General features: G+C 43.2%; 4 long non-coding RNA genes across 9 annotated transcripts; 1 reads left to right on the top strand and 3 right to left on the bottom strand.

Annotated features, from left to right (window-relative positions):
• Nucleotides 1-53553: 53553 nt before the first annotated feature.
• LOC141577210 (uncharacterized) lies at nt 53554-112750 on the bottom strand. Its single transcript, XR_012506025.1, has 4 exons — nt 110080-112750; nt 85410-85630; nt 56312-57428; nt 53554-55482 (listed from the first exon to the last, which is right to left on the bottom strand). It is a non-coding gene; the product is annotated as an uncharacterized LOC141577210 (long non-coding RNA).
• Nucleotides 112751-117517: 4767 nt separating this feature from the next.
• Nucleotides 117518-166215, bottom strand: LOC141577211 (uncharacterized). The gene is made up of 4 exons (XR_012506026.1): nt 165665-166215; nt 139553-139777; nt 132747-132870; nt 117518-120810 (listed from the first exon to the last, which is right to left on the bottom strand). It is a non-coding gene; the product is annotated as an uncharacterized LOC141577211 (long non-coding RNA).
• Nucleotides 166216-177203: 10988 nt separating this feature from the next.
• Nucleotides 177204-194190, bottom strand: LOC141577209 (uncharacterized). Of its 2 annotated transcripts, XR_012506023.1 has the most exons (11): nt 194055-194190; nt 189012-189093; nt 185633-185719; nt 185135-185285; nt 183954-184077; nt 182114-182231; nt 181629-181755; nt 180160-181227; nt 179600-179906; nt 178838-178947; nt 177204-177443 (listed from the first exon to the last, which is right to left on the bottom strand). It is a non-coding gene; the product is annotated as an uncharacterized LOC141577209 (long non-coding RNA). The 2 variants fall into 2 exon arrangements; XR_012506024.1 differs by having other exon boundaries at nt 179727-181227.
• A 25897-nt stretch (nt 194191-220087) lies between these two features.
• On the top strand, nt 220088-285636 carry LOC141577208 (uncharacterized). 5 transcript variants are annotated; one of them, XR_012506019.1, is made up of 9 exons: nt 220088-220356; nt 229616-229893; nt 231769-231963; nt 232738-233023; nt 235580-235694; nt 268319-268416; nt 272148-272391; nt 275006-275129; nt 281735-285636. It is a non-coding gene; the product is annotated as an uncharacterized LOC141577208 (long non-coding RNA). The 5 variants fall into 5 exon arrangements; XR_012506020.1 differs by lacking the exon at nt 220088-220356 and having other exon boundaries at nt 228640-229893; nt 281804-285636; XR_012506018.1 differs by lacking the exon at nt 220088-220356 and having other exon boundaries at nt 228640-229893.
• The last annotated feature ends 2722 nt before the right edge of the window (nt 285637-288358 follow it).

Here is a 288358-nt window from a genome sequence, read left to right as displayed (position 1 = left end):
TACCCCCCCATATATATGTATTGAAAGGAGTTTGCAACTGAAAAGAAACTTTGTGTTCCCAACAAGCAAGGTGAAGTTCGGCTTTCACACACACTTATGTCTCAGAACAGAGCAAGTGGAGAGACGTTCGTTCATCTAGCACCAAGGGAACGGGTTGCAGGAGACACTTTTTCTCTGCTTTCTCAGTCTGTTTCCTAGTGCCGGTTTGAAGTTCCTGCAGTTTTCACTGTCAAACCGAGTTGGAGCTTGTACCTCCCCATATATATGTATGGAATGGAGTTTGCAACTGAAAAGTAACTTTGTTTTCTCAACAATCTAGTTGAAGGACGGCTTTCACACACACTTATCTCTCAGAACTTAGCAAGTGGAGAGACGTTCGTTCATCTAACACCAAGGGAACGGGTTGCAGGAGACACTTTTTCTCTGCTTTCTCAGTCTCTTTCCTAGTGCCGGTTTGAAGTTCCTGTAGTTTTCACTGTAAAACCGAGTTGGAGCTAGTACCTCCCCATATATATGTATGGAATGGAGTTTGCAACCTAAAAGAAACTTTGTGTTCCCAACAAGCTAGGTGAAGGACGGCTTTCACACACACTTATCTCTCAGACCTGAGAATTGGAGAGACGTACTTTCATCTAGCAACAAGGGAACGGGTTGCAGGAGACACTTTTTCTCTGCTTTCTCAGTCTCTTTCCTAGTGCCGGTTTGAAGTTCCTGCAGTTTTCACTGTAAAACCGAGTTGGAGCTAGTACCTCCCCATATATATGTATGGAATGGAGTTTGCAACTGAAAAGAAACTTTGTGTTCCCAACAAGCTAGGTGAAGAATGGCTTTCACACACACTTATCTCTCAGAACTGAGCAAGAGGTGAGACGTTCGTTCATCTAGTACCAAGGGAACGGGTTGCAGGAGACACTTTTTCTCTGCTTTCCCAGTCTGTTTCCTAGTGCCGGTTTGAAGTTCCTGCAATTTTCACTGTAAAACAGAGTTGGAGCTAGTACCTCCCCATATATATGTATGGAATGGAGTTTGCAACTGAAAAGAAACTTTGTGTTCCCAACAAGCTAGGTGAAGGACGGATTTCACACACACTTATCTCTCAGAACTGAGCAAGAGGTGAAACGTTCGTTCATCTAGCAGCAAAGGAACGGGTTGCAGGAGACACTTTCTGTATGCTTTCTCAGTCTGTTTCCTAGTGCCGATTTGAAGTTCCTGCAGTTTTCACTGTAAACCGAGTTGGAGCTAGTACCTCCCCATATATATGTATTGAATGGAGTTTGCAACTGAAAAGAAACTTTGTGTTCCCAACAAGCTAGGTGAAGGACGGCTTTCACACACATTTATCTCTCAGAACTGAGCAAGTGGAGAGACGTTCGTTCATCTAGCACCAAGGGAACGGGTTGCAGTAGATACTTTTTCTCTGCTTTCTCAGTCTGTTTCCTAGTGCCGGTATGAAGTTCCTGCAGTTTTCACTGTAAAACCGAGTTGGAGCTAGTACCTCCAAATATATATGTATGGAGTGGAGTTTGCAAATGAAAAGAAACTTTTTTCCCCAACAAGCTAGGTGAAGAACGGCTTCACACACACTAATCTCTCAGAACTGAGCAAGTGGAGAGACGTTCGTTCATCTAGCTCCAAGGGAACGGGTTGCAGGAGACACTTTTTCTCTGCATTCTCAGTCTGTTTCCTAGTGGCGGTTTGAAGTTCCTGCAATTTTCACTGTAAACCGAGTTGGAGCTAGTACCTCTCCATATATATGTATGGAAAGGAGTTTGCAACTGAAAAGAAACTTTGTGTTCCCAACAAGCTAGGTGAAGGATGGCTTTCACACACACTTTTCTCTCAGAACTGAGCAAGTGGATAGACGTTCATTCATCTAGCATCAAGGGAACGGGTTGCAGGATACACTTTTTCTGTGCTTTCTAATTCTGTTTCCTAGTGCCGGTTTGAAGTTCCTGCAGTTTTCACTGTCAAACCGAGTTGGAGCTAGTACCTCCCCATATATATGTATGGAATGGAGTTTGCAACTGAAAAGAAACTTTGTGTTCCCAACAAGCTAGGTGAAGTTCGGCTTTCAACACACTTATGTCTCAGAACTGAGCAACTGGAGAGACGTTCGTTCATCTAGCACCAAGGGAACGGGTTGCAGGAGACAGTTTTTCTCTGCTTTCTCAGTCTGTTTTCTAGTGCCGGTTTGAAGTTCCTGCAGTTTTCACTGTCAAACCGAGTTGGAGCTTGTACCTCCCCATATATATGTATGGAACGGAGTTTGCAACTGAAAAGTAACTTTGTTTTCCCAACAACTAGTTGAAGGACGGCTTTCACACACACTTATCTCTCAGAACTGAGCAAGTGGAGAGACGTTCGTTCATCTAGCACCAAGGGAACGGGTTGCAGAAGACACTTTTTCTCTGCTTTCTCAGTCTGTTTCCTAGTGCTGGATTGAAGTTCCTGCACTTTTCACTGTAAAACCGAGTTGGAACTTGTACCTCCCTATATATATGTATGGAATGGAGTTTGCAACTGAAAAGAAACTTTGTGTTCCCAACAAGCTAGGTGAAGGACGGCTTTCACACACACTTATCTCTCAGAAATTAGCATGTGGACAGACGTTCGTTCATGTAGCACAAATGGAGCGGGTTGCAGGTGACACTTTTTCTCTGCTTTCTCAGTCTGTTTCCTAGTGCCTGTTTGAAGTTCCTGCAGTTTTCACTGTAAAACCGAGTTGGAGCTAGTACCTCCCCATATATATGTATGGAATGGAGTTTGCAACTGAAAAGAAACTTTGTGTTCCCAACAAGCTAGGTGAAGGACGGCTTTCACACACACTTATCTCTCAGAACTGAGCAAGAGGAGAGACTTTCGTTCATCTAGCACCAAGGGAACGGGTTGCAGGAGACACTTTTTCCCTGCTTTCTCATTCTGTTTCCTAGTGCCGGAATGAAGTTCCTGCACTTTTCACTGTAAAACCGAGTTGGAGCTTGTACCTCCCTATATATATGTATGGAATGGAGTTTGCAACTGAAAAGAAACTTTGTGTTCCCAACAAGCTAAGTGAAGGACGGCTTTCACACACACTAATCTCTCAGAACTGAGCAAGTGGAGAGACGTTCGTTCATCTAGCTCCAAGGGAACGGGTTGCAGGAGACACTTATTCTCTGATTTCTCAGTATGTTTCCTAGTGCCGGTTTGAAGTTCCTGCAGTTTTCACTGTAAAACCGAGTTGGAGCTAGTAGCTCCCCATATAGATGTATGGAATGGAGTTTGCAACTGAAAAGAAACTTTGTGTTCCCAACAAGCTAGGTGAAGGACGGCTTTCACACACACTTATCTCTCAGAACTGAGCAAGTGGAGAGACGTTCGTTCATCTAGCACCAAGGGAACGGGTTGCAGGAGACACTTTTTCTCTGCTTTCTCAGTCTGTTTGCTAGTGCCGGTTTGAAGTTCCTGCAGTTTTCACTGTAAAACCGAGTTGGAGCTAGAACCTCTCCATATATATGTATGGAATGGAGTTTGCAACTGAAAAGAAACTTTGTGTTCCCAACAAGCTAGGTGAAGGACGGCTTTCACACACACTTATCTCTCAGACCTGAGAAGTGGAGAGACGTACTTTCATCAAGCAGCAAGGGAACGGGTTGCAGGAGACACTTTTTCTCTGCCTTCTTAGTCTGTTTCCTAGTGTCGGTTTGAAGTTCCTGCAGTTTTCACTGTAAAACCGAGTTGGAGCTAGTACCTCCCGATATATATGTATGGAATGGAGTTTGCAACTGAAAAGAAACTTTGTGTTCCCAACAAGCTAGGTGAAGAATGGCTTTCACACACACTTATCCCTCAGAACTGAGCAACAGGTGAGACGTTCGTTCATCTAGTACCAAGGGAACGGGTTGCAGGAGACACTTTTTCTCTGCTTTCTCAGTCTGTTTCCTAGTGCCGGTTTGAATTTCCTGCAGTTTTCACTGTAAAACCGAGTTGGAGCTAGTACCTCCCCATATATATGTATGGAGTGGAGTTTGCAACTGAAAAGAAAATTTGTGTTCCCATCAAGCTATTTGAAGGACGGCTTTCACACACACTAATCTCTCAGAACTGAGCAAGTGGAGAGACGTTCGTTCATCTAGCACCAAGGGAACGGGTTGCAGGAGACACTTTTTCTCTGCTTTCTCAGTCTGTTTGCTAGTGCCGGTTTGAAGTTCCTGCAGTTTTCACTGTAAAACCGAGTTGGAGCTAGAACCTCTCCATATATATGTATGGAATGGAGTTTGCAACTGAAAAGAAACTTTGTGTTCCCAACAAGCTAGGTGAAGGACGGCTTTCACACACACTTATCTCTCAGACCTGAGAAGTGGAGAGACGTACTTTCATCAAGCAGCAAGGGAACGGGTTGCAGGAGACACTTTTTCTCTGCCTTCTTAGTCTGTTTCCTAGTGTCGGTTTGAAGTTCCTGCAGTTTTCACTGTAAAACCGAGTTGGAGCTAGTACCTCCCGATATATATGTATGGAATGGAGTTTGCAACTGAAAAGAAACTTTGTGTTCCCAACAAGCTAGGTGAAGAATGGCTTTCACACACACTTATCCCTCAGAACTGAGCAACAGGTGAGACGTTCGTTCATCTAGTACCAAGGGAACGGGTTGCAGGAGACACTTTTTCTCTGCTTTCTCAGTCTGTTTCCTAGTGCCGGTTTGAATTTCCTGCAGTTTTCACTGTAAAACCGAGTTGGAGCTAGTACCTCCCCATATATATGTATGGAGTGGAGTTTGCAACTGAAAAGAAAATTTGTGTTCCCATCAAGCTAGGTGAAGGACGGCTTTCACACACACTTATCTCTCAGAACTGAGCATGTGAACAGACGTTCGTTCATGTAGCACCAAGGGAACGGGTTGCAGGAGACACTTTTTCTCTGCTTTCTCAGTCTGTTTCCTAGTGCCGGTTTGAAGTTCCTGCAGTTTTCACTGTAAACCGAGTTGGAGCTAGTACCTCTCCATATATATGTATGGAATGGAGTTTGCAACTGAAAAGAAACTTTGTTTTCCCAACAAGCTAGTTGATGGACGTCTTTCACACACACTAATCTCTCAGAACTGAGCAAGTGGAGAAACGTTCGTTCATCTAGCAGCAAGGGAACGGGTTGCAGGAGACACTTTTTGTATGCTTTCTCAGTCTGTTTCCTAGTGCCGATTTGAAGTTCCTGCAGTTTTCACTGTAAACCGAGTTGGAGCTAGTACCTCCCCATATATATGTATGGAATGGAGTTTGCAACTGAAAAGAAACTTTGTGTTCCCAACAAGCTAGGTGAAGGACGGCTTTCACACACACTTATCTCTCAGAACTGAGCAAGTGGAGAGACGTTCGTTCATCTAGCACCAAGGGAACGGGTTGCAGTAGATACTATTTCTCTGCTTTCTCAGTCTGTTTCCTAGTGCCGGTATGAAGTTCCTGCAGTTTTCACTGTAAAACCGAGTTGGAGCTAGTACCTCCCCATATATATGTATGGAGTGGAGTTTGCAAATGAAAAGAAACTTTTTTTCCCAACAAGCTAGGTGAAGAACGGCTTTCACACACACGAATCTCTCAGAACTGAGCAAGTGGAGAGACGTTCGTTCATCTAGCTCCAAGGGAACGGGTTGCAGGAGACACTTTTTCTCTGCTTTCTCAGTCTTTTTCCTAGGGCCGGTTTGAAGTTCCTGCAGTTTTCACTGTAAAACCGATTTGGATCTAGGACCTCCCCATATATATGTATGGATTGGAGTTTGCAACTGAAAAGAAACTTTGTGTTCCCAACAAGCTATTTGAAGGACGGCTTTCACACACACTAATCTCTCAGAACTGAGCAAGTGGAGAGACGTTCGTTCATCTAGCACCAAGGGAACGGGTTGCAGGAGACACTTTTTCTCTGCTTTCTCAGTCTTTTTCCTAGGGCCGTTTTGAAGTTCCTCCAATTTTCACTGTAAAACCGAGTTGGAGCTAGTACCTCCCCATATATATGTATGGAATGGAGTTGGCAACTGAAAAAATACTTTGTGTTCCCTACAAGCTAGGTGAAGGACGGCTTTCACACACACTTATTTCTCAGAACTGAGCAAGAGGAGAGACGTTCGTTCATCTAGCACCAAGGGAACGGGTTGCAGGAGACACTTTTTCCCTGCTTTCTCAGTCTGTTTCCAAGTGCCGGAATGAAGTTCCTGCACTTTTCACTGTAAAACCGAGTTGGAGCTTGTACCTCCCTATATATATGTATGGAATGGAGTTTGCAACTGAAAAGAAACTTTGTGTTCCCAACAAGCTAGGTGAAGGACGGCTTTCACACACACTTATCTCTCAGAAATGAGCATGTGGACAGACGTTCGTTCATGTAGCACAAATGGAGCGCCTTGCAGGGGACACTTTTTCTCTGGTTTCTCAGTTTGTTTCCTAGTGCCAGTTTGTAGTTCCTTCAGTTTACACTGTAAAGCCGAGTTGGATCTAGTACCTACCCTTATATATGTATGGAGTGGAGTTTGCATCTGAAAAGAAACTTTGTGTTCCCAACAAGCTAGGTGAAGGACGGCTTTCACACACACTTATATCTCAGACCTGAGCATGTGGAGAGACGTTCGTTCATCTAGCACAAAAGGAACGGTTTGCAGGAGACACTTTTTCTCTGCTTTCTCAGTCTGTTTCCTAGTGCCGATTTCAAGTTCCTGCAGTTTTCACTGTAAAACCGAGTTGGAGCTAGAACCTCCCCATATATATGTATGGAATGGAGTTTGCACCTGAAAAGAAACTTTGTGTTCCCAACAAGCTAGGTGAAGGACGGCTTTCACACGCACTTATCTCTCAGAACTGAGCAAGTGGAGAGACTTTCGTTCATATAGCACCAAGGGAACGGGTTGCAGGAGACACTATTTCTCTGCTTTCTCAGTATGTTTCCAAGTGCCGGTTTGAAGTTCCTGCACTTTTCACTGTAAAACCGGGTTGAAGCTAGTACCTCCCCATATATATGTATGGAATGGGGTTTGCAACTGAAAAGAAACTTTGTGTTTACCCACGCTAGGTGAAGAATGGCTTTCACACACACTTATCTCTCAGAACTGAGCAAGTGGTGAGACTTTCGTTCATCTAGCTCCAAGGGAACGGGTTGCAGGACACACTTTTTCTCTGCTTTCTCAGTGTTTTTCCTTGTGCCGTTTTGAAGTTCCTGCAGTTTTCACTATAAAACCGAGTTGGAGCTGATTCCTCCCCATATATATGTATGGAATGGAGTTTGCAACTGAAAACAATCTTTGTGTTCCCAACAAGCTACGTGAAGGACTGCTTTCACACACACTTATCTCTCAGAACTGAGCAAGTGGAGAGACGTTCGTTCATCTAGCACAAAAAAGAACGTGTTGCAGGACACACTTTTTCTCTGCTTTCTCAGTCTGTTTCCTAGTGCCGGATTGAAGTTCCTGCACTTTTCACTGTAAAACCGAGTTGGAGCTTGTACCTCCCCGTATATATGTATGGAATGGAGTTTGCAACTGAAAAGAAACTTTGTGTTCCCAACAAGCTAGGTGAAGGACGGCTTTCACACACACTTATCTCTCAGAAATGAGCATGTGGACAGACGTTCGTTCATGTAGCACAAATGGATCGATTTGCAGGGGACACTTTTTCTCTGGTTTCTCAGTATGTTTCCTAGTGCCAGTTTGTAGTTCCTTCAGTTTTCACTGTAAAACCGAGTTGGAGCTAGTACCTACCCTTATATATGTATGGAGTGGAGTTTTCATCTGAAAAGAAACTTTGTGTTCCCAACAAGCTAGGTGAAGTACGGCTTTCACACACACATATCTCTCAGAACTGAGCAAGTGGAGAGACGTTCGTTCACCTTCACAAATGGAGCTGGATGCAGGAGACACTTTTTCTCTGCTTTCTCAGTCTGTTTCCTAGTGCCGGTTTGAATTTCCTGCAGTTTTCACTGTAAAACCGAGTTGGAGCTAGTACCTCCCCATATATATGTATGGAGTGGAGTTTGCAACTGAAAAGAAAATTTGTGTTCCCATCAAGCTAGGTGAAGGACGGCTTTCACACACACTTATCTCTCAGAACTGAGCATGTGAACAGACGTTCGTTCATGTAGCACCAAGGGAACGGGTTGCAGGAGACACTTTTTCTCTGCTTTCTCAGTCTGTTTCCTAGTGCCGGTTTGAAGTTCCTGCAGTTTTCACTGTAAACCGAGTTGGAGCTAGTACCTCTCCATATATATGTATGGAATGGAGTTTGCAACTGAAAAGAAACTTTGTTTTCCCAACAAGCTAGTTGATGGACGTCTTTCACACACACTAATCTCTCAGAACTGAGCAAGTGGAGAAACGTTCGTTCATCTAGCAGCAAGGGAACGGGTTGCAGGAGACACTATTTGTATGCTTTCTCAGTCTGTTTCCTAGTGCCGATTTGAAGTTCCTGCAGTTTTCACTGTAAACCGAGTTGGAGCTAGTACCTCCCCATATATATGTATGGAATGGAGTTTGCAACTGAAAAGAAACTTTGTGTTCCCAACAAGCTAGGTGAAGGACGGCTTTCACACACACTTATCTCTCAGAACTGAGCAAGTGGAGAGACGTTCGTTCATCTAGCACCAAGGGAACGTGTTGCAGTAGATACTTTTTCTCTGCTTTCTCAGTGTGTTTCCTAGTGCCGGTATGAAGTTCCTGCAGTTTTCACTGTAAAACCGAGTTGGAGCTAGTACCTCCCCATATATATGTATGGAGTGGAGTTTGCAAATGAAAAGAAACTTTTTTTCCCAACAAGCTAGGTGAAGAACGGCTTTCACACACACGAATCTCTCAGAACTGAGCAAGTGGAGAGACGTTCGTTCATCTAGCTCCAAGGGAACGGGTTGCAGGAGACACTTTTTCTCTGCTTTCTCAGTCTGTTTCCTGGTGGCGGTTTGAAGTTCCTGCAGTTTTCACTGTAAACCGAGTTGGAGCTAGTACCTCTCCATATATATGTATGGAATGGAGTTTGCAACTGAAAAGAAACTTTGTTTTCCCAACAAGCTAGTTGAAGGACGTCTTTCACACACACTTATCTCTCAGAACTGAGCAAGTGGAGAAACGTTCGTTCATCTAGCAGCAAGGGAACGGGTTGCAGGAGACACTTTTTGTATGCTTTCTCAGTCTTTTTCCTAGGGCCGGTTTGAAGTTCCTGCAGTTTTCACTGTAAAACCGATTTGGATCTAGGACCTCCCCATATATATGTATGGATTGGAGTTTGCAACTGAAAAGAAACTTTGTGTTCCCAACAAGCTATTTGAAGGACGGCTTTCACACACACTAATCTCTCAGAACTGAGCAAGTGGAGAGACGTTCGTTCATCTAGCACCAAGGGAACGGGTTGCAGGAGACACTTTTTCTCTGCTTTCTCAGTCTTTTTCCTAGGGCCGGTTTGAAGTTCCTCCAATTTTCACTGTAAAACCGAGTTGGAGCTAGTACCTCCCCATATATATGTATGGAATGGAGTTGGCAACTGAAAAAATACTTTGTGTTCCCTACAAGCTAGGTGAAGGACGGCTTTCACACACACTTATTTCTCAGAACTGAGCAAGTGGAGAGACGTTCGTTCATCTAGCACCAAGGGAACGGGTTGCAGGAGACACTTTTTCCCTGCTTTCTCAGTCTGTTTCCAAGTGCCGGAATGAAGTTCCTGCACTTTTCACTGTAAAACCGAGTTGGAGCTTGTACCTCCCTATATATATGTATGGAATGGAGTTTGCAACTGAAAAGAAACTTTGTGTTCCCAACAAGCTAGGTGAAGGACGGCTTTCACACACACTTATCTCTCAGAAATGAGCATGTGGACAGACGTTCGTTCATGTAGCACAAATGGAGCGCCTTGCAGGGGACACTTTTTCGCTGCTTTCTCAGTCTGTTTCCTAGTGCCGGTTTGAAGTTCCTGCAGTTTTCACTGTAAAACTGATTTGGAGCTAGTACCACCCCATATATATGTATGGAGTGGAGTTTGCAACTGAAAAGAAACTTTGTGTTCCCAACAAGCTAGGTGAAGTACGGCTTTCACACACACTTATCTCTCAGAACTGAGCAAGTGGAGAGACGTTCGTTCATCTAGCAGCAAGGGAACGGGTTGCAGGAGACACTTTTTGTCTGCTTTCTCAGTCTGTTTCCTAGTGCCGATTTCAAGTTCCTGCAGTTTTCACTGTAAAACCGAGTTGGAGCTAGAACCTCCCCATATATATGTATGGAATGGAGTTTGCACCTGAAAAGGAACTTTGTGTTCCCAACAAGCTAGGTGAAGGACGGCTTTCACACGCACTTATCTCTCAGAACTGAGCAAGTGGAGAGACTTTCGTTCATATAGCACCAAGGGAACGGGTTGCAGGAGACACTATTTCTCTGCTTTCTCAGTATGTTTCCAAGTGCCGGTTTGAAGTTCCTGCACTTTTCACTGTAAAACCGGGTTGAAGCTAGTACCTCCCCATATATATGTATGGAATGGGGTTTGCAACTGAAAAGAAACTTTGTGTTTACCCACGCTAGGTGAAGAATGGCTTTCACACACACTTATCTCTCAGAACTGAGCAAGTGGTGAGACTTTCGTTCATCTAGCTCCAAGGGAACGGGTTGCAGGATACACTTTTTCTCTGCTTTCTCAGTGTTTTTCCTTGTGCCGTTTTGAAGTTCCTGCAGTTTTCACTATAAAACCGAGTTGGAGCTGATTCCTCCCCATATATATGTATGGAATGGAGTTTGCAACTGAAAACAATCTTTGTGTTCCCAACAAGCTACGTGAAGGACTGCTTTCACACACACTTATCTCTCAGAACTGAGCAAGTGGAGAGACGTTCGTTCATCTAGCACAAAAAAGAACGTGTTGCAGGACACACTTTTTCTCTGCTTTCTCAGTCTGTTTCCTAGTGCCGGATTGAAGTTCCTGCACTTTTCACTGTAAAACCGAGTTGGAGCTTGTACCTCCCCGTATATATGTATGGAATGGAGTTTGCAACTGAAAAGAAACTTTGTGTTCCCAACAAGCTAGGTGAAGGACGGCTTTCACACACACTTATCTCTCAGAAATGAGCATGTGGACAGACGTTCGTTCATGTAGCACAAATGGATCGATTTGCAGGGGACACTTTTTCTCTGGTTTCTCAGTATGTTTCCTAGTGCCAGTTTGTAGTTCCTTCAGTTTTCACTGTAAAACCGAGTTGGGGCTAGTACCTACCCTTATATATGTATGGAGTGGAGTTTTCATCTGAAAAGAAACTTTGTGTTCCCAACAAGCTAGGTGAAGTACGGCTTTCACACACACATATCTCTCAGAACTGAGCAAGTGGAGAGACGTTCGTTCACCTTCACAAATGGAGCTGGATGCAGGAGACACTTTTTCTCTGCTTTCTCAGTCTGTTTCCTAGTGCCGGATAGAAGTTCCTGCAGTTTTCACTGTAAAACCGTGTTGGAGCTTGTACCTCCCTATATATATGTATGGAATGGAGTTTGCAACTGAAAAGAAACTTTGTGTTCCCAACAAGCTAGGTGAAGGACGGCTTTCACACACACTTATCTCTCAGAAATGAGCATGTGGACAGACGTTCGTTCATGTAGCACTAATGGAGCGGGTTGCAGGAGACACTTTTTCGCTGCTTTCTCAGTCTGTTTCCTAGTGCCGATTTGAAGATCCTGCAGTTTTCACTGTAAAACCGAGTTGGAGCTAGTACCTCCCCATATATATGTATGGAATGGAGTTGGCAACTGAAAAGAAACTTTGTGTTCCCAAAAATCTAGGTGAAGGACGGCTTTCACACACACTTATCTCTCAGAACTGAGCAAGTGGAGAGACGTTCGTTCATCTAGCACCAAGGGAACGGGTTGCATGAGACACTTTTTCTCTGCTTTCTCAGTCTGTTTCCTAGTGCCGGATTGAAGTTCCTGCAGTTTTCACTGTAAAACCGAGTTGGAGCTAGTACCTCCCCATATATATGTATGGAGTGGAGTTTGCAACTGAAAAGAAAATTTGTGTTCCCATCAAGCTAGGTGAAGGACGGCTTTCACACACACTTATCTCTCAGAACTGAGCATGTGAACAGACGTTCGTTCATGTAGCACCAAGGGAACGGGTTGCAGGAGACACTTTTTCTCTGCTTTCTCAGTCTGTTTCCTAGTGCCGGTTTGAAGTTCCTGCAGTTTTCACTGTAAACCGAGTTGGAGCTAGTACCTCTCCATATATATGTATGGAATGGAGTTTGCAACTGAAAAGAAACTTTGTTTTCCCAACAAGCTAGTTGAAGGACGTCTTTCACACACACTAATCTCTCAGAACTGAGCAAGTGGAGAAACGTTCGTTCATCTAGCAGCAAGGGAACGGGTTGCAGGAGACACTATTTGTATGCTTTCTCAGTCTGTTTCCTAGTGCCGATTTGAAGTTCCTGCAGTTTTCACTGTAAACCGAGTTGGAGCTAGTACCTCCCCATATATATGTATGGAATGGAGTTTGCAACTGAAAAGAAACTTTGTGTTCCCAACAAGCTAGGTGAAGGACGGCTTTCACACACACTTATCTCTCAGAACTGAGCAAGTGGAGAGACGTTCGTTCATCTAGCACCAAGGGAACGTGTTGCAGTAGATACTTTTTCTCTGCTTTCTCAGTCTGTTTCCTAGTGCCGGTATGAAGTTCCTGCAGTTTTCACTCTAAAACCGAGTTGGAGCTAGTACCTCCCCATATATATGTATGGAGTGGAGTTTGCAAATGAAAAGAAACTTTTTTTCCCAACAAGCTAGGTGAAGAACGGCTTTCACACACACGAATCTCTCAGAACTGAGCAAGTGGAGAGACGTTCGTTCATCTAGCTCCAAGGGAACGGGTTGCAGGAGACACTTTTTCTCTGCTTTCTCAGTCTGTTTCCTGGTGGCGGTTTGAAGTTCCTGCAGTTTTCACTGTAAACCGAGTTGGAGCTAGTACCTCTCCATATATATGTATGGAATGGAGTTTGCAACTGAAAAGAAACTTTGTTTTCCCAACAAGCTAGTTGAAGGACGTCTTTCACACACACTTATCTCTCAGAACTGAGCAAGTGGAGAAACGTTCGTTCATCTAGCAGCAAGGGAACGGGTTGCAGGAGACACTTTTTGTATGCTTTCTCAGTCTGTTTCCTAGTGCCGATTTGAAGTTCCTGCAGTTTTCACTGTAAACCGAGTTGGAGCTAGTACCTCCCCATATATATGTATGGAAAGGAGTTTGCAACTGAAAAGAAACTTTGTGTTCCCAACAAGCTAGGTGAAGGACGGCTTTCACACACACTTATCTCTCAGAACTGAGCAAGTGGAGAGACGTTCGTTCATCTAGCACCAAGGGAACGGGTTGCAGTAGATACTATTTCTCTGCTTTCTCAGTCTGTTTCCTAGTGCCGGTATGAAGTTCCTGCAGTTTTCACTGTAAAACCGAGTTGGAGCTAGTACCTCCCCATATATATGTATGGAGTGGAGTTTGCAAATGAAAAGAAACTTTTTTTCCCAACAAGCTAGGTGAAGAACGGCTTTCACACACACTAATCTCTCAGAACTGAGCAAGTGGAGAGACGTTCGTTCATCTAGCTCCAAGGGAACGGGTTGCAGGAGACACTTTTTCTCTGCTTTCTCAGTCTTTTTCCTAGGGCCGGTTTGAAGTTCCTGCAGTTTTCACTGTAAAACCGATTTGGATCTAGGACCTCCCCATATATATGTATGGATTGGAGTTTGCAACTGAAAAGAAACTTTGTGTTCCCAACAAGCTATTTGAAGGACGGCTTTCACACACACTAATCTCTCAGAACTGAGCAAGTGGAGAGACGTTCGTTCATCTAGCACCAAGGGAACGGGTTGCAGGAGACACTTTTTCTCTGCTTTCTCAGTCTGTTTCCTAGTGCCTGTTTGAAGTTCCTGCAGTTTTCACTGTAAAACCGAGTTGGAGCTAGTACCTCCCCATATATATGTATGGAATGGAGTTTGCAACTGAAAAGAAACTTTGTGTTCCCAACAAGCTAGGTGAAGGACGGCTTTCACACACACTTATCTCTCAGAACTGAGCAAGAGGAGAGACTTTCGTTCATCTAGCACCAAGGGAACGGGTTGCAGGAGACACTTTTTCCCTGCTTTCTCAGTCTGTTTCCTTGTGCCGGAATGAAGTTTCTGCACTTTTCACTGTAAAACCGAGTTGGAGCTTGTACCTCCCTATATATATGTATGGAATGGAGTTTGCAACTGAAAAGAAACTTTGTGTTCCCAACAAGCTAAGTGAAGGACGGCTTTCACACACACTAATCTCTCAGAACTGAGCAAGTGGAGAGACGTTCGTTCATCTAGCTCCAAGGGAACGGGTTGCAGGAGACACTTATTCTCTTATTTCTCAGTATGTTTCCTAGTGCCGGTTTGAAGTTCCTGCAGTTTTCACTGTAAAACCGAGTTGGAGCTAGTAGCTCCCCATATAGGTGTATGGAATGGAGTTTGCAACTGAAAAGAAACTTTGTGTTCCCAACAAGCTAGGTGAAGGACGGCTTTCACACACACTTATCTCTCAGATCTGAGCAAGTGGAGAGACGTTCGTTCATCTAGCACCAAGGGAACGGGTTGCAGGAGACACTTTTTCTCTGCTTTCTCAGTCTGTTTCCTAGTGCCGGTTTGAAGTTCCTGCAGTTTTCACTGTAAAACCGAGTTGGAGCTAGTACCTCCCCATATATATGTATGGAATGGAGTTTGCAACTGAAAAGAAACTTTGTGTTCCCAACAAGCTAGGTGAAGAATGGCTTTCACACACACTTATCTCTCAGAACTGAGCAACAGGTGAGACGTTCGTTCATCTAGTACCAAGGGAACGGGTTGCAGGAGACACTTTTTCTCTGCTTTCTCAGTCTGTTTCCTAGTGCCGGTTTGAATTTCCTGCAGTTTTCACTGTAAAACCGAGTTGGAGCTAGTACCTCCCCATATATATGTATGGAGTGGAGTTTGCAACTGAAAAGAAAATTTGTGTTCCCATCAAGCTAGGTGAAGGACGGCTTTCACACACACTTATCTCTCAGAACTGAGCATGTGAACAGACGTTCGTTCATGTAGCACCAAGGGAACGGGTTGCAGGAGACACTTTTTCTCTGCTTTCTCAGTCTGTTTCCTAGTGCCGGTTTGAAGTTTCTGCAGTTTTCACTGTAAACCGAGTTGGAGCTAGTACCTCTCCATATATATGTATGGAATGGAGTTTGCAACTGAAAAGAAACTTTGTTTTCCCAACAAGCTAGTTGAAGGACGTCTTTCACACACACTAATCTCTCAGAACTGAGCAAGTGGAGAAACGTTCGTTCATCTAGCAGCAAGGGAACGGGTTGCAGGAGACACTATTTGTATGCTTTCTCAGTCTGTTTCCTAGTGCCGATTTGAAGTTCCTGCAGTTTTCACTGTAAACCGAGTTGGAGCTAGTACCTCCCCATATATATGTATGGAATGGAGTTTGCAACTGAAAAGAAACTTTGTGTTCCCTACAAGCTAGGTGAAGGACGGCTTTCACACACACTTATCTCTCAGAACTGAGCAAGTGGAGAGACGTTCGTTCATCTAGCACCAAGGGAACGTGTTGCAGTAGATACTTTTTCTCTGCTTTCTCAGTCTGTTTCCTAGTGCCGGTATGAAGTTCCTGCAGTTTTCACTGTAAAACCGAGTTGGAGCTAGTACCTCCCCATATATATGTATGGAGTGGAGTTTGCAAATGAAAAGAAACTTTTTTTCCCAACAAGCTAGGTGAAGAACGGCTTTCACACACACGAATCTCTCAGAACTGAGCAAGTGGAGAGACGTTCGTTCATCTAGCTCCAAGGGAACGGGTTGCAGGAGACACTTTTTCTCTGCTTTCTCAGTCTGTTTCCTGGTGGCGGTTTGAAGTTCCTGCAGTTTTCACTGTAAACCGAGTTGGAGCTAGTACCTCTCCATATATATGTATGGAATGGAGTTTGCAACTGAAAAGAAACTTTGTTTTCCCAACAAGCTAGTTGAAGGACGTCTTTCACACACACTTATCTCTCAGAACTTAGCAAGTGGAGAAACGTTCGTTCATCTAGCAGCAAGGGAACGGGATGCAGGAGACACTTTTTGTATGCTTTCTCAGTCTGTTTCCTAGTGCCGATTTGAAGTTCCTGCAGTTTTCACTGTAAACCGAGTTGGAGCTAGTACCTCCCCATATATATGTATGGAATGGAGTTTGCAACTGAAAAGAAACTTTGTGTTCCCAACAAGCTAGGTGAAGGACGGCTTTCACACACACTTATCTCTCAGAACTGAGCAAGTGGAGAGACGTTCGTTCATCTAGCACCAAGGGAACGGGTTGCAGTAGATACTATTTCTCTGCTTTCTCAGTCTGTTTCCTAGTGCCGGTATGAAGTTCCTGCAGTTTTCACTGTAAAACCGAGTTGGAGCTAGTACCTCCCCATATATATGTATGGAGTGGAGTTTGCAAATGAAAAGAAACTTTTTTTCCCAACAAGCTAGGTGAAGAACGGCTTTCACACACACTAATCTCTCAGAACTGAGCAAGTGGAGAGACGTTCGTTCATCTAGCTCCAAGGGAACGGGTTGCAGGAGACACTTTTTCTCTGCTTTCTCAGTCTTTTTCCTAGGGCCGGTTTGAAGTTCCTGCAGTTTTCACTGTAAAACCGATTTGGATCTAGGACCTCCCCATATATATGTATGGATTGGAGTTTGCAACTGAAAAGAAACTTTGTGTTCCCAACAAGCTATTTGAAGGACGGCTTTCACACACACTAATCTCTCAGAACTGAGCAAGTGGAGAGACGTTCGTTCATCTAGCACCAAGGGAACGGGTTGCAGGAGACACTTTTTCTCTGCTTTCTCAGTCTTTTTCCTAGGGCCGGTTTGAAGTTCCTCCAATTTTCACTGTAAAACCGAGTTGGAGCTAGTACCTCCCCATATATATGTATGGAATGGAGTTGGCAACTGAAAAAATACTTTGTGTTCCCTACAAGCTAGGTGAAGGACGGCTTTCACACACACTTATTTCTCAGAACTGAGCAAGTGGAGAGACGTTCGTTCATCTAGCACCAAGGGAACGGGTTGCAGGAGACACTTTTTCCCTGCTTTCTCAGTCTGTTTCCAAGTGCCGGAATGAAGTTCCTGCACTTTTCACTGTAAAACCGAGTTGGAGCTTGTACCTCCCTATATATATGTATGGAATGGAGTTTGCAACTGAAAAGAAACTTTGTGTTCCCAACAAGCTAGGTGAAGGACGGCTTTCACACACACTTATCTCTCAGAAATGAGCATGTGGACAGACGTTCGTTCATGTAGCACAAATGGAGCGCCTTGCAGGGGACACTTTTTCGCTGCTTTCTCAGTCTGTTTCCTAGTGCCGGTTTGAAGTTCCTGCAGTTTTCACTGTAAAACTGATTTGGAGCTAGTACCACCCCATATATATGTATGGAGTGGAGTTTGCAACTGAAAAGAAACTTTGTGTTCCCAACAAGCTAGGTGAAGTACGGCTTTCACACACACTTATCTCTCAGAACTGAGCAAGTGGAGAGACGTTCGTTCATCTAGCAGCAAGGGAACGGGTTGCAGGAGACACTTTTTGTCTGCTTTCTCAGTCTGTTTCCTAGTGCCGATTTCAAGTTCCTGCAGTTTTCACTGTAAAACCGAGTTGGAGCTAGAACCTCCCCATATATATGTATGGAATGGAGTTTGCACCTGAAAAGAAACTTTGTGTTCCCAACAAGCTAGGTGAAGGACGGCTTTCACACGCACTTATCTCTCAGAACTGAGCAAGTGGAGAGACTTTCGTTCATATAGCACCAAGGGAACGGGTTGCAGGAGACACTATTTCTCTGCTTTCTCAGTATGTTTCCAAGTGCCGGTTTGAAGTTCCTGCACTTTTCACTGTAAAACCGGGTTGAAGCTAGTACCTCCCCATATATATGTATGGAATGGGGTTTGCAACTGAAAAGAAACTTTGTGTTTACCCACGCTAGGTGAAGAATGGCTTTCACACACACTTATCTCTCAGAACTGAGCAAGTGGTGAGACTTTCGTTCATCTAGCTCCAAGGGAACGGGTTGCAGGATACACTTTTTCTCTGCTTTCTCAGTGTTTTTCCTTGTGCCGTTTTGAAGTTCCTGCAGTTTTCACTATAAAACCGAGTTGGAGCTGATTCCTCCCCATATATATGTATGGAATGGAGTTTGCAACTGAAAACAATCTTTGTGTTCCCAACAAGCTACGTGAAGGACTGCTTTCACACACACTTATCTCTCAGAACTGAGCAAGTGGAGAGACGTTCGTTCATCTAGCACAAAAAAGAACGTGTTGCAGGACACACTTTTTCTCTGCTTTCTCAGTCTGTTTCCTAGTGCCGGATTGAAGTTCCTGCACTTTTCACTGTAAAACCGAGTTGGAGCTTGTACCTCCCCGTATATATGTATGGAATGGAGTTTGCAACTGAAAAGAAACTTTGTGTTCCCAACAAGCTAGGTGAAGGACGGCTTTCACACACACTTATCTCTCAGAAATGAGCATGTGGACAGACGTTCGTTCATGTAGCACAAATGGATCGATTTGCAGGGGACACTTTTTCTCTGGTTTCTCAGTATGTTTCCTAGTGCCAGTTTGTAGTTCCTTCAGTTTTCACTGTAAAACCGAGTTGGAGCTAGTACCTACCCTTATATATGTATGGAGTGGAGTTTTCATCTGAAAAGAAACTTTGTGTTCCCAACAAGCTAGGTGAAGTACGGCTTTCACACACACATATCTCTCAGAACTGAGCAAGTGGAGAGACGTTCGTTCACCTTCACAAATGGAGCTGGATGCAGGAGACACTTTTTCTCTGCTTTCTCAGTCTGTTTCCTAGTGCCGGATAGAAGTTCCTGCAGTTTTCACTGTAAAACCGAGTTGGAGCTTGTACCTCCCTATATATATGTATGGAATGGAGTTTGCAACTGAAAAGAAACTTTGTGTTCCCAACAAGCTAGGTGAAGGACGGCTTTCACACACACTTATCTCTCAGAAATGAGCATGTGGACAGACGTTCGTTCATGTAGCACTAATGGAGCGGGTTGCAGGAGACACTTTTTCGCTGCTTTCTCAGTCTGTTTCCTAGTGCCGATTTGAAGATCCTGCAGTTTTCACTGTAAAACCGAGTTGGAGCTAGTACCTCCCCATATATATGTATGGAATGGAGTTGGCAACTGAAAAGAAACTTTGTGTTCCCAAAAATCTAGGTGAAGGACGGCTTTCACACACACTTATCTCTCAGAACTGAGCAAGTGGAGAGACGTTCGTTCATCTAGCACCAAGGGAACGGGTTGCAGGAGACACTTTTTCTCTGCTTTCTCAGTCTTTTTCCTAGGGCCGGTTTGAAGTTCCTCCAATTTTCACTGTAAAACCGAGTTGGAGCTAGTACCTCCCCATATATATGTATGGAATGGAGTTGGCAACTGAAAAAATACTTTGTGTTCCCTACAAGCTAGGTGAAGGACGGCTTTCACACACACTTATTTCTCAGAACTGAGCAAGTGGAGAGACGTTCGTTCATCTAGCACCAAGGGAACGGGTTGCAGGAGACACTTTTTCCCTGCTTTCTCAGTCTGTTTCCAAGTGCCGGAATGAAGTTCCTGCACTTTTCACTGTAAAACCGAGTTGGAGCTTGTACCTCCCTATATATATGTATGGAATGGAGTTTGCAACTGAAAAGAAACTTTGTGTTCCCAACAAGCTAGGTGAAGGACGGCTTTCACACACACTTATCTCTCAGAAATGAGCATGTGGACAGACGTTCGTTCATGTAGCACAAATGGAGCGCCTTGCAGGGGACACTTTTTCGCTGCTTTCTCAGTCTGTTTCCTAGTGCCGGTTTGAAGTTCCTGCAGTTTTCACTGTAAAACTGATTTGGAGCTAGTACCACCCCATATATATGTATGGAGTGGAGTTTGCAACTGAAAAGAAACTTTGTGTTCCCAACAAGCTAGGTGAAGTACGGCTTTCACACACACTTATCTCTCAGAACTGAGCAAGTGGAGAGACGTTCGTTCATCTAGCAGCAAGGGAACGGGTTGCAGGAGACACTTTTTGTCTGCTTTCTCAGTCTGTTTCCTAGTGCCGATTTCAAGTTCCTGCAGTTTTCACTGTAAAACCGAGTTGGAGCTAGAACCTCCCCATATATATGTATGGAATGGAGTTTGCACCTGAAAAGAAACTTTGTGTTCCCAACAAGCTAGGTGAAGGACGGCTTTCACACGCACTTATCTCTCAGAACTGAGCAAGTGGAGAGACTTTCGTTCATATAGCACCAAGGGAACGGGTTGCAGGAGACACTATTTCTCTGCTTTCTCAGTATGTTTCCAAGTGCCGGTTTGAAGTTCCTGCACTTTTCACTGTAAAACCGGGTTGAAGCTAGTACCTCCCCATATATATGTATGGAATGGGGTTTGCAACTGAAAAGAAACTTTGTGTTTACCCACGCTAGGTGAAGAATGGCTTTCACACACACTTATCTCTCAGAACTGAGCAAGTGGTGAGACTTTCGTTCATCTAGCTCCAAGGGAACGGGTTGCAGGATACACTTTTTCTCTGCTTTCTCAGTGTTTTTCCTTGTGCCGTTTTGAAGTTCCTGCAGTTTTCACTATAAAACCGAGTTGGAGCTGATTCCTCCCCATATATATGTATGGAATGGAGTTTGCAACTGAAAACAATCTTTGTGTTCCCAACAAGCTACGTGAAGGACTGCTTTCACACACACTTATCTCTCAGAACTGAGCAAGTGGAGAGACGTTCGTTCATCTAGCACAAAAAAGAACGTGTTGCAGGACACACTTTTTCTCTGCTTTCTCAGTCTGTTTCCTAGTGCCGGATTGAAGTTCCTGCACTTTTCACTGTAAAACCGAGTTGGAGCTTGTACCTCCCCGTATATATGTATGGAATGGAGTTTGCAACTGAAAAGAAACTTTGTGTTCCCAACAAGCTAGGTGAAGGACGGCTTTCACACACACTTATCTCTCAGAAATGAGCATGTGGACAGACGTTCGTTCATGTAGCACAAATGGATCGATTTGCAGGGGACACTTTTTCTCTGGTTTCTCAGTATGTTTCCTAGTGCCAGTTTGTAGTTCCTTCAGTTTTCACTGTAAAACCGAGTTGGAGCTAGTACCTACCCTTATATATGTATGGAGTGGAGTTTTCATCTGAAAAGAAACTTTGTGTTCCCAACAAGCTAGGTGAAGTACGGCTTTCACACACACATATCTCTCAGAACTGAGCAAGTGGAGAGACGTTCGTTCACCTTCACAAATGGAGCTGGATGCAGGAGACACTTTTTCTCTGCTTTCTCAGTCTGTTTCCTAGTGCCGATTTGAAGATCCTGCAGTTTTCACTGTAAAACCGAGTTGGAGCTAGTACCTCCCCATATATATGTATGGAATGGAGTTGGCAACTGAAAAGAAACTTTGTGTTCCCAAAAATCTAGGTGAAGGACGGCTTTCACACACACTTATCTCTCAGAACTGAGCAAGTGGAGAGACGTTCGTTCATCTAGCACCAAGGGAACGGGTTGCAGGAGACACTTTTTCTCTGCTTTCTCAGTCTGTTTCCTAGTGCCGGATTGAAGTTCCTGCACTTTTCACTGTAAAACCGAGTTGGAGCTTGTACCTCCCTATATATATGTATGGAATGGAGTTTGCAACTGAAAAGAAACTTTGTGTTCCCAAGAAGCTAGGTGAAGGACGGCTTTCACACACAATTATCTCTCAGAAATGAGCAGGTGGACAGACGTTCGTTCATGTAGCACAAATGGAGCGGGTTGCAGGAGACACTTTTTTTCTGCTTTATCAGTCTGTTTCCTAGTGCCGGTTTGAAGTTCCTGCAGTTTTCACTGTAAAACCGAGTTGGAGCTAGTACCCCCCCATATATATGTATTGAAAGGAGTTTGCAACTGAAAAGAAACTTTGTGTTCTCAACAAGCAAGGTGAAGTTCGGCTTTCACACACACTTATGTCTCAGAACTGAGCAAGTGGAGAGACGTTCGTTCATCTAGCACCAAGGGAACGGGTTGCAGGAGACACTTTTTCTCTGCTTTCTCAGTCTGTTTCCTAGTGCCGGTTTGAAGTTCCTGCAGTTTTCACTGTCAAACCGAGTTGGAGCTTGTACCTCCCCATATATATGTATGGAATGGAGTTTGCAACTGAAAAGTAACTTTGTTTTCTCAACAATCTAGTTGAAGGACGGCTTTCACACACACTTATCTCTCAGAACTTAGCAAGTGGAGAGACGTTCGTTCATCTAGCACCAAGGGAACGGGTTGCAGGAGACACTTTTTCTCTGCTTTCTCAGTCTCTTTCCTAGTGCCGGTTTGAAGTTCCTGTAGTTTTCACTGTAAAACCGAGTTGGAGCTAGTACCTCCCCATATATATGTATGGAATGGAGTTTGCAACTGAAAAGAAACTTTGTGTTCCCAACAAGCTAGGTGAAGGACGGCTTTCACACACACTTATCTCTGAACTGAGCAACAGGTGAGACGTTCGTTCATCTAGTACCAAGGGAACGGGTTGCAGGAGACACTTTTTCTCTGCTTTCTCAGTCTGTTTCCTAGTGCCGGTTTGAATTTCCTGCAGTTTTCACTGTAAAACCGAGTTGGAGCTAGTACCTCCCCATATATATGTATGGATTGGAGTTTGCAACTGAAAAGAAAATTTGTGTTCCCATCAAGCTAGGTGAAGGACGGCTTTCACACACACTTTTCTCTCAGAACTGAGCATGTGAACAGACGTTCGTTCATGTAGCACCAAGGGAACGGGTTGCAGGAGACACTTTTTCTCTGCTTTCTCAGTCTGTTTCCTAGTGCCGGTTTGAAGTTCCTGCAGTTTTCACTGTAAACCGAGTTGGAGCTAGTACCTCTCCATATATATGTATGGAATGGAGTTTGCAACTGAAAAGAAACTTTGTTTTCCCAACAAGCTAGTTGAAGGACGTCTTTCACACACACTAATCTCTCAGAACTGAGCAAGTGGAGAAACGTTCGTTCATCTAGCAGCAAGGGAACGGGTTACAGGAGACACTATTTGTATGCTTTCTCAGTCTGTTTCCTAGTGCCGATTTGAAGTTCCTGCAGTTTTCACTGTAAACCGAGTTGGAGCTAGTACCTCCCCATATATATGTATGGAATGGAGTTTGCAACTGAAAAGAAACTTTGTGTTCCCAACAAGCTAGGTGAAGGACGGCTTTCACACACACTTATCTCTCAGAACTGAGCAAGTGGAGAGACGTTCGTTCATCTAGCACCAAGGGAACGTGTTGCAGTAGATACTTTTTCTCTGCTTTCTCAGTCTGTTTCCTAGTGCCGGTATGAAGTTCCTGCAGTTTTCACTGTAAAACCGAGTTGGAGCTAGTACCTCCCCATATATATGTATGGAGTGGAGTTTGCAAATGAAAAGAAACTTTTTTTCCCAACAAGCTAGGTGAAGAACGGCTTTCACACACACGAATCTCTCAGAACTGAGCAAGTGGAGAGACGTTCGTTCATCTAGCTCCAAGGGAACGGGTTGCAGTAGACACTTTTTCTCTGCTTTCTCAGTCTGTTTCCTGGTGGCGGTTTGAAGTTCCTGCAGTTTTCACTGTAAACCGAGTTGGAGCTAGTACCTCTCCATATATATGTATGGAATGGAGTTTGCAACTGAAAAGAAACTTTGTTTTCCCAACAAGCTAGTTGAAGGACGTCTTTCACACACACTTATCTCTCAGAACTGAGCAAGTGGAGAAACGTTCGTTCATCTAGCAGCAAGGGAACGGGTTGCAGGAGACACTTTTTGTATGCTTTCTCAGTCTGTTTCCTAGTGCCGATTTGAAGTTCCTGCAGTTTTCACTGTAAACCGAGTTGGAGCTAGTACCTCCCCATATATATGTATGGAATGGAGTTTGCAACTGAAAAGAAACTTTGTGTTCCCAACAAGCTAGGTGAAGGACGGCTTTCACACACACTTATCTCTCAGAACTGAGCAAGTGGAGAGACGTTCGTTCATCTAGCACCAAGGGAACGGGTTGCAGTAGATACTATTTCTCTGCTTTCTCAGTCTGTTTCCTAGTGCCGGTATGAAGTTCCTGCAGTTTTCACTGTAAAACCGAGTTGGAGCTAGTACCTCCCCATATATATGTATGGAGTGGAGTTTGCAAATGAAAAGAAACTTTTTTTCCCAACAAGCTAGGTGAAGAACGGCTTTCACACACACTAATCTCTCAGAACTGAGCAAGTGGAGAGACGTTCGTTCATCTAGCTCCAAGGGAACGGATTGCAGGACACACTTTTTCGCTGCTTTCTCAGTCTGTTTCCTAGTGCCGATTTGAAGATCCTGCAGTTTTCACTGTAAAACCGAGTTGGAGCTAGTACCTCCCCATATATATGTATGGAATGGAGTTGGCAACTGAAAAGAAACTTTGTGTTCCCAAAAATCTAGGTGAAGGACGGCTTTCACACACACTTATCTCTCAGAACTGAGCAAGTGCAGAGACGTTCGTTCATCTAGCACCAAGGGAACGGGTTGCAGGAGACACTTTTTCTCTGCTTTCTCAGTCTGTTTCCTAGTGCCGGATTGAAGTTCCTGCACTTTTCACTGTAAAACCGAGTTGGAGCTTGTACCTCCCTATATATATGTATGGAATGGAGTTTGCAACTGAAAAGAAACTTTGTGTTCCCAAGAAGCTAGGTGAAGGACGGCTTTCACACACAATTATCTCTCAGAAATGAGCAGGTGGACAGACGTTCGTTCATGTAGCACAAATGGAGCGGGTTGCAGGAGACACTTTTTTTCTGCTTTATCAGTCTGTTTCCTAGTGCCGGTTTGAAGTTCCTGCAGTTTTCACTGTAAAACCGAGTTGGAGCTAGTACCCCCCCATATATATGTATTGAAAGGAGTTTGCAACTGAAAAGAAACTTTGTGTTCCCAACAAGCAAGGTGAAGTTCGGCTTTCACACACACTTATGTCTCAGAACTGAGCAAGTGGAGAGACGTTCGTTCATCTAGCACCAAGGGAACGGGTTGCAGGAGACACTTTTTCTCTGCTTTCTCAGTCTGTTTCCTAGTGCCGGTTTGAAGTTCCTGCAGTTTTCACTGTCAAACCGAGTTGGAGCTTGTACCTCCCCATATATATGTATGGAATGGAGTTTGCAACTGAAAAGTAACTTTGTTTTCTCAACAATCTAGTTGAAGGACGGCTTTCACACACACTTATCTCTCAGAACTTAGCAAGTGGAGAGACGTTCGTTCATCTAGCACCAAGGGAACGGGTTGCAGGAGACACTTTTTCTCTGCTTTCTCAGTCTCTTTCCTAGTGCCGGTTTGAAGTTCCTGTAGTTTTCACTGTAAAACCGAGTTGGAGCTAGTACCTCCCCATATATATGTATGGAATGGAGTTTGCAACTGAAAAGAAACTTTGTGTTCCCAACAAGCTAGGTGAAGGACGGCTTTCACACACACTTATCTCTGAACTGAGCAACAGGTGAGACGTTCGTTCATCTAGTACCAAGGGAACGGGTTGCAGGAGACACTTTTTCTCTGCTTTCTCAGTCTGTTTCCTAGTGCCGGTTTGAATTTCCTGCAGTTTTCACTGTAAAACCGAGTTGGAGCTAGTACCTCCCCATATATATGTATGGAGTGGAGTTTGCAACTGAAAAGAAAATTTGTGTTCCCATCAAGCTAGGTGAAGGACGGCTTTCACACACACTTATCTCTCAGAACTGAGCATGTGAACAGACGTTCGTTCATGTAGCACCAAGGGAACGGGTTGCAGGAGACACTTTTTCTCTGCTTTCTCAGTCTGTTTCCTAGTGCCGGTTTGAAGTTCCTGCAGTTTTCACTGTAAACCGAGTTGGAGCTAGTACCTCTCCATATATATGTATGGAATGGAGTTTGCAACTGAAAAGAAACTTTGTTTTCCCAACAAGCTAGTTGAAGGACGTCTTTCACACACACTAATCTCTCAGAACTGAGCAAGTGGAGAAACGTTCGTTCATCTAGCAGCAAGGGAACGGGTTGCAGGAGACACTTTTTGTATGCTTTCTCAGTCTGTTTCCTAGTGCCGATTTGAAGTTCCTGCAGTTTTCACTGTAAACCGAGTTGGAGCTAGTACCTCCCCATATATATGTATGGAATGGAGTTTGCAACTGAAAAGAAACTTTGTGTTCCCAACAAGCTAGGTGAAGGACGGCTTTCACACACACTTATCTCTCAGAACTGAGCAAGTGGAGAGACGTTCGTTCATCTAGCACCAAGGGAACGGGTTGCAGTAGATACTATTTCTCTGCTTTCTCAGTCTGTTTCCTAGTGCCGGTATGAAGTTCCTGCAGTTTTCACTGTAAAACCGAGTTGGAGCTAGTACCTCCCCATATATATGTATGGAGTGGAGTTTGCAAATGAAAAGAAACTTTTTTTCCCAACAAGCTAGGTGAAGAACGGCTTTCACACACACTAATCTCTCAGAACTTAGCAAGTGGAGAGACGTTCGTTCATCTAGCTCCAAGGGAACGGATTGCAGGACACACTTTTTCTCTGCTTTCTCAGTCTTTTTCCTAGGGCCGGTTTGAAGTTCCTGCAGTTTTCACTGTAAAACCGATTTGGATCTAGGACCTCCCCATATATATGTATGGATTGGAGTTTGCAACTGAAAAGAAACTTTGTGTTCCCAACAAGCTATTTGAAGGACGGCTTTCACACACACTAATCTCTCAGAACTGAGCAAGTGGAGAGACGTTCGTTCATCTAGCACCAAGGGAACGGGTTGCAGGAGACACTTTTTCTCTGCTTTCTCAGTCTGTTTCCTAGTGCCGGTTTGATGTTCCTGCAGTTTTCACTGTAAAACCGAGTTGGAGCTAGTACCTCCCCATATATATGTATGGAATGGAGTTGGCAACTGAAAAGAAACTTTGTGTTCCCAACAAGCTAGGTGAAGGACGGCTTTCACACACACTTATCTCTCAGAACTGAGCAAGTGGAGAGACGTTCTTTCATCTAGCACCAAGGGAACGGATTGCAGGACACACTTTTTCTCTGCTTTCTCAGTCTGTTTCCTAGTGCCTCTTTGAAGTTCCTCCAATTTTCACTGTAAAACCGAGTTGGAGCTAGTACCTCCCCATATATATGTATGGAATGGAGTTGGCAACTGAAAAAATACTTTGTGTTCCCTACAAGCTAGGTGAAGGACGGCTTTCACACACACTTATTTCTCAGAACTGAGCAAGTGGAGAGACGTTCGTTCATCTAGCACCAAGGGAACGGGTTGCAGGAGACACTTTTTCCCTGCTTTCTCAGTCTGTTTCCAAGTGCCGGAATGAAGTTCCTGCACTTTTCACTGTAAAACCGAGTTGGAGCTTGTACCTCCCTATATATATGTATGGAATGGAGTTTGCAACTGAAAAGAAACTTTGTGTTCCCAACAAGCTAGGTGAAGGACGGCTTTCACACACACTTATCTCTCAGAAATGAGCATGTGGACAGACGTTCGTTCATGTAGCACAAATGGAGCGCCTTGCAGGGGACACTTTTTCTCTGGTTTCTCAGTATGTTTCCTAGTGCCAGTTTGTAGTTCCTTCAGTTTACACTGTAAAGCCGAGTTGGAGCTAGTACCTACCCTTATATATGTATGGAGTGGAGTTTGCATCTGAAAAGAAACTTTGTGTTCCCAACAAGCTAGGTGAAGGACGGCTTTCACACACACTTATATCTCAGACCTGAGCATGTGGAGAGACGTTCGTTCATCTAGCACAAAAGGAACGGTTTGCAGGAGACACTTTTTCTCTGCTTTCTCAGTCTGTTTCCTAGTGCCGGTTTGAAGTTCCTGCAGTTTTCACTGTAAAACTGATTTGGAGCTAGTACCACCCCATATATATGTATGGAGTGGAGTTTGCAACTGAAAAGAAACTTTGTGTTCCCAACAAGCTAGGTGAAGTACGGCTTTCACACACACTTATCTCTCAGAACTGAGCAAGTGGAGAGACGTTCGTTCATCTAGCAGCAAGGGAACGGGTTGCAGGAGACACTTTTTGTCTGCTTTCTCAGTCTGTTTCCTAGTGCCGATTTCAAGTTCCTGCAGTTTTCACTGTAAAACCGAGTTGGAGCTAGAACCTCCCCATATATATGTATGGAATGGAGTTTGCACCTGAAAAGAAACTTTGTGTTCCCAACAAGCTAGGTGAAGGACGGCTTTCACACGCACTTATCTCTCAGAACTGAGCAAGTGGAGAGACTTTCGTTCATATAGCACCAAGGGAACGGGTTGCAGGAGACACTATTTCTCTGCTTTCTCAGTATGTTTCCAAGTGCCGGTTTGAAGTTCCTGCACTTTTCACTGTAAAACCGGGTTGAAGCTAGTACCTCCCCATATATATGTATGGAATGGGGTTTGCAACTGAAAAGAAACTTTGTGTTTACCCACGCTAGGTGAAGAATGGCTTTCACACACACTTATCTCTCAGAACTGAGCAAGTGGTGAGACTTTCGTTCATCTAGCTCCAAGGGAACGGGTTGCAGGAGACACTTTTTCTCTGCTTTCTCAGTGTTTTTCCTTGTGCCGTTTTGAAGTTCCTGCAGTTTTCACTATAAAACCGAGTTGGAGCTGATTCCTCCCCATATATATGTATGGAATGGAGTTTGCAACTGAAAACAATCTTTGTGTTCCCAACAAGCTACGTGAAGGACTGCTTTCACACACACTTATCTCTCAGAACTGAGCAAGTGGAGAGACGTTCGTTCATCTAGCACAAAAAAGAACGTGTTGCAGGACACACTTTTTCTCTGCTTTCTCAGTCTGTTTCCTAGTGCCGGATTGAAGTTCCTGCACTTTTCACTGTAAAACCGAGTTGGAGCTTGTACCTCCCCGTATATATGTATGGAATGGAGTTTGCAACTGAAAAGAAACTTTGTGTTCCCAACAAGCTAGGTGAAGGACGGCTTTCACACACACTTATCTCTCAGAAATGAGCATGTGGACAGACGTTCGTTCATGTAGCACAAATGGAGCGGGTTGCAGGAGACACTTTTTTTCTGCTTTATCAGTCTGTTTCCTAGTGCCGGTTTGAAGTTCCTGCAGTTTTCACTGTAAAACCGAGTTGGAGCTAGTACCCCCCCATATATATGTATTGAAAGGAGTTTGCAACTGAAAAGAAACTTTGTGTTCCCAACAAGCAAGGTGAAGTTCGGCTTTCACACACACTTATGTCTCAGAACTGAGCAAGTGGAGAGACGTTCGTTCATCTAGCACCAAGGGAACGGGTTGCAGGAGACACTTTTTCTCTGCTTTCTCAGTCTGTTTCCTAGTGCCGGTTTGAAGTTCCTGCAGTTTTCACTGTCAAACCGAGTTGGAGCTTGTACCTCCCCATATATATGTATGGAATGGAGTTTGCAACTGAAAAGTAACTTTGTTTTCTCAACAATCTAGTTGAAGGACGGCTTTCACACACACTTATCTCTCAGAACTTAGCAAGTGGAGAGACGTTCGTTCATCTAGCACCAAGGGAACGGGTTGCAGGAGACACTTTTTCTCTGCTTTCTCAGTCTCTTTCCTAGTGCCGGTTTGAAATTCCTGTAGTTTTCACTGTAAAACCGAGTTGGAGCTAGTACCTCCCCATATATATGTATGGAATGGAGTTTGCAACTGAAAAGAAACTTTGTGTTCCCAACAAGCTAGGTGAAGGACGGCTTTCACACACACTTATCTCTCAGACCTGAGAATTGGAGAGACGTACTTTCATCTAGCAACAAGGGAACGGGTTGCAGGAGACACTTTTTCTCTGCTTTCTCAGTCTCTTTCCTAGTGCCGGTTTGAAGTTCCTGCAGTTTTCACTGTAAAACCGAGTTGGAGCTAGTACCTCCCCATATATATGTATGGAATGGAGTTTGCAACTGAAAAGAAACTTTGTGTTCCCAACAAGCTAGGTGAAGAATTGCTTTCACACACACTTATCTCTCAGAACTGAGCAAGAGGTGAGACGTTCGTTCATCTAGTACCAAGGGAACGGGTTGCAGGAGACACTTTTTCTCTGCTTTCTCAGTCTGTTTCCTAGTGCCGGTTTGAAGTTCCTGCAATTTTCACTGTAAAACAGAGTTGGAGCTAGTACCTCCCCATATATATGTATGGAATGGAGTTTGCAACTGAAAAGAAACTTTGTGTTCCCAAAAGCTTTGTGAAGGACGGCTTTCACACACACTTATCTCTCAGAACTGAGCAAGAGGTGAAACGTTCGTTCATCTAGCAGCAAGGGAACGGGTTGCAGGAGACACTTTCTGTATGCTTTCTCAGTCTGTTTCCTAGTGCCGATTTGAAGTTCCTGCAGTTTTCACTGTAAACCGAGTTGGAGCCAGTACCTCCCCATATATATGTATTGAATGGAGTTTGCAACTGAAAAGAAACTTTGTGTTCCCAACAAGCTAGGTGAAGGACGGCTTTCACACACATTTATCTCTCAGAACTGAGCAAGTGGAGAGACGTTCGTTCATCTAGCACCAAGGGAACGGGTTGCAGTAGATACTATTCCTCTTCTTTCTCATTCTGTTTCCTAGTGCCGGTATGAAGTTCCTGCAGTTTTCACTGTAAAACCGAGTTGGAGCTAGTACCTCCCCATATATATGTATGGAGTGGAGTTTGCAAATGAAAAGAAACTTTTTTTCCCAACAAGCTAGGTGAAGAACGGCTTTCACACACACTAATCTCTCAGAACTGAGCAAGTGGAGAGACGTTCGTTCATCTAGCTCCAAGGGAACGGGTTGCAGGAGACACTTTTTCTCTGATTTCTCAGTCTGTTTCCTAGTGGCGGTTTGAAGTTCCTGCAATTTTCACTGTAAACCGAGTTGGAGCTAGTACCTCTCCATATATATGTATGGAAAGGAGTTTGCAACTGAAAAGAAACTTTGTGTTCCCAACAAGCTAGGTGAAGGATGGCTTTCACACACACTTTTCTCTCAGAACTGAGCAAGTGGATAGACGTTCATTCATCTAGCACCAAGGGAACGGGTTGCAGGATACACTTTTTCTGTGCTTTCTAATTCTGTTTCCTAGTGCCGGTTTGAAGTTCCTGCAGTTTTCACTGTCAAACCGAGTTGGAGCTAGTACCTCCCCATATATATGTATGGAATGGAGTTTGCAACTGAAAAGAAACTTTGTGTTCCCAACAAGCTAGGTGAAGTTCGGCTTTCAACACACTTATCTCTCAGAACTGAGCAAGTGGAGAGACGTTCGTTCATCTAGCACCAAGGGAACGGGTTGCAGAAGACACTTATTCTCTGCTTTCTCAGTCTGTTTCCTAGTGCCGGATTGAAGTTCCTGCACTTTTCACTGTAAAACCGAGTTGGAACTTGTACCTCCCTATATATATGTATGGAATGGAGTTTGCAACTGAAAAGAAACTTTGTGTTCCCAACAAGCTAGGTGAAGGACGGCTTTCACACACACTTATCTCTCAGAAATTAGCATGTGGACAGACGTTCGTTCATGTAGCACAAATGGAGCGGGTTGCAGGTGACACTTTTTCTCTGCTTTCTCAGTCTGTTTCCTAGTGCCTGTTTGAAGTTCCTGCAGTTTTCACTGTAAAACCGAGTTGGAGCTAGTACCTCCCCATATATATGTATGGAATGGAGTTTGCAACTGAAAAGAAACTTTGTGTTCCCAACAAGCTAGGTGAAGGACGGCTTTCACACACACTTATCTCTCAGAACTGAGCAAGAGGAGAGACTTTCGTTCATCTAGCACCAAGGGAACGGGTTGCAGGAGGCACTTTTTCCCTGCTTTCTCAGTCTGTTTCCTAGTGCCGGAATGAAGTTCCTGCACTTTTCACTGTAAAACCGAGTTGGAGCTTGTACCTCCCTATATATATGTATGGAATGGAGTTTGCAACTGAAAAGAAACTTTGTGTTCCCATTAAGCTAGGTGAAGGACGGCTTTCACACACACTTATCTCTCAGAAATGAGCATGTGGACAGACGTTCGTTCATGTAGCACAAATGGAACGCCTTGCAGGGGACACTTTTTCTCTGGTTTCTCAGTATGTTTCCTAGTGCCAGTTTGTAGTTCCTTCAGTTTACACTGTAAAGCCGAGTTGGAGCTAGTACCTACCCTTATATATATATGGAGTGGTGTTTGCATCTGAAAAGAAACTTTGTGTTCCCAACAAGCTAGGTGAAGGACGGCTTACACACACACTTATATCTCAGATCTGAGCATGTGGAGAGACGTTCGTTCATCTAGCACAAAAGGAACGGTTTGCAGGAGACACTTTTTCTCTGCTTTTTCAGTCTGTTTCCTAGTGCCGGTTTGAAGTTCCTGCAGTTTTCACTGTAAAACCGAGTTGGAGCTAGAACCTCCCCATATATATGTATGGAGTGGAGTTTGCAACTGAAAAGAAACTTTGTGTTCCCAACAAGCTAGGTGAAGGGCGGCTTTCACACACACTTATCTCTCAGAACTGAGCAAGTGGAGAGACGTTCGTTCATCTAGCAGCAAGGGAACGGGTTGCAGGAGACACTTTTTGTCTGCTTTCTCAGTCTGTTTCCTAGTGCCGATTTCAAGTTCCTGCAGTTTTCACTGTAAAACCGAGTTGGAGCTGATTCCTCCCCATATATATGTATGGAATGGAGTTTGCAACTGAAAACAATCTTTGTGTTCCCAACAAGCTAGGTGAAGGACGGCTTTCACACACACTTATCTCTCAGAAATGAGCATGTGGACAGACGTTCGTTCATGTAGCACAAATGGAGCGGGTTGCATGAGACACTTTTTTTCTGCTTTATCAGTCTGTTTCCTAGTGCCGGTTTGAAGTTCCTGCAGTTTTCACTGTAAAACCGAGTTGGAGCTAGTACCCCCCCATATATATGTATTGAAAGGAGTTTGCAACTGAAAAGAAACTTTGTGTTCCCAACAAGCAAGGTGAAGTTCGGCTTTCACACACACTTATGTCTCAGAACTGAGCAAGTGGAGAGACGTTCGTTCATCTAGCACCAAGGGAACGGGTTGCAGGAGACACTTTTTCTCTGCTTTCTCAGTCTGTTTCCTAGTGCCGGTTTGAAGTTCCTGCAGTTTTCACTGTCAAACCGAGTTGGAGCTTGTACCTCCCCATATATATGTATGGAATGGAGTTTGCAACTGAAAAGTAACTTTGTTTTCTCAACAATCTAGTTGAAGGACGGCTTTCACACACACTTATCTCTCAGAACTTAGCAAGTGGAGAGACGTTCGTTCATCTAGCACCAAGGGAACGGGTTGCAGGAGACACTTTTTCTCTGCTTTCTCAGTCTCTTTCCTAGTGCCGGTTTGAAATTCCTGTAGTTTTCACTGTAAAACCGAGTTGGAGCTAGTACCTCCCCATATATATGTATGGAATGGAGTTTGCAACTGAAAAGAAACTTTGTGTTCCCAACAAGCTAGGTGAAGGACGGCTTTCACACACACTTATCTCTCAGACCTGAGAATTGGAGAGACGTACTTTCATCTAGCAACAAGGGAACGGGTTGCAGGAGACACTTTTTCTCTGCTTTCTCAGTCTCTTTCCTAGTGCCGGTTTGAAGTTCCTGCAGTTTTCACTGTAAAACCGAGTTGGAGCTAGTACCTCCCCATATATATGTATGGAATGGAGTTTGCAACTGAAAAGAAACTTATTGTTCCCAACAAGATAGGTGAAGAATTGCTTTCACACACACTTATCTCTCAGAACTGAGCAAGAGGTGAGACGTTCGTTCATCTAGTACCAAGGGAACGGGTTGCAGGAGACACTTTTTCTCTGCTTTCTCAGTCTGTTTCCTAGTGCCGGTTTGAAGTTCCTGCAATTTTCACTGTAAAACAGAGTTGGAGCTAGTACCTCCCCATATATATGTATGGAATGGAGTTTGCAACTGAAAAGAAACTTTGTGTTCCCAAAAGCTTTGTGAAGGACGGCTTTCACACACACTTATCTCTCAGAACTGAGCAAGAGGTGAAACGTTCGTTCATCTAGCAGCAAGGGAACGGGTTGCAGGAGACACTTTCTGTATGCTTTCTCAGTCTGTTTCCTAGTGCCGATTTGAAGTTCCTGCAGTTTTCACTGTAAACCGAGTTGGAGCCAGTACCTCCCCATATATATGTATTGAATGGAGTTTGCAACTGAAAAGAAACTTTGTGTTCCCAACAAGCTAGGTGAAGGACGGCTTTCACACACATTTATCTCTCAGAACTGAGCAAGTGGAGAGACGTTCGTTCATCTAGCACCAAGGGAACGGGTTGCAGTAGATACTATTCCTCTGCTTTCTCATTCTGTTTCCTAGTGCCGGTATGAAGTTCCTGCAGTTTTCACTGTAAAACCGAGTTGGAGCTAGTACCTCCCCATATATATGTATGGAGTGGAGTTTGCAAATGAAAAGAAACTTTTTTTCCCAACAAGCTAGGTGAAGAACGGCTTTCACACACACTAATCTCTCAGAACTGAGCAAGTGGAGAGACGTTCGTTCATCTAGCTCCAAGGGAACGGGTTGCAGGAGACACTTTTTCTTTGATTTCTCAGTCTGTTTCCTAGTGGCGGTTTGAAGTTCCTGCAATTTTCACTGTAAACCGAGTTGGAGCTAGTACCTCTCCATATATATGTATGGAAAGGAGTTTGCAACTGAAAAGAAACTTTGTGTTCCCAACAAGCTAGGTGAAGGATGGCTTTCACACACACTTTTCTCTCAGAACTGAGCAAGTGGATAGACGTTCATTCATCTAGCACCAAGGGAACGGGTTGCAGGATACACTTTTTCTGTGCTTTCTAATTCTGTTTCCTAGTGCCGGTTTGAAGTTCCTGCAGTTTTCACTGTCAAACCGAGTTGGAGCTAGTACCTCCCCATATATATGTATGGAATGGAGTTTGCAACTGAAAAGAAACTTTGTGTTCCCAACAAGCTAGGTGAAGTTCGGCTTTCAACACACTTATCTCTCAGAACTGAGCAAGTGGAGAGACGTTCGTTCATCTAGCACCAAGGGAACGGGTTGCAGAAGACACTTATTCTCTGCTTTCTCAGTCTGTTTCCTAGTGCCGGATTGAAGTTCCTGCACTTTTCACTGTAAAACCGAGTTGGAACTTGTACCTCCCTATATATATGTATGGAATGGAGTTTGCAACTGAAAAGAAACTTTGTGTTCCCAACAAGCTAGGTGAAGGACGGCTTTCACACACACTTATCTCTCAGAAATTAGCATGTGGACAGACGTTCGTTCATGTAGCACAAATGGAGCGGGTTGCAGGTGACACTTTTTCTCTGCTTTCTCAGTCTGTTTCCTAGTGCCTGTTTGAAGTTCCTGCAGTTTTCACTGTAAAACCGAGTTGGAGCTAGTACCTCCCCATATATATGTATGGAATGGAGTTTGCAACTGAAAAGAAACTTTGTGTTCCCAACAAGCTAGGTGAAGGACGGCTTTCACACACACTTATCTCTCAGAACTGAGCAAGAGGAGAGACTTTCGTTCATCTAGCACCAAGGGAACGGGTTGCAGGAGGCACTTTTTCCCTGCTTTCTCAGTCTGTTTCCTAGTGCCGGAATGAAGTTCCTGCACTTTTCACTGTAAAACCGAGTTGGAGCTTGTACCTCCCTATATATATGTATGGAATGGAGTTTGCAACTGAAAAGAAACTTTGTGTTCCCATTAAGCTAGGTGAAGGACGGCTTTCACACACACTTATCTCTCAGAAATGAGCATGTGGACAGACGTTCGTTCATGTAGCACAAATGGAACGCCTTGCAGGGGACACTTTTTCTCTGGTTTCTCAGTATGTTTCCTAGTGCCAGTTTGTAGTTCCTTCAGTTTACACTGTAAAGCCGAGTTGGAGCTAGTACCTACCCTTATATATATATGGAGTGGTGTTTGCATCTGAAAAGAAACTTTGTGTTCCCAACAAGCTAGGTGAAGGACGGCTTACACACACACTTATATCTCAGATCTGAGCATGTGGAGAGACGTTCGTTCATCTAGCACAAAAGGAACGGTTTGCAGGAGACACTTTTTCTCTGCTTTCTCAGTCTGTTTCCTAGTGCCGGTTTGAAGTTCCTGCAGTTTTCACTGTAAAACCGAGTTGGAGCTAGAACCTCCCCATATATATGTATGGAGTGGAGTTTGCAACTGAAAAGAAACTTTGTGTTCCCAACAAGCTAGGTGAAGGGCGGCTTTCACACACACTTATCTCTCAGAACTGAGCAAGTGGAGAGACGTTCGTTCATCTAGCACCAAGGGAACGGGTTGCAGGAGACACTTTTTCTCTGTTTCTCAGTCTTTTTCCTAGTACCGGTTTGAAGTTCCTGCAGTTTTCACTGTAAAACCGAGTTGGAGCTTGTACCTCCCCATATATATGTATGTAGTGCAGTTTGCAACTGAAAAAAAACTTTTTTTCCCAACAAGCTTTTTGAAGTACGGCTTTCACACACAATAATCTCTCAGAACTGAGCATGTGGACAGACGTCGTTCATCTAGCACCAAGGGAACGGGTTGCAGGAGACACATTTTCTCTGCTTTCTCAGTTTGTTTCCTAGTGCCGGTTTGAAGTTCCTGCAGTTTTCATTGTAAAACCGAGTTGGAGCTTGTACCTCACCATATATATGTATGTAATGGAGTTTGAAAGTGAAAAGAAACTTTGTGTTCCCAACAAGCTAGGTGAAGGGGGCTTTCACACACACTTATCACTCAGAACTCAGCAAGTGGAGACACGTTCGTTCATCTAGCACCAAGGGAACGGGTTGCAGGAGAAACTTTAGTCTTTTTTCTCAGTCTGTTTCCTGGTGCCGGTTTTAATTTCCTGCAGTTTTCACTGTAAAACCGAGTTGGAACAAGTACCTCCCCATATATATTTATGGAGTGGAGTTTGCAAATGAAAAGAAACTTTGTGTTCCCAACAAGCTATTTGAAGGACGGCTTTCACACACATTTATCTCTCAGAACTGAGCATGTGGACAGAAGTTCGTTCATCTAGCTCCAAGGGAACGGGTTGCAGGAGACACTTTTTCTCTGCTTTCTCAGTCTGTTTCCTAGTGCCGGTTTAAAGTTCCTGCAGTTTTCACTGTCAAACCGAGTTGGAGCTAGTACCTCCCCATATATATGTATGGAATGGAGTTTGCAACTTAAAAGAAACTTTGTGTTCCCAACAATCTAGTTGAAGGACGGCTTTCACACACACTTTTCTCTCAGAATTGAGCATGTGGAGAGACGTTCGTTCATCTAGCACGAAGGGAACGGGTTGCAGGATACACTTTTTCTCTGGTTTCTTAGTGTATTTCCTAATGCCGTTTTGATTTTACTGCATTTTTCACTGTAAACCCGATTTGGAGCTAGTACCTCCCCATATATATGTATGGAATGTAGTTTGCAACTGAAAAGAAACTTTGTGTTCCCAAGAAGCTAATTGAAGGACGGCTTTCACACACACTATTCTCTCAGAAATGAGCATGTGGAGAGACGTTCGTTCATCTAGCAGAAATGGAACGGGATGCAGGAGCAAGTCTTACTCTGGTTTCTTTGTCTTTTTCCTAGTGCCGGTTTGAAGTTCCTGCAGTTTTCACTGTAAAACCGAGTTGGAACTAGTACCTCCCCATATACATGTATGGAGTGTAGTTTGCAACTGAAAAGAATCTTTGTGTTCCCAACAAGCTAGTTGAAGGGCAGCTTTCACACACACTTATCTCTAATATTTGAGCATGTTGAGAGACTTTCTTTCATATTTCATCATGTGGTGGGACTTTCTTTTATCCAATTAATAGGTAGCGTGTATTTTATTAACACCTTCTCATTTCTTTGTAAGGATTCAACGGTCGGTTTTCATGTAAATCTTGTTTGCTCTTTTAAATATTTTTGCAGTAGTGCTTGCCCTGGGATATGTAATTAATGTATTTTCTCTAGACCAGTAACTCTGCTTTTCCAAGGATTTATGTGAAGGACTTCTCCAACACACATACTGTTGTGGGAATTCACCATGTGTTGAGCTATTCTATCATCCAGTATTTAAGTTAAGTAATACAGAAACACTTACTCTGTTTTCTCTGTTTGTTTCTCAAAGCCGGTTTCCAAGAAAAGTTTTTTGCACTGGAAAACCGATTTGGTCCTAATACATTGCCATATATATGAAAACAGTGTAGTTTCCCCTCCCAAAACTCTGGTTTCCCAACAAGCCAGTGGAAACGCGACTTCCATATGCATACAGACCTAAAAATTTTGCATGTATATAGGCATTATGTCATCCAGCATAAAGTACAAGGTGACTTCTAGAGACACATTCTCTGATTTCTCAGAATGTTTCCTGATGCCGGTTTCTAAGTTAAAGCCGTTTCCTCTGGATAACCATTTTGGAGATTGTGCCTCCCTTTACATATATAATTAGTGTAGATGCTCTAAGACAGAAGCTCTGTGTACCCAAAAATCTAGTTTTACAACAGCTTCCACACAGATTGAGATGTCAGAAGTGATCATGTGGAGAGGCTTTGTTACATCCGTCATAAAAGGTAGAGTGACATGTAGAAACACTTACTCTCTTTTCTCAGCATGATTCTTAAAGCCGGTCTGTAGTAAAATCGGTTTGCAATGGAAAAGCGTGCTGGAGTTTTTGCCTCCCCTTTGATATGTAACTAGCCTATTTCCCCGTGGCCAGAAACTCTGGGTTTCCAAAAACCTAAGTGAAGGAGGCTGCAACACATATTCCGTTCCCAAAATGGTACATGTGGGGACGCATTCCTTTATGTAACGTAAACAGCAAGGCTACACCTCAAGCACTTACCATGATTTCTCAGCATGATTTCTAGAGTAGGTTTAAAGCTAAAAGCATTTTTCACTCAAAAACCTTATTAGAGCTTGTTCCTTCTCTTATATTTATAGGTCGGGCAGTGCCCCTAACACCAAAATTCTGTGTTCCAACAGGGTTGGTGAAGGATGATTTGCAAACACATTCGGTTTTCTCTCCTCCTCACTCTTCTGCTAAGGGAACCATGCAGGTTGTCTATTCTGGAAGCCAAGGAAAGTTTTTTCATTTATGATCAGCCTCGGAGAAAACTGAGACCTGCTTCTGCTTCTGCTTCTTTTCCCTGCTAGATTTCCTCTTGATGCATTTCCAGATCCTCACGAGTGAGTTCCTGTAACCAAGAAATTATTTCAAAGAAAATGAGCAGGTTTCCGTAAGGCCGCTACTTCTTTTATATTCTTGCTTTTTAATACCTCATTTCCATCTCTTTATCTCCAGGTATCTTATTTCTATGTTCTTTGGTTGAGGCTGAAGTCTAATCAGCAATAGTGTAGAAATTATTGCTTGATATTACTGATCTACTTTCTTTCCATGGATATTTGAATTATCATTGGATTTTAGGGAAGATACATTCTTTAAAAAAATTCTGGTAAGTATCTTGTGGGTGATTCTGATTCTCTTCGTCTAGAATTATAATGCTTAATTTCTGAATAAGTGATGCTTTCATAGAGCTCAAAATTCCAAAGGTTTGAGTGCCACCACTGTCCCGAAGCCTTTCAAACTTTTCCTTGGGGGCACTCAGAACTGCGTGTGTCTCTCTGTGTGTGTGTGTGTGTGTGTGTGTGTGTGTGTGTGTGTCCTTCTGGACTTAGTTTAGCCTGAAATGAGCAAAAGGAAGTACCCCTCTTTTTACACAAACAGCAGACGACTTTCACAAATTTATAACTTTTAAAAATATATGAACTGTAATGTTGTAGAATTTTACAAGAGGCAGTGACCTTCAGAGCTGTCAATAATGGAGGCAGAACAGTTGGAAGGACAGCAGGTGCTCGTGCTCAGTGGCTGAAGTCACAGAACATCCACGGCCACCTCTGGTTAATCTTATAGAGTTGGTGCTGTCGGCAGGCATTCAGAGCTGTGCCCCCCTCCCCACCAAATATATATATTAGGAAAACTGGTGAGCCTCAGTATGAGAAACAATAAAGTATTAGAAGGGGAAATTGAGTATATTGTTTTTTAAAAAAAAATTAGCATCCAGGTAGTTTAATTTCAGCTCCTAATAGACTGATGTGATGACATTGACAAGGATGCGTAAACACCTGTAAGATCAAGGGACAGGACTGGAGACTCTGAAGCAGCAATCACCACACACAACCTTCACTGCTGTCCTTGACAACCTTATTGAATTACTTGATTTAAAATAGACTATAGATGTTAAACATCATCATTTTGAGAAAGCAGATCTTTTGAAATCTTATATATTAATGTAACTGAATTGGATAAAGAAATGCTAAATGTGTAATAAAGTATCCAAAGAGGTAACGATTCCTGTAAACACCACAAATTGAATAGGACCACAGCATAATGTGCATATATAGTTTAATGATCTGGAAGAATCACTCACCATTGTATTCAAGACATCTAGAGATGATGTTAAATGTGGTTGTCCTTGGATAGATTTTTGTGAATGTTAGAATGAAATCAGGGTCAAGCACACAAGTTTAGTTTAAAAGCAAAAGGTGAAACAGACTTCTTTTCAAAAAGCTATTGTGTCTGGTTAGAAATCATCGAACCCATGGGTCAAGGGAAGGAAAAAAAACCTAGTGACCACGTGACTGTTTCAGGAGCTGGTAGTAAAATGAAAGTTGACAATAGTGTAAATTAGATATGATATTGATGTCCAACTGACCCAATGATTTTTAGTCCATGTGTAAAAAATATATCAAGGAATAAATACTGATTTATGTGTTCTCAGCTCTGTTGCCCCCCTTCAAGCCTGCATTCTGGTTGGGAAAATAAGAACTTCTACTGCAGGGAGGAGGATTTTCAAAAAAGGAGTGTCCCCCAACCGACAAAATAAAGAAAAAGTAGACGACCACTGTAGAGACACAGGGAGATCTGTTGAGCCAGATGACACTTGCTTTACTGTCAATTAGTAGGAGGCACAGCTTTTTGATGAGTTGGGTAACGTATTGCTGCCTTTCTCAAGGTATTGCCCACGGCTCTTGAGAAGCGATGAAGTGGGGCCAAGGAATTAGCCTCCGAATGCCCTTTGCCATGGATGTTGTCTCTATTTTCCACTTTTAAGCTTTAGCTTAGACAAGTTGCCGTGTCTTGCCAAGTGAGCTACAGACAGTAAGTACATCTTGAAGCACACGGCTATTTCCTCTTCACTGCAGCAGAGAACCTCTGCATTGGAGCATCCTGAGATGTCATTGGTGGTCATTTTTCATGTTAGGAATCAGTAAGGATGCTATGTCCACATGGATGAGGAGGGTAAGGCTTCAGTCTCTAAAGTGTAATGATGGGTTTACCTTTTCACTTAAAGAGTCTCACATCAACAAATGCGGGTCTGTTCTGGACCAAGAAGAAACAAGTGTTTCAAAAATAACAGCTTGAAAGGTCAGTGGGACATGCCAGGCATCTTCTTCATGTCTTCAAGTTCGGGTATCAAACATGGGTTTCCTATCCTGAGTGATACTGACAATTTGTCATGCTCTGTGCCTCATGTATACCAAAGGCTTTCCTAGATAAAATGTCTAGAAATGGTATCATTCTTGATATCTGTTAAACAGGGGAAGATGAAGGAATTAAATTTAGTCCCTAATGTGCATTGATTTTTTTAAAGACATCAATTTTATAGAAACTTTTGAAGAATTAAAGTGACAGAAAATTGTAAAGCACCTTCTCCTTCTGGTAGAAAACTATTCTGTTTTCGTTTTTTGAAGAATGTGACATAGAATCAGTACTAATATTGTTTGTATTGTACTTAGTGTTTACAGAGTGATTCACAAATATTCTCCTACTTCATCTGTGCAATGACCTCTGGAAGATAAGATTTCCTAGTTATGCTTTTTAATGTCTGTTTCCTAACTCTGTCTAAAAGCAGATTGATTGAGCTCCATTTGATCAATTTAGAAGGCTGGACTGATTAATTGTGTCAGAACATTCCAGGAGGCAGAGGAAAGGAAGAGACAGGGGTTCTACACGATGGAAGCTGCTCCTGAAATGATTTGACCAGCAGTCATCCATTTTTCCCAAGGCTGGAAAGAAAAGACAACCCAAGGCAAGGAAAACAGGGAGCCCATGAGACTCCAACCTTGGCACGTAGAGTCACGGCTGTCCTCCTGTGCCTTGGAGAAGAGGAGGTTTTGTGTCTCTGTTCTATAATCTCTGTTTTGCTTTTTCTCCACAGTGTCTTGTTTTACTAGCATATGCTGAAACTTGATTTACATTTCATAGCATTAAAACAAAAATCAGGAACTCTTTATCATTTATTAACTATTTGGTAAATAGTTTTTGGTGAATCTTTAACTTTATTATTAGGACTTACCGTGGCAATGTACAACACCTACTTCCCCAGATAACAGCAGCAGCTTACACATGCTAAACTTGTATTTCCCTCTTACATAAAGAAGTCAAGCAATCGGTACCACAGGGCTGGTTTGCATGAAGGTCCCAGGGTCAGAGAACCAGATGCCTCTTATTTTCAGCCCGTCAACTTGATGGCCCAAAGTGTCTGCCTGAGGGTCAAAAATCAGGCCCACATTCCAGGCAGCAGAAAGGAGGGAAGAAAGGTGCTTCAGTTCCCTTTTGGGTTGGTTCTGTAAAGTCCCAGGTAGCTTTCCTGCTTTTATCTTGCTTTAGACAGAGGGCTGAGAGACAGCTTGCTATGAGGTAAGCTCAGCTCAGGACCAGCCATCTCCATCGAGGGGAGGGGAGGGAGGGGGCGGGGAGGCACTGCTCATCCTGCACATGGTGTAAGACAACACGATGAGACGCCGGGGGCCTCCGCAGTCCGTCCATTGCTTCGGGCTGCACTGATCGTTTGGTAACGGTTGAGATTTTCCCGTAGAAGTGCGTGTATGCTCGAACAATTGCTCAGTTCATTTAAACTAGTGGCTACCAGAGCACGTTGGAGAACACATTTGTTCTCACCTTCTAGCCAGTGACTCTCCCGCCATGTTTCTGTCCTACTGTTCATTTCCACCTTATTTTCCAAGACTCCCGGAGGAAATGTAAGCAGCCTGATGCTCAAATGCTTTTCTGTGTGATTCCCCCCTTGTTCTTTGAAGGAAAAACAAATTGCCTAGAGAACAGTGGACGAAATGCCAAACCCCATTTCTTTAAGTGTCTGAGATTTGGTGTTAGGAAATAGAAGAAATTTCCAGAAACACCCTTAAGAAACATTATTTCTTTCAAATGTGATTTGGAACAACAAAGGACAATATATTTTATAGCACAGCTTTTAAGACAAATGAATTGGCAGTAAGTTAGCATAATGAAACTTCCAACGTCTTTATATTTCTCCTGGAATTTCCATGGTTCTTGGTGTAAATTTTTAATAATTAATACCAGCTTTCTATTCTTTCTCTTCCTGTAGTTGTAGAGTTAACTTGAAAATAGCTTGTTGTGTCACTGAGAAAGCCTCCTGGTCAGCCTTCTAGTTAAACAGCTTGTGTGCGTTTCGGTGGCAGGTGTGCTAAATAGTAGTTTTCAGGCACTTGAGGGATGCCCATCACACCAGCACTGCGGGAGACTATTTCTCACCCACGACAAGGTGAGACCCACCTTTCCTCCGCTGCCTCGCCCAGGCCCCCGCATTCTGGTTCTTTCTCACGACCCATTTTCATAAATTTCAGCCCTGCACCAGCAGAGCAAGTCTTGGTTTCTCAAAGACCAGGAACTTAGTTCAAGGTTTTCTGTTAAAGGACAGTGTATAAAATCAGGCAAATTGATATGTCTTTTGAGGCCTCAGGATCTCTGCATTTCAAACAAGAACTTGAGTTACAATACTATTCTCTTCCACTTTTGAAATTCTAAAGCTCCACACAATAGCTTTTTTAATTGCTAAAATTTTTTTCTAGACTATATTTTTCAAAGATTCACAAATATCTGTTAATTTATATTTAAAGATGTTATATTTAAGAAATGGAATAATTATTTACATTTAAATAGGAATTTAAGTCAAGAAATATTTGATACTGAATGTTTACTCTGAGTTCAAGTATGTAAGCTTAATTTTTGTGGTACTGTCGATAAACCACAAAACGTGAGAGTTGTTGGTTAAAGTTTATCTGGGGCAAAATAAGGACCAGAGCCCAGGTGACAGCATCTCAGAGAGCTCGGAGGAACTGCTCTGAAGAGGAAGGGGAGCTCAGAATTATATAAGATTTCAGTGAAGGGGGACGTGCGGTCCAATACAAGTTTAGGCAGAGGCTGCTGCTAGTCAAGAAGCATGTGTCTCTGTTAATGATTTTAGCGCTTTTCTAGATAGGAGGGGATGTAAGAATTTGGGCGCATAAAATTTCCTGAAAATGTCTAACTATCTGAAGACTCTTCTGCCCATTTTCCCAGAGCACAGAGCGCCCCATTCCTGATCTCCACACTTAACTACTTTCAGAGGGTGTTGAAAGTCAGCAGCTGCAGTGGCTCATGACTTAACCAAATCAGAGGCAGATGACAAGTGCCAATTTTTAGTTGACAATATGTATATATTGTAGGAAAAAATGTTACTTTCCAACCCTACCCGTGTTCTAGTTTTAGTTAGAGATCAACGGATAACTGTGTTCGATGACTTAGGTCAGACGAGGGGGCGACGGGGTCGTCTCGTGAGCCGGCCAGTGCTCTATGTCAGCCTCCTTGATCACATTCAATTTTCTTTCTCTTCAAACAGTATGCTTCTGATTTTGTGAAGTTTGGAGCCTGTCCTGAGCACATGGGGTCTGGAGGTGGCCCTGTTCCTGTGGTCTTTGTTTATTCTGTGAATTATGGTGTGAATCTTTATGTGCCCAAGCTTCATCATAATTTCAAACTTAAAGGATTTAAATATGGGAGATGGATGCCACGTTCTGGGAATAGATTTTCAGGATAACAGCCAGGATTTGTAAAAAGTAGGGAGAATGGATACGGCCTTCAAAAAAGAAATGCTATTTTACAATTTCTTGTAGACAAATTAAAGTGCTTGTTGGGATTCTATCAGGAATGTTTAATTGGGAGACTTGCCTCCCATTTTCATGAAACAAAATAATTTTATTATTTGTTTAGTGCCTACTGTCTGGCAATGAAGTAGCCCCTTTGCATACAGTTTTATCATTTAATCTCTACAAAGAGTCCCAGGAGAACACATGTGTCACCGGTGAGGGAACCAAGGTCATCCAGGGTATGTGGCTGGAAGGCAGATGGGCTGGAGGGCTTACCCTCCTTCAGGCTGAGAGAGAGACACCAAGGTTTATTGACAAGCATGTTGCAGAATGGCTTACTTAATACTTTGCTTCCTTGATGAAGTGGATCTCTTGAAATTGTTTATGTCTGGCTTATATTCCCCTCTCTCCTCTGCCTCAGGACTTCTCGTAAGTAGAATGAATTCAGCCTGAACTGATTCAGGAAAATCAGAAAATATAAAATTAGCTCACACAAATGTCTGATTAGTCCTTGTAATTCAGTAATTCCTAAAACTCCTAGAAATGCAAGGAAGGTGTGTTACCTCGGGGACTGAGTGCATTTGAAGAGTGAGAAATTTAGTGTGATCTGGTAAAGGCACAGGCTCTATAGACAAAGATCCGGGTTTGGATCCTGGCTCCACCAAGTACTGGAAACATGACCACACATAGCCTCAGTTTCTTCATGTGTTAAATGGGCTGATGGAGCTCACCTCTAAGCAGTCAGGTCAAAATAAGATGGTACGAGTGACTCTTAGGCAGAATGCTTGGCAAAGTGCTAGTTGCTCTTGCTGCTTTATAATGTCTTCTTAGGTAATTCCGTTGTCCATTGGCTTGCAAATATCTCCTCATTTGATTTAAGAAATATAGCATGCCTTAAGAATTTTAAAATAAGGAATGAAGATTTACTGGTTAATGCTGGGTGTATTTTTATAGGTCATTTATTAAAAACAAGTAGTTCTCTAAAAAGAATTTATTCAGTGTGCCTAGAACATGATTCAGTTAAAAATGATTTTCCTTTAAATTCTTTTCAGAAATTTTCTGTGATATTTTTATCGAATAGTAGTTGAAGTTTTCTGAGGAGGGGTTACATTTTAAAAAGATTATTCTAGTAACAATTGATATATTAAATAAATGATTCATATCCCTGGACAGCGTAAAGCCCTGTTTTTTTTAAATATATATAATTTTGGGGCTTAGTTCTATGTCATTTTATTGGGCAGAAGTATTTCCCATTTCCATTTTACAGGCAGAGAAGATGAGTCATACAATACTCATTACACAAGAGCAGCAGAGGCTGATTAATTTGGGCAGAGGAGGAAAAGTGTGTGGAGAAAAAATCCTTATTCTCAAACTGGACACATTCTGCAGTGCTGTGCAGCTGGAACTGTTTTGAATTTGCTTCTGGGCTGTCCTAGGTTTCGGCCCATGTGCCTGGAAAGGTCACTCAGGCAAACATGCTAATTTAAGAAGTTTGTCATTCTAAATGCTCTTAAGAGGATTAAACAAAGTCCACAGCAAATAAATGAACATGTTTGGAAGGTTTTCCACCCTCATGTAATTTCCAGAAAACAGACATGATTCACTTGCTAAACCAAACACACATGTATATTAATGAGCCTGGTTCACATGACTGGACAGCACGGAGGGAGCCTCATCTATTGGCGTGGGTTCTGCTGCAGGAACCGCACCTGAAGGTTTAATTAGAATTTATTTCCAGCGAGTACTGCTCCAGCCTTTTTCTCCCCAATGTAAGAAAGCGCCCTCCTTGCCTGGCCATTAGTCTGCAGATCCCCGCGGCTCACACACTCCCCTGCTCATCAGGATGCTGATGGAGCCAGCTTGCTTAGACACACTTAGCTACACTCGCAGCGGGGATCATCAGTCTCTTCTGTGTGTTCACCTCCACGTGCAGGGGAGAAAATCGAGTTTTGCTGGAGACAAACGCTAATTGACCACCAGTTGTTTCAGAGGGACTGTGATGTTGAAAACTGGAGACCCTTTCATTTTTATATGTTGGATGCAGACAAACTGCACGGCGACAACCCCCACTGTAAGTACACCTACCAGGGAGGGGGTCGGAATTTTGATCTGCACGTATTCAGATCCTGGCACTGGTCAGCTTACAGTGTTCTCGCTGGGTTTGGGAGACTGTTTCCATAGTGATTTATTTGGTTTCCAATAAATTTGCACAGCCGTCTCCTTCAGTCGAGTTCTGATGAGTTCAGTTGGGAGGGGCATGTGAAATTGGGGCAGGCAGAGAGTTGCAATGAAGACTAGACACCATCTGGTTACCTCTCATTTTTTATGGGCCCAAAAATGCTTGTCTTCTTTTCTTTTCTCCTCCATCTACCCCTTCAGTTCAGGGAGTCGTCTTCAAGAATTTCATCCTAAAATATAAAGTAATGAAGAAGGCAGTGTGTCTCTTTGGTTGATTTCATTTGACTTGGGTTCATTGTTAAAGATTTTCCAGTGAGGATTTTGTGAGCTTTTAAAAGCTGGAAGTGTAGCACAACCAAGGAGAGAAAGTCAGAGAAACGAGTCAGCGGCCCCTGTGAGGTCTGCAGGACGAAGGCAGGAAGTGGGGCGGAGGCAGCACCGTGGCCTCCCCTGTAGCCCTGAGGCCAACGTGGGCATGAAAAGCCAGCTTCTCTTGTCACCATGTGTTCTACCAGGTCTCCAACTAAAGGAATGCGAGGAGATTTGGAGAGGCCTTACCTTTTACCCTCTTGTCAAACATCTTAATGCTGACTGTATTTATTCAAGATGACACAGAGATCACCTGCAGAGCTTGAGGGAGCGGTGCTTGCTTCCTGACTTGCCCGCCCCAGGCTCACTCATCAGACTCCTGATTCTTGCAGGCACTGCAGTGCCCGTGGGGGGTGCTCTGCTCCTGGGGGTTCTCTGCTCCTGTGGGGGGAGCTCTGCTCCTGGAGGAGCTGGGCACTGGAGTGATCACATTGGAGCCGGTCGCACAAGCGCTGATCCCTCACCACGTGATGAGCCCTTTGTGTAAGTAGTAGAGGTGGGAAACAGAGTCTTCCTGTGTCTACGGAGTTCTCCAGTAAAGCCAACTTGGAGGAAAGAAAGAAAATGCCTACTGTTCCATGACTGTGTCCTAAGGGTTTAAAGCTCACTGCGGGGCACACGTGAGATCTCATCCAGTAAATACTCTGGGGTCTTGACTCTGACATGTCATGAATTTGGCATTCTCATAATGTTATTTCTCTTAAAATATGTCTAAGCAATCATTTTTGTGTGATGGTTATATGTGCATAAGTGTCCTGAAGAAACTGTTATGGATGGAAGTGTGGGCATCAGTGGTACCAGAATGGCTGGTGGTCCTGGGGGTTGCCCGAGCTGCACACCATTTGTTACCAGCAGTCTTTCAGGTCGCATCTTATTCCAGAGCTCACCGGGGCTCCCATCTCTCACTATGTGTCTTGAGAGAATATTTGTTCAGAGGGTAGGGGACAGGGTGCTTCCAAGTCTGGGTTCTGGGGTTCCCTGTCTAAAGGTGGCACTGGCACAAATCCTTTATTCATGGGGTAATTAAGCCACACAGTCTCGTGGTTAATTTGGCCTCCCTGTACTTCTTCATGTTAGGAGCTGGAGGGCTTGGGTAAGGCCCCCAAACCTGTTTTTGGTAAGCTTTCAGCCCTACCACACAACCTGGGTTGTCCCATTTCAGTCACATGACTTTGATTTTTGCAGGTAGGTGTGACTCCTGGACAGTGCCTGGGACTTCCAGGTTTCCCCTACAGTAGGAACACTGAAGAAATTTCAACCCGTAAGTTGTGTTTGGGGGCCTCGAGGACAAGTAGGGACCCACAGAAAGATATCTGGATGGGTGGCGATCAGGCCCGAGTCTTGGAAGGACAGAGATTCCATTATTGTTTTAACAGTGAACTTAAGGGAGGAATTCGGGAAGGTCTGATGCAATTGAGGTTAAAAATATTATCTGGCTTTTATTGTTAGCAGTAGTGGTTTTTAAACCTTAGACCCATTCCCGCTTTTTATAAGAAATATTTTGCAACCTTTCTTTTTTGGTGCCCGGAATTGAACATCATGGAAAGTGTAACCTAAGTATAAATATGATAAACAAATAGACAGGTAGATGGAAAAATGGGGTACCTAAATTCTTATATTATGGGGTATTTTATATTTATGCTAATTAGTGACCTCTCAGGACAAAAGGCACATACAAAGGGAGTCACTTCTAATAAACTGTTTTTCCAAGACTTACCTAAATGGGAAACAAGTGGCTTCAGAATGTTAGAGCACCTCCCAGGTCCCCGGGGAAATCTCCTTGTCAGAGTTACACTTGCTGATGGTGTCCTGTGCCAAGTGCAAGCAGATGCAGTTCGGAAGCTGCCCGGGGGCTGACTCCGGGGATTCCTTCTCCGTCTCAGCTCTGAGGGAGCCTTGCCTTTCCTGACCACAACCACAGAGGCGATTTTGAATCTCTGAAAACTGCCATACCAGTGTATATCACAACCCCCACAAGATATGTTGAATAAAGTAGAAAACTTTAAGTGCCTCCTTTAGGATAGAAATAGGATATAAAATAAATCATGATTTAAAAAATTCTAGTGCCCGAATAAGTGCTACATTACACTGGCTGCATTATTAGGTTAGACAACTTCATTACTGCTTTCCATACCACATCTTCTAGTTAGTTTTTATTTATCTTTTTTTCCCTAAAGAAAAAAATCATATGATGCATTCTTGTGTCAGAGGTGACAAGAAGAGAGCAAGTGTAAAACCGGAAATCGTGATGCTGGTCAGTTTAATATCAGCTCCGTCACTGCACAGATCATCTTAACTCATTTTACTGCAATTTTTGGAATTACCTTCTCACTTGGAAAATCCCCTGTGTCAGTTAGATTTGCTAGTAAAACAATTTTTTTTCTTATTTAGTGCATCAGTGATGTTTTCAAGATGATAAAAAATTTTGCCCATGGCATTTAAACAGTTGCTTCTTCTCGTAATTCATGGTTCACGGTCTTGTATTTGTCACAACTGGAGAAATGTGTTTTCTGTGTGCAAATTCTCATTGTTTTGGTGACGCAGGGACACTTGTCCTTACTGGATGGAGTATGATAGTAGTTGTTTGAATTCTCTCTCTAAATCTGGAGTCCTGTGTTATGATTCCTGTTACCTTAAAAAATATGAATATTGTTATTTACCTAAATAGATAACATCACACCAGTGATGTATATCAAATTGGTCCAACTAGGAATTCCAATATTAAATGAGACAGTAATTTCACAACTCACTATTCCAAAAATTTGGATTGATGGTTCAATTATACCAGGGACATTACCTGTTGTAATTGAATCAATCATTGCTTTCTTCAATAAAAGTTTCCATTCCATCTGCTCTTTTGTTTTATTGTCCTTCTGTGTTTTGTTTGCTTTCTTTCCCAAATATATATGATTTTGGATTTTGTCATTGAAAATCCTTGCTTGTTTTGCTACCTCATGCTGCAGAGAAAGCCTTGTGACTGTTTTATAGTCACTGATTTCATGGTTGTATGAGTGCTTAATGCCACCTTGCAGGGATGTGGAGACCTAATGAAGTATGTGCATAAAAGGCTTAGTCTACATTGAGTGCAGGGTTAGTGTGAGCAGCTCATGTCATCAGTATCATAGTTAATCCATTACAATCATCCTCTGTTAATCAGTGTTATCATTTTAACGTCTCCAGGAGAGGAAATGTAGTATTCTAAATGCAAATCTTTGCCACTCTTTTAGTCAATTCAACACCTTTAAAGCTTTGTTGTAATAGGACTGTGTGCCTGGTATCCCTACTTTTGCTTCTCCTGACCCAGGACGCGGTCTCCACGGCTGATGATCCATGAGACACTGGATTCTTGGTCCCATGGCTCTGTGTGTTCTGGGACATCTGGGGACTTCAGCACTGTTTTAGGGGCTTTGGGTCCCACCTCTTCATAGCATTGCTGAGATGAGATCTGTGGGTTCACCCTCATTCTTGAGTGTATGGTGCATTTTTTCTAGAACCAACACACGCCACCGTGACAGCACTGCTTTGACCACGTGCTGGGGCAGCGTGTGCTTGTCAGTTCTTGGGTTTAAATTTTCTGTTCAAATTTCTAAAATGGGGTATATTGACAGATACACTCCATGTAAACAGAAGCTCTGTGGGGTTTTCAGCAACTTCTAAGAGCATAAATATTCCTGAATCAGCTAATCTTCCTCCCAACAAGTGAGGAGCAAGCCGGCAAGTCCTGGGTGCCTGTGGCGGCCAAGCTGTGCAGCCCAGGCTGCTCACCGAGGAACAAGGAGAAAATCTTAAAAACCTACTTCCATGCTGTCTTTCACAGAATCTCAGAACTGAATGTTTTAATATTTAAAGAGGGGTGATTAGATTTTTTTATATATTATTTTATTTTTTTCCTTTTTCAGTATTATTAGGTATAATTATTACAGTTCAACTCCACATACACGTTGCATGTAAATACATGTATAGAGTATACTGCATTTTTTTAGTTACATATATGTACTAATTATTGTTTCTAAGAACAGATTAGAGTTTCAGATTTTTAAGCTTACATAGTTACCAGAGGAATAAAGCCAACTACAAAAGAATAATAAACAGAATATGGTAATCCAATCACAAAGGACAGTCATATCTGCTTAAGCATATTCAAGAAATCAAAATAACAATTAGTTCATTTGTGGTCTTATTATTATTGCTATTAATTTTAGATTCCTCATAAATGAAGTCTTATGGCATTTTTCTTTCTCTTTTCACCCCACATCACTTAGAATGACAGTCTTCAGGTCCATCCATGTTGCTGCAAATTGCATCTGTTATGGCTGAGTAGTATTCCATTGTAGATATGTATCACCTTGTCTTTATCCAGTCATGTGCTGATGGACATTTGTGTTGTTTCCATGTTCTTTGTTCTATGTCCCTTCTGGCAACAATTACTGATTTTAAATATTTTCCACCTTAAAATCCTGCCTGAAGGAGACGTGGTAACAGGAATCAAAAACAGTTACAGCACAGGGTTGTGTGTGATGAGCCCTAGGGCTTGGTAGGAAGGTTGGCAGAAAAGATTTCAGATTCTGATCAAATGATTCCTCCTCTTGTAGCCCTGCTGACCGCCTCTCTCACGGCCTGCCCTACTAGTCTGACCAGTCCCTTCTGTGAATCCCACTGTATTGTGCACAAATTTTTTCCAATTGGTGTCATCCCGCAGGGACCTTAGGTGAGGCACCTAAGCTCCTGTGTTGGTTTCTTCCATCAGCCCTTAACTTCCTTGGGAGCCAGAACTGTCTCATTGCCCCAAGGATTCCTAATGCCTAGTGAGATGCCTGATACAGCTGGTACTTAACGAGCACATAAGTCAAATGGAAAAACCTGATCAAAGAAATGGCCCTCATTTTTCAGACATGCCTACTTGAGTACATAGGGTAAAATGACATGTTTTCTTGAATTTGCTGTCAAATACTTCAACAAAGGACAAGTAAAAGAACAAAGGTCTGAATAAAGGAAATATGGAAATGTTTGTGAATTCCTTAATCTGGGTGATGGGCTTATTGTACTATATTTATTGATGTATACTTAAGTTATTTTATAATTTTCTTATCATTAGCTGAATAGCAAGTATTAATACGTATTAATTGAAATCCTTTGAGCCGACCAAACTTACCCCACACAAAATGCTTAATGTCCTAGTAGTGTGTCTTACAGAAATCTTTTCCCATAAAGACAGGAAAAAGGGAAAGACAGATCTGTGCAGTATTTCCACATTGTCAAAAGACCAAAGACCGACACAAAGAAGAGATTCTAAAAAAGATAAAGAGGCTGAAATCAATGTCCTGAAAACCTAGCCAAGAATTCTAAATGTCCCAACTTAACTAACCTCAGCACTGCCGCATCAAGAATGAGGCAAATAGAACCTTGAGGATTTTTTTTAAATAAATAAATAATGATCCAGTTCCTACCACAGGCAATTATGGTAAGAGTGAGTACATGTTCTAACACCAACTAGTGTACAAATTGTAATTTATACTTGATTCAAACTGCTTCTTCTATAAAATCTGAATCTTTTTATTCTTAAGACAGATTTGTGGCATATGACCTAGTGATAAAATTTTCAACTCGCTTGTATTCAAAAAGTTCACCAATGTGAGAGTTTATTGCAACAACTATTGCTTTTTGGGAAACCCATGTGCCTTGTCACTCTCTTCCATAAGATTTCCTGTGGAAAATTCAATCCCTCATTCAGGAAGGGGCTGAGCAAACAGTCTGATGGAAAACCTTCATACACTGCAACACAAGAAAATGAAAATGACAGTGAGCAGCCCGTGAAGCTGGCAGACACACACAGCTCACGACTGTGTTCCCGCCATGACTTTCTGTAACCAGCAGGGAAAATGTGCATTTCAAGAAATAGACATAAACACTTTTCAGGACCTGAGCACATAATTTCCCTTTCAGGGTTTAGTGGGCTTCCATTTAATTCTATGAGAAGTGTTTAAAACAACAGAACAACAGCTGAGGTATGGTTTAAAGTAACATTTGTCTTAGTGAAAATAAAGCCAGCTGATTGTTATCATTTTTACTTTATTTGATCTCACTCTCCTACTTTACCTCCCCAACCTCCTCCACAAAATGATGGTGAACGTCCCCTCCTGGGTCAGAAGGCTAAGTAGAAAGTACCAATCACATGGAGGTGTGCTTTGTTGTTTTATTTTTCAAAAGAAACATGTTTCATTCATGTGATTTAAAATTAAGATCAAGAAACAAACTCTATTCAATGAATGGTAGCCAACACATGTCGTCATAGCTGCTCATCAGGTTTGGCCCCACGTTACACACATTTACATGGACATGTGACATGTGCTGTCATGGGACATGGTGAGTGGGGACAGGGTCTCTGCTCTCACAGGGCACACAGCCTGGTGGGGGAGGCAGTGTTCAATCATTGCCTTTTTTTTTTAATGTACTTACAAATTATGGGAAATACTATTTAAAAAGAACAAAGTGAGTCAATGAAAGTGAAAAGTTCAAGGACAGTATTTAGGTGAGGGAAGACAGGGAACCTCTTTGAAGAGCTGACACTCCACTGAGACCCAAAGGACAACTCCGGTGCTGCAGGTGAAGGGCAGGGACACATTGATAAAGGGCTGATATCCAGAATACACCAAAATCTCTTTAAACTCAACAAGAAGAATGAATAACCTGCTTAAAAAATGAGCAAAATGCCTCAACACACACCTCAACATGGAAACTAGATGCCAAAGAAATCTATGGAAACATGCTCCACAGCATCTGTCATCAAGGGGCTGCAGACTGAAACAGCGAGTTATCACTGCACACCAGTCAGAACTGCCAAAACTCAGAACACTGACAGCACCAAACGCTGGTGAGGATGTGGAGCGTCAGGAATTTTCTTGCATTGCTGGTGGGAATGAAAAATGGCCCAGATACTTTGGAAGACGGTCTGGCAATTTTTTACAAAACTAAACGTACTCCTACCATATGATCTGGCAACTGTGCTCCTTGGTGTTTACTGAACAAAATGGAAAATTACTTCCACACACAAATCTGCATACAGATGTTAATAGCAGCTTTATTCATAATCACCAGAACTCAGAAACAACTAAGCTGTTCTTCAGTAGGTGAATGGATAAATAAACTGTGGTCCAGGCAGAAAATGGACTATTTATGGTGTTAAAATAAAATGAGTTATCAAGGCATGGAAAGACATGGAGGAACCTTAAATGCATATTACTAAGTGAAAGAAGCCAATCTGGGAAGATTCTGCAACTGTCTGTTTCCAACTGTATGGTGTTCTGGGAAAGGCAAAACCACAGAGACTAAAAGATCAGTTTCTGTCAGAGGCTAGAGGGGAAGGAGTAATGAATGAGGTGCAGCAAGGAGCATTTTTAGGGTCACTAAGACAGACTACTCTGTATGATGCTGTGATGGTAGAAACGTGTCATTGTACATATGTCCAAACCCACAGAGTGCACACCACCAAGTGTAAATCCTAGTGTCAAGTATGGGCTCTTGGTGATGATGACGTGTCAGTGTAGGTTCACCCATTGTCGCAAATGCACGCTCAGGTACAGGCGTCAATATTGAGGAGGCTGTGGGGACAAACTGCAGTTCATACACCCAATCCAGCCCCAGCCACTGCTGTGAATAAAGCTCTGTGGGTGTGTGGACTGTCCGGCTGCTCTGGCGTCTGAACAGCAGAGCTGAGCAGCTGCACCAGAGATCAGGAGGTTTGCAGATCCTGAAATATTGACTCCCAAGCCCTTGACAGAAAAAAGTCTGCTGTGTCCTGCTCTACACGAATCACAATTCACCCTGTTGAGACAGGAGAGCAGGGCCCAAACAAGGCATGGTTAATCGGACTGAAGCAATGTTTTAGTCCCAAAACCTTTGTTGAAGTCCTGCAGAATCAGTGACAGACTGTAGCCTGGAAGCGTCTGCAGAAGGAGTCGGTAGCAGGCCTTCCCGCCAGGCTCCGGGATGCCGGGGGCCTCGCGCTGCACGGGGGCCACCCACTTGAAGAAGGCGAACTTGCGGTGGAAGCCGATCAACTCATAGAGCTCGGAGAGGATGCTGCACTGCTGAATTCTCTCCTAGGAATGCTGAAGCACAGGGAGAAAAGCAACAAGCATCTGAACGAAACATGTAAGTGAAAAAAGACACGTAAAAATGTTTTCCCATAAAACAGAGACCTGATGACACAGGAAGGAAGAGGAAGGCTGACTTCGTGCACTGATGGGACCGGATGCAGAAATGCAGGGAAGCAGCGCTGTGCAGATGCTCCAGACCCCCTCCGGCCCCACCTATCCACGTTCATCCTGTCCTTTTCCTAGAAAGGCCTGTATTCCCTGAAACAGAGGAATCTGCTCCCTACACATGAGACGCAGAGAAAGGAAGGAGCAAAAGAAAGGGAAAGTAAAGGAACAACGTTTCATCTACACCCTAGTATTTGGGCAGGACTTTCACCAAATACACATCTTCTCAAAGCACAGAGCACACAGTGAGAGGCTGACAGAGTGACTGCGACTTCTGCTCCTTAAGCACCAGCTACCTGGCAGCACATGCTGTGCCCGTTACTGAATCATTACAATCATTTCAGAAACTATTACTACCCCGGCTCACAGGCAAGGAAATCTGAATCTCGGGGAGGAATTATTATCATCCTGGACAATGTCCCACAACCCAGAATTGTCAGAGCCTCCACAGACCCTGGACTAAAATTCTCCACTTCACCACGGGCCCTGAGCCTCAGGCTGAGGCCACATCAGGTCTGCACGGGCCCAGAGCACGAGTATGTGGGACAGGGAATGATCTCACTCGAAGTGCCAGGCCAAGGCCCTCAGAAACCTATGAAATGAAACCAAATCCCCAAACTCCTTTCCAACCCACTGCCCTGTCCGGGAGGACTGCTCGGCACATCTGTGCTGTCACCTGTGCACAGGCTGAGCAAGGGGCCCAGACAGTGACGTGACGTCCCAGTGGAAGTGGCTAGGAGGCCGCTTCATCACAGGACAGACTCTCCCGGCTTCCAACGTTAACTCTCCATTCCATTTTCAACTGGAAAGTAAGTTTAGACTTCTTTTCCTCTCCTAGAAACAAAGAGAGTGGTAATATCAGCAGGAAACTCAAGACTGAGGAAGAGTCTCCTGGCCATCTGGAAGGATAGGTCGGGGAGGGAACAGAGACTGGAATCAGAAAGACCCGTGTTCCAGTCCAAAGTCTGCACGTCACTCGCTTTGACAGTTTACTTATTAATAGAGGTGAAAAAATCTAATTATGATTGTTGGGAAAACTAATTGAAATAACGTATGCCACTAGCATACGTATAAAATCCTTCATGAGTGTCCCAGAAATGGAAGTGATCGTGGTTAGTTACTGTCTGCCAAGTCTTGGGTGCTACGCCCACATCAGCCAGCCAGAGATGTGCCAGAGAATGCCTCACCAGCTAGCAGCCTTCTCCAACTTGGAAACTCACAGTGTCTGAAGAACAGGCAGTGGTGGATGCTTTGGGACACTCTGGAGGTAACACTCCAGTGATGACTTTAAAAAGCTGGGGAGAATTTAGGGGACCATACAGTTCAAATACAGAAAACACATTCCATGTCTGCCCACATTCATCTCTAGCCATGATGATTCAGAGAGGAAATACATATTCAAACGTACACCATTTTCCCACATAAGTGCATCAAAACAATTTGGAAAGAATGTAACTTTCTTCTCTAGATCACACAGCGGGGATTACAAGGTTTGTACTGAGAGCCCTACTTGTAAAACATCTGCTAACATAACTGGGTCCACTATCAGTCCATTCAAAGAGAAGGATGGAAAAGAACAAAGCCAAGCTAATACGCTCCGGTTTTTGGTGGGTTACAATGTCACAAAGGAGATGGACAGGTCATCAAGGAACCACCCTGCCGTGATCACGGAGCCGGGCAACGGGGTGGGCGGCAAGATGTATGACGCAGCCGCAGCTGTGCCCGCGCTTCTAGGCAGGTATCCAAAGTCTCTTCGACATGGCGTCCAATGCTTGTGCCCACGTCCTCATCACCTGAGATGTATTTAAGAGAAATGAAAACTAATAAACGGAAAATACCTTTGGTGGGCACACCGTCCAAAAAGCAAAGTCACAGTTTGACAACTGGCCATCCCGGTTCCCTGGGATTCATTCTTGGAGAACCTTAAAAACCACCCCTCTGTCCTCAAGAAGTGCTGCCTACTTGTCCTATCTTTGGCTCAGGGATACAGCACGTTCACGTGAACTTCAATGTCTGCACAGATTTGACTGTCTTTCTCCAGGTTCATTTGTCCATTCTGAAGAGGCCTGAGTTAAGTCCATTTTCTGTAAGATCAATTCCCTCCAGTGAAAACTCATCGAGCCTGCAATTAAAAGCCAAATGAACAGGACTGTCCTCAGCTAAAAAGTTCACCCACCCTTCACTGCTTTCTTAATTTCCTTTCCTAGCTAATTGCAACAGACTAAAACCTCCCTCCACCCAGCTCCCCAACTATGTCAAACAGAAAGTAAGGTCCATAAAAGAGGAGACAACTCCATAGTCACCTCTGAATTCCTAGCATATACTAATGTCAATAAATAGAACTATGATTATGGCTTCTTTCCTTTAAAACCTTTCTGGTTATTTAAATGAGACCTTGGAAGAGAGCTGTTTGGGTCTAGTATCTTGATCCAGAAGACTCAGGAGGCCTTTTTAGGAATGGCTGTTCACTGTTTCATTCAAAACACAACTTCTCATTCCGGGAGGAGCTGTGATTTTCTGCCAGGAGATTGTGGTCACTCTCATGCCAGAACAGCTTTAAACTAAATCCTTACTTTGGATTTGTTATTTTTCCCTGCATCCCCCAAAATTGACTTTCCTTAATTTCTTGCCTTGAGGAATGATATTTTTCTTTCTTTCTAATTCACCCTTTATTAAACAGGATTCTCAGGATGTGCTTGGCCTTACATAGGATGAGCCATCCAACTCCCAGTGTGAGAGGCCCGGGGCTCACCTCCCGCCCTCCTGCCAGGGCAACTAACACTCAGTTCAGGAGCCAACCGGCACCCCAGGGATTCTAAGTCTCACGTATCTCCCAGAATCCCTGCTTTCTGATATGACTTGGATTCTGAGGATTTCCCCTCACTTTCTTGAAAATTAGCTGTGCAGCTTGAAAGATGAGGAAGGAAGGATTTATTTCTTAATCAGAATTTTAAGGAACTTGTGTAATGAACGTTTTCACGAGTTTCTAGAACACTCCATTGCCGAGACAGAAAACACAATAGATATTTTCTAAACTTAGGTATCATGTGCATTGTTTCTTTGCTTTTGTTTTCTTAACTACTAACACACATTTTTTAATTAAAAAAAATAAGGCCCGAAATAGGATAGAAACTTGAAGGGGCAAACAAAATTTAAGGGCAAAGAAAGAAAAATGATAAGTACTCTACAAAGTTAATATAATACATACACTATGGATCAGATCAGCAATTCTCAGTAACAGCTAATTGAAACATGACCATGAGGTAAAACGTCTCTCCTGTCAGGAGATGACCAACAGATAATAGAATTAAAACAACAAATTAAAATTCTAAGTCTGGCGAGGTATAGAAGGCTACCAGCTAAATGTGTCTACTTCTGGAAAAGAGGGAGGCTCACCAGCTCTTTACTGTGGAGCCTGAGCCTAGGGGAGGGCGGTGAAGAACCGCCCTGTAAGTATCCAATTAACAAAGTGGGTTATGAATAAAGAGACGTGAGCTTTGATGACAGAGATGATACTACTATTCACTTGTCCTGTAAAGAATACTTCACGTTCAGCGATCAATACCTCGGCGTCCTCAGGGATTGAGATTATAGGAAAATGCACAGCCCGGGCCCAGACCTCCTCTGTGAGCTCGTGACACTGCACTTAGATGTCTCAAGAGCAACTCCAACTCCACCTGAAAAGAGCTGACTTCACGGTGCTCCTCCCATAGCCGTCCTGCCCAGGGCCCCTGGTTGGGAGGGAAGGTCTCTCTGACCCTCCCAGCTCAGGCCCATCACTCACAGATGTGACTGGACCCCTCCTTCAGGGCTCAGATTTCCTCAGTCACCGAGACCCACCACCGACACCTGACCTACCAGGTATTCACAGGCACTCCCTCAGCACTGACTTTGGGCTGGGGACCACGCTGCACACTGTGCGAATGTTATCTCACTGGATCTCCACAACAGTCCTGGGAATTGGGTACATCACTGCTTCAATTGATTAAATAAATTGTTTCACTTCCTTGAGTGCGTCATCAAAAGTGACACGTCTACTGAGCCACAAACATGGGACTGAAAACCACTTGAAAATTGAACACTGCTACACCTCGCAGCCACCCTACTCTGATTCGTCACATCACTTTCTGCCGAGCCTACTGAATGTTTGCAAGCATTCTACAAACACAAAAGTGATCTACGAGAGCACCCCACTCCCCTAATTAAAATCTGTCAATGATGGTCCACTGCTCTTCAGAGAAAGCCTCACCAGGCCTGAGCACAGCCCAACGGCCCGGCATCCTCGTTCCCTGCGCGGCCACGCCGCCTCACCCACCACGCAGCACAGTGCCGTGTCCAGGACTGGGATGCTGACTCCGTACAACACGGGGCTCGTCTCACTCTAACAATGATCACCCTCTTCAGTGGTCACCCTCTAAAATGCTGACTCTCAGAAAAATATTTTCTCAGGATGAATCAATATCTTTTTCCTTACAACTTCCAGTCATTGATAATGAGCTCCCCCAAAAAGAGAGAAGACATAATCCTCAGTCTCCTTATCTGTAAAGTGGGAATAACAAGGAAATATGTAAGGTTTTCAGAGAAATAAAACTCATGTGAGTCTGAGGGACAATTCCCAACATACAGTAAGCACTCAATATGGGCTTACTTAGTATTAATAAGAATATGTTGCATTCCAGCAACCTTAAATCAATGATTTATGGCTTTGTCCAACAGACTACTGACAAACAGTTGGACGAACCCTTTTGAGCTGATCAGCACAAGTGTATTGGGAGAGGTAAGCGCTGCCTCCAGTTACAGCTCAAACTCTTACATGTTGTTTGAGCATTTAGTTGTCGTTATTGAATAAAGACAGGTGTTCTTTAGTCAAAGCTCCTGAAACATAAATCTTCAAAGATAGATACAAATTAGGTTTCAAGTACAACATTCTCACTAGAAATTATTTGAAAATGATAGTCTTAGCTCCTCTGTACATCAAAAGAGCATGTTCTTAATGTATCTGACTATATACACTGAAAGGATTGTTTAAAAGAAATTAAGATGAAGCCATCCTAAATAAGTTCTCAGTATCATCTGCACAAAGCCCCAACCAAGGGTCTCATTTCTCACTTCCACATAGGTGTTCAGGTAGCTTAACCTGGGTCTTGGTTTTTTAAAACACAGGGGAGGGAAGAGTTGTGGATAGATTTATGAAGCAAATATAAACCTAGTGTATTTGATGTGTAGGAATCCTAGAAATAAACAAATTGATATATAGTCCCACCCTTAAGAAGCTCAGCCTTTCCATTTACAACAGCATTAAAAATAAAATGGGAGATACATTTAACAAAAATTTACAAGATTTGTACATTGAACAATTTGAAGTATCACTGAAAAAATTTTAGAAGATCTACATATACGGAAGACATCCCATGTTCATGGAATAGTAGACAATATTGTTAAAAATGTTAAGACTCCCCAAAGTGATCTACAAATTCAGTGGAATCGCTATCAAAATTCCAGCTGACTTCTTTGCAAAAATTGAAAAACTGATCCCAAATTTCATATGGAAGTGCAAGGGGCCCAGGACAGCCAAAGCTATCTTGAAGAAGCAGAGCAAAGTGGGAGGACTCACTTTAAATGTTACTACAAATCTATAGTACTGAAGTCATTATGGTACTGTCATAAGTTTGGGTACATAAATCTATGAGACACAGTAAAAATTCCAGGGGGGAATCTTATATTTACAATCAGTTTTCAACAAGTGTGCCAACAACACTGCATTGAAAGAATAGTCTATTCAACGAATGGTGCAGGGAAGGCTGGGTATCTGCAGGCAAAAGAATGAATTTAGAATCTGAAACCCCCTATTGTATATAACAAATAAAAATTAATTGAAAATGGATCACAGACAGAAACGTAAAATCTAAACCTATAAACTTTCTAAAAGAAGACATAGTATAAATCTTTGTGGTCCTAGGATAGGTTATGGTTTCCTAGATACAATACCAAGAGCAGAAGTGATAAAAAAAAAAACCAGATAAACTGGACTTCATCAAAATTAAAACCACTTGTTACAAAAGACATCATCAAGAAAATGAAATGAAAGGGGAAGTGGGTAGCTCAAGTGATAGAGTGCATGCTTGGCAAAAAATAAATAAATATATAAAATAAATGAATAAATCTAATTACCTCCCCTATAAAGGAATTGTCTTAATGTTTAAAAAAAGTAAAGTGGAATGACAATCTGCAGAATAGTAGAAAAAATTTGCAAAGCATATATCTAATAAGAGACTAGTATCCAGGATATAAAAAAAATGTTTACAACTGACCAATACAAAGAAAATCGACCCAATTTTTAAATTTACCAAGGAATTAAATAAATACACAAATGGCCAATAAGCATATGAAAAGATGCTCAGCATCACTAGTCAAATCAAAATCAAAATGAGATCTCATTTTACACCCACTAGGATGGTTATAATCGAAACACGGACAATAACAATTGTCGGTCAGGAGGCAGAGGAATGGGAACCCTCAATATGCAGCCATTGGAAATGGGCAATGGTGCAGCTTCTTTGGAAAAGTCTGGTGTTTCCTCAAAAGTTTAGTGTTATCATATGGCTCAGCAATTCTACTCCTACATATAGGGTCATCCCTCAGTATCCTCGGGGGATTGGTTTCAGGAACCCACCACCCTGGATTCCATAATCCAACGATGTTCGAGTCCCTTTACAACCAGCCATCTGGATCCATGAAGTGGAAACTACAGATATGGAGGGCCAACTGTACAGCCAACAGAATGAAAACATATTCTCACAAAAATTTGCACATCAATATTCATAGCAGTATCATTCAGAGTAGCCAAAAGTTACAAACAATGTCCATCCATCAATGAATGGGTAAAAAAATTATCAAGAATAGTCCCAAAAACTTTTGGTCATTGAATCTTTGACAAAGGAGGTGAGAACATACAATGGAGTAAAGACAGCCTCTTCAGAAAATGGTGTAGGGAAAACTGGACAGCTGCATGTAAATCAATGAAGTTAGACTACTCCCTCACAGCACACACAAAAATAAATTCAAAATGGCTTAAAGACTTAAACATGTAGACAAGACACTACAAACCTCTTAGAAGGAAACGTAGGCAAAACATCTGACATGCATCTCAGCAATGTTCTCCTAGAGCAGTCTACTCAAGCAATAGAAATACAAGCAAAAATATACAAGTGGGGTCTAATTAAACTTTCAAGCTTTTTCACAGCAAAGGAAACAGTAAGCAAAACAAAAAGACAGCCTATGGAATGGGAGAAAATATTTACATTCAATGAGACTGTCAAGGGGTTAATTCCCAGAATATATAAACAGCTTTTACACTTCATAAGAAAGAAAAATAAACAATTCAATCCAAAAATGGGCAGAAGTGCTAAAGAAACTTTTCTCCAATGAAAACATACAAATGGCCAATAGGCACATGAAAAAATGTTCAATATCATTATCAGAGAAATGCAAATCAAAACTACAATCAAGTATCACCTCACACCAGTCAGAATAGCCATCATTCAGAAGTTCACAAGCAATAAATGCTGGAGAGGCTGTGGAGAAAATGGAACCCTCCTACACTGTGCTAGGAATGAAGTTTGGTGGAGCCATTGTGGAAAACTGTATGGAGATTCACCAAAAGACAAAAAATTTACTTCCCCTATGACCCAGCAATCCCACTCCTGGGCATATATCCAGAAGTAACCCTAATTCAAAAAGACACCTTCCCCCAAATATTCACAGCAGCACTATTTACAATAGCCAAGACATGGAAACAACCTAAATGTCCACTGACAGATGACTGGATAAAGAGGTTGCAGTATATTTATACCATAGACTACTACGTAGGCATAAAAAAATAATAAAATAATGCCATTTGCAGTAACATGAATGGACCTGGAGAATGTCATTCTAAGAGAAGTAAGCCAGAAAGAGAAAGAAAAATACCATATGAGATCGCTCATATGTGGAATCTTAAAAAAAAAAAAGAAAGAGAAACTTATCTACAGAGCAGAAACAGACACAGAGACATAGAAACCAAACTATGGTTACCAGAGGGGAGACGGTGTGGGAAGGGATAACTTGTGAGTTCAAGGTTTGCAGATACTGATTATGTATAGAATAAACAGCAAGTTTATACTGTATAGTACAGGGAAATATGTTTAATATCTTATAGTAACTTATGTTGAAAAAGAATATGAAAATGAATACATGTATATTCCTATATAACTGAAGTGTTGTGCTGTAAACAAGAAACTGATGCAACATTATAAACTGACTAGACTTCAATGAAACTATTTTAAAATAGACCAAAAACAAAAAAAAAGAAAAAGAAAAAAGATATTATTAAACCAAAAGAATAAATTACTGTTTCAGGCTACAACATGGATGAACCTTAAAAAGTATGCTGAAGTAAGCCAGACACAAAAGGACAAATACTGCCCTTTTAGGTGAAGTGTATCTAAGTGTTCATTGTACTACTCCTGTAAATTTTCCGGAAGTTTGAAGTCTATCAAATTAAAAATAAAGTGTATTATTCATTAAAAACATAAAACGATCCCTCACAGGAGGGCTTTAAATAATAAATGAAGAAATGCATGTAAATCTCCTGGAACAACACTTTGCACGTCCACAGACAGTCACTGCTGTCACTGCCACTCAGAGGTTGGTACCAGCGCTGATGAGAGCTGCCTCCACTCGCTGCCCTGCAGACAGTTGTGAGGGCCTGGGGTCTGACAGGCAGGGTGACCTGGAACCTGAGTCAGACACAGCAATGCCCCAGACTCTGTGTTACCCAACTTTCTTATACAAGCTGCTACATGTAACATAAACACGCTAGTGGGATGTATCTTACAACATAGACAATACAGTCAATGTTTTACAATAACTATAAATGGAGCAACTATTGTACACCTGAAACATATATTGTAAATCAGCTATACCTTTTGAAAAAATTAAAAAATAATGTAAAAATATTATAACTTTAATATCAGTCCAGTTTTTAAGGAACTACTAAACAGCTTAGAATGTATAAAAGCATTTAAGTGTGATGTTTATTTACATATTTATTTACTTTCAGCCTCCTGCTACAAGAGAATTTAAACAATTTTTTAAACACAGCTTAACAACAATAACAACAAAAAGACAAAAGTGAGAGTGAAAAGAAAATGGAGATTCAATACTTAAATGAAACCAGGGGGAGGTAAAGTCATAAAAATGGATGCCATGAAGTCAGGGTAAGTGTTAAAGGCCGACTAGAAATTCAGCTGTAAGATTTTTGGCAGCTAAAGCAAAAAGAAAAAGATGAAGGGGCGGGTGGTAAAGCTCAGTGTTAGAGCGTGTGTATAGCATACACAGGGTCTGGGTTCAAGCCCCAAGGCCTCCACTAACAGATAAATACACCTAATTACCTACCCCCCCCAAAAGAGCCCCAAAGAAAATAAAAAGAGAAATTTGTTTCCTAAAAAAACCTGATATTAAATTTAGATTAAATACTTAAAAAAAAAAAAAGAAAAATAGAAACAAATGAGTGACACAAGCGATAATGCCCGTGAGATAAATCTGCGGTGCAGCTGGCAGGTCCCCATGTCCCACATGGGAAAATCTGAAACATCTTTCACACCACCCAGAGTCATCCTCAGCCTACCCCACCCCTCCCCCTGTTAAATGCAGGAGCACAGCCAGGGCCGGGCCTTTGTTCTCTCTGTGTCATCACAGTGAGACAGGATGGAAGGGGGCAGAGCACAGCCATTCAAGGAAGGCCAAAGCAATTAACATCAAAATGGTGAAGGATTCAACCCCCAATAGGCCTTGAGGCTCAGGATGAAGAGATTTAAGTTCTAGCAGATCTTGAGCTTCATTACACACCCATTGTAATAGTAACATGGTGAATAACAAGCCCCCAGGCACCATGGCAGTCCCAAGGCTAGACAAAAATGGTCAAAGGGTGGGAAATTGCCAACTCCCTGTGAATTCCAGCCCCTTGCCCTTAGGCTGGTCCTTCTACTTATTAGCATATGAAACCACCAAGCCCATGAATACAAGCAACACAGCACTGCCTAGGGGTCACACCTCTCTCTCCCGTTTCAGAGAAGGCCCACACTCTGTGGAGTGTGTACCTACTTTTAATCTGAGCATCAAACCCCCACACATCGTGGAATATCTCTTGCCTTTCAACAAATCTCTCTGAATAAATCTACCTTTACTCAACAGTGGCTTGCCCTTGAATACTTTCCTGCATGAAGCCAAGTAACCACATCTGGCAGGGCACACCCAAGGGGCTCAACCAAAGCCTGGGACACAGCCCTTCTCATGCCCCACTTATTTTTTCTAGTATCAACAGGACTGGGTTGTGAAGGGAGCTCTAAGGCCCCGGCTAAGGGACAGAAGCAGCCCCAAGGGCTCGAATTGGTGGGCAGCCTCTCCCCCAGCAGGGGCCCTGGGGTCTGCCCGGTTCTCTATGTTTCTTTGTTGTGCTGAATCCCCAGCCACAGAGCGTTCTCCCTAGGCCTGTCCCCACAAAACCCTTCTCTCCAAAATACAAGCACATCATGTCACAGTCCTCTTGTTCAACCAGGAAATGTTCAGCCCACTATTTCCCTCCCCAGTAAAGTACCTAACTGTCCTCCCTCCCATCCCACCACTTCTTTCTTTGTGACAACTCTGCACTCTCCACCCACCATCCTGAACGCAGGTGCCTTGCTGGCTGGGACCGAGATGTTTCAGTCTTACACAGCCTGCGTCCTTTCACTTTCCCCTTTCTACCTTAAAAAGCCTTTCCTGAGTCTCCCACCCATCTGATTCTGAACTTCACAAAGTGCTGAGTTTACGGTCACTATGTGCATACATCCCAGGTTTTGACTAGGTTTCCTTCACAAGATCAACATTAAGGCGCTGCATCAAGAAGTTTAAAGAGGCTATTCTTACATCTGAGCGGAGGAGCCTGCATAAAATTTAAATGGCTTTGAATAGACTGTTAACCAGGGACAGAGAGGTCGCAGGTCCTAGTCAACAGTGCCATGAGGCAAAATGTTCTTCAAAGGCTCAGAGTGGCTTCTGAACACGGAGTCGGCAGGGAGGAGGTGACAGGCAGTGAGTGGAGTGTGTGACAGGGATTACGCTCCCCCAGCTGGGGAAGAATTGAATTTTTTTCTAGTTTTCCAAACAATTTCTTACTACCTTTTTCTCCTACTGTCACATACCATTTCCTACGAATTAAGAAAATCAATATCAGTCATTTGGGCCACTTGGGAGAAGCTACACGATGCCATTCACAGGGCTGGGGCATGACAGCCACGCCAGTCTAGGTTGAAAGACCAGTGGGGGTATTTTCACGGTAATCACGGGCATGCAGCAAACTCCCCAGCTTCAATTACCTCATCTCAAAGTTGGGGCCAATAAAACTACCAAGCAAAGTGCGTGATGATTATGGCCAACATCTGTTTACAAGGTAAGTGCCCATGACAGCTGCCGCTTAATGGGGAATGAGTATGACTAACGAGGCCCAGTCTACCTGGTCACACGTGCCCTGCCTTCCTGCCTTTGTGCAGCAGCAGAGCTTGTTTAGCTGAGATGAACACCCCCAGAGCAGCCCCGACGGGTAAGCTCCCAGCGCTGCACGGCGAGGTCTGTTCCTTTCCTTCTCAGAGCTGATCACAGTTTGCAGTCATCTGTTTTTATGTTTATCCATTTTGTAACTGCCTCCACCCCGGAGTTTTGCTCAAGCAGCACAGGGCCAGGTATGTCTTCCTCCCTGCTGGATATTCTGGGCTGGGAGACAGCCGAGCACACATCTGGCTCAGGTGCTGAAAGGAGAGGGCAGAAGGCCCAGGGGCCTATGCTGAACTGAGGCCCCTGCACCCAAAATTATGGTCTGACTTTGGGCAAATTACACAGTCTTCTTTACCCTGAGATTCCTCATCTGTCCATGAAAATAACTGCCCATGGCACACAGATTTACCAAAAGGAAATAACCAAATTCACAACCTATTCAAGGGGCTACCAGTGCATCCTCAACAGACAAATGCTGCCTTTACGACTCTGACACACGCGAAGCGGGACTTCCACACACAGTGAACACTGCTAAGTGCCAGTGTGTTAAGTGCTTCATGTGTGCTATAATACTCTTTAAAACTTACAACAATCCCAGGTAGAAACCAATATTATCATGCCCATTTCACAGATTCACCAACAGGTTAGGAGAGGTTACATTCTAGTCCAAGGCCCCATGGTGAGGAAATGGCGATTTAAACCTGAATCTGGGCCCAGGCCTGGGATCCATCTCTCTCCCATCCACCTGACCACTTGCCTATGAAATCCACCTGTCCAATACACAAGTTTGCAGCCGGCCAGCTCTTGAATGCAATGTTTGCCACCGTTTCTCAATGTTCATTAATTACCATATACTGTTCTCAGGAACCACTACAGAAAAGAAAGGTGGGCTTACGTCCCTGCCCACAAAGAAAAGGAATTCTGCCTTCTCCTGTAATGTGCAGAACACCTTCCCTACACCACCAAATCCTTTTGTAAGCTTCCTCCATGTTTATGTTTGCACACGGCTTATTAAATTAGAAGGTACCTGAAGTAATTCCATCTCGGTTGCTTTCCAAGTTTGCAGATTATCCATAATCATTCTGTGACCGAAAATACTACAGTGTGAATGAAAATACTGCAACCATGTCAGTAAACAAAGAATGCTGAAACCAAATCATCAGTGGCTGCCAACACACCCCAGTGAAGACAGGCCTGCAGCCCAGCCACTACAGCCACTCACAACGGTGCCCTCTGAGCAGACTCAGAATAAGAAAGGACAGGATACTTGCCCTAGATAGCTAGGTGCTTGTCTAAAGAATGAATTCAGTGAGTCAAAATGTTTGCTTCCTCCCATACATGGAAAAGCACTAAATTCTTGAACTTGAGATACCTGGCTTTCTTTAGATAACAAGCAATCTTTTATTGTTCCAACAACCTTGTCTTTGTTGTAAAGCTCCTATATATCCTAGCTCCTCCTCAACCACTTGGGAACAGTCCCTCCGAGCGATCTGAGAGTCTGTCATCCCGGCTCGAGTCCTCCCGCCAAATAAAACATAACTCTTAACTTTTAGGCTGCACATGTATTTCAGTCAAGAGTTTTGGACACCAGGAAGGGACCCAGAGCAGACTTCTCTCCAGCTGAACTCTCAGAGTTACCGGAGCCTTGGTACCAGCATTGGCACTTTGTGCCCATCTGCCTCCTTGGGGAATCCAGATGAATTTGGGTGAGTCTCTCCTGGTTCTCGGATCTCCCAAATTGGTTGATGATCCTGAGTTTTATTTTGTGGTGTATCCAGGTACCTGGCCCTCCAGTTGAAAGATACTGGGGGGGAATAACCCACCCAGTGGAGACATACTGGGTGGGGCCTGGTTGAAAGATAACAGGAAACACCCACCTTGAGGAGACGTCTGAAGTGGGGCTGGTGGAAACATACCAGGAAAATACTCACCCAGTGAAAACGTCCTGAGTGGGTCCCAGTTGTAAGACACTGGGTTCAGGACTAAGTGGTTAGGTAAGAGGCTGGTCTAATGTTGTCCTCGATTTGGTTACCTCCATTGAATTTTTCGGAATAGAAGTAAAACTCTTATGAGGAACCTTTCAACTCCAAAAATGGGACCCTCCTCCTGGCTGGTAACAGCTTTCTTGGGTGATGGAGAAAATTACAGGAATGGTAGAGGCAAAGACTTCATGCCATAGTGTTGTCCCTGTGGGAAATCTTACCAGCAATTTTATTCTGAGAACCCGACCTTACAATGGGAAATAGAACTTTCAAAAAAAAATTAAAAAAAAAAACCACAGAACAGAAAAGAAAAAGAAATGACAGATTGCCAGCCTCCAACTAATACACTAGCCAGGTTTATATACGTACAAAACTCACAACATTCATTAGGAATTAGAAAAAAAACTCACCCTGAAAGTAACTAACCAGGCCTGATAAAATATTTTTTGGAATTCTGAACTTATAAGAACAAAATCCCATTTAGGGGGAACTTGGATTTCTCTTCCTGTGTCCTTGAAATGTAAATGTTTTATCTTTCTCTGGGTGTTTTATGTGTGTGTATGTATGTATATATGTGTTTCTTTTTTTTTAAACGACACCTTGGACTCTGTCATACAAAAGGTACAAGTATTGTGTACATATTGTGGCCACGCAAATAAATTGGGATTCTCAAAAATCCTTTGATTGTACCAATTTTCAGATATTTTGCCATCTTAACTGTTGTTCCATCAGCCTGGACCACAAAGGCTTTTAGCTTTTGGAAAGTAAACTTTTGAATTTTATTTAAGCAACACCCCCACTGTCATGTGGAAAAGCCTCTTCATCTTATTGGTTTAAAATCACTTTATATATATATATATATATATATAAATTGATGGCCATATGATGGATCCTTTAATTTGGGAAAACTTTTAAATTGGTGAAAGTTGAAAGAGCTCTCATTATAAACAGCCGTTTTATTGGTACCTATTAAAATCAAGTTTAAAGGTAGAAAAATATATCTAATGGTTAACCTAAGAAATTAGTTAAAAAAAAAAAAAACTGGTTTGAAAACCAACATTTGTGTTTTTCCTTTCCGATCAATGGTTTTAGGGATGCTAATAAATACTTAGAATAATTAATGTTAATTAGGCTGAATAACTGGAAAAAGGATTGTAAAAATGTCAAAAAAGATAAAGATAAGGGGCTTATCCCAAATGGATAAATATTTTTATATGGTTATTTTGAATGAGATAAATAAAATGGACATTTTTGGATTTAGATACAAGGTTTTGATACTACACTATGTAAAGTAAAAAAAAAAAGGGCCAAAGAGATCACCTACTCCCCCCCAACATTAAAGTTCAAACAAGTCCGCTTTAGCACAGTTTAAAATATATGTATTTATAGAGCTAAAAAAATACATATTTATAGACTGAAATACTTGATCAATGATTGGGACAACAGACCTATTAATCAAATTGAAAATTGAGAAGGGCCTAAGCTCTTTGGCTGAAACTTGGGAATCCCAGAGACTTTTCTATATAATTAGATACAATGCACACACACAAAAAAAAAGCTTCTGACACTCCTTCTAGAAATAGGAATTACTGATTAAACCTAATAAATATAAAAATTAAAGGTACGAGATTTAATAAAATTGAGATAAAGTTTGTAAAATTGGTATATTAAATGGGCTTTATATAAAACATTTGCTTAATTATATTGTGGGATAGATATATTTCAATGGAAAAACGCTTCCCCTTCTTGGTATTATAAGGCTGGGCACATATCTGTCCCTTAGAAAATATTAATTGAACAAAGTAAAGGAAACCAATAGAGTTTCGTGAGCCTTCCAATATAACGTAAAATTAAAAACTAATATTCAGTGGCTAATAGACAATAAAGTAAGAGGTTTACCCTGGGTTTAACTTATAACCCAAGGAAAAGAGACCTCACTAAATACCTTATGCAAGCTTTGGAAGACATGCTAAAGTAAATCTTAAAGTTTTAAAACATGGAATTCTTTGTTTACAGCTCTTCTCACTGATACAAAAAAAAGCCAATTAAGGAGATTCAATTGGACCTGCGTGACAGAGCAGTTCTCTGGGGAACTGGAAGCGTCTGTCTTTGTCTTGCAGATCAGAAATATAAATACAGCAAACAGTGACCTAGACTGAGCCTAATTAGCTCAACGAGATAATACTTAAGGCCAAGAAATTTTTGGCATTTTAGAACTCATAACTCTGACTTGTCCTTCAGCATTTGTCAAGAAATCTTAAATGTCGGTTTCATAAATAGTAAGCCTTAGTGATTTGAGCAAGCAAATTCAGCTTACTCCAACTATTATTATACCTATCTTATAAGTAAGTTTTAAAGTGAACCTATGAGATCTCTAGCTTTTGTCTGTTTATAAGCCTGCGTACACATTATAGATGTGAGATATTTCTACAGCTGAAAAAAAAAATCAAAGTCAAAGATCTCTGCTTATTTGACGTAAAAAAAATAAGAGCTTACAAATTAAGTATTTTTAAAATAAAAACTGACCAAATTGACTTTCAGCGTTACGTGAACTGGAAAATATTCAATATTAAGATTACACTTGGTATTGTTTAGTTTAAGTATGTTCTAATTAATATAGACATCTTTAAAGTCATCAATATTAAGTACAATACCTTTACTGTACCTAGTTTTAATGAAAGTCAAATAAGATCCTGTTATATCTGTTGCAGAATTGTCAAGAAAAAAAATAGTAATGTGGTGTAGTAAAATTTTAAGTAAATTAAATGCAAATGAGATGAGAGCTTTGGGTAAATTTTTAAAATATATTTTTAAAATGTATGGTTAAAATACTCTCTAAATGTTTGGTATCTTTAAATTCTAGAGTTGTGCTAAATTGAGTTAAATGATAGGAGTTTATTAAATACCTATGACACTTTCAGATAAAATAAGATTGTAATATGAATTATTTAACATTTAACTTACCCTTACAGAGAAAGTAAAGGTGTTTAGAAATATTAATAAATGGTTGGTGCTACCCTGAAATAATCTCTATTATTAAGGTTATAATCTCAGTATCCTAGGAAAGTAAGATAAATGTGTAAAGGAAGATATATGAATGTAATTATATTTTGTTAATAAAAAATAGTGACTTTCTTCTGAAGCTGGTTACTTCTGAATGGAAGAGAAAATAAAGGACACACTAATGTGAGTATAGTAAGCTGTGGAACGCTTGTGGAAGAGGAACCCTGAGGAAAGGGTTTTGTACGTTGTTGGAATTGTCTAAGTTTAGAATCAACTTGGGCAAAGTAAATGAATCTTAGAAGTAATCTGGTAGAAGACTAGATTTGGTTTTCTCTCTGTTAAGATGACAAAATTTTCTAAAAATGTTAATCCACTTTCAATAACAAATTGTAAAGCTTCTTATACCACATAACTGACCTGTTCTGCTTTTACATTTAACGTATTTTCTTGTTAATGAAAAAGAACTACTTTACAGTGATCTATATGTTTATCTGACCAAGTGTTCTGAAAACTTTTAAAAAGCTCCCCAAATATCAATTTCTAATTAAAGTTCTTTTAATCTCCAGTTAAGTTTGGGATGCTACAGAGGGCCCCTGAAACATCCCAAAGAGAGATTTTAAAGTAGTAAGTTTCATTTGGCATGTTAAATAACATGGTATTGTCAAATGAATAATAGATCTTCCTAGGTTATATTGTATGAGAAAATATTATTAATATAGATATTCTAGAAATTATATGGATTCCCTAAAATTCTGGTATATCTGAAATGTTACCAGTCATAATTCTAGTTATAGTGACCAGCTTTCTTTATCGATTATAGTGTAACGTTGTTTAACCATGCTTTTAAATCACTTGTCATTTATATACAGTTAATTGTTTCCTTCTGATGATTTTGCAAATTGCTTTCTCTTCAAGGAGATTTATTGATTTCAAATGAATTTCAAATTATAGCACTGAACTAAACTGGGTAAGTAATTTTAAAGGTCTAATGGATACTCTGAGTAAAAGAATTAGTTACATGGGACTGAGTAAACTGGTGAATATGGTTATAATTTTTGATTTTGTCTGAAATACTACTGGCTTTTAACCTGTTTCCCAGACATAAAGAAACTCTTCTCCTCAAGCTAGTTATGTTTCACAGAAATTTGATAAATTATACTTATGTACGCAGACTTGGAACAGTTATCTTTTCTCTCTATCTGATCCCTTAAGAGACTAAAAACTCTAAGGTCCCCAGTGGCTCTATCAGACAAATGAGGAAGATCATCTCCTAACAGATATAGCAATCTCAAAGTATTTTAAGGATTTTAAAGAGAAAAGAATTTACCTAAATCTGTAAGGCAGAAATCCATGACAAGCCCTTGACGAGGCATTCTGGGCCTAAGAAAACCTTATTAACATTCTACCCTGAGAGTCCTTATTAAAAGTTCCAACACAGCCAATTTAAAAAAAGCCTATATAATCAAATAATCAGACTTAGCTTGTAAATAAATTAATCTTGATTTGACTATATTTGAGAAAACTGAGGGTAACTTTAGAGAGAAAAAAGATTATATTTTAGTGGATATTAATTTCTAGTTTTGTTGATTGAGGTCTATATTTACTTAGACATTTCCCAGATCATTCCTTGCTGTTATGTCACATTGCTGTAAAGTTTAATTGAATTATGAAAAGAACACTCTAGGTTTGTTTCTGAGGCTCAGCAATCTATCCTTGGTAAAGATCCAATGCCCCATGACCAGAAGCCAGGGGAATATACATACTGGTACAGGCATGACTTAAAGAACTGTCTCCAACCTGAATGGAAGGACCCTTTATCAGGTACTCTTAACAAGACCATACACAACAAAGCTGAAGGAAATGGACTTTCAGATTCATTTCCTATCAGAAACAGCCCCTGCAGTGCACTGGCCTATAGAGCACTGCTCACCTTAAAACAATGCCCAAATGGAGAAGAATCTACCAGGTCAGGATGAGAAGAAGTCAACATCTGAAGAAGACTGCAGACCCAAGACACAGAACCAGGCCTGTATGCCAATTACTTTGATAATTTCTCCTACCTTTGATTATGAACTACTCCAGCTGCTAAGTTTATGGTAAATTACCTATGTCTAGTACTTCTGTGTTACCTTGGTGGGTTTCCCTACTCCAAGGCTCTAACTATATAGCCCTCAGAAACGTTATTCTAAAAAGAAATTATAGTTCTGTTTAGGCCACTATTGATCTTACAAGGTGGGAGACCTCACCTGGCCAATTAATACCTGCTCTGACCCTGACCATAAATATGAAATTTCGCATAAGATCACTCAAACTCAATCAGGAACACAAGGAAAATTTTAACCCAAAAATATAACTTCTCGACTATTAAATTCTTACTCATGACTTTATAAACGTTACTAGCTGAATTACTTATATTCTATCTATATAATAAAATTGTTGTCTGTTACATTTCCCAATGTGTAACTAGGCCTACAAAATTGATGATGGCTAAACATCTTGAAGGAATAGATAAAATTTATAACTCTGTGTAAATAATTGTAATAGTGTGATTCTAGTTATGGTAATGAGCAACGAAGGGTAAACAATTCCTGGATCATAATAGACTAGTAAGACAGGCGATCCAGAGAACTTTTAGTATCAACAGGGTCTGATAAAAAACTAACACCTTGAATGGCAGCTCAGAAGATACTTCACCTGAACTAGGAATGAGCCATCCTAGCACCCTGGGACAAAATTGGTCATGAAACGTCTCTCAAAATATTGGTCGAATTTAGGACCAAGGGGGAGCACTGTGAATGAAAGTACTACAATGTGAAAGAAAATACTGCAACCATGTCTGTAAACAAAGAATCCTGAAGCCAAGCCATCAGCAGCCACTGCCACACCCCAGCGAGTACAGGCCTGCAGCCCAGCCTCTCAGCCACTCATATTGGTGCCCTCTGAGCAGACTCAGAATAAGAAAGGACAGGATACTTGCCCTATATAGCTAGGTGCTTGTTAAAGTATGAATTCAGTGAGTCCAAATGTTTGTTTCCCCCCATACATAGAAAACCACTAAATACTTGAACTTGAGATACCTGGCTTTCTTTAGATAACAAGCAATCTTTTATTGTTCCAACTACCTGGTCTTTGTTGTAAAGCTCCTGTATATCCTAGCTCTTCCCATACCTCTTGGGAGCAGTTCCTCAGAGTGATCTGAGAGGCTGTCATCCCGGCTTGAGTCCTCCCGCCAAATGAAACACAACTCTTAATTTTAGGCTGAACATTTATTTCAATCAACTCCCAGAATAGACACAACTCATCAATTCTGTAATGGAATACACTGGATCAGTAACCAAAAGCGTGTTCTAGTCCTGAAAAACTACTGGTTCCTCTTTCTTCCTGTCATTATACAGTCCCACCAGAACTCATTACTTTGCTGTCTGCTCATCTGGTAACCAAACTCAGAGAAGAGTCAACTCAGCAGACTGCCCTACTGGGGAGAACAGCCGGCAAAAGCACTGTGGGTTGCCTGCCCTCCCGCACGCTCTGCTGACCCCTAGTGTCCTCCGTGGAGACCAGGGCAACAGAGCTGTTCCCAACAACTGCAAAGTCCCACACGTTAAGAAAATCATTTTATTTTATACGATATGTTACGTATATACCCATCTCTGAAAACAGCTTTGCCAGAAGCCCAAATCTTCAACATTAATCAGCAAAGGCAAATCCGGCCCCTAAGTGAATACAAGTTTTAAGACGATGGTAAGGCCTCCAAAGTTCTCTCCACGACCATCAACCAAACTGCCTGCAGGTCTGCAGGTGCAGGCGGCAACATGTCTGCTTTTAAAGCAAACCCATCCTGCCCTCGGGTGCTACAATGTCCCTCTACGCCCTCCCAACTCAGGGTAAGAGCAGCCGCTGCAGAACCTCACAGGGCAGCACTGACAGGACTGGACACAGAGGATCAGAGCTAAACTAAGCCTTCTGATGACACTAGCTTGTCACTGTGTCACTTTACAGATGAAGATATATATAGAGAGAACTGGGGTGATCTTGCTCAAAGTCACACAGCTAATAAGTGGCAAAGTCTATAACTCTGCTCCTCCCTCCGGCGTGACGCCCCAGCTGGGATGCCCACAGGGTTCTCTCGTGCCTGCCTGACCAGTCCTTTCCTGTCACTCATAACCCACCACAGTGTCTGAACCTAGCCTGACTTTTCAGCATCTTTTACCTCCAGTCTCTCAGGAACAAGGCTGCTCGGGCCACTGTATGACTTCCGGCTTCCCAAACCCTCCGTGCTCAGGGTGGTCTTGCCTGTGCATCCAGCACCCTGCTCAGAGGGTCTTCCTCCCCTGCAGGAGGACGTTTCCACTCTCCGCAGGGACACCCCCTCAGGGAAACCCTCTTCTCGCCCTCAGCACAGCAGGTGTCCCAGGCCACATCACGAGCTGCCCCATTAGGACTGCGGGTGCCCAGGTTTGCCAGTCAGACCAGAAGCCTCAGAGCAAGGGATTATGCCCGGGTCTCCCTGCAAACCTACTGCCCGCCTCACAGTCCCCAGCCAGCAGGTCACCTGGAAGTCACAGCAAGAGCCCCACCCAATCCAGAAGTCTCTTCATTTACCAGCACCGCTGAAGACTGGTTTCCAACCTTTGGTCAGTTTTGCACAAAAAGGCACCTTCCACTGTGAACCGGGGGGGGGTTTGCTTATGCTACTCACCCTTACTGGAAACGTCAAGGGAAACCAAAAGGCCTTTTCTCGACAATTTTTTGATGACACCCTCCCACCCACAATACTCAAATATTCAAGAGAATTGGGTCCACGTGATTTTGTTTTCCTTACGCTGTGGCTCAAAACACTGCGGGTTTCTTTCTCTTTTGAGGGTATTTGTACTAAGTTTATAGGCTTTAATCAGCTTTTGTCTCACTCTTCAGTATCCCTAGCAGTTGCCACATCTTACTCCCTTCAGCAGCCTCCCTCCCAACATCAAGTCTAGGAAATCAGCTGTGATGAGGGGCCCAGGGGCAGTCACAGAAGATTCAACTAAGGCACAGAGAGGCGACATAATTTGCCCAAGGTGATCAGCTTCAACCCCTAACAGTGTGTGTCACGTCCCTCTGTTTAACTCTTATGCTAAGCAAGTTAACTTTTTGTAGATTATAGTTATAAACAGATGAGGTATCAAAATATACACAAGGACACACATCAAATCTAAGATGTTGATTAACTCCACTATTTTGTTTCTATTTATTTTATTTCTCTTAAAAAAATTAAGAACCTCTGCAGTCAATAATGCAAAATGTTACTGGGTTTTAAATCCAGAATATAGAGGTGTTAAGTGTGTCATTGCTCATCCTTATTTGTATGTTCACAAGACAAAATGATTTGAAAGACTCTCTCCCCTCCCCCTACTCACTACTGGATCTCACCAGAGCTCCCAGTCCACACATCTAACAGCCTTTCATTTACCCACAGCTGAACTCATCAGATTTTCCCCAGAATTCCCTCTGCAGGTTTCCCTCATCACAGCACAGCAGGACTATCATTTACCTCATTAATCCACCCAGAAACCTGGGCCTTACTCCATTCTAACTTCACAGACAGCAATCATCCTTTCCTTTTTACCATCGAAACATGTCTTCAATCTGTTCACTTTAACACACTAACCGTCCCACCGCTCAAGTGGAAGCCACCAACACTGCACTCCTGGACTCACGAGTCTCCCAAGTGGCCCTAAAGCCGCTCTCCCCTACTTGAGACAAATGGGATTGTGTCACTCCCGCGCTTTTAGGACTCTTTTCAAACCCACTCTTCTTAGAAGAAACTCCCAGTTCTTCACCTGGTGAAGGTCTTTGCCGTCAAACTGTCAGCTCAGGAAGGGCAGGACACGCCCTCTCCCCTTGGCCCCACCCTCTGGCAGAGCATCAGCATGGGAGGACCTGCTGAGCTACACCAGCCTGTATTCTAAACCTGGTCTTGATTTCTTAGCAAACTGCTTCACTTATCCATACAAATCCAAGGTAGATTAGAAAGATTTTAGATGTTGAGCTAGACTATTGATTTGGGGATTTTGCACTAGCAACCTGCAAGTATATGTTCTAATGATTCTGTCTTCTAAAAACCACACCCAGATTTAAGTAGTACTTGTGGAATGTCTTCGGAGTAAAAGGGACTGTACTTTTACAGATTTTATATTTTATAACATGAACAAACCGGACAGGGTCACAAATGGAACTGTCTCACAAGTGACAGAAGACAGGTGAGAGGCATATAGCAACAGGTCACAAAGATGGTAAGAGAAACGTTGATTCTCCAACCCCCCAAAAAATTTTTGATAGAACCGAAAACTCTGAATTTTGAAAGTAAAACACTATCATATAAAGAAATAAAATAAATAATCCTCTTCATCAGTGTTTCAAGATCTGACTGCAGAATTTTTAGCAGGCCATACTGAATCCTAGCACAGAAAAATCAGATGGACTAGTGGTGAGTAAGTTCCAGGGAAACGGCAGCAATTCCTCCACTTGTAAGAGGACACACACTCAATTGTCGAAGGTGATTTTAAACCACATTCTGGAGAAATTCAGAAGATTCAGGCACCGATTCTAGATGGTGATGACACGGAAGGACGGGTTGGATGCATGCTTCTAACTGAGTCACCGGCATTCTTACACTGCAGGGGGAAACGGAGGCTCTCAGTTATGAGCAGAGATGTTCCTGTCATGTCTCCCAGGCCGTGCCTCGGGGACTCAGTGCCCTGCAGCAGCCTGGCCCCAGGCGAGGACCCGCAGCGTGGCCCACTCAACCAGGAGGGGCACTGTGCTTGAGAAAGCCCATCCCCGATTGGAGAAAGAGGGGCTGGTGGGGTTGTGTGTACCTATAAATGATCATAGAAATACACCTGCATACATTCATTTGATACAATTAATATTAGCAGGCTATTTAACAAAATTTCAATTGTCAGTGTTAATTTTACCATTCCTTTCCTCTTGTCCCCTGCACTCTGAGACAGGCTTAGGCTCTCTCACACCTGCAGCTCTGATGCAATATTTGTGAAGTCATTTTACTTTGCTGCAAGTGTCCTCGCTCCCCGTGTCGCTGTGACTGTCGTCTCTTAACAGAGTCAAATGTCTTCCTGGATCTCTCCCTGATTTCCCTGCTCCTGCTTCTCAGATCCTGAGATAAAGAAGAAGTGAAGACACATGACTAGAAAAGGCACTGTGGACTTGACCAAAGTCCTCAGTGACCCACTAGGTGAGTGCTGCCCACCCCTTACCTTCGATTCTCAACGTTCTGCCCAGGGTGACATCCAGACAGGAAAGAGTCTTGGGCCCAATTAAAAGCTGTGAGGCTTGGGTGCAGGGAAAGGTGCAGGAGCTGGTTCTGGAGCCGGGCCCCTCCCCACCTCTGCTACTCTCTCTCCCGTGGCCCTGCCCCCAAGCCCCCAGGCTCCCTGATCTTCTGTCCTCTTCTACACTACTCCAAGCCCTTTTCCCCTTCCTTTATTCCCTGATTATCCCCAGCTGTAGTGATTTTTTCATCACAGCATCTAAAAAAATTTCCTACAGCTGAAAAAGAAGTCTCCAGAGGTCAATACCCACATGGTGGTTCCTGAAGAGAGCCCCTGGTTAGGGGGACCCTCACCCACACTCACAGGGCATCAGACATGTTGCAGGGTCGACCACCCCCAACAAGAGTTTGCTGTGACCCCTATGCCCGCACAGCATCCCTGTTCACAAAACTGTAGTTGGGCCACTTATCCGTTATTAAGAAGCAAAAGTAAAAAAATTGCTCATGTTTCTTACTAAAATTATCTATGAGGTGGAAAAAGAAATTGTAATAGAAAAGAACAAATTTGACTCCATGTTAGATGTGTTCATTTGGCTTTAAACTTGTACCCTGTTTTCTAGGCTAAGACTTGTTATCTCTGCACCTTTTGCAAAAGAAAGTTGCCTTTAGCCTGAAATATCCAGGAGGGCCTATTCTGATCTTTAAGGATGTTAGCTCTTCTACACTTATGTAGAGATGGCAAGTTCCAAAATAAAAATAAACTTTGTTTTTTTTTGAGGTTTTACAGGGGCGCCATGATTTGACCCACATGGACACCTGCAAGAACAAAGGATTCCAAGGAAATCAATTCATACAGCAAGAAGTTTGCAACAACAAACCACACCCCCACCACTTTTTAGTATAAAAGGAGACTGAATTCTGACTTGGGGAAGAGAGTTCTCCTGGATATCAGTATGCCATCTTCTGAGTCTGCCAGCTTTTCAAATAAAGTCACTACTCCTTACTCCAAAAGCTCATCTCCTGATTTATTGGCCTGTCATGCAGCAAGCAGAACGAGTTTGGACTTGGTAAATAAATGACTGCATTAGAGGTAGTATGTCTCCACTGTTTCCTCATTTCCAGTATGTCACAACCAATCAATTTTATATGCTGTTTAAGAACACGACCAAAAAACCTATTATTCGGAATTGATTCCATGGAAATAAAATTATTTCTACTCCTTCAAAACTTTGTTCTTTTCTATTTTATTTTGTTTTGCTTATTGAAAAGAAAATAAAAGTCAAATCATTTTATTTCACGTATTTTTTATAGCTACATATTGTAAATACTACAAAGATATTTAAATTGCAATAAAAATTGTTCATATATTAGTATAAAGATATATACACAATCAAAGCAGAGTAGGAAAGGAGTGGATATTTACTAAAAATCCACTGCACATCCAGACTTTTACAAGCATATCCTGGAATATAAGCTCTATTATCCAGGGGTCCACCACCCCCATTCTCACTGCCGAGTCCCATAGTAATCAACCTCCAAAGCACCAGCATAGAACCACGCGATCACTATTTTAGGTATAAATGAGGGAATTAGCTCATTCAATTCTAAAACTGAAACCTTAAAATAAATACTGAACTTATTTACAAACAAAGAAAATTGGACACAAAAAAGTACAGTTTCTCCCCCAAGTCACAAAGATAATTACTGGTAAAGGCAAGATTTGAACTCATCTGCCTGATTCTAAAAACTAAGGTGGAAATCCCCTTCGACTGTGGAGGTCCAGCAGCACAGCCTATCACCCTATCTTTGTTCAGATCTAGCATTAGACAGCCTGAGACAGCACCCCATTCCTATGGAACTCGAGGGCAAACGATAACAATAAGGATTTTATATTCAGTAGTTTCTTGGTCTCATTTATATAAAGTGTCAGCAGGTCAGCAGAAAACTCTGGGAAATATGAGTGGGTCCAGAGCTTTTTGCTGATAAGAAACAATCTATCAGGACAGAGTGACCTTCCCATGAGAGGCCTCATGGACATAAACTAAAGGCAGCTGAGCAATGAAAACTAGCAAGACCATGGAACTCAAGCAAGAAAGATCCCTGCCATCCCCCACCCAGTTGCCTTTTCACCCACATGGACAAGATGGCAGAAGACCCAGGTTCTTGTCCAAGTTACACCATCATGGATTCTCACCCATAAAAAGTTATGACTCTGTGCTGTCTTAAGCCCTTTCCAACTCAAATATGATGACACCAATATCTCAGCAGAATGTCTATGTCTTCACTTTCTCTCTTCTATTAGGATACTATATCTATGGCCAAAAAGCAGAAATCCAATTAAAAACACCATGCACGAAGGCTGGTGAAAGTCTGCGTAAGAGACTTTGTTCTCACGCTCAGTGAATGAAAACTCAGAAAAAGTGTTCCTTCACCCTCTGCAAGTGGGAGGTAGCCTGATTGTGTGTGTGTTTTTGTGCACGCGCGTGTGTGTGTAAATCAAATACAATGCATTCTGGGATGTGTACAGATTTTTTTTATGTTACTGTCATTTCATGAGGATGAGCCAACCTTTAAAGTAACTTGAATCTAGTGTTCTGAGAGAGTCCCAGGATCTTTTGATGGAGGAGGGGAAAGGGGAAAGGAAAGGAGGAAAGAAGTAAATGAAGCAAAGGAGTAAGAATACTACTAGGGAAAGGCAAGACTTTAATTTTGTTCCTACTTGCATCACACACAAATTAGGGACTGGCTTTCCCCCATGTCTCATCAAGCACTGAGTTGCAGAAGAAGAGGCGACAGCCCATTTCTCACTGAGATTGTGACTGTACATGGCATCTTATAGACACAAATTATTTACCCTGATCAAACACTCTAGCAGCAGGCCGTAATTCTCCTGTTTTGAGAGACAAGAAAACAGGAGTTCAAAGAGGATGTATAACTTGAGAAAAGTCAGAGGACCAGTAAACTAAAGAGGATGAATTCAAACTCAGATCTGAATGGAGAGTCTGATCTTCCCACTCCCAGGGCTGGAAAATCCTTAACAGACAGGCTTCCCAGCTCCCTGCATTGTTCCTGGCACCAAGCATTTCCCATGGCGATGGTATCCTGTTCTCACAGACACAGTGCTCTGTGCAGCCAATAACCTCCATTCGACCTTGATCATATATATGCCTCACTCACCAGGCTTCTCCATACAGGCAGGAAAGCTGGCTTTCAAGTGCGTACAAAGCCACCCCTGTTCTTACCTGGGCTCTTCAGCGGCTTTTCCAGCATAAAGGCAGCCATGAAAGTGCTCACAGTTTGTACATGAGCCACACTACCTCTCTCCATCTGTCTCCCCACCTATACTACTTAGCTATGACCATTTTGAGAATCTTGGAAACAAATTTTTAAAAACAGAAAAGAAACTATTCTGTAACAAGTACTTAATACTTACAATTTTAAATGACAAGTTACAAAGTGAGTATTTACAAATTGAATCTGCCTTCCTAGGTGTCAGTTTTAACAGTTAAAAAATATAATAGCAAAAAATTCTCACTTACAAAATTAACAAAAACTTCAACAATAATCTGGAATAAACTCAAAAACAATGCCCATGTTGTACATGGAGAAACACAGGACTGTACTGAGGGGTAAAGTAAGAAGTGTGAATGCAGAGACATCAACATATTGTATGGAGGAAAGCAGTTTTGTAAAGATGAACGTTCTCCTAAGAATAATTCAAAACTTACTAAAAATTCCCATGACAGCTCTTATCTGTTTTTTTTTTTAACTTGAACAAAATATTTTGGAACTCTTCAGGAATAATAAACTCATAATACTAGACAAGAAAATTGGGGATGGAAAAAAGAATAAAAAAAATCGCACTGTCAGATATTAAATATTTTTTTACCATATGTAAGATATAGCACTGGAGTAAGAAAGTAAGACTGACAGAAATAAACCATGAGCTCAAAAAGAGACTCTAGTGTACATAAATATTTTGTACAGTTGGGATTTCAAATCAAAGAGCAAAGTATGAATTCAATAATTGTCTTGGGACAATCAGAGAATCACCTGGAAAAAACAAATTCTATTCCAGTCATAATGACCACAAGAAAAATTACAGATAGTGATGTAAATATTAGAAAGTACTAATAACAGCAAATACAAATCTTTGCTTATAGTAATTCAACTTCTCCTCACTATAAAAAGTAGTATTATCATCTCCATCATAGAGATTAAAAAATCCTACAGAGGAGATATATACCATTATAAGAAAATATTTCTAAGAATACTATCAAGGATAAAACCCAAAAAGAAGACATGTACTGTCTTAAGATTATTTTCGGCCACAACAAAAATAAACCTACTGAACAAAATGAAAGGCAAGAAATGACAAGAAAAAGCTCTGTGATACATGTTAATGAAGACAAGGGGTTAATGTTCATAACATACAAAGAGCTGTCACAAAGCAACAAGAAGCTCCCCCACTTAAATGTGTGCAAAAGACAAAAGGGATCATTCACCTTTTAAAAGTCAGATGGCTAATGAGTGAAAAATGCTCAATACCTCACTGGTCATCAAGTGCAAACTAAAACAATGAAAAAGCAATTTTGCTCATCATATTGGCAAATGTTTTTAAAAAATATTCTAGGTAGTGTCCATCTTTGAGAGAACAAACTGAGCGATCTTTTTGGAGGATGACGTGTCAATGGATATGTAAACTCTGAAAAATGTGTGTACACACAGACTGAACTCCATTTTAGGAATAGTTTCGTTTAGAAAAAAAATCAGTTCAAAAAGATGTACTCATCAGAGCATTTACACAACACTGTTTACAATGGTGGGAAGAAAAGCTGAAGTGAAATCATATCCAGCGATAGAGAATTGGTTACATAAGTTATTCTACATCTTTTCATTCACCGCAGGAGAAGGAATTTCTAGAGTCACTTGAAAGGAGCCTGTGATGTATGTAATTGTCACATCCAGGGACTAAATTTCCAGAAACCTTAACTAAAGGAATACTCATACAAGATCACAGGAATGTTTGTACAAGAAGGACGCCAGTCAAACACCCTTTCTGACAGTGGAAAATGGAGAAAATTTAAGTATCCACCATCAAGACAATGATGCGGTAAATGAAGGCGAGCTGTGGGCACTAAGGGGCAGGCGTTTTGGCGTGGTCCAAGGCCTTGTCCACAGTACTCTCCCACCAAAGGTGTCCTTACACAAGAGACCAAATCTACTGCACATCAGGAGACCCCTCTACTCTATCTGAAAGGACCGGGTGAGTCTGGAGTGGGAGGACGTCTATGATATACACCTCAGTGAATAAACCGAGCTGCACAAAACATATAGTATGGCCTTATTTTTCAATAAAGCATATATACACACACATATACATAGATTTCTCATATACATGTATGTATGTATGTGTATATATATATGACAGGCATAAAGGTCATGAAATATATACACCACATAGTCAGCAGTTTTTACTCTCAGGAAAAAAAGGGGAAGGGATGTAGGGGCCTTTCGGTACCACCACAGTTCTCTTTTCAGTATTTCAGTTAAATATACTTGGAATTTAAAAGGTTATTTAAGTCCGAAGTAAAATGGACGTTGCCTCCACAAGACAGAATGCTATACTGGTCATTAAAAATCATGCCAGGGGAGAGAGAATACTGTAGAAAAAAGTGTAATAAGCCGAATGAAAAATGGAGGTCTCCACAAAGTAAACAGGCACAGAGTGCTCACTCGTTTTTATGACAGACGTAATACACACTGATGAAAAGAACAGAAAATAGATGTTAAAGTGTTAATTATTATCTCTGAGTAGTGGGACCAGGATAGACCCTTTTGTCCCTTTTTTTAAGACTTATTATATTAAATACACATTATTTTTCATCTGAAAAAAGCATTTTTAGATGTCTAGTACCACACATTGAAAAAAATACACGAGTACTTACAGAAATAACTAGGAGACACGGCAGCAGGGTCACACAGTGTAGAACGGGCGATCCTGAATAACACTGCGCAGTTACATAAGGACCCACAAAGTGAGAGCACCTGCTGTCACAGGGCGTGGCCCCCTTCTATTTGTCAGTTGTGTCTTCAGGGCTGAGGCAGTTCTGAGCACTGCCAGTGTCAGTGCTGGTGTCTGGATGGATGCCACTGGAGGTGAGGGCACCTGCAAGCCGAGAGGAAGAACAGAAATCATCCTCTGCTTTTTCTGTCTTGTTTCTTTGTTACTTTTGAAGAGAGGTGTAAATAAGATAAACTAAATCTTCCCTACTAAAATTTCAGTAATGAAACCGTTTTTAAAGTGTTCACAACTTATATTCTGCCTATAACTGTCTTTTCAACAAAGCATCATATTTTTTAAATGTTAATTAACTCAGTTAATTAACTACCTGTTGAAACCTATTAAAGAACATGAAATGCACTATGTAAAATCACCACGCCTGCAGTGACTGGCACAGCTGTCTTGATAGCAGTGCAGTCAGACCCCACCATCCCGCGGCCCTGAGCTCCTGATGCTGCTAAGAGAGCACGCTGCCACCTCAGATGGAGAGAAACGGTGAAAGCGTTTTCTGAAATCTACAGCACTGACAAAACATAACTGACAAATCCCAGGCTCCTTTGAGGCTGTCATTTTCTGTTTCTGGCCAACCCCCGTCAATGAGCAGAACCACCCCATTCCCGAGCCATGGGACTCACGTGGGAAGCAGTTTTGGAGAAATTTCCAGGTATAGAATGTAAAAAACTATACATAGATCTCTGAAAAAAGAAAAGATGCAATACTCTGATTTTGGAAGAAACTCAAAATATTCTCCTAAGCCTTAGTAGCTGGAAAGGCTGGGCATCTCCTAAGCCACTTATTTATTTCACAGCCAGTGAGCATCTCCCACAAACCCTGTTTCCCTGTGTCTGCTGGGAGCCTCAGGCACACTGTTGTTGTCGATCTTATAAGTCACAGGGCTGAGGCGTGTGTCTCACGCCTGCATCTCCCACACAGGCTCGCCTCCTAGCCTCACTGTCTGAACTTGGCCCCATTTCCTCACCTGTTTATTTGGTATCTGTTCTTCTGTAAACTGCCTGAAATGCTTTTTGGAACATGTCAGAAGAATCAGTGGGTAGAGAAATGGACAGATGGACAGGTGAGAGTTGGGGAGACAGAGTGACTCTAAGAAAAGGGGAACAAAGAAAATTTCCTATGCAGAACCCTCTTCTAGTCAGGGAAGAAAACCACCACGGAGAAGTGTGAAGAGGCAGGTGGCTTAGGACTGTTTCCTGGATTCCATGAAAAGTCACACCAAGAGATGAGAGGGTAGAAATATAAATAATAAAAGAAAAAAGCATGCATGCTTGAAAAATATATCTACAATATGTACTTTCTAAAGAATAGATTCAAATCAGCACGGCCCAATAACAAAATCCTTGGGTATTTACAGAAGTGAGAATCCCATCTCCAAACCACAAGGCATCCCTTCGGAGCACTAAGAGTCTACACGGGACGGTCATAAAGTTGTCACCGCAAAAGCGATGCTATCCTGCCCTTACGAGGAATGAGCAGCTGTGCTCGGGCTGCCCACGCGTGCCATTTACACCCCACAGCACCTCTACGGGAGAGGGACGCCTAGCGAGCCCCATCTCTGCAGGACAGAAAACAAGTCCAGGAGAGGCTAAGCCGACCTACCAGTTCTCCATCTCACAGGACTGGTCACTCCAGAGCAGGACTCGAACTCGGACCCACGTTTGTAACCGCAGTACTACCGTGATTTGTGTGCTTTTTGTGTGTATAATACATTTGTTTCCGGCATGAAAGGATATTTAACAAATGTTCGGTTGTCTTGTCTATCTCATTAGCTCACAATCTTTATATTTTTGTATTGTACTCTTTTCCCCTGGAGAAAGGAACGGAAAGAGCGAGGGTCAGAATGAGATGGGGCTCCATTCTTTATCTGTTACCACATCTCATCCAGTCCCCAAACAGGAAGAAGGATCAAATGTTCTCTTCATCTTTAAAGAGAGAGCTCCACTGATGGTGACTTACTCAACTCCAAAACCAAGTCTGGGGGAAGGGCACAGACAGCAACCAGAGAAGTATCACCCGTAGGAAGGAGAAAAGAGATCAGGGGAGGGCTCATGGGGTCAGCCTGATTTAATTTCAATGGATAATATAATACCACAGACTAAAAATACTAGCATGCAGTGAATTTGCTATTTCTTGACATCTAGCAAGTTTTCATAGCCCACATGAAACATTATCGTGAACTAGTGAAAGGAAGAGTCCACACTCAGGGAAAATCAATGCCACAGGCAGGCTGAAACCCAGGTTGGAGGAAAGGAAGAGAAAAGGCATAGTTAAGAAGAGGGGAAAGTCTGGGAAAAAGACATCATCACAAGGACTCTCCAGCATCATCCAGCAATCATATAATCATTCATTCAAGAGAGAGTTACTTAGGTCCTATTTTGTGCAAGATTTTACACAGGGCAAAGCAAGAGTGCAGCGTCCATGGTGGCAGCAAGTGGCGGGGCTATAATACAATTCTGATCCTTGTACCTTGCACAATTGTACTCAGTATAAAGGCAAAAAAATAAGGTAAAATAATACTATGTAAACTCTACGCATGGTTGAAAAAAATTAAAGAAGACCTAAATACCTGGACAGACACACCACGCACATTCCTGGATCAGATGACAGCGCTCTTGGGATGGCAGTGCTCCCCAGAGCAATCTGTATACTCAACGTGGTCTCGATCACAATCCCAGCGGGCTCCTCTGCAGTAACTGACTAGCTGCTGCTACTATTCATATGGGAATTTGAGGGACTCAGTAACCAAAACGTACTTGAAAAAGAAGAAAAACATGAGAGGACTTGTAATTCTCAATTTCAAACCTTACAACTGTATCTCCAGGTGAGATTAGAGGCCATTTTTAAGTTATTACTGGGTTTATCCTTATTTTCAAAATTCTGTACAATGAATATACCTGTTAGAATAAGAAAAATAAAAAGTAAGATATCTTGTAAAACATGCACAGTGATTCATTCATTAGGAAAAAAATTATTTAACTATAAAGAGGTAAACAAATATCTAGTGAAAAAGGACTACTTAAAAACAAGTGTGCATTTATAATTTTCATAAATTGAAAACTGAAAAGCACAAAAACATCAAGTTTCTAGGGAGACTAGTGAAACATATTAATAGTTATTTTCAAAAATTCTAATTGAACAATGAAAACTCAAGAAAGGGAAAATTGTGATTGACACCCAAGTGCAAACACATGGAGAGCAAAGGCCTAGAAATCACAGTTCCTTTAAATCTGCTTCTAACTCAATAGGAGAGGAAATTCCTCACTTAGGGGACAGTGGAATCCCATACATAAGACAGGATACACAGTACAAACTGCAGTAGTATCGGGAGTGAATTTCTTAGAATTCTAATGTTACAACATTGCTGAAAAACTATAAAAACACTGACAGACAGATTAAAACACACAGTCATATATATTATATTGAAACATATGTAGTCTGCTCCCATGTTGCATAGAAATACAAACATATTTGTTCATTTATAGGCACTGATTACTTTATCCCACATAGAATATTTCAACTAAAACAAAAAATCAATAATACACTCCTCTTGACAAATCTACTTGATAAGTTACTCTGCTATGTAACCATAATGTGTTTAAGATAGATCTAAAATTAGTGAAAAATCTTTGTATGGTTTCTTGAATTGTTCTCAAAATTCCAAGCTTAATTTTCAAATAGATCTGAGCAGTATTTCTATATTATCTTTTCCCTTGTGAAATGAACAACACAGTCTGTTGTCAAAATTCTGTCCTTACAATGATTCACGAGCACCGTTTCCTAACAAAACTGCTGAACAGCAAGGCACTATCCAGACACTGTGACCAAATAAATGAAACACAAGGAAGACAGTGACCCTAACCTGGAGGGCTTATAATCTGTGTCAACAGCGGGTTTTTATTTGATTGGTTTGATTGGGTAGCAAAATAAAATCAATCAAGTACTTTCTGCTTTTAGCATTCTGTAAGTCATGACTGTTTTTAGTGTCATGAGAAGGAAAGACTTAAGCATGACTTGATTAGGTCAACTAGCAACAATCATCACTGGAGAGTGAGTAATAAAGAAGTTAACTGATAGAAATGCTTCTGCCTACATGAGACCTAAAATAAATCTATACTGATATCCGAAAGAAAATGAGGAGATGAGGTCCCCAATGAGAAAACAAACAAGGAATCAAAAAAGGAAAGACGTTTTCATTAACGATTCCAGGCAGTAGTGGAGCATGGTGGTGAGGATCACAGATGTTTGGGACGAACATGAGTGCCTGAACTCCCACAGCACTGGGTAGCTGTGAAACTGATATTTCAGAGAAATTTTCTGCATCTCAGTCTTCTATCCATACACTGGGGACAACAACCGCACCCATCTCCTAGAACGGTCCTATGAATTAAGTTATTTTATATATAAAATTTTAAATAAAATACCTCAGATTTTAAATAATACCCCAAAAGCACAAGGAACAAAGAAAACAGAGATAAATTGGAGTTCATCAAAATTTAAAACTTTGCTTCAAAGGGCACCATCCAGAAAGTGAAAAAACAACACACAGAAGAAATTTTTTTCAAATCATTTATCTGATAAGGAATTTGTATCTATAAAAAAAACAAGTACCTCCTACAACTCAACAATAAAAAGGCAACTCAATTAAAAGGTGAATAAAGGATCTGAAATGGTATTTTTCAAGGAAAATATACAAATGGCCAATAAGCACAATGAAACGATGTTCAATATCATTAGCTGTAAGGGAAATCAAGTCAAACCCACTAGGAGAAACCGCTTCACACTCACAACAATAGGTTATAATAAAAAAAAGAGTAACAAGCACTAATAAGGACACAGAGGAAGCGGAGCGCGCAGCCCTTGCTGGTGAGGACGTAACACAGCGTGGCCACTTTGGAAAACAGCCTGGCAGGTCCTCAGAGAGTTGAACATTTGGTTTCTGAATGACCCAGCAACTCTGCTGTCTGGGCACAAACGTAAGAGAACTGAAAACAAATGTCCAGATAAAAACTCCTACAGGAATATTCATGGCGACACTACTCATCACAGCCAAAAAGCAGAAACAACCCAATTGCCTATCACCTGATGAATGGGTAAACAGTGGGGCCCAGCCATACAGTGGAATATTAGTCAGCAATAGCAAAGCATAGAGTACTGACCCAGGCCACAACGTGGACAAACTTTGATAACGTTACTCAGTGTGAAATAAGTCAGTCACAATAGACGGTTCCACCTACATGAAGTGACTCGATTTAAATGAAATGTCCAGCACAGGCAAATAAACAGAGAGAGAAGAGTGGCTCCTTGGGGCTGGGGGAGGATGGGGAAGATGGGAATGACTGCTTATGCATACGGGGCTTCCTGTTGGGGGAATGAAAATATTTTAAGATTAAATGGGATGCACAATTATGGGCATAGAGTAAAAACGACTGTATATTTAAATGGGTGAATTGTATTAAAACTGGTAAGAAAAAAAGCAACTCGGGCCAGTACCTTCCCTAGTAAATGCAAATTGCTAACTTTTATTAGAGGAAGAAGAAACTGCCCTCAGCATGAAAGTAGGAGATCAGCAAATGTGAGTTAACCAAAATTGGACAAGAGCATTTCACTTGAAACAGTAGCTGAGTGTACACGGAATATTCAGAAATAGGAAAATCAGTTTCACATCAGGAAGAAGCATTCTGCTTCAAATGCAGATCAAGGATTCAGCAAGCCCAGCTGCTACAAATGACCAGAGAAGAAACCTGGTTCTTAAAACAAGCACCAGAGCCAACAAGGAAATGGTGGTGAGGAAAGCAGGCGGCCGAATATCTGGAACAGTTTGCTGCAAATAATTTCTCCACTGAAAATTTAAAAATAAAATGAAAGTGATAAAATGCTCTGTTGACCTCACGTGAATGGGCTTCCTTCGGTGCTCGACTGTTCTGTAACCCTGATTGAGAGACTCAGGAGAATCAGCATGTCTCCTGGGAGTCCCCAAAGGACTGCCCACCAGCACGCTGACCACCATCACATCTGCCAGGGTTGAATTGCAGAGAAGAGAACAACTTCTGAAAGGCACAGGAAATGTTGACAAAGGAAGAAAAGGCTGCAGTCAGTCCTGGGACAGAGGCCCTCTGAGCAGAGGCCAGAAGGCTGCAGGTGAACTGCAGTGGCCGTGGAACAGGAAGCGACCATGGGGGAGCATATCTCAATTCTCTCCTCTCTCTCCATCGGGTAGGAGTGGTAAACCTGCATCCTTCTCACCTGGAACTGTGGGTTGGCTGGCAGAAGTCTTACCGACATGGAATGATTATTCAAGTCTCTGTGGAAAAAGTCAATAAATCGAGAGGGAGTAGGGAGCCAACTCCACGAGCCTCTCAATTGCACCCTTATTTATTGTGTATAATCAAAGGAAAAATTCATTAACCATTGTGTGATAGTAATAGGAACTTCGGGAAAGACAGTATGAAGCAGAGATTGTAGAATACACAATGAGTACAAAGGATTAGTGTATCTTTAGGGAAGTAATGGGGTGAGGGGAACAAGATACATTTTTAGACATGTGAATTACAAAGCAGACCACCAGACCAGCCAGGTCCTTGTTCTGTGGATCATAGACTATCTAACAGCACACAAGCTCAGCGTTTATACCTGAGGGCCTCGGTCCTTGCTTTGCAACCAGCAGAGTGCTATCTAAAACCTCAACTATGCAAGCAAAGCATTGTCTCTGCTTTTTAATGCAAGGAGACTGGAGTGAGGATGTACAGGCACTTGCTTGTAAAGCAGTTTTTAAGCATATATTTTTCTTCTTAAAGTTCACAGGCGGCTGGAGTGTGTTACAATTTGTTAAACCAATCATGGGCTCCCACATGGAACCATTATGGAGGACACCCTAAGATGACAAATCCTGCCTCTGGGTCTTTTCCTGCCATCTTCAGCCACTCTAGCAGGGTCTAGGTACATCCGTGAATAACGATCCTACAGAACTACCCACACTCTTAACTCCTGGTGCTTGAAACTTAATTTTAGCTCTACACAACTTACCGTAGAAAAGTTTCAGAAATAAAAGGTATAATATTCCTTTTATATCTCATCATATTACTGATTTTTCTGATTGCTCTAAGTTGCTTCTACTTGGTAAAGCAGATAATTCTGCAGGTGAATTCAGTAATTTCCATTGGGCATATCTAGCCATTTTGGGCTCTCTAACTTCTATTGGTCAAATACCGATACACTTAATTGATTTCTTTGTTTATCAATTTCAGCCGGGAGGAGAGGGAGTGTCACTCTTTTCCTCAGCCCACCCTCAACACTTTTCTCATCAACTCAGGCCTCCTGAAAACAAAACAAAGGATTTGTTTCCCTTCTACTCTTTCCACAAAACCAACAGGAAACATCAGCCTGGAGAAAGAATTCAACACAAATGTTAAAACAAAAATCTATAAACCTGGAGCAACTCCATCTCCGAATCATGATACACAATGACATGAGAGTAAGTGTGTCAGGCACAAAGCATGCGTGAGCCTGACCACCTGATTTCTATTCTTCAAAGGAAGGAAGGTTTTCATATTTTTTATTATCATTCTTTGTCATTGTTTCTGAATATGCCAAAAAATAGTTTATGAAAGAATTATGCACTGCAATAACAGGTTACTATTGTATCAATTATAGAAGGCATTCAGAGGGGATAGGAAAAGCCACCTCTGTAAAAAATGCAAAATTTCTTCCCCTGTTAAGAACACGTATACAAAATGCAACAGAGAATTCAAATTCTTGTGGAGAGGAGCAAAAGCCACAGAACCAAAGCAAAGTCAACAGAATGAGTTAATTCAGAATTCACTGGACAAACATGCTCAATGTATTCAAATAATTTTAAAGGCACACTGCAAACCATTCACTTAATTATCTGCAGGCTAGAGGAAGCATTTCCTGCTTTAACAGACAACAGAAATCAATAGGGTGCCCCAACAAACAAGGACCAAAGAACAATCAGGTTTTTAACAGCTCTGATAAATCAGCATGTTCTAAAGATCAAAATCCAGAAATTTTAAACATTCATTCACACCACAATGAAACAAGCACTTAAAAAAAAAAAAACAAAAAACTAAGCACATAGATCATGTACATAGAACAATGAGGACTTCATGTACCGCTGGAAGAACAGGCTATAGCCTTTTACTTGAAAAATAAAACTACTTTTAATGATAACTGCTAAAACACATTTCATCATTCATGTTGCCTTGAAAAATCTGAGGCACTTGTATCTGATCAGAAAAGCAATTCTGGGTAATAGTAAGTTACAATTCAGTGCCAGTTTGCTTTAGAAGAAAAGAGAAAAAAAAGCTACTGTTTCTCATATCCTGCACAAAGTGTGAAGTGCCTCCCTCCCTCTTTCTCCTCCTGTTTTCTGAGCTCATGCTCCCCAACCCTTCTGAAACAAGTATGAGAAACTCTTATTCCCACCAATATGCAAAATGACAAAAGAATATCAATTTATTTGTGTAAATATATGCCTATACCTTGAACTGTAGGAGAAAGGTATCAGAAGTCCATATGAAACTTATTTCTAGATTCCTGAAATCACACACACAAACGTTCACACAGACACAGACACATACCCCCTGGATTACTGGGCACTTCACAAGTTTAGGAATTCCAACTTCTAGAAGATAACTTTGTAGTTAGTTTAAAATACAAATCTGTCAGCCTTTGAAAGCCTTGATCATCTGCTAAACCATCCAAATATCAAAGAGATCCAATTAGCTTTCTCTGTAGAATGTAATTTCACTTGATGGCAAAACAGACCCTAAGAAGTACTGGATCAAAGATTCGTGTTTATCACTACCTATGATCGTTTTTAAGCACATTAACAGATTCAGAAATGTATGTCTCAACAACATTTATTCTTATTGAAAAAGCATACGTGTTCAACTCTCTATACAGTGACTATGTCCCATGATGGTGTTTAAGAGCTATTTTGTGCATTGAAATATTTATTTTCAAGTGCAGACAAGGAGGGTGTGTATTACTCAGTTGTAGAGCACCTGCTTAGCATGAACAATGTCCTGGATTCAGTCCCCAGTACCTCCAAAAAATAAATAAAAATAAGTGCATATTTAAAAATAAGAATAAAGTTATATAAAAAAAAGCAGACTAAAAAGCACTGCAATCTATATGCTACAATTATACTAAAAAAAAAGTGTTTCTTTCAAATATTGACTATATGCCAATCACAGAGACAATCACAAATCACACCTGAACCATCACGTGTGATTCTCAACAACCCTAAGTAGACACGGATGAGAAACCCGGCACTGAGGATGAGGAGACGGAGCTCGGAAGATCCGGGGACTCTGACCGTCCTGCTCCCCGTGACACCACGTCAACCCAGGGCAAGCTCTGACAGACCTGCTCTGAGGGGACACCCAGCTGCATGGAACCTTGGGGCATTGGGGAGTCCCAGAAAACACTAAAAATTGTTCAGTGAAAAACCAGCTCAAATATATTACACTTTGCCACATCCTTTAAAAAGGGAAAATGACTGAGACCTTTTTGATGCCTCCGTGTCCTTTCTGCCATCATCAATTATTTGCCCTCTCAGGGTGACCAGTGAAGAACTGGACCCCATATGAAATGCACTCAGATGGAAGAGCTTTTAAAGTTATTTTAAGAAGTTTGTAAGACCCTGTCTATGCCTCACACAGGTGGTCATCCATCACTTCTCACCGGTGTGGACGTACCACCTGAAATCACTCCTTTCTGCTTTTTAAAATCCCTTCATCTAATCCAGGCTTTTCAACAGCAAAGAAGCACCTCAACCACAGACACTGGACAGCTTTTCACCAAACGGACTCGAACAGCCCATTGTACTATCTGGAAATCCTTTTCTTCTATTAAAACCACTTCCAGGTACTTCATCATTTTCTGATTGGTGGACTTGGCCTCTGACTGGCCTACTCAGAGAGCTCCCAGCCTCACATGCGGGGGTGGGAGAGGACCCTGCTGTTGGGGGAAATCAGTGAGGAAGGCGGACATACTCCCGCCAGGTCTGCAAGGGTAGAATTGCCACAACGTGTTCAGAAATTATACCGTCATCACCCCTGGGCTCCCATGGACTTGTTTCACATTAACCAAACTCATGACACACTGATGAAAGAAAACCAGAAACTTAACTTATTAATGTAACAGAAGACGTGAAACTATGAACCAGACTGAAATATCAGAGTTCAACCATGAGTACATTTTCTCAATGGCCTAATCACGGGGAGGCAGTCACATGGCAAGCATGGACAGAAACAGAGCAGGAAGGGTTTCTAGATTAACTCAATGGACTAAATTTCTGTTATAAGAACTGATCTACTGCCTGGAAAACAAATAACGCCAATCACGATGCACTCTCTGTGGACAGTGGCCAATACATGACTATGAGCATCTGTGTAACTCTCTTTTCCCTGTCCTTTCTGGGCTAAAATATGCACAGAGGTACAAAGATTCAGGGATGCAGATAACACTAAACACCCAAAGCCCATCTCTGGGAGCCTCAAACCAGTAAGCCAGGGTTTAAATACCAGCTCTGCCACTTACTATTTCTGTGATTTTGGCCAACTTACCCTCTGTGTGCCTCAATTTCCACACTGTAAAACTGGGATAACAATCAAACCTTCCTTACTCGCTTATTGAGAAGATTGAAGGATTCATTTCTGTAAAACTCTCAGAAAAGAATGTAGCACATTTTGGGTGTTCAACAAATGTCAACTTAATATCAAAGTGATTTACAAGTCTCCCTTCTAATCATCTTATGTGTTTCCTGGCTAGTATAAGTCCCAAAGAAAATCCTTATTACTCCTTTTATAAACTCTTGGGGAGGACCCTTATCTTCCATCCCACCACCTGTTTAAACCGAGGGACGGAATGCCTACTAACCACTCCTCTGGGCCATGGAGAGTGCTTCTCCATTCACACCCCTGGCCCCTGGCCAACAGCTAGCCCTCGTCACACTAACAGAGTGAGGTGTGAGTCCGGGGAGACAAGCAGGGCATTTGAAACCCTTCCTTTCCCTCCAGTGTTGATCACCATTGGGAAGCACTTGGGATGCTCGGCTTCATGACAGGACAGCTTTGTGCATGAACGGGCAGGTCCTCTCAAGGGAAGGCTCGCTATGTCACAGAGCTACATGGGACAGGGTGAGTCTCTAATTCTGGGACACAGTATCATGACACGCATTTTCCCACAGCCCTGAAGTTCATGGAGAACGTGGCTTCATCAGTAACAAAGAAGACATTTATCGCCTGCCTACTCTTTTGTGTCATCTCTCAGTTGGCTGCTGGAGACAACATGTGTATAAGTATTGGATCCCTTTAAGCCCCAAAATATATGAAGTAACAAAGAATTCTGTGGCTTAACATTGGTTCAGGGCGACTGTGTAACAGTTCTGACTCTGCTGATGCTTAATTATGGGTATAGGAACTAAGGAACCTCCTCAAATATCTTTCAGCATAAAACCAGCTTTTCTTATTTTCCTGTTTCTTAGTAATTGCCAAAGACTCTCAAATGATGGCTTCACACAAAAAAGCAGCTAAAGTTTATGAGCCCTCTTGACATACCCACAGTGGTAAACACTTTACATAATTTCTAATTCTCACAATTCTACAAAGAGATATGAATGTCCCCATCTCACAGACAAGGGAAAAACTCAGAGCAAACTGACTCAGGCTCACGTGGCTCAGTGGCAGCACGTGCATGCAAACCCAACTCAAAAATCTACACCCCTTCGTATATGTACCAAACCTCCTACCACCAATTAACACACAGCGGCGGAGTCAATACTCAGGGAACTCAATACACTTTTCAGCTTTAAGGTGCTCCAGAGGCCGCTTCTAGCTGTTTTATAAAATCCCGGCTCACTGACTTCTAACACTGGAAGAAAAGACCGATTTTGCCATTGTTTGCACAGCAAGTCTGAAATGTTCACAGCGAGATGACAGAATAAGTCTAAGACATAAGCAGAATAATTTTTCCAGGTAGACAGACATAATGGACATTGTGCTATTCTGAAGCACTAAGCAACGGAATCAAAACAAAATAACATTTGTTAAGCCTTCTTTTGCAAAAGGAATATTAAGACGGTTAGAAGTTGCAACAGCGCCACCTATGGCTAAAATGACCTTCCAGGTTGCCGGGAAAGATGCAACACAAAAATTGCCTGTAGGATCAGAAAAGAGAATCAGATAACTAAAAGCTTATGTAGCACATACTGCACTTTGCTTCGGGGGAAGGGAAGGGTATTCAGTATTTAATCTGATATTGCTAATACTCCTGAATATAAACAAAAGACATAGGTTCATGGAAACTCATCTTAGAAGAGGAAAGAATCCAGTCCAGCCACTTCATTTTACAGGAGGGGAAACTGAGACATGGGTTCTGTCCTGCAATCGGCAGCAAAGCTCTCCCAGGCCTCATGTCTTGCACTGTAGCATAAACCAACAGATCTGTACTAGGCCTATATTCATAAAAGTCACGTTTGTATTTTTCCAACAGTAGGTTATCTAAGTATCTTGCAAAATAATTCTCAAAGAGCCAGGATATCATACAAGATTGATGAAATACAAAAACATTTATTTACATAATAAAACAGCATGAGCTTTATTCTATTAAAAAAGTGACTTGTTAAATCAATGTTTTGATATTTTAACCTGTTAAGAGTGCAGGAAAAAAAATCAAAATTTTGCTTAATCACAAAAGAGAGAAGCTTATTCCCTGAAAATGATCAATGTGGATTTTACTAAACTTAATGAATCTGGTCAGAATTCCACGAATTTAAATGTCTGTGTGGATGGTTAAACGGCAACATGAATTCTGAGTTGTAACAATACATATTCTGTGTAAATAATATTCAAGGTCGTCTGATTAAGGCAATTTAACTAGTCCCTGTCTCACTAGTATGATACAGATTTCATTAAAACTTCATACTACACTAAAAAAAAAAAAAAGAATCCTTGTTACTTTAAACCATATTCAAATATATCATATATATAAATATTATAAATATTGTATATGCATCAGAAATAAGCGACACTCTTTAGTATTCAGAGTTGATCCTTCTAAAATATCTGTCATTCTGACAGCATATTTTTATTAAGCACCTCTTGGGTTCTTTGTATACAAGGCGTCTAACTCTCACAGTCAGACAAGTTAAACGATATTACTCAAATTTCACAAATAAGGAAATGTACTTAAGCCATGAAAACAACTTACATATTCACCATCAGGAAAGAAAAGACTAAAGATTTTACTTATAATATTCACTGACAATCTTGTCTTCCATATTAAGACTACATAAAACCAATTCAGTCTTTGTAAGTATTTCTGTCAATAAGGGCCACTAGAGAAAAACAAGTAACATCATTAACAGTGGTTGGACTTTCAAAGCCCACTTCTCTTTGGCACTATAATTGTTTTTAATGTTTTGTTTTTTGTGCTAACAGACCACTAAATTAAAAAAATTAACTTTTTAGGTAATTACCTGAGAATTAAACATTTGTGAAAATGTACAATTTTAATTTATGACACTCTGTCTCACATTCTCACTGGTGTCTCTCCTTTGAAGTCCTCATAAGGCTGAGATCACTAAAATCGGCCATTTATGGAGTCACAGCAGTTCAGGTAGCCACTCAACGGGAGGCTGATTAGAGGAGCAATTAAGAATGCATCCTGTGCAGCCTGCGTTCCAGCACCGAGCTAGCCAACGCCAGCTGGGTGTGATTTAGGACAAGCTGCTCCATCTCTCAATCCCTCAGCTGCAAAAAAGGAGACACTGATACCTACCCTCAAACACCTGCTATGAAGTAAAACATGAGGAAAGCATTTTAGTGTTAGGTAGGTGTCCACTCAGAGCGAGTTTGGTCATTATGATGATGAGGATGGCTGTTAATAAATTAAGCTAGACCAAAAAGGAGAAATCACCTTAAAGGAGAAACATTTTAATTCAATCAGCATTTCCTTTTGGATGGATTGCAGAATGTTCTATTGATGTTTTTAATAAACCAAGTTTTGTCCATTAATTATAGATTTACAGGTTCATGGACAAGTCTCCAGAAAAAGAATTAGAGGCCTCTAACCTCTGAATACTAAGAAAGTAAATTAAAAAAAAAAATCATTTGGGAGATTATACCTCATTTGGGAGAGTATGTGCTTAGCATGCATGAGGCCCTCAGTTCAGTCCCCATAAACTCCATTTAAAAACTTTCTTTTTTAAGAAATGGAGAATTAAAGCAAAAAGATGGAGGAATACAGAATACTTTAGAGACTCATCTCAGATTTAAGATGGGGAGAAAACATCCATTTCTCAGAGGAAATCTTGAGAACTATGTAAACAGTATCTGAGATGTCTAGTCTTCTAACATTATTCATGAATTCATATTACCAAGTCTTAAAACTACCTGATAACCCACAGAGGTGATACTGATCGTAACACCTGCCAACACGGATCGAGCTCCCGCTAGGACTGCTCTGTTCTGACATCTCTGCTCCTGAGGCCTGACCAGGCTGAGAGCACTAAATTCGGTCATTCATGAGCATCTCGTGTAAGTCCTCCATGTGTGCTTCTAACTCTCCCCTCACCAGCCCCTCTGAGGGAAGCACTGTTATCATCATCCCCACCTGCAGATAAGGCCACTGAGGCACAGAGACTAAACCCTTTCCAGGTCACATTGGCATTAAAGGACGTCTGTATTTCTGCTGTTTTGCTTTTGACAAAGTAATCTGAGATATCAATTCAAGGGAGACTGTTAAATAGTCAAGTCTGTCAGGTCTTCACCTCAAAGAGCAGATACTATAAATTCCTGATGTAGGATGAGGCTGCCGCCACAAACTGACTCAGCTTGAAATTAATATCCAAGGTGAAGCAGCGGATTCACGTAAATATTCACGACTGTCAACTCCGCTCACGGGTCTGGGCCCTTCACTGCCTGAACGGGGGTGAAATCCCCACCCGTGTCAGGGAGGGACTCGCAGCTCTTCCGGGACTCACCCAGGATTCACGGGCTGTTTCCCCCCACAGGCTGTCCTCAACGATTAAAAAGCTCTCAAGATTTTTACACCATGCAAAACTGAAAGACATTTCTGCAGATGGAGCACTTTCTCAGACTTAAAACTTTTTTGCCTACACTCAGCAAGGGGCAAAAAAAAAAAAGAAACATGACTCTACAAAGTCTCTGACCCTCACCACTCACGGGAGTAGAACGGCCACAGCAGCAGATGAGTCTTCTCATTGCACGATGAGAACAAAATAAAGCCGCCCCAACAACAGGCACTCCCAGAGACAGAGCTCAGCAGTCTTCTGCACACTCACAGTTGTGCAGCCCTCACCACCATCTATTTCCTGAACACTTCATCACCCCAGAAGAAACCTCCTGTCACTAACAGTCACTCCCTAATCCCCCTCCACCCAGCCCCTTTCAACCATCACCTGCTCTCTGCCTCTGCATGTGCCTTTTCTGGGCATTTCAGATCACTGAAATCAACAATATGTGGCCGTTTGTGTCTGCTTCCTTTCACTTAAAATGCTGTTTTCAAGGCTTGTCCATTTTGAAGTGGTATCAGCATCTCTCTCTCTCTTTTTTTTTGAAACCGTTAAAGTTTATTAGAAGGTAGTAAGTACTATCAAAAAGAGTACGGTGGAGCATAAGTGATTGGGTTTCAAAGGGAAAAGTGCGGGTTGAACAGTCAGGGAGGAGTTCCCAGAACAGGTGGCCTTTTTCATTTTCCTCTTTATTTGTTTTTTCTTTTTTATTCACTCTTACATGTGAATAATGTTCCACAACATGGAGATACTACATTCTGTTCTTCCATTCAGCAGCTATTTTTAGACGAAGTCCAGTAGAATGAGTGTAAGAAGTGACTATCATGGATGGCATTTAAGCAAAGGGCAAGACGTGCTTTCAAAAAACAAGCCAACAAACAGAGGCACAAGGAAATTCAGTGCGTTTCTGAGCAAAGAGCATGCTTGCTTCGGCAGGACTACCGTGCAGGGCTGGGGCCGATACTGGCAAGAATCACGGTGAGGGAGTCACCTGAGAAAACTCCCCACTGCAAGCAGCTCAGCCAATTCTCCCTCACCCTGTATTGTTAGAGCCATGTTTCTAGGTTACTCTTATTTCAAGTAATAGTACTTTAACTGCACATCTGATCATCTGCCTCAGACCACATTACCTAGAAGCCACAGAAAATCATTCACTGACCGGAGCAGCTCCAGGACATAACGGTGATGGATCAGGGAGTCCAGCAGCATTCCAGCCTGCAGGCACAAACCCCACATGTGCCCTGGTGATGTCCGGAAAATAAAATGCATGGAAATATCTCATTGCTGGTACACGACATCTGCCCTCAAATTGCCCCAAAATCATGCTGGCAAAGCACTACTCAAACTTTTCACTCCAAAAAAAAAAAAAAAAGCTAAGAAGGCAAATTTAGGCCCTTCCATTAAAAACCAGCAACCATCACTGCCAGTATCTGAGCTGGAATTCTCCTGACTTCAAAAACCACCGCGCAGTTACTTTTCAAACGTGAAAGTCATATATGTATTCCACGTAGATGATATTACAGTAGGATTTTTCTTTTCAAAATTTCCAGTTGCAACATTAGCACAAGAAAGTTTATGTTTCAGCTTTAAAAAAATCAATTATCCTCCACTTTCTTAATTTTGAACCTATTATTATTTTATAAAGGGAGCTATGCTGCATATTATAAACCAACTGTTTGGTTTCTGCAAATAAGACCTTTATGACCTCACTATTTCAGAGCAAACTTTAATGATGTTTTGAGAGGTGGGGCCTGGGGCGCTCACTAACAGCTTTTTAAATACTGACAAGTATGTGCTCTTAAGTAATGCAAAGGCTCTAACTCTACACTAGCTCAGAAAGCAAAGAAACTGCACCAAAGAATTACTTTAACATTTTAATATATTCCTATTGTTTTGAATATTAAAGTTCTTAAAAGATATGATTTTTTTGAGAAAGCCAACAGCTGTATTAAATTTCCTCTCACCAAGAAAGCAATCTTTATCAAGAATAAAAACCCCTATAGAAATTGAAATGACGGGATGTTTCTAGCTAAGTGAACATGCAGATCAGAACACAAACCTAAATCCTATCAGATCTCACTCGAACGAGCTCAACAAAGTCCTGGGCTACCCTGGAACTTAGCTCTTCTTTTCCAAAAGTTGGCTGAGCTAAGATCATCACACAAGGCAGGGAAGGAAAGAAGAGGAAAGTCCACCTGGCAGCCTCCATCTGTTTTCTTCCAGCCAAAAGTCGCCTCTAGGGTCGCCCTGCTAACAAGCCCTCCCCATAAGGAAATCCGGCATCCACACTGCCCCTGCCGTCCCCAAGCAGTCCCGACGCCTCTCTCCCAGCCTGTGAATGTTCTTCTAATGACCCCCCCTGTTGGTGGCACCCTTCCCCTCTTCCCTGCTACACACACACACACACACACAGCCACAGCAGTCTTCCCAAATCACAAATTTGATTACATCACCCCCACTTCAAACCCTTCAGAGGCTCCCTGGTGGAATTCTAGCACCACCCCAGACACTGCTTGCCCAGCCTCACCTCAGTACACAGGTCCCCAGTAACCTCAGGGGCCCCCTGACTTGCTCCTACTCCCCACTTGTCTCCAGGCTCATTTTGACTGTTTCCCAAGGAAGCCTTCCCTCCTTCCAACTACCAAAATTTGTTCCTCTATTCCTAGAACATTCTAGGCTAAGTCAACTTCTGACAATGCTAAGCTCACAAGAAGCAAATACATTTTGCTTACTAATGTGGGTCCACCCTCTCTCCCCTAGACACAAAGAAGTGCACGTGTTATGAATAAATGAATGACGGGGTGGGTCTCAAAGGGACAGACATACCTACTCTCACCCGTCCCTACCCTTGTGTCTGTAGAATATCAGAAGAAAAACCAGAATTACCTTTACTGAGGGTCACTTTCTGATGACACCCTTCACTGACTACTGTGTCAGTTCTAGTAAAACCCAAGCTCTTCCAAAGCCCTCCATCCCGGACTCTCTCCAGTGTCCTCACCAGCAGGGGCACCTTCCACCCTGGACCACACAGGGCACTCTCCCCGTTTCCCCACGCCAAAAGCCTCCAGGCATCTGCCCGGGCTGCACCTGCCACCTGAGCCACATTCTTGACTACTTCTCCTGGCTGACACTCTGTCCTCACAAATGAATATAGAGTCCATTTCTTCCAGGAAGTCCTCTCTGATAATGTCCTTTAGGTCTTGGTTGGGCTTCATCTATAGCAGCAGTACATGGTGACCAACTGGGTGTTTGCCCGCTCCTTTGAGACCACGAACTCTTGGGGGCCACGTGGGAAGGAGTGAGAGATTACAAGAGGGGTGCGGGAAGCAAAAAGCAAAAATCACAGCCCAAGTCCCAAATTCAAAGATACTTTCTCAGGAAAAATTATAAACAATTTCACACGTGTGCAATTTGGCTACTGTTTTTGTGGCTTGTGGACAGCAAGAACTTGGTGTTCTAGTCCAAAACCCAGATTACATGCAAAGAAATGTATATATTCATATCCAAAGGAAACCAGAGCTGCTCAAAAACAGTTTGCAGTTAGAATTGAAAGGAACTTTGATAAAGGCAATCTCTCTCTCTCTCTTCCTTCTTTTCTGGCATCATATAATTTTAGAAGTATTTGCGTGACCAAGAGATGGCTACAGCCCGTGATTCTTCACTGCAGTGTTTGGGGCTGAGGAAGCCCAGATTACATTCACTGCATAAAGGCAATCACACCAACACACTGAAAGTTGCCGTGGTGGTGAAGCTGATGTTCCAAAGCAGGCAACCTTACTCTGTAAGAGAACTCTAAATAGAAAGTAAGAATTGCAATGTTCTGTACTCAATTTCATTCGACATATGGGTCATTAACTGATAGAATATCTTCACTAATGTAACCCAAAAATAAATTGTCAAAGTCGATTTTCTTCATCTGACCGTTTTATGCTAACTTTGGATATCAAACCCTCACTCCATATGGAAAGCTCAGGCCTACGCTGCAGCAGTTACATCCCGTGGAAGAAAGTCGATCAAGGGAGAACTGGAGAGTTTCCCTTCAGATGCTGCTAAGTCTGGTTTTGCACCGGTACGTCATTTGCAACCACGTCAGCGTCAAAGGAGTAAGACCTTACCTCTGTGGGGCGAAAAGCACTGCGGTGCTTCTGAACCATCAAAGAACACTGAGCTTTGTGAAACAGTCCTGAGGCACTTAAATCGTATTTTTTATGAAAGGCTCAAAAACTGACCCAATTCACCAATCCAGGTACAACAGGGAGGTACCGGAATTAGTAGAGAGAACATGCCCTTGAAGTCTGACAAGACCCTGCTTGAATCCTGCTACAGCATTTACTAGCCGCTAAACGGACCAATCCCTTAAGCCCTCTGAGAAGGCTTCCCAATCCGCAAAAGGGGGCTGCCACCGCCAACCTGGGAGGCATGGATGAGAATGCAACACGCAAGTAGAGCTGCCGACTGGTACCTGACACGGGGCCTGACTAGCTTCCCTCCGCTGCCCTTCTTCCCCTTTAAACTTGCACTGTTCACCCTGGTAAGGATCAAACCCCTGGAAAAGACTGCCCGAATCTTCTGTGTATCCCTGAATACATGCATTACCCTTAGGAGGCCAGAAAAACAACTGCCTCCTACCCAGTCACTATCAATGTTCTTAAGAGTCTGGGTATTTTTAACTCAATTTTTCAGGGAGACTATTCCAGAACTTTGCACGCACCATTCTCCAGGTTGACTCCCCTCCCAGTGCCCATCTCTTCTCACCTCAGATCCTCTGTCTGATTGCCTTCTGTTCATTGGAAAGCGAGTCCAGTAGGGTGGCGACTCCCAAGGACGCCCTCCCTCCCTCACAGGTGAGTGTGACTACTTTCTCCCCACTCCAACTTGAGCTTCTTAGAAGTCTACCTTCCCGGACCCTGCAGACTCTGCAACTTCCCAAGACACACACGTGGCCACGACCCTCCTTTCAGATTTCTTCCAGGCTGGCCCTGCCCAACCCCCGGCCCCTTAAGGATAAATGGCATTAGTCTGAAAATCGCAAATGCCGCAGACTGACACACCAAAGCTGCATGATCTGGGCTTTCCTCCAACCCAGGCACAGCCCTGCCCCGCCTCAGCCTCAGCCTGCAGCTCTCAAGATGATCTAATTCACATGCGCGGCTGTGAACACCAGCTAAGGATGACGACTCGCAACGTGTATCTCTAGTCCGGCTCCTTCACCTGAGCCCCAGGGCCATAGACCCGTGTGCCTCTTTGAAGTCCTAACTTGGATGACAAATGGCATCTTAAAAATGCCTCATGTCCGCCATTTACTCTGGAATTCGATTCCTGGCAGGTACCTCCCAGACACCCCATTTTAGTAACAGCCCCAACACACACCTATGTGTTTGAAGTCACATTCAATTTCCACTGTTCCCTCCCCCAAGCCCTGCCCTGGAATCAGTCCTGTTATATCCGTCACTAAGCCCATCTCAAGTCTGGTTCTGCAGGGACCACGGCCGGAACTCCACAAGTTCACAGCATGGAGCACTGAGTCACAGTCCTCCAAAGGGTTCTCCCTGGAGGGGGAGGCATCTCCTGCCACTGGTCACCTCAGAAGGCACTGTATTCTCACAAAGGAGGCCCAGGAGAAGGGACTCAAGGTTCTCCCGTGGTCTGAGATTTGAAGGGCCCGAGGTTTGGGGGAGCTCCTAATTAGCAGACACAGTTGTCAGTAAGCAGACGAGGATGGAGGAACCCAGGCCAGGCTGTTCTCACTCCGACTCCTGGGCTCTCGGGAGCCACGGGAAAGGCCTGTGTCCAGGGCATAGCCCGGCCATCACAGATCCCAGCCTGCATTTGCCAACCCGGACAGACTAGAATCCTTCTACTTGCAACATTTACTTCTGATCTGTTCCCCACCCACAATGTGATGGACTCCTTCAGATATTCTCTCCTGTCTGAAGCGAGACAAATTCAGTGAAAAATGAAGTGTCCACATTTGGACCAGTGCATGAAAGGAGAAACAAGGCCTCATGGTCAGCATGATGGTGGTGGCCAAACACTTTCACCGGGTGAGATGAACCATGGTGGGGGTGAGAATCCAAGGTCCTAGGTCGGCCAAAGCATATTCCTTCACAATTGACTGGGGTGTTGGAGACTCACTACCGCAAACTAACGACAAGGCCGACAGAGGTGGACGTCAGCTGCAACAGACACGGAGTCAGCTATTTACTGCCAACATGGGTTAAAAGTAAAGGCCGGTGCAGGGAGGCCTGCACGGCTGCTGAGGCAAACCACAGACCCGGCTCTGAATGCCCACTGGCTGGAGCAGGGTGGAAGCTACGGTCCCCTTTAGCAGTCCCTATGTCCACCAGATCCAGGTGAGCCAGCTACTTAGGAGAAGGACATGTTGTCCTGATACTCAGATAAACCAGCCTCGTAAAGGGAACAAAAGAGTGGCATGGATTTTAGACCAACTTCTGCCTCTTTGTGAAGGCAAAGTAAAGTAAATGGCACGGGAAGTAAAATGCAAAAAAAAAAAAAAAAATTAAATAACAAAACGGTGACTGCTTCCTCCAACAGCTGCTCACCCCCGAGCCTGCCACTTCCTCACCAGTGACCGCCGGCCAGGCAGCGCCGTCACGCGCGTCACACAGCGACAGCCAGGAACCGAGTGCCAAGCACGTTTGTGTAAAAGAAGGAATGTAGCAAGATGCTGCAGAATTTGACTTTACAAGTTTAAATACTCCATGAAAAACATCCCTCAGCAGCCGCCTAAATGAATTCGCATCTCACTTCTTCAAAACAATCAAACAAATTTAATAAGGGCGCATTTGTCACCAAATATAAGGAGGACCAAACTGGTTCCTTAAAGCAAGGATTTTAAGAGGTAACAAACACCAGTGGGTGATGTGCTAAAAAAAATAGAAAATAAAAAGATGACAAGGATAATACCTGGATTAAGGCAGCTGTTAAGTTTTTGCTTTTTAAAGCGATGGAGACAGCACGGAGGGCGATCTAGCAATTTCCAATGCAGGGTGTGCACAGCCCACATTTTCAGACGCAACAACATGCTCACAGGGCAGTACAAGAGAAAAAGGAATAAAGAAAAAGGAAAAGAGGAACAAGAGAAAATTAGAAACACACAAGAACAAAAATGACTTTGACAGCACGTACAAGAATTTACGTGAGTGTGTGAGGCCAGGGACGCGGGGATGGTGAGACCCACCCCTCACCTCCTGCTCCAGGGAGAGCAGGGGCCTGAGGGGAGCGGCGCTGCCGGGGGACCCCAACGTGGTCAGCGCCCCTAACCAAAACTCCACATACATGGGTCTATACAGGTCTTAAGCTACAAATTGTGGTCACATTTCAGGCTGGACAATTTTACGCACTTCCACCAAGAGTAGCAGGAGAGAATTAGGCTCTGTTCCTGCACCAAAGCATTGTTTAAAAAATTAATGTCTGCGGAATAGTAAAAGCAACAATGGAGTAAAAGTTACTGGAGGAGAACCTGCTTGACCCTAGCTCACAGGCCGCGTTATCTCACTGACGTTAAAATGCTGGCTGAGACCTTACGGTACCAAAACAGACAGATGCACCAGGAGGGAGGTTTAATGCGCTGCTATATTTTGATGTCGGGAGCCATGCCTGATACACGAGGTTCTGGGTAAACAATGGTGACAGTGTCAACCACTATGGGCTAAGCACACATCCAGCTACTCCGCCAAATCCCAAGGGCAGACTTCAAAAGGCAAAAACAAGTTGGCATTCTCTGGTGGGTCTGCAGAGTCAGAGCCAAGCAGTTGCTGAGCAAAAATGTCACCAGTGCCTCCTATGACAAAAGAGGAGGCACTGGCCTGGGGCTGGGGCAGGGCTCTAGGCTTCCACTGCTCACTAATCAATCTGTCCAGGGGAGAACGTGATCTCTGCGTATGTTGCACCTATACACCTACCTTGACTGACGCCTGGGGGCTCAGCAGGTGGTGACATGTGTGGTGAATGGAGCCAGCCTCGGTGTAGCACAGTGCTGGCAGCTATGCCCTCAGCAGTGCCCAGGCTCCTAAACCTGACACCTCATCTACAAGGAGCAGAAGGGGAGTGCGGGCATGAAGATCACAGGGCCCTGTGAGGACAAGTACAGGCCATGACATGCCTTGCCCCTTCCTTAAGCCATAGAGTTATGTCCGGGCGGAACAGAAAATTCATCCAGAGCCCGCTAGGCACCTCACACACGTGGGGGACTCGGGTCCCCTGTGCCTATCACTCACAGGGCTGGTCTGGACATTCTTTTTATCAATTCTCTGGCATCTTCTCCTCCAACTTACCAATAACCAGAAAGTAGAATCTGATCTTAGTTAATTTCAAGAATCACAGAGCACCGCCTCCACAGTGGGCCCGGCAGCCGTGCCAGGTCCTCCGACCGTCACCTGTCAGACCGCCATGAGTACTCTCCAGACTCAAGGCCTGAGGCCGTAGGCCGTGGGCACACAGCTTCCCTCACTCTCCCCAGCAAAGGGGGACCACCTCTCGGCAAAGGCATGTCACACTCTTCTGCACGAAGGACAGCACTATAGATACACGGGGAAACAGAGCAGATTGTGGGGGGGGTAGGCAGCCCAGAAGAGCTCGTCTGTAATTCCGAGACAAAGTGGGGCCGTTGACTTAATCACAGGGACAAAGTGAGGATGAACATTTCCCTGCTCTTTCCCATACTCCGTGATACGCCTTTCCCTGCATAAGGAGTTCATTCGGAGGTCCCTGGCGGTGATTCTGATGTCCTAACATGGCATGCTGGCTGTCGGGCAGGAAGAGAGGGCCTGAGCCGAACAGGTGCTGGGCCTGGGAGGCAGGAGACACCGGCTCCAGCCCCAGCTCAACCAGCGCCTCGTTCTGCCTCTCGGGATTCAGCATCTCATCTACAAGCAAAGGGATGAGACTATCTAAAGACAGGCTGCCCAACATAAATGAAATGAGAGCCATGTAAAGAAAGTTTCCCAGTTGCCACATTTAAAACGGTAAACAAAGAAACAAACCAACAAACAAAAAACAAATACTAGAAAATGATTTTAAGAACAAATCTTAACCTACTGTATGTAAAATACTATCATTTTGACATGTAATCAATATAGGAAGTGATAAGATAGTTTACATTCTTTTTACTAGACAAGTCTCAGCGTCTGATGTTCATTTGACCTACAGCAAATCTCAGCTCAGAGCAGCCTCCTCCCCAGCTCTCCTAGCATCAGTGGCTGTGGCTACTCTATTGGTCAGCAACTCCAGGGGTCCCACCAGGGTCCTGGCTGAAAAGCTGCAGTAAGTGTCCACAATAACCCTAAAAGGATCTCTCTGAAACAAAGGCGGATTCACTTTTAAATGTCTGTAAAGCGGCGGGCTGCACCTCCCTCCACCCTTGGCTACAAGAGAGTCCTCTTCCTTGCTGATCACTTTCTGGATGTAGGGAAGAAACCCGGCACACAGCCAGGGTGGACTGGCCTCCAGGTAAACTTACCTGCTTTCTGTGTCCAGTCCCATGATGTCCTCCTTCTCAAATGGGATGCAGAGAAGGAGGATCTTGTCCCCAGAATTGTCGGATGCACCGTCCAGCCACTTGGACTTGGGCAAGATGAAGAGTGACTCAGTGAAGTCGTCGATCCTCTTCTCCACCACCATGCAGTCCTCGTAAATTGAAGGCCACTTCGGTGCGCGGCTGCTCGGCCACCTCCCCATGCAGCAGAAAGTCAAAGAGCTGAGAGTCATAGAGCGTGGTGCCATACAGCTCCTCTGCACGTGGAGCTTTTCGAAGCCTTGGCTGAGAGGCATTCAGTAATGATGACAAGGCCCAAGACCTTGCGGTGGGTCTGGAAGTCGCTCCACCCATTCTTGGGCGCATAGTGGTGCCTGTAGTGGATACAGTTTGCCCACTGGGAGCTGCACGGACTGATCTGACTCACCAAGGTGATTCACTTATAGATGCAAAAGAAATTCTCCTCTGAGATGATCCCCACGTGTTCGACCACCACGGGGAAAGTCTGGTGTTCCTCAGCACACTGCACGTAGTCAGGGATGCTCATGCTGCAGGCCCTGACGAGAGGGGAGAGGAGATTGAGGTACATACTGTACTGTGGGCTGCAGGTCCATCTGGGTTGCGATGACCTGGTGTGTACCAACCAGAAGGCAAGGGAAGCTCAAGTAAATCCGGAGGTACAGTTTGTCCTCAGAGTCTTCAAATGGCTACCGTAGCTCGGATCACATTACCCAGCTTTTGGTCTAGGCTTCCTGCCCTGCAGAGAAGGGTCATTTCTTGTTTTCTGTTTCCAAGCACCTACCAAGGCCCTGATGCAAAGTCACTGCTGAAAAATGCTGAATAAGGAAGTGAACAAAGGAAGTGCTTTCCCCAACCTCCTTCAGCAGAATATAAAGAAAAGGACTACAGTGGGATCAAAAGATCTGGTTTTCTATCCAATTTATTTGAACTCCTAAGCTTCAGAATAATGGATAAGAAAACTTGCCTTGGGGAGAAGGGTACAGTTCAGTGGTAGAGCACGTGCTTAGCATGTACGAGGTCCTGGGTTCAAACACCAGTACCTCATTTTAAAAAATGAAACAAATAAATAAACCTAATTACCCTCCTGAAAAAATATTTTTTAATTCAAAATTCAAAAAAAACCTTGCAATTGACACAACATTGTAAACTTGACTATACTTCAATTAAAAAAAAAATCTTTGTCTTACATGAAAATATCTGGATTACAGAAGTTTGCAAATGTAAAATGCCTAGGATACCACCTGCATAAAAAGGGGTGACTGTAAAATTTAGTATCGCTCCTTTATGAGCTATATTTCCTTTGGGGGGGTTATAACTTCTTAGAGCTAATTTTCTCAGATTAAAAAATATAAACATTACCTGATTCTCAGGACTGCTGAAGAATCAGATAACCCTATGAAAGCATCTGACCCACAGAGGTTACTCAATAATATTTGTTGAATGAATGAATAAACCAGCAAAGTGAATGCTGCTCCCTGCCACAGACCATCATAATGGTACTGCCTGGAAATCCCAAGCCCACGTTCCACCCGTCTCGACACTAACCATGTGGGTGACCTGGTCAGGCCTGTGTGATTCTCTAAGCCCCAGTTTAATCGTGAATAAAATTAGGGCAATAAAACAAACCTCAAATTGTTAGTGAGTCAGTAATGAATTGTACCCCAAACTTTCAAGTTGGAACCATTAAGGAAAACTATACAAAGGGTCCATAGGCCCTCTCCATATTATCTCTTACAACTACATGGGAATCTACATTATATCTCAAAATAAAAAGTCTAATTTTTTAAAGAGGCTATTGAGGTTAAATGAGCTCACTGTCTCAAATAAGGAACACAAAGCACAAATAGGACAATGCCCAGCACATGAGATACACTCAGTTAACATTCCCACTCAACCCATTGGTCCCTCCAACTTCAGAGCAAGAGGATGGGTCCTCGTGGCAAGAGGCCACTGCACCTGAAGCTAACAAAACTAATGGTGCCCACTTCCAAGAGCTCCTGTCATCACCCTTGTTCTAATTTTCTATTGGTAATTTTTTTCTTTTTATTAAATAGAAACTCCCAATTGCATAGCCTTCACCTGACTAGACATCATGATGGCAGCCCTTCAAAACCTGACCACAGAGATCATGATGGCAGCCCTTCTTGTTGAAACAATAAAATGAAAATCCATTTCCACAAGACCTCTGTGTAAATCTACTAGGGAACTTAATCCTGGACTGAGGAAGAGGACTGGGGAGGAGGGGGCAATCAGGCGCACAGAAAACTATGGGCCACCTGTCCCACGATGGACTTTAGACTCAACCCTCACCCTCCAGGAAATTCAAAATACACACCGACAGAGTGCTATGGACAAGATTTTTTTTTTTTAAACAAATCCCTGAATCCCTAGCAGGTCTTATTTCTACCGAAACACAAATGGATTATGTGTATAATGTTTCACAAAAGCCCTAAAATATTATCACGCCAACTTGACACATCAAGAAAAACTGAGGTAGAGAAGTTTATCACATTGTACATGATTAGAGAGAGGCCACGTCAGACACCGTATTTAAATCCAAGCCACTGCTCCAGTGCTCACACTAGAAAGTGTGACATACTGCACCTTTCCTGCCCTCTCCCTGCAATAAATCTCTGAAGAGTATTTTCTGTGCCACCTGGAATCACAATCACATCAATTTTCCACAAAGTGCTATGTCACTCCTTGGAGGCTGTATCAAAATCTAAAGGGTTGGGATGGGAGGAGTGATTTGCATTTTCTGTTTCTCAAAGGAAACATGGCTTTAAAAGAAACTGAAAAGCACATATCTAGTCTAAGCCCTCATTGTGCAGAGAAAAAAATGGAGGCTCAGAAGAGATGAGGAAAGGTCCTTATTAATAAATATATCCTCAGTGCAGCACCAAGCCAGCCCTGGGCACTGCTGGGGGAGGATCTGGGAGACCCAGGAGAATGAGTGTTAGAAAAAGGAAAGAGAATAAGCATAAAAGGCCCTGTCTCTACACCACCATACCATGGAATTCCACCAAATTACCAAGTAAGGGTGCAGCCAATATTAAGGTGGGCTAAGCAGGTTATAGAAACCTGGAAGTCTCAACCATATTGGAAATTCCAACATTTACTATGTTTTTTTCCCAGTTCAAGCATCAACTCAGTGGGAACTCTGTACCAGGGACTACACGAGGCCTGGAGTTCTCCCAAATACAGACCTCTATTACCACGTGTACAAACCACATAAAGGCCACCAGAAGAAAAGCACCCATAGATGGAATTACTGAAACTGAAAGCAGCCAACCAGCATATATTACTAAGAAAAATGGTGCTCCTAGAAATGGACTCATGGACATAGAAAGCCAACTGTGGTTAGCAGGCAGGAAAGGGGGGATTAACAGATACACTTTAATAAATATAAAATAAATGACAAGGACCTACTATATAGCACAGGGAACTATATTCAATTTCTTGTAATGAGTTGTACTAAAAACAATCTAAAACATATTTATACACATATGCATATGTTCATAACTGAATCTCTGCTGTACACCTGAAACTAACATTGTAAATTGACTACACTTCAAAAAAATTAATTTAAAAAAATAAGTAAAAATAAAAGCAACGCCATTAAGGAAAAATAAAAGAACACTCTGATCCCCTTAGCTGTAGCTGCTGAATATTTTTAGTTGCAAGCACCAAGTCCACTGGATCACTCCAGCACAGGCTGTCACTCTTTCTGACCATCAGAGAGTCACTTGGCTTCACTGAGGTTAATTTTCTCTTCTGTGGAAGGCTACAGTTGCAACTAATGTTGCATAGAATCTCATCATTCACAAGCCCAACAATTAGTGAGGACTTCCCATGTGCCAGGCTCTGGAGAGATGAAAATATAGGGTCCCAGTTATATTCATGAGTAGAAGAAGTTTATGCCATAAAGACATTAATTCTTCCTATTTTGATAGACAGATTCATTGCAATTCTGATTAGAATTCCTACCAGATTTTTCATGGAATGTAACAAGTTAATTTATGGTCAAGAATAGCCAAGAAACTTCTTTAGAACCACCACTGGGGAGGGGTGGATTGGTCATTCATTTCCACTGGTCTTTCTGATGTGATGAAAACGTTCTGGAATAATAATTGTTGCACAACTGTAAATATGCTAAAAGCTGCTGAATTGTACCATTTAAATGGGTGGACTTCATGGTGTGTGAACAATATCACAATAAAGCTGTTATATGAAAAAATATTTCTTGACAATTATTTTTCCCTCTATACTACTTAGTCTGCCCCACAATTTAAGAAAAACAAAAAACCAAAACAAACCAAATTTTGCCAGGAGCTCTTTAGGACTGCAATGTCCCTGGGTCTCCAACGCCTCTGGTGGTGCTCTTCCTGTTAACACACCAAGCTGGGCTGGGCTAGTTAGGGAATGTAACTGTCTTTTTAAAATCGATGGTCACACTTTTCACCCTGGGAGAGGGAAGGAAGGAGGATGACACAGCCTTATGCCTTCAGCACATTTTTAACTGAACCAAGCCCTGCTTTCAACACTGTAATCCCTCTCACTATAAAAACACATGACACCAACAAGCACCGCCATCATAACACCTGAAAGTGTTCAAGGTACTTACCTGGGGCAGAAACACTGAGGGAGGAGACAGAAGCTCGCTTGGCACTGAGGATCCCTTTTCCCGACTCCACCAGTAGCTGGGCTTTACAGCCGGAGGCTCTCAGCCCAGGGAGCAGTGCAGACGCCACTGAGATGTTCCTCAGGGAGCGGGAAAGGAAGACCAGGGCAGCCCCGGAGTCGCGGGGCAGGGAAATGGGTGGAAACGCGGGCTGCAGCCCCGCTCGGAGGCCATACCCAGCCCCAGCCCCAGCTGCCCCCTCCGGGTCCGCAGACCCCGCCCGCCTGGGACGCAGCCCGCCCAGTTGTGGGGACGGGCCGGTGGCCGAGGAGAGGAAGCCCGGGAGGAGAGGACTCGCGGGCGAGAGAGGGGAAGGGGACGCCAGCAGCGGACTGAGGGGAGCCCGGCTGGGTGAGAGGCGGCAGGTGCACACCTGGCCCCGGGAAGCTGTGGCACTGGGGCACTGGGGCAGGTGGCGCGGGCAGAGGGTTCTGGCCAGAGCAATTCAGCTGAACACAGGCTGACTCGCGCCCTCGTGGTCTGTGACACGCGGACCGCTCTCCCGCAGCCACCTGACCCCTTTCCCGGGAGACCCCACATTGCACTTCCACGGCCAGAGGCACCGGCCCCGGGCAGGAGCTAAAGGCCTGCCGGGCGACAGAGCTGAGAAGCCTTTGGGGCTAATCCCCGGCTCCGAGCTGGAGCTTCCAACCCGCGGTCCAGCTGACACCGACCGCCCATGCGCAGGAGGGCCAGCAATCCGCTCTGGGTTCTGCGAGAGAAGGTGGGGCAGTGAGGGAGGGAAAAGATGGGAGGGGGAGGAGAGGAGGGAAAAAGTGGAGGGAGACAGATGGACAGGAATAGCAGAGAGAATGGAGGGATCCTGAAAGTGTAAGGTCCTAGCGAGGATGGAGAGAAAAAGCTTTACATCTGATGGCACCCTGAAGAAGGCGGCAGTCCTGCCTCTGTACCCTTCTGTAACACTTCAAGGCCCGCAGCTCAAGTTTTACCTCCCTGATCCAGCCCTCCATCCGATGCTGCTGCAGAACCCCTACGGGTATCACACCTGTTGCCCCCACGCGGAGCAGGGTTTTCTGTTGGTCTGGGAACCAAGCACCCGCAGGTGTTGTCGCTCAGAACTACCTTGGGAAGAGTACATATTCCCCTTTTACACGCTGGGAAACAGGCAGGCACGATCTTTGCCTTAGCTCCACTGTCCCAGGTGTTGGGCTGGCAGGGAGCGGGGTGGTTCAAGATCAGAGCCCCAGACAGAGCAGACTGCCTGAGTGTTGGTGCATAGTCCCCATCCGTTCTGGGTAAACCACATTCCACCCTAGTGGAACCATCAAGGGCTCACAGTAGTTCCCTGGGTGTGGGAGAGCTGTCCTCATGTGAAGGAAAAGCCCAGCTGGGCTAACAAGCTAAGTCACAAATCTAAGTGTGATGTGTCAGTTTACTGATCTAAATTCTGCTGGGCTAACTCGTAAATCTGAAGTTTAGTGTCAGTTTACTGGGCTAACAAGCTAAGCCGTAAATCGAAGCTCAGCAAGTGTCTATTACAAGTTGACAAGCACCAGTGTGCTGATTCCTTGCTTTTTGTTGCTTGAGCCTTATTGGCTAATACACCCTTACTTGTAATTAACCCTTTAAAACTTCATGTGTATGTCTTGGAGGTGGGTGCTCAGAAATTCGGAGCAGAAGCCCCTCTGAGCCCGCCGGCATAATAAATCTGAGTACGCCAACACTCCGAGTGGTGATTGTTCCTTGGCTGGCCTGTTGTTTCCATAACACTCAGTTCCAGTGCCCAGCTTGCTAGGTATATAGGAGTGCTACCAAATCCAAATTCATTCTCTTCAGTGCAGGACAGGCCAATAAGTTGGGAGACCAGGTGTTGGGGTATGGAATAGCAAGTTTCTGTAGACCTAGATGGCAAACTAATGTCCTGGAAAACCATCTCCCCAAGTCAGAATTCAGGCTCTTTTCCTACGTGCTTGGTTGTTACAATCTTCTTGGTGTAGGAATTCCTTCTTGTTAGAATCCTTTGTTCTTGCAGCTATCTGCCTGGGTCAAATCTCTGTAAACCTCTAACAAAACAAACGTTATTTTCTATTCTGCAATTTCTAATCTTTTTATGAATGAAAATGTGTTAAATATACTTAAAGATCAGAGACTTCAGAATAGGTTCTCCTGTATATTTCAGGCTCTAAGCAACATTGTTTTACAAGCAAGATGAAGCCTAGGAGACAGAGCATAGGGTTAAAGTCAAAGGAAAAGATCTAATATGGAGTCAGATTTGTTCTGTTCTATTACCCAGGCAGAAGCCACTTGAGGATTTAAATCCCTTTAAGTTAAAAATAACTAAAACTTTAAAGGAATTTACATACATAGGTGGGAATGTGCATAGCATATCTGGAAATGCACCCAAAAGATAGTAAACAGTGGCATCTCCAGGGAGGGCCGGAAGAACAGAGGATGAGGGAAAACTTCTTTCACTTGTGTATTTTTGTGCTGTTTGAATTTTTTTTAACCATTTGCATGTATTTCTTTTTCAGTTAAAAAAATGTGTAATGGAGCAAAGGAGTAACTAGCTCAGCAAATACAGCAGCCATGGAATCACTGAGTCTTCACTTTTGATTTAAGCCAGGAAGCATTTATTGACTCTCAACTATGTGCCCAGTGCTGTTTTAAGACTTCTTTTATTATTATTATTATTATTATTATTATTATTATTATTATTTTTATTTTTATTTTTATTTTTATTTTTATTATTACTATTTTTATTATTATTATTATTTTATGAAATAATAACAAGGTATCCCTCAACCCTGCCCATGGCTGGTGGAAAACCAACTGAGTTTTTATTGAGTTGTTTTCCAAGGAGTAGAGATGAGTTATAAACTGAACACATCTTCAGGGCAAAACAGTCGGAGTGGTTTTCCAGCACTCCAGACAGCTATGAAGGGTTTTCAATAAAGGTGCCCAGAGGCTGAGAGAGAAAGCCTCGAGGACCCTATAAAAAGCTGCCCAAACTGTCTTCTCCATGGCAATACTGAAATAGGAAAGAACAAATCTGACTCCATATTAGATCTGTTCCTTTGACTTTAACAAAGCCAAGTTAATACTCTCCGGTCTTTTCATGGGTTATGATGTCACAGAGGAGATGGACAGGTCAACAAGGAACCACTCTGCCGTGATCACGGAGCCGGGGAGTGGGATGGGCGGCAACATGTGTGACGCAGCTGTAGCCGTGCCCGCGTTTCTAGGCAGGTACCCAAAGTCGCCTCGACAAGATGTCAAACACTTGTGCCCACGTCCTCATCACCTGACATGTATTAAAGAGAAATGGAAATGTATAAAAGGCCAATACCCTTGGTGGGTACACCGTCCTAAGTGCAAAGTCACAGTTTGACAACTGGCCATCTCGGTTCCCTGGGCTTCATTCTTGGAGAACCTTAAAAACCACTCCTCTGTCCTTAAGAAGTGCTGCATATTTGTCCTATCTTTGGCTCAGGGATGGAGCAGGTTCAAGTGAACTTTAATGTCTGCACAGATTTGACTGTCTTTCTCCAGGTTCACTTGTCCATTCTAAAGAGGCCTGAGCTAAGTCCATCCTCCGTAAGATCTATTCCCTCCAGTGACTACTCATTGAGCCTGCAATTAAGGGCCAGCAGAACAAGAATGTCCTTAGCTAAAAAGTTCACCCACCCTTCACTGCTTTCTTAATCTCCTCTCCTGGCTAATTGCAACAGACTATCACCTCCCTCCACCAAGCTCCCCAACTATGTCAGTTTGTCTCCCCAAAGAGAAGGTAAGGTCCATAAAAGAGGAGACAACTCCATAGTCACCTCTGAATTCCTAGCATAAAGTAATGTTAAGAAATAAAACTATGATTATGGCTTCTTTCCTTTAAAACCTTTCTGGTTATTTGATAGAGACCTTGGAAGACAGGTGTTTGCAGTCAAGTATCTTGATCCTCAAGACTCTGGAGCCCTTTTTCGGAATGGCTGCTCACTGGTTCATTCAAACCACAGCTTCTCATTCCAGGAGTAGCTGTGATTCTCTGCCAGGAGTTTGTGGTTACTCTCATGCCAGAAGAGCTTTAAACTATATCCTTACTTTGGATTTGTTATTTTTCCCCTCTTCCAAAAAAATTGACTTTCCTTACTGTCTTACCTTGAGGAATTTTTTTTCATAGTTAACCCTTTAGTAAACCATGCTTCTCGGGATGGGCTTGGCCTTACATATGATCAGTCATCCAACTCCCAGTGTGAGAAGACTCGGGCTCAGCTCCTACCCTCCTGTCAAGGCAACTGAAACTCAGTACAGGAGCCAACAGGCACCCCAGGGCTTCTAAGGCTCGTGTATCACCCAGAATTCCTGCTTTCTGGTTTGTCTTGGCTTCTGAGGATTTCCCCTCACTTTCTTCACAATTAGCTGTGCAGCTTGAAAGATGAAGAAGGAAGGTTTTATTTCTTAATCAGCATTTTAAGAAACTTGTGTAATGAAGGTTTTCACGAGTTTCTAGAACCCTCCGTTGCCGAGACAGAAAACACACTAGATATTTTCTAAGTTTAGCTATCATGTGTATTTTTTCTTTTCTTTTGTTTTCTTAACTGCAAATAGACATTTTTTAATTTAAAAAAATAAGGCCCCAAATAGGATAGAGACTTGAAGGGGCATACAAAATTAAAGGGCAAAGACAGAAAAATGATATATACTCTACAAGTTTAATATAATAATTACACTATGGATCAGATCAGCAATTCTCAGTAACAGCTAATTGAAATATGTCCATGAGGTAAAACGTCTCTCCTGTCAGGAGATGGCTAACAGAAAATAGAATTAAAACAACAAACTAAAATTCTAAGTCTGGCGAGGTACAGAATTCTACCAGCTAAATGTGTCTTCTTCTGGAAAAGAGGGAGGCTCACCAGCTCTTTACTGTGGAGCCTGAGCCCAGGGGATGGCGGTGAAGTGAGCTCTGTAAGTACCCAATAGCAAACTTGTGATGAATAAAGAGATGTGAGCTTTGATGACAGAGATGATACTACTATTCACTTGTCCTGTAAAGTATGTCTTCACGTTCAGTGATCAATACCTCGGCGTCCTCAGGGATTAAGATTATAGGAAAATTCACAGCCCGGGCCCAGACCTCCTCTTTGAGCTCATGACAATGCACTTAGATGTCTCAAAGGCAATTCGAGCTCCACCTGCAAAGAGCTGACTTCACGGTGCTCCTCCCATAGCCGTCCTACCCAGGGCCCTTGGTCGGGGGGCAAGGTCTCCCTGCCTCTCCCAGCTCAGGCCCATCACTCACAGATGTGACTGGACCCCACCTTCAGGGCCCAGATTTCCTCAGTCACCGAGTCCCACCACCCACACCTGACCTACCAGGTACTCACTGGCACTCACTCAGCACTGACTCTGTGCTGGGTACCACGCTGCACACTGTGCACACGTTATCTCACTGGATTGCCACAGCAGTCCTGGGAGGTCGGTACATCAGTTCTTCAATTGATTAGATAAATTGTTTACTTCCTTGAGTGCATCATCCAAAGTGACACAGCTACTCAGCCACAAAACTGGGAGTGAAAACCACTTGAAAATTCTACACTTCTACACCTGGCAGCCACCCTAATCTGACTCATCACATCACCTCCTGCAGAGCCTTCTAAATGTTTCTAAGCATTCTACAAGACAAAAGTGATCTACGAGAGCACCCCACTCCCCTACTTAAGATCTGTCAATGACGGCCCACTGCCCTTAGGAGAAAGCCCCACTGGGCCTGAGCACAGCCCAATGGCCCGGCATCCGTGTTCCCTGCGCGGCCTCGCCGCCTCACCCACCACACAGATCTACACGTGCCGTGTCCAAGACAGGGATGCTGACTCCGTACAACCCGGGGCTCGTCTCACTCAAACAATGATCACCTTCTTCAGTGTTCACCCTCTTCACTGCTGACGGTCAGAAAAATATTTTCTCAGGATGAATCAATATCTTTTTCCTTACAACTTCCTGTCATTGATAATGAGCTCCATCCAAAATACAGAAGACCTAATTCTCAGTCTCCTTATCTGTAAAGTGAGAATAACAAGGAAATATATGAAGTTTTAAGTGAAATAATATACATGTGAGGCTGAGGGACAATTCCCAACATACAGTAAGCACTCAATATGTGCTTAGTTAATATTAATAGGAATATATTGCATTCCAGCAACATTAACTCAATGTTTTATGGCTTTGTCCAACAGACTACAGACAAACATTTGGACGAACACCTTTGTGCAGATCAGCCCAAGCGTGCTGGGAGAGGTAAGCACTGACTCCAGTTACAGCTGCAGCCAACCAGCACTACGGGGCTGGGGCAGTTTGCTCAAACTCTTACATGTTGCTTGAGAATTTAGTTGTCATTAATGAATAAAGACAGGTGTTCTTTAGTCAAAATTCCTGAAACATATATCTTCAAAGATTGATGCAAATTTGATTTCAAGTACAACACTCTCACTAGAAATTATTTGAAAATGATAGTCTTAGCTCCTCTGCACATCAAAAGGGCATGATCTTAATGTATCTGACTACACCAAAAGTGTTGTTTAAAGGAATTTAAGATGAAGCGATCCTAAATAAGCTCTCAGTATCATCTTCACAAAGCCCCACCCAAGGGTCTCATTTCTCACTTCCACATAGGTGTTCAGGTAGCTTAACCTGGGTCTTGGTTTCTTATAACATGGGGGTGGGAAGAGTTGTGGATAGATTTATGTAGCAAATATAAACCTAGGGTATTTGCTGTGTAGAAATCCTAGAAATAAACAAATTAATATATAGTCCTACCCTCAAGAAGCTCAGCCTTTCCATTTACAACAGCATTAAAAATAAAATGAGAGATACATTTAACAAAAATTTACAAGATTTGTACATTGAATATTTTGATGTATCACCGAAATAATACTTAAAAGACCTACATATATGGAACACATCCCATGTTCATGGAATGGTAGACAATATTGTTAAAAATGTTAAGACTCCCCAAAGTGAGTTACAAATTCAGTGGAATCCTTATCAATATTCCAGCTGACTTCTTTGCAAAAATTGAAAAAGTGATCCCAAAATTCATATGGAAGTGCAAGGGGCCCAGGTCAGCCAAAACAATCTTGAAAAAGCAGAGCAAAGTTGGAGGACTCACTTTAAAGGGTACTAAAAAGCTATAGTACTAAGTCAGAATGGTACTGGCATAAGTTTGGATAAATAAATCTATGAGACTTAATAAAAACCCAGGGGGAAAAACTTACATTTACAGTCAGTTTTCCACAAGGGTGTCAACAACACTCCATTGAAAGAATAGTCTATTCAACAAATGGTGCAGGGAGTGCTGAGTATCTGCAGGCAAAAGAATGAATCTGGAATCTGGACCCCCATATTTTAAATAAATAAAAATTAATTCAAAATTCATCAGAGACAGAAACGTAAAAACTAAACCTATAAACTTTCTAAAAGAAGACACAGTATAAATCTTTGTGGTCCTAGGATAGGCTTTGGTTTCCTAGATACAATACGAAGAGCACAAGTGATAGAAGAAAAAAGCAGATAAACTGGACTTCATCAAAGTTAAAACCTTTTTGTTACAAATTACATCATCAAGAAAGTGAAATGACAGGGGAAGGGGGTATATCAAGTGACAGAGTGCATGCTTAGCAAGAAAAATAAAATAAATCAATACATCTAATTACCTCCCCTGTAAAGAAATTGTTTTAATGCTTAAAAAAACTAAAGTGAAAGGACAATCTGCAGAATAGGAGAAAAATTTTGCAAAGCATGTATCTAAGAAGAGACTAGTATTCAGGATATATAAAAAATGCTTACAACTGAACAATACAAAGAAAATCGACCCAATGTTTAAATTTGCCAAGGATTTAAATAAATACACAAATGCCCGATAAGCACATGAAAAGAAGCTCAGCATCACTAGCCAAATCAAAATCAAAATGAGTTCTCATTTTACACCCACTAGGACGGTTTTAATCAAAACATGGACAATAACAAGTGTCGTTGAGGAGGCAGAGATACCTCATTTGCGGCCAATGGAAAGGGACAATGGTGCAGCTTCTTTGGAGAAGTCTGGTGTTTCCTCAAAAGGTTAGAGTTATATGGCTCAGCAATTCCACTCCTACATGTAGAGTCATCCCTCAGTATCCTCGGGGGGTTGGTTTCAGGAACCCCCCCACCCTGGATACCATAATCCAAGGATGTTCGAGTCCCTTTACAATCAGCCATCTGGATCCATGAAGTGGAAATTACAGATATGGCAGGCCAACTGTACAGCCAACAGAATGAAAACATATTCTCACAAAAACTTGCACATCAATATTCATGGCAGTATCATTCAGAGTAGCCAAAGGTTACAAACAATATCCATCCATCAATGAACGGATAAACAAAATTACCAAGAATAGGCCCACAAACTTTGGTCATTGAATCTTTGACAAATGAGGTGAGAACATACAATGGAGTAAAGACAGCCTCTTCAGCAAATGGTGTAGGGATAACTGGACAGCTGCATGTAAATGAATGAAGTTAGACTACTCCCTCACAGCATACACAAAAATAAATTCAAAATGGCTTAAAGACTTAAACATGTAGACAAGACACTATAAACCTCTTAGAAGAAAACATAGGCAAAATATCTGACATACATCTCAGCAATGTTCTCCTAGAGCAGTCTACTCAAGCAATAGAAATACAAGCAAAAATATACAAGTGGGATGTAATTAAACTTACAAGGTTTTGCACAGCAAAGGAAACAGTAAGCAAAACTAAAAGACAACCTATGGAATGGGAGAAAATAGTTGCAATAAATGAGACTGACAAGGGCTTAATTCCCAGAATATATAACACCTTTTACACTTGATAAGAAAGAAAAACAAACAATTCAATTCAAAAATGGGCAGAAGGCCTAAAGAAGCTTTTCTCCAATGAAGACATACAAATGGCCAATAGGCACATGAAAAAATGCTCAATATCATTATCAGAGAAATGCAAATCAAAACTGCAATCAAATATCACATCTCACCAGTCAGAATAGGCATCATTCAGAAGTTCACAAACAATAAATGCTGGAGAGGCTGTGGAGAATAGGGAACCCTCCTACACTGTGATTGCAGTTTGGTGGAGCCATTGTGGAAAACAGTACAGAGGTTCCTCAAAAGACAAAACATTGACCTCCCATATGACCCAGCAATCCCACTGCTGGGCATATATCCAGAAGGAACCGTAATTCAAAAAGATACCTACACCCCAATATTCAGAGCAGCACTATTTACAATAGCAAGACATGGAAACAACCTAAATGTCCACTGACAGATGACTGGATAAAGAGGTTGTAGTATATTTGTACAATAGACTACTATTCAGCCATAAAAAAATAATAAAATAATGCCATTTGTAGAAACATGAATGGACTTGGAGAATGTCATTCTAAGTGAAGTAACCCAGAAAGAGAAAGAAAAATACCATATGAGATCGCTCACATGTGGAATCTAAAAAAACAAACAAACAAAAACATAAACTTATCTACAGAACAGAAACAGACACACAGACATAGAAACCAAACTATGGTTACCAGAGGGGAGAGGGTGTGGGAAGAAATAAATTGGGAGTTCAAGATTTGCAGATACTGAATATGTATAGAGTAAACAGCAAGTTTATACTGTATAGCACAGGAGAATATATTTAATAACTTATAGTAACTTATGTTGAAAAAGAATATGAAAATGAATACATGTATGTTCCTATATAAATGAAGTGTTGTGCTGTACACAAGAAACTGATGCAAATTTATAAACTGACGCAACATTATAAACTGACTAGAATTCAATGAAAATATTTTTAAATAGAGAAAAAACGAAAAAAAAAAAGAAAAAGGATATTATAAAACCAAAAGAATAAAGTACTGACTGAGGATACAACATGGATGGACCTTGAAAGTTTATACTAAAATAAGCCAGACACAAAAGGGCAAACAGTGCCCTTTTAGGTGAACTGTATCTAAGCCTTTATTGTACTATTCCAGTAAATTTTCTGGAAGTTTGAACTCTCAAAATCAAAATAAAATGTATTATTCATTAAAAACCTAAAATGATTCCTCACAGGAGGGCTTTAATTATTAAATGCAGAAATGCATGTAAAGCTCCTGGAACAACAATTTACACGTCCACACACAGTCACTGCTGTCACTGCCACTCAGAGGGTGGTGCCAGCGCTGATGAGGGCTGCCTCCATTTGCTCCCCTGCAGACAGGAGTGAGGGCCTGGGCTCTGACAGGAAGGGTGACCGGGAACATGGGTTAGACAGAGCCACGCCCCAGACTTTGTATTACCCAAGTTTCTTATACAAACTGCTCCATGTAACATAAACACGCTACAGGGATGTATCTTACGACACAGGGAATATAGCCAATGTTTTACAATAACTATAAATGGAGCATAACAATAAAAATTGTGCAATTATTGTACACCTGAAACATATCATATTGTAAATCAGCTATACTTTTATAAAATGTTAAAAAATAATTTTAAAATGTTATCACTTCAGTATTCAATTCGGTTTTTAAGTAACTAATAAACAGCTTAGAATGTATAAAACATTTAAGTGTGATAAGTTTGTTTACATATTTATTTACTTTCAGCCTCCTGGTAAAAGAGGAATTAAACAATTTTTAACACAGCTTAACAACCATAACAACAAAAAGACAAAAGTTAGAGTGTAGAGAAAATGGAGATTCAATACTTAAATGAAACCAGGGGGAAGTAAACTCATAAAAACGAATGCCATGAAGTCAGGGTAAGTGTTAAAGGCCGACTAGAAATTCAGCCGTAAGATTCTTGGCATCTAAAGCAAAAAGTAAAAGATGATGGTAGAGCTCAGTGGTAGAGCGTGTTCTTAGCGTGCACGGGGTCCCGGGTTCAACCGCGAGGGCCTCCTCTAACAGATAAATACACCTAATTACCTACCCCCCCAAAAGAGCCCCAATGAAAAGAAAAAGAGAAATTTCTTTCCTAAGAAAACCTGATGTTAAATTTAGATTAAATAATTGAAAAAAAAGAAAGAAAAATAGAAAAAGATGAGTGACACAAGTGATAATGCCCGTGAGATAAATCTGCGGTGGCTGCTGGCACTTCCCCATGTCCCACGTGGGAAAATCTGAAACATCCTTCTCACCACTCAGAGTCATCATCAGCCCACCCCACCCCTCTCCCTGTTAAATGCAGGAGCACAGGCGGGGCCCGGCCTTTGCTCTCTCTGTGTCAAGACAGTGAGACAGGATGGAAGGGGCCAGAGCACAGCCATTCAATGAAGGCCACAGCAATTAACATCAAAATGGTGAAGGATTCAACCCCCAGTAGGCCTTGAGGCTCAGGATGAAGAGATTTTACTTCTAGCAGATCTTGAGCTTCATTATACACCCGTTGTAATAGTAACATGGTGAATAACACGCCCCAAGGCACCATGGCCATCCCAAGGCTAGCCACAAAATATCAAACGGTGGGAAATGGCCAAATCCCAGGGAATCCCAGCCCCTTGCCCTTAGGCTGCTCCTTCTAATTATTAGCATATAAAACAACCAAGCCCATGAAAACCAGCAACACAGCGCCACCTCACGGTCATCACTCTCTCTCCCTCTTCGGAGAAGGCCCACAATTTGTCTGTGGAGTGTGTACCTACTTTTAATCTGAGCACCCAACCCCCACACCTCGTGGCATTTCTCCTGCCTTTCAATGTGTCTCTGTGAATAAATCTACCTTTACTCAACAGTGGCTTGCTCTTGAAACCTTTCCTGCATGAAGCCAAGGACCCACGTCTGGTGGGGCACATTCCAGGGGCTCAACCAAAGCCTGGGACACAGCCCTTCCCATGCCCCACATATGTTTTCTTGTATCAACAGGACTGGGATGTGAAGGGAGTTCTGAGGCCCCAGCTAAGGGACAGAAGTAGCCCCCAGGACCAAAATGGCGGGCAGCCCCTCCCCCAGCAGGGGCCTTGAGGTCAGCCCGGTTCTCTGTGGTTCTCTGTTGTGCTGACTCCCCAGCCAGAGAGCGTTCTCCTAGGCCTGTCCCCACAAAACCCTTATCTCCAAAATGCAAGCACATCATGTCACAGTACTCTTATTCAACCAGGAAATTTTCAGCCCACTTTTTCCTTCCCTAGTAAAGAATCTATCTGTCCTCCCTCCCATCCCACCACTTCTTTCTTTGTGAGAACTCTGTACTCCCCATACACCATCCTGAACGCAGGTGCCTTGCTGGCTGGGACCGAGATGTTTCAGTCTCACACAGCCTGCATCCTTTCACTTTCCCCTTTCTACCTTAAAAAGCCTTTCCTGAGTCTCCCACCCCTCTGATTCTGAACTTCACAAAGTGCTGAGGTTGCATGCAGTCACTGTGTGCATACCTCCCAGGTTTTGACTAGGTTTCCTTCACAAGATCTTCATTAAGGAGCTTCATCAAGAAGTTTAAAGAGTCTTTTCTTACATCGGAGTTGAGGAGCCTGCATAAAATTTAAATGGCCTTGAAGAGAGAGTAAACCAGGGACAGAGAGGTCATAGGTCTTAGTCAAAAGTGTCACAAGGCAAAATGTTCTTCGAAGGCTCAGAGTGGCTTCTGAACACGGAGTCGGGAGGGAGGAGGTGCCAGGCTGTGAGTGGGATGAGTGACACTGGGTACGCTACCCCAGCTGGGGATGTATTGGATTTTGTTCTAGTTTTCCAAAGAATTTCTTACCACCTTTTCTCTTATTGTCACATACCATTTCCTACGGATTAAGAAAATCAATGTCAGTCATTTGGGCCACTTGGTAGAAGCTACACGATGCCATTCACAGGGCTGGGATGTAACAGCCACACCAGTCTATGTTGAAAGACCAGTAGGGGTATTTCCAAGGTAATCACGGGCATGCAGCAAACTCCCCAGCTTCAATTACCTCATCTCAAAAGTGGGGCCAATAAAACTACCAAGCAAAGTGCGTGATGATTATGGCCGACATCTGTTTACTAGGTAAGTGCCCGTGACAGCTGACACTGGATTAGGAATGAATATGATCAACGAGGCACAGTCAGCCTGGTTACATGCACCCTGCCTTCATGCCTTGGTGCAGGAGCGGAGTTTGTTTAGCTGAAATGAACGCCCCCAGAGCAGCCCTGAAGGGAAAGCTCCCAGCTCTGCACGGCGAGGCGTGTTCCTTTCCTTCTCTGAGCTGATAACAGTTTGCAGTCGTCTGTTTTTACATTTATCCCTTTAGTACCTGCCTCCCCTCCGGAGTTTTTGCTTAAGCAGAACAGGTCCAGGTTTGTGTTGCTGCCTGCCGGATATTCTGGGCTGGGAGACAGGCGACTCCACGTCTGGCTCTGGTGCTGAACGGAGAGGGCAGAAAGCCCAGGGGCCCATGCTGAACAGAGGCCCCTGCACCCAAAATTATGGTCTGACTTTGGGCAAATTACACCGTCTTCTTTACCCTAAGATTCCTCATCTGTTCATGAAAATAACTGCCCATGGCACGTAGAGCTTCAAGGATTAAAGGAAATCACCAAATTCACAACCTATTCAAGGGGCTGCCAGTACGTCCTCAACAGGCACATGCTACCTTTACGGCTGTAACACACGCTAAGCGGGGCGGTAAGACACAGTGAACACTGCTAAGGGCCTGTTAAGTGTTTCATGTGTGTTATAATACTGTTTAAAACTTACAACAAACCCAGGAAGAAACGAATATTATAATGCATATTTCACAGGTTCACCAACAGTTTAATGGAGGTTACACTCTAGTCCAAGGTCCTTTGGTGAGGAAATGGCGATTTAAACCTGAATCTGAGCCCAGGCCTGGGCTACACCTCTCTCCAATCCACCTCACCACTTGCCTATGAAATCCACCTGTCCAATACACGTTTGTACAGGTCAGCTCTTAAATTCAAAGTGTGCCACCGTTTGTCAATGTTTGTTAATTACCATAAAGTGCTCTCAGAAACCGCTACAGAAATGACAGGTTGACCCACATCCCTGCCAACAAAGAAGAGATATTCTGCCTTGCGTTCTCCTGTAATGTGCAGAAACCCTTCCCTACACCACCAAATTCAAATGTATGCTTCCTCCATGTTTATGTTTGCACACGGCTTATTAAAGTAGAAGGTACCTGCAGTAATTCCATCTCGTTTCCTTTGCAAGTTTCCAGATTATCCACAATCAGTCTGTGAATGAAAATACTACAATGTGAATTAAAATACTACAACCATGTCAGTAAACAAAGAATGCTGAAACCAAGTCATCAAGGCTGCCGCCACCCCCCAGTGCGGACAGACCTGAAGCCCAGCCTCTACAGCCACTCACAATGCTGCCCTCTGAACAGACTGAGAATAAGAAGACAGGATAATTGCCCTAGATAGCTAGGTGCTTGTCTAAAGAATGAATCCAGTGAGGTCAAATGATACATACAAAGGCACTAAATTCTTTAACTTGAGATGCCTGGATTTCTTTAGATAACAAGCAATCTTTTATTGTTCCAACTCCCTGGTCTTTGTTGTAAAGCTGCCATATAATCCTAGTTCCACCCCTACTTCTTGGGAGCAGTCCCTCAGACAGATTTGAAGGCTGTCATCCCGCCTCGAGTCCTCCCGCCTAATAAAGTGTAACTCTAAACTTTCAGGCTACACATTTTTTTCAGTCGACAAGTCCCAGAATAGACACAACTCATCAATTCTGTAATGGAACACACTGGATCAGGAACCAAAAGCGTGTTCTAGTCCAGAAAAACTACAGGTCCCTCATTCTTTCTGTCATTATACAATCCCACCAGAACTCATTAATTTGCTGTCTGCTCATCTGGCAACCAAACTCAGAGAAGAGTCAACTCAGCAGAGTGCCGTGCCGGGGAGAACACCCCGCAGCAGCATGGCGAGCTTCCTGCCCTCCCGCATGCTCTGCTGACGCCTAGTGTCCTCCGTGGAGACCAGGCCAACAGAGCTGTTCCCAACAGCTGCAAAGTCCCACACATTAAATAAAAGCATTTTATTTTATACGATATGTTACGTATATAACCATCTCTGAAGACAGCTTTGCAAGAAGCCCAAATTTTCAACATTAATCTGCAAAGGCAAATGCTGCCCCCAAGGGAAAACAAGTCTTAAAACGATGCTAAGGCCTCCAAAGTCCTCTCCAGGACCATCAATCAAACTGCCTGCAGGCCTGCAGCTGCAGGCGGCTACATGTCTGTTTTTAAAGCAACCCCTTCCTGCCGTCAGGTGCTACAATGTCCCTCTACGCCCTCCCATCTGAGGGTAAGAGCAGCCAATGCAGAACCTTGCAGGGAAGCACTGACAGGACTGGACACAGAGGATCAGAGCTAAACTAAGCCTTCTGATGACACGAGCTTGTCACTGTGTCATTTTACAGATGAAGATATATAGAGAGAGGTGGGGTGATCTTGCTCAAAGTCACACAGCTAATAAGTGGCAAAGTCTGTAACCCAGCTACACCCTCCGGTGTGACGCCCCCGCTGGGACGCCCACAGGGTTCTCTCGTGCCTGCCGGACCAGTCCTTTACTCTCACTCATAACCCACCACAGCTTCTGACACTAGCCTGCCTTTTCAGCCTCTTCTCCCTCTAGTTTCTCAGAAACAAGGCTGCTCGGGACACTGTGTGACTTCCAGCTCCCCAAACCCTCCGTGCTCAAGGTGGTCTTGCCTGTGCATCCAGCACCCTGCTCAGAGGCTCTTCCTCCACTGCAGGAGGACGTTTCCACTCTCCGAAGGGACACCCCCTCAGGGAAGCCCTCTTTTCGCCCTCAGCAAGGCAGGTGTCCCAGGCCTCATCCCGAGCTGCCCCATTAGGACTGTGGGTGCCCAGGTTTGCTAGTCAGAGCAGCAGCCTCAGAGTCAGGGTTTATGCCCGGGTCACCCTGCAAACCTACTGCCCGCCACACAGCCCCCAGCCAGCAGGTCACCTGGAAGTCGCAGCAAGTGCCCCACCCAATCCCGAAGTCTCATCATTTGCCAGCACCGCTGATGACTGGTCTCCAACCTTTGGTCAGTTTTGCACAAAACAGCAGCTTCCACTGTGAAGCAGGGGGTTTTCTCTTCTGCTCCCCATCCTTACTGGAAACGTCAAGGGAAACCAAAAGGCCTTTTCTCAACCCTTTTCTGATGACACCCTCCCACCCACAATATTCACATGCTCAAGAGCTTTGGGTCCACGTGGTTTTGTTTCCCATAAGCTAAGTGGCTCAAAACACTGCGGGATTCTTTCTCTTTTGAGAGTATTTGTTTGTACTGAGTTTATCGGCTTTAATCACTTTTTGTGTCTCCCTTCAGTGTCCCTAGCAGTTGCCACTTCTTACTCCCTTCAGCAGCCTCCCTCCCAACATCTAGTCTAGGAAATCAGCTGTGATCATGGGCCCGGGGGCAGTCACAGAAGATGGAACTAAGGCACAGAGAGGCGACATAATTTGCCTGAGAATATCAGCTTCAAGCCCCAACACTGTGTGTCACCTCCCTCTGTTTAACTCTTATGCTAAACTAGTTAACTTTTTATACATTATGGTTGTAAACAGATGAGGTATCAAAATACATACAAGGACACACATCAACTCTATGATGTTCATTAACTCCACTATTTTGTTTCTATTTATTTTATTTCTGTTAAAAAAAATTAGGAACCTCTGCAGTCAATATAGCAAAATGTTAATGGGTTTTAAATCCAGAATGTAGAGGCGTAAGTGTATCATTAATCATAATTATTTGTATGCTCACAAAATGATTTGACAGTCTCTCTCCCCTCCCGCTACTCGCTACTGGCTCTCACCTGAGCTCCCAGACAACACATCGAGCAGCCTTTCACTTTACACACAGCTGAACTCATCAGTTTTCCCCCAGAGCTCCCTCTTCAGCTTTCCCTCCTCAGAGCACAGCAGGACCATCACTTACCTCATTAATCCACCCAGAAACCTGGGCCTAACTCCATCCTACCTTCACAGACATCATTCATCCTTTCCTTTTTACCATCTAAACATGCCTAAAGTCTGTTCGTTTTTTCCCAGTGACTGTCCCACTGACTGTCCCACCGCTCAGGTGGAAGCCACCAACACTGCCCACCTGGACTCACGAGTCTCCCAAGTGGCCCCACAGCCGCTCTCCCATACTAGACACAAAAGGGATATTGTCACTCCTGTGCTTTTATGACTCTTTTCAAACCTACTGTTCTTAGAAGAAACTCCAAGTTTTTCACCTGGTGAAGGTGTTTGCCATGAAACTTTGAGCTCAGGAACGGCAGGACCCCCCTCCTTCTTGGCCCTCCCCTTTCCCCAAGGCCCAGCCCTCTCCCCCTCAGCCCCGCCCTCTGGCACAGCGCTGGCTCAGGAGGACCTGCTGAGCTACACCAGCCTGTATTCTAACCCTGGTGTTCAATTCTTAGCAAATTGCTTCACTTATCCATACAAATCCAAGGTAGATTAGAAAGATTTTAGATGTTGAGCTAGACTATTGATTTGGGGATTTTGCACTAGCAACCTGCAAGTACATGTTCTAATGATTCTGTCTTCTTAAAACAACACCCAGATTTAAGGAGTTATTTGTGGAATGTCTTCGGAGTAAAAGGGACTGTACTTTTACAGACTTTATGTTGTATAACATGAACAGCACGGACAGGGTCACAAATGGAACCGCCTCACAAGTGACAGAAGACAGGTGAGAGGCACAAAGCAACAGGTCGCAAAGACGGTAAGAGCAAAGTTGTTTTGCCAACCCCCCCAAAAATGCCTGAAAGAACCAAAAATTCTGAATTTTGAAAGTAAAAGGCTATCATATATAGAAATAAAATAAATGATCCTCTTCATCAGGGTTTCAAAATCTGACTCCAGATTTTTTAGCAGGCCATACTGAATCCTAGCACAGAAAAATCAGATGGACTAGTGGTGAGTAAGTTCCAGGAAAACGGCAGTAATTCCTCCACTTGTGTAAGGACATACACTCACCTGCCGAAGGTGAATGTAGACTGCATTCTGGAGAAATTCGGAAGCTTCCAGGCTCCGCTTCTGGATGCCGAGGACACGGACAGCTTGGAAGCATGCTTCTAACTCAGTGACCGGAATTCTTACACTGCAGGGGGAAAAGGAGGCCCTCAGTCGATAGCAGAGATGTTCCTGTCGTGTATCACATTCCGTGCCTCAGGGACTCAGTGCCTTGCAGCAGCCCGGCCCCAGGCGAGGACCCGAAGCGTAGCCCACCGAAGCAGGAGGTGCACTGTGCTTGAGAAATCCCATCCCCGATGGGGGCAAGAGGGGCTGGTGGGGTTGAGTGAACCTATAAATGCCCACAGAAATATGCCTGCATTCATTCAAGTGATACCAGCAACAGTAGCAGGCTATTTAACAAAATTTCAATTTTCAGTGGAAATTTTGCCATTCCTTTCCGCCTGTCCCCTGCACTCTGAAACAGGCTTAGGCTCTCTCACACCTGCAGCTCTGAAGCAATAGTTGTGAAGTCATTTTACTTTGCTGCAAGTGTCCTCGGTCCCCTTGTAACTGTGTCTGTCTTCTCTTAACACAGTCGGATATCTTCCTGGATCTCTACCTGAGTTCCTTTCTCCTCCTCCTCAGATCCTGAGATAAAGGACAAGTGAAGGCACATGACCAGAAAAGGCACTGTTGACTTGACCAAAATCCACAGTGACCCCCTAGGTGAGTGCTGCCCACCCCTTACATTCGATTTTCAAGGTTCTGCACAGGGTGACATCCAGCCCAGAGAGGTGGCCCAGGCCCATTGGAAGCTACGTGGCTTGGGCACGGGGACAGATGCAGGAGCTGGTTCCGTGGTCAGGCCCCTCCCCAACTCTGCTCCCCTCTCTCCCGAGGCCCCGCTGCCAAGCACTCAGGCTCCGTGATCTTAGGTCCTTCTCTTCTACTCTAATCCAAACCCTTTTCCTTTTCCTTTTTTCCCTAATTATCCCCAGCTGGAGTGATTTTTCAATCGCAGTATCTGAAAAAATTTCCTGCAGCCGAAAATGAGGTCTCAAGAAGTCAAAGCACATATGCTACTTCCTGAAGAGTGCCGCTGGCTAGGGGGACCCTCACCAACACTCACGTGGCATCAGACATGTTTCAGGGTCGGCCACCCCCAACAAGAGTGTGCTGTGACCCCTATGCCCGCACAGCATCTCTGCTCACAAAAATATAGTTGGCCCACTTATCGGTTATTAAGAAGCAAAAATACAAAATTGCTCATGTTTCTTACTAAAATTATCTATGAAGCAGAAAAGGGAATTGTAATAGAAAAGAAAAATTTTGACCCCATGTTAGGTCTGTTCCTTTGGCTTTAACCCTGTGCCCTGTTTTCTAGGCTCAGACTTGCTAGCTCTGCACCATTTGTAAAAGAAAGTTGCCTTTAGACTGAAATATCCAGGACAGCCTATTCTCCTGGCCGTGATCTTGAAGGATGCTAATTCATCTGCACTTATGTAGAGATGGCAAGTTGCAAAATAGAGAATAACCTTTGTTTTTTTTTTGGAGTTTTCACAGGGGCAACATGATTTGATCCGCATGGACAGCTGCAAGAACAGCGGATTCAAAGGACAAGCAATTCATACAGCAAGAAGTTTCCAACAACCAATCAAAACCCCGCCCCTTTTTAGTATAAAAGAGGACTCAATTCTGACTTGTGGAAGATGATTCTCCAGGACATCAGTCTGCCATCTTCTGGATCTGCCAGCTTTGCAAATAAAGTCACTATTCCTTGCTCCAACACCTCATCTCCCAGTTTATTGGCCTGTCATTTGGTGAGCAGAATGAGTTTGGACTCGGTAACAAAATGACTGCATTGGAGGTAGTATGTCTCCACTGTTTCCTCGTTTCCAATATGTAACATGCACATTACTTATGATCTAGTGCAAATAATTCATCAAAGACAACCACAAAAAGAAACTATACTCACCCAGCTATCAACACTGAACACAAAACCTGTCAATTTTATATGCTGTTTAAGAACACAACCGAAAAACCTAACATAGGGAGTCGATTCCACGGAAATAAAATTATTTCTACTTCTTCAAAACTTTTTCTTTTCTTTTCTATTTTATTTTGTTTTGCTTATTGAAAAGAAAATAAAAGTCAGATCATTTTATTTCACGTATTTTTGTTATAGCTACATACTTTAAATGCTACAGAGACTTAAATTGCAATAAAAATTGTTCATATATTAGTATAAAGATATATACACAATCAATGGGGATTAGGAATGGAGTGGACATTTACTAAAAATCCACTGCAATCCAGTCTTTTACAAGCATATCCTGGAATATAAGCTCTATTATCCAGGGGTCCTCACCCACATTCTCACTGCTGAGTCCCTTAGTAATCAACTACTAAGGCACCAGCATAGAACCATGTGATCTGTATTTTAGGAATAAATGAGGGAATTGATTCATTCAATTCTAAAACAAAAACCCTAAAATAAATACTGAACTTATTTACAGATAAAGAAAATTGGTCCCTCAAAAAGTAAAGTTTCTTCCTCAAGGTCACAAAGCTAATAAATGGTAAAGGCAAGATTTGAACTAATCTGCCTGATTCTAAAAACTATGGTGGAAATCCCATTAGACTGGGGAGAGTCCATCTGCACAGCCTATCACCCTATCTTTGTTCAGATCTAGCCTTAGACAGCCTGAGACAGCACTCCATTCCTATGGAACTCGAGGGCAAACGATAACATTAAGGATTTTATATCCAGGAATTTCTTAGGTCTCATGTATATAAAGTGTCAGCAGGTCAGCAGAAAATCTCTGGGAACCATTAGTCGGTCCAGACCTTTTTGCTGATTAGAAACTCAATCTATCAGGACATAGTGACCTTCCCATGAGAGGCCACATGGACATAAACTAAAGGCAGCTGAACAATGAAAATTAACAAGACCCTGGAACTCATGCAAGAAGAATCCCTGCCATCCCCCACCCAGTTTCCTCTTCATCCACGTGGACACGAAGACAGAAGACCCGGGTTCTTGTCCAAGTTACACTATCATGGATTCTCACCCATAAAAACTTACAACTCTATGCTGTCATAAGTCCTTTCCAACTCAAATACGATGACACCAATATCTCAGCAGAATATCTATGTCTCCACTTCCCCTCTTCTAATAGGAGAATATTTCTATGGACACAAAGCAGAAATCCAATTTAAAAAACCATGCACGAAGCCAGGTGAATTTCTGCTTAAGAGACTTTCCTCTCAAGCTCAGTGAATGAAAACTCAGAAAAAGTGGTCCTTCTCCTTCAGCAAACGGGAGGCATCCTGATTGTGTGTGTGTGTGTGTGTGTGTGTGTGTGTGTGTGTGTGTGTGTGTGTATAAATCAAATATAATCGTCTGGGTTGTGTACAGATTTTTTTTAATGTCACTGTAATTTCATGGGGATGAGCCAACATTTAAAGTAATTTGAATCTAGTGTTCTCAGTCTCAGTCTCTTTTGGTGGAGGAGGTGAAAGGGGAGAGTAAAGGAGGAAAGAGGTAAATGAAACAAAGAACTAAGAATACTGCTAGGGAAAGGCAAGACGTTAATTTTGTTCCTCATTGCATCACAACAAATTAGGGACTGGCTTTCCCCCGATGTCTTATCGAGCACTGAGTTGCAGAAGAAGAGGCGACAACCCATTTCTCACTGAGATTGTGGCTGTACGTGGCATCTTATAGACACAAATCATTTACACTGATCAAACACTCTAGCAGCAGGCCATAATTCTCCTGTTTTGAGAGACAAGAAAACAGGAGTTCAAAGAGGATGTATAACTTGACAAAATTCAGAGGACCAGTAAACTAAAGAGGATGAATTCAAACTCAGATCTGAATGCAGAGTCTGCTCTTCCCAATCCCAGGACTGGAAAATCCTTAACACACAGGCTCCCCAGCTCCCCTGCAGTGTTCCTGGCGCCAAGCATTTCCCATGGTAATGTTAGCCAGTTCTCACAGACACAGCGCTCTGTGCAGCCAATGACCTCCATCGGACCTTGATCATCTACCTGCCACGCCCACTAGGCTTCACCATACAGGCAGGAGAGCTGGCTTTCAAGTGCATACAAAGCCACCCCCGGTCTAACCTGGGCTCTTCTGTGGCTTCTCCAGCCTAAAGGCAGCCATGAAACTGCTCACAGTCTGTACATGAGCCACACTACCTCTCTCCATCTGTCTCCCCACCTATACTACTACTTAGCTATGACCATTTTGAAAATCTTGGAAACAAATTTTTAAAAACAGAAAAGAAAGGATTCTGGAACAAGTGCTTAATACTTACAATTTTAAATGACAAGTTACAAATTGAGTATTGACAAACAGAATCTTCCTTTCTAAATGTCAGTTTTAAGCATTTAAATATATAATAGCAAAAAATTCTCACAAAATTAACAAAAACATAAACAATAAACTGGAATAAATTCAAAAATAATGCCCATGTTCTAAATGGAGAAACTTCAGGACTATACTGAGTGTTAAAGTAAGAGGTATGAATGTAGAGACATAAACATATTGCATGGAGGAAAGCAGTTTTGTAGAGATGTAAGTTCTCCTAAGAATAATTCAAAACTTACTAAAAACTCCCATGAAAATTCCATTCTGATTTTTTTAACTTGAACAAAATATTTTGGAACCCTTCAGGAATAATAAAGTCATAATAGTAGACAAGAAAATTTGGGATGGATGAAAAGAATAAAAAAAAAAATCAGATTGCCAGTGATTAAATAAATTTTTACAATATGTAAGATATGGTGCTGGAGTAAGGAAGGGAGATTGACAGAAAGGAACCATGAGTTCAAAAAGAGACTCTAGTGTATGTAATTATTTTGTACAGATGGGATTTCAAATCAAAGAGAAAAGTATGAATTCAATAATTGTCCTGGGACAATCAGAATCACCTAGAAAGAATAAATTCTATTCCTGTCATAATGACCACAAGATAAATTGCACATAGTGATGTAAATATTAAAAAGTACTAATAACAGCAAATACAACCCTTTGCTCTTATTAACTCAACTTCTCCTCACTATAACAAGTACTATTATAATCACCACCTTAGAGATTAAAAAAACTTACAGAAGAGATTTATTCCATTATAAGGAAGTATTTCTAAGAATGTCAAAGATAAAACCCACAAGGAAGACATTTACTATCTTAAGAGTAGTTTGAGCCACAACAAGAATAAAAAACTTTCTGAACAAAATGAAAGGAAAGAAATGACAAGAAAAAGCTCTGTGATACATGTTGATGAAGTCACGAAGTAAATTTTCATAACATACAAAGAGCTGTCACAAAGCAACAAGAATCTCCCTCACTTAAATGTTTGCAAAGGACAAAATGAATCATTCATTTTAAAAAATTCAAAAGGCTAATGAGTGAAAAAAGCTCAAAATTTCACTGGTCATCAAATGCAAACTAAAACGATGAAAAAGCACTTTTGCTTATCATATTGGCGAATATTTTTAAGATATTCTAGTTAGTGTCCATCTGTTGGAGAACAAATCATGAGCGACTTTTTCAGAGGATGACATATCAATGGATATGTAAACTCTGAAAAACGTACATACACACTGACACAACTCCACTTCTAGGAATCGTTTCCTTTAGAAAAAAAACAATCAGTCCAAACAGATGTATCCATCAGGGCATTTACACAGCACTGTTTACAAAGGTGGGAAGAAAAACTTAAGTGAAATAATATCCAGCGATAGAGAATTGGTTACATAAGTAATTGTGCATTTTTTCATTCCCCAATGGAGAAGGAATTTCTAGAGTCACTTGAAAGGAGTCTGTGATGAATGTAAGTGTCACATCCAGGGACTAAATTTCCAGAAGCCTTAACTAAAGGAATATACATACAAGATCACAGGAATGTCTGTACAAGAAGGATGCAAGTCAAACATTCTTTCTGACAGTGGAAAGTGGAGAAAACTTAACTGTCCACCATTAAGACAATGTTACTGTAAATCAAGGCGAGCTGCGGGCGTTGAGGGAGCCGGCGTTTCGCCGTGGTCCAGGGCCTTGTCCACAGCACTCTCCCACCAAATGTGTCCATGGACAAGAGACGACACCCGCACATCAGGAGACCCCTCCAATCTATCTGAAAGGACCGGGTGAGTCTGGAGTAGGAGGACGTCTATGATATACCCCTGAGTGAATAAAGCGAGCTGCAGAAAAACATATAGTATGGTCTCATTTTTAAATAAAGCATATATACACACACCTATACATTGATTTCTCATATGTGTATATATATGTATCTCATAGGCATAAAGGTCATGAAATATATATACCAAATTTTCCACAGCTTTTACTCTCAGGAAATAATGGGAAGGGAGTTAGGGGCCTTCCTGTACCACCACAGTTCTCTTTTCAGTATTTCAGTTAAGTATACTTGGAATTTAAATGTTTATTTAAGTCCGAAGTAAAATGGACGATGCATTCCTTAAGACAGAATGCTACACTGGTCATTAAAAATCATGCCAGGGGAGATAGAATATTGTAGAAAAACATGTAATAAGCCGAATGGAAAATGGAGATTTCCGCACAGTAAACGGGGACAGAGTGCTCACTGGTTTTTATGACAGAGCTGATACACACTGACGAAAAGAACAGAAAATAAATGTTAAATTGTTAATTTTTATCTCTGAGTAGCGGGACCAGGATAGACTCTTTTGCCCCTTTTTTCAGACTTATTATATTAAATGCAAATTATTTTTCATCTGAAAAAATCATTTTTAGGCGTGTAGTACCACGCATTGGGGAATAATACATGAATACTTACAGAAACAAGTAACTAGGAGACACCGCAGCAGCGCTACACAATGTAGAACGGGCGATCCTGATTAACATCGTGCAGTTACATAAGGACCCACAAAGTGAGAGCACCTGCTGTAACAGGGCGTCGCCCCCTTCTATTTGTCAGTTGTGTCTTCAGGTCTGAGGCAGTTCTGAGCACGGCCAGTGTCAGTGCTGGTGTCTGGATGGATGCTACTGGAGGTGAGGGCACCTGCAAGTGGAGAGGAAGAACAGAAATCATCCTCTGCCTTTTCTGTCTTGTTTCTTTGTTACTTTAAAAGAGAGGAATAAATAAGATAAACTGTGTATCTTCCCTACAGAAATTTCAGTAATGAAACCGTTTTTAAAGTCTTCACAGCTTATATTCTGCCTATAACTGTCTTTTCAACAAAGCATCATATTTATTAAATGTGAATTGACTCAGTTAATTAACTCCCTGTTGAAACATTCTAGTAAAGAACATGAAATGCCGTATGTAAAAGAACCACACCTGCAGTGACTAGCACAGCTGTCTTGACGGCAGTGCATTCAGCCCGCACCATCCTGTGGTCCTGAGCTCCTGATGCTGGTAAGAGAGCACGCTGCCGCCTCAGATGGAGAGATACTGTGAAAGAGTTTGAACTCTACAGTACTGACAAAACATAACTGACAAATCCCAGGTTCCTTTGAGGCTGTCATTTTCTGTTTCTGGCCAACCCCCATCAATGAGCAGAACCACCCCATTCCCGAGCCATGGGAATCATGTGGGAAGCAGTTTTGGAGAAATTTCCAGGTATAGAATGTAACAAACTATACATAGATCTCTGAAAAAAGAAAAGATGCAATATTCTGATTTTGGAAGAAACTCAAAATATTCTCCTAAGCCTTAGTAGCTGGAAAGGCTGGGCATCTCCTAAGCCACTTATTTATTTCGCAGCCAGTGAGCATCTCCCACAAACCCTGTTTCCCTGTGTCTGCTGGGAGCCTCAGGCACACTGTTGCTGTCGATCTTATAAGTCACAAGGCAGACGCGTGTCTCTCATGCCTGCAACCCTCACACAGGCTTGCCTCCTAGCCTCACTGTCTGAACTTGGCCCCATTTCCTCACCTGTTTATTTGGTATCTGTTCTTCTGTAAGCTGCCTGAAATGCTTTTTGGAACATGTCAGAAGATTCAGTGGGTAGATAAATGGACAGATGGACAGGTGAGAAATGGGCAGACAGACAGAGTGACTCCAAGAAAAGGGGAACAAAGAAAATTTCCTATGCAGAACCCTCTTCTAGTCAGGGAAGAAAACCACCACGGAGAAGTGTGAAGAGGCAGGTGGCTTAGGACTGTTTCCTGGATTCCATGAAAAGTCCCACCAAGAGAGAGGGTAGAATTATAAATAATAAAAGAAAAAAGCATGCATGCTTGAAAAATATATCTACAATATGTACTTTCTAAAGAATAAATTCAAATCAGCACGGCCCAATAACACAATCCTTGGGTATTTACAGAAGTGAGAATCCCATCTCCAAACCACAAGGCATCCCTTCGGAGCACTAAGAGTCTACACGGGACGGTCTTAAAGCCGTAATCACAAAAGCTATGCTATCCTGCCCTTACGAGGAATGAGCAGCTGTGCTCGGGCTGCCCATGCGCCATTTACACCCCACAGCACCTCTAAGGGGGAGGGACGCCTAGCAAGCCCGTCTTTGCAGGACAGCAAACAAGTCCGGGAGAAGCTAAGCTGACCTAACATTTCTCCATCTCTCAGGACTGGTCACTCCAGAGCAGGACTCGAACTCGGACCCACGTGTGTAATCACGTTACTACCGTGCTTTGTGTGCTTTTTGTGTGTATAATACATTTGTTTCTGGCATGAAAGGATATTTAATAAATGATCGGTTGTCCTGTCTATCTCATTAGCTCACAATCAATGTTTATAGTGTTGAATTGTACTCTTTTTCCCTGGAGAAAGGAATGGAACGAGTGGGTGTTAGAATGAGGTGGGGCTCCATTCTTTATCTGGTACCTCATCTCATCCAAGTCCCCAACCAGGGAGAAGGAGCAAATGTTCTCTTCATCTTTTAAAGAGAGGGCTCCACTGATGGTGACTTAACTCCAAAACCAAGTCTGGGGAAAGGGCACATTCAGCAACCAGAGCAGTATCACCTGTAGGAAGGCGAAAACAGCTCACGGGAGGGCTCAGGGGGTCAGCCTGATTTAATTTCAATCGATAAAACAGCAACACACTCTAAAAATACTAGCATGCAATCGATTGGCTCTTTCTGGACATCTAGCAATTTTCCACAGCCCACATGTAAAATGATCGTGAACCAGTGAAAGGTAGTGTCTACAGACAAGAAAAATCAATGCCACAGGTAGACTGAAACCCAGGCTGGAGGAAAGGAAGAGAAAGGGCATAGTAAAGAAGTGGGGAAAGGCTGGGGAAATAAAATCATCACAAGGACTCTGAAGCATCATCCAACAATCATACAATCATTCAAGAGAGAGAGAGAGTTACTGAGGTCCTATTCTGTGCAAGATTGTAGAGCGGGTGAAGCAAGTGCGCGGTGACCATTGTGGCAGCAAGTGGCGGGGCTCAAATACACTTCTGATTCTGGTACCTTGCACACTTGTCCTCAGTATAAAGGCAAAAAACAAAAAGTAAAATAAAACTCTGTAAACTCAAAGCATTGTTGAGAAAAAAATTAAAGAAGACCTAAATAACTGGACAGACACACTACGCATATTCCTGGATCAGAAGTCAGAGCTCTTGGAATGGCAGTGCTCCTCAAAGCGATCCGTATATTCAACGTGGTCTCGATCACAATCCCAGCGGGCTTCTCTGCAGAAACTGACTAGCTGCTGCTACAATTCATATGGGAATTCAAGGGTCTCAGTAACCAAATCGTACTTGAAAAAGAAGAACAATTTAAGAGGACTTGTAATTCTCAATTTCAATCCTTACAACTGTATCTCCAGGTGAGATTAGAGGCCATTGTGAAGTTATTACTGTGTTTATCCTTATTTTCTAAATTCTCTACAATGAATATAACTGTTACAATAAAAAGAATAAAAAGTAAAGTTTCTTTTAAAATATACACACCGATTCACTCATTGGGAAAAAAATATTTTAACTATAAAGAGGTAAACAAATATCTAGTGAAAAAGGACTACTTAAAAACAAGTGTGTATTTACATTTTTCATTAATTGAAAACTGAAAAGCACAAACACATCAAGTTTCTAGGGAGACCGATGCAACAAATTAAGTTATTTTCAAAAATTCTAATTGAACAATGAAAACTCAAGAAAGGGAAAATTGTGATTGACACCCAAGTGCAAACACATGGAAAGCAAAGGCCTAGAAATCACAGTTCCTTTAACTCTGATACTAACACAAGAGAAGAGGAAATTCCTCACTAAGGGGACAGTGGAATCCCATGCATAAGACAGCATACACAGTACAAACTGCACTAGAATCTGAGGTGATTTTCTTAGAAGAATTCCAAAGTTACAACATTGCTGAAAAACTATAAAAACACTGACAGACAGAATAAAACACACAGTCATATATATTATATAGAAACATATGAAGTCTACTCCCATGTTGCATAGAAATACAAATATATTTGTTCATTTATGGGCACTGAATATTTTATCCCAGGTAGAATATTTCAACTAAAACAAATAATCAATTATACACTCCTCTTGTCAAATCTACTTGATAAGTTACTCTGCTATGTAACCATAATTTGTCTAACATAGATCTAAAATTAGTGAAAAAGATCTTTGTATGGTTTCTTGAACTCTTCTCAAATTTCCAAACTTAATTTTAAAATAGATCTGAGCAGTATTTCTATATTAACTTTTCCCCCGTGAAATGAACAACACAGTCTGTTGTCAAAATTCTGTCCTTAGAATGATTCACAATCACCGTATCCTAACAAATCTGCTGGACAGCAAGGCACTATCCAGACACTGTGACCAAACAAATGAAACACAAGGAAGACAGTGACCCTATTCTGGAGGGCTTACCGTATGTTTCAACACCGGGTATTTATTTGATTGTTTTGATTGGTTAGCAAAATAAAATCAATCAAGTACTTTCTGCTTTGAGCATTCAGTAAGTCATGACTCTGTTGTTAGTGTCATGAGAAGGAAAGACTTAAGCATGACTTGATTAGGTCAATTAGCAAAAGCCATCACTGGGGAGTGAGTAATAAAGAAGTTAACTGATAGCAATGCTTCTGCCTACAAGAGACCTAAAATAAACCTACACTGATCTCTTTAAGGAAATGAGGAGATGAAGCCCCAATGAGAAAAAAAAAACTAACAAGAAATCAAAAAAGTAAAGACTTTTTCATTAACGGTTCCAGGAAGGAGTGGAGCATGTTGGTGAAGATCACAGATACTTGGGACAAACATGAGGGTCTGAATTCCAACAGCACTGTGTAGCTTTGACACTGATAAGTCAGTGAAATTTTCTGAATCTCAGTCTCCTATCCATAGACTGGGGACAACAACAGCACCCGTCTCCTAGAACGGTCCTAATAATTAAGTTATTTTATATATAAAAGGTTAAATAAAATACCTCAGATATTAAATATTACCACAAAAGCACAAGGAAAAAAGAAAACAGAGATAAATTGGAGTTCATCAAAATTAAAAACTTTGCTTCAAATGACACCATACAGAAAGTGAAAAAACAACACACAGGAGAAAATTTTTTCAAATCATTTATCTGATAAGGAATTTGTATGTATAAAAAAAAAAGGACCTCCTACAACTCAACAATAAAAAGGCAACTCAATTAAAAAATGAATAGAGTATCTGAAAAGTATTTTTCAAGGAAAATATACAAATGGCCAACAAGCACAAAGAAACGATGTTCAATATCATTAGCTGTAAGGGAAATCAAGTCAAAACCACTAGGAGAAACCGCTTCACACTCACTACAATAGGTTATAATCAAAAAAATAGTAACAAGCACTAATGAGGACACAGAAGATGCAGAGGTCGCAGCCGTTGCTGGTGAGGATGTAACACAGCCTGGCCACTTTGGAAAAACGCCTGGCAGGTCCTTAGAGAGTTGAACATTTGGTTTCTGAATGACCAGGCAATTTTGCTTCCTGAGCACACACGTAAGAGAACTGAAAACAAATGTTCATATAAAAACTCCTACAGGAATATTCACGGCGCCATTACTCATCACAGCCAAAAAGCAGAAACAACACAAATGTCTATCACGTGATGAATGGGTAAACAGAGGGGCCCAGCCATACAGTGGAATATTATTCAGCAATAGCAAGGCATAGAGTACTGACCCAGGCCACAACTTGGACAAATATTGAAAACGTTACTCAGTGTGAAAGAAGTCAGTCACAATAGATGCTTCCACTTACATGAAGTAACTCGATTTACATGAAATTTCCAGCACAAGCAAATCCACAGAGAGAGAAAAGTGGCTTTCTGAGGCTGTGGGAGGATGGGGAAGATGGGAATGTCTGCATATGCGTAAGGGGCTTCCTGTTGGGGGGATGAAAATGTTCTAAGATTGACTGGGATGAACAATTCTGGGCATAGAGTAAAAACCACCGTACATTTTAATGGGTGAATTGTTATTAAAACTGGTAAGAAAAAAAGCACCTCCAGCCAGTTACCTTCCCATAGTAAATGCAAATTGCTAAATTTTATTACAGGAAGAAGAAACTGCCCTCAGCATGAAAGCAGGAGTTCAGCAAATGTGAGTTAACAGAAATTGGAAAAGAGCATTTCACTTGAAACAATTGATGAGTGTACACAAATTATTAAGACATGACAAGGAAAATCAGTTTGACATCACGAAGAAGCATTCTGCTTCAAATGCAGATCAAGAATTCGGCAAGCCCAGCTGCTACAAATGACCAGAGAAGAAACCTGGTTCTTTAAACAAGCGCCAGAGCCAACAAGGAAATAATGGTGAGGAAAGCAGGCGGCCGAAAATCTGGAACAGTTTCCTACTAATACTTTCTCCACTGAAAATTCAAAAACAAAATGAAAGTGATGTGATGTTGTGTTGACCTCACGTGAATGGGCTTCCTCCGGTGCTCGACAGTTTTGTAACCCCGAATGAGAGACTCAGGAGAATCATCATGGCTCCTGGGAGTCACCAAATGACTGCCCACCAGCTCGCTGACCACCATCACATCTGCCAGGGTTGAATTGCAGAGAAGAGACCAACTTCTGAAAGGCACAGGAAATATAGACAAGGGAAGAAAAGGCTGCAGTCAGTCCTGGGACAGAGGCCTTGTGAGCAGAGGCCAGAAGTCTGCAGGTGAACATGAGTGGCCCTGGGGCAGAAAGGGACCACGGGGGAGCAGACCTCAATTCTCTTCTCTCTCTCCCTCGGGTAGGAGAGATAAAGTCTGCATCCTTCTCACCTGGAACTGTGGGTTCTGGCTGGCAGAAGTCTTACCAACATGGAATGAATTACTCAAGACTGTGGAAAAAGGAAAGAAAGCGAGAGGGATTAGGGAGCCAACTCCAAGAACCTCTCAAATGCTCCCATATTTATTGTGTATAATCAAAGGAAATAGTCTTTAACAGTTGTGTGTTAGTAAGGAGGAACTTCGTGAAAGATGGGATGAGGCAGAGATTGTAGAATCCGCAATGAGTAAAAAGGCTTAGTTTACCTTTAGGGGAGACATGGGGAGAGGGGAACAAGATAAATTCTTTAGATATCTTCATTACAAAGCAGACCACCAGATCAGCCAGGTCCCTGTTTTGGGAATAATGTACTATCTAACAGCAAGCACGCCCAGCATTTATAGATGAGTGCCTGGGTCATTTCTGTGCAGAAATATTCCACGCAGGTCCGCACAGGTAGAAGTGCCACAACGTGCTCAGAAATTATACCGTCAGCACCCCTGGGCTCCCATGGACTGGTTTCACATTAACCAAACTCATGAGAGACTGATGCAAGAAAACCAGAAATTTAATTTATTAATGTAACAGGAGATGTGAAACTACAAACCAGACTGAAATATCAGAGTTCAACCATGAGTACAGATTCTCCTCAACAGCCCAATCACAGGCAGGCAGTCACATGACAAGAGTGGACAGAAGCAGAGCAGGAAGGGTTTCTAGATTAACTGAATGGACTAAATTTCTGTTATACGAAAAGATCTGCTGCCCAGAAGACATTTAACGCCAATCACAGTGCACTGTCCGTGGACTGTGGCTGAGACACGACTGTGAGCACCTGTGTAACTCTCCTTTCCCTGTCCTTTCTGGGCTAAGTGATGCACAGAGGTACAGAGATCCAGGGATGCAGATACCTCTAAACACCCAAAGCCCATCCCTGGGAGCCTGGAAACCAGACAGCCAGGGTTTAAATACCAGCTCTGTCACTTACTAGCTCTGTGACTTTGGCCAACTTACTTACTCTATCCGTGCCTCAATTTCCACATTGTAAACCTGGGATAACTATCAAACCTTCCTTACTCACTTGTTGTGAAGATTGAAGGATTCATTTCTGTAAAACGCTCAGAAAAGAATGTAGCACATTTTTGGTGCTCAACAAATGTGAATTTAATAAGAAAGTGATTTACAAATCTCCCTTCTAATCATCTTCTGTGTTTCATGGCTAGTCTGAGTCCCAAAGGTAATCCTTATTTCCCCTCTTATAAACTCTTGGGGAGCACCCTTCTGTTGCATCCCACCACCTGTTTAAACTGACGGAAGGGATGCCTCCTCCACAATCTGGTCCATGGAGAGTGTTTTTCCCTTCACACCCCTGACCCCTGGACAACGGCTAGCCCTCCTCACACTAACAGATTGAGGTGTGAGTCCGGATCTACAAGCAGGGCATATGAAACCTTTCCTTTCCCTCCAGTGTTGGCCACCATTGGGAAGCACCCGGGATGCTCAGCTCCATGGCAGGCAGCCCTGTGCATGATGGGGCAGATCCTCTTAAGGGAAGGCTCACTGTGGCCCAGAGCTAACTGGGACTGCATGAGTCTATAGTTCTGGGGCACAGTATCATGACACGCATTTTCCCACAGCCCTGAAGTTCATGGAGAACGTGGCTTCATCAGTAATACAGGAGCCATTTATTGCCTGCCTGTTCTTCTGTGTCATCTCTCAGTTGGCTGCTGGAGAAAACATGTGTATATGTATTGGGTCCCATTAAGCCCCAATATATATGAAGTAACAAAAAATTCTGTGGCTTAACATTGGTTCAGGGCGACTGTGTAACTGTCCTGACCCTGCTGATGCTAAATTATGGGTATAGGAACTATGGAACCTCCTCAAATATCTTTCAGCATAAAACCAGCTTTTCTTATTTTCCTGTTTCTTAGTAACTGCCAAAGACTGTAAAATGATGGCTTCATACAAAACAGGAGCTAAACTTTATGAGCCCTTTGACATTCCCACTGTGCTAAACACTTTACATAATTTCTAATTCTCACAATTCTGCAAAGCAGATACGAGCGTCCCCATCTCACAGACGAGGGAAAAACTCAGAGCAAACTAATTCAGGCTCACGTGGCTCAGTGGCAGCACGTGCACGCAAACCCAAGACAAAAAACTACACCCCTTCTTATATGTACAAAATCACCTCCCAACAAATGATACACAGCTGCTGGGTCAATACTCAGGGAACTCAGTACACTTTCCAGCTTTAAGGTGCTCCAGAGGCCGCTCTTAGCTGCTTTATAAAATTCCGGCTCACTGGTTGCTAACACTGGAAGAAAAGACCGATTTTGCCATTGTTTGCACAGCAAGTCTGAAATGTTCACAGCGAGATGACAGAATAAGTCTAAGACATAAGCAGAATAATTTTTCCAGGTAGACAGACATAATGGACATTGTGCTATTCTGAAGCACTAAGCAACGGAATCAAAACAAAATAACATTTGTTAAACCTTCTTTTGCAAAAGGAATATTAAGACTGTTAGAAGGTGCAACAGCACCACCTATGGCTAAATACACCTTCCAGGTTGCTGGGAAAGATGCAACACAAAAATTGCCTGTTGGATCAGAAAGAAGAATCAGATAATTATATCTTATTTAGCACATACTGCACTTTGCTTCGGGGAAGGGAGGTGTATTCAGTATTTAATCTGACATTGCTAATACTCCTGAATATAAACAAAAGACACAGGCTCATGGAAACTTCTTAGTAGAGGAAAGAATCCAGTCCAGCCACTTCATTTTACAGGAGGGGAGACTGAGATCTGGGATCTGTCCTCCTGGCAATCAGCAGCAAATCTCTCCTAGGCCTCATGTCTTGCACTGTAGCAAAAACCAACAGATCTGTTCTAGGCCTATATTCATAAAAGTCACGTCTGTATTTTTCCAACAGTAATTAATCTAGGTATCTTGCAAAATACTTCTCAAAGAGCCAGGAAAGCATACAAGTGTATTGAAATTCAAAAACATTTATTTGCACATTAAAACAGCATGAGATTTATTCTATTAATAAAAGTGACTTGTCAAATCAATATTTTGATATTTTAAAACCTATTAAGAGTGCAGAAAAATAAATCAAAATTTTCTTTAATCACAAAAGAGAGAAGCTTATTCCCTGAAAATGATCAATGTAGATTTTTCTAAACTTAATGATTCTGGTCAGATTCCTACGAATTTAAATGTCTGAGTGGATGGTTACACGGCAACATGAATTCTGAGTTGTAACAACACACATTCTGTGTAAATAATATTCAAGGCCGTCTGCTTAAGGTGATTTAACTAGTCTCTGTCTCACTAGAATGATAAAGATTTCATTAAAACTTCATACTGCACACACACACACAAAACCCTGAATCCTTGTTACTTTAAGCCATATTCATATATTCATAAATATGCATATTGAATATGCATCAGAAACAAGCCACCCTCTTTAGTATTCAGAGTTGATCCTTCTAAACTATCTGTCCTTGTGACAGCATATTTTTACTAAGCAGCTCTTGGGTGCCTCATATACAAGGCGTCCACATCTCACAGTCAAACAAGGTAAAGGGCATCACTCAAATTTCACAAATGAGGAAATGTACTTAAGCCATGAAAACAACTTACATATTCATCATCAGGAAAGAAAAGATTAAAGATTTTACTTACAATATTCACTGACAAAACTTTCCTCCATACTAAGACTACATAGAAACAATTCAGTCTTTGTAAATTTTTCTGTCAATAAGCACCACTAGAGAAAAACAAGCAACATCATTAGAAATGGTTGGACTTTCAAAGTCCACTCCAATTTTGCAGTATAATCATTTTTAATGTTTTGATTTTAGTGTTTACAGAGCACTAAAATAAAAAAAATATAAAGTTTTTAACTCATTGCCTGAGAAAGCAACATTTGTGAAAATGTACAATTTTAATTTATGCCACTCTGTCTAACATTCTCACTGGTGTCTCTCCTTTGAAGGCTTCATGAAGCTGAGATCGCTAAAATCGGTCATTTATGGACTCACAGGAGTTCGTGAAACCACTCAACTTGGGGCTGATCAGAGGAGCCATTGAGAATGCATCCTGTGCAGCCTGGGTTCCAGCCCTGAGCCTGCCAACGCCAGCTGCGTGAGATTTGGGACAAGCTGCCCCGTCTCTCAACCCCTCAGCTGCAGAAAAGGAGACACTGATACCTACCCATAAACACCTGCTATGAATTAAAACATGAGGAAAGCATTTTAGCCTTAGGTAAGTGTCCACTCAGAGCAAGCTTGGTCATTATGATGATGAGGATTACTTTTAATAAGTTAAGGCAGACCAAAAATTAGAAATCACCATAAAGGAGAAACATTTTATGTCAATGAGCATTTCCTTTTGAATGGATTGCAGAATGTTCCATTGATTTTTTTAATAAATCAAATTTTGTCCACTAATTATAGATTTACAGGTTCATGGACAAGTCTCCAGAAAAAGAATTAGAGGTCACTAACATCTGCATACAAAGAAAGTAAAGTTTAAAAAAAATCAGGGGGGAGATTATACCTCACTTGAGAGAGTATGTGCTCAGCATGCATGCGGCCCTCAGGTCAGACACCAGTAACTCCATTTAAAAACTTTTTTTTTTAAGAAATGGAGAATTAATTCAAAAAGGTGGAGGAATGCAGAATTTTTTTAGAGAATCAACTCAGATTTAAGATGGGGAAAAAAATATCCATTTCTCACAGGAAATCTTGAGAACTATGTAAACCGGATCTGAGTTGTCTAATCTTTTAACATTATTCATGAATTCATATTACCAAGTCTTAAAACTGCCTGATAACCCACAGGGGTGATCCTGATCATAACAGCTGCCAACACGGATCGAGCTCCGGCTACGAATGGTCTGTTCTGCCATCTCTGCCCCTGAGGCCTCACCAGGCTGGGAGCACTAAATTCGGTCATTCATGAGCATCACGTGTAAGTCCTCCCTTTGTGCTTCTCACTCCCTCCTCACCAGACCCTCTGAGGGAAGCACTGTTATCATCTTCCCCAACCGAAGATAAGGCCACTGAGGCACAGAGACTAAACCTGCTCCAGGTCACATCGGCAATAAAGGACGTCTATAATTCTGCTGTTCTATTATTGACAAAGGAATCTGACATATCAATTCAAGGGAGACTGTTAAATAATCAAGTCTGTCAGGTCTTCACCTCAAAGAGCAGATACTATAGATTCCTGACGTAGGATGAGGCTGCCGCCACATACTGACTCAGCTTGAAATTAATATCCAAGATGAAGCAGCGGATACATGTAAATATTCACGACTGTCAACTACGCTCTCGGGGCTGGGCCCTTCACTGCCTGAAGGGGGGTGAAATCCCCACCCGTGTCAGGGAGGGAAGCGCAGCTCTTCCGGGACTCACCCAGGATTCACGGGCTGTTTCCCACCCACAGGCTGTCCTCAACGATTAAAAAGCTCTCAAGAATTTTACACCATGCAAAACTAAAAGACGTTTCTGCAGATGGAGCACTTTCTCAGGCTTAAACCTTTTTTGCCTACACTCAGCATGTGGGAAAATAACACATGACTCTGCAAAGTCTCTGACCCTCACCACTCATAGGAGTAGAATGGCCTCAGCACAAGATGACTCTTCACGGATGAGAACAAAATAAAGCCGCCCCCAACCACAGGCACTCCCAGAGACAGCGCTCAGCAGTCTTCTGCACACTCACGGTTGTGCAGCCCTCACCACCATCTATTTCCAGAACACTTCATCATCCTAGAAGAACACCCCTGCCACTAGCAATCACTCCCCAGCCCCCCTCCACCCAACCCCTTGCAACCATCACCTGCCTTCTGCCTCTGCATGTGCCTATTCTGGGCATTTCAGATCACTGAATTCAACAATATGTGGCCGTTTGTGTCTGGTTCCTTTCACTTAACGTGCTGTTATCAAGGCTCGTCCAGGTTGAAGTGGTATCAGCATCTCTCTTTTTTTTTTTTTTGAAAGTGTTAAAGTTTATTAGAAGGTGGTAAGTACTATCAAAAAGAGTAGAGAGGAGCATAAGTGATTGGGTTTCAAAGGGAAAAGTGCGGGTTGAGCAGTCAGTGTGGACTTCCCAGAGCAGGTGGCCTTTTTCATATTCCCCTATATTTATTTTTTCTTTTTTATTCACTTTTACGTCTGAATAATGTTCCACAACATGGAGATACTACATTCTGTTCATCCATTCAGCAGCTATGTATGGACGAGCTCCAGACGAATGAGTGTAAGAGGTGACTTGGCAGGGATGGCATTTAAGCAAAGGGCAAGATGTGCTTTCAAAAAAAAAAAAAAAGCCAACAAACAGAGGCACAAAGAAATTCAGCGCGTTTCTGAGAAAGTGCATGCTTGCTTCACGATGACTGCCGTGCAGGGCTGGGGGGGGGAGTGACAGGAGACACAATGAGGGAGTAACCTGAGAATATTCCCCATGCAAGCAGCTCAGCCAATTCTCCTCCCTCATCCTGTATTTTAGAGCCATTTTTGATAGGTTTTCTATTTCAAGTAACAGTACTTAGTTACACATCTGATCATCTGCATCAGATCACCTTACCTCCAAGCCACAGAAAGTCATTCACTGACTGGAGCAGCTCCAAGACATAAAGGTGATGGACCAGGGAGTCCTGCAGCATCCCGACCTGCAGGCACAAACCCCCACATGTTCCATGGTGATGTCCGGAAAGTAAAATGCATGGAAATATCTCACTGCTTGTGCACGATATCTGCCCCCAAATTGCCCCAAAATCATGCTGGCAAAGCACTACTGAGCCCTCTCACTACAAAAAAAAAAAAAAGAGAGAGAGAGAGAGAGAACAGAAAAGAAAAGAATAAAGCTAAGAAGGCAAATTTAGGGTCTTCCATTCAAAACCAGCAAACATCACTGCCAGTAACTCAGCTGGAATGGTCCTGACTTCAAAAACCACTGCGCAGTTACATTGCAAACGTGATAGACATATATGTATTCCACGTAGATGATATTACAGTAGGATTTTTCTTTTCGAAATTTCCAGTTGCAACATTAACACAAGAAAGATTATGTTTCAGCTTTAAAAAAATCAATTATTTTCCACTTTCTTAATTTTGAACCTATTATTATTTTATAAAGGGTGCTATGCTGCAAATTATAAACCAACTATTTGGCTTCTGCCAACAAGACCTTTATGACTTCACTATTTCAGAGCAAGATTTAATGATGCTTTGAGAAGTGGGTCCTGGGGCGCTCACTAACAGCTCTTTAAATACTGACAAGGATGTGCTATTTAAGTAATGCAAAGGCTCTAACTCTACATTAACTCAGAAACCAAAGAAACTACACCAAAGCCTTACTTTATCATTTTTAAATTTTGCTATTCTTTTGAATATTAAATTTCTTAAAAGATAAGATTTTTTTTGAGAAACACAGCAGCTGTATTAAATTTCCTCTCACCAAGAAAGCAATCTTTATCAAGAATAAATACCCCTATGGAAATCCAAAAGACGGGACGTTTCTAGCTAAGTGAACATGCAGATCTCAACACAAGACTAAATCCTATCAGATCTCACTCGAACGAGCTCAACAATGTCCTGTGCTACCCTGAAACTTAGCTCTTCTCTTCCAAATATTGGCTGAGCTAAGATCATCACACAATGCAGGGAAGAAGAGAAAAGTCCACCTGGTTGCATCCGTTTTCTTCCAGCCACAAGGTGCCGCTAGGGGGTCCCCGTTAATAAGCTCTCCCCATGAGGAAATCCAGCACTCACACTGGCCCTGCCGTCCCCAAGCAGCCCCGACGCCCCTCTCCCACTGGTGGCCCCCCAGTCTGTCAATGGTCTTCTAATGACCCTCCCAGTTGGTGGCACTCTCCCCCTCTTCCCTGCTTCACACACACACACACAAACACACACACACACACACACACACACACACACACACACAGCCAGGACAGCCTTCCCAAAGCACAAATTTGATTACATCACCCCCACTTCAAACCCTTCAGAGGCTCCCTGGTAGATTTCTAGCCCCACCCCCGATGCTGCTCGCCCAGCCTCACCTCAGTACCCAGGTCCCCAGTGACCTCAGGCGCCCCCTGACCTGCTGCTACTTCCCACTTGCCTCCAAGCCCATTTTGACTGTTTGTCAAGGGAGACTTCCTTCCCTCGAACCTCTACACTTTGGGTTAGGTGCCCCTGCTGTGTTCCTAGAACATTCTACGCTAAGACAACTTCTGACAATGCTAAGCTCTCAAGAAGCAATACATTTTGCTTACTACTGTGAGTCCACCCTCTCTCCCCTGGACACTCAGAATTGCATGTGTTATGAATAAATGAATGAAGGGGTGGGTCTCAAAGGGACGGGCAGAGCTGCTCTCGCCCACCCCGACTCCTTCTTTCTGTAGAACATCAGAAGCAAAACCAGGAGTACCTCTCCTGAGGGTCACTTTCTGCTGACACACTTCACTGCCTCTTCTGTGTCAGTTCTAGTAAAAAACCAAGCTCCTCCTTAGCCCTCCATCCCTAGGCCCACTCCAGTGTCCTCCCAAGCAGGGGCACCCTCCACCCTGGACCACACAGTGCACTCTCCCCGAGTCCCCACCCCACAAGCCTCCAGGCCTCTACCCGGGCAGCTCCTGCAACCTGAGTCACCATCTTGATTCCTTCTCCTGGCTGACTCTTACTCTGTCCTCATAACTGAATGTAGAGCACATTTCTTCAAGGAAGCCCTCTCTGATGATGTCCTTTAGCTCTTGGCTGGGCTCCCTCTACAGCAGGACTGCTTGGCGACCAACTGGTGTTTGTCCACCTGCTCCTCGGAGACCATGACCTCTTGGAGGCCACGTAGGAAAAAGGAGTGAGACAACAAGAGGGGTGGGAAGAACAAAAAGCAAAATCACAGCCCAAGTCCCAGATTCAAGGATTCTGTCTCAGAAGAAAAGAATAAAATGTTTCATACGTATGTCATTTGGCTATGAGTTTTGTGGCTCATGGAAAGCAAGAGGTTGGTGTTCTAGTCTAAAATCCAAGTTACATGCAAAGAAATGTACATATTCATATCCAAAGGAAACCAGAGCTGCTCAACAACAGTTTGCAGTTAAAATCAAAGGAACTTTGATAAAGGAAATCTCTCTCTCTCTCTCTCTCTCTTTTTTTTTTTTGTATCATATAGTTGTAGAAGTATTTGTGTAACTAAGTGATGGCTACAGCCTATGATTCTGCACTGGAGTGTTTGGGGCTGAGGAAGCCCAGATTACATGCACTGTGTAAATACAATCACACCAACACACTGACAGGCGCCCTAGTGGCTGAGCTGAAGTTCCAAAGCAGACAACCTTACGTTGCAAGACAGCTCTCATTAGAAAGTAAGGAATGCAATATTCTGTATTCAATTACATACGTTATATGGGCCATTAAGCGATAGTGCATCTTGTCTAATGAAACCCCAAAATAAATTCTTAACGTCGATTTTCTCCATCTGACCCTTCTTTGCTAACTTTGGATATCAAACCCTCACTCCATACGGAAAGCTCAGATCTACGCTGCAGCAGGTTACATCCCGTGGAAGAAAGCCTATCAAGGGAGAACTGGAGAGTTTCCCTTCAGAAGCTGCTAAGTCTGGTTTTGCACCTGTAAGTCATTTGCAACCACGTCATCGTCAAAAGAGTAAGACCTTACCTCTGTGGGGCGAAAATCACTGCGGTGCTTCTGAACCATTAAAGAACACTGAGCTTTGTGAAACAGTCCTGAGGCACTTAAATCGTACTTTTTGTGAAAGGCTCCAAAACTGACCCAATTCACCAATCCAGGTACAACAGGGAGGTACCGGAATTAGTAGATAGAACATGCCCTTGAAGTCTGACAAGGCCCTGCTTGAATCCTGCTACAGCATTGACTAGCCGCTAAACGGACCAATCCCTTAACCCCTCTGAGAAGGCTTCCCAATCTGCAAAAGGGGGCTGCCACCGCCCACCTGGGGGACATGGATGTGAATGCAACACGCAAGTAGTGCGGCCGACTGGTACCTGACACGAGGCCTGGCTAATTTCCCTCCGCTGCCCTTCTCCCCCTTTAAACTTGCATTGTTCCCCCTGGTAAGGGTCAAGCCCCCGGACTTGACTGCCCGATTCTTCTGTGTATCCCCGGATACATGCCTTACCTTTAGGAGGCCAGAAAAAGAACTATCTCCTCCAACGTCACTATCAATGTTCTTAAGAGTCTGGGTTTTTTTAACTCTATTTTGCAGGGAGACTATTCCAGAACTGTCCAACCACCATTTTCCACTTTGGCTCCTCTCCCAGCGCCCGTCCCTTCTCACCTCAAATCTTCTGTCTGCTGGCCTTTTGTTCGTGGGAAAGAGAGTCCGCTAGGGTGGAGACTCCCTAGGCCTCTGTCCCTCCCTCACAGGTGAGTGTGACTACCTTCTCAACACTCCTCACTCCGACTCCATCTTCCGAGGAGGTTCCCCTCCTGGAACATGCAGCCTCTGCATCATCCCCAGACGCGCACGCATGGCCACAACCCTCCATTCAGATTTCTTCCTGGGTGGCCCTGCCCACCCCCAAGACCCTTAAGGATAAATGCCATTGCTCTGAAAATCCCAAACGCCACTGAGTGACACGCCAAAGCTGCATGGTCTGGGCTTTCCTCCAACCCAGGCACAGCCCTGACCCGCCTCAGCCTCAGTCTGCACCTCTCGAGATGAGCTCATCCACCTGCACGGCTGTGAACACCAGCTAAGAATGACGACTCCCAACGTGTATCTCTAGTCCGGCTCCTGCACCTGAGCCCCGGGGCCATAGACCCGAGTGCCTCTTTGAAGTCCTAACTTGGATGACAAATGGAATCTTAAAAATGCCTCATGTCCACCATTTACTCTAGAGTTCGATTCCTGGCAGGTACCTCCCAGGCTCCAGATTTTAGTAACAGACCCAGAACCCACCTAGGTGTTTGAGGTCACATTCAATTTCCCCTGTACCTCCCCCCGGCCCTGCCCTGGAATCAGTCTTGTCATTTCTATTGCTTAGCCAGTCTCAAGTCTGGTTCTGCAAGGACCACGGATGGAACCCCACAAGCTGACAGCAAGGTGCAGTGCATCACAGTCCTCCGAAGAGAGCTCCCTGGAGGGGGAGGAATCTCCTGCCTCTGGTCACCTCAGAAGGCACTGGATTCTCACAAAGGAGGCCCAGGAGAAGGGACTCAAGGTTCTCTTGTGGTCTGAACTTTGAAGGTCCCGAAGTTTGGGGGAGTTCCTAGTTAGCAGACACACCTGCCAGTGAGCAGATGAGGATGGGGGAACCCAGGCAAGGCTGTTCTCACTCCGACCCCTGGGCTCTCGGGAGCCACGGGAAAGGCCTATGTTCAGGGCACAGCCCAGCCTTCACAGATCCCAGCCTGCATTTGCCAACCCAGAGAGCCTAGACTCCTACTTGCGATTCTTGTGATCTGTTCCCCCCCAGAATGTGATGGGCTCTTTCAGAACGTCTGGCCTGTCTCAAGCGAGACCAAGTCAGTGAAGGATGAAGTGTCCACAATTGGACCAGGGCATGAAAGGAGAAACAAGGTCTCATGGCCAGCATGACGGTGGTGGCCAAACCCTTCCCCCGGGTGAGATGAACCAGGGTGTGGGTGAGATTGCAAGGTCACTTCACAGCTGAATAGGGTGTTGGAGACTCACTACCGCAAATTAACGACACGGCCGTCAGTGGTGGACGTCAGCTGCAACAGACACGGAGTCAGCTATTTACTGCCATCATGGGTTAATAGTAAAGGCTGGTGCAGGGAGGACTGCATGGCTGCTGGAGCAAACCACAGACCCGGCTCTGAATGCCCACTGGCTGGAGCAGAGAGGAAGCTACAGTCCCCTTTAGCGGTCCCTGTGTCCACCAGATCCAAGTGAGCCAGCTACTTAGGAGAAGGCCATGTTGTTCTGATACTCAGAAAAACCAGCCTCGTAAAGGGAAAATAAGAGTGGCATGGAGTTTAGACCCGCTCCTGCCTCTCTATGAAGGCAAAGTTAAGTAAATGGCACCGGGAAAGTGAATGAAAAAACAAAAAACAAAAAACCGGTGACTGCTTCTTCCAACAGCATCCCCTGCAGCTGCTCACCCCCGAGACTGCCACTTTCTCACCAGTGACCGCCGGCCAGGAAGCTCCGTCACGCACGTCACACAGCGACAGCCCTGAACCGCGTGCCAAGCACGTTTGTCTAAAAGCCAGAATCAAGGAAGATGCTGCAGATTTTGACATTCCAAGTTTAAATACTCCTTGAGAAAAATCCCTCAGCAGCCGCCTAAATCAATTCACATCTCACTTCTTCAAAACAATCAAACAAATTTAATAAGGGCGCATTTGTCACCAAACATAAGGAGGACCAAACTGGTTCCTCAAAGCAAGGATTTTAACAGGTATCAAACACCAGTGGGTGATGTGCTAACAAAGCAAAAATTCCAAAAATCTAGAAAATAAAAAAATGACTAGGATAATATATGGATCAAGGCAACTGTTAAGGTTTTTGCTTTTTAAAGCGATGGGGACAGCACGGAGGACAATCTGGCTATTTCCAATGCAGGGTGTGCACAGTCCACTTTTCAGACGCAACAACATGCTCACAGGGCGGTACAAGATAGAAAGGGAAATAGAAAAAGGAAAAGAGGAACAGCGAAAATTAGAAACACATGAGAACAAAAATAACTGAGAGCAATTACAAGAATTTACGTGAGTTTGGTGAGGACAGGGACGAGGGGACGGTGAGACCCACCCTCACCTATTGTTCCAGGGAAGGCAGGGGCCTGAAGCGAGCGGCGCTGCCGGGGGACCCCAACGTGGTCAGCGCCCCAAACCTAAACTTCACCTAGATGCGTGTAAACAACTTTTGAGCTACAAAATCTGGTCGCATTTCAAGCTGGACAATTTTACTCACTCCCACCAAGAGTAACAGGAGAGAATTAGGCTCTGTTCCTGCACCAAAGCATTGTTTAAAAAAGTAATGACTGTGTAATAGTAAAAGCAACAATGGAGTAAAAGTGACTGGAGGAGAACTTACATGACCCGAGCTCACAGTCCGCGTTATCTCACTGACGTTCAGATGCTGGCTGAGCCCTTATGGTACCAAAACAGACAGACCCACCAGGAGGGAGGTTTAATGCGCTGCTGTATTTTGATGCCGGGAGCCATGCCTGGTACACAAGGTTCTGGGTAAACATTGGTGACAGTGTCAACCACTATGGGCTAAGCACACAACCAGCTACTCCGCCAAATACCAAGGACAGACTTCAAAAGGCAAAAACAAGCTGGCATTCTCTGGTGGGTCTGCAGAGTCAGAGCCAAGCAGTTGCTGAGCAAACATGTCACCAGTGCCTCCTGTGACAAAAGAAGGGGCACTGGTCCGGGGGCTGGGGCAGGGCTCCAGGCTTCCACTGCTCACCCACCATTTTGTCCAGGGGGAGATGTTGGTCCCTGCTTACGTTGCACCGATGTACCGACATTGACTGACGCCTGGGGACTCAGCAGGAAGTGACAGGTGACGGGAATGGAGCCAGCCTGGGAGTGGCACGGTGCTGGCATCTGTGTCCTCAGCTTTACCCAGGCCAATACATCTGCCAGCTCATCTACAAGAAGCAGAAGGGGAGAAAGCAGTGTAGATCACGGGGCCCTGTGAGGACAAGTCCTGGTTATGGCCACGACATGCCTCGCCCCTTCCTTAAGATATAGAGGTATGTCCGGGGAGGAAGTGAAAATTCATCCAGAGCCCGCCAGGCACCACAAGCAGGTGGGACTCGGGTCCCCTGTGCCTGTCACTCACAGGACTGGTCTGGACTTTCTTTTTATCAATTTTCTGGCATCTTCTCCTCTAACTTACCAACAACCAGAAAATAGAATCTGATTTTAGACTCACAGAGAATCGCAGAAAACCTCCTCCACATCAGGCCCGGCAGCACGTGCCAGGCCCTCCGACCGTCACCTGTGGGACCGCCATGAGCCCTCTCCAGACTCAAGGCCCGAGGCCGTAGGTCGGGGGGGCACAGATTCCCACACTCTCCCCAGCAAAGGGGGACCACCTCTCGGCAAAGGCATCTCACCTTCTTCTGCCCAAGGGACATCTCGATAGATACACAGGGAAACAGAGCAGAATGTGGGGGGGTAGGCAGCCCAGAAGAGCTCGTCTGCACTTCCAAGGCAAAGTGGGTCCGTTGACCTAATCACAGGGAAAAAGTGAGGACGAATATTTCCCTGCTGTGCCCCATGCTCCGTGACACGCCTTTCCCTGCATAAGGAGCTCATTTGGAAGCCCCTGGCAGTGTTTCTGTTGTCCTAAATTGGCATGGTGGTTGTCAGGCAGGGAGAGAGGGCCTGAGCCGTGCAGGTGCTGGACCTGGGAGGCAGGAGATACTGGCTCCACTCCCAGCTCAACCAGCACCTCATTCTGCGTCTCAGGATTCAGCATGACATCTATAAGCAAAGGAATGAGACTGTCCCAGGACATGCTGTCCAACAGGAATGAAATGACAGCCATGTAAAGAAAGTTTCCCAGTTGCCACATTTAAAAATGTAACCCCCCAAAAAAAAACCCTAGAAACTGATTTTAAGAACATATCTTACTTATTCTACAGTATGTAAAATACTATCATTTTGACATGTAATCAATAAAGAAAGAAACAACATAGTTTACATTCTTTTTACTAGACAAGTCTCAGCGTCTGATGTGCATTTGACCTACAGCACATCTCAGCTCAGAGCAGCCTCCTCCCCAGCTCTCCTAGCATCAGTGGCTTTGGCTACTCTATTGGACAGCAACTCCAGGGGTCACACCAGGGGAATTGGCTGAAAAGCGGGAGTAAGTGTCCATAATAACCCTAAAAGAATCTCTCTGAAACAAAGGCGGATTCACTTTTAAACGTCTGAAAACCGGCGGGTTTCACCTCCCTCACGCCTTGGCTACAAGACAGCCCTCCTCCTTGCTGATCCCTTTCTGGATGTAGGGAAGCAACCCTTCACACAGCCAGGGTGTCCGGGCATCCAGGTAGAATTTCCTGCTCTCTGTGTCCAATCCCACAAAGTCCTCCTTCTCAAACAGGATGTAGAGAAGGAGGATCTTATCCCCAGTCTTGTCGGATGCACAGTCCAGCCACTTGGACTTGAGCATGATGAAGAGAGACTCAGTGAAGTCCTCGATCCTCTTCTCCACCACCCGGCAGTCCTCGTAAATTGAAGGCCACGTCGGTGCGCGGCTGCTCGGGCACCTCCCCATGCAGCACAAAGACAAAGAGCCGAGAGTCATAGAGCGTGGTGCCATACAGCTCCTCTGCACGTGGAGCTTCTCGAAGGTCTTGGCCAAGAGGCAGTCGGTAATGATGACAAGGCCCACGACCTTGCGGTGGGTCTGGAAGTCGCTCCACCCATTCTCGGGCGCATAGTGGTGACTCTAGTGGATACAGAGTGCCCACTGCGAGCCGCAAGGGATGATCTGCCTCACCAAGGAGATTCGCTTATAGATGCAAAAGAAATTCTCCTCTGAGATGATCCCCACAGGTTGGACCACCACGGGGAGAGTCTGGTGGTCCTAAGCACACTGCACGTAGTCAGGGATGTTCATGTTGCAGGCCCTGACGAGAGGGAAGAGGAGACCGAGGTACATACAGTGTTGCGGGCTGCGGGCCTCACTGGGTTGCGGTGACCTGGTGTGTACCAGTCAGAAGGCAGGGGAAGCCCAAGCAAAGCCGGGGGTACAGTTTGTCCTCAGCGTCTGCACATGGCTACCGCAGCTCGGATCACATTACGCGGCTTTTGGTCTAGGCTTCCGCCCTCTGCAGAAAAGGGTCATTTCTTGTTTTCTGTTTCCAAGCACCTAGCCAGGCCCTGATGCAAAGTCAATGCTCAAAACTGCTGAATAAAGGAATGAATAAAGGAACTGCTTCCACACCCCTCAGCAGGATATAATGCAAAGAAACACAGTAGGATCAAAAGACCTGGATTTCAACTCCAATTTATTTGAACTCCTAAGCTGCAGAATACTTGATAAGAAAACTTGCTTTGGGGAGGAGAGTACAGTTCAGTGGTAGAACACATGCTTAGCATGTATGAGGTCCTGGGTTGAATCCTCAGTACCTCATTTTAAAAAAAATGAAACAAATAAATAAACCTATTTACCCCCCTCAAAAAATATTTTTTGAATTCCAAATTCAAGAAAAAATAAACACCTTGCAATTGACACAACGTTGTAAACATGAGTATACTTCAATTAAAAAAAAATCCTTGCCTTACAAGAATATATCTGGATTATGGAACTTTACAAATGTAAAATGCCTAGGTTACCACCTGCATAAAAAGAAGGAAATGTACAAATTTACTGTCCCTCATTTATGAGCTATATTTCCTTTGGGGGGTTTATAACCTCTCAGAGCTAATTTTCTCAGATTAAAAAAAGAAGGAAACATTACCGGATTCTCCATAGTGCTGAAGAATCAGATAAACATATGATAACATCTGACCCACAGAGTTTACTCAATAAGTGCTTGTTGAATGAATGAATAAACAAGCAAAGTGAATGCTGCTCCCCGCCACAGAGCATCATGTTGGTACTGCCTGGAAATTCCAAGCCCACGTTTCACCCGACTCTACACTAACCATGGGTGACCTGGGCAGGCCTGTGTGCTCCTCTTAACCCCAGTTTAATCATGAATAGAAATGAGGGCAATAACACAAACCTCAAAGGGTTAGTGAGTCATTACTGAATTGTATCCCAACTTTGCAAGATGGAACCTTTAAAGAAATTTGCGCAAAAAGTCCGTAGGCCCTCTCCATATTATCTCTTACAACTGCATGGGAATCTACATTATATCTCAAAATTAAAAAGTCTAATTTATTAAAGAGGCTATTGAGGTTAAACGTGCTCACTGTCTCAAATAAGGAACACACAGTACAAATAGGCCAATGCCCAGCCCATGAGATATACTCAGTAAACATTCCCACTGAGCCCACTGGTCCCTCCAACTTCGGAGCACGATGATGTGTCCTCATGGCCAGAGGCCCCTGCACCTGAAACTAACAAAGCTAATGGTCCCCACTTTCAAGAACCCCTGCCACCACCGTAGGACTAATTTTGTACTTGTAATTTTTTTCTTTATGTTAAATAGAAAAACGTAATTGCATAGCTTTCAGGCCACCAAAACCTGACTACAGAGACCATGATGGCAGCCCTTCTTCGTGAAACAATAAATTGAAAAGCCATTTCCACAAGATCTCTGTGTAAATCTACTAGGGAACTTCATCCTGGACTGAGAGGAAGAGGACTGGGGAGGAGGGGGCAATCTGCGGCACACAGACCCATGGGCCACCTGTCCCACGATGGAGTTTAGACCCAACACTCACCCTCAAGGAACTTCAGAATAGACACAAGACAGAGTGCTGTGGACAAGATTATTTTTTTTTTTTAAAGAAATCCCTTATTCCCTCGCAGGATTTGTTTCTACCGAGAAACAAATGTCTTATGTGTATAATGTTTCACAAAACACTTAAATTATTATCACCCCAACTTGACGCATTAAGAAACTGAGGGAGAGAGGTTTATCACATTGTGCAAGATTAGAGAGAGGCAAAAAAAAAAAAAAAGATGAGAGAGAGGTATTTAAACCCAAGCCCCTGTTCCAGTGCTCACACTAGAAAGTGGGATATACTGCCCCTTTCCTGCCCTCTCCCTGCAATAAATCTCTGAAGACTCTTTTGTGTGCCACCTGGAATCACAATCACTTCAATTTTCCACAAAGAGCTATGTCACTCCTTGGAGGATGTGTCAAAATCTATATGTTGAATGGGAGGAGAGATTTGTATTTTCTGTTTCTCAAAGGAAACATGGCTTAAAAGAAACTGAAAAGCACTTTTCTAGTCTAAGTCTTCATTGTGCAGAGAAGGAAACGGAGGCTCAGAAGAGATGAGGAAAAGGCCTTATTAACAAATATTGCCTCAGCGCAGCACCAAGCCAGCCTTGGGCACTTCTGGGGGAGGATCTGGAAGGCCCAGGAGAATGAGTCTTAGAAAACGGAAAGAGAAGAAGCATACAAGGCCCCGTCTCTACACCATCATACCATGAAGTTCCACCAAATTACCCAGTATGTGTGCAGCCAACATTAATGTGGGATAAACAGGTTATAGAAACCTGGAAGTCTCAACCATAGTGGAAATTCCAACATTTACTTTGTTTTTTTTTCCCAGTTCAAGCATCAGCTCAGTGGGCACTCTGTACCAAGCACTACACGAGGCCTGGGGTTCTCCCAAATACACAACTCTTATATCACGTGAGCAAACCACACACAGGCCCACCAGAAGGAAAATGCCCACAGATAAGGTGGAATTACTGAAACTGAAAGCAGCCAACCAGCATATATTACTAGCAAAAACGGTGCTGCTAGAAATAGACTCATGGACATAGAAAGCAAACTGTGGTTAGCAGGCAGGAAAAGGGGGATTAACAGATACACGTTAATAAATATAAAATAAATGACAAGGACCTAGTATATAGCACAGGGAACTATATTCAATTTCTTGTAATGAGTTGTACTAAAAACAAACTAAAAGATATATAGATACATATGCATATGTTTATAACTGAATCTCTGCTGTACATCTGAAACTAACATTCTAAATTGACTACACTTCAATAAAAAATAATTTTAAAAAATAAGTAAAAATAAAAGCAACGCCATTTAGAAAAAATAAAAGAATACTCTGATCCCCTTAGCTGTAGGTGCTGGAGAATTCTGGTTACAAACACCAAGTCCACTGGATCACTCCAGAACTGGCTGTCACTCTTTCTGACCATCAGAGAGTCACTTGGCTTCATTGAGTTTATTTTCTCTTCTGTGAATGTCTTCAGTTTGCAACTAACGATGTATAGAATCTCATCATTCACAAACCCAACAATTAATGAGGACTTCCCATGGGCCAGGCTCTGGAAATATGAAAATATAGGGTCCGAGATATATTCATGGGTAGAAGAAATTTATGCCATAAAGACATTAATTCTTCTTGCTTTGATAGACTGATTCAATACAATTCTGTTTAGATTTCCTACCAGAGTTTTTATGGGTAACAAGATAATTTATGGTCAGGAACAACCAAGAATCTTCTTTAGAACCAGCACTGGGAAGGGGTGGATAGGTCAATCATTTCCACTGGTCTTTCTGAAGTGATGAAAACGTTCTGGAATATTAATGGTTGCACCACTGTGAATATGCTAAAGCTGCTGAATTGTAGCATTTAAGTGGGTGGACTTCATGGTGTGTGAACAATATCACAATAAAGACGTTAAATGAATAAATATTTCTTGACAATTATTTTTCCCTCTATACAACTAGTCTGTCCCACAATTTAAGAAGAACCAAAAAACCAAAACAAACCAAATTTTGCCAGGAGCTCTTTAGGACTGCAATGTCCCTGAGTCTCCAACGCCTCTGGTGGTGCTGTTCCTGTTAACACACCCTAGCTGGGCTGGGCTAGTTAGGGACTGTAACTATCTTTTTAAGATCGACGGTCACACGTTTCACCCTGGGAGAGGGAAAGATGGAGGATGTCACAGCCTCATGCCTTCAGCTCATTTTTAACTGAACCAAGCCTTGCTTTCAACACTGTAATCCCTATCACTATAAAAACAGTGACATCATCAAGCACCGCCATCATAACACGTGAAAGTGTTCAAGGTACTTACCTGGGGCAGAAACACTGAGGGAGGAGACGGAAACTCCCTCAGGACTGACGCTCCCTTTTCCCGACTCCACCAGCAGAAGCTGGGGTTCACAGCCGGAGGCTCTCAGCCCGGGGAGGAGCGCCCACAACACTGAGCTGGCCCCCAGGGAGAGGGGAAGGGAGACGAGGGCAGCCCCGGGGTCGCGGGGCAGGGAAAGCAGGGGGGGGACGCGGGCAATAGCCCCGCTCGGAGGCCAGCCCCAGCCCCAGCCGCCCGCCCCCATCCGGGTCCGCAGACCCCGCCCGCCCGGGACACAGCCCGCCTAGGGGCGGGGACGGGCCGGCGGCCGAGGAGAGGCAGCCCGGGAGGAGAGGACTCGCGGGCGGGAGAGGGGAAAGGGACTCCAGCCGCGGACTCAGTGGAGCCCGGCTGGGGCGAGAGGCGGCAGGTGCACACCTGGCCATGGACAGCTGTGGCCGTGGCGCCGGGGCAGTAGCAAAAGTCCTACCAGGCGAAAGAGCTGAGCAGAATTTGGGGCCGATCCCATGCTCGGAGCTGGAGCTTCCAACCCTCGTTCCAGCTGGCACCGACTGCGCATGCGCAGGAGGGCCAGCGATCCTCTCTGGGTTCTGCGAGAGATTGTGGGGAAGCGAGGGACGGAGAAGATGGGAGGAGGAGGGGAGAAGGGGAAAAGTGGGGGGAGAGACATGGACAGGAGGAGCAGAGAGAAGGCAGGGATCTGGAGGTTGGAGGACAGTAGCAGAGATGGAGAGAAATAGTTTTAATTCTGGGGGCATCCTGAAGGAGGCAGCAGTTTTGCCTCTGCACACTTCTCTAACCCTTCAAGGCCCCCAGCTCATATTTTACCTCCCTGGTCCAGCCCTCCACCCAAGGCCTCTGCAGGACCCCTACGGGGATCACACCCGTTGCCCCAAAGTGGAGCTGGGTTTCCTTTTGCTCTGGGAACCAAGCACCCGCAGGTGTTGTCGCTCAGAACTACCTTGTAAAGTGTACCTATTCCCCTTTTACACGCTGGGACACAGGCAGGCAAGATCTCTGCTTTACCTCCACTGTCCCAGGTGTTGTACTGGCGGGGAGCGGGAGGTACAAGGTCAGATCCCAAAAGGAGCATACTGCCTGAGTTTTGGTGCATAGTCCCCATCCTTCCTGAGTAAACCACACCCCACCCTCGGGGAACCATCAAGGGCACACAGTATGTCCCTGGGTGTGGGATAGCTGCCCTCAATTCCAGTGCCCAGCTTGCTAGGAAGATAGGAGTGTTACTGAGTCTAAATTCATTCTCCTTAGTGCAGGACAGGCCAGTAAGTTGGGAGACCAGGTGTTGGGGCATGGAATAGCAACTTTCTGTAGACCTAGATGGCAAACTAATGTCCTGGAAAATCATCTCCCCAAGTCAGAATTCAGGCTCCTTTCCTACGAGCTTGGTTTTTGCAATCTTCTTGATATAGGAATTCTTTGTTGTTAGAATCCTTTGTTCTCGCAGCTACCTGCCTGGGTCAGATCCCTGTAAACCACCAACAAAACAAACGTTATTTTCTATTATGTAAATTCTTATCTTTATATGAATGGAAAAGTGTTAAATATCCTTAAAGGTCAGAGCCTTCAAAATAGGCTCTCCTGTATATTTTAGGCTCTAGGCAACATTGTTTTACAAGCAAGATGAAGCCTAGGAGACAGAGCACAGGGTTAAAGTCAAAGGAACAGATCTATTATGGAGTCAGATTTGTTCTTTTCTATTACCAGGGCAGAAGACACTTGAGGATTTAAATCCCTTTAAGTTAAAAATAAGTAATACTTTAAAGGAATTTACATACATAGGTCGGAATGTGCATAGCATATCTGGAAAACACACAAAGGATTGTAAACAGTGGCATCTCCAGGGAGGGCTGAAAGAAGAGAGGATGAGGGAAAACTTCTTTCACTTGTGTAATTTTGTGCTCTGTTTGAATTTATTTAACCACATGCATGTATTTCTTTTTCAGTTAAAAAATGTGTAATGGAGCAAAGGAGTAGCAAGCTCAGCAAATACAGCAGCCATGGAATCACTGAGCTATCAATTTTGATTTAAGCCAGGAAGCAATTATTGACTCTCTTCTATGTGCCCAGTGCTGTTTTAAGACTTCTTTTATTTTTTTTTTATAAAATAATAAAGTGCTATTCCTCACCCCTGCCCATGGCTGGTGGAAAACCAACTGAGTTTTTATTGAGTTGTTTTCCAAGAAGTAGAGATCAGTTATAAACAGAACACATCTTCAGGGCAAAAAAGGCGGAGTGGTTTACCAGCAGGCCAGATAGCTTTGAAGGTTTTTCAACAGAGGCACACAGAGGCTGAGAGAGAAAGCCTCCAGGACCCTACGAAAAGCTGCCCAAACTGCCTTCTCCATGGCACTACTGAAATAGGAAAGAAAAAATCTGACTCCATATTAGATCTGTTCCTTTGACTTTAACCCTGTGCCCTGTTTCCTAGGCTTAGTCTTGTTGGTTCTGCACCTTTTGTAAAACAATGTTGCCTAGAGCCTGAAATATACAGGAGACCCTATTCTCAAGGCTCTGACTTTGAAGGATATTAACACTTTTCTATTCACATAAAGATAACAAGTTACAGAATAGAAAACAACATTTGTTTGTTGGAGGTTTACACGGATGTGACCCAGGTGAAGAGCTGCAAGAACAAAGGATTCTAACAACAAAGAATTCATACACCAAGTTTGCAACAACCAAGCATTCCCACTTCCCATTTTTAATATAAGAAGAGCCTGAAATCTGACTTGGGGTGATGGTTCCCCAGGACATTATTCTACCATTTCTCAGCTGGCTTTCCAAATTAAAGTCGCTATTTCTTGCCCCAAAACCTGGTCTCCTGATTTATTGGCCTGTAATGCACGAGCAGAACAAGCCTGGACTCGGAAACACAGACATTGAAAGTACCCATTTGGTATATTAAATGACCTTTTTCTTCTCATCTTCCTGACGTTTTATTCTCTTGAACACTCCTGCTATGTTTATGAAAAACCTGTCATGTGGACACATTTCCACCTCTAGCCACTACCCTTCCAGGTAAGAACTGATGCCAAGAAGGCAATGGAAGTTGCTAGAAGGTATTACCTGGACAAAATAGAGCAGAAGTGGGTTCTGGCTGATGTTCAGGAGCAGGCTGGAACACCTGACAAGATGTTATAAGTACGGAGAGACAGCTGGGCACCAAAGGAGAAGCTTCTAAACTTCCATGAGGGACTTGTTGGATAGGAAGGAAAAGTCCCAGACTATAGCTAGGATCCCACCACGAGCTTCCTGGGCGAGTCTGGGCAAGTAATTTAAAATCTCTAGGCCCATGCTGTCCAACATGGGAGCCACCAGCAGCATGCAGGAGTATGAAGTTATTCTGTAGCCAGACAGAATTATAAAAAGACATTTTATTGCAAAGGCCCAGCAGGTATAATATTTAAAAACGTTATTGGTTATCTTGACCTAACGAGTTATTTTTGTATGTGTAGGTTTCTGTGGTTTGTAAGGCCGGTGACTAATGATTCCGTTACAGTGAATTATTTTGAAATTATAAGTTACTAGACACAGTACCCTCATATCACAGTTGAAAAAACTGATCCACATAAGCAAGATGATCTGACTTATTAGTTATGAGCAGGGGCTCTTGGGCCAGCCTGCCTGAGTATAAATTCTCACTCTGCCTCCAGGGGGTTCTGTGTGAATCTTGGACAAATTATTGTTGTTTTTGTTGTCGTTGTTATTATTTGTGCCTCTTTTTCCTTACCTTTTAAGTAGCGAGGAATATGTGGACTCTATCTCCTACTGTGTTGGCAGGGTTAAATGAGTAAACGTCTGTGCTGCCCACTTCCCTGGGTTTCAGCATTCTCCAGGCAATCAGTGCCAAACTCAGAGGCATTCTCCACTGTCTTCGTCAGTCTGGGATGCTGTAACAATTTACCGCGTGTCGGGTGGCTTAAACAACCAGCATATTCCTTATGGTTTGGAGGCTGAGACTTTCAAGGTCAATGTATCCTTGAGAGGATTGCCAGCTCGAAGATGGCTGTCTTCCCAATATCTTCATATCCCAGAGAGCAGAGAGAAGCAAGCACTCTGGGGGCTTGTATAAGAACACTAATCCCATTCATGAGGGCTCTACTCTCATGACCTCATTTTATCCTACAAATCACCTCCCAAAGGCCCCACCTCGCAATACCATCACCCTGGGAGATGGGGTTTCGACATACGGATTTTGAGGGGATGCAAACATTCAGTCCACACATCGGCTAAGTCTCCCCAACATGCAGTCATCAAACCTGTAGCTAATATCAAAGTAATATTTATATCTCTCTGCCCATTTCCATTCCTGCATCCACTATCACTGAAGCCCTGTTACATTTTATTCCTTATTTTTCTTGTAGAGATTTAATTGATTCCTCTAACTCCAATGCTCCCCTCGCTCCAGTCTGCTTAACAGCCCTGCCAGGTAAGTCTTCCTTAAAACACCTTCCCATTTCACCTGGTTGTTTTTTAGGTGTAAATGTCAGAATCCTCTCCACACCCCATCCTATACCTTTAATCCGTTACAATACGGCTCACTATGTTATTTTCCTCTTACCAATGTAAGAAATTTCCATAAGCTTAAGAGCTTAAACAAGCACAGATTTATCAGCTTATGGCTGTGGAGGTCAGAGATCCAACACAGTCCTCACTGTGCTAAATTCAAGGTAGCAGCAGGTTTCCTTCCTTCTAGAGGGTCTAGAAGAGAATGTTTCCTTGTTGTTGTTTTTTTTTTCCAGTTTCCAGAGGTAACCCACCTTCCTTAGCTTGTGCCCCACGACTTCCTCCATTTTCATGGTCAGCAGCCTTTCTGAACATTGCTCTATGGCTACACCTCCCTCTGAATTTAAACTCAGCTGGGAAATGTCCTCCATTTTAAGGACCTCTGTGAATACATTCGGCCCACCTGGACAATCCAGGCTACTCACCTCATCTCAGGATCCCCTTGTCCCATCCCATTCAGGCATTATGGATGTGGCTGTGACACTCACCTTGTGTAACATTTCCTCTCATGGGCATTTTATGGTTCAAGGCACTTATGAATGACTTTTTCTTTTTCTTCCTTAGCCTTTCTGAATTCAGTATGTCTGGTGGATTATATGAATCCTTTTTATTTGTTCCCCTGCACTAATCTTTAATAATGTATCATGGGTTTAAAACGCTAACTGATAGACAATTTAGAAGACAGAAATCCTCTAAGATTTTTGTCCTAAAATATCTGTCATGCATTTTGCCATGTATAGTAACATGTCACAGGTGGCTACCCTGTGGCCGGGGAGAGACATGATTCTGCCATCACACTACCCTCATTTTCACCAATGTGCTGATCACCTAACCAAGGCTCTATGCTCCCCACTTCACTCACTTCCTCCTCCTTTCCATTGACTACCCTGTTCCCATCACTTCCTTCATTCAGCACATCAGGATTTCATGACCATATTCTTCTCTAAATGGAAAGGGTATCTTGAATCTAATGTCTGACAACTCTTCTTACTGTATATGCACACACTGACCTGCACAGAACCCCGTCCAGCTCTTTATTTTCCTAGAATCTCCCAGAGGAATCAGTTCCATGATGATGGTAATGATGATGATGATATTGACAATGATGACAGGGACCTCTCAAGGATTCTGATAAAGAGGGAATCAATAAAGGGAGGGAATCATTGCAAAATTGCCCCAGAGACAGGCTTAAAAGTAAATAACTTCTATAGTGTTTAATGAAATTGCCTAATATTTAACTATTTTTAAAAATTTATATCGCTGAATTTAAAATTTTAACGGGAATTCTCATTCACCAGTAACCAAGATTCAACTCTAGGACCAAAGTCTAAGGATTTCAATCTTCTAACAAATTGTCCACTAGCCTTTTAAACACGTGATTCTTTTAAAAAGCTTAGTGCTGGGCTGAAAATAAGCAGGATTCATATAATCTCACCAGACACAGTGAATGTGGAAAGACTAAGGAAGATAAACAAAAAGCCCTTCATAACGTCTTGAACTTCACGTTGCTCACAGGAGAAAATGTTTGCCAAGTTGAGTGTCACATCAACATGACGCCTGAGTGGGATGGGGAAGCTGATCTTCCTCATCAGACATTTATCCTGATTTGTTAGATGCCAACACAGTTTCCTCATTTGATTTGCTTCTAACAAGTATGGAAGAATTTACGTTCTACCAAAAGCAGTCTAAACATTTTCCCCTGCTGTCAGGTCTCTGGACTGAATGTCTCCACAAGAAGGACATGAATATGCTTCATAGGGAATTCTTCCTGAGAAGCAACAGGATTTTCGAGGGCAGAACTGCAGGCCCCCCATGGAGGGCTGGAGGAGGGCTACAGGGGGCACTGGAAAAACAGCAGGAGTGGGTTCAGATACTACCACTCAGGTCGCCAAAGACAGCATTGCTATCTCTGAGGACATGACATTCTCCCAAAAGTTCCATGAGTGAAGGTACCTGTGAACACTAAGCAGGTTGTTAAGAAACAGCAGCACATAATTTGCGGCACAACTCAATTACAGTATGTTTTGATATTTGGAAAATAATTAGCCCATTGTCCTTTGAAACTGCAGCAGTAGCAATAGAAATAAAAAAGGCTGAGCCGTCTTGGAGACAACAATCAATAAACAATTCTAAATCTGCAGGATTCCTTGACGATATGCAAGCAATGAGCTAGATGTGTCTTGCAGATACTTCTTACTGCAGGGCGCTCTCCTGCAAAGCATAGAACTAGTTTTCTCAGCAGACAGAGGGAACCAAGTCAAGATTCCAAATCTTGAGAGATTTGCTATATGGCAGGAAAGATCACACAATTACATCCAGCCAAATATGAATAAATGTAATCAAATATTATCAAATGTGATTGGAGCACAGATGAAACAGGAATTCCTTTCACCTGGGATCTAGAGAGACTTCTTCAGAAAATGTGGCTTTGGAGATGGCCAAAGATATGGGTTGAATTTTGGCAGAACAGGATGTAAGGAATTTTAAAACTGATTCTAAAATTCATATAAAAATACAAAGGATCCCAAATATCCAAAACAATTTTGAACAAGTAAAACAAAGTTGGAAGACTTGCACTATCTGATTTTCAGCTTTTTTTTTTTTAAACTACAGTAATCATAAAGTATGGTGTTGGTGTAAAACAGGAAAATAGAATAATGGAGCAGAATAGAATGTTCAGAACTAAACCAACACTTATATTGACAATTGATTCTCATAAAGGATGTAGTGGAGAAAGGATCTTTTCAACAAGTGGTGCTGGAAGAATTAGAGAGTGATATGCAAAAAAAAAAAAAAATGAACTTTGATCCACACCTCAGAAAATATACAAAAATTAACTCACAATGGATCATAGATCTTAATAGGAAATCTAAAACTACAAAACAGCTAGGAGAAAAAGCATAGGCTTAAGCTTTATGACCTTGGGTTTGGCAAATATTTCTTTGCTATGACACCAAAAGTATAATCTATTTTAAAAAGAAACTGATAGAGTGAACTTTATCAAAATGAAGACTCTTCAAAGCTGTTCTAAACCCTGCTAAGCAAATGAAAAGACAAGCTATAGACAGAAGCTATTTGCAGATCATATATCTGATAAAGGTCTCTCTTTGTATCTGATCCAAAATAAAGAGATCTCAAAACTCAATAATAATGCAAACACCTGAATGAATAAATGAGGCCAGAAAACACACTTCAGTAAAGATATCCAGATGGATAATAAGCATAAGAAAAGATGCTGATTAAAGATGCCATTAGTCATTAGAGAAATGCTTTTAATAACCACAGTGAGATACTAGTACACATACATACAAGAATGAATACGATTAGAAAGACCGACCTTACAAATTGCTGGTAAGGAAGTAGAGCAAGCAGAGCTGATACACACCACAAGGTATTTACAATAGTACAACCATTTTGGAAGAGTCTTTAACAGTTTCTTTAAAAAAGGTAAATACCTATCTACCATATAACCCAGATATTCCTCATCTGGTGCTTTAGAAAAGAAAAGAATATGTCCATATAAAGACTTGTAACCAAATATTCACTGCAATTTTATTTATAATAGCTCAAGTTGTAAATAACCCATGCATCCATCAAGAAGTAAATGGAGAAACAAATGATGGTCTATCCAAACACTGCTCACAACAAACTATTCAGTAAAAACTCAGCACAAAACAATACTCTGCTATAAGAAAAATAAGCTATTAATACAGCAACACAGATGACTCTCAAAATAATTACACTGAATGAAACAAGTCAGACAACATAGAGTAGATACTGCATTAATCCATTCATACAACGATGTTGAAAATGCAGACCAATATGTTGTGATGGAAAGCAGATCAATGGTTTCCATGGGAAGAGATGGGGAGGGAGGGAGGGACAACAAATGGCAGGAGAGAAGCTTTGTGGGTGATGGGTATGTTCACTCTCTTGAATGTGGTCATGGTTTCTTGGGGATATACTTATGTCAAAACGTATTAGCTGTACACTTTATACGTGTGAAAATTACTTTGCCAAGTATACCTCAAAGCTGTTTTAAGAAAAAAGGCACTTCAGTCCTGATCCACCTCAGCGCCTGATTGGAGCGACATGATCAGTCCCTCACCCTGTTTGCCTAACAGGAAGGTAGAAAACCTCTCACGGAAAATAACATATGGATTTTTCATTTGCAATGTCTGCCATGTAATAAAGAATTTCAAGACATGCAACATGTCAAGACTATATAACGGATAATATGAGAATAAGAAACATTAGACAAAGGATGCAAACCCCCAGGTGATGTAGGCATCAGAGTTACCAATAAAGGCTATAAAATACTTTTAATATATTCAAGAAAATAAGGAAATTATGGGAGAATAGACAACAGGGTAAAGACTTTCACCAGGGAAATATACTGGAATGTATTTTTAAGAGAAATCAAACAGATACTCTAGAACTGAAGCTTTCAGCTCTGGAAACAGGTAAACAGAGCTAATTAGGATCCCTTTTAAGTAAAACTTTCAGTAATGCCGGGTAAAATACAACAACAAATGTAACACAGAGCTAACTATGGAAAGAGAAGTTCCCAGGTGACAATACAAAGAGGACACTTAAAGCCCAGAGTGGTAATCTTGTGAGCTGATGCCACCACACCCTGGAGGGAAGGGGTTTTAATCTGCACATAAATAGAGATACAATGTCCATTTAGGAAAAAGGGTCCATACCAGATGTAGAAGACACTTCCTTTATATCAATATAGTCAGAGACAGAGATGTAAAGTGGCAGCAGAGGTCACAGTGACACAGGGCCCTGGGCCAAAGATTGTGAACACCTCTGCAAGCTGGGAATGGTAGGAGGACGAATCCCTCCCTAGAGCCTCGGTGTGGAACGTAGCCTTGGCCACACGTTGGTTTTAGCCCACTGACAATGACTTTGCACTTCTGCACAATAGAAGAGTGAGACGATGAATGTGTATTGCTTTAAGCCACTGAGTCTGTGGTCCTTTGTTACAACAGCAAAATGAAAGGAACTCAGGAACCAACATGAACATGAACCCCAAGCTGCCTGCTGTGCTGGCAGGAAGTTCTTTGTCTCTGATCCTGAGGGAGTCTCCTGTCTTCTGGCAGCATCCACAAACTACCTCATGCTAACTTGACAGCTTGCAGAGGGTTAAATCTTAACCCTGCACAGTTCTTCATATTTAGTTAATAAAAATGATGGTGTCATCATGGGTATTTTTCTATCTTTTAAATACCCTTCAGTCTTCTAATAAAGCTACCTCTAATTGAGAGACAGTGTAAATAGTTTTCAATCTTCATAATAAATAACTGTGGTTTTATTTGGTTATTTAAATTATGAATAATAATATTCACATTAGTAAAAGTTATTAAAATCAACATTGTTTAATGAAAATATCATTTCTTTTTGCATGAACATGTATTAACTACAATAAATGTTCCATGCTTTGTTCTACGATTTACTGTTAGAGCCTTAAAGAATAATATTTTCCTCAAAAGATATTATGGCAAAGGGATTTCTTTTGGTGGAACAGTTCCTACATCAAATCTGGTGCATGGCTCAGGCCACTGGGAACCTAGAGTTGATAGAAATTAGGAGGCATTATAAACACAAAATGATTTTTAATGAATTAAACAACTGGATGTGTGAAAACAAAGAATCCGAGAATATTCTAGTGAAATAAATGTATTTTTCAGCTTAAGCAAGACACTGGGTGAATAAATCTAAAATGAAAAAACCACCCAGAGATCAGCAGTGAGTCATGCATGCAGTGTGACTGATCAAAACCAAGTTGTTTCCAAACCAGTGTGCAGGCTTGATGCCTTCATGAATCAAGTCTGTGTGGCACCAGGTCACCTCGAATACATGTTGATGAGGTATTTATAAGCCCTTCACCATCCCAGCACAAAGCCCACACATGAGCCACAAGACCATCACCAACACATCTGCAAAACTCACAGCATGGTGAATAGCACTTTTCTTGTTCAGTAGCCGGTGGCAGGGCACTGTGAGCAGACAGAGATACAGGGACACAGAGACACAGAGGCACTTCCCCTCACTCAGCTGATAACCTTCCGTGCATTCCTGGGGACAGGATTGTCATAAAATGCACCATGGATTGATCCTCCTCCTAGGAAAGGAACGGTAGGTCTGTCCTCAGGTTCGAGCAAGGGTGGCCGGAGGATATCAGAAGAGCTGTTTCAGCACAACGAATAGAATTTTCGGCCACCGTGACCACGAGAGACAGGTCTCCAGCCATCCCGGTAGGCACTTGGGCTCCTGACAAAAGCTGGGCTCAGTAAAGGCTTGAGTAGAAGGCACAGACCTGAGGGTTGCCCCAGCAAGAGACAGGAGGTAGGGCCTGGTTTATACTGCTCTGGGTGTATCCCAGCCTCATCCGAATACGAAATCAGAAATTTGCAAAACAGCAGAGCTGGGATGGATCATCTACTCCAGACTCCTCACATTACAGTTTAAAGGGTGGCAGCCCTGGGAGGCAAAGCAACGTGCTAAAGGCAGAACGTGGAAGAGGCAGCGCGAGATAAAATGCACCGTGCCAACCCCTGTTCAAGGATGCTGACACTGAGTGTGGGGCCAAGGTTTCCAACGAGGAGAATGAGACAGTGTAAATACTTTGTTCCCCACAAAACCCCAAATATTTTTTAATGGCACAAAACTCACCTTAACTAGCTCTCTTCTGAGGGGGCTCTCTTCTGCTTCTTCGTCTTTCTGTCTGTCTCCATTTCTCTCTCTCAGACAAAAACACATACAATTTTGTGAAAAGGTACTTCCTGCCATACAAAACAAAATTCATATCTTCAAAAATAAACCTGACAATGCACGTTTCTCAATTCAAGTCTTTGTGTGGGGTCTGGGCAACTGGCTTATTTTCTAGAACATTCGGTGGTTCGAAAATCAGATCATCTTCCCCAAAGGAAGAGTTCTGGTCCGTGTTGATGAAGTTGGGGATGTCACATTTCATGAGTAAGTTCGGCTCCTCCTCTGGCCACCTGCTGCATCTGATGGCTTCCTGGAGCCGAACATCACTGTCAAGGGCTATGGTTGGGATACCAGCTTTGGCCTTGTCGAAGTGTCCCACTTCATTGACGTAGCTGTGAAAGATGGACCTAGATTCGTCATTGACCTGCCAGAGAACATCTTGGGCACCAGCGGTCTCCCAAAGTCTGACACAAATCTGTTCAGTCTGAATCTGTTCTCGGGAGACTCTGCATTGCTATAAAGAAAACCAAAATAAAATATCGCTCACACTCTAGCTCGGTGACCTGAAGAATCATAGTTTTTGCCATCTACTGAGAGCAAACCCCTGCAGAGAGCATGCTGACAAGCACTGGAAGTGAAAGACATCACTTCTGAACACATACAATTACACCCAAGGCAAAAGTCTCAAGTGAGGACCCTTGGAAAATCCTGAAAAGACATCGCTCCCTGAGAATCCTCAATATTGGTGTCTCGCACACCAGTGTTTCTCAGTGGGACAATCAGATCATCTTCATCAGATTTAGTTAAAGTGCTTCTTAAAATGCAGAATTCTGGTGTGCACACCCTCAGAGTCTCAGAGGTAAGGACGGGTAGTCTGTATTTTCATAGCCACCAAGATCACTAAACATGCTCAGGTTTAGCACCGCGGTCTACATCGGGTCACCTGAGCATCGACAATGCTGTCTCATGTGGTGGGGTGGCCATGTGTGTCAGGGTGCTGTCCTAACCACGTGACTCCCCTGATTCTCAAAACTCACAGTGCAGCCCCATTGGGCAAGAAATACCACCATTTCACAATGCATACTCAAGGCGCCCGACTGACAGATACAATCAGTGATAGGAGAGGGGACAAAACTCAGCTTCCTGATACCTTCTTTCACTTACTGTGGGACAAATGATCAATTCAATGGTAATAAATTAGTGAGTGAGTGAATAAGATGACTCGTTATTCCCACGAGTGCCTGGAAGAGCGAGCCTGGGCACACTGAGAACCGTAACAGCCCATCTACGTAATTGCCATCCTCCCCAGATCTATGTAAAGGTTACTACCACGCAGGCAGTGTCTCCTGAAGGGCAAGAATCATGTCTGAACACACTCTCAAATCCAGAACAGAACCTGACAACAATTAGGCTCTGGAGTCTGTGTTTAGCGAGTGTGGAATCTCAGTGATTTCAGCTCTTAGACCTTGCCTTCCCATCCCACCCCTCATGATATGGCCCCTAAGACCAGTTCTTTCAGGGCTGGGGCCATGGAACCCATTTACAGGACTGGAAGAATCTGATCATATAAACCATCCCCCAGATTATCATCAAGTGTCACCTGCATTTCAGGGATCAGTAATTCCAGAAGCTTTGCAGTTCAGGCAGCTGAGGGATTTTTATATCAGCTCTGTCTTCTACTGTGACTGCCTGGGTGATATCCGACAAGGAATTCTCAAAAGCCTGAGCTTTTCCTTTCAGGAATAATCTAATTAACAAATCTCGCTGACCACTCAACCAATGTGATGTGAAGATCAATGATTTACACAGGAGTACAACATTCACTAGGTCGTGGACTTAGAATCAGAGAAAAATCATTTGAGAAAGATTGACAGAATTTAGCTTTAATGCAAATTTAAGTATTCTTACCTTTCAGTAAATCATCTTCCCCTACTTATCACTTCACCCAAGTTTAAAAGATATTTGAGAACAGGGATGAGTGTGCCAGCAATCTGTGACCCAATAACCTAAAATGTCACCTAGGAAAAAGAGAGGAGTAACACATTTTTAAAAAGCATGGTGAGGATGGCGGGGCCATCCCCCAACTCCACACTAAGGAGCTCTGAGTAATAGCTTTCCTGCCTGCCTGGAGCATCAGCTGATGTGAAAACCCACCCAGAAACCTCACTGTCCAGCAGCTCTTCCGTAACACAGGCTACACTTCCTCAGAATTAAGAATTGGGTCAAGTAACCCCTTCGCTGAAGAATAAAGACAAAGGAGAACAAGAGGTTTCTGCCCCTCCCCAGGGGAGAGCCCAGACCTTGGGCTGCATGCACTGCACCCACCTCCCAGGAGAAGAATTAACTGGAGAAGGTCTTTCTGCGAAACTGGGGCAGCAAAGTTTGAGATGGGAACAAATTGACCAGCTGGCCAGGGACAGCCGCCTTCGTCGCTGCCTTGGCAGCTGCCTCCTCCCCCTCAGCACATCCTGCCCACCTCCAGTGGCTAAGCTGTCAGGGAAACTGTGCTTTGGGACCTGGGGCAAAAGAGGCTGCCCCCAGGCCAAGCTGCGGAAGAGATGGGAGCTAAACCACCAGCTCCCAAGCGGCAGGCTCCATACCCCCGCCAACACCCCGCCGCCCCCTCACCCTACTGCAACCCCGGGGCAATATGACCCGGAGAAAAGTGACCTGGGAACGAGGGTCGGCCACGTCAGGCCTCCAGAGAGATGGGAGCTTATCCTCCACCTCGCCAGGGGCAGCCCCTCTCTCTCCAACACCTGATCTCACCGCGCCCACCTCCCAGGAGCAACCTGACCGGGTGTGGGGTGTCAGGCGAATCTTGCGCGGGAGAGGCCATCCCCAGGCCAGGTCAGTGGAGAGGAGAAGAAGTGGCCCCATTAGGCGGGGCAGCCGGACATTGCAGCTGCCTCTGCACTTCGACCGCATCGCGCCCTTCTCCCAGGAGCAAGCTGACCTGGAGACGGGCATCCGGCTTCTTGGGCAGCAGAGGACGCCCCCAGGATTGGCAGCGGGGAAGAGGAGAGCAAATTGACAGGCTCAGCGCTGCAGGTCTTCTACCCCCGCCTTCGCCACCCCCGCACCTTAAAGGCACCGCCAAGGGCACCCCTCCCCCAGCAGGTTGAATGGGACAGGTGTGTCTGGTGATCTGGGGGAGGAGAGGCCACTCCCACACCAGGCAATCGGGGAGACGGGAGCCAATCCACCAGCTCCCCAAGGCAGCCACCTACCCCCGCAGCAGCCACCTCTCTTGACCCCTGACCTCACGGTGGCCTCCTCTAGGGAGCAGGCTGACCTTGAGATGGACGTCCGGCGAACTTTGGACAACAGAGACCGCCCTCAGGGCAAACCATGGGGGGAAATGGGAGCAAATGGACCGGCTCCATGGGAAAACCTGCCGCTGCTGCCACCACCCCCAACGTACCACGCCCGCCTCCCGGGGTCAGGCCGACTAGGATACACGTGTCCCGTAACCCAGGGCAACAGAGACCGCCCCCAAGACAAGCCGCGGGGAAGATGGGAGCAAATGGGCCCGCTCCCCCGCTGCAGGCCCCCGACCCCCGCCACCCGTGCACCCTGACTACCCTGCCTCACGCCCCCAGCAGGCAAAGTGGGACAGGGGTGTCCGGGGACCTGGCGCAGCAGATGCCGCCTGCAGGCCACGCGGCACTGACATGGGAGCTAATACACAAGCTACCCCGGGGCAGCCTCCCTATCCCCGCAGCCACCACCTTACCAGCCCCCTGACTGCACCGCACCCATCTCCCAGGTGCAACCTCACCTGGAGTCGGACCGCAGGCAAATCTCCGGCGGCAGAGGTCGCCCTCAGGCCAGGCCGCGCGGGACAGAAGAAATGGAGCTACACCCTGGAACGGACCCCCTCCCCCTGCAGCCGCCGCCGCCGCCTCCCAGGGGCAAGCTCACCTGGAGACCCGCGTCCCGCCTCTATGACAGCAGAAGCTGCCACTGGCTCCGCCGCGGGGGAGAGCTGAGCGAACTGACCGGTTTTCGCGCGGCAGTCCCCCTAACCCCGTGGGCCCCGCACATTAATGGCACCGTCCCGACTCAGCAAGCTGAGTGGGACAGGCGTGTACGGTGACCAGGGGCAGCAGAGGCCGCTCCCAGGCCCGGCAGCCGGGAGAAGGCAGCTATTCCACCAGTTCGCCAGAGGCAGCCGCGCTCCGCCCCCCTGTCGCTGCCGCTGCCCCCTGACCTAACCGCCCCACCTCCCAGGAGCAATCTTACCTGGAGTCCAACATCTGGCGAATCTCCAGCGGCCAAGGCCCCCCTAGGCCAAGCTGCAGGGAAGAGAAGAAATCGACCGGCTTGCCCTGGCAGCCTCCCACGCACCGCCGCCTCCGCCGCCCCAAAGGATTGCACTAGCCTCCCGGGGTCAGGCTGACTGCTAGGATGTGCACTTGCCTTCTAATCCTGGCCACGTGAATGAGCACCTCCCTGCATCCCTACACTCCCTGCACCTCTGCACCCCTGCCACTATCTGCACTTCTGCACTGCCTGCACTTCTGCACCCCTGCACCCCCGCATCCCCTGAACTTCCTGCGCCCTCCACAGCCCCTGCACCCCTGTCACCAGTTACACTTTTGCACTGCCTACACTCCTGCACCCCTGCATGTCCCACACACCACCTCTTGGGCCTGTGGCAGAGTCTCTGCTGTTAGACCAATGCAAAGGAACTCACATCTTTGCCAGTATATGATGCATCAGTGGACGTCTGGGGTTGGCTGCAGGAAGGTACATGTTCCCGGTCACTAGCCTGGGCCACTAGGGTGATCTCTCTGAGGTCACCAAGGGCGGGCTCAGAGATGCTGTTTTCCGGGAAGAGAGGAGTTGAAACAGGTCTTGAGGGCAGAGCTGTGCTCACCAGGCCGTCCACGCTTCATGTTTTACACAGGGCTTCGGAGAAGTGAAATGGATCCAGCCAAGTAAGACCGGCCTGCTGTACGCCCACCTCAGTCCTGGGCTTTGAGTCAGACCGACTGGCTCCCACCCTCACGGCCCAGTTTTGGTACCTGAATGGTCCCTTTGAGGCATCCCATCAGTTCTCATGAAGAAGTCTGGCTGCTTCCACCCCATGGCCCTCCCTCCTGTGCTGGCCTCAGGAAGTTTCCTTATTTGGGGAAGAAGGCAGCCCACCCCCTACCCCACCCCTCACCATGCTCTCACCCAGGCTGCTGCTCTCTCTACCCATCAGAGTCTGGAAAGCCATCCCTCTTCAGTTATGTCCCTTCTGAGATGGACTTGCTTCCACTCAATTCTAGGCAAGGATGCACCATGGAATGCACTGGGTAAGAGAACCAAAATAAATACTTTCTTCTGTGAGGTTTTCTGTTTATCTACTGGGATGGGCTGTGTGTAGTTTGCTACAGCTATTGGTGTGAGAGGCTAAAACAGCCTGTGTGTCCTTGTTTTCATCTCCCCGCTGTCTTTGGGTTTTCCCTTGACACTCCTGAGACATTTACTTCTTTTAGTTTTATTCCTGTTATTACACAGGGGCCCTACTGACATGGAGGTAAGGTGTTGGGGGAGCAGGACAGAGCAGGGCATCTGTAGTCCTGTGATTAGTTCTCATTGAGCCTATGCCTGAGCTGTGACCTCCACAAGTGTGTCTCTTTCCCCCCACCCCAATTTGGGTGAGACAGAAGGGATTTCCTTTCTCCCAGGTTGGTTAGGCTCTGGTAAAATAATTTCTCATTAAAAAAACAAACAAACAAAAAACAACTTCCCCAAATGAAACAGAATGTTTTGGGTATATTTCAATAGAGTTATTTTCTCCTTTCCAGGCAGGAAGCATGAGGAGTTATCCTCTGAGGCCTTCATTCTGAGAACAGGACACGGTCCTGGAGGTAAAATGCATGAAAAAGAGCAGGGGGCCCCTCTGACTGGCCCCCTGTAGTTGTCACACTCGGACTTCCCCACGCTGAGATTTCCACTGGCCTCAGGGACCTGTTAAATCTGCCTGCCCTGGGGGTTGTTACAAAAGCGGGTTCTGCCCTGGGAGCTGTGACTCGCCAAGCCTGCCTGGCTGCCTCTCTGTGTTGGGAGCAGATTTTCCCCTCATTTTTCTGGGATCTAAGAAGTACAGTGGGATTGCAGCTCCCTCAGCTCTGGTGTTGTTTTCAGGACAGAAGGAGCAATTTCTGAGCTCCACACGAGCTGGAACAAAGGCTGGAATCCTCCCCTCCTCTGCCTCCGTGCAATAAGTGGCTGTGGTTCTAGCCGAATTTCTGAAGATGTGGATTTAAACACACACATCCCAGCCCCTACAGGAGCACACAGTCCCATAAATCCCCCCAGTTTCCACTGGTAACTACTGAGCTGATGGGGACACGGGTTTCGGTTCCACAGAGGCCTGACTGCACTACTTGCTCCGTGGCCTATTAACGTGGTTGCTCTGGGTCTTGTCTGAAGTGGCTTGCTTACCGCACCTGGTACATGGGAAACACAAAATAAGTTCTAGAAACTTCACTTTTTCTCCCTCCAGGGCCTTCAAACATAGAAAGTATTAAGTGAACTCAGACGGCCTAGTCATCGCAATGAGGTCCGTCCAGCCTGGCTCTCCTGAGTGATGGGCACTGACTTGCACCTTAACTCGGAACAGTAGGGGAACCGCCTTCTTCTAACTGGGCCTCTCCCCACACCGGGCACGCCCTCAGCTGAGACGGTGTCAACTCCCCCATTGAGGTGTGTGCTGGTGGCTTCAGTGTGACCTGGCCCTGCCGGGATATGAACCTGCAGTGAGTGAGGTGGAGGGTCGGGTGGAGAGGGGTCCCTTCTGGGGTGGCAGGGGGCCCGGTAGCACCCAGCCCGGCCTGGTGCCTGGGGCTCCCTAACACCTCCTACAGCTCCTGGGTTGGCTCCGGCCCTGGCCAATCCATACACCCTCCCAGCATCTTCTCATTAAGTCCCTTTTTGCTTTTATCAGCGAGAGGTGGCTTCTGTTGCTTGTTCAGTGAAACAGTACATAGGGAAACCAGACTATTTCTAACATCAGTAAAATACCAACCTCAGTTATCTCGCCGGGCAGACCGTGCAGCACAAAGGCCTGCAGAGGGCTGTGCGAACGGCTTACGTGAAGGGTCCTCATCATCTGTCTTCAGAGATGCAGAAGCTGGTGGTTCAGGTAAAACCTCAGGGAGGGATTGAGGAATCCAAAGCTGGTTGGTTTCAAAGGCTAACTGGTCAGACCAGACCCCTGAGCTGTGGTCAGAAGCCTAGCTCAACATCACGCAGACTCAGCACCCTAAGTGCCAGGTGGGGGCGGTGGTGTTCCCTTTGCAGGCTCTCATTGGGGATTCACTGTAGTCCCTTAAATGCAGCAGAGATTCCAGCCCCCTTAGCCCCCACCCTGCGTGTTCCATGACACAAATCCCGGGAGTGTTTAATTTTCATCTTTGTTTAGGAGGATGAAGGAGGGGCAAGAGGAGACATAAATTCATACTGACTGACACAAGGTCACAGCCAGTACCTCCTCCTTGGAGAGATATGTGCTCCCAAAATGGTGGCTGGGGGGCTGGGCGGAGACCCTCCACTGGTCCCAGAGGGACTCCCTCATCTGGCCACAACTGATGGGTTGGACAACAGATCCAGAGGGAGACAGAGCATCTTTCCTGGGAATTTGGAACTGACACACAGAAATCAAGTTCACTCATCTGGGGATTGGCGAGGGTGAGGGGCGGTGGTTGGAAGTCAAATGAAACCAGAGCATGAGAGAAAGTTAGAAGTGAAAGAGAGAGAGACAGAGAGACTGAGCTTGTGAGAGCAAATAGTCAGAAAGAAGGAAAACAATCAGGGGACAGAGGAATTCCAGCTCTTGACTGTCTAGTTTGTCTTAGCCCATCAACGACCCCGCGGGATGGTTAATAAAATTCCAGTTTTGCAGATAAGGATAAAGGCTGAAAGAGGTGGGGGCTGGGTTTGGGTGCACAGTTAATTCAAGTGCCGCTGGACCCCTCATTTCCCATTGCCTGAAGGCACTGTAATCCTCACTGGGAACCCTGCGGTCCCCTGACAGCCCAGCACCCTGATCAAATGGCCCCTGAGGGAGTGGGAACCCCTCTGAGGGTGAAGAGTTCCCTGAACCGAGATGCCATGCATCAGCAGGCTCCTGCACACCCCAGGTTAACATCTCCACAGCTGTGCAGTCTCCCGACCCACTTCCCTCCCTGCCAGGCACCCCTTCCTTACCACCGAGTGTACTGCAGGAATTCAGACACAGGGATGCCCAAAGCAACACGAGCCCACCGGCTATACAAACAGCAGACTCCCAGCCCCACCTGGGTTCCGAGGGGACAGTAGGCGTCCTCAGCTTCCATGTGTCTAAGACAATCTTCTTCAGCTGGTGGTTATAGAGAAAAATAAAAGGTCCAAAACATAGTTCAGTGAGGAATTCCTCCAAGGACCTGACTCCAGAGACTACAACCAGGGGTCCCTACCCCCCGGACTTGGGGTGAAGGTGGATTATTGATCAGCACAACCCCCGGTGGCCCAGCTCCTCAACTTGGCTGCCCAGAGTGGGCTGGGGGAATGGGTAAAGCCAGGGCACTCAGGAAGAGCACAGAGGACCTGATCTCCCCTCTCCGCACTTGTAAACCCTTCCTCAAATCTCAAGGCATCTGACAGAGAGCAGCCACCACAATAAGGAGATGCTCCCATCTCTTCACTCACTCCAGTCTGTTCACTTACGTGCTGAGCATCCACTGGGTCCCAGGACATGACACATAGGATGGCCGATGGGACAGGCTTGGTCCTTCACCCTGGACCCTGTTCAATCTGATGGAAGAATGATCACTCATAAAGAGTTTCTCAAAATTATACAGAGAGCAAAGACAAACTGCAGAGTGAACCAAATTTAAAAATATATATGAAGATCCCCCAGTCTCCCCGCCTAAGGTTAACAGCATAAAGCAAAAAGATCTTGCCTTTGATCACCAAGGAAGTTGTCACCCCCTCTCAGGTGGAAAGGACAGTTATTCTTTGAGCAGGACACAGAAGTGCTTCATCGGATTGGACCAGGGCATCTACAGTCATTCAGCAAATGTGTATAAGCTCCTACTACGTATGGGAATCTCCTAACTAGACCAATTCACAAGGTTCTCGGGCTTTATCAGTCAACAAAATAGACATGACTCCCCATCACTGGGGGCTCAGAGTTTTAGTAGAGGAAACAGGCAGCATGTTGGGGGTAGTAAGAGCTTGGAAAAATTAAAAAAAAAAAAGAGTGATATGAGCAAACTCCAGTGATGGCGGTGGGGTGGGAGGCAGGCAGGAAGGAATAAGGCAATCCTGGCAGATCTCATGGAGTAATGAACTTGAAGCAGAATAGATCCGGAGGAAGAAGGAAGAGCCGGAGCCAGAGGCCCCCTGAGTGAGGGGGAGAGTGTGGGCAGAGAGGCAGAGCACGCCGGGTCCTGAGGCCTTTGTGACGACTTTGGCTCCTAATGAAATGATGACCCATTTAGTGAGTTTTGAGGGGAGGGGTGATATAGTCCAACTTAAGCTTTTGTGTTTGTGTTTTTTTGTGGGAGGTAATTTATTTATTTTAATGAAGGTGCTGGGGATTGAACCCAGGATCTCTTTTTTTTTTTTAACATTTTTTATTGATTTATAATCATTTTTGAACCCAGGATCTCTTGCATGCTAAGCATGCGCCCTACCACTGAACTAAACCCACCCCATCAATGTATGCTTTTGCAGGCTCCCTCTGACTCTGTGTGGATGAGAGATTGTAGGAAAGCAAAGATGGAAACAGGAGGCTATTTGTGTCCAGGAAGGGCTGAAGGTGGCTCTTAGGAGGGCGGGGAGCAGGGAGCAGGTGGTTAAGAAGACAGAATACCCAGAATTTTCTAACAAGCTGGATTTGCTGTCTGTGTGTGTAAGAGAAAGACAGAAAGAACATTGTTCCAACCTCTGGACCTGGACAATGGGAGGGATGTCCTCTCCATCCACAAGGGATGGGACAAGGTGGGGCTGAGCAGGTGGAAAGGGGCTGGTATCAGCTCAGTTCTTCAATGTCATGGTTAAGGTGTGTATTACATATTGCCACAGAAATGCCTAATAGGTAGAGGAGTCTGTTTTCTTTTTCTTTTTAACATTTAAAAAATATAATTTAAATGTATTAATTGTATTATGTGAATGATTTGGGAAGTTTGTTTCATGCCAAGGTATATGTTATATATAGCCAAATGGAAAATATATCAGAAAGGGGAGAAATGAGGGCTTTCACATAAACTGACTGTCCATAACGTAGGTAAAATTTCAATAAAACCAGTGTTCAGTGCAAAAACCTCATCTTGGTGTTACATAAAAATAAATGAAAAAGGACTATGTTAATATATCATTATTTCATGTTACATAATAGCCCCAAACAAACACACTGATTAACTATGAGGCTTGTAGAAATGCTATTCGCTTTTTTCACATAAATACAGAAATGCAGAAAGGTTCTAAGGTAGAATAAGCATCTTAGTGGAAATAATACAGATTTGAGCATTTTACATGATATATATATTTACTGATACAAAATTTGGAAAAGTAATTACATAGTAGAACATATGTATGAATGTGAAAGCAAGATTAATGAAAGAAAAAGAATGTGAGTCTCAGGGATAAAGGTCCAGATGGAAAGGGCAAATCAGGGAGTTTTGGAGAAATCGAGAAATTGATGGCATGCCAATTTCCAAGGCTGGGTTGCTTCCACCAAAGGAATAGCAGAGAGAGAGATGAGAGGCCCAGGAGCCAACCCTGGGGCACACCCACAGTGTATGTTTGGGAAAAAGAGGAGACATTGGCAAAGGACCAGCCAGTAGACCAAAAGCAGAAAACAGACAGAGCGATGGGCTGGAGTTTAAGTTAAGCAGGGACACGGGGGAGGAGGGATGGAAGAGCTGGGTCAAATGCTGCCGAGGGTCTACGCATGATGAGGACTGAAAATTGACCGCTATATTTAGCAACGTGTGGTCACTGATGGCCTTGACAGGGCAGTTTCCATAGAGCGAGGGATCAGGGGAAGAGCCAGAGTGGGTGTAAAAGGGGATGGCTCAAGAGAAGATGCAGACAGTGAGTTTAAACAACTCCTTAAAGATTTGCTGCAAAGACACAGGGTGGCAATTGGTGGGGGTGAATTAGGGTCAAGGAGTGCTGTTTGTTTCTTTTAAGAAGATGGACGTTTATATACTGATGGGAGCCAACTAGCAGAACAAAATAGATGAGGTAGTGAAAGAGAGGATGGTTTTGGGAGTGACAACCCAGAGAAGATGGGAGGGATGGGGCCCTGGGGACTTTTCGAGGAATTGGCTTTCGATGTCACCTGTAATAAGAGGTGGGGCACCGAGAGTGAGGTCACAGACAACACTAGGTGAGCGGATGTGCTGGGAGTTGCTTGTGAAACTTCTCTTCTGTTGGCTTGTTTGCTTGTTCAAAGTAGAAAAGTAACCTTACCAGCTGAGGGATGAGGAGGAAGAAAGAGTTACTGGAGCCATGAGAAGAAGATAAGAAAGAGACTTCCAGGGAGAATGGGACAGTGAAAAGAGCAGGGGGAGATGGGGGAGTGCGCTCCCAGAAAGTTACATTTTCTCTTTGACGTCCCCAAATGTGTGATGTGTGATTACCCTTCCTGCTGTCTACGAAATAAAAATTAAGTATGGTTCAGAGGAAATGCCATTTCATTCTAAGAGGCTACCTGTTTCTCAGGAATGGCCATCTTAAACTGCAAATATTACAAAAAATGTTGAAAAGATGAACCTGTGTACCTAAAATCCCCTATTTTCTATTAATCTGTTTACTATTTAATTCCCCTATCAATAACTCATAACCAATAATGCCATGATGGAGGTACACTGATGCTTAAAAGGAAATGAGATCTGTATCCTTTTCCTAAATTCCATGGCTTCCTTAATATACAGTTCCCCTTGGAATTTAGGAATGTCTGGTATAAGAAGTGAGAAACAGTTTGAGAAAATCCCGGCTCAGAATTACACAGCACAACCGCATCTCAGAAGTATATACAGCCGTAAAAAATTTTAGAAGCAAAACTCCGTAACTACTCTTAAAGACTTTTGCAAACCTGGGCCTGCCCAGATGTTTCCAAACTGGAAAGGGACTCCAATCACTTGCCTGGTACCGGACCAGAGGCTGGCCAGCCTTTTCTGTAAAAGCAAGAGAGTAAATATTTTCAGTTTTGCAGATCATTTTGTTGTAACCATGCAGGTCTGCAATAAGAAAGCTAAGAGCACTGGGAGACAGGAAACAAATGGGCATGCCCACACCCTCCCTTCCACTCAGGGCAGCTTCTCTGTGGTGGGCAGTTTTGCCACAATAACTTGTTTCTTTGTTTCCATTGGTTTCTTTTTTTCCACCTTACTGCTCAAGCTCAGAAATTCAGGTGGTCCTGGTCCTTCAGCATCCATGCAGAGAGAAGGCTGAGTGGGGTTGGGAACCCCACCTGATGGAGAAGAGAGATTGCTGGGAGGGACACTACGGTGGCCACCATGACACGAGACAATCACACCTTCTGGGGTGAAAGGGAATGAAGACAAGGGAGGGACAGAGCAGTGGGACCCCTAGGTCGCCTGCCAGGCTTTCTCTCCCTCCACAGCCACCCTGGGTGCCTGGGGGGTGTTGGGATTCAGCTACGGTGATAGGCTGAAGGGACTCAATATAAAGGACCATCCAGCTCCTCACTAGGTTCCAAACGCAGCCCCTCAAAGTCCACCCTCTGAGTTTCTGGAACTCAGCTGGAAGAATAAATGAGCAGGCCAGATCCAGAGCCCAAGCCAAACACGACGGTGGTCACGTGGGGTTGTAACCCCATGCTCAGTGGTAGCGGACGCCTTGCAAATCTGCAGAAATCCCTGTTCCACCTCATTCCTGGGGGAAACCCCAGATCTCCTTCTGCTCTGTCTGTTCTTCTCTTGATGCTATTGTCCTGGATGGATGCAGAGTCTTTGAACCTGGCCCTCCAAACGTACATAAGCAGCCTGTTCGATAAAACAAATTATGCACTTTTTCACATTTGCCAGTTTTTTGATTCCAGAAATTTTGCGGGACTCATTCTCACAGTCTCCTGTGCCCCCACCACTTGGTGGCCCTCTGCTCATGGAAACACCATTTCCCACAACTGCACCCTGCCTCCCAGCTGGTCAGAGGGGAAAGTCCCACAAAGACACAGGTGATTGTGAGGATCCTGTCCCCCAGCAGAAAGCCTACTCCTGGAGCCACGGACTGGGATCTGGCCTCCTGAGCCGCTCAGCTCTAATTCAAAGCCTAAACTGGGGGCCCCGAACATTGCTGACTGACTTTCTGAGTCACCTGGACTGGAGGGGCCTGATTTATCTTTCCAGGAATGGATGTAGTGCAGCCTCCATTTTCAGGGCTGATATTGACGATGGATCTAGTTCCCCCCACTGCACCGCAGGAAGGAGAGGCCCTTCCATCCCACAGCTTGGAAACCCAGCCCAGGTAAGTTCTGAAGCAGTGTATTGCTGCCAGGTCCAGTATCCCTGCAGAGTGGCCTCTGTCCCTGAATGAGCCCCTTACCTGGGCCTTTTCTGCCCCGACACAACCACACCCCAGTCTGTGCCAGAGATCTGGGGCTCTGTGTGTCCAGGGCACACAGTTGGGACCTGAGCCAGGTGTCCCCTGGGCCTCAAGGGGGAGAGGTCTGCCTCTGCATCAGGGGAAGGTGATCCCTCATGGCTGGCAGGACGCTCTCAATATGGACCTCCAGGCGCCCAGGGAGCAGTTTCCCTGCAGGTGTTAGAAGCCATCATCAGGAGGGCAGGCCCCTCTTTGTGCAGACCATCCCGCAGTGCTGGGCCCACGTGCTGACCACAGAAACCTACATGTCCCCAGGTTACCCCAGGCAACCTCACAAATTCGTCACTTGGTGACCTGGGTACCACGGGATCATTGGCCATCCCATGAGGGTGGTCCTTGCAGGCATGGACTCCAGGTGCTCCCGTTAAGAAATCCCCCTGGGTTTCTGTGGTCACAGAGCCCACAATAGAATATTCTAGTCCTGCAGTGACCACCACAGCAGTCACCTCCCCTGTGCATGTCCAGGAACAAATGACAGCAATTTATTGCCAGGAATCGTGATGAACAAGGGGGTGGGATTCCATACTAGTTTTAGGATCCTGGTAACTCACTCTGCACCCCAAAAAGCATCCATGAGAAATGTGTTTATTGGGATATCTGTGCCCCTAGAAGAGCTGTTCCTCAGGGCTCCTGGGACCCTCCAGCCCCTCTCAAGGTTCTCAGAGCTTGGGTCTAAATTTCTATCTCCCTCCTTTGGTGTACAGCCACCTGTGTATCATGATCACAGGTCACTTTATTGCATGACTTGGCATGTTCTTAGTTCTCATCCTCCACCCCTGCACTAGACTCCCACGATGTTCCCACTGACCCTTGGCTCCCTGGGTGGGTCAGGGGGCCCTAAGTCTGCACCCTTCACTCTCCTCCTCTACCCCCAACTCTGAGGCCACCCCTAGGTGGACTGGAAGGTGTTTGTAAATGAGTCTTACACAAGGACATGACTGGAGAAAGCAGGGCTCCACACCCGGAAAGCACACCTGCTCCCTTCTCTGATGAGGACCCCACAGCCCCACATTGCCTCCAGGGGTCTACTCAGCACACAGTCCCCCAGTTCTGGGCAAGGCGTCTCCCTGGAATCCTTGCTTCCAGGCAGAGTCTCTCTGTCCTTCTGAGTTTAGAGTTGTTCCCATGTTCCTGAGCACCAAGGTGCCCAGCACAGACCCTTCACTGACCTGGAGAGACAAGGAAGATATGTGGCCACAGGTATCACAGGACACACCTGCTGGGACCCCAGGCCAAAGGGCCATCCTTCTGCCTTCTCAGGTGTGGATCCCGTGGTACCTTTTTGCAGGGGGCCCAAATGGGGAGTGGGGCCCAAAGCAGTTCATGGGGCTCTCTGGGCAGGGAAGACTTGGGCCAGGCAGCCTTGCCTGGTTTCCCTCCTGGGGCACTCTGAAAACTCCTGCTCCTCTGGCTGTGGCTAGAGGCCCCCCAAACTTCAGGGCGGGGCCCTTTCTCTCAGCCTCCACTGCCTCCAAAGCCACGCTGGAGCTGGCATGGGGAAAGAGCTTTCTTGCCCTCTTGTGGCCAAGCTGCCAGAGGTGGATGCTGCGGGGAACTGGAAAGAGTTAGCAGTTGCTCAGATGTGAGTGGTTAGGCAATTTGACACCCTGTCAACTAGCCTTAAACATTGGAAAGAGGGCTTTCCCGGGAAAGCTGGAAGTTACTTTCAGTAATTTGTTTAAAGATTTCTTTTTTTTTCCCTTAAAGACTCATAAAACCTCTCCCAGGTCATTCCTGGTATGGACCATTATCCAGGGATCAATCGGGAAATGCAGGAGGAGAGGGGTGGGGGTTGGGGAGAGGGTAGGTGAGATCAGAGCCCACAGAGAGGAGATGCCCCTCCCAGGAGCCACAAACTGGGCAGTGGCTGCTGGCATCCAGCTCTCCTGTTCTCAGGCCCATTTCATCTGTGGGGTGTTTCCAAAAGAAACAATGGTGGAAGGGCCATGGAGGACCCCTAGACCTCCCAGAATAGACAGGGGGAGCAGAGTCACCATGCTGGCCCAGAGCTTGGAGACAGACCTGCAGTGGAGACCACAGGTCTTCTGAGAAGCCAGTTTCGAAATAAAGGAAGTATGCGCTGGAATACCCATTTCGAGCAATTGCTTCATCATAGACATGTAATTTACATAGTTCTTCTCACCACGAAACTGTGTTCCCAACACGCTACATGAATGACGGCTTCAACACACATTCATTTCTGAGATGTGAACAAGTGTAGAGCCGCTCTTTCGTCCAGCATAATGGGCATGGTTACACCTAGGAAAGTTTACCAAGATTTCTCAGCAACAGCCAATTTCGAAATAAAGGCAGTGTGCACAGGAAAAGCCGGTTGGAGTGAGGGCTTCCCCATACACATGTAAGTTATATAGTTCCCCTCACCATGAAACGCTGTTCCCAACATGCTACATGCATGAAGGTTTTGACACACATTCAGTTCTAAGAAGTTAGCATGTGGAGAGCCGCTCTTTCATTCAGCATAAAAGGCCTGGTTACACCCAGGAAGATTTACTCAGATGTCTCAGCTGGTTCCTTCACCCAGATTCAAAATAAAGGCCGTTTTTGCTGGGAAAGCCTGTTGGAGCGTGTTCAGAGCTGTTTCGGGCTCTGTCCCAGCTGGAGGGTGCAAACCCCAACCTCCAGAATGAGGGACAAGGACCCCACCGGCCAGGTGGTGTTGCCTTTGCTGGGGAACAGTGATCTTTGGGTTAGATATTTTGCAGCTCTCTCTAAAACCTGTTTTGACTTAAGTTTGCATCCTAGTCACCAGTTTCAGGGCAACAGAAAAAGCATATCCTACATCCCTTTGCACTGAAATCTTCCCAAAAGAGCAAATATTTGCCCATGAAAATACCAGCTGCTCTTCTAAGGCCCCCTAAATACCCAGCAGTGTGGCCGGTGCACTCTTGATCAGGAACAGGATGAGAGGGACCAGCGGTCTTCCAGCAGGCTTGGCCTGGTGTGGCAGCTGCGCTGTGGGTCCGTGGTGGGAGGGCCATGCAGGGAATCCTGTTTGAGGGGCCTCTGTGCACGTCTGCATTATGCTCTGAGGTTTCATACAAAGCTCCAGGCATCCTAACTGGTCAGATACAGCCCCCACCCTCGGGCTGGAACCACCAGGACCTCAGTACCTGTAACAGGGACGGTGCCTGGTGTGGGGAGAGGTCATGGGACACTCCGGGGGCAGGGGTAGTGGTGCTGGGGAAGGCAGGGGGTGCAGTGAATGGTGGAGGGAGCAGGGTCCCTTGCTTGGGGGTGAGAGTTCTTGGGGAGACCACAGCATGGCACACACAATCCCCACCCCATACCCCAAATTCCTAGCCCCGCCAACACAGGGGCTTCTCTGAACACTCTCACCGTGGCTAGCCTGTAAGACCGCACCTAACCCGGCATCTGGCACCCCTGCCCTATCTCCCCTCTTAGGACAGATCCCGTCTCCTTGGAAACTGCCCAGCAGCGTGAATTCAAGGCCGGCAGCGGGCCTGGAGGATCTGCACTTCAGGTGCCCTACCTGGCCAGCCGTTTGTGCCTTGGCTCAGTCCTCTATCTTGCCCAACGGCAGCCTGGGTCCACGTCCGGTGCAAGGGGAGGCCGCGGAGCCCAGGCTGAGCCACACACATGGACAGGTGAGGGTGCCCCCGCCCCGCTGCCCCACCGCCCCACCGCCCCGCAGCCCCGCCCACTGGTGGCAGCACCGCCCCAGCATCCGGCCGGCGCCAGCTGCAGGTGAGGACGTCTGCTCGGCACCGCCCGCCCCAGCCCCGCCCAGCTGCCCCATAAGCCTCCCCCCAGCCCCCGTCCTGGCCGAGCCCTGGCTCCCATTGGCTCCGCAAATTCTGCCCTCTCACGTCTAGCCTCGGGAGGACACAGACGCAAGCGCTAGAGGAGGGCCCCGGGGCGTTGCCATGGCTACATGCGCCGCGCTCTGCGCGGGCCGATGTGAGCTTCTGGGGCAGGCAGCGGGCTCCGGAAGTGTGCAGCTACCCGGGACCATGGCGGTGCTTGCTGCTGGGGCTGGCGGCTTGCTCGCCTGGGCGACTAGTTCTTGCCTGGTCAGTCGGCGGCCGACATCCTGTCTGGGGCGGCGTCCCACAGACGGTAAACGTACGGCCGCGCCGTTGGCGGGGCCAGTGGACATGGACCGGGGTGGGATCCGGGTTGGTGTGGCGGCCGGGGAGGCGCTGTGGTGCCAGGGAGCGGGTTGGGGCGGGGAGGACAGGGCTGGGGCACAGCCTCGGGCTTTCCTCCCCCTCGGGCACTGGGGCTGGGACCGCGAGTCCGGGTAGCCCTGCTTGGCCGCGGCCTCCCAGAACCCCCGGGAAGGGCAGGCGGAGGACCTGACTTTTATGAAGCGGGGCCTTATCCGGGTTTTGAAGAGCCCCAGAATCAGATGTTTGAATGGGGTGGTTTATCAGCCTTGTTTATCTGCAGGGAAATTTCAGTTCCATCCAGATGTTGGCTCCTTCGGTAAAACTCAGGAATAAGACAAGGGTCATTGTCGATTAGCAGTTATCTAGGGCTTGACTCAAAATAGACTGTGCGGGGTGTAGGGATGGTAGATGGGCCTTCCCTCTCAAAGTTGGCAGTCTTCTGGGATTAGAGGCCCCAGTTGAGGATTACATCTTCATCTGCGGTAATGGAGGTTGTGGGAACATTAACACAGAGAAGGGAGGAGTGTGGCTGCGATAACTCATTAAAGAAGCCAGGACCCTTGCCTGGCTCTTGTGTAGGAGAGTCTCGCCTAGGGTAGGGCAGCAGTTATCAAAGTGTGTCTGAGGCCCCTGAGATGCAAGACTATTTTCATAGAAACGCCGGTATGTCACCTACCTTTTGCACACTCTTGCACTCCCGAGTTTCCTGTGGGGATTTCCAGGGAAAACCTGGTCTATGATATCACAAAACAGGGAATTTAGAGGCAGATAGAATTCAGAACTCACCAGTCCAAAAGAGTTTTGCAGAAATTAAAATCACTGCTCTTCTTCTCATTAATGATTTTTGTTTAGAAAAATATACTTATTTTTTGCTTAAGAGTATTAATGGTAACATGTAGTAGGTTGTTATTATTTTTAAGTGAAATCATAAGCATTTTTTAAAGTTCTTATTTAAGTTCTAACACAGGAACTATTGATAGATTTAACCCACATAAACAGCAGCCTTTTGGAGTCCTCAGTAATTAAGAGTGTACAGGGGTCTGTAGGCCAAGAAGCTTGAGAGCCCCTGGAGAACGTGTGCTCAGGTACTAGTCAGGTACTTAGCGTTGTTAGACAGATGCCAAGATGTCTTCTGCATGTGCTCCCGGACTCGAAGTAATTGGCCACATGGAGACGGGTGGGCAGTGCCTCCACTATACAAACCAGAAGCTGCTGAATGTGTCTGGATTGTAGGCCATGGGCTGTGCAGGGATTCCCGTTGTATCTGTTCTATCTAAGCCGGGATTCCTGTGCAGAGGCTTGGCCCTGAAGACCCGCTCTCCTTTGCTCCCTGCCAGGTACCTTCTGTGTGACGTCAACCCTCCAGAGGGCTTCAGCCTCCATAGGAGCGTCTGTATCCACATCGCCTTCCTCCTGAAGACCCTGCTGAAAATGGAGGAATCGGTGCTGGTGATACCCCCTTGGGGCCGCCTCTACCATTGGCAGAGCCTGGACATCCACCAGGTCCGGATTCCCTGGTCTGACTTTTTTGATCTCTCAAGTCTCAACAGAATCATCCCTGACACTGAGTACCAACCGTTCATTGCAGGGGAGATGGTGATCGTTTAACTGGGGCCAGACGGTTGTTGTTCTGGTTCTGATGTGAACATCAGGCCATCTTGCTTCGGGCTTGTCGGTCTGCTAAGGGGTCCTGCTCATGTTTCCCGCACTGCAGGTGAATTTGGTCTTTCCATAGTTTTTCTCAGGAAATAGATCTGAAGTGTATGAGATATGTGTTCCCTCCGCTCTGAAAATCCTGGCCTCCTGGTGAGATGGAGCGGTGACAAGAAGGCCACTGCCACACAGGCCTTGTCTAAGGAGGACTCGCTCCCTGGGCAGTAAGGGCCATTCTTACCTGAAGGAAAACACGATGTGTGTGTAGCATGGGCCACGTGCTGGAGAAGGTATGTAACCTCTCATTCAGTATAATTTGGTCCTGCTCAAGCTTCCCATTTTACTTTCCGTAAGAGGTAAGAGTTGAAGATTTTCTTTGAATAAAGGTATTTAGAACTTATCTTTTTCTTTAATTGAAATGTGGTTGATTTACAATGTTTTGTTAGTTTCAGATATACAGCTGTTTTGTTAGTTTCAGGTATACAGCATAGTGATTCAGTTGTACATATACATAGTCTATTCTTTTTCAGGTTCTTTTCCATTAAAGGTTGCAAGATACTGAATATTTTCCCCTGTGTTCTGCAATGAATCTTTGTTGTTTGTCTATTTTACATATAGTAGTTTGTAATTGTTAATCCCAAACTCCTGTTAGTTTTCTAAGTCTGTGAGTGTGTTTTTGTTTTGTAAATAAGTTCATTTGTATCATTTTTAAAAATTCCACATACAAGTGATATCATATGATACTTGTCTTTCTCTGAGTTATTTCACTTTAGTGTGATAATCTCCAGGTCCATCCATGTTGATGTAAATGTCATTATTTCCTTCTTTGTTATGACTGAGTAATATTCTTCTATATCTAAATTCTACATCTTTATCCAATCATCTGTCTGTGGGTGTTTAGTTTGTTTCTATGTCTTGGCCATTGTAAGCAATGCTGCTGTGAACATTGGGGTGCAGGTATATTTTGGAATTAAGGCTCCCTCTGGATATATGCCCAGGAATGGGATTGCTGGATCAAATGATAAGTCTTTTTTTAGTCTTTTGAGGACTCACCATACTGTTTTCCACAGTGGCTGCACCAAACTACATTCCCACCAACAATGTAGGAGGGTTCCCTTTTCTCCACAGCCTCTCCAGCATTTGTGGTTTGTGGATGTTTGAATGGTGGCCATTCTGACTAGTGTGAGATGATAACTTATTGTAGTTTTGATTTGCATTTATCTGATAATTAGCAATATTGAAACTTTTTTTCATATTCCTATTGGCCATTTGTATATCTTCATTGGAGAATTGCTTGTTTAGTTGTTCTGCCCATTTTTGGACTGGGTTGTTTATTTTTTTTTTCTTATTAAGTTGTATGAACTATTTATATAGTCTAGAATTTAAGCCATGGTCAGGCTTATCTTTTGCAAAAATTTTCTCCCATTCCATAGGTTGTCTTTTTGTTTTGCTTATGGTTTCTGTTGCTGTGAAAAAGCTGATAAGTGTAATTAGGTCCCATTTGTTTATTTTGTATTTTATTTCTGTTGCTTGGGTGTATTGCCCTAGGAAAACATTGGTGAGATATATATCAAATAATATTTTGCCTATGTTTTCTTCTGAGAGATTTATAGCGTCTTGTCTAATGTTTAAGTCTTTAAGCAATTTTGAGCTTGTTTCTTTTTTTTTTTTTTTTTGCGACTCTATTGTATGCTTTCGATTTGTGGTTATCTATTTTTTCAAGTATATCAACTCATTACTATATCTATTTCCTTTAGACTGATAATCACGTAGGCTCCAACACATCCTAAGAATAATGAGAAAAAAAAAGAAAGAAAGAGAAAAAAATCTATCTTTTCATGCTACCATCTCCCATTACCACCTTTTTGTATTTTGATGTACTTTTTCTTTTTTCCATCTTCATGTTTATTGTCTTGTAACTCGTTATTGCATTTCCAACTATGGTTTCCCGTTTGTATAGCATCCTGCTTTCTTTCTGTTTAGAATAGAAATTTTTAATGTCTCGGTTTGGTTCAATAATGCTGAATTATCTCCCCACTCCCCTCCCCCCCTGCATCTCTGAATCCTCAGTGCAGGGAAGCCAAACCATCCTTGCCTTCATCGGTTCTGGGAAAGCAATCTTCATAGTGGGAAAGAAAACATTGAAAAATAATATTCTGTGTGTTGCTTTCTACCCTTGCCCAGAGAGTGAGAATCACCTCTGAAGGCGGAGGAAGAAAGTTGGAGGTGCGGGGCACAAAGTCTTTTGTCCTTTTGCTACTGAAAAAATGATTGCTTTTGTAATTAGTGATGATGCCCTTTAAATTGGTGAGATCGAGATTCTACAGCTTCAGCGCCTGTGAATAACCAGCCGGGAGAAAGCTCTCCAGGGCCCCTGCAGTGGGAAAGGCAGCCCCTCTGAGCACCTGTTGTTCTGTATTCTTCCTGACTCCACATGGGTTTGCTACGCACCGCACCGTGCAGGACGATGCAGTTACCCGAGGTGGAGGACAGGGAGACCCCTGCTGGGTGGAGAGCCACAGGAGCCCACATTTGAAGGACAAAGTGAAGAGTAGTGGGGCGGGCATAGGAGGAGAGGATGGTTGAGACCCAGGATGGTGTCCTGGAGTCCAGCAGGCGAGGCTGGCGGGGCAGATGGGGCCCTGGGGCATGGGCAGTCCTTGAGGGATCTGAAGCAAAGATATGAACCAAGAGACTGGATTCGTGTGGGCGTACAGCTCCCCCTGGATGCCGCGGGGCAGTGCAGCAAGCCCAGGAGGAGCGGGCAGTTCCCCAGAGTAGGGTTGACAGGTCACAACCAATTCACTGGGGACCGAGAGGTACCGAGATTTTGTTAACTTTTTGTCCCTCTTCCTGGAAAAAAGCTGCTTCCTGTTGAATAGCCTGTGTCATTAGTGAGAATTAAAGACATGAAGCAACATTTCCTCAAAAGTCATCCATTGTGTAGTTGTTAATAAGGGTCAAATGCAGACTTGAATAGACTAAATCAAACATTCATCATCGGATTTTAAAATCCTTTAAAATAAAAATTCTTGCTGTCTTTGTTCTTCATTTCAGGGTTCACTTGGTGATAATAATAGTAAACAAAGCAACAGCAAACCCTTACAGAACTCTGTCCTGCTGTTCCAGGAACTCTGTGTTCACGACAACCCAATGAGGTGGCACTTTACAGGAAGGACAGTCATTAATCACACAGCTAGTAAATGGCAGACCTGGGACTTGAACCCTAGCTGTCTGGCCCCAGAGCCCCCTCTCAGGCCTTTCACTGCAGCTCATCACTTGGCATGCCCGACACAGGCCAGCATTAAGGAGCAGCGTGACCTTGGCCAAGGCTGCTTCACCGCTTGGTCTCTGTTTCCTCATCTGTAGAATGGGGGTGTGGGCAGTGAATTCTGTGAGCTCAGTGGTCACTTCCTCCAGCTCTGCTATTCTACTGCTTTAACTTAATTTATTAAGTATCTGAGCCTCTGAATGGGCCACACTGGAGCTTTGCTAGGACCTGGGTTACGGAGAAAAGTAAGATCAGCCTGCTTCTCCAAGGAGCCTGTCTCCCTCCACGGGAAACATCTGCAAGGCCCAGGTTCCCTTGCTGGCGGACGGGGGCTGGGCAGGAAAGTCTGATAGAAGATGGAGGCAGAGCCCCTCCGAGAACAGTGTTGGCCACACAGCTCTCAAGAACGGGAGCGTCTGTCCAGGCTGCTGAGAGGGGTGTCCTCGTGAGGCCAGCAGCCCCCCCAAATTAAGCCCTCAGGACAAAGATCCAGCCAGCCCTGCAGTGTCACCATAGAGCCAGTCCATCCTCATCACTGTGCCCCTGTGCTACTTTGCCCTGGGGCCTCTCTTTCCCCTACACCCAGAAGACTCTTCTCCCTCTGTTTTCTGAGTGTCCCCTCACTTCACCCGTGGTCCCTGCTTCCTGGCCCACCATCTCTGGAGTTGACACTTTGCCCCCTCACACCCCCCGTTTGATAAGGAGCCTGGGTTTGCCTCCTTGTGCTCACTTTCCCCTTTCAGATGATTGCTCCTACTCTCCTGGGAGCACCTGGAAAACCCAGATCCTTTCCTAGCAGTGCCTGCCACCCTGGCCTCCCTGCTCATCTGCCTCAGTCAGGAGCACCTGGACCACCAGCTCTGTATTGCCTCGCCTCCTACCATCAAGACGTCAAAGTTCATTCTCCCTCCTCCACCCAGTATGTTCATTTATGGTCTTCTTCACCGTCAGCCTGAGCCAGCCACCCCCCATTCACCCTACCCACGGGCTCATACCCGGGTGTGTCTCCACCCCAGGTCTAGCCTCTCTCTTTTAAGTGCCCACCTCTAGCCATCCAGCTGCTTCTCCACCAGCCTCTTTGGCCCTCATTCACCCTCACTAAGGCCTCATGCACTGACTCCTCTGCTTTCCTGCCTGTCCACATTCCTCTTACTTCCACTTCCCCACCTTCCAGCTCTGCATCCACAGTCAGCACTCTCTTTATGACAAACAAAACCCCCTTGAGCCTTGACCTTTTCAGTTCCTCACCAGGCCGACTTCCATCTCGGTTCACCCAGCTCTATTTGTTCTGAGCCTGCAGGCAGCAGGCTCTCCCAGCACAGGTTTCTAAGACTACAAATCAATGCCCACCGTGTTGCCACTGCCAGGCAATCCTCCAGGATTTCTCTAGTGAGCACATTTCCCCACTTATCACTCAGTGGTGTCAACATTCTCTGCTCTCTGCACACCTCTAAGCTTCCCTCTGTCTCTTCCCTGACTCCCAGCAGATGGTCTTCCCTCCTGCTTCAGAGAGAATGACATGTCACTGGAAAGGAACTCGCTCACCTGCAGCAAATCTTCTCACCTCATCTTTTATCTGTCCCTCTCCCACCTGGACTCTAGCTGTAGTTCTTAATTCAGTGAGTTTAGTTGACATATATATACACAGTTAAAAGCATAGCACACTATCGCCTACCTTCTAGGGCTTATGTTTCAATTTAACATAGAGTGTGTGATTCATCCACTTCGCTGCATGTACCTACAGTTCATTTGTTTTAACTGATCTTAAGTGTTGTGTGTGTGAAAGTAACACAAGGCAAGGGTAAGCCAGGATTCAGGATGCTGGTTACTTCCTGTGAGAAGAGGCCAAGTGCAGGTTAGGACACAGTATGTCACTGTCAATAGTCCTGTTCTGATGCTGGGTGATAGGTTCACAACTGTTTCTTATAATATTAATTTTAATACATAAATACTTCTCAAAGGCACCTAAGGTGAGATTGTGTCATGAACCAAGGCATACAATGTGTAATATTACATCATTATTGTTATGTAATCTTGTTATAAAATATATTAATCATAATCCTACATTGTTATGTATTATATATTATATAGATGCATGAATTATATATTATGTATATAAATACCTACATACGTATTATATACTATCTGATAATAAATAAACAGAACATATTATGGTAGTATATCTACTATTATGTATTATTTAATAAATAATAACACACTGTATCCTGTTATATGACATGGCACCTAATCTTTAATCAAATAAAAATATGCCACTATATGTAATGGTAATTAATAAAATTAAATGAAAAAGCCCGCAGCTTTTAACGCCAACACCGCTTCAGCTGTCACTATCTTTTTTCTTCCCTTTCATGGCCGAGGTCCTCACAGTGCTATCTGTTCCCCCTTTCATCTCCTTGTCCTGAGCCTTCCTCTTCCTCCCATCCCATGCTGCCTTCTGCCCCGTGGCCCCTCTAGTCACCAGCGGCCTCTGGGGCACTGATTTTCGGAGATGGTCTCAGGCCCCTGCTCACCGCCTGTCTGCTGCCTCTGCCACCGCTGGTGGGGGCGGGGTTGGGGTCAGAATGCACCTCGTCCTGGAAGAGAACACAGCACAGACTGTGACCAGCAGCAGGTGTGGCCGGGAACTGCAGGACTGGGGGGAGAGCCAGACTGTCTGCATCCAGACCGGGGGCTCTTGGAGTGTGAAGAAGCCCAGTCCTCACTGCCCCTGAAGTGAGGAAAACACCCTCAGATGAGTTAAAGTGCTTAAGACCTAGGTCTGTTGGCTGGAAAAGACAAACGGGTCCCTAAGGGGAGGGTAGTTGATGTTCCAGTCCCCACCAAGGCCCTAAGGGCTGGCGGGGAACCAGGCTGGATGCTCCACTGGACCCAGTGCCCCCACGGGGCTGGGGCCTTCGGGAACAAGCAGAAAGCCCTCAGTCTCTGGGGGGAACGGGGCAGTGTGGGAGCATCCCTGCAGCGAGTCAAGTGACGTCAGGGCTTGTGGGATCCGTTTTTATGGCCACACCGAGCCTCAGCAGAAGCCATGGCAAGAGTGGATTCCTGTCTCTCCAGGTGCCATCTTGTCTGAGTTCCAGGATTCAGACCCGATCCCCTGGGGTGCTAGGACATTTATACACAGAGGCGGCTCGAGGAGGCCTCAAGAGGGTGGTAATGGCCTTCCTGCCAACACGATTACACAAAGATCAATCAATCGATGGGAAGTAAATAAGAACCATGGTCACATCTGGACCCCAAGCTTAGACGTGGTATATGGGTGACATTTATCGACAATCCAGCGAGGTTCTGGTCAGAGCTAGAGGCCAGGGCAGCAAGATGGGAGTGGCACTAAGGAGCATTGTGGTGCAGAGGCTAGACTGGGGGTCTGCAGGCTCCTCCCAGGAGGAGCCTCAGAGTTTTGGAGGTGGCTAACTTGCCTGATTCGTGTCACCAGCAAGTGATGCCACGTGCTGAATATCAGCTATAATCCTGAGCCGGGTCAGCCCTGGGTGATGTGATAAAAGCTCCTACAAGAGGGAGCACCAGGCGGATAGTGAACCAACCAACAGGCTGATGCGTTTCTGGCCTGTGTTTATTGTGCTTTCATAGCTAAGAATGAGGAGAGAGTTGAATGGCTCACCATGAAGATTTTAACAACTTAAGAGGTTTCCGTGTCTCACTGCATTTCAGTGTCACCCGGAGGAATTCAGGAGGTGTTTAGACCCAGTGGAGACTAACGGCATCTTGGTTCCTCAACCTGGCAAACCTACCAGCCCTCTATGGCCAGACCTTGTCAAGTGCCTTCCCTTGTAACAAAACCTTTCCACCCACGATTGTGGTATGCTTTTATTTTTTTTAATTAATGGGAATGAAGATACCTTACAGCCTCCTCAGACCTTTCCTTGGGGCTTCTGCCCTTAGACCCCGGCAAGGGGGCCCTCTGACCTGGGTCCTGCACTACAGAGGGTCCCTCTGGCCCTGACACTTCCTCTGGCCATGCCCTCCATGGGGTGGAGTCAGCAGGGCCAAGGGGACATGGTCATTGGCTCCGCCCTGTGCTCTAGAAACCCAGACCACAAATGCCCTGTCTCAGCAGCCCCTGACCCATTTCTAGTGCCTGCATCAGCTCTCCCCAGAGTTCAGATTCCTAGGACTCACAGAGAGGCCAAAGCATAGCTGTTTGCATGGAGGGTATGAGCAGAGCCCGGACATGAGGTCTGTGTGTCCCCCTGTGCACATCCAAGGCCCCTTGTGGCAAGGGATGACCCAGCATTGGGAAGAAAACGGTCAGGCTAGTGATCAGAGACTGGGAATCAGCTCTCCCCACACGCTCACTTTCTTTGCCGGACTCCCCTGTGTCTGGGAATTCTAAATTTGAACCTGGCCTTCCCCCTTATAATGAATGTATATTTGTAAAGGCAGGAGATTAGACCCTACTGCACTTAACATGTTTACATGTATAGGATGTGAGCTCCCAGGTATGCTCTGGCCCTGCACTTCCAAAGGTCCAGAGCAGTTATGTTGGCTCTACTGAGACTGTAAGTGGTAAAGACCATCTCCAGAGAGGAGGGGTTCCTGCTTCACGCTCCAAAGTCAGGATCTTCTGAGTGGATAAAACAATGGACACTGTGACCCTCAATTGTAAATTGATTTAGAATAACGCCAAAGTGTGTAAGACGTGTGTGTACGCATGCACGCACCTGGGGACGTGTGTGGTACATGACTGTGTGTGTGTGTGTGCATGCGCATGCCTGGGGATGTATATGGTTCTGTATGTTATGTATGTGTGTGCGCCTGAGAGCGTGTGTGGTTGTGTGTATGTTATGAGTGTGTGTGTGTTACATGACTCCATGTGTGTGTGCCCGTGGGGATGTATGTGGAGCAGAGCCAGTGTGTCTGCACGTGTGTTTGTGTGTACGTGCATGTATTAGTTTTAATAGTAGAAGCTGTCCTTTAGAATTATGAAGTAGTAAAAATTGTATGATGTCCTTGGCTGTATAATTCAAAATTAAAATAATCTTCAATCACCAGAAATTTAGTCCCCCTCAGATTCTGATTTTTTTTCCATATTGATTATGTATTCATTTCACTGATGAGGAAACTGTAGCTTAGAGATGTTAACTGACTCAACCAAGGACATGGAGCTAGCGAGCCCAGGACCAGGACGCAGTCCAAGCCACCCTGTTCCAGAGGCCTGGAGCCCTGCTCACGATCATGCGTGGCCTCTTGGCGGGGGAACAGATTCTGATGGGCTGTGGCTAGCGTGCAGGCTGCCCAAGCCGGGGATTCGGGAAGCTGGGCGGAGAGTACCAGACAGCAGACAAGAGTGAAGGGCTGCTCAGAAGTCAGATAGGTTCCTAGGTCTTGGATGAGGAAGGATGCTCACTGATAATCCTTGATCCCTTTGCTGGTGGCTAAAAGGGACCAAGGCCTATGAGAGCACTTCTGGGAGCTGCCTGCCAAAACCTGGAAAAGGACTGCTCAGGACTGGCTCTGCAGTAGGAGCAGAGGAAGGAAATGCCGCCTCTTGGTGGACATTATTGTTGATGGCAGTAGGAGGCCTAGCAGCCTTGGCATAGAGGTGGCAGGACAAGGTCCTAGTGGATGATCGTTTTCAAGTGTCTTAAAAATCATTGCTTCATATATTTTATCCATTTTGTGGTTTATTATAGGGTGGTAATTATGGTCAGTGTTACTCCATATTACCTGGATTAATTAATTTTTTTATTGTTAATTTTCTCTTTAGTGATTTGGAAGCTATATTACCTCTTAATGAAAATTCTCTCTAAATTTTTAAAAATCATCTCTAAGTTCGTAACTTTATATGCAATTGGACCAGTATTCCTATAAGAGTCTCAAAAATGAAATAATCTATTAGATCCTGTTCCTCAATAATGAAAAATTTAGCATATTTTACCTCTCTGCTCTTCCAAACTGTGTGTGTGTGTGTGTGTGTGTGCGTGTGTGTGTTTGTGTGCTCCAGTTACTTTTTAGACAGTTGCTTTAAGTTTGTTACATTAACAAAGAAAATATAGGTATAAACATCTTGGATTTCATTGCTCACTAACACTATTTAATTCCATGTGTTTCCCACTTTTGAGTTATTTACTTATCGGGATTTCCCAATCAACTGGACACAAGATTGACTAATTTTTTTCAAGCGGTTGACTTGGAAAACTTTCATATCTATATGCAGATTTATGTTCTCCTCATCAACAACTCTCAGTGTGTTGTTCATAGCCCAAACCTTATTTTAAATTAAGGCATTGTCTTTCATCACCAAAAAAAAAAAAAAAAAAAAAAATTCTTAATTTAAGGTGCTGTCTTTTTATGGCTGGCTAGTCTTGTATGCTGAATGGATATTAATAGAGATTTCCTTAACCTTCCTCCTTCTTTTTGCCATAACTCGAATTCATTGAGAAGCATGTTTTTACCATTTATCACATGGGCTTCCACTTTGACTTCCGCCTTAAACCATCACCCCACTCTTTTTCTCCATGCTTATTCCTGAAAAAGTGAGCTCTCTATCTGTTTAAAGGTGGTTCCAGTTAAAGATGTGTGACTCCCTGTCCAAAGGTCCAAAGGAAGAGAAAAGGAAAGATTCCTGTTTCTGGTGGTTACATTTTGTCAGCTTAGAGATCTAGTTATCCGTGTGGCTGCGGTGGAATCTGCAATATCTTGGCTCAGAGTTTCCTTTTTCTGGCTTACTAGGGGAGCCGCATTAGCTGGGGTCAAGGCGCTGTGGCCGTTGTCAGGATCCCGGGGCTGAGGCAGCCCCTCTCCCTCCTTGTTATTTTGATCTTGCAAACTGGGTCCCAGCTATGTGAACCCTGGACCTGGCGGCCAGGATCGCCCCCCATGCACCGTGTCCCCAGTTCCTCGGCGTCCCTCACTGCTATCAGCTAGTTCCAGTAAGAGTACGAGATGGCTTCCGTTGCGGTCCTTCCTCCTTCCTCTCCAGGCAGGCCCTCCTTTCCCACTAGTTGGCCCTAAGCCTTCTCTCCTGCGCTACATAAGCTGACGGAATTCCTCAGGGTTTCCAGCAGGTAGATGGCGCTCTTCTATGTTTGGACCCCTTCAGTGCTTGCAGTGGAAATTTAGGAGGTGGGAAGGAGGAGTTTGGGGGTTCTCCGGATCTAGGGGCTCCCTATCCAGCAGATTCAACTAACTGTGGATTGAAAATACTCGGGAAAAAACACAAAGTTTCAAAAAGCAACACTTGAATTTGCCATACACTGGCAACTACTTACATAGCATTCATGTTTTATTAGATACCAGAAGTAACCTAGAGATAATTTAAAGTACACAGGAGGACACAGCAAAAGAGAAAGTGACAACAAATATACGTGTATATTAATGTATAACTGAAAACTTCTGCTGTATGCTGGAATTTGATACAATGTTGTAAAATGTTTATATCTCAATAAAAAAAGTTTGTATATATATTGAAAAAGTAGATGGGAGGATGTACATGAGTCCCATGCAAGTCCTATGTCATTTTATACAAGAGGTGTCAACATCCATGGATGTTGACGTCTGGGGGGAGTCCTGGAACAAGTGCCCCATGGTTACCAAGGAATGACTGGAGGCCCAGGCTCCTTATCCCAGCCTGTCAGGTCCCCATGTGGTCTGAATCCTACCTGTACCACACTTCCCTTGTCACTCTCCTCCAGCCCTGGCAGACTGCCCTCTGATTTTTGAACAGGCCACACTCACTGTGTTTCATATCTGGCCCCTAGAAATACACGTTACTTTCTGAGAATGGCTCTGCTTTCACAAAATGGGCTGCATTGTTACTAGAGAAGACAGTGTGGATGTTCCTTTAAAAACTGAAAATGGACTTAACTCATGATCCAGCTTTCCCACACCTGGACATATGTCAGAAGAAAACTCTAATTCAAAAAGTCACATGCACCTCAATGCTCACAGCAGCACTATTTATTATAGCCAGGACATGGCAACAACACAAATGTCCATCAGCAGCTGACTGGATAAAGCAGTAGTAGTATACTTATACAATGGAATACTACTCAGCCATGAAAAAACAAAACAATGTCATTTGCAGTAACATAGATGGACGTAGAGATAGTCATTCTAAGTGAAGTAAGCCAGAAAAAGAGAAAAATGCCATATGATTTCACTTATATGTGGAATCTAAAAAAAGACACAAATGAATTTAACTACAAAAGAGAAAGAGACCCACAGACATAGAGAAACAAACTTACGGTTCCCAGGGAGAGAAGGGGATGGGAAGGGATAAATATGGGGATTCAAAAAGTGCCCGTCTTGGGGAGTGATGGAAATGTTAGCTATCTTGATCGTGGTGATGGTTTTCTGGGTGTAGACATTTATCAAATTCATCAAATAGAACATGTGAAATATGTGTATTTTACTGTACAGGAATCATACGACAATAAACGTGCCTGTAAAAAAACAAGAAAAGATTGGCGGCATTTTGTCCTACTTTTTTATGTGTCTTTAGTGAGTGGGTCTTCAAGTTTCTGGTCTGCCATATTTTCTGAACCAGAAGTGCCCTGCTTCCCTTTCCTTTGTTAAACTGTCAGTGGGTGGCATTTATTCCCGTGGCTTCAACTGCTCTCTGTCCACTGATTAACTGTCAAATCTTTTCCAGCATGGGCATCTCAGTTCAGTCCCAGAAATATACGTATAATTGACAACTAGACATTCCCATTTTATTAGCCCATAAAAATCTCAAGCACTGTATGTTTGGATTTACACTCGCTCAGACCTAGGTTTACTTTTTCAAACAACGGCATCACTATCCCTTCTGTTTTCCGTGCCAAACATCTGGGAGTTTTCCTTTACTTTTCCACTCCCTCACCCCCGTCAGTACTACAATTCTATTCCTTAATGTCCCCCAACTAAATCCCTGCTCCTCGCTCCCCACTGCATTAATTCCCACCCCTTGCTAGTCTGCCCAGTGCTGTTCTTTAGAGTGAACAATCCACTTTGCTCACTTTTAATGACAAATTTGTGTCACTCTCCTCCTTAAAACCCCAAAGAATTCCCCGCTGCGTATGTGAGGAAGTCCCCGCTCTCTGATTTAACGTCACACCTTCTCATAACCTAGTTGCTGCTTTTTTACAGCCTCAGCTTCCGTTAGTTCCTCACAGCCTCTAGCCTCACTGACCTTCCTTCCCTAATTGCAAAGTGCTGTTAGACACGACCAGACCTCTGCACGAGACACGCAAGCTGCTGAGAATCCCGTCCCCACCACGCACTCTCCTGGTCTACAGATTTGCTGGAATCCTTCAGATGTCAGTGCAGAAAGCATTTCCTCTCTGACACCTTCCCTACCTTCTAGAACCCTGCCCCAGGCAGTGCAAAAGCCCCTCTGAACATACAGTAAACATGATGCCAAGTGAATCTTAACACATTGTTTTGAAAACCTATTTAAATTTGTCTCTTCCATGACACACTGTGATCTCCTTGAGGGATGGGGGCTCTTTGGTATTTGTCTAGACAGCTAATGTCAGGCACAGACCCCGGGCCATCGGAAATAGTCTGCTGACTCATCAAGAATTGTCGTCTTTGCGATGTAAGAAAGACTACATGATGTCTGATCTTACACCATCCGGCAAGGGTCAAAATAATTTCACATAGAACTGCACAGGAAAAATATGTGTATACTTTTCCTCTTTGTGAGCCCAAGATCATAGGCAGCCTGGAACGGAGGTGTCACTCTAAGCTGTCTGTCCCCTAGGCTGTCACGTCCAGCTTCAACATATTTTTTAGAAGTTGTAGGGATACGTGTACATCACCCCGTCTTAGAACAAACGGTGCTTCAGCCTGACCAACTTTAATGTCCATATAAAAATCAGAAATCTTCCAAACTGAAGCCTGAAGAAACATTTCACTTCTCTCCTTCCAGTCTGTCTGCCATCTGCATCCCACATCCCCACTGCTCACCTGCGTCAGACCACCTTCTATCTAGAAACATTTTAGGTGGGACACTTGGATGAGAACTAATTACAGCAGTCATGAAAATGGTCCCATGAACGTACGCTCTGCACAACAAGGATGTTTTGACCGGAGGCCTCAGCCGTGACCTTCAGGGTCTGTTCACATGTTCTGCCTGGCTTCCCTACAGATGTTCTGCAGAAAATCAAGCCTGCAGTTAAAGTCATAGAAGTCCCAAGAAATCCAGAAAAATAGAGTGAGATTTATTTCCTTGGGAATATTTTTGAAAACCATCCACTAATAGGAAGAAGAGCTTTAAGAGGGTCATTTCAGATCAGATGATGTCCAACTGCAGGTGGGTCAGTTTTGTCATTGTTGCTCGCTAGTTGGCTTTCTGCTGCTTCTAACATGCCGCTGTTTAGAGAAGTGGCCTGAGTAGGCCCTCAGAGCAGAAAGGTGAGCTGGGCCTGGAAACAGCCAAGCTCCTCTGCTGTGTAGTGACCCGCTGAGAAGGAAAGGATGGCCCAGGGCTTCCTCTGATTCTCTCCCTCAGTTATAAACTCTATGAAGGGAAAATGGAACAAAAAATCTTAATTCAATATGGTATTGTCAAAGTATAAAAATAATTGTCTTTGGAGGGGATGGTATAGTTGAAGGGGTAGAGTACATGCTGGGTTCAATTCGCAGTACCTCAATGTAAAAATATAATAAGAAAAAGTCTTTACAATAAAAGAAAAATAACAAATAAGAAAAGAGATCTCAAAGAACCCAAGTTTAAAAAGAAAAAAATGTCTTTTAAAAATAGTAGTCAGCTCGGTCTTTTGCTAGATTAGGAGTTTGGGATTAACAGATACACACTACTATGTATAAAATAAATAACCAACTCCCAGGTCCTTAATAACCTAGTTCAACCTGAATCCTTTCTCTTTTTTCCCCTAAGCAACCCGTGGAAGCATCTGAAATTCTCATCTTATAAAAGAATTCATTTAAAGGCGTTTTGAAAGTTACTGGTTAAAAGTTATTTGTGGTTCCATGAATATAGGTCTAGTAAGAATGACAGACAATAAACCACTAAGCAAATTAATATATGACGTACTGCCAGGTTCTAATAATTGCCAGAAAGAAACATAAAGCATATTAGGAGAGAAAATGATTGAATAGTAAATATGTGCGTGCTATTTTAAATAATGTGGTCAGGTAAGTCCTCTCTGAGGGTAAAATAATTTGAACAAAGTCCTGAATGAAGCAAAAGAATAAGCCACATAGGTAACAGACAAGAAAAGCCTCCCAGGCCGGGAGAAGTGTAAGTACGAGACTTGGAGTTACAAACACAGCTGTCCTGGTGGGGACCATCTGGGCGTTGAAGATGGGCTGGAGCAGAACGGTGAGAACTGAGGCTGCAGAGACGGGTGAGGGACCGGATCACACAGGGCCTTGGTAGGGACTCTGGATATCCTTCTGAATACAATGGAAAATTACGAGATTATTTTGAAAAGCAGAACAGCTTGATCCGATTCATAATTTAATAAGACCGTTGTGGGTAATATTTGTGGAATAAGCAATGGAAGCAGGGCAAGGTAAGCTGATGGGAAGCCAATGGGAAGAGTGCTGCTGACCTGGAGAGAGACACCGAGGTTGGGCTGGGATGATGGCGGGAGACGGGCTGAAAGGGGGACACGATTTGACAGTAATGGTAACAGGCCTTAATGCTCGAGTTGGACACAGACACAGAGTGGTTCAGGGTGATGGTTTTGTGATATTTGGGGCTGAGCCACAGTTTTTGTGCAGAGACCTGAAAGGAGAATAAAGTGGGGACGTTGACATCGGTAAGAAGGGTTGGTGGGTGTTTAATTCCCCCTAGAGCCGCGTCTCTGTTTCTCTGTAGATGAAGTCAGCAGAGCAGGGATAGGTGTTCCTAATTCTGCAGTGAATTGCGTGTCCTTCTCATCGACAAATTCGAGAGGCCGACCTGCCCATCCAATTGCAACATCTTGAATCTGCTTCTTTCTATCCAGGAGGAGATTTCCAACTAAGATGCCACTCAAAAATTCCCATGCCCACAGTTAGAGCTGTGTGCCTTTGGAATGATGTCAGAGATGCCTCCACAGAGGCTTGGTGTGCTCTCTCTCCCTCAGAGCACACAGTTCCCTTCAGTCCGGTGGGTCTCAGCAGAGAAGATTTCACAAGTAGCCCCTCTCAGGCCCTGGGGACCAACCTCATGCTTGGCAGAGCTCTGAAAATGAGCACGAGTTCCGGGCAAAGGGCCTTCTCCAGGGCGCCATCTGGCAGATTACATGAAGACAGTGTACAAAAGAGTGGGAGGGTTGATGGTATAAATGGATTTTACTTTTTGCTCTGAATCTGATTCTGTCCTTCCATTTTATTAAGGAAGAGTTCTTAGGCCAGACATGATTCCCTTTTTTCTTTCTATTTGATCATCCAAGAGGTTTAGATAGGGTATTTGTTTTAGGGTAAGAATCTTTAAAAAAAAAAAACAAACAACTATGCAAATTGTATCTTGTTAGGTATTTGGACAAGTAAATTCTCCCAGCAGTATTGAACCCCCTTGTACCTCCAGGGTTTCTCCAAAGGTTTACATGTTCCAAATCTGACCCAAAACCAATGAGCCTTTTTGTTTTAAGCACTTCACCATGGGCAAAAGATGTCACTAAAGAAGGTGAGAAAAGAGCAGGTCCCCATCATCCAGAGTCCCTCCCAAAGGGCACACAGAAGTAAGGAGGAGATGAACGAGACAAACGGTTTATTTATACACAAGCAGGAGCCAACCAGAAAAGTAAGTACCATGTTAAATGGTGAAAGTTAAAGGCTTTTTTATCAACCTAACTTAATAGGGCAAAGGGAGAGGAGAGAATTGGCTTCCATGACAGGTTTTCTTCTACATCTATTGAATCTCAGGTGTCTTCAGCTTAAAGTGCTTTTGTATTAACCATGGGTTCCATCTGACTTTCCATTCCTCGAACTTTGTTTTCTTTTTCAACATTCACTCATGTATTCTGAGCCCCTGGATTTACCACATGAATTTTAGATTGATTGTCAATTCCTGCAAAACACCACCTGGGATTTGGGTAGGCATTCTTTGAATCCTTAGATCTATTCGTGGACTATTGTCATCTAAGTAGAATGAAGCCTTCTGCTCCATGAATATGGGATTATTCTCTGTGAATGTAGGTCTTAGTTTCTCTCAACAGAATCTCTAATCTATTGTAGTCTTAAGTGTCCAAGTCTGGTACTTCTTCCTCACCTCTTTGGATGCTGATTCAGAAGAGACACGACCTCCTGGAGAACCTCTGCTGCAACGGAGCTGACATGGAACTGCGTCCTGAGAAGACTTTAAATTCTTTTAAAAATAGGATTAATGTACTTTAATTACTAGATGAGTAATGAATGGGTCACATTAAGATAGGATTTTAATCCTTTTAGAATTAGTAGAGTAATATGGACACAGTACAAAAAATTGAAATATTGCCTAAAAGAGAAGAGATTTGTAATTCCCACCCACAGAGGTGACTATCATGAATGATTTGGTTCTTATGTCTCAGTCTCTGTGTCTCTCAGTATGTCTTTCTCCATCTCTGTCTCTCGCACACTCACAATCAGATCAGTTTACATCTATACTGATTTCACACATATGTGGTCATGCAGATGGGACCCTGGGTGCAGACAGTGGGTCTGCATACTTCCACCCTGAGGCCTCCCTTGACATTGGGTTGAGACCAGACACCCACTTTTCCAACTGCACAGCATTCATTCATCCACATGAACCAGAAAAAATGGACCCCATACACTCTTCATCAACATTAGTGTTGCTTTAATTCCGACTGTTGCAACCAGTGCTGTGATGATCACCCTTGAAAAGGCATCTTTGAATAGGTGTGTAAGGATTTTAGTGGGATGAACTGTAAGGATCAGAACTTCTGGGGAAGAGCTGCATCTGTGGCCCTTTGATGCATCCTGCACCCTGTTCTCCTGAAGAGGAGTGTCCCTTCTCTCTTCCCTCCAGGGGATCTGCTGGAGCCTCTGCCTGCTTACATTGTCACCAGGGCTGGTTGTCACCTGACTAAAGACCCGCCAGTGTGATGGTGACCGGTGCTCTCTCTGCAGTTTCCTTCTGCCTGTGTTCTCACCTGAGAGGTCAAGCATCTCTAACACACACTGGCCACCTGCATTGCCTCTCATTGGAACTGCCCATGTCTGTTCTGTTTCTGTTTAGAACACTGCGTTTCGAAAGGATTTTGGACTACAGGGATGGGAATCCTTTCTCCAACCTTGGGTTATGAGGAATGCTTTTTTCAGGTTGTGGTCTCACTTTCAAGCAGTTTTTCTGGGCTTTTGCTAATTTTTTTGATTGGTTTTGTTTTTGCCACAGGAAGAGCTAAGCATCTCCCTTATGTCTTCTGGCTGTGGTGTCACAGGGGGAACAGCAGTGTCTACCCTGAGATTATGCACAGAGTTACTAAAAGGGCTTCATTTTGTACATCACATCTTTAATCCCCCTGGATATCCCCTTAAAATGATAAAAATGCTGTTTCAAGTGAAAACAAAAAAAATTCCCAGCCCCAGCTAAAAACAAGTGGGCAGGGACAAAAGAAAACTTTTTTAAAGTTTCATTGACAGGGAACACCAAGGAGAGTTAAAGACACTCAGAGAGAAAGAGGACTTGGTGTTGTCAGGAGCTGGGTGAGGAGGGAGGGGAGTGCGCGCTCTGGATCCAAGGTTTCACTTTGAGGAAAGAAATAGTATGAAACTAGATGGTAGTGATGGTCGCACAACATTGTGAATGCCTCTAATGCTCCTCAGTTGCACAATTTAAAAGGGGAAAAGTCTATATTTTATTAATGAAACTCCAAAAAGAAAAATAAACCTTGCCATAAATGAAGTGAAACAAACAAAGGAAACTAAAGAAAACCAAACAAAAACATCTCCAGAGGAAGGGAAGTCAAGTTTGGGAGGGGGAGGGGAATGATAGTGGGAATTTGGAGAACATTTTGGAGAAGAAGGTGTGGGTGGGTGCAGAGGGGGCTCTACCCCAGTTGGTGGTGATGCCTGAACTGTTTCTCCATTGTCCAGCAGTCCAGCTGCAGATGCAGGTTCAGGAGGAGTTGCACGAGCGGCAGGAGGGAACTCGCGGTCTCCTGCTGGATCCAGATCATCCTTTTTTTGGTCTCTGACATCTTCCCCTGCCCCTGCCTCCTCTGTAACTATTGGATGTGGAGAGAGATTTAAGTCTTGTGGAAGAGCTCATGCTGTGTGAGAGGAAAAATTTACCCACCTGCCTCCCTTTCCATGTGCCTCTTCAAGGACAGAAAACTTCCCAGAGCTTTCCAGACAGCTCCCACCCAGAAAGTGCCCACAGGATGTGTTCTGTGACTGAATTTTTCCAGACAGGTGGTCTGAGGCCATTCTTTTCTCTGGTCCCAACAGTAGCTTCTGGGTACACCTCCTTGTGTGGCCCAGCCCTCGCCCCTCCCTCACCTACACACACGCATCAGCCCTGCCTTCCTGAACTTCGGGCTCTGTTTTGGGGGCTCCTGGTCCTCCACCTGACTTGCAGCGAGGTGGGCACTGTGCTCCATGTCAGAGCAGGGTGTGCTGAGCAACCCGTCATCCACGGGCAGGTACCAGGGGAGAGCCCTGGGTGATCTCTGGGTCAAAGGCGTGCCCCACTGATTTGTGGGCCACGGTGGAGGGGACCCTGCCATATCCAGACCCACCTGGATCCTGCGCTGGCCCTCAGAAGAGCGGCACATCAGCCCTTCACTTGGGGGAGGGGGGCGTTGGTTTTCTTATTCATCAGCTGCTGTTCAATATGTGGTATCTAGCTCTGCAATGACAGTGACCAGCAGCTGACCCGGCCTGGAAGCCTCAGAGCCCTGCCCGGCCAGGAACACTCCTGCTTCTGTCCACTCGACCCTATGCTGCCAGATCAGACCGAGACCTTGTTCAGCTCAGACACCCGGGAGGGAAAAGACATACCCAGAATGCATGGGCTCCACCTTGGGCAGCAGGCCCCTTCCCTGGCTCTCCACATCCCAGCCAGCCAGCTTTGCCCTGGGCTGTGGATGTGACCGGCCCACCAGGCCTCTGAACTGCTCTTGCTTTGGGCAGAAACCCATCCCCAAATTGACTGCTCCACCTCCACCAGCCAGGACGGGGCCGTCGGGATACCTGGGTGGGATCAGAGTGGTGGCCTGGCCTGGGCGGGCCTGCCCTGGGCCTCCCTGTGTTACCTTTGGGTCTCTCTGGCCAAAAGTCCAGAGGCGCCTTGGGTGAGACATGACCCAGCGCTGGCAGCGTTGGTTAAGCCCCTCGCTGCGGGCTTTCCGGGGTCTGTGGCCTCGGGATATTGGGATGCAGCAGAACGTGACTCTGTCTCCAATCAAGTGAGCTGAGTAGGGACTTCTCTACAGAGTGGGTGCCTGGTGACTTTAGTTCCAAGTTCTGTTGAGCTCTATTGCTGGGGAAATGAGATCACTTCCTGGGGTCCACTTACCCAAGCTTCCTCCTGACACATAGCTCCCCAAGGATCTTTCTGGGCTGCCGATCTATCATTTCTCACTCCATGCCATGTCCACACACAGTGACACCAACTCAGCCCCCCTCATAGCCCTGGGGAGGCGTGGATGCAGCCAGTGCTGCAGCTCTGAAGATACAGCTGGGTTCAGACATGGCTCCCCCAACTCAACAGTTCTATCACCATGGAAAAGCCACGTGCCTCTCAGGGTCTCCCCAATCTCCCGTCAGCACAGTGGGGACCATTCTGGCCCCTGCTTCCTAGAGAAGCCATCCTGTCTCTAGACCTAGAAACACCTACTGCATCTGTCACCCCCATGGGCTGGCATCACAGGGAGCTCGTGCACAGACTTAGCAAAGGAATGACCCCACAGAGGGATGGCGGAGCGCAGAGAAGATGCCACACAGGCCTGGGTCTGCCCTGAGGTCTGGAGAAAGTCACTTTCCTTATTGCTTGCTTCCCAGCTCCCAGTCGTGCGACTAAATTTAAATACAACTCTGACGTCGTCAGCTCTGGCAAACAACCTCCTAGGTCTTTCTGTCATGTTGACATACAGGCCCAGTGTCTGATCTCGGCCTCTGTGGTGGACTGCCCCACAATGTCTTCATACTTTTTGCCTTCAGTTCCCACGCCCTTTTGTGATCCCCACACCCTCCCCTGGAGGATGGATGGACTTTGAGACCAGGTTCTGACATGCAGACTGACTTGTGAAAATGTGCGTGAGTTCCACTCCTTCCCAGCTCCAGTTTTCCTTCTCTCTGTCTCTGTCTCTCAGTGCCTCTCTCTCTGTCTTTTCTCTCTGTTTCTCTGTCTCCCCTGCTTCTCTGTGTTTCAGTCTGTCTGTCTCTTTTCCGGTATGTATGTGTGTATATATTTATGTGTATATGTGTGTATTTATGTGTGTGTATTGTTCGGGCCCAGGGCAGGTCACTTCTGAAAATCCCTTGATGACATATTGATTATTTTGAATTCATGTTACTAAAGAAAAATTATCTTTGAAAATTGTGCAAGCACTTTGGTGGAATCTTCTCTAAGGACCAGCACTGCTAGGGAAGTGATGTTCCTGTGGCACTTTGATGTATCCTGTACCTTGTTCTGCCGGAGAGGAGCGTCCATTTGCTCTTCCCTCCAGGGGACCTCCTGGGGCCTCTGCCTGCTCACGTTGTCACCAGGGCTGGTTGTCACCGGGCTAAAGACCTGCCAGTGTGATGGTGGCCAATGCTATCTCTGCAGTCTGTCCATCTGCCTATGTCCTCACCTTACAGGTCGAGCATCTCTAGCACACACTGGCCACCTGCACTGCCTCTCGTTGGAACTGCCTGTGTGTGTTTTGTTTCTTTTCAGAACACTGGGCTTCAAGAGGTTTTTGCACCACAGCGATGTGAAGCTTTTCTCCGACCTTGGGTCATGAGGAAAGCTTTTTCCAGGCTGTGGTTTTTCTTTCCAGCTGTCTTTCTTGGCCTTTGTTTTCTGCTTTAGTTTGGTTTTATTTTGCCACAAGAAGAGCTAAGCATCTCCCTTCTGGCTCTGGTTTCACACTTAGAGCAGCAGTGCCTACCACGAGATTATGCACAGAGTTACCAAAATGGCTTCATTTGGTACGTCTCATCTTTAATCCATCTGGATTTCCCTCTCAAAATACAAAAATGCTAATTCACGTGAAAACAAACAAACAAAAAATTGACCCGTCCCTACTTAAGATATGAGGGCAGCGAGAAAAAAAAGCCACCTTTTATATGATTTCATTGATAGGGAACATCCAGGATAGGTTAAGACAGAGAGAGAAAGGGGATTAGTGCTTCTCATTGGCTGGGGGTGGTAGGATGTGGGGTGCGCTTTGTATACAAGCTTTTAGTTTGAGGAAGGCAATTGTCTAAACCAGTGTTGTTGGTCTCACAACATTTTTAATGCACTTAATGCTCCTTAAAATTGCACAATTTAAAATGGGAAAAGGCTAAACTTTATTCTTGTAAACTTAAAACAAAAATAGAATATACTATAATAGAAAAGAAAAATATCTGACTCCATAGAAGATCTGTCCTTTTGGCTTTAACCCTGTGCCCTATTTTCTAGGCTTAATCTTACTAGCTCTGCACCTTTTGTAAAACAGTGTTGCCTTTAGCCTGAAATATACAGGAAAGCCTATTTTCAAGTCTTTGGTCTTTAAGGATATTAACACTTTTGCACTTATATAAAGACAGCAAGTTGCAGAATAGAAAATAACTTTTGCTTTGTTAGAGGTTTTACAGAGGCCCTATGACCTGGTCTACGTTGACAGCTGCAGACCAAGATAATGGCAGACTAATATCTTGGAGAACCATCTTCCCCAAGTCAGACTTCAGGCTCCTTTTCTAGTAAATAGGGGAGGGGCTGTGGTTGGTTGTTGCAAACTTCTTGGTGTCGGATTTCTTTGTCCTTTGAATCCTTTGCAGCTGTCCACGTGAATCAGATCACCGTGTTCCTGTAACACCTGCAACAAAATAAACTTTTTCTATTCTGCAACTTGTTATCTTTATAAGAGTGCAAAAGTGTTAATATCCTTAAAGGTCAGAGTTTTGAGAATAGGATCTTCTGTTTATTTCAGCCTAAAGGCAACATTGTTTTACAAAAGTTGCAGAGCTAGCAAGACTAAGCCTAGAAAACACGGCAGAGGGTTAAAGGAAAGGAAAAGATCCAATATGGAGTCAGATTTGTTCTTCTCTATTACAGTGCCTTTGGGTGAGAGCTAAGAGGATGACTCCTGGGTGGGTCCTCTACAGTCCCAGGCTGCAGTTCAGGCAGGGTCCCTGCCAGATTCACCATGACTTTGGACCTGATCTCCCGCAGAGAAAGTGACAATTATTGGATTAAAATTACCTGTCAAAATCCCTTCAATTGCCTGTAAACTATACCACAGCAGGGGATGTCTCATTGGCCAGTTAACTGCCAGTCTCCCCTGATGCAAGGGACCAGCGTCACGGCGGGATCCATGGTGGCCTGGACAGTGCACATTCCTACTTTTCTCTCCAGCCTTGGCTTCCTAAAATTGATGCTTTGAAACCTCCCGTCCCTCTTCCCTCTGGCCTGGTGTGAATGAACAAGATACCTGCACCCACCTGGGCTGAGGCCAGGCCACGCACACAGCCCCATGCACACAGCCCACCATCTGCTGTCTACCCCTGGGCTCAAGTGCACCCTCTGAACTCCCCCACCCCAAAGGTCCGCGTGCCTAGTGCCTCCGCCCTAGGGGTCCAGATCACCATCAGGACCATCAACCACCCAAGGCCCACAGGCCATTGGCTGGCAGCCTGGGATCACCCTGACCCATCGGGTCAGATGAGACACAGGGTGCGGGGATCAGGGTGCCAGGGCGGGAATTGGAACCTCTTTCAGCCCAGCCTGCCTCGCCCTGTAGCCTCAGACACTAACTATGAAGGTGCACACTAGGCTGGATCTCCCGCTGGTGGCAGTAGTCATCATTACTGGAGCTCAGATTTCCCCACCCCAACCACAGGGTTAGGGGTGAGGGAGTGAGCTTAGGGTAGGGGTGCACTCAGAGTGAAGGGGATCCCATGGTGAGGGGGTATAGGTTGAGGAGTGTGGGGCCGCTCAGATTGGAATTGACCTGGCTGAGAGGTGAGGAGTATAGTTTCAGGATTTTGGGGGTCCTTTGGTGAGGCATGAGTGTGTAGGGGCCATAGGTTAGGACCAAGCAGGACGGAGTGTCAGGGCACAGACCTCGGTGTGAGGAGAAGCCCTGTCTTTAAGGTCTGGTGGGAGACTGGGCCTGGCCAGGGGTGGGAGGGTAGTAACAGGGAGGGGAAGGTGAGCAGGGGAAGTGGGGCTGGTGGGGTGTGGCCTGGCCCAGGGCAGTCGTGGTTCTAGTTCAGTGCCAGGACCCAGTCGGTGGCGGGGTGAAGGCTCTGGGGATGGAGACCCGGCGGGACGAGCAGGAGGGGCACCACCTGGCTCCTCCCGGCCCCAGTGGCCAGGTCTGGTAAAGCAGGAGACCCACCCGAGCAGTTTGCGCTGCAGGAGGGAGGAGGAGGAGGGGCGCGCACGCGCTGACGGACAGATGCGCGGACGCCGGAACCCGCCCAGAACGAGTGGAAGCTGGCGGCAGCCGGTTGCTCCTGGACCAGCTCCTGGAAGAGGAACACGGCCTGGGGTCTGGGCCGCCGCTTGCCCTTGGTTTGGCTGCCGCTCCCGGGCAGTTAAGGGGGCGCTGGTGGGGGCGTGCTGCTCGAAGCCGGCGGGTGACGCCTGGGCTGTGCGACTGAGGAGGCGCACAGGGAGGGGTGCGGAGGTGAGGTCACGGCCGCGCGTCCGGTTAGGACCCTGAGGCGGTTCCCAGCCGCCTCTGTGGTTAGTGGTAACCCCGCTATTAGTAGTTCCTGAACCCCGCGTTTTTGCCGCCGCTTATACCCGGGTTTCGGAGAGCAGGTACTGCCCCAGGAGGTGGGAGGGCACCGGACGGCTCCGAAGCATCTCTGACTGGCCCTCAGACCATGACCTGCTCCCGGGAGGCGGGTGCGGTGCTGTCGCGGGGCCTCGGATGCAATGGGGGCTGCCCCATGAGAGCCCCTGGATTTGCTCCCATCTTCCCTGCGGCCTGACCTTGGGGGCGGCCTCTAAATCCCCAGGTTCTTATGACTCAGGTTACAGGTCAGGCTGCCACTGGGAGGTGGGCGCAGTGTGATCAGTGTGCTGGGATGGCTGCAGCAACAGCGGGAAATGGTCGCAAACCCCGCGCTTTCACAGGGCAGCCCCAGTCCCGCCATCGCAGCCGCCGCCATTCCCTGACAGCACAGCACCTGCCTTCCAGGAGCAGGCTGGCCTGTAACCTGAGTTCCACGAATCTGGGGCAGCAGAGGCCAATCTCAGGCCATGCGCTGGGGAGTTTGAAGCCAATCCACGGGCTCTCATGGGCAGACCCCATAACCCGCCACTGCCTTCGACCACACCGCGCCCTCCTTCCAGAAGCAGGCTGACCTGCGGACCGTGCCTGGAGCAGCAAAAGCCGAGCCCTGGACAGGCCGTGGGAGAGAAGGGGGCAAGTCGACCAGCCTGCCAGGTCGCTGCCCATCTCCCTGCCGCTGCCCCAGGTTCGTGGATCACTTGTTTTCAAGTCAGTGGGTTCCTGAGAGGCAGGAGCGGTGCAGTCAGGAGGCGGGGTCTGCGGGGAGGGGTGCTGCCCCAAGGGGATCAGGTGGACTTGCTCCCATCTCCCCCAGGGCCAGATCTGTGGACGGCCTCTGCTGCCCCAGGTTCACAGGACGCATGTCATGTCAGTCTGTCCCTGGGAGGAGTGCTCAGTGCCCTCGGGGCAGCCTCAGTGGCTGACAATGATTTTGGAAGTGGGCTCTAGCCCAGCATAACTAACTCTCCTTTCTTCTCTTGCTTCCTCAGTTGGTGGCTGTATAGGCTTTTTCATTATAGGTTATTGCTGGATAATGAACATAGGTTTCTCTGCTATACAGAAGAAACTTTATTTAAAGTCTATTTTTATATATAGTGGCTAACATTTGTAAATCTCAAACTCCCAAATATATCCCTTGCCATCCCCTTTCCCTGGTAACCTTAAGATTGTTGACTAAGTCTGCAAGTCTGTTTCTGTTTTGTAGATGAGTTCACAGTGTCTTTTTCTCTATTTTTTTAGATTGCACATATGAGTGATATCATTTGGTATTTTTCTGTTTCTGGCTGCTTTCACTTAGAATGACGATCTCTAGCTCCACCCATGTTGCTGCAAATGGTATTATTTTGTCCTATTCATGGTAGAGTAATATTCCAGTCTATAAATATGCCACAACTTCTTTATCCAGTCATCTGTTGCTACATTTAGCTTGCCTCCATATCTCGGCTACTGTATACAGTGATGCTATGAACACTGGGGTGCAGGTATCTTTTCACATTGGAGTTCTTTCCAGTTATATACCCAGATGTGGGATTTCTGGGTCATAGGGTAAGTATACTTTTAGTTTTTTGAGGGATTTCCATGCTTTCCATAATGACTACACCAAACTGGATTCCCACCAGCAGTGTAAGAGGGTACCCTTCCCTCTACAGCCTCTCTAGCATTTATCATTCATGAACTTCTGAGCGATGGCCATTCTGACTGGTGTGAGCTGATATCTCATTGTAGTTTTGATATGAATCTCTCTGTTTGTTAGTGATATCGAGCATTTTTTCATGTGCCTATTGGCCATTTGTGTCTTCATTGGAGAAATGCTTGTTTAGGTCTTCTGCCTATGTTTGGATTGAGTTGTTTGTTTTTTTGTTTTTAAGTTGTATGAGCTGTTTATATATTCTGAAAATTAAGGCTTTTTTGTTAGTCGTATCATTTGCAAATATTTTCTCCCATTCGTAGGTTGTTGTTTCCTTTTGTTTTACTTATGGTTGCCTATGCTGTGAAGAAATTTATGAGTTTAATTACGTCCCTTTTGTTTTTTTCTCTTATTTCCATTGCCTGGGTAGATTGCCCTAGGAGAACGTTGCTAAGATTTATGTCAGATAATGTTTTGCGTATGTTTTCTTTTAGGAGATTTATCATGTCTTGTCCATCTGCATCTTAAGCCTGTACTCTAGATCTGTGCTTCAGTTTTGAATTTTGAGCTTCTTAGAGAACACCTACTCTTAGCTCATATGTCAGATTCAACATGTCTAAAGCTGATTTCATAATCATTTTTCTTGCAGCGTATCCATTTATTCAGTGGCATAATCATTCTTCTAGTCTTGAATACCCAAAGGCTTGGAATGGTCTTTGATTTATATTTCTCTCACCACCCTCCACATATTCTTGCCTTCTGGAACTGTATGTTTTTGGTTTCAAATGTCTATTCTGATTGCTGATACTCTGATGAAGAGCGTTCATCCCTGATACAAGAATTTTTCCTTCTGCTGAATTCTTGGATATTCTCTCCCCTCCTTTCAGTCAACCTTCAGTTTTGACCCTCCAACATCTAGAGTCAAGTCAAAGACTTACCACAACCAGATCTCAGCCAGGTAGTCTCGACCCTTAATCACTTTGGCCTTACCTTATTTGTTCCAATCATTATGTGACTTAGCCTCCTAGGGTAACCTGTGCCTTATTAAAATCCAGGAGTCACCAGTATTTTCCTATCCAGTCCTCAGTTAAAACAGCTTAGAATTGCCCTGAGAACTAGTTGGAGCCCCATCCCCTTCATTGATTCTTCCCTATTTACTCCAAATACTTCTAGCTCCTCTTTGTATTTCTGCACTGTTCATGATCGGTAGCCTGTAATCTAGTCTTTGAGTACTGACTTGGTACCATTGCCGGTTGGTTTCCAATGTGTCTCCTCACTTAGCTGGTAACTGGAGAAGACTCCCTTGTTCAGCCTCCTTTATACCTTCACCCTGCTTAGCATCGGGCAATAGCAGGCATCCAGGCAGTGCTAACCTACTTTTTTCGCAGGGGTGGTGGTTTGGAGTATAGCTAATAACTATTAATTCAGTGTTGCAATTAAAAAAGAAAGCCAAGAAAATCCATAAAACTTTATCTCCATGTTCAGTTTAGCGCTTTACCTCAACAGTTTTCTTAACTCTGTGTTTACATTCACATAGTGTTCAGTGCTTTTACTGTTCCCTGAGGCAAGCAGGTGAGTTGTCATTATGTTTGACTTTCACGTTACATTTCATATTGGATATATTTGTGCAATGACAAAACCTTCTTTTATAAGTAAACAGCTGGAAGCCCAGAGAGACTAACAGCCTAAACCAGGGTCACCTGGTTAGTGTTTGGCACAGGCCAGGACCGCGGTTCACATCTTCCAGCTGCTCCTCTTCCAGTGCCTTTTCATTCCAGTGCTGGGAAATGTAGCCCCATCAGCCAAACGGCCAAGTCTCATTGCTGCCCCTTTACCTGCCAGTGATGGCAGTGCTACAAAACGTGGCAAAGGAAAGGTCAGAAATAGGAGTGATAAAAGACATGGAAGTGCTGGAAATGGATCCTCAGCCTCTTCCTCCCTATTTGAGCACCTCACAAGTGTCCCTCTCTGACACTGCTGTTCATTGATTATAACACAGTCTTTAAAATCAGACTGATCTTTTGTAGGACATGCTTTTATCCTGGTCCCTTTCCTGCTAGTAGTCACCGTCATGGGCAGAAAGTGCCTGACTGTGCTCTGTTTGTCACTTAGGTGGGAGGGGAAGTGGGAGACGAAGTGGGTTGAACTGAAGCCGAGCTTTTTACAGCTCTGTTGTTCTAGGACCAGAGCAGTTCCACTCCTGCTTTCATCACCTCTCCACCTCTGAGTCCCAGCCACCCACTCCTGCCTGCTTCCCCACATGCCACGTCCTGGGGGAGGACAGTGTGGTTGGCAATGCCCCCTCCACCCTCCGCCTTCCGCCCTGGGAGGTGCAGGAGTCTGCTTCAACTTTTGAGCTGTTTTGGTAGTTGGGCTTTTCCAGCCTTTCTAGGCATCTGCTTTCCAGCTCTGGGAAATTGGAGATGTAACTTAACCATACAAGTTCTATACTAATGTATTCAGTGGCATTAATGTGATGTTGTCTTTAAGGTGTTCTGGGACTGGATAGGAGGTTTTTAACACAGGATGCTTCACATCCAATTCTAAAGGCCTACAGGATGCAGGTGTAATTCAAGTTCTTACATGGCTGTAAGGCAGACATGGACATTATTTTATAATATGACCATATGTTCATAGATTACGGTTAGTCCGCCGGCTCTGTATCTAATAAAAGTTTAAATTCCAAACGCTTGAAGAAAATTTGTGGACCATGTCTTTTTGCCTGTAACTAGTTGCAAAAACTGAAATCAAGACTCTACCACAAGCCAGTGTTTCCCAGTAGAGAAACCCTCTACTTTTACAACCTCTAAGTAATTCAGTGGTTCTTTGGGTGAGATGAGGGATGCCAGAGTATTTTGTTGGGACACTAGAGTGGCATGACAAGTATTCTGGGACTGGTTACAGTTGAATCTCTGCTTCCTATATCCTGGACTGATTACAGAGTCAATGTTAGTGCGTTAACCAGCTTCTGAATGCAAGGGTAGCTAGGAAGACAACAGAGAAAATAGAAGGATATAAAGTAATGGAGAGACTTCAGAGCAGTACAAATGTTGACTAAGACACCACCAGCTGCTGACGTGAACTTGGCAGGAATTTGTGAGAAATGGTGGGTGTCACTGCAAGAAGGAGAGTCCTGCAGCTTTTGGGGTGAACAGGCAAAGGGGAGAGCAGATATGGTGACCACTCGGGGGCTGATTATTTGTGTCCTGAATGTGAAAATGTCTGGTCTCCTTTTCAATTTTGCAGCCACAACTTCACGTGACTCAGGGCATTATTTCCACCAGATACCATAAAAACATAAACAACCTCTGTTTCCCAAAGTGTTTGTTCTCGATCTGAGATGATTGTCCTGTGGTGGGAGGTAAGTGGGCGGTGGGTCCTATTACATCACTCCCTTTCACTAAAAGTCTACCTCGCTGCTTTTCACCCTACTGCTAGGGGTGCTGCCATTCTGTTACACCTAGACCTATAAGACAGGCTTACCTGAATCCTCACGTGAAGAGGGATAGTTATGTGCAGTTTTAAATAATTGCTTGGGTCATGTGGTCCTTTGTTCCCTCCATTGGAAATCACTATTCCAGAGCAAATAGTATGAATCTATATAAACTATATTGTTTGTAAGATGTCTTCGGAAGTTTTGCAGTAGGTTTAAATATTTGCTTGGTGATGGCCTCTTGATTGTTTGAAGGAGGCAACCCTCACTAGGGGCTTTGTTGGCTCCCTTAGATTTCCCTTACTGGCAGTAGAGTGTTCGTAGGCAGAGTTAGAAAGTTAACTGGGCTGAGAAGCCGAATTTGCCCGCAGCTGGGAATTGGTAGAAGAGTCAGTTATGGAAGGAAGGATTTAGGATTATCTGGTAGCAGAGTTGTGGGATCCAAGCCCTGGGAAACCTCAGCTTTTGTAGAGTATATTCTGTAACAATAGGCTATTGGATAATTTTAACACTTGTTATGGGATGTAGAGTTGGGGAAAGACTTAAAAGTGAAAGAACCTTAAAAAAGAATCTCCAAATATTTTAAAGAAAACAGTACTCAGAATGAGAGCTTTCCTGGAAAAGACTAGTTCTTCACTTCACAGGGGAAGCAGGGAGAAAGTGTAACTGCACTTACGGTAACTTAAAAGGTAAACCTTACCCTCCCACTTAGCTGTTTCCTGGTGTAAGTTCATATTCCACATCTGTAGTTTTAGACATGATGTGTCATTTTCTGGTACTCCATTCTGCTTCTGAGTGAGAGACTGACGCAAAGTCACATAGCAATTGAAAAATTGCACAAAAGTCTTTATTGTTAAAAATGTAGATATGTGGCAGAGTGCTGCATTTGCAAATGACTTTCAGTACAGAGAACACTTAAAAGAATGCGGTGTTATTTCTTTTTTTATTCCTTTAAGCCTTTGAATAGAAGGTTTTCTTTGCAGAGTTTCTGGAGTACATCAGAACAAGCAGGAACTAAAAATAGCTTTAAGAAAGCACCAGTATAGATGTTGTTTATAGTATGGTATCTGTCTTAAAGTTAACTCTTTAAAGCAGGAAGTTGTAACTCTCAATTTCTTAAGCAAATAAAAAACATTCTTGACTCTTAATGACATACTTTGTGGGGTGAAGCCGCTTTTGCTTCCATTCTGAGCATTGAAAGGCCTTCAAGGATAATTCTACCAGTCCTCAATATTTTATTTTCCTTCTGTTGTGAACTTGTTATTAAACTTGAAGGAGATATAAATATCATTAACTTGCTACATATGTAGATATTTAGTGTTACATAGTCAGAAAATTTGTGTACATCACACGTATCTACATAATTCCCCAGGTTCCAACTGTGTTCCTGATAAAAGAATGGTGGGAAATGGCATTATGGGGATATGTCTTACAGTACACAGTGTTTCCCCTGTTCCCTCTACCAGATCTGGATATTCTTTCATCTTTCGGCTTCTAGAATTTCTACCTCTTTTTCTTAAGACAGGTGTAACTCATCCCCCTGCTCACACAAATATGCGTACACACACACACACACACACACACAATGTGCCATAGGGAGTAGCGTGCACCATCCCATTCTCTGACTACAGCTCTGATCCCACACACTGGAGGCAGTGTCTTGCACGAATTCATTTGTAAGTTCCTTTTTAAAACTCGGGTGGTCGGGAAATAGGACTGATATCCTCACCTAGTAGGCAAGCCCTCAAGGATAACTTCTATGGTTAATGCCAGGGTATCTTAATGTTTGAGTACCTGGGTTTCATGTCTTCCTGTACCACCTGTGTGACCCATGATTCCCACAGTTCTGTCTCCCGTTAGACTTTTTCTCTCAAACTCTGGACTCTTATAATATTCTGCTGATTTGGCATCTTCACTTGGAACTCTGATATCTTAAAACCAACATGTGTAAAAACTGAGCTCTTGGTCCTCCTACCCCCCAAACTGGTTCTTTATGCAGCCTCTCCCATTCAGTTAGTGGAAACTTAATCCTTCCAGCTGCTTGGGTCAAAAATCTTGGAGTTATTCTGACTTTCACTGACATACCACATGAATTCTGTCAATAGATCTGGTTTGACACTGCCTTTAAAACATATCCAGAGCCCAGCCACTTCTCACCATGGCTCCTGTTTCCACTGCTGCTTCCCTGCCCTGAGCCACTGTCCTCTCCTCCTGCATAGCCCTTCTCAGTAGCTTCCCACCTTTCATCTCTGACCCGTTTGCACTATTCTCACCCCGCAGTCAAGTGAGCCTTGAAAACCTAAGTTAGATTGTGTCGTCCTTCTGCAGTGCCTCCCCATTTCACTCCGGGTAAAAGCCACAGTCCTTACAATGTCCTCCAAGGCCATACAGGATCTGCACTGACCCTTCTCCGCAGCTCCAGCCGTGCCCCCATTCTGGAACATGCGAGGTCACGCTGGCCTTGGTGATGGTTATTCCGTCCTCCTGGGACTTCTCACCTCCTAGTCTTAATTCTAACCTCAGTTCACAGTGTGCCCTGCTCTGGTATTTAATACAACATCACCCTCATCCTATACCCTCAACTCTCTTTACTTTGCCCTTTTTACTTTTTTCCATGGTTCCTCTTTCCTAGCATGCCACCTCCTCTGCTGCTCTGTTGTGTGTATTGTCATCTCCACCCCCCACCCCGGCTAGACTCCAACCAAGCTCCATGAGGACAGGACTTTTGTTTTGTTTATTGATCTATTCCATGTGCCTAGAGTAGTCCTGGGTACATTGTAGGCCGTCAAAAATTATTTGCTGAATAAATTAAAAGGCTATTTTAAAAATGAATCATCCTTTCATTAACAGGTGAGGAAAGGAAGCTGCATGAAGGAAAATGGTGCAGTAAATAATGATATTTGCCTGTTGTACTATGTATGATATATATATATATGTGTTTTAGTCTTAATTTGGTATCTCAGTTTCTTAATTTAATAGCTGTATTAAGGTGTAATTTACAGGCCATACAATTCACATATTATAATTGTACAAGTCAGCCATTTTAAATATTTCTAGAGTTGTGCAACTGTGTCCTCATAAAGTCCCCTTGTGTCCATCCATATGCAGTTCGCCCTCCCCTCAGTGGCACCCTGATTTTATTTGTTTTTGTTTTTTTGGCAATCACATCTGAAAAGAATAATTTACACAGCAGTACTAATATAGCTTTGCACTTTTAGAAATGACACACTTAAATATGAAATCAGGAGTCATTGCTGAATGTAGGCAGCAGTATCAGACATCGGTGAGAAGAATGGACTTGAGTGTCAGACTGGCTGCGATATTACCCAGCTCCACCATTTACCAAGTTACCCAAATTATTTTCTGTCTCAAGCTCTATGTCTGTTATATGGGTGTAATAATAGCAGCTTACAGAGTTGTGAGGATTAAGCAAACAGGGAAACAAAATTTAGTATAGTGGCCAGCTTATGTTATTACCTAAGAAATAGCCTTGCAGGTAGAGAGCAAAATTCAAATCAGTTTCTAAAGTATGTGTAAAATATGATCCAGTTCCTGCCTGGTTTGTAAACACGTATGCCTACTGCAGAATATAAAAGCAGGCTAATTTCCAACAGAAAAGATCATTTCTCAGCATTTCTTTCAAAGGTAGTTGCAAAATAATTTTTACTAAATTTTCTGTGCCCATCTCTGACAGAGCTTTGACACCAGGGAAGTAATTATCTACATTTTTGTTAAAATGATGCTGACCATCAGGAAGTGTTCCGAATTATATTTTAGCCTTTATGTTGGGAAATATTGTGAAACTTCTTCTAAATTAATGGGGGAGGGGCATTCATTGTAGCTCTTGTAGCCTGATAAGGCTTCTCTAAATTATCTTTTTTTAAATTTTAATTAAAGTAATTAATTAATTTTTTGCAGGGGGTGGTAATTATGTTTTTATTTATTTTATTTTTATAAGAAGTTCTGGGGATTGAACCCAGGCCCTTGTGCATGCTAAGAATATGATCTTTCACTTGAGCTATACCCCCCTAAATTATCTTTAATAAGGTCTTTTTCTCTGTTTTGTTATTTTCTTTTATGTACAGATGCACAAAGCAGGGTCATCAGAAGCCTCTCAATTCCAAAGATGATTATAGTGAAAAACATTGCACAGTGACAGTGAATCCTTGGAATATGAAGAAAGATTGTAAAGTCCTGAATGAATTAAGAAGGAATTGTTACATTAACTTACATGTAACCATGGCTCTCTTACCTTTATTTTTCACTTTATAATGAAGATATTCCTCACCCGTCAAGGTTGCTTTGTTAGATATAGGGAATATCTAAAGCCTTTTCTGGAAGTTTTTTAAATAAATAAGAGCAGGTAATTTATCAGAAGTGTGAATGGTGTAATCTGCTCTGTCTAGTATGGTAGCCACCAGCCACATGTGACTATTGTGAATTGAGATGTTCTATAAGTGGAAAATACATAATAGATTTTCAAGACTTCGTACAACAATAATAATGTAAAATATTTATTAAAAGTTTTCAAAGTGTTAATCACTTTTGAAATGATAGTATATTGGATATTTTGGGATAAATATAATTATTCCTGGAATTAAGTACACTTGTTCCTTTTTATTGTCTAAATGGGATTACTGGAAAATTGTGACTTGCACTATGTTTCTATTGACAGTGCTGGCTTCTAACTTATTGCAAATAATATGAAAAAAACTTTGATTAAGTATTTTATAATTGAGTAGTTGATTTCCATCATATTATTTTCAGGTGTACAACACAGAGGCTCAACATCTTTATATATTATATTCCATTTAATGTCACCATAAAATAATGGCTATATTTCCCTGTGCTGTATGATACAGCCCTATAACCTATCCATTTTATACATAGTACTTTTTACCTCTCAATCCCTTACCCCCTTCCTGCCTCCCTCTCCTCCTTCTCCCCATTGGTAACCACCAGTCTGTTCTGTGTACCTGTGAGTCTATTTCTGTTTTATTATAGTAATTAATTTGTTTTATTTTTTAGATATACATATAAGTTAATAAATATAATATTTGTTTTTCTTTCTCTGACATATTTCACTTAGCATAATACCCTGTAGGTCCATCCATGTTATTGCAAAAGACATTATTTAATTTTTTAATGGCTGAGCAGTATTCCATTGTGTGTGTGTGTTCATGTGTATATATGTGTGTGTATATGCGTGTATATATGTAAATATACATATATATATAATATACCACAACTTCTTTATCCAGTCATCTGCCAGTGAACATTTGGGTTGTTTCAGTGTGTTGGCTATTGTAAATAGTGCTGCTGTGAACACTGGGGTGCATGTGTCTTTTTGAATTATATTTTTCTCCAGACATATACCCATGAATGGGATTGCTGGATCACACGGAAGTATATTTTCAGTTTTTTAAGGAAACTCTATACTGTCCTCCATGGTGGCTGCAACATTTACATTCCCACCAACCGAGTAGGAGCGTTCCTTTTTCTCTAAAAAGGTCAAAAATTCTCTACATTTATATACTTTCCTTACAGTTTAGGACACAATTTGGCAAAAGCCAGATAGAATTTAATAGGAGTAAATACAGTATTTTTTCAAATGTCCATGCATTATGGATAGATATGTTATTGATGAGTTGGTTCCCTATTTTTGTAGATGCAGAAGTTTTTATAGCTTCACAGACATTTCAGTCTTGCAGAAAGAAAAATGTCTTTGCATTTTGCTGAACTTGTCCGGGTGGCTTTATGGAATTTGGTCCAGGCCTGCAGAGGTGAATACACATCCAAACCTGAACCATTTGAATGTCTGCAAGATTTTAAGAGTCTAGAATGTCAGATCTGGACTATAACTCTGGTGAATGACATCAGTGAGTGGACTCAAGAAAACTCCATTTGAGTGCAAAGCCTTTCATAAGCCAAGAAAGGCTTTGAAATTGTGGCAAAGCCAGAGACTTTTGTGCACCACATATGGCCACAAACACATGGGGACAACCACAGGCCTTCTGGAGTGCCAAGGGAATTCCATGTGAGGAGTCCAGCACTCACAGGAATCCAACAAGTCCCTGCCAGCCAGAGCACCTTCATTGCTACTGTGGTATTTTGAGCAAATGTCTTTTCTTCAGGTTCAAATTGGTTTGTTGTTTTTTTTTTAATAAAAGAAAATCAAACAACTTCTTGTTCCCGTGGTGAAAGTAAAAGTCTAACATTTTCTGATTTCTTTTGACAGAGAAAACTTGAGCCTATGAATCTAAACTCATCTGTGATGGTCTGCAGCTGGGAGCAAGCAGATCAGTGTCAGTCCCTTTGCAGCCGTTGGCTGGGAGCCTGCATGTTCCCTGGAATGATATTTGAAACATGTCACCCTAGCCGTGCCTTTGCTCTGGACTGGGAGGCGAGTCAGTCAGAATCTGCATTATGGAATGTATGTTTCAGATCCAAAGCTAGGAGATCTTTTTTAATAGCCAGAGAATGTAGTCATAAATATATCTATTAATGTATTTATGCAAGAACAATTTTAAAGTTTTTTTATTATAAAAATTTCCCCCAAAATTGAAAATGAAAGAACATTGGAATTAAAATCCAATGGAATTAAAAACAGTGGAATTAAAAATCATCTGTACCTTAGTTATACATAAAGAATCTTAAAATCCTTCTAAACATTTTTTTGTTCAAATGTAGATATTTTTCCCTTCCAAAAATGAAAATTACTATTTCACATTTTTTTCTTTTTCCTTTTATTATATATTCCATATTAATAAATATAATTCTTTTAAATCCCTTTTAATGGCTGTTTAACATTATATTGAACAGATATGTAAATAGTCCTAGGTTTAAGAAATTTAAAAAATTGTCATTACAATGCCCCTGCAAAGAATTTTTTCGTGTTTCTATTTTTAGTTACTAATTTGGACTAAAAGTTAACAAGTTTACTTTTCTTCATCTAAAACATTGGTTATTTTATGAATGAATTGTAAGGATTTTAAATAACTTTTCAGTAATTTCAACAAAGAAATTAACTTTAAGGCAAAAATGTATGATGGTTTGCAAATCTATTTTCATTATATCTTCACTTTTACCAGTGTCATATCTGTGTGTGTTTGCACAAGTGCTTTAACTACCAGCAATGTAAGAAAAATCTGTGTACTAAAAATGTGAAAATAATTTCCTGGTTTGTGTTTTCATTCTCCCAATATAGGTTTTGATGACAAGCTTGTATTTGCAAATGTACACACCCTGTGGGAGGTGCTCTGTACATACGCTGAGATACTGTACATAAAATTGCCTCTGAATCCCAATCATCTGAAAACCGTGTCCTCAGCCTTTGATACCTTCAGCTGTTTTATGAAAGTCCTCCAAGTGGATGAAAGTATCAACAACCGGAACAAGAGTTTTTCATTGCCCTATTTGAGAAGAGCTGCGTGAACGACTTTTATATTCAGGATAGAGATACATTCATCAATCCAACCACCAGGAGCCTCACTGTAAGTCTAAACCGAGTTTAGCTGCTGTCTTGGGGGTGATTTAGAACCTGCTGTTGAATTATAAGTGATTTGGTTTTGTTGGTTTGGTTTGGTTTTTAAAAGCTGCCCATAAAAATGAAAAAAAGAGAAAGAAAAGAAATATGCCTACAGATTCCTGTTAGGATAGTAAACAGTGGCTGGTTATTTACCCTGTATAAACCACACGCTTTCTTAGAATCTATTTAGGTTTACTTCATCCTTTCTCAGATCAAGTATCAAGTAAGGGACAGTTTTAAAAAAAAATTCAGGATTAACTGGCTTGTGAGCTCCGGGATCTGCAAGGCAGCTTTCCCTTCCCATGGTGTAAGTCAAATGGCAGAAATGAAATAAAGCACTTCATGTATCCTCCGGTGTTAACAGGAAAAGGTGAGTCTTCTTGACCTTGTTACTTCCTGGGTAAAATGAAGATAATATGTCAGGAGTCGACAAGCCCATTTAGGGCAGGAACCATGTTGTCTTGTTCACTGCTGAATCCCAGGCACCAGGAAGGCTGAGTTTAACAAGTGGGTGAATGAATGAACTGTAGTTCCCCCAGAGTTACCATGTGGGGCAGTGTGGATTAGCAGCTAAGAGCATAGACTCGAGAGGTGAGGGTACAGCTCAAGTGATGGGGCGCATGCTTAGCACGCATAAAGTCCTGGGTTCAGCCCCCAACACCTCCTCTAAAATAGACAAATAACCCTAATTACCTCCCCACCCCCCACCAGAATTACCTTATTATCTCCCTGCCACCAAAAAAAAAAAAAAAAAAGGTAGAAGTGGCCAAGAGCATAGACTCAGGCTGGAACACTTGTGCTGGTTTCTCGCTGTCTACCTTGTAAAAGTCATTTAGCCTCTGTGTTTATCAAGTTCCTCATCAATAAAATGGGGATAATAATAGTACCCACCTCGTAGAGATGCTATGGTGATTAATGAATCTGTTTGAATTTTAGAACAGCCCTGGCTAATAGTAAGTACTATGCATTTGCCAGCTCTTTTCATAATTACTGACAGATGTTATTATCAACCAAAGAAGTATTAGTTCTTTGTAAGGGAAATGCATGTTAGACCATTTCATTTATCATTTTCTGTAATTCAGGCTTTTTCCCTCTGAAATACCATTTTCTGTCTGTGCACTAGTAAATCACAGGGCTTTACAAATTTCATCTGTCTGAGTTCTTGTCATGATGACAATACTGCAGAGTTTTGACATTTTTTAGGGACTCCATCTGAGATGACAGCAACCCCTCAAATTCAGAAGCACTTCTCTAACTGACAACATCTCGCATGAAATGAAGTTTGTAAAATGTAAGAGCTTCAGACGCTAAATGTTGCCATAAATGCAAAGATGTTATATCTAAGCTCTTTAAATAAATCCTGTCATTGAAATAAAGGAAATACTATATTATAGCGCTCTATGACTTTGTTACCTTGCTATCCGTTTATCTGACTCTCTAAGACAAAAGAAAGCAAAGACTGAGATTGATCATTACTACTGTGTGGTACACGTATTTGTGGATGAAGACCATACTGAAATGCACTGTCTAAGATACTAAAATGGACACTAAACAGCTGCTTGATGCACATGCATGAACAGAACAGGGAGCTGGTTGCAGGGAGCAGACACTGAGCTTCCTGGATCAGAGACTCAGCATAGCAGTCCAGCCCAGCAGTCCACATGTTTTATATTTATATCCCAGCAAAATTAGCAGTGAGAGTCTGAAATGAACTTTGGGGACACTTGCAAACAGCTGTCATGATTACTAATGTGGGACACCAGGATTCTACAGTGTTTAGTTGGCATCTGCACACAACCATTTCTTTTCCACTAAAGCCTGTTGTAATTGCTGGTTCCACATCCAGGCTGAGGAATCATCTCATGTGATGTTTGGGAGGGAGGTAAGTGGAGTCAGGACCCATGCTAAGGCTGGGTGGGTAATAATCTGGTTCTAGTACAGGAGAAAGGAAAGTAGGTCAGGTGGGAAGGAGAATGACTGGATTTAAATTTTGTTTCTTGAGTAAGCTAAATATATAACATCATGTCAATTTCTTTATTGTTTATATTCCATGTGCTGTCACCGAATAACTACTGAATTGTGGGGACAAAAAAGCCTGGGTTTTAGAATTGACCCTGCCCCTAAACAGCCAAAGTCCAGGTTCCTCTGGGTGTCCAAGGAGGGGGCTGCTGCCTCCACTGAAGCAGTTTGGGCACTTGGGTGGCGTAGTTTTTTTTGCTGTGGAAGACTGGCCCGGTTGTAGGACATTAAGCATCTGCAAGGCCCTCACCAGGTACCCACGGTGGTCCCAGGACTGTAACATCCAAGTGTTCCTTTCCAGCCACGTTTGCAAATGACCCTCAAGGGGTTAGTATTAATCCTCGGTGAGAATTATGAAAAATTATATGGTACCTCCATCCCTTCTGGCAAAGGAGGGCCCCTTATTTACAAATGACCACAAAGTGTTAGCACCGCATTTTATTAGCAGAACATGTGAACACGTGGTGACAGTGACGCTCACCTGTTTGCTTCTGCTTCCCAGTGCAACTTCAGCCTCCATCAGAGGACCTCAGCTGCCCCAGCGAACAGGGCCTTCTGTACAGGGAATGTGCTCCTCCTCGAAGCATAGACAAGAAGCAGCCCTTAGATCTCATCAGGTGAGCTGTTGTGGAGAGCACTCCAGTGGGAAGGGCTCAGGGTTGCCCTCATGGCTTCTGAGTGTGACAGTCCTCCAAGAGTGTTACCAACCAGGAAGCTCACAGGAGCTCTGAGCTTTGTTGCCCCAAGTTTTTACTGGAGACTTTATTACAAAGACATGATTTATTGGGTCACTACTGACATGGCTACCCCAAACACTAACTGTAAGTCAAAGCCCTAACATTTGAGCCCCTACCTCTCCTGATGGTCAGTCACTTGTCACAAAGCTCAAAGCCCCACTCCTCTAATCACATGGTTGGTGTCTCTGGCTGGCCAGTCCCCATCCTGAGTTATCTCATGAACACAAGCCATCCAAGGGTCCACCATGAATAGTAAAGACACTCCTATCTTGGGAAATTTCAAGGCTTTAGGGGTTGCCGTCCAGGAACTGGGAACAAAGACCTACCAAATTCTTCATTAAACAGGAGTAAATGTTAGGTTTCACTTAAATTATAAAATAAGAGAAGTATTCTCACTGCTTAGCTCTATCTGCTGTTCGACACCGTTTCACTACACCACGTGACTGTAATGTCACGCTCAGCATGTGTATTCTCAGAGCATCAGCGCCGGCTGCTCCCCGGGAGCTTATGCTGTTTGTGCAAGGCTGCTGGGAGGAGGGAGGCCAAGGACAACTGAGCAAACAAAAATAATCGGGCTAATAAGGAAACAATTTCAGATTGAAATGAAGGAAATAATACAGTGTTGAGATGGGAGACTTGGTGGAAATGGAGTCAAGAAAGCTATCTTTGAGAAGGTTACATGTGAGCTGAGATGGTGATAAGGAGGCTGGTCTTTGAGGATCTGGGATAAGTCACCCCAGGAATAGAGGCAGCTTGTCCATTGCCCCGAGGCACAAATGTGCTCAGCAGGTTTGAGGAGATACTGGAGCCAACGCTGGTGAGAGTGATGAGACGCGAGGTTTAGAAGGGCATCAGGAGCACGGAAAGTAGTGTAGACTCTAAGTGCAGTGAGAAGCAGTCATGATAGTTTAAGCACTAAGGTAATTTTCTCTCACAATTTGCAAAGATAATGTGGAGAATGAATTGCAGGGACCCAGGAAGCAGGGAGGCCTGGTCGGAGGCTCTTGGAGTGGGCCAGATGAGAGATGGTGGGAGCCAGGGAGAATGCGTTTGGGGAGTGGAGCTGACAGGATGCAGTTATGGGCTGGCTGTGGATGGTGAGGAGAAGAGAAGGGTCAAGGTAGCCCCAGGTCGGCCTGGAGCCAGGTGCCTGATCTTCCTAATCTCAGTGCCCCATTCAGATGCCCACCTACTTGGGCAAACCTCTTAACCTTCCAAGTGAGGGTTTTAAATCACTGAAGTCTTTTTGTTTGTTTCACATTTTATGGAAAGATTCAAACACGTACAGAAGTAGAGAGAACAGCACAGCCAGCCTGTCTGTATCAGTCACCCATCTCCAGAATTATCAACTCAGAGTCACTGTTGTTGCAACTTTCATCTCCACCTCTTCCCCTCCCCCACTTCGGGATCATTTTGAAGGCAATCCTACGTAGATTAACCTTTCATTAGTGAAATGACAAGGTCTCTTTCAAATACAATTGGAATATTCATTTTTTTTAGGGTTACAAAATAATTCCCTGATTGTCACAAAAATACACTTTTAAGCAGTTTTGGGGTTGAAATCAGGATCCAGACTAAGTTCACACATTGCAGCTAGCATATCTCTCAAGTGGGTTCTAATCTATAATTTTCCTGTTTCTCATTTTCCTTGAAATTGCTGAGGGATTTCTCTATTTCCTGTTTGGTTGATTTCATTCTCCCCTGTGGTTAGACTTATTTCTCCATCCTATGTATTGGCTTTAGCTAAGTGATTTGATCCTCCCCTAAAAGCTTGATCTGAACGAGGTTCAAATTTGTGCAAGAATATTTGTTATATGAAGTTTTGTACTCCTGTCATAAGGTACATAATGTCCAGTTGACTCTCTTTTTTGTGATGACAGCAGCCAATAATGATTGTCACCCGGGATCATTATTTCATAAGGGATTTTATTTCATGTGGTCATACTCTAATTTCCTCCCACAATTATCAGCAGGATCACAGTCATGAAGAGGCACTTTCTCATTAACCCGGATTATCCTGTAGAACAGTTTTAAAAGAGGAAGTTTATATATTTGTAAATATTTAAAGTTGATACATTTTTCTATTGTTTCTAATGTTTTTTTTCTAATAGAGGTACTGAAGATTGAATCTAGGACCTTATGCTTGCTGAGCACACACTCTGCCACTGAGTGTACCCCATCCCCCTTGAGATTCATATTTATATGATATATTCCTTCTGTTATTTTTGTTTTATGTTATACAGAATTTGATGGCAGGGCAATGGGTTTGATGGCTATTTAATCATTCTTTATGGGATTTTGGGGTTGGTGTGTGTGTTTGTGTTTGTAAAGAAAACAATTTTCCCACTATTTTAAGTATGTTTTGTGAAGGAAATTATGTTGATCTGTTCCCTTCTCCTGGTCCATGTATTCCCTTGTTGCTTCCCACTAGTGGCCCCTTGAGCTCTGTGACAAGACTAGCATGTCGTTAATCCAGGTTGAAGGAGATCTGAAGAGATTTATTCAAGGAGATGAAATTTGTAGACAATGAATTGGAAAGTATTGAGAAAGTTATTCATTAGGAGAAGGTATGGGGTTGAATTGTTAAGCGCAGAGAAATCTAAGCTATGAACCACCAAGACAATTATTAACTCCAGGAAAAACAAAGTAGGGAATAAAAAAGTAAGCCTAGCAGACAACTTGCTACAGCTGTGAACAGTCTGTACAGAGTCCTAATAATGTAAAGCAAGGATACTGAGCTGATCAAAATTATAATGTATTTGTATCAAAAGGTTGGAAGAATGAAGGTTTGGGTGTGTAGAGGAGATGTGGTTTGAAAGAGAGCTTAATATTCATTTTCCAAAATAGAAAGTTAAATAGGTGATACATAAAGCTGAAAAAGTCAGTAGGCTGTGTTACAAGGATATTAGTCAGAAATAGGGAGTTTTTATTCCAAGAGTCAGCAGTAGGAGCTGAACATTGTTGCTTCTGACCAGGAAATGGGGTGGTTGTTGGGAACTGCTCCTTTTTACAATCGGTGTTCGAGAACTGTTTGACTCTTTAATGAATGTATGGTATAAGTTTGATAAAAAGAAATCAAAGCTGAATTTTGAAAAATTGATGTTAAGAATTGGGGTGTTTTTGACAGAGAGAGATAACAATCAGACAAAACTACATTTGAAGGGATCCTCATTATTTCTAGCCTTTCAGCAAGGACTAGGGGGCAGACATCTGTTTAAGGTTCAAAAATTCTTTCTGACATTCTTGCCGACATGTAACCTTTGGAAATAATGAACTCTCCGTCATTATAAATATGCAGGCAGAGGCTGCCTGACCAGCTCTCTAACTGTAGCAGGATGTGTTTACCATTGGCCAGTTGGAGCAAGCAACTTCTAACATTCTTTCAGTTTTGAATGTGGCATTTTCAGGATGGATAGTTGATAAGAATGTATTACAAAAAGCTTAACAAGAAAGAGTCCAAGACATCTCAAACCCATTGCCAGGGTTTTCTCTGCCAGACACCATCCTGAGCCTGCCATCTGTGAGCCAGGCCACAAAGACCAGTCACATGAGAATGAACACACTTTGTCCCTCCTATCTGATTTGGCATCGGGCTCAGCCATTTTCCCCATGGAATGGTCCACGCCCAGGTCTCTGACGATGGAGCTGGTCTCACAGCAGCCCTGTGAGCGCTGGTCCAGCCCTAGGGGTTCCTGCGTGAAGTTTCTCAGGACTCCAGGCTGTTCTCAGAGCTGAGTCCCCCCTAGGCTAAGCCCTCGGAGCTCATCTCAGCTCCAGACTGAGCCGGAAGCTTCCGAGAGAACTCAGAGCTGAGGAAAGTCACAGGTCTTACCCAGCACTGCCGTGTCAGCAGTGCTCCAGCTGAGGGAAGTAGCAGCAGCAGCAAACACACCTGAGCCGCCGCCTCATTGTTCAGCCTCATCCCTAAGCCCTCTGTGTCTGCCTGTCTGTGTCTGTCTCCCTTTCAGGACCAGCCTGGCACCGCTTTGTGCCCTGCCTCCTTTCTTCTAATCTTGCCTCCCTGGCCTGTTCCATCTACTCCAGCTTAACTGAGTAACATTGAAGTGTTTTTGAAACCTAGGAACAGCCGACGTGCTAGATACAAAGAATACAGGGCAGTTCCTTACTCAGCCACATCCCTCCTGCCCTCTCCCATTCCTACATGAGTTTTATAAATATTTTGTCAGAGAGACATTGCACTCCCAGTTGTTATCATTATCAGCCATTTCCTTATTATCTGTGTTTTACGATGCATTTGCTCCAGGGAAGTTCCCGAGATAAGGCAGACTCAGATGACTGAGCCAGTAGTTGAAGTCCACTTGTGTCAAGCCTGTTAAGAATGATCTTTGGTGGGATTTGTTGAATGTGCCAGACTGTCCAGTGAGTGGTGATGATCCCCTGCATCTGCTCCGGAGTCGGCCTCGTCCCCTCCTTTGCTCTGTTCTCATTTATCTCTCTTCAGCAGGTGAACCAGTGATCTGTATTTCTATGATACGTAAAATACTTCTTATTTCACGGTAGAATTTGGGGGCTGCTGTGAAAACGCATATGTTTTAAGTGTGAATTGAGTCAGAGGTTTAAACTTAAAGCCCCCTTGATTTAGAATCAGAAATTAGTATGATGGAAGGAGGGTATAACTCAGTGGTAGAGTGAATGCCTAGCATGCATGAGGTACTGGGTTCAATCCCCAATGCCTCCATTTAAAAAACAAATAAATAAACCTATTTATGCCCCACCTTAAAAACAAAGAAAAAAGAAATTAACATGAGGATGAAGCTACAGAGTGAATATGTGTGTCTTCTGAAACTACCTTCTGTCTTTCTACAGGAAATTCTACGGAGATAAGGTCGGAATCTACTTTGCTTGGGCTGGGCTATTACATTCAGATGCTCCTCCTGGCAGCAGTCGTGGGGGTGACTTGCTTTCTGTATGTATATTTTAATCAAAATAACTGTACTTAGAGGTAACTTCTCTTTATTCCTTGTTACGGTGCTTACTTAACTTAGAATGACATTCTCCAGGAGCATCCACGTTGCTGCAAATGGCCCTATATTGTCAGTTTTTATAGCCGAGTGGTTTTCCATTGTATAAATATACCACTTCTTTAGCCAGTCATCCGTTGATGGACATTTAGGCTATCTCCATGTCTTGGCTATTGTAAATAGTGCTGCTATGTATATTGGGGTGCAGCTGTCATCCTGAAGTAGGGTTCCTTCAGGATATATGCACAGGAGTGGGATTCCTGTGTCATATGGCAATTCTATTCCTAGTCTTTTGAGGAAACTCAATACTGTTTCCAAAGTGGCTGCACCAAACTGCATTCCCACCAGAAGTGTCGGAGGTTTCCCTTTGTCCACAGCCTCTCGAGCATATGTCATTTGTGGATTTTTGAATGATGGCCATTCTGACTGGTTTGAGGTGATACCTCATTGTACTTTTGATTTGCATTTCTCTGATAATTAGTGATATTGAGCATTTTTTCATGTGCCCATTGATCATTTGTATATCTTCCTTGGAGAATTGCTTGTTTTGGTCTTCTGCCCATGTTTGGATTGGGTTATTTGGTTGTTTCTTAGTAAGTCATATGAGCTGCTTATATATTCTGGAGATCAAGCCTTTGTTAGTTTCATTTGCAAAAATGTTCTCCCATTCTGTAGGTTGTCTTTTTGTTTTACTTAAGGTGTCCTTTGCTGTGCAGAAGCTTGTAAGTTTCATTAGGTCCCATTTGTTTATTCTTGCTTTTATTTCTATTGCTTGGGTAGACTGCCCTAGGGGAAGATTTCTGAGATGTATGTCAGATATTTTGCCTGTATTTTCTCCTAGGAGGTTTATTGTATCTTGTCTTATATTTATCTTGCTGAAGAGACTATCTTTATTCCATTGTATATTCTTGCCTCCTTTGTTGAATATTAGTTGACCAAAAGTATTTGGGCTCATTTCTGGGCTCTCTATTCTGTTCCATTTGGCTGTATGTCTGTTTTTGTACTAATACCATGCTGTCTTGACGACTGTAACTCTATAGAATTGTCTCAAGTCTGGGACAGTTATTTTTCCAGCCTCTTTCTTTTTTTCTTAAGTTATTCCCTGGAAATTCTATGTCTTTGATGGTTCCATATAAATTTTATTGTGATTTGTTCTAGTTCTATGTAATATGTCCAGGATAATTTGGTAGGGATTGCATTAAATCTGTAGATTGCCTTGGGCAGTGTGACCATTTTAACAATATTGATTCTTGCAATCCAAGAGCTTGGGATACCTTTCCATTTTTTAAAGTCTTCTTTAATTTCCTTCACCAATGGTTTATAGTTTTCTGTGTATAATTCTCTCACGTCTGTGGTTAGATTTATTCCTAGATATTTTATTACTTTGGGTGCTATTTTAAAGGGGATTGTTTCTTTACTTTCTTTTTCTGTTGACATCATTTGTGTAAAGAAATGCAACTGATTTTTGAACATTAATCTTGTAACCTGCTACTTTGCTAAATTCTTCGATCAGCTCTAGTAGTTTTTGTGTGGACCTTTTATGGTTTTCTATATATATTGTCGTGTCATCTGCATATAGTGACACTTTTACCTCTTCTTTTCCAATTTAGACCACTTTTACTTCTGTTACTTGCCTGATTGCTGTGGCCAGGACTTCCAAGACTATGTTGAATAGGAGTGGTGATAGTGGGCATCCTTGAGTTGTCCCAGATTTTAGTGGGAATCTTTTGAGGTTTTCATCGTTGAGTGCTATGCTGGCTGTAGGTTTGTCATCTATAGCTTTTATGATGTTGAGATATGTTCCCTCAATACCCACTTTGGTGAGAATTTTTATCATAAATGGGTGTTGAATTTTATCAAAAGTTTTCTGCATCTATTGAGATGATCATGTGGTTTTTGTCCTTTCTCTTGTTGATGTGAAGTATTACATTGATTGATTTTCATATGTTGAACCATCCTTGTGTCCCTGAGATGAACCCCACTTGAGCATGATGTATTATCTTTTTTATGTGCTGTTGGATTTTATTTACTAGTATTTTGGTAAGGACTTTTTCATCTGTGTTCATCAGTGATATTAGTCTGTAATTCTCTTTTTTGGTGGTGTCTTTGCCTGGTTTTGGTATCAGGGTAATAGTGGCTTCATAGAATGAGTTTGGGAATATTCCTTCTTTTCAATCTTCTGGAAGAGTTTGAGAAGGACTGGTATGAGTTCTTCTTTGTATGTGTGGTAGAACTCCCCGGTGAAGCTGTCCAGTCCTGGATTTTTATTTGTAGGGAGGTTTTTTATTGTTAATTCAATTTCATTCCTAGTGATCCATTTGTTCAAGTGGATAGTTTCTTCTTGATTCAGTCTTAGTTGACTGTATGTTTCTAGAAACTTGTCCATCTCCACTAGGTTATCCATTTTTTTCCATGTAGTTTGTCATGATATTCTCATATGATATTCTGTATTTCTATGTTATTTGTTGTAATTTCTCCATTTTCCTTTCTTATTTTGCAAATTTGTGCTCTCTCTTTATTCTTCTTTGTGAGTACGGCCAGAGGATTTTCGATTTTATTTATTCTTTCAAAAAACTAGCTTTTGGTTTGATTGATTATTTTCTCTATTTTTTTAATCTTTATTTTATTTATTTCCTCCATGATCTTTATTATTTCCTTCCTTCTGCTGACTTTTGTGTGTTTTTGCTCTTCTGTTTCTTGTCTTTCAGCTGGTGGGTTAGATTGTTTATTTGGTATTGTTCTTCTTTTTTGAGGAAGGCCTGCATTACCCTAAACTTTCCTCTTAGCACTGCTTTTGCTGTGTCCCATATGTTTTGTGTGGTTGTGTTTTCATTTTCATTTGTCTCAAGGTATTCTTTAATTTCAACTTTGATTACATCATCGACCCATTGGTTTTCTAATAGCATGTTGTTTAATCTCAATGCTTTCCTTTCTTTCTCCTTTGTTTCTCTGAAGTTGATTTCTAGTTTCCATGGCATTGTGGTCAGTAAAGATTCTTGAGATAATTTCTATCTTCTTAAAATTGTTGAGGCTTCTTTTGTGACTAAGTACATGATCAATCCTAGAAAATGTTCCACACACATTTTAAGAGATTGTTTATTCTGTTATGGGGGATTGTAATGCTCTGAAAATATCCACTGAATCCAATTATTCTCTTGTATCATTTAATTTCTCTGTTGCCTTATTTATTTTCTGTCTGGAAGATCTGTCTAGTGATGTTAATGTGGTGTTAAAATTTCTGACAATGATTGTATTCCCATCAATTTCCCCCTTTATCTCTGTTAGTAGTTGTTTAATGTACTTAGGTGCTCATGTTGGGTGCATATATATTAATGATTGTAATATCTTCATCTTGTATTGATCCTTTAATCATTATAAAATGTCTTTATTTATCTTTCTTTATGGCCCTTGTTTTAAAGTCTATTTTGTCTGAAATCAATACTGCTACACCTGCTTTTATGGCATTTCCATTTGCATGGAATATCCTTTTCCGTCCATTCACTCTCAATCTATATGTGTCCTTCTCCCTAAAGTGTGTCTCTTGTATGCAGTGTATTGAAGGTTCTTGCTTTATTATCCAGTCTGCTACTCTGTCTTTTGACTGGAGCATTTAGACCATTAACATTTACAGTAATTAATGATAGATGAGAGTTTATTGCTATTTTCAACTTATTTTTGCAGTTGATTTGGTACTTCTTCTTGGTTCCTTTCTTCTTCCTTTTGTGGTATGGTAATTTTCCTTTGTATTGTATTTAGTTTTTGTGACTCACTTGTAAGTTTTTGGCTTGTGATTACACTTTTTTGTAAGTCTGTTAACCAATTACTGTAACTGTGTGTACTAAACAGATATTAATGTAATCTCAAACCCATCCTACTGAGAACAAGATTTAAAAAAAAAAAAAGAAGAAAGGAAAAATACTCTCACAGTCATGAGTTCTCATTTCTGTAGCATCCTGCTTCTTTTCTATTTAGAGTAGACCTTTCAATATTTCTTTTAGCATGGGTTTAGTGTTGCTAAATTCTTTTAGTATTTGCTTCTCTGTGAAATTCTTTATCTCTCCTTCTATTCTAAAGGATAGCCTTGCTGGAGCAAGTATCCTAGGCTGCATCTTTTTTTCATTCAGGACTTTGAATATATCTTGCCACTCCCTTCTGGCCTGTAGTGTTTCTGTAGAGAAATCAGCTGAGAGCCTTCTCTTGTAACTCACTGTTTGTTTTTCTCTTGCTGCCTTTAGGAACATTTCTTTATCCTTCAGTCTGGCCATCTTGATTTATGATATATCTTGGCGTGTTTCTCTTTGGGCTCTTCCTGTTTGGGACCCTCTGAGCCTCCTGTGCTTGGGTGTCTGATTCCTTCTTTAAGTTTGGGAAGTTTTCAGTCATGATTTCTTTAATTACCTTTTCCATCCCCTTTGTTCTTTCTTCCCCTTCTGGTACCCCTATTATGCATAGATTGGCATGCTTTATATTATCCCATAGGTTCCTTATATTGTTTTCATTGTTTTATATTTGTTTTTCTCTCAGCTGTTCTGATTGGGTGCTTTCTGTTGTCCTGTCTTCTAGGTCACTTATTCGTTCTGCTGCATTATCTAGCCTGCTTTGTACAGCCTTTAGGTCAGATCTCATTTCAGCCAATGAATTTACCAATTCTACTTGGCTCTTCTTTATAGCTTCTATTTTGTTTTTGATATATTTTATGTCTCTAAAGACTATCTCTTTTAGTTCCTTCAGTAATTTGATCACTTCTTTTTTGAAATCTTGATCTAGTAGGCCATCAATGTCTATTTTATTGATCGTTCTTTGAGGGGATTTCTCTTGCTATTTTAATTGGCAGGACTTCCTCTGCTTCTTCATTCTGCTCATATCTCTCTGGCCCTGTGGCTTTTGGAGTATCAGTTATCTATTGTGGTCCTTAAAGGAGTTTATTTATTTATCTATCTAAAGCCTATGTGGGAATAAAACTTAAAAGAGAGAGAGAGAGAATTTTAAAAGAATGGAGGAAAAGAAGGTTTGAAAAGAGTGTGTAATCAATAATAGAAGAGCAAGTTGAAGCAGAATAGGAATCGAGTTGAGATATCTTTTAAGAATCTTAATAAAAAGAAGAGAAAATTCAAAATACAATATTTGAAACCTGTGACTAATAAATAACAGATCAAAACCAAGAGAATATAAATGAAATGAGAATTGTAAACATATAGGACTGTTTAAAAATAAAGATTAAAAATGTAATAGGAATAAAACAGATATAAAAAGATTTTAAAAACAAAGATGTGTTCTCCTAGAGACTGTGTGCTCTTAATGGTTTTATTGAGAGGCCTTTGTGTCTTCGCCCTGTTTCACAAACTCACCTTGCTCTGTTTGCCCCCTTGTCTGTGCTGCTCACAGTGTCTTTCGGCAAGAAGATTGCACCCCTCCAACACTAGGTCAGGTGATCCTTTCCTTTGTGGTGGGTGGGTGGGTCACTCCCCCTCCAGATGCTGCAGTCAGTGCTGGGCCAGTTGCTCCATATGTGGGCTCAGCTTCAAAAGTAACAGCTTTATGGAGATATAATTCACATACCATAAAATGCAGCCTTTGAAATTGTGCATTAGGATTTTAAGTACATTTCAGGGTTTTGTAGCCATCACTCCCAAAAAGAACCAGTACCCTTTAGTAAGTCACTCCCTAAACTTCCTTTCCCTTAGACCCCAGCAGCCACCACTGTACTTTCTGTCTCTACGGATTTGCCTGTTCTGGGCATTTCATATAAGTAGAACCATACAGTATGCTGCCTTTTTTGATTGTCGTCTTTCATTTAGTGTGACGTTGTCAAGGCTCATCCATGGTGTAGCATATATCAGTACCCAAAGTCCTTTTTGTGTTCAAATAATATGCCATTGTTATAAATACACCACTTTGCTTATCCATCCATCAGTTGATGATGAATAATTCTGCTGTAAATGCTCATGGACAAGTTTTTGTGTGAACACATATTTTCAGTTCTTCTCAGGATATATCAAAAAATGGAATTGCTGGGATGTATTCTACTTTTAACATTTTGAGGAATTGCTAAAGTAGTTTTTAAAGTGACTGCACCATTTTATATTTCCAGTAGTAATGTATGAGGAGTCCAGTTTCTCCACATCCTCATCAACACTTTTTATTACCGAGTTTATAGATACATATTTATATATCATATATCATATATATTTGTCATCCTATTTGGTATGAAGTGGCATGTCATTGTGCTTTTGATTTCTGTTTCCCTAATGCCTACTGATGTTGAACATCTTTTTATGTGCTTATTTCCCATTCGTATGTCTTCTTTGGAGAAACATCTATTCAAATTCTTTGCCCATTTTAATTGTATTTGTCTTTGTATTTTCATGTTTTAAGTCTCCTTTGTCTATTCTGGATAAAAAGTCCCTTATCAGGGAAAATATTGGAAATATTTTCACCCATTCTGTGGATTGTCTTCTTACTTTGTTGATGAAGTCCTTTGAAGCACAGAAGTGTTTAATTTTACTGAAGTCCAGTTCACTTGATATATTTTCTTTTGTTGTTTGTGCTTTTGCTGTCATATCTTAGAAGTATTTGTACTTCAAAATCCTGAAGATTTTCTCATTGTTCATTTTCTAAAAGTTTTATAATTTCAGGTCTGTGATTTATTTTGAGTTAATTTTCATAAATGGTGTTAAGATAAAAGTTCAGTTTTCTTTCCTTCCAGGTGTATGTTCAGGTGTCCCAGCATCATTTTTGTAAAAATTACTTTTTCCCGTTGGATTGTCATGGAACTTTTACGAAAAATTAACTGGCTACATGTAAGAGTTTGTTTATGGACTCTCAGTTCTTTTCTCTCAATCTATTTGTGTGTCCTTTATGCAAGTACCACACTGTATGGATTACCATTTTGTTACTGAGTTTTGAATTTGGAAACTTCAAAACTTTGTTCTTTTTCAAGATTGTTTTGACTATTCTGGGTATCTTGCATTTCCATAGTTTTAGGAACAGTTTGCTCATTTCTCACAAAAAGCCAGATTTGCATTGAATCTATAGGTCATTTTGAGGACAAATGCCATCCTAACAATGATAAGGCTTCTGATCCATGAACACAGAAGAGCTTTCCATTTATTTTAGGTCATTTTTAACTTCTATCAGTAGTATTTTAGTTTTCAATATACAAGTTTCAGACATTTTCCTCAGTATTCCACATATTTTTCTTAATATTCCTAAGTATTTTATTCTTTTTTATGCTATTGTAAATGAAAATGTTTCCTACATTTTATTTTTAGATTATTCACTGCTGTTGTATAGAAATATAATTACTTTTTTATATATCGATTTGTGTCTTACAATTTTGGTCAAACTATGTTGTTAATTCTAATAGTTTTTTTTTTTCTCTCTCTCTCTTTTTTCTTTGTGGATTCCTTGTGATTTCAATGTGTAATATCATGTCATCTGGAATTGAAATAGTTTTATTTCTTTCTTTCTAATCTAGAGGCTTTATTTTCTTTGTCTGTTTGCTTTGACTAGAACCTCTAGTACAATGTTGATTTTGGGAGGAAATAATTCAGTCTTTCACCATTATGTATGATCTTTGCTCCAGGTTTTTCATAGATGTTCTCTGTCAAGTTGAGGAAGTTCTCTTCTATTCCTAGTTTTTATCTATTATTCTATTAATATTGCATATTACATGAATTGACTTGTATGTTGAAGTGCCTTTGCATACCTGGATACATCCCACTGAATTGTGGTCTATTTTATATGTTAATGGATTGGATTTGCTTTTATTCTGTTGAGGACTTTTGCATTTATATCCATAAGAGATAGTCTTTAGTTTTCTTGTGATGCCTTTGTCTGGTTTTGGTATCAGTGTGATACTCGTGTCATTGAATGAATTGGGAAGTGTGCCCACCTCTTTATTTTTAGACGAGTTTGTGAAGCATTTTTTGTTTGTTTGTTTTTTGTTTTTGTTTTTTCTTTAAGTAGTTGATGGAATTCACCAGCAAAGCCATACTGGCCTAGCATTTCCTTGTGGGAATGTTTTGGATTACTGTTTCAGTCACTACTTATTGTAGGATTATTTGAGTTTTCTATCTCTTCTTGAATTAGATTTAGTCACATATCCTTCTAGGAATTTATCCATTTCATCTAGATTATCTCATTTATTGGCTATACAAGTATTCATGGTATTCCCTTATATTCCTTGTTATTTTTGTTAGGGCAGTAGTGACATCCTTCCTTTCATTTCTCATCTTAGTAATTTGAACCTTCTCCCTTTTTTTCTTCAGTACTAGCTAAAAATTTGTCAATTTTCTTGATCTTTTCAAAGAACCAACTTTTCTTTTTGTTGATTATTCTCTGTTATTCATCTATTCTCTATTCCATTTATTTCTGCCTTTACTATTTTGATTAGAATATTTAATTCATTTACATTAATGTAATTTCTTATCAGGTTGAAGTTACATCTGCTATCTGCTTTCTATATGACTTTTTATTTCCCCAATGCTCTATTACTACACTTTTTTGTACAAAGTAGGCATTTTCAAGTGTGCCATTTTAATTTGTTGTTTATTTTATCTTTTTCTTCTCCTCCTCCTCCTCCTCTTCCTCCTCCTCCTTCTCCTCCATTGCCCTGGAGATTATTATTAACATATTGTTTTAAAGCAATCTAGTTCACATGAATGCCAACTTAATTTCAATAGTACACAAAAACTTTGCTTTGATATCAATCTTTTCCCTCCCCCTCCTCATGCTGTCACTGTCATACAAGTTACACCTTTATGCATTTATAAGTGCATCTACACTGTTTCATAAATATTGTTTTATGTAGTTGTCTTTTACATCAAATAGAAGAAAACACGTACATGTAATACTGTATTTATACTGTTTTATTTTCTTACTCATGTAGTAGTGCTCTTTATTTTTCAGGTGAGTGTCTTTTCATTTACACCTGCTGGACTATCCTTAATATTTCTTGTAGGGCAGGCCTGCTAGCAATTGATCCTTTCAGACTTTGTAGGAGTGTGTTAATTTCTTCTTTTTTTTTTTTTGAAGAATCATTTTGTTGGCTATAAAATACTTGGTGACAGTATTTTCCTTTTATCACTTTGACGATACCATCCCACTGCCTTCTGGTCTCCATGGTTTTTGATGAGAAATCAACTGTCTTACTGAGGAGCCTTTGAATATGTTGAGCCTCTTTTCTCTTTCTGCTGTCAAGATTCTTTGTTCTTCTCTTTTGACACACTTAGTCTGATGTGCCTATTTTCGATGTCTCTATGTTCATACCACGTGGAGTTTGTTGAGCTGCTGGGATGTACAAATTAATGTTTTCATCAAATTTGGGAAGTTTTCAGCCATTATTTCTTTATATACTTTTTCTACCCCTTTTTTTCTCTCCTTCCTTCTGGCGCTCACATTATATGTGTATTGGTATTGTTGATGGTGTCCAACCTATCTCTGACACAGTGTTCATTTTTTTTCATTCCTTTTTCTTTCTGTTCCACAGACTGGATAATCTCAGTTGTTTTAAATTAACTGACTTTTTCTTCAACAAGTTCATATCTACAGAGAAATCTCTTATTGAATTTTTCATTTTAGTCAATATATTTGTATCTCTAGAATGTCCAGTTGGTTTTTAATGTAAATTTTATCTATTGATATTCTCTGTACAATGAGATGTTCACATACTTAAATTCTTTAGGCATGGTTTCGGTTAGCTCTTTGATCATATGTGTAATTCCTTATTTATGTCTTTGTCTAGTAAGTCCAGTGTCTGGGTTTCCTCAGGGAGTTTCTATTGACTACTTTCTCCCCTGTGTTATGGCCAAACTTTTCTGTTTCTTTGTACATCTTGTAATTTTCTGTTGAAAACTGGACATTTAAAATATTACAATATGGCAGATCTGAAAGCCAGATTTTCCTCATCTCCAGGGTTTATCATTGTTTCCATTGTCATTGCTGCTGCAGATATTTATTTAGTTACTTTCCTGAACAAATTCTGTAAAGTCTGTATTCTTTATCATGCATGGCCATGAGATCTGTATGTGTGCAGAAAGCCTAGTTGTCATCACTGTAATAATGATTGGACAGTGAATTCTTTCAATGCCTGGAGCCAATCGTTTGAGCTGTTGCCAGGTGGCTGTGTGCCTGCGTGCTGAGGGATGCCCTCAGCACCGGCAGGCAGTCTGCAGCTATTCTGTAGCCTTTAGTTCTTGCTTATGCAGAACCTCAAGTTCAGCCAGAGTTGAAGGCTTAAGATTTTCTCAGATCTTTCCTTGCCATATGCCACACATGTGTATGGACTTCTACAATTCTCAGAATTTTTTGGAGCTATTTAACCCTACCTCCACCCCCAGAAAGTCTCAATACACAATTTTGCCTTCTAAGTTTCCTAGTCAGCATCTAATTAGCCTGTACTGGTACCACTGCCTCATGCAGTTGTAAAGTTACTCACTGCTGATTGTTTTCCACAAACACTCTGGGGACAGGCTGTTTGCACAGCATGAGTTTGAGATAGGTGAATTAGGGACAGCTCTCTGGGGGCGGATTTTTTGGGTAACTTCAAATCACTTCTGCCCCTTCCTTGATTGTGAGACTGTTGCTTTTAAAGGCCACCATTTAGGTGAGGATACGGGGATGGGGGTAGTTCAAGTTACGATATGACAAAACTGACTATCTTTATGGAGATTTAGCTGTTATTTTTTCTCAAATAAACATTCCCCTTATTGCTGGAAGCCTTGGTTAAATTTCCAGAGTTCTGCAGAGGTTAATTTTAACAAATTTTGCCATTGTCATTGCTTAACAGAGGAGTAAGTTTTCCAAGATTTTTACTCAGATATTGTAGAAGTGTATCCCATTTGCATTTGTTTTTAACTGAGTTACTTGCAAGAGTAACTAATTCTACAGCTCCAGCCCCATTCACATAAGAGTCCATCTGCATGGCTTCTCCTACAGGGAGAAGTGTGCAACCTGTTGTCCGTTTGTTGTTTTACTTATTAAAGTGTAGGGGTTTTTAAGAATATGCTCATGAATAGCCCTTTGTCATTTTTACACGTTACAAATCTTCCACTAGTCTGTGGCTATTTTTTTCCCTTTCTTTTAGATGTTTTAATGAAGTTCTCAGTTTTAAGGATTTTCAGTATAGCAATATGTGGATGCTGATTACACGGGTGAGGCATTTAACTACTGTCTAAACCTCAGTCTTTGCTCTGATTCACTGTCTAGAACATCTGAACATATCTACTGAACCCCATATACCAATGGACACTGACAGTCCTAATTAAAAAAATGCTTTTTAAGTAAAGCAAAAAATATTATCTTTGACACTGGAAAAGACAAATTTCAAATTTACTAGCTGATCTTGTTTTCTGTGATCATTAGCTACATCATGTTTATAGAGCCGAGAGGCATATTGAGCTACTGATTTTATTTCATCGGATTTTAGAATGTAGAACACATTTCAGGCCCACTTATAGCACCATATGTGTATCTTTAAGGATATGTACATATGATGATGTCTTTATTATAAGTACCTTATTTTATTTTAAGTACCAACTGCTGTGAACCTCATTAAGGAAACCTTGGAACTGCGGGACTGAAATTTTTCACACCACCACCATCCCGTAGCATCTCTTTTGCACTTAGATGTTGTGTGGCAGAGTATTTTTCTGCTCCCTAAGAATGATCAATGTTGAAGGGGGAAAAAAATCCCTCCTCTAATTAATAAAGTCCAAATCACATATTTATCTGAACAATGGCCACCATTTTAGTCCACACCAATCCATCTACTCATACTGACTCAGAGTCCTTAACACAGACAATCCACAACTGTAGTCAGGGTCCTCAGCCCACGTTGTATCCCCTCCCCATTCTTTGTTGATTCTGACCTACTTTTGTCCAACACGTCCTGCCAGCCTCTTCGCTACCTTACTACAGTTTTTAATTTTTACCTTTGAGTCCCAGGCTGTGCCTAGTGATTTCCAGAGAAACGCCAGACACCTGGCTCATCAGGAGGGGTGGGGAGGATTTCAGGAAGCTATTACCAAAACTCACTTGCAGATAAGTAAGTGGCTGTTGTGAGCATTCCTTCTAGATCTCTGCCAGGCCCGCTGCATCCACCCCAGCAAAATAACGTAGCTCCTCCACCCACCTTTGCCTCCATTCATCTGGGTTTCTTCTTTAAGTGACACTCAGAAGCTGCTGATGGGCATTATATATATATATATTTTTTTTTTATTTGAAGTATAGTCAGTTACAATGTGTCAATTTCTGATGTACAGCACAATGTTCCAGTCATTCATATACACATATATATGTATGAATTCCTTTCCATATTATTTTTCATTAAAAGTTATTACAAGATATTAAATATAGTTCCCTGTGCTATAGAGAAGAAATTTAGTTTTTTTAGCTATTTTTATATATAGTAGTTAATATTTGTAAATCTCAATCTCTGATGGGCATTTTTAAAGCCACATCTGGAACCCTTGCTGCAGAAGAGTCTGAGAAATATATTTTCAACCTCATAGCATTTTGGTTAGGAAGTTGGAATAAAGGCTGAGCTGGCTCACCTAACTTTTCTGCCTTTGTGAGTAAAGAGGTCTGGAGATTCAAGGCCCAATGAAATGTCCCAGCCCTTCAGTAGCAAACTCTTAAAGCAACCAAAATGCTCCCATCTGCCAGAGCATGACTTGTCCTTAGATACTGCTGGCCATAACCACCAACGCTGTCTAATGCATCGTCTTCATCTGGTGCACACTTTCTTTAGATGTCTAATATCCTGATTAAGAGGACAAGCTGGTTTGGATTCCCAAGGTCACAGGCAGCCTTCTGCCTGACTTTGATGTATATATGTTCATTGAAGAGTCCTCTCTCAGATCAGCTAGAGCTGCGTGGTGTGTGGCTTGCCAGAGAATGTGGGTATATTGCTCCCCACCAGAGTCCTACCAGTTGTTTTATTGCAGGAAGAGAGAGAGCAAAAGAGACAGAACAGAAAGTTCTTGTCCAGCCTCAAGCACAGTCACCCCTGCCCAGGGCCCTTGCTCTGGGACACGAAGAAGTACATGTCAGCATCGACGTGGCCCTGGTGTACTCCAAAACATGGTGTGGTTTTACTGGGCTATCTGTGTCTTTCATGGACCCTGCAAAATTCTCCCCATTTGTGAAATGGGGTACTAAGGAACTCCCACCCATGCCTGTAGCTCCCAGGGTTTCCACCCTTATGGGTTTTGAGGATTTGCTGGCAATTCATTCTTTTACACCAGGTCATTTCTCAGTTACACGGCAGTCCTGTGACTTCCTCATCAGAACTACTCCTTAAGTTCGGGATTCAGTGAAAGATGCCATTCATGTTCAGGGAGGAGGAGGAAGACAGCACAGATCAGAATTTCTGTTTTGCTTTTTTTGTTGTTGTTGTTTTCATAAGCAGTCTCCAGTTGTCGAATAGACCCTGAGCAAATGAATGACTGTTACACTCCCATTTGAAGGATGAGGAAAATGACACTCAGGGAGAGGAGGCAAATATCCTGAGGTTCCAAAGACAAAAAGGGATGAGCACAGAATAAGATCCCTGCAAATTTCTTGGCTGTCATCAGCCTTTAGGTCAGTGACAGAGTGCCGTGTGTAGTAGTAAAGTTGTAGCGTGCATTTAGAAGGGTGCAGATATTCTTGTTTTAGTTGATACAATCACACTGTTTTGTCTGGGACTCTGTAAAAGAGAAATGGGTTAGAAAATGTTGGTTTCTCATCCTTGGTCCTTCCTCACCCTCACCCATCTCATGAGATCAGTACTCATTCATTTCATCCCTGCCCACCTGTAGGTGATAAAGCATAGCATGATTTTCATGTCCTGCTTCACTGATTCTTGTGAAATTAGGTGTTTGAAGATAGGAAGTCATGAAAGGAAGCTGCTTTTTTTAAATAAAGTGCAGTAATTTTCTTAGCAGTGTAGGAAATTGAGGATTTTCTTCATTGAAAATCAATAGAGATTTCAAGAATATCTGTATTTCTGATGTGTAGATTAAAATGACAAAATCTAGAGGGATTACAGAAACACAAGGATGATACAAAAAGTATCTTTAAAGAGCTTTCCTAAGACTGGGCTTGTAAAGAGACTCTTAGTTGACAGAGACCCTCTTCTCACCCATAGTCCCTCTCCTTAGGTTGCAAAGGGCCAGCGTTTCCCCTGTGTGCAGTCCTGGTGCTTCAAGTGAGTTGTGGGGTAGGGCGGTGCACATGGTGCTGCCTTCAGTTTGTCCACCCTAAGTAACCTCTAACAGTCAAGGGGCGAGTGTGTTGTAACGGCATGAACCATGCGCCATGCTCTCCGGGGTGTGTGCCCATCTCAGCTCATCCCAGCTCAGGTGATGGCAGAGCAGAGAGTGGTGGCAAGAGGTCAGCCATGAGTAGCAGGGAGCACCTGTAGTCAGCTGGGACACAAGAGGCTAGGAGTTCCAGGTGGAAATCCCAGAACTTCCCACAGCTCATTCATTCAGCTAATACTTCTCCAGCACCTGTGATATGCTGGTGCTTCCTTTGTGAACAGAACCAAATCCTTGTCCTCCTGAAGTTGATGTTCTAGTGGAAATAAGAAATGATACACACAGGAGCAGATCCTGGTCAGGACACATGAGTGCTGTCTATTTTGGAGTGCACAAGGTGAGATCCTTTGGGAAGGAATGTATGATACAGGAAAATGTGGGGGAGAGGATGGCCATATCCCAGGTCGTATTTGGGTCCCTGGGATGCACCTCACCAAGTGTGGGTCCTTGGTTTGCCCAGCAACGAATTCGAGAGCCACAGTTCAGTAAAAGTAGATTTATTCAGAGAGATATATACACCATAGACAGAGTGGGCTGTTTCAGAAGGCAACAGAAAGGCCATGAGGCATGGGGGTTGGGTGCTCCAGTTTAAAGTAAAAGTAGATACACACTCCACAGACAGTGTGTGGGCTGTCTATCTCAGCAGAGAGAGCAACCACGAGGTGTGGGATTGTTAGATTTTATGCACTCAGTATCTTCATATGCTAATAAGTGGGAGGAATATTCCAACTGCTTTGGGAAATGTGTTGGGATTCCCAGAAATTGGGCCACCACTCACCCTTTGACATTTTATGGTCAGCCTTGAACCTGTCCTGGGACCAGTGGGAGTGCCATTTAACATCCTGCTGTATTTCGGTGAGTGTGTATTGAAGCTCAAGATCTACTGGGAGTTGACTTTTCCACCATCTTGGTGCTAAAGGCTGTGCCATTCCTTTATTGGATTTGCCCGGCCCCTTCCTTCCTTTCTCATGAGGGAGCTCTGGACTGATTGCACAATTGCAGAGCAGGGGACACAGTGGAAAGAACTTCATAAGTGGAAGGTGGAAGGCAGTGTTTTCAGTAGAATTCTCAAGTCAATTACAAAGTAACGGTCTTCTTTTTGCTGGGGGTACATGGTGTCACATGAGGGAACTGTGAGCCTTGGATACTGTAGTGAGTGGGTGGCTCACTGTGTATACTGTGTTGCTTCTTAGGTGGCCCGAGGACAGTTGGCTTATAGGTGACCCATTCCCTCAAGCAGGGGTCTCTTTGGGGATTTTCTGCATGTGAGGGTAACATGGGTCACTTGGGGGGCAGGACCAGCCAGTCACAGCTTGGTCCACAGTCACCTAGTGCCCTCAAGGCTTTCACCCCATGGATGCATCACCTCCCCCTGGATGGGGACAAGGGCACAAGTGGTGGGGCAGCTTCTCAGTGGTGGAGGCATTGCTCTCCAGACCCAACACTCAACAGCGTGGACCCCTGGTGTTGGCCACAGTCTTGGCTAGATGAGGCTGTTCGGTAGCTGAGCTCATGAGACGTGGGTCCCATGCTTCCATTCTCACCAAGAGCTCTAGTTTCGAAGGTTCTCGTCAGACAGCCACAAATACTCCATAGCCCATAAACAAAGAACAGTCTCCTTCAATCGGGGAAGGGCACACAGAAGGAGAACGGATGATCCCGAGAGCAGGAGAGGACAAATCCGTCCTGCCATCAGGGATCTGACAGACGAGCCAGCTCAGTTCCTCTTACTAGTTGTTTACTTGGAGGATCTGGGGTATTTGGGTGACCTGCAAGTGTCAGGAAATAGTACACGAGGGCTTTGTAGATTTTCTGGTCCGGTGTTTACTCACCCCATTGTAGCTGTCGTGTAAGGAAACAAAACTTGTTGGACAACAGGCCATGGCCTCTGCTCCCTGGTGGAGCCAGGAGATTACAATATTAAGTACGACTGCGGGGGCATCATTTCTATGTTGAGAGGCCAGATGGCCTTACATAACTCTCATGCTGGATGTCTAAGTTGCAGAGGGAAACTGGATTCCATCCAGCTCTCCAGCCAAGGAGGATACCAGAAGTGGCCTCCGCCACCAACTGTGAGCTCTTTGCCTCCACTGACAGCAGCATCTATAGCAAAAAGCTGGGCTGCCACCTGCGTTTCCGTGTAAACATCCGAGTACCCACAGCAATGGCCTCGTGAGGGTTGGTGTGCCCAAGGAAGCGGTGTGTGAGATGGAGGGAGCAGTGCCGGGGTCAGACACCGGGCGGGCAGGCAGGCAGTGACGACATCTGTGCAGCGCAGGGCCCATGGAACTGAGCCAAAGGGAGGCGGGTTTTGGAGCAGGGAACCTGGGCAGTGCCGTGTTATTCGTAAGAAGATCCTGGGCTCTGGATCCACGAAGTCATTGGCTTGATTCCAGACACTAACCTTCATCTTGGGCAAATGTTTGAAGCTTTCTGTGACTCTGTTTCTTGGTGTCCCAAATGGGGACAATAGTAGCAATTACCTCTGAGAGTCAGGAGTGCCTTTATAGTTGTCATTTCATTACGCTCACAGCAGCCCACGAGCACGGTTCTAGGTCCCCCAGTTTACACGTGGCAGACCGGTAACCTTTTAATCAGTAATCACGCAGCTAAGAATGGTCAGAACGAGCATTTGAATTTGATCCCTTTGTCCAGATTATTTCTATTCTCACCCAGTATTACTGGAAAAGTAGTAAACTCAGAAGAAACACTGCTGGGAAGTGGGTGCTTGAAACATGTTTGTCATTGGGGAGTGTTGAGTTCACGTTCCTCACAGCCCATCCGAGGCTCCCTGCATCTCCGGCTGCCCTTGCTGGGGTCTGCAGGGCTCTGGGAAGCTTCTCCTTGATCTCTACCCCAAGGCTCTCTGCTCTCTACAGGTTGATTCTCAACCCTGACTGCTCAGTAGAGCTAATGTCTAAAAACAAAAAAATGGTGGGGAGGGTATGGCTCAGTGGCTGAGCACTTGCTTAGCATGCAAGAGGTCCTGGGTTCAATTCCAAGTACCTCCATTAAAATAAATAAATCTAACTACCTCCCCAAAAAAGGAAAGTATTTTAAAAACAATAAACAGTACAAAGGCCCCACACCAGGCTGGGGCGCACTATGTTTTAAAGGCTCCCAGATGCTTCCCATGTGCAGGACGGTGAGAGCTACCCCTCTACATCTCTTCTCGTGAGCTTGTCCACTCACAACCATTAGCCTCTTGAAGCAGGAAAACTACTTGGCTCAGCCTAGAACTTTCTCCCGATTTCTAGACTTTTATTTGCCTATTGGACATCTCTCCTGGAGCCCACAGGCACCCAGCCAGAACTGAATCAGTTGTCTCCTCTCACGACTTGCTCCTCTTCCTGCCCTTCTTGTTTTAGGAAATGGCACTATAATTTAGGACACTGCCAAAGCCAGAAAGCTGGCCGGCATCTTTGACCTCTTCCTGCCCTTCCATCACATCTGTGGCCAATCCGTCCACCTGCTGAAATGTTTTCTTCTCTCTCCTCCTAGCAGGGCCTCAGCAGGCCTTCACATGAACCTGCCAATAGGTCTCCCTGCCTCTATCTTTTTTCTTTCTAGATCACTTTGCATGTCTCCTTTACCTTGGAGGCACACAGAGTCCTGTGTGATGTGCACCTGTGATCTCTCCACCTGGTTGCCTCACCTGCCTCCCACACCCTGTTCTCACTTCTAGACTATTTGCAGTTCCTGGAAGTGACCTGACTCTCTTTGGCCTCCCTCCTTTGCATGTGCAGCTCCCCAGGGAGAAATGGCCTTAACATTATAACTTCACCTGATCATTTCTAGGGCATCTCAGAACTCACCACAGTGGTTCCCTCCTCTGGGAGAGCGTTGGCTACAGTTCCGGCTCTCTGCCCCGAGCACCCACTGCTGACTGTTATCCAAGCCATCTTAACACGCCTCCCCAGCCATCATTTCATGATGAGTCCTGTGCACCTGGGAGCTCCCGGAAGCAGGGAATGTGTCTTTTTTCTCTTTATTCTCAGAGCATGGTAGAGACTCAGGTATAATGGTGGAGGGAACAGTGGTTATTCTGGAATTTCTCTAGAGTTATGGCCTAGGAGTAACAGTCTGGTTGGAAGAAGGGCTTAGGGGATTTACCCTGAAGCCACATTTTTCAATAAACATTTCATGTTGTTTTTGTCTATTTGAATTGACGAGTCTTAAAACAGAATGACGATTTCTAAAAATTACTTTACCGAAGATTGAGGAAAATGGCAGTTTTCCATATTTAATAATATTATTTTAATTTTGTGTGACTGGGGTGGTGGAAAATAGAAATGGAGGGGTTACTAAAGCATTCTAATCCCCTTCCCCACCCTCAGGTCCATTGGACAGAAGAGACAGAGGTATGTGAGGAAAAGGACCTCCTCTTTGGCGGGTGGACCGTGCACTGCTTTTAAATTGTGACAGTTACTTTTACTTTTTTTAATTTTCTTTTTTAATGGAGGTACTGGGGCTTGAACCCAGGAACTTGTACATGCTTAGCACGTGCTCTACCACTGAGCTATACCCATCCCCCCGATATTTGTGTTTTTAGCGGGCATAATGTGCTGGTAACAGATACTTTAGCATCAGACACAGTCACCTGTGTCTGACCATCACGTTAATACCTTTCCCATGAGCTAGAGAGCTAGTCTGTTTCCAAAAGTTCAATAAATAATCTACATTTTCTTTTTTCTTAAAAAAAGGCATTAACTCATGTTTCTCTTTAGTATCGCCTATAAATAATATGTGATTTTATTAACCGTTTACGAAAGTGTTAAGGGTAATAAATATTAAGTACAGATTTCTGAAGCATCAGTCATCACTGAAGATCCACATTCTGCTGTTCTCTCTCTCTGTTAGTCACCTTACTTCTGGAGCTCTGGAAGCGGCACCAGGCATAACTTGAGTACAAATGGGACACGGTTGAGCAGGAAGAACAAGTCCGGTCAGAATAGGAGGAGCGGTGTCCCCACGTGGAGACAGATGAGATTACCCAGGAAAAGCGGTCGCTGTTTAGATTCACTTTAGTCTGTTTACTTCTGGGCTTGTCAGCCTTGGCTGCATGTTGGAATCACCAGGGGACCTTAAAAAATGTTGGTGCCTGGATTCCATCACTGCTAACTCGGATGGTACTTAGTGGCCTTTGGTGCATTCTGGCATAGGGAAGTTTTTAAAGCTCCTCTGGTTATTCTAATGTGCAGCCAAGTTGAAGGAGCACTGACTGGAATGGTGTACACAGAAGAGAAGTGTGGTCCTTCATTCATAGTAACAGTAAAAAGGGGGAAAAGAAAAAGTCTTGTATAAGTGTATAAGAAAAGAGGCATTGACTTTTATCCTTTCATAACACCAATAAATAAATGCAAAATATAAATTAGCTGCTATGACATAGATGTAGGAGGAAAGACACATTGGTTTTTATAGTTGACTCCCATTTTTTCACATGTGCCTTCATTATTGCCGCCTCCTTTTCATCGTAGACTAGGTGCCCTTTTGTCTTTAAGTCCCGGTCACTGCTCCCACTTCCGGTTGGGATGTGCACAAAGCAGCATGACTCTCATCCTAAAGTCAGAGAAAGGTTAGGAGAAGCAGGGAAACATTTGTTGAGATGCCATCATTGTTTGATTAGTGTTTGAGCTAGGCATTTTATATAATTGGAAATGTAAATTTATTGCTGTCACTCCTGCTGCAAAATTAAAAAAAATAAAACTATATATCTTTGTATCAACCTTCCAGAGCTATGAAAAGATGATTTTTTGAGTCATCTGTATTATTGCTTCTTTCCATCAGCTAAGATAATTTAGAGCTGATGGTACTTGCAGTCAGCAGCAGCAGGACAGTATGTTGTGAACATGAATAACTCTTGGAAAGAAAATGCTTTTACTAGGAGCATCTGAAAATGTCTCCAACAATAGATTTAATAAATTGAATCACAGATCTACAGAATGTTGGCACTGAAAAGTTCTGGAGGGAGCAGGTAAAACTCCTCTTTTTATAAATGGAAAAAAATGAGGTTCAGCTACCAATAGAAAGTGACATTTGTCTTTTACAATGTAATAAGCTTCTAATAATCCCCATTATGAATATTTCCCATTGTTTACAACTGAAGATGGGGGTCAAAGCATATGTTGGTAAAAGACTGTACATTCAGAGTTGAAAGCTGAAACTTAGACAAAATTAGATGTTCATAATGCTTTTGAGTCCTGAAAAACAAAAACGTATCATATTGGCAGCATACAAAAAATACTGAAGAAAAGTTTTTTGGTCATTTAAACTGCCAATTTTAAATTTAAAATTGCCAGCTAATAAGTTTAAATTTTCATTAGAACATGCTTGTTGAAAAATTGAAGATGAAAACTCATTTCACTTTATCGTACTTCCTTTTTTAAAAAATTGCCTAATATTTTTTTGTTTAGTTTTTTAATTGAAGCATTTTACTTTACTTGCGAAAGTATGCTCCATTGTTTAGAGAGGCCAGCGTTGTGGTAGTGAGAGCTTGGGAATGAAGTTGCCTAAATTCATATTTGAACACAGCAGCTTGCTTCCTGAGTGATCTTGGACAACTTAACTTCTCTGTGCCATAGTTTCCTATAAAATAAGAATAAGAGGGTTGCTTCTTCATGACTGTGGCAATGACGGGTCGAAGTAATGTACAGAATCTACTTGGAAGACTTCCTGGCACAGAGGAAGGGCCATGTACTTAGGGACAGCTATTATTATACTATATCTGTTTTTATAATCCAGGTAAACCTTGATTCTTACTGATTTCATCTCTTAAAAATATTCGAAATATAAACTCTAAAATGTAAACTCTAAAACTTCATAGTTGTAGCTAATTAACAAATAAAGCTCAACCAAGAAACACACAGTGGAGACCAGTTAGCTGCAGACACCTGTGAAACATTCTGTCCTGCACGGACTCTATGCTGTCACTACCGTCACTTCTGAAATCTAAGGCAAGCTCAGGCCTCGTCAGGTACCCAGACCCCCAAGCTCAGACCATGGCAGGGAAATAGTTTACTGTTCACATATGCATTTTCAAAAAATAGTATTAAAATGAACATTGTACGTATTTTGTTGTTTGTTTGACATCGTTAACGGAAAAGAAAAGAACAAAAAAAAGGAAAAAACCCATGCAATTACAAATAATGAGGCTATGTCTGAAAATTATTTTTTTTTAATTATGTTTAGGATTTATTGACCAATTAGGAGAAAAGTCATTTCATTGGTGTAATCCCTTGATTGACTTAACTTGTTTTTTTAATTAGGAAGAAGAGAGTTTTCCATTTACCACCTGGGGAAAGTTTATACATATAACCCTTTGTGCAAGTGCTCTTTTTCTGGGTAAGAACCTGCCACAGACTTTTTAAAATCTAATGTGAAATCCTGAGAAAACTGAAAATCAAGCTGGGAACTATGAAGTCTCATAGAGAAAACTTTTTCCAGAGAACATCTGAGCCAATGCAGGGCGCCACTCTGGAGGTTCCACAGTCTCTTCTGCTCACAGTGCTTCCCCCTATTCTTTTCACCTCATTTGTTCAAATCAGATCAGTGGTTTAGGATTCTCCAGGGTCTGATTAAGAGACCAGATGGAGGCATTAAGATTTCTAAAATTTTCCAAGATTAACAACCAAGGTAAAATGTCTAAGAATAACCTAAGAAAAGGATAGTAGGAACTATCAAAAAATAAAAGTAAAAACTACTGAAAGATATAAAAGATGCTTTAATCACATGATTCTAGATTAAAAGATCATATCTCCAAAATATCAGAAGTTATAAAATTGATTTGGGGTTTATTGTGAATAAAATCATATTAGTAATATAATAATTAATAAGATAATGAGACTTTTAGTAGTTCAAGAATAGCCAGATTAGAAAATAGGACAGGAAGTCCAGATATGGGCTCTGATATCAATAATAATTTAATATAAGAGATGGAAGGCATTACAAATCAGGGAGATAAATAAAGGTTATTCAGTGAATGGAACACTCGTTAGCTACTTGGGGGGAAAAGAAAAGATTGAAATCATACAGTGAACCATATATTTTGATAAATTCCAGAAACATTTAAAAAGTAACACAATTAGAAAGAAACTAGAAATAAATATGGATGTTTACACAAACTCTAGATGAGCAGTAAGTTTCTGAGGAAAGTATACAAAGATTTCCATGCATCAGAAGCATCCTAATTTTAAACAAAACACCAGAGGATGTTATTTGTTTACAAATCCAACAAGTGGCTAATTCCTTCAATACATAGAGAGTTCAGATCACTTCAAAGGTAACATCAAAAAATCTCAGGAGCATAGAAGGCAGAGAAAAGGAACACACATTCACAAAGAAAAATAGATGTCACACTCCAATGGTAATTCACTCAGTGCACATCAAAATGAAGTAGTTTTCCACCTCTCAAGTGACACAGCTCTGTTTATGAGGATGAAATGCCAGTGATCACCAATCCCATGCCTAGGTTACTGGATATTTTTTGTGAAGTATGGTTGATTTACAATGCTGTGTTAATTTCTGGTGTACTCCTCAAGCTTTCTTAGAAAGCAGTCTGGCAGTTGATATCAAGAGTCAAAAATATTCCTATGTTTTAATCAACTAATTCAGCTTTGAAAAACTTTTAATCAGGAAGTATTTCAAAATGGCAGGGAAAAGTCAGTACGGATGCAAGTCACAGACATATTTTTATATGTATATATATATATACATATATATATATATATATAAAATCTCAGCCAAAATATTCTTCCAAACGTTCACAAAGTAGAATAGTTTGCAGCCATGAAAAAGTGTGTCCATGAAAATATTTTATGACATGTCAAAGTGTTACACTTACGATAGGCTTGAGAATAAAATTAATATATAAAATGATTTGTAATATACAAACAATGTACCCTTCTGAAGGAATTATGTCTATAGGTAGAAGCATTTTCCTTATTTTATTTTTTATTCATTTTCAGAGTTGGAGTCCTTTCATTGTAGGTGACAAAATCAATTTCCAATGTGTTTAAACAACACCCAAAATTGGGGATGCATGGGATTTATTGGTTCCTGTAAATGAAAACCTCAGATCTGAGGTCTGGCTTCAGTCAAGGAGAGATACTGTAGCCCAGATGATGTCAAGGGCTGGTCTTGTCCTGTCTTCATTCTGTGTCCAATGATGTCTCAGCATGCTGCTTCTAGGCACTCAGCATCCCAGATCATCCATCCAAACCAAGAGAGGTCTCTTTGGCAGCTTCCTCTCTTGATAGAGGAAGCTTATCATTCACATGGGCACAAGCACGTATCTCCTCACATAATAGTGGCTCTTACTGGGTTATTTGCCAATTCTCCAATCATGTGTGAGGCCAATACAATGAGGGGTATTATTTGTCTTAAACCAACTGAGATCTACCTCTGGTGCTTCAGAATGAGTTGGTTAATCGAGCTTAAATCACAGGACTAAAAACAAAAGGGAGGTTATTTATCCTAAAGCAAATTCTGGGCCCTCTTCTAAGACTGGGGACAGATCCAGGACAACAGTTCTGTCCAGTACTGAGTACTTTCAAATTATCTTTAATGAGCAAATGTTAAAATTATGATCAGAAAATATGATAAATAAGAAGAAACTTGAGGAAGGAGAATGGAAAGCTTTCCTGTTTCATAAGAAATATTGAACCCATTAAGTGCTTGGAAGAAAAATGGAAATGTGTCAAGTTTGTAAAAGTTGTGAAATGAATTACAATTGATTTCACAGACCATGTAGTAGACAGTGCTCTACAGTTAGTGTGTCTTTGGGCTCTTTGAGTATTTCAGTTCTTTCACTTAATAGTTGCTTCATTTGGGGCAAATTGCATCATCTCCATGTGGCTCTATTTCCTCATCTGTAAAAGAGATATATTACCTTCCCAACAGGGTGATTGTGAGGATTTAGAAAAATAGATGTGTGCTGAAGCAATAGTAAGCATTTAAAGAATCTTAACTATTAAGTTTACTTAATACATAATTAAAAAATTATTATGCAGACTTTTTAAAAATGCATAGTATTTAAATAGCCTATATGTGCTGTACAAGAGAGGAAGGCTTAATATACCTTGTATAATACATTTTTCACAGCCTTAACTAATTTTCACATTTAATCACACACACACCAAAAAGTTATTCCTTTCACAATCATGAAGACTTACTGTGAAGAAAAGGATGATGAAAGAGAGTAGAGGAGAAAATAAAATGCTTTCTCTACAAACTGATGGCTTAAAAACTAAGAAAAACACCTTTTTTAAGACTTTGGTCACCATATTCATAGCTAATACTTAGGTATAGTTTTTCACATGCCTGTGGTTAATGTTCTAATTGTTTTCACAATTAGCAAATCATTGACTCATCACAATAGTCCTATAAATTGCTATTATTATCCCCCCATTATATGGGTGAGGAGATTGAAGCCCCTAGAAGTTAAGAAATTTGCACAAGGCCCCACAGCTAGCATCGGAGCTGGGATCCAGAAGCAGGAGTGTGGCTCCCGGAGGGGCTTGTAAACACTCCATCTGCTCTCCCCTGCAGGTGCAAGCCAGCCTCCCGCTGTTACTGTAAATAACATGATGTGGTTCACCTAGTCTTGAAATTCACATTCTTTGTAGCTTTCTCTCTGGGGCAGCCATCAGGAGCAGCCAGGGACCCTGAGTACATGCTTCTGGACTATGACCAAGAAGGTAGATGGAAGGAAAACAGTTTAAAAATGGTACCTTTAATGTGCATTCTTCAGTGGGCAGAAAAATACCTGCCTAGTGAGGAACTGAAGCCTTACCAGCCACGTGCAAATTATGCTTCAGACACTCCCGTTGCCCTTGAGTCCACACAGTCAGAACTACAATGGATCAGGGACATGAATCTTGTGCAAATGCAGGGAGTAGGAGTACCTGCCATTTTAAGATCTCAAGGAGTATGTAAAGCATGTGAAGCTTTCATCAGCAGAGACCTGCAGTCACTTCCACTATTTCCCTCAGGGCATGTCCACAGCTTCACTGGTCCTATTCAGAATGAAGATGACAGCTAGCACCTGCTGACCCCTGAATCAATGATAGGTTCTCCCTTGAAAGGAAGCATATCCCCTTCATGGGTTACAACTAGTTCATAACCTAAATAATTCTATAGATGTAGAAGGGATACTTTCATTGGTTCTGCTATCACAGACTTGTCTCCAAAAGAACATGCCACCAGTTACTCCATTTTCAGCCATTTAAAGATATACTTAACAGGCTTCCTTCTTTAGTGCAGTTTTAGGTTTACAGAAAAATTCACAGAAAGTGGAGTTCCCATATATTCCTTATGCCCTGCACACAGCTGCTCCTGCTGTCAGCATGTTACATTAGTGGATGTACTCATTCTTTTTGACATCCTTCATTCCTCCTCCCCTAAAATTTAACATGCCGGATATTCACGTCTCTTGTGGCATTTACATGCGATTTACATCACTTCTCAGGTTTATGTGAGGTTTACAGCACGTGCATGTTGTCTGTTTAAGCGTAGATTGGGGGCAAGTTTTCTGTGTAAAAATATGATCATTAGTGAGCCTTATGCTGCTGGGCTTTTGGGTTGTCAGGTCCTGTTGACCATTGCTTCAGTTATTGGGATCATTGTCTACGGACTTTCAGTGTTCATTGTATTTTCAGCAGTACTTCCCAAGAACCTGAATGGAAGAGACCCAATCCAGAAGTACCTGACTGTGCAGGTGGGCCACGCCCATCACTGCTTCCCTCATCAGTTTTAACATCATCGTGACCCTGAACGCCATATATGAGAAAGTGGCAATCAAGATGACTGAGTCTGTTAAGCTCCTTCTGCAGCTGAGGTCATTTCTACACCAGTTTTAGAACCAGGTCAAAACAGAGACTTTATCTTTTAGGCACTTCAATTCCAGTACATTACAGTCTTTAGAAAACTTCAAGTGTAAACGTATTTTCTCTAGCCTATATAAGAAGTGAATTAGCTGCAGCTATGCATTAGTAAAAGGGACAAAGAAAGCTTTAGAATGTCCAAGCTCTGTGTAAATATGTCAGTGCTTAATAATAATTTCAATTACATTAGATCATGTACCCTATTGTTGAAAGTAAATAGTCTCTCTATTGCAAATATGTGGAAGAGGGTCGTGGTTCCAGTGGCAGATTTGCTTGTGCGTTACGGAGAGGACAAGTAATCACACTGTTATGTGTCCTTCCCCCATGCTGTTCCTGTTAGTGTAGCTCCATTCTCATCAGCTGTGGCTTCTATAACAAATGTTTCTTCTCTCTGGCTTGTATCCCAGCCAGCGGCTTAGCGGCCCTAGTTAACTGCTTCCCACACACTGCATGTGGCTGGGTCGTTCTCCCAGTTGTCTGCTCAGTGGTCATCTTCTGAAAACACTAAGACCAATTCAAATTTTGAACTAGGAGGATGTTTTATGTTCCCCAAATGCTTCTAGCAAGTTGCCCCGTGTTTTGTTTGTTTTCTTCAATAGTCCTACCTTCCTGCCGTTCAGGGAGACAAGAGAATTTCACTTAGCAGGATGTTTAGAAGTAGCTTTCTTTCAACTTACACCTGACAGAGGACAGTTCTTGCCCATTGGATACTGTTGTGCTTATAAATTTTAAGGAACGGGTGAGTTTGTTTTTTTTTTTGCCTTGTGTGATATTGCATTCATAGTGGGAGAAACTCTTACAACAGTGTGTACAGTTGGAATTAACATAGTAGCTATTTTAAGGAATTCAAAACAGCTTATATGAAAAAAGTGTGAATTGTGTATATATATATATATACATATTTAGCTTGTTAACTCATGTGTCCGTGGCTTTGATTATGGTCTCAAAGCTGTTCACAGTTTTACAGACTTAACTTTTCTTTTTTCTAGCTGCAGAGATCCCAAGGACCAGACTGACTGTGGGAAAAACCTAGCCATGAAGGTGTTCTTCTTCCAGTTTGTCAAATACTACTCCTCGTGTTTCTACATCACATTCTTTAATGGCAGATTTGTGACTTATCCTGGAGATCTGGTGTATTGGCTGTGAAAATACAGAAATGAAGACTTGTGAATACAGCTTTGTGTTCTGACAGTCTAACCTGTTTCATGTTTTCTCTTAGTTGCCCAATGAAGAGTGTCTTTACTCTCTGTTCCTTAGATTTTTTTAGGCATAAAATAATGACTTTATTTCATGTTAGAGCTATCTAAAATTTAAATGAGATTTTCTTTCTAATATTCCAGTGTGACCCAGGTGGCTGTCTCCTTGAACTGATGATGCAGCTGACAATAATCATGGGAGGACAGTCCATCTGGAATAACATACAAGAGGTGTTACTTCCGTGAGTACTAAGTCATGTGATCTTGGGGTGAGAACGGCCCACCCATCCAAGTAATTTTCCTGCATGCCCATCTCTAAAACAGGGGAGACTCTCTGCTTATTAAAGCTCTCCAGATAAGATGATCCAGCCAACAGTGTAAACATACCTCCTGTTTAATAATTATGTTTAAATTCCTTCCTTTTTATGTTTAAATTAAATCCTCAAGTGCTATAGTTTCTGCTTATTAGCCCATCACTGGGGACTGACTGATCAGAGCCCGTTGAGAGATGGCCCTTTTTGGGGCCATGAACTAAGTTTTCCCACAACTTCCCGCAACTTTCTCCTTCTTTTATACATGCATTTAAAAATCCATAACAGGAATTTGTTGAGTGCCTAGTATGTGTTAGTCACTGTATTAAATGTTGTACATATATGTGTGTGTGTGTGTACAATTTAATCACCCAAACAATCCTTATTCTTATCTTCCTTTTCAAATGAAGATCCTGTGGCTTAAAGAGGGTAAATGATTTGCCCAAGTTCTCATTGCCAATAAGAGACCACTGTGGGACTCAGATGTAAGACCCTATCTCATGGAATTCATGTTCTTCTAAGAACAGAGACTCTCTTGGTGTCCTAAGGCACAGGGCTACATAATGTTTTAAGAGACACTTGTCTAAAATAACTACAGAGGTTTTGACTTACTGTTCTCTTCCTAAAAATGAGAAAAGCATATGTTAGCAAAGGTCACACTGTCCTTTGGATTTTCACATAAGCCCTATCCCATATCAAAGTGGACAGTCCAGTGTTATCTGCAATTTCTGAACATTTCAAGGAGCTTAGTGTATTCACTTTCTGTTGTAACAAGTATCCCCAAATGACATGGTAGTAGGAAGAAAAAAGAAATAGTCTCCACTAAACAACACAAATTTAACCTTGTAGGGTTCTTGAACGCAGGAGCCTGCTGAAGTCAAAATATTGGCACGGCTGTTTCTGAAGGCCTCAGGGGAAACTGTATCTTTGACTTTTCTGGCTTCCAGAGGCCACCTACGTCTCTTGGCCTGTGACCTCTTTTCCTTCTCTCAAGGTCAGCATGGTTGTGTGCCTCTGACTCTGATCCTGTGGTCAAATCTCCTCTCCTCTCTCCCCTCTTCTGTCTCCCTCTTCCTACTTTAATGACCCTGGTGATTACAATGGGCTCACCTCTATAATCCAGCTCGTCTCTCTTAGAGAAGGCTGGTTAGCAACGTTAACCGCATCTGAAATCATAGACCCCCTTTGCAAGGGAAACTGACCTCTTCCTATTTTCTGGTGATAAGGACATAGACATATTGGGGGGGAACATTTTTCTGCCCACCACACTAAGCTTTTTAAGATAATTTCTGGCTTTGAGTTTCTGTCCTCATGAAACTGTTGATCTCTCTTCTGTCTTGCCTTCCACAAAATCATTCTGCTCCTGGCCAACCTAACTGCATTGCTCACCACTCTCTGTGGTGTCCCCCAAAACCAATTACACAAGCAATTCTTACTGTTGTTTGGAGCATGGAGGAGAAACTCAAATAACTTGAATTTTGAAATAAAAACCTCCATCATTTTAAAATCTTCCATGCCACTATAAAAAAAATTATTTTTTAACTTCATTTTTTAATTTTTAAACTATTTTAAACTTTGTAACTTTTTTTAAACTTTACTTTTTTTCTTATCATCCTTCATTGTAAGCTCCAGAAACCTGCTATTCTGTCCACCGCATCCAAGTTCCCTTTCACTGTTTCTCCTCCCTTCCCTAACTTTCCTTCACTCTCCCTTATTACCAATTTTCTGTCCATTCTCTTTATAGGGCAGTTAAATTATTTTTTCTTTCCTTCTTTCTGTTTTTGCAGAGTGAACACATTTGTGTGTCAGTGTGTCCTTCCACATTTCTTCACAAGGTTTTCATCTTTCAGCTTCAGGATGGATTACTGTGGTCTGTCTCTAAACAAAGGCATTTCCCTTGTCCCCCAGCTCACCATGCCCCTCAAAAAAAAGATTCTGATCTTTGCTGTGAAATGAATCTTTTTTTTCCCTACTGTGCAGTAGACAACTCTTACCCTGAGCTCACAGTCAGATTTCTCCAGAGGAGTAAAAGTAGCTCATGTGCAAATAATACTACTTTTCTCTGTGAAAAGAAATAGATCAGATAGAGGAAATACTTAACTCAGATTACTCAAAAGCATTTCCTGAAGGAAATAGGTTAATTATTTAACACTAAATTTTGTTGAATCTGGTTATCAGTGAGCTATTTTTACCAATCAAGAAGGATATATTTCCTAAATTGGTACTGAGCAATTCATGTGAAATGAAACTTGCTCACATTAACTAGTTTAAAGTAAAGGATGCATTATAGTATCTGTGGTCTGTTTATACCTTCGCTTAAGTAAGCACATTGTTGTAGGTTCCAGTGAGCTGAACTTTGCCTACATGTATTTCTACTCTGGGCTAAAATATTTAGGGAAAATATTTTGAATTATGTTTCCCTTTTTTGAATATCAGAAATTCTGAATGGTAGCCAAGTTCGAGGGTGGCTTGTGTTTTCCTCACTGCCTCTTCTCTTTGTATAAGGTGCCAGTTTCCTTCTTAATTTTTCATATAAAATCCTAACATACTAAAGATCTATCAATTACTCTTGCTGCCCCAAAACTATACCCATCCTCAAAAATACATAGGAAGGGAAAAGAAAACTTATCAAAGTTAGTGACTATTTTCATGCTATTTAAATATGTCTAAAGGAACATAATGAAATGAATTTTACCATATCTCACCTGCCTCCACCCCCCAATCCCATGTGGGTTTGTTGAGTAGGATTCTGGGAGCAAATGAAGAAGGACAGTGATGCCGTGATCCAGGCTCTCTCTGCGGTCTCCCCAGCACTTGGATCGGCACTTGGTATAAAGTAGGTCTCAGTCCGAGCCAGCTGAGTGAGTGAGTGACTCACAGGCATCGAATGAGTAACATCAGTGAATTAACAGCATTCTTTGTAGGACTCAGAGAATAAGCTGAGTGCCCTATGGCCTTCCCAGCCTCACGTACTATTTTGATGTTAGGGTCATTTCTGGGAAAGTTATTCTGTACTTGACAAAAGTCTAGTACAATTCCAGGGTTAAGTAACTTGCCCTAGGGAAATTTTATGATAAAATATTAAGAAAAATGGTTAAATGCCCAACATGACATAGCACTGTCCTTTGGTGTTTAGATAATGTATGGCTGTAATTTTCTTACTTTATATGCTTTCTACATTTTCCACCGTGTGTACGCACTACTATATAGTAAGAAAATGCAAATATTTAAAAGAGAAAATCTCTCTTCTCCAGATATGATTTGGTTAGAGGATGAGTCAGATAGATATATTAGGAGAATCTTAAATACATGTGTCCATAATTCACTCTTTAAATCCAGGAACAGGAAACTCAGGAATGAAATAGATTAAGAGAATCAAAGATACTTGTATTCAAGATTAGCAAGTAGGAGTGTCCTCAAAAGAAAAGGTGATTATCTATAATTCAGGTATTAAATGTGATAATGAACGTACAAAGACAACATGAAGTAGAAAATGCCACGTGGGAAGCACTGAGTAAAGGGCAATTTACCATGATTATGCCAATATGTGTGGTCAATTCCCAAGCAAATTATTGTGTAACCCCTGCTAGAGGGAGAAAGCTTCCAGCCTTGGCTGAAGAGTGGGGAGGATCCAGTGTCTGTATTTTTTAAAATGTCTACAGGTGTTTCTCATGTGCAAATTGGTATCCCTGCATGAGAACCATAAACCAACAGAAAACCCAAAAGACCGAGGACAATGATGGGTTGCCGACAGCCCAAGCTTTTCTGCCACAGAAGAGTGGTTCCAGTCAGGAAGACTGAGCAAGAGGCTCAGAGTCTTAGCTAAGGACAAGCAAGTCGGGACTTCTAATACGACCTAATGTCATCGACGGGGGAGGGCAGTTCAGCACAAGAAGGGAGCACCAGGTGAGTTAACATGGAAGTTACATCCTGGATCCAAACCGTGATGGATTTGGGTCCCGGAGGGTTAAAGCCCTGCTTCCGTTGGGCATGGACCGCATTCCACAAGAGGCTGAGACAGGAATTATGAGGCAGAGAAAAATTCCCCCAGGGGACTCCCGAGTCTGGGTGCCTGGAAGGGTGATGGACGAGCGCGGTCCCAGCTCCACCCGCACCGCAGGGCTCCGAGTGGCTGTGGAGCTGTGCGCTCCCGGCCGGACCTCAGACCTGACTGCAGTGCTCCGGGCTGCGGCCTGGGGAGCGGCGTCAGGAGCAGTCTGTCCCCGTCATTCTCGTAGGTGCTGCAGTGACCCCCACCCCGGTGGCCACAGTGTTCCCAAGCCAAGGGTCTAAGTGACTTCAACCTTATTTACAGGTGACCACAGCTAGTTAGCCTGTGCTGCTCAAAAAGAAGATCCCATATGGGGTTTTGATGTGTTAGGGGGTTTGCTAATACCTGGCCTGCTTTGAATCGTTTCATCTTGACAGCAGCCTGGGCAGTCGAAGTTTCACCTCCCAATTTTATTTCAATATTTTTTGTTGAAAGTATAGTTGGTGTAAAATATTGTGTTAATTCTTGGTATACAGCATAGTGATTCACATATACATACATATATATATATATATATTCCTTGTCATATACTTTTCCACTATAGGCTATTAAAAGTTATTGAATGTAGTTCCCTGTGCTATACAGTAGGATCTTGTTTGAAACAAAAATTACTAAACAAAGTAACAAAGGAAGCAGACTAAACCTATCCATGTATACGGCACAGTTGAGTTTATCTCAGGATTTAAATGTGGTTTTGAGCTCCAGGAACTCTTTATCAACTTATCATATGTAAAGTGCCTGTGGAACACTTCTCAGAAAAATGTTTAAAAATCATAAGATTTAGAGAATAAAGAAGGAAGATAATTATACTGAAAAGCAGGTATCAAAATATAGAGATGGGCATTTGTGATACAGTAATATCTGAATTATTGGAAGGACGTGTTGAATAAGCGGATCCAGTGGTGGGTCTACTGACCGCAACATTCTGCCACAGCAGTGAGTGTAAATCAACTTCTGAGATCTGCAACAATTGCATTTTGAATGTAAATAAAGTTAAATAACAAATAAGCCATGAAGTGTGGATTCAGATTCAGGGGTATCTCGAGTCCATATCCCCACCCCTTCACAGAGCTCCCTGCTCTTCCCCTAATGTCATTGAAAGAATTGGGGAAAGTTTGTGAAGCGAAGGGCATGTTCCATTGCAAAGAAATCTCGTAGCAAACCTGGGAGCATGGCCAGGGAAAGGTTAATGCTGAGATCAGAGGCAGTGGGAAACCTAGCAGGGGAAGCTCTTTACAAGTCACATCATATACTCTGTGTGTGTCCACGTGTGTGTGCATACAGACGTGTGGGCATGTATGATGTATACACCTGCCTTTCGTGTGAAGACGCCTCACTGTCCAAAATTGAAATCCATCCAAACGTGCAGTGCAGTCAGCCGAAGCTCCGCCAGATGCTAAGTTGTCTGTTGTTGCTCTGTCTCTTCTGCTGAACTCCACGAGTAAACCACGCGCCAGCTGTTGCTTTCAGGAACAACAGCTCTGTAGTCTACAGGTCCATGCCTTGTTTCACTGCCAACTCCGAATTCCTTTCAGGACAAATTGCCATTTGAAAAAGGGGGAAGCATTCAGTTGTCCCACAAGCCTCTGAGTGAGGAAAAAACATAACCTTAGGGACAGCTCTGTGGGACAACATCCAGAAGGGTGCAGAGCACTGGGCTGCGAGTCGAGGCTGTTTCTTTCAAGCTCTGCACTGAATTTGAGGTGGCATGTCACTTCTTTGGCCCTTGATTTGTTCAGCTGAAATTAGGGTCTTGGACATGTTCGATCCAACGGTAGAGTATCACTTTTCTGCTCAGTGATCCTCCATGGTTCCACAATTCCTTCAGAGGGAAAAATGAACATCCTCACGGCAGCCTCTAAGGCTCCACCCCCGAAAACCACCACTTATTTCCTATTCACTCTGGCCCACACCAGCCTCCATGCTGTCTGTCCAGCGTGAGGGACCCCAAGGCCTGTGATCACTGTTCCCTCTGCCCACCCCTTTGCCTCCGTCTTTGCCTTATTCAAAGGTCACTTGCCCCATCCACACTCCTCCCTACCACACATTCCTCGCCCTCCTTTATTTTCCTCTGCAGCACTTATCACCAGCTCACCGACCCTGTATTTCTTTCTTTTACTTATTTTCTCTGACAATTTACAAACTGGAAATGCCATGGTGGATAATAGCAGAGAAATGGGGGAAAAAACAAATGAGGGTAGGTATCTTCTAAAAGCTAAAGTGCCCACCTGAAAAGGAGGTAGGAGATAAAGTAGTAGTAGTCGTTACAATTTTGGTAAACACAAGGTACGTAGTCAGGACTAGTTTTCACAATACTTGAGTGTAGGTAGGCAGCAATAAAAAGAAATTTATCCTGAAAACAAGAAATTAAATTCTTGGGAAGATGATGTGTTCAGCTTGAAATGTCAGTAATACTTTTATGACCTTGGTCTGATAATATCTTGCTTTATAATTTGATCTGTTTGACAGATGGGTCATGAATCTAATGATGCCACAGTTTCGGGAGCAGAACAGACCACCCCACGATGGGAATGGGACAACCATCTGTATCCAACGGGCAAACTGGGGTTATTTTATGAATACCCTGAAATGAGTAAGTCATCAGTGGGGATTTCTGTGCTGTCGGTTATACTAGAATATGCTTTGGGTCTCAGAAGCATCGGTTACCGAGCCAAACAAAGACCTAGCATACCGAAACGGATCCCGCTTTTCTCAATTAGATGCAATTATGCAGTCAGGCTTTCAAATAGGTTGCCTGTGTATATCTTTGTCAATATTTATGTTGTACAAAGCTGAAGGTTTACTGCCAAGGAATGAAATGGAATACTCATTCAGGTAATTATCCATCATTGATTCTCAGATCCTTCTGGTCATGTCGTCTAAGGATGAACTCAGAACCGTTACTAGATGTGACTCAGCACGGGCTGCAGCCCGTGTGGCACAGCTGTTGGCTGATATCCTTCTAAACAGAGACATGTGAGCCCGCCAGCCTGTGCAGAAAGCCCGCAAGAGCATCCTGCCTCATGGCAGCAAGGGTCACAGGGTCACCCCTTCCACACCTCACACCTGCCTTTGACATTTTTCCTATTTCTTCTGGCCGATGGTTTCAGCCTGGTTCCTTGAGTCACCTCATGGCACATCACTGGCTTGAATTCAGGATGAATTTGCTGATCTGGAGTATTGGTAGAACACAGATCCCCTCCTTCTCCAATGTCTTTGTCCATTTCTGTAAATTTGCTTGGCCTTTGTTTCTCTTTGTTTGAACTTGGTTTTGAGCTCTCGGTTGCCTTTAAATTGTTGCATCTCAAAATAGATTTCCATAGGAAACTTCATCTTTTCTATTATGCATGGCGCACTTTTATCTACTAGAAGGCTGATGATGTGCACGTTTTGTATCTGAGACCTTTGAGCTCACCACTGCCTTGAATTACTTTTTTTTTTTAAGCTTAGGAGACAGGAAAGTATTTTTGTCAATAAGCTTTGCATTTATGCATGCCGGTTCATGTCTGCAAGACACCCCATTGGGCTTCTTGTTTATAAGTCTACAGAAAGAGGGAGTTTTCTTTTTCCTAAATTACATGCTATATATATAATAATTGCTTTTAAAATATATAATATACATAGAAACGCATCTGATTCCCTCGGTGAATGAAAGGTCATTTTGTGTCATCTTCAGTCAGCTATGCTTTGTGGCCTGGTGTCTGATTTGAGTTTCATCTTTGCTTTTGTTGTGCTTAGTGACCAGGTTCGATTAAGGGTGCAGCTCCTGTCCCTGGTGTAGAAATTATGTTCGTTTTTTCTGCTTATTTTCAAAAGGACTTTAATCCAATGACCTGTTATACCAAAATGAGTCATAATTGTAAATATTTCTTATTGGGGCTATTATCAGCATTAATAATAACAACAACATTCTGAGGGCAGCATATCATTTGGTATTTTAACACACACGAAAAAAGCCTTGGAAAATAGTTATTGTTCTAGTTAAGTCAAATAAAGGTCATTGAAAGGAAAAGTTGTACGCTTTTGGGAGAAATTGATAGGACTTTTAGAACTTTATAGTCTCATTAAAATACTAATTAAATAATTCAGCCTAACTCTACCCTACATAACAGGATGGAGTAACAGCTATTGTAGAGAGACTGTTCAGATTTATTCGTTTTCCTATTCTCTAAATAATCCCTAACGAATTAGAAAATTCAATCCATTTCTGAGAGTAGGCAGTCTGTTATTCTGTATTCAACGCTGGAGTGAAACTTATTTTGTGTTCTTTTCGTTCATGGGAGATAGGATTTCCAAGTGCTTTTTGAATTATTTTTGTTCCTCTCAAATAAAGTGCCTTTGGTGGTGATCTCCTGACCTCAGTTTCCTCTTCCCAGTTTTCCCCATGATCATTAATGACACCACACCTGCCTTTTTAGTTAGGCCTCTTAGCCGCTGAAGGGGAACAGCTTCTGACAGATGACCCTGGAGCCCTCCACACTTGCTTCTTTAGGCCTCGCACCCTGCCACCATCCCTAGTCTCCTTCGCCAGAAGTATCTTTCTCTGCTTTTCTGCCTGGAAGGGCTCTTGCCAAGCCTTGGCAGCAAACCCTCAACTTTTTAGAGATTTTCTGCTCTCCTCTCTAAGCATGAATTGCAGTTGATTCTTGTCTTGATGGTGCCTGATCATGTCTGTGTCCATTGCGCTCCCCGTCTGGACTGATTCTGTCGGAGGCAATAGTCAGGCTTTTCATCTTCCCGTGCATGTCTGAAGCACCACAGCCTGGACCCTGGTTCTCATACGTGTTTAAGTGACTTGAGCTTGGAGTTTCAATGCACTCACATACAACTGTTAGATGAGTTGGCGGTAACATTGTCCCCAAGGCCCCCACAAGGTTCTATAGGGCATATGTTTTTTTCTGAGTGAAATTTCTCTTTTATTTGTTCTAGTGATTTCCCCACTGTCCTTTGAGATTATTGGAGTAACCCTGAGTTATTAACCACAATAGCTCACCCCCAGAAGCAAAAGATCCTGCTGTTTGAGAACTCAGACACGGGACATAAGAGAAATAATCTATCAGTCTTAAAATCTGGAAGCCATAAGATACCGTTTTGTACTTAGAGCACCCACAGCACAAACACCAGTCTCTCAAGAACTTGGCGCTGCCTTCCCAGAGGGCGGGTGCCGTAAGTGAAATGCAGTGAGTGATGAAGTGAGAGCTCTTCGTCTCTGGTACTGCCTTTTCCACCCTTGCTGTGTTAACTTGATCTTCCCTTCATATATTATGTTCTCCATTTAATTTACTGCAGTTAATATCAGTTGTTCTTCAACATCTCCTTGCACCCGCCCCCTCCATTCCCTCTCTCTCCAGTGCTCTCCCACCCACGCCTCTCCTGCGCTCTCCAGGACCAGGCCTTTCTCCCCCACGCCCTCACCTCTGTTCTGTCTGCCCACCACCTGCACTGACATTTCCTTAACTCCACAGAATGAACTTTCCAAAATGGCAGCTGAGTAACTGGGGGGGATTGTAGACCTCTCATCTCTTTACTGATTCATTCATTTATCTATCCAACAAACACTGAGCACCTGCTATGCCAAACACTGTATCAACTGCTGAGGAGACCAAGACAGGTAAGACTTGGTGTCTGCACTCCGCAGGGCAGGCGAGACTTGGCGAGTAGTTGATGGATTCCTAAGCAGGTGAACACACATTGGACTTCATAGAGCTGGGAATATTTGAACTGAATTTTGAAAGGTGAAAGGAAGTTAGCTCTCTAATGTGTGGTAGAGGGAGTGGACACTTCATGCAGAGAGGTAGAGACATATAAGAGTACACGGCATGAATCGGCTTGGCCAGACTGAAGAACAACAAGTAGGGTTAGAACAAAGTATCCACAGGTGGGAATATCAGGTGCACAAGGCCACTGTGACGATGGGTCTTCTGTGATTAGACTTGAATGTATCCTTAAAGAAACAGGGCTATATTGGAATATATGTAAGCAAGAGAATTGTATAATGATTATGTTAAAGTAGATCTGGTTATACTGGCAGCAGAATGGATAATAACATTTTTGGGGGGAGGCCCATATTTTGGGGGGAAAGGATATTTCGGGGGCCACCCCAGGTAATCCAGACAAGTGGCACACGCCTGCAGAGAGGCCCTGGGCAGAGGGAGAGTGTCGTGGGTGGCAGAAGTGGTGACTGCTGCAGAGGGGACTACAGGGCCGGGGCAGCGGGCTGCAGAGCTGCTGAGGTGACTTTCCAGTGACCCATCTGGAGAGTGGATCTGCAGTGGGAGTGTAAGGGGAGGAGATGCTTTCGAGGAGATGGTTCTGTGTGTGGCATTTTGATTGCAAAGTGTCTATGGGACATCTGAGGAGTGATGCCCGTTGTTAAGCTGGATTCAACAGTCAGGAGCTCAGAGGAGCTGTGGGTGAGGCCGTGGGGGCGATTCATTCCTGCCAAGTGGAGGATTGAGGACGAGGCCCTGGGGAAAATGGCCATGTACATGGCACATGGGAGAAGAGAAATCCACCAAGAGAAAGAAGAATAGCAGAGCTGTTGGGAGAAACTAGTTGAGGCAACACAGAGAAGGCTGTAACCTGGCTTAAGAGGGATTTGAACACTGACTAAAAGGAGCATAGTGAGAAAGGGGGGGTGTGTGGGGCAATAAAGCAAGAGATAAAGCCCACCTTTAATTGCCAAGCCTGGGGAAAAGGAGGAGGAGGACTATAATTAGGTAGACTTTAAAAAACAGATCTGTGTGTATCTGTGTGTGTGCATATGTGCACACAAACTTTTCTGACTGGGCTTTTTAAGTTTATTTAATAAAACAAAAATTAAGGGGGGAAAACATCCCCCTGAGAGGAAAATATTTGTCCACGGCAAAATCTAACTGGTAATCAAATAAACACGAGCTGAAAATGCTGACTAGTTTGAAACACGCAGCCACCGGCAGTACAACTCCTGTCTCAGTGCTGCGATGAGGGCCGTGGGGGATGCAGGGCTCTGAGCCCTGAGGAGTCTTCAGCGCAGGTACTTCTCCAAGAAACTGGACTTTAAAGGGAAGAAGAAAGTGTAGAACATATCAGAGAGCAATACAGGGCCGTGAGAGAGGGTTGGGCGAGGGTTCGTTTTATTTTACAGTGGGCGTTTCTGGCCTTGCTGAGTTGCTAGGCCTTTGCTCTTTTTGGTCTTTGTTCCAAAAGCTTTTTAGAAAGTTCTTCTCGCTTGAAAATCTGAACAGATTAAATCATGTTGGGTTATTTCTGGTGTTTTATTTTTTAATTAAAAAATTATCTGGAATTTATTTTAATGTCATAAATGAGGACACTCTACCAGGTCTTCCAATGATTTCGCTAATTACTGCAGAACTTGAATCCACTGATTTGAAGTGTCAGTTTTATAATATTACTAAAATCTCATAAATATCCACGTCTATTCTTGAAATGTAATGTATTTCATTCATACTCTCAGTGCACTATTTCTATACTCTTTCCATGACCATAGATTAATACCTCCTAGAGTTGGTCCTGTTTTATCCTTTTCCAGAATATCCCTAATACTACAAATTCAAACATCCCTCCTCATTACTTTATTTGTATATATAGGTATATTTCTGGAATACATTTAGGATCACCTTTCAGATTTTTTTCTTAAATCCATTTGGGATTATTAACTAAATTTGCATTCAGATACTAAATTTATTTTGGAGAAAAAATGTTCTATGTCCCCCAAATTTGAGTCTGCCCACTGAAGAGGGTGGTGAATTCTACTGTTCATTCAATCATCTTTTTTTTTTCTTTTTTTAAATCATTTATCAGAATCTTCTTAATATTTTTCATTAATTTATTTCTGAATAGTCTGTGCCTTCTTTGTCATTATAAAATGATATCTTTTCTGGGTTTTGATCTGGGTTGATTGCTAATAAACTCGTAATTTCTGGCTTCTCTTGAATAAGAAGGAGATCTGACACTGTGAGGCCCTATTTCCAATATGGTGATGGTGAGCATTGCGTTTCCTTAGGATGCCCACTTGCCAATTTGCCAGTGGCTGCACCCACTCCAAGCATTTCTGCTACTTACCTGCCCCCGTAGGCAGATGAGCTCATGTAGGGTTAGGTGGGTTATGGACACAGATACTGACATCAATGCTGCCACGCTGCTGAACCTGTGGCGTCACTAACTCTGGTTCTTGCTCTCTGACCTCCCTGAATATGACAGCTCCTTTTGGGCTGTGGAACTACTGCATCTTTCCAGCACTGTCGGCTTTTCTGCAACACACCCCTGCCTCTCAGGTCAGAAGCAAATGTCAGCTCCTCCTACCCATCCACCCCATTCACGGTCTTGCCGTTCCTGGCCAGAGTGGTCCCTACCCCTTGACTGAGCAGTAACACTAAAGGGACTATAAATTTGCCTCTCATCCACTGTCTTAGTTACATACCTGTGCTAGTTTACTTTAAAGGTCTGCCAGTTAGGAGGGGAGGGTCTAAAAGTCTTTTAGATCTCTGACCTTATCATTTCTAACCGCTCCCCCACCCTATGGAACAGCTTACCACAGATCTCTGCTGCCCCATCTGTAGCATTGCCCTGTAAATTACACACAGAGAGAAAAGAACTTCTAAGCCACCACCATAACTTTGACTTCCTGTGACCACACAGACCATAGAAATATCAAGATAAAAATTCTTGAAGAAGAATATTTTGCTTAGGAAGACACTTTAATTGCATACCTTTCTGTGACTTGTAATAACTTCATAGACCCTCTGAATGTGCTGCACTCACCTTCCCAGACTCAAGGGAGCTTGCTCACTTGCCTATATTCAGTGTATTTCCTCCAACATTCTCTATGCATAGCTTTCCCAAAGGTACATTTCTTATTTCTATTTAAATTGTTAGATACATCCACAATATTCTTTTTTTAATCCTCAAATACAAATCATCTTCCAAGATTGTATTATTTCAACACTGAGAGTGAATAATATGCTTCAAGATTCCCAAGTTTATTATGAGCAAATAATTATGGTTGGTTGAAGATTTTTAAGTATGTTATTCCTACTAAGGGTATATATGTGAAAGAAACAGGTTGTAATGAGTCTTCTTCCCAGAGATTTTATATTTGCCTTTTGTTTGGATTCTTTCACTGTTGAACATTATTATTACCATGAACGTCTTTTCTCTTTGGGATTTAGTTCACCATTTTCCCCTCTCTCTTTACAGGAGTAAAAGAATTTATGTTGTCCTTCCACCCATCCACCACTCCATGTTTTGTGTCCGTTCCTTCAACAGGTATTCAGTTTGGGTTCACCACAGTATATGTGGCCTCTTTCCAGTGGCCCCTCTGTTGGCTCTGGAGAACAATATATTGGAAATCAGAGTGGGTACGTGGAACCTTGACTACCCAGTATAGACGTATGGTGCCAGAAAAAGCCCAGAACATCTCAGCATGGCAGCCCACCATGCAAGGAACAGCAATTCTGGCTGTGGTGGACCAATGTGAATAAAAAGGCTTCATTGGGTGAAGACTTAGAAAAGTCCAAAAATGCATTGGCGTTGTTTCCTAAGGAATCTAGTGTTGGGTACTGTTTAATATGAGAGGGAGATGCTAACACTATTATCGTTATAAACAACATAGTTGTTGTAACTGTAATTGTTATTATTTTTAATATATTTTCTTTATAATTATTATTTGTGACTTACAAGACCCTTTCAGAGGCAGTTGTTAAGGAGCGTGGCCGTTATACTGTTGCTGAAGTGTTAATTCAGTAGAAGCATGGTAATAGCATTAATAAGTACTCACTCTTTTGATCCTCACATTGACTATAAAGGTCACCCAGCAGTTCTTGTATAATGGAGATAGAAATCTATCCGTTTAAGTGTTTGTAGAACTTAAAATAAGAGCAGACATTCCACCGCATTTGACCATATATTCCAGACAATCAGTTTAAAATAGGAACTACCTGATGAGGCCATAGAAACCCTTTGTGCATCCCCAATCATTCACTACCTTCCTGGTCCCCTGGGGCAGCGGTTCTTACAGAAGGTGGCCCCATCTCTCCTCCCCACCCCACTCTTGGCCTTTGCTACCCACTGTTGGTCATTAGCTAAGCATCCTCATGTCCTTCATGTGTCTGAGCTGTGAGGGAACAGAACTCAGCTGTTTACAAACTGTATTGACTATGACCAGTATGAACAGCCTCTCTCCTTCCCTGCCCACAACCCCACAGTGCAACACGGGGCTCACAACCACAGCGATTCCCATGCCAGCCCATCAGGAAACCTTCTTCCCTAGAAATATTCTTACAACCAGAGATGTTTCCTCCCTTACTTCACTGCCAGTTTCACTCCCAGGTTACAGTCCCCAACAAAAGGCTATCCCAGTTTGAATTTCTTAATCAAGTAGCATTGACCCTGAGTACCTGGCTTTTTCCTATGAGCACTCATAGAAATAGAACAGGGCCAGGCATTGGCTGTGGGCAAGGTTCCTGGGTGAGGGGACTTGCTGGGAGCTTCAGGTTCTGTAGCCTGGCCCGAGCTTAGCTCCCAACACGGCGTCTTCACATCTGCATTATTTCGGGCCAGGCTTCAACAGTTCAGAGTTTCATTTTATCATCTGCAAACAGAATAATCCCCTGCTGCATATTTTAAGACTGTTATATACCACAAAGGGTGCTTAGGGAATTCAGTGAGTCAATGCATGGAAGTCACACAACCTGGTCCTCAGGGAATGTTAGTTATCTTCATTATGCACCATCGATAAATTTGGCTCACAGACTTGGCCAGGTATCAAAACTACAGGCACAAGAATTTGACATTGTGTTACTGTCTGGATCATAGTCACAATTTTACACAGTAAAACAAGCTACCTGGGACCACCCAGCTGTCAGCCCACCCGACTCCCCACCCCAGGATTCCTGAATTTATCTGATTTGCTTGCTACCCCTACTTTTTGGAGAAAGTTGGCAAATCACACACAGTCAATGACTGCTAGGTTATGTCCATTCCCATTCACTCAAATTGCCCCATTTTCAGTATCCACTGTGCTGCAAAACATAGACTAATGTTCAGAAATATGACAGCAAGGCCTTTCCCGTTCCACAGTCAGAGAACTACGAATCTGTCATGTTTAATATGCCATGTGACACTAAGCAAAGCAGGAAAACAGGCTTCTGTGCTTTAAGAAAGTTTTTAACAATGACGTTTGAAACTAAAAGTGTTTTTGTTTGGCCTTCAGCTAACCAGAAAATTCAATTGACTCCTATTATCCATTACTCAGGTGTCCTGGTTTTATTGTATTAGGCACTTTTTCCTCATCTCCCCAGCATGGCTTTGCTCCATCAGCACAGATGGAGTGTCTCCAAGGCTGTTCCGTGTGCATAGGCGTGTGTATGCACACATGTGCACCCACTGATTGGTGCCACTGATTCATATCCAGGAGTTGTTCTGTCTTATAACTCAAGCACTGCTTTATTATATCCTAGAAAACTGCTTTTAGAACATTGATTGAACTATAGACCATCCTTTTGCCCACATTAGAAAGTGACATCTTCCAAGACACAGGTCCTGTGTGCTTGTATATATGTATAAGTAAGAATTAAATATGTATGTCATCCCCTCACATATTTAATTTGTGCCTTCCCAATTGAATGTGCACAGTAAAGGCTAACTTCCCATAACAGGAGAACTTTTAGGAAGTAAGAAGAAGGAATTAGCCACCATGGAGAAGACAGGATATCAAGCAGGAGTTTAGTGTAAAGTCATTTATACTAAAGCTGCTCTGGCTCAATAAATAAGTGGAATTGACATTGTTGTATCATGCCAGAGCATCTGCTATTGAAGACTGATTTTAATTTACTTTGATATAAGTGGAAAATTGTGTCAGAACAGCATGGGAAATGAAGAACACTGCATCTATCTGTACTCCTGAAGTGTGTTTCAGAGCTGCTCAATTTTGAGGAAAATTATCTTGTCTGGAGACAATAGAATTATTTTCATTGTTGGAATTTTTGTAGCTCCCAGAAGCACATCTGCAGGTGATTCTGTAAAAGTCTAGAGTTGACTTAAATAGCAGTAAATTTTAGCCTATTGAAATCAGGAGATGTGAAATATTTTTGCCTACCACCACCACCGCCACCACCACCACCAGGCAAGCACTTGTACACCCAGAGAGATTTCACATCAGAGGGAATGACAAAGCTGGTTCTGTTACTGAGGCCAAACTTGTTCTGCTCACTGCACAACAGTGATAAATAAATAAATCAGGAGACGAGGTTTTGGGGCAAGGAATAGTAACTTTATTCAGAAAGCTGGCAGACCAAGAAGATGGGGGACTAATATCCTGGAGAATCATCTTTCCCAAGTCAGAATTAAGGCTCCTTTTGAACTAAAAAGGGGAAGGGGTGTGGTTGGTTGTGCAAACTTCTTGCTGCCTGCATTCTTTGTTCTTGCAGCCATCCATGTGGCTCAGGCTATTGTGTCCCTGTAAGCCTGCAACAAAACAAAGGTTATTCTCTATTTTGCAACTTGCCATCTCTGCATAAGTGCAGAAGTGCTAACATCCTTAAAGGTCAGGGCCCCGAGAATAGGCTTTCCTGTAGGTTTTAGGCTAAAGGCAACGTTGTTTTACAAAAGGTGCAAAGCCAGCAAGATTAAGCCTGGAAAACAGGGCACAGTGCTTCAAACTAAAAGGAACAGATCCAATATGGCGTCAGATTTGTTCTCAATTACAGTTTTAGTTAGGGGAAATTTTGCAGCAGAAAATCCCCTCAGTTGTTTTTCTTGCTTTGCCTGAGATCTTGTTTGCTGGCTTGTGGTCTCATGGTGTCAAAACCGTATGTTCAGATGAATACTATTAAAATCATATGGTGCACAAAACATACCTATTCTGCTTCAAAAAAATGACTGAAACATTTAGCTTTGTTTATTCCCATAGAATTTGGATTGAATCTATTCTCGACTTTCTTCTTCTTCAAACCAGTTTTTTACTGGAGGATTTAAAGCCCAAATTAAAGAATTTTGGAGAAGACTCATGTAATTTATAAGACGTTTACATCCGAATTTAAGACTGACTCATATTTGTACTTTTAATCAAAGAACAAAATAAACTTTGTTAGTCGATCATTTATGACGTTTTAAACTTTTCCATGTAATCTTTTGGAAGTTGAGAGGCTTAGACAATTGATATAACAAAACAGGTATCATTGCTTAACTGTGTGAATGAAAGAATCCCAGTATAGTTTCCTGAAAGTATACTTTATTAAAAATAATAACGAATTCTTGCTCTCAAATAAAGCAACAGACAGAAGCACATACTGAGTGTTTAAAATAAATAATACTGCGGGAAAAGTTATCTAAGCAACTCAAGATAGTATAGAGAAAAAAGGATGAACTTGAAGGAAAATAAATATTGTGCAATTAATATCTTATTTTTAAGAAGCAAATGATAAAAAAACCAATTTTTAAATGATTTATCGAAAAAGGATTTATATAAAGTCAACTTATTTTCATAAGTATTACATAAAACAGGGCTATCTAAATCTATATTATTAAAGAATAAAATATATGAAATATATCTCCAAGGTTAATTGATTTTCATAATATTATAATTTTTGAAAATATAACTTACATATACATATCCAAGAAGCTCTTCAGATAAACACAGTAACCTAGTATACAGTTATACCTATTCCACATAAAAAATGAAAAGGCAAGGATAATGCCCTTGCTTACGAACTGCCACTGGACTTCTGGATATTCCTTTAGGTTAAAGACCAAAAGCAAAGTAACTAGTCTACTTTGAAGCGGTCGCTCAAGATTTTAAGATATTCACTATCTATATCCAGTTACAGGAAAGACTTCAGTTTTCTGAAGTTTAAAAAAAAGAAATCAACTGCTGAAAACGAAATTCTGTAATGTCTCATGGCCATAACTATAAAGGCTCTAAATTAATGCTCCCTTAACTGTTTTTTTACAAGCACAGGTCATGATCATCACTTTCAAATTCCATTTATGCTAGATGAACGAACGTCTCCCCACATGCTCAATTCTGAGAGTTAAGTGTGTGTGAAAGCCGTCAGTCACCTACCTTATTGAGAAAACACAGTTTCATTTAAGTGGGAAACAACACTACATACATACATATGGGGAGGAACAAGTTCCAACTGGGAATTAAAGTGAAAACTGCAGGAACTTAAAATCGGCAGAGGAAACATACTGAGAATCCAGAGTAAGTGTTTTAACTGCAAACCATTTCCCTTAAGCTAGATGAACGAATGTCTTTCCACATGATCAATTCTGAGATATAAGTGTGAGTGAAAAAGTCAATCACGTAGCTTGTTGGGAACACAGCTTCTTTTCAGTGGGAAACTACACTACATAAATATATATGGGGAGGTTCTAGCTCCAAATCTGTTTTACAGTAAAAACTGCATGAACTTTCAACAGGCACTAGGAAACATACTGAAACCAGAGTAAGTGATTCTACTGAAACTCACTACATTTGAGCTAGATGAACGAATATCTCTCCACATGCTATGGTCTGAGATATAAGTGTGAGTGAAAGAAGACATTAACTTAGCTCGTTAGGAAAACAAATTTCTTTTCAGTTGGATTCTACACTACATAGATATATATTTATTGTTACTACCTCGAATTCGGGTTTACAGTGAAAACTGCATGAATTAAAACCCGGCATTTTGAAACAGAATGAGAAACCAGAGTAAGTGATCCTAAAGCATCCAATTCCGTTTGTGCTACATGAAAGAACATCTCTCCAAATGCTCAGTTCTCAGGTATACGTGTGTGTGTGGCCTTCAATCATCTAGCTTGTTGGGAACATAAAGTTTCTCTAATTTGGAAGCAACACGACATACATATATATGGGGAGGTACAAGCTCCAACTCGGTTTTACACTGAAAATTGCATGAACTTCAAAACGGTACTAGGAAAAATACTGAGAAACCAGAGTGTTTTTACAGCAACCAATTTCCTTTGTGCTAGATGAACGAATGTCTCGCCACATGATCAATTCTCAGAGATAAATGTGTGTTAAAGAGGACATTCACATAGTTGGATGGAAAAAAAGGTTATTTTCAGTTGGAAAAAACAGAAAATATATATATGTGGGGAGGTACAAGCTCCAACAGGGTTTTAAGGTGAAAACTGAATTAATTCCAAACCAGCACTAGGAAACATACTGAGAAACCACAGTAAGTGTTTCTACGGCAACCCCTTCCGTTTCTGCTAAATTATAGAACGTCTCTCCTCAGGCTCAGTTCCGAAAGATAAATTTGTGTGAAAGCCTAACTTCACCTGGACTATAGGGAAAATACAGCTCCTTTTAAGTTGGAAATTACACTCCATACATATATATGGGGAGTTTCTAGCTCCAACACGGTATTACAGTGAAAAATTTAAAGTTCAAACCGGAAATAGGAAAAAGACTGACTAACAAGAGTAAGTGTCTCACCTTCAAGCTGTTCCCTCTGTGCTAGATGAACGAACGTCTCTAAACAAGCTCAGTTATAAGAGATAAGTGTGTGTGAAAGCCGAACTTCACATAGATTGTTGGGAACACAAAGTTTCCTTTCACATAGAAACAACAAAGCATGGATATATATAGGGAGGTACTAGCTCAAAATAGGTTTTACAGTGAAAAATACAGGAATATCAAACCGGCACTAGGAAAGAGACAGAAAAAACAGAGTAATTCTTTCACCTGCAACCCGTTCCCATTGTGCTAGATGAAAGAAAGTCTCTCAACATACTCAGTTCTGAGAGATAATTGTGTGGGGAAGCCGACTATCACCTAGCTTGTTGGGAACACAAAGTTTCTATTTAGTTGGA

This window comes from Camelus bactrianus, chromosome 3 (genome assembly GCF_048773025.1).
Source record: "Camelus bactrianus isolate YW-2024 breed Bactrian camel chromosome 3, ASM4877302v1, whole genome shotgun sequence".
In the NCBI taxonomy this organism is placed as follows: Eukaryota; Metazoa; Chordata; class Mammalia; order Artiodactyla; family Camelidae; genus Camelus; species Camelus bactrianus.
This window is presented reverse-complemented; position numbering and strand designations above follow the sequence as displayed.